Source organism: Bos indicus, chromosome 25 (genome assembly GCF_029378745.1).
Source record: "Bos indicus isolate NIAB-ARS_2022 breed Sahiwal x Tharparkar chromosome 25, NIAB-ARS_B.indTharparkar_mat_pri_1.0, whole genome shotgun sequence".
In the NCBI taxonomy this organism is placed as follows: Eukaryota; Metazoa; Chordata; class Mammalia; order Artiodactyla; family Bovidae; genus Bos; species Bos indicus.
Genome location: NC_091784.1, coordinates 23188038 through 23431830, shown reverse-complemented (window position 1 = coordinate 23431830; position 243793 = coordinate 23188038). Strand labels below are relative to the sequence as shown.

Below are 243793 nucleotides of genomic sequence, written 5' to 3'. Positions count from 1 at the left end.
GAAATAATAGTAAATTTTTTCCAAATTGGATGAAAACTATAAACCACAAATTCAAGAATATCAACAAACGTAAAACCCACCCCTCCATTTACACACACTATGACGAAAATGGCACCTGTGCAATAGAATCAAATCATTTAAAAACAATCATTAGGAGAAAAATCTTAAAAGCGGCTACAGAAAAAGACATTATAACCAAGGAATAGAGTCAGAAGACAGTAGATTTTTTTTTAGAAACAGTGCAACCAAAAAGACAACATATTTCAAGCATTAAAAGAAAAAAATTGATTAACCTAGAATCCTATTATCTGCAAAAATACTTTCAAAAGTAAAGAGTAAATAAAGGCTTTTCAGGCTTAGAAAATCTGAAATAATTGTCACCAGCAGATCTGTACTATCAGAAAAAAAAAAAGTGGTAAAATGAAGTTTTCAGACAGAAGGAAAATGAGCAAGATAGAAATCTAGAGTATATAAATGAATAAAGAACACTGCAAATAGTACCTACATAGGTAAGTCATAGATAAATATGAACACATTTTTTCTTGTTATGTGGAGACCCTGGTTGGATTCCTGGGTTGCAAAGATACGCTGGAGAAGGGATAGGCTACCCACTCCAGTATTCTTGGGCTTCCCTTGTGGCTCAGCTGGTAAAGAATCCGCCTGCAATGTGGGAGACCTGGGCTTGATCCCTGGGTTGGGAAGATCCCCTGGAAAAGGGAAAGGCTACCCACTCCAGTATTCTGGCCTGGAGAATTCCATGGACTATATAGTCCATGAGGTCACAAAGAGTCCGACATGACTGAGCGACTTTCACTTTGACTTCATCACACAGCATCATCAGATATCATTAAAAGATAATTGTTTAAAACAAAAATGAGAGAAATGTATTGTGGGGTTAACAACATATGTAGAAATAAAACTTAAGACAACAATAACTCAAAATCTGGAAGAGGAGAAATAGATACTGTTGTAATGTCTGTTTACCAAGATGTATACTATTGCTTAAAGGTAGAATATGATGAAGAAAGTAAATGTGAACCCTACAGCAACTGCTAAAATAACACAATAGTTAACGGCTAGTAAGCCAACAAAAGAGTAAAACGGTGTAAGGTAAGGGCTCAGTTTTATTCTTTTGCAGGTAGCTATCCAGTTTTCCCATCATGTGTGCGTGCTAAGTCACTTCAGCTGTGTCTAACTCTGTGACCCCATGGACCGTACCTCGTCAGGTTCCTCTGTCTAATGGATTCTCTAGGCAAGAGTACTGGAGTGGGTTGCCATGCCCTTCTCCAAGGGATCTTCCTGACCCAGGGATCAAACCCTTGATTCTTCTGCCTCTCACCATTTGTTAAAAGCCTGTCCTCTAAACATTAAAAGTTCTTGGCATCCTACAAAGGAGTAAAATGAAGTTACAATAATTATACAACTAAAAGTATACAGAAAAGAAAAGAAAAATGGAAACAAAGAACAAATGGGACACACAGAAAACAAATAGCCAAAATGTGAAATTTAAATTTACTAGACCACATCAGATGTAAGTAGTCTAAGCATCCCAATTAAAGGCAGAAATAGAATGGATAAAAAAGAAGGATCCAGCTGTATGCTGCCTATAAGAAACCCCCTTTAATACTAAGACACAGACAGGTTAGAGGCAAAGAGAAGGAAAAAAATAAACTAAGCTAACACCAATCCAAAGAAAGCTGAAGTGTTTATATTAATATCAGCAAAGACTGTAGAGCAAAGACTATTACCAGGGAAAAAGATGATCCTTTTTTAACAATAATGGGCCAGTTCATCAAGAGGGCATCCCAGGTGGCTCAGTGGTAAAGAATCTGCCTGCCAGTGCAGGAGACACAGGTTCAATACCTGGTCTGGGTCAATCCCACATACCACGGAGCAACTAAGCCCATGTGCCACAACTATTGAGCCTCTGCTCTGGAGCCCAAAGCTGCAACTACTGAGCCCATGTGACATCGTCACATCGATGTGACGGACATCGATGCCTGCCGTCCTAGAGCCTGTGCTCTGCAACAAGAAGCCACAGCAATGAAGTCGGAGCACTGCAACGAGAGAGTGGCCCCCGCTCCCTGCAACTAGAGAAAAGCTTTCACGGCAGCAAAGACCCAGCACAGCCAAAACTAAATAAATAAATAAAATTTTAAAAAAGAGAGGAAATAATGAAGATCGGGGGGTTATAAGTGAAACAGAAAACAATAAACAATGGAAAAATCAATGAAACAAAAAGCTAGTTCTTTGAGAAACTAGTTTCATCAGCAAAATTCATTATTTTTTAGCCAGGAAAAAAGAAAACACAAAGTAATAAGAACAGAAATGAATGAGACGATAATGCTACAAGTTAAAAAGACATTAAAATGACAATAAGCGTATAAGCCAGTGTATGCCAAAAATTCAGCAACTTAATTAAAATGGCCAAATTCCTTGAAAGACAAGCTACAAAAACTCACTCAAGAAGAAGGAGATGACCTGCACAGTCCTTTATCAGTTTAAAAATTTGACTTTGTATTTAAAAATCATCCCATGAAGAAAAGTCCAGGTCAAGATTGCTTCATTTATTCTAGTAAATATTTAAGAAATGAATAACATCAAAATCTACCAAACTCTTCCAGAAAATTAAAGAGGAGGAATTATTTCTCAATTCCTTATAAGAAGTCAAAATTACTCCAGTAGCAAAGGCCAAGATATTACAAGGAAAGAAAACTACAGACCAACATTTCTGATGAACACGAATACAGAATTTAAAGTGTTTTTGCAAAACAAACCCAACTGTATATGAAAGACAATATTCCACAACCAAGTGATGTTTATTCCAGAAATGAAATCAATCATCATATTATAAAACTATACAGAATCCACCTGCAATGCAGGAGACCTGGGTTGGATCCCTGGATTGAGAAGATCCCCTGGAGGAGGGTATGGCAACCCACTTCAGTATTCTTGCCTGCAGAACCCCCATGGACAGAGGAGCCTGGTGGGCTGCAGTCCATGGAGTCGCAAAGGGCTGGACATGACTGAGCAACTAAGCACAGCACATAAACACAGCAAAACATATAAGAAAAACCATATAGTCATCTCAATAGAGGCAGAGAAAGTTTTGGGAAAAAATCCAGTATTTGTTTCTGATTAAAAAAAAAATCTCATCAGATCAGATCAGATCAGTCGCTCAGTCCTGTCTGACTCTTTGCGACCCCATGAATCGCAGCACGCCAGGCCTCCCTGTCCATCACCAACTCCCAGAGTTCACTCAAACTCATATCCATCGAGTCAGTGATGCCATCCAGCCATCTCATCCTCTGTCGTCCCCTTCTGCTCTTGCCCCCAATCCCTCCCAGCATCAGAGTCTTTTCCAATGAGTCAACCTTCCCATGAGGTGGCCAAAGTACTGGAGTTTCAGCTTTAGCATCATTCCTTCCAAAGAAATCCCAGGGCTGATCTCCTTCAGAATGGACTGGTTGGATCTCCTTGCAGTCCAAGGGACTCTCAAGAGTCTTCTCCAACACCACACTTCAAAAGCATCAATTCTTTCGCGCTCAGCCTTCTTCACAGTCCAACTCTCACATCCATACATGACCACAGGAAAAACCATAGCCTTGACTAGACGAACCTTTGTTGGCAAAGTAATGTCTCTGCTTTTGAATATGCTTTCTAGGTTGGTCATAACTTTCCTTCCAAGGAGTAAGCGTCTTTTAATTTCATGGCTGCAGTCACCATCTGCAGTGATTTTGGAGCCCAGAAAAATAAAGTCTGACACTGTTTCCACTGTTTCCCCATCTATTTCCCAAGAAGTGATGGGACCAGATGCCATGATCTTCGTTTTCTGAATGTTGAGCTTTAAGCCAACTTTTCACTCTCCACTTTCACTTTCATCAAGAGGCTTTTGAGTTCCTCTTCACTTTCTGCCATAAGGGTGGTGTCATCTGCATATCTGAGGTTATTGATATTTCTCCCAGCTATCTTGATTCCAGCTTGTGTTTCTTCCAGTCCAGCGTTTCTCATGATGTACTCTGCATAGAAGTTAAATAAACAGGGTGACAATATACAGCCTTGACGTACTCCTTTTCCTATTTGGAACCAGTCTGTTGTTCCATGTCCAGTTCTAACTGTTGCTTCCTGACCTGCATACAGATTTCTCAAGAGGCAGGTCAGGCGGTCTGGTATTCCCATCTCTTTCAGAGTTTTCCACAGTTGATTGTGATCCACACAGTCAAAGGCTTTGGCATAGTCAATAAAGCAGAAATAGATGTTTTTATGGAACTCTCTTGCTTTTTCCATGATCCAGTAGATGTTGGCAATTTGATCTCTGGTTCCTCTGCCTTTTCTAAAACCAGCTTGAACATCAGGAAGTTCACGGTTCACATATTGCTGAAGCCTGGCTTGGAGAATTTTGAGCATTACTTTACAGGGCACTTAAATTCTACAACTAACATGATTGTTAATAATGGAATACTGAATTTTTTCTCTAATATTAGGAATAAGACAAAGATTCTTACTTGAACGTCTTCTATTCAACATTGTTCTGGGGGTGTCAATACAAAAGAGTAGAAATGAAGTACAACTATCTTTATTCACTTTCGATGCAGAAAGTTCTATAGAATCTACAAAAACACTACTAGCTTTAGTAAATGGGTTTAAAGGCAGCATACAAAAATCAGTTCTATTTCTATACAATAGCAATGATCAATAGGAATTTGGAATTAAAAATTGCAATTATTTTCAATGGTATCAAAAATATGAAATGCTTAGAGATAAATCTGACTAAATGTGCAAAATCTATACCCTGATAACAAAATATTGCGGAGAGAAATTAAAGAGTACTTAAATAAACAGAGAGATAGTGGCGCTTACAAATTGGAAGACTTGGTATTATTAGGATGTTAGTTACTCTAATTTGATGTATGCTAGTGGTTTAGTTGCTAAGTCATGTCCTATTCTTGTGACCCCATGGACTGTAGCCCACCAGGCTCCTCTGTCCATGGGATTTCTCAGGCAAGAATACTGGAGCGGGCTGCCATTTCCCTCTCCAGGGGATTTTCCTGACCCAGGGAGCAAACCCAGGTCTCCTGCATTGGTAAGCGTTCTCCTTCCATATAGGCAGATTCTTTACTGATGAGCCACCAAGGATTTCTAATTTGATGTATGTATTTACTGGAATGATAATCAAAATCCCAGCAAGATTTTTTTTTTTGGAGGCAGGGGGCTTGGTAAAAATTGACGAGTTGATTCTAAATCTCATCTAGGAAAAAAAAAAAATCTCATCTAGAACTATAGAGGACATATAATAACGAAAATAACCTTGAGAAAGACCAAGCAACCCAACTTCAAAGACTTATTAGAAAGCAACAGTAATAGTGTGGCACTGACACCAAAATAGATAAATAGATAAATGTACCAGAACAGAAAATCCCAAAACAAATCTATACCCATCTGATCAATCTATTTTCAGCAAAGGGTGCAAAGATAATTTTTTCAATAAATTTGCAAAAAATATAGTACTTCAACCCATTCCTTATATCATACATACAAATTAACTCAAAATGGATCATATACCTAAATATGAAAATAAAAACTATAGAGCTTTGGGAGTAAACATAAGAGAAATCTTTGTGACCTTGGGTTAGGCAGTCACCAAAAACATAATCCATAAGACATCAAAATTAAAACATATCAGCTCTTTAAAAGATGCTGTTCAGAGAGAGAATGAAAAGCCACAGACAGGGAGAAAATATTTGCAAACCACATAAAGAATTTAAGTCCAGAATACATAAAGGAGTCACAAAATTCAATACAGAGAAAATAACCCATTTTTTAAAATAGGCCAAAAATGTGAACAGACCTTCAGTAAATAAGATACACACACGCTCAAAAGATTTAGTACTTAGAGAAGTGAACATTAAAACCACCATAGGATACCACTACACACCTATTAAAAACGTCCAAAAACAAGGCTCATAATACTATTGTCGGTAAGGAAGTGAAGCAACTGTAGCTCTTATACACACTGCTGGTGGGAACATAAATTATTCAATTATTTTGAAAAACCATTTTGATAGTTTTTTAATAGGTACTTACCCAAAAGATATAAATGCATTTGTTCATACAAAGACTTGTACATGAATGTTCAGAGACATTTCCTTTGTAACACTTTGAAACTAGAAACAACCCACTGTCCATCAACAGAAGAATGCATAAACAGACTGATCAATATATATATAGTAAAATATTCTTCAGCACTTACAAGGAATGAACTACTGATATGCACAATGTGGATGAACTCAGATCCAAAATAGTATAAATTGTATGATTCAATTTATATAAAATTCTAGAAAATGCAACTTATTTTATAGTAATAGAATAGAATAGAACAGTGCTTGCCAAGGAATAGGAAAGATTCAGGGAAATACGAGAGGGCAAGATTACAAAAAGACAAGAGAAAACTTTTGGGGATGATGGATATTTTTATTATTTTGATTGTGGTGATGGTTTCACAGCTGTATACATATGTCAAAACTTCTCAAATTAGACACTTTAAATATGTGAGTCAATTAAGCTCTTTTTTTTTTAAGGTTTGGCAAAGAACAGGATATTTACATAATTTCAAAAACACCTCCCACAAAATGCTTCAAAATGTAAAAGGAAAATGAGTAACTTTACATTGGAGAAACCTGAGAGACACCCTGTTAGTGATCAAAGTGAACATCATCCAGAGATTGTAGTATCTGAATCTAGCACCACTTGGTAAGATGCAATAAGAACATGGCATCATTTTGTGGGGTTCCTGTCAAAGACGTTCAAAATAACTTGAACCTGATCATGAGGAAACCTGAGATCAACTAAATTGTGGGGCATTCTTCAAAAGAACTGGCTTGTAATTTTTTTTATGTGTCAAGGTTATAAAAATCAAGAAAAGACTGATGGAAGGAGACTAAAAAGATACAGCCACCAAAAACAATGCTTGATTCTGAACTGGATCCTTTCCCTACAAAGACATCATTCAGATAATTATGGACCTGAAGAGTTCGAGGATTAGATGATAACGATGTTAATTTCTGATTTCAATCATTGTATTAGGTTATACATGAGAGTTTCTGAGCTAATGGGAAATAAACTCTCATTTACTGTAGGGTGATGTGGCATGGATTTGGTTCTATTTTCAGGTTGTGTTAGCAATTTACTCTCAAATGGTTCGGTGCAGGGGTGGGAGTTCTTTTTCTGTATTTCCAACTTTTCTGTTAGTTTGTGATTGCTTTAAAAAAAAAAGTTCTACTTACTCCTTTCTTAACGTATTTGAGCTATCAGTGGAGTAGATTCACAGAAGTGAACTAGGTGGGTCAAAGGATTTGAACATCCTTAAATGTGATGTTGTGCTTAGTTGCTTAGTCATGTCTGACTCTTTGCAACCCCATGGACTATATATAGCCCACCAACCTCCTCTGTCCATGGTGATAAGTATCACCAGATTACCTTTCAAAGAGACTGCCAATTTATGCCCTGGCCAACAATTTATGAAAGCATCTATTTCCTCTTATTCCTTTTGGGCACTATTAAGCACTTTTGGTTTTTCCTGTGGTCATGTATGGATGTGAGAGTTGGACTGTGAAGAAGGCTGAGCGCCAAAGAATTGATGCTTTTGAACTGTGGTGTTGGAGAAGACTCTTGAGAGTCCCTTGGACTGCAAGGAGATCCAACCAGTCCATTCTGAAGGAGATCAGCCCTGGGATTTCTTTGGAAGGAATGATGCTGAAGCTGAAACTCCAGTACTTTGGCCGCCTCATGCGAAGAGTTGACTCATTGGAAAAGACTCTGATGCTGGGAGGGATTGGGGGCAGGAAGAGAAGGGGATGACAGAGGATGAGATGGCTGGATGGCATCACTGACTCGATGGATATGAGTTTGAGTGAACTCCGGGAGTTGGTGATGGACAGGGAGGCCTGGCGTGCTGCGATTCATGGGGTCGCAAAGAGTCGGACACAACTGAGCGACTGAACTGAACGGAACTGAAGCACTTTTTAGCCATGCCACTGGTGTAAAGGTATCAACACTTTTAAAATATTTATTTTTAATTGATTGATGATTGTTTTACAATGTTGGTTTGATTTCTGTCATACATCAACATGAATTACCCATATCAACACTTTTGATCTTTGTCAATGTGTTATCTCATTTTAATTTATATTTCTTTAGTCACTAGTGAGGTTGAGAGACTTTTTATGTATTTATAAGCAATTTGGATTTCTTTTTTGTGAACTTCATGTTCACAAAAAAGTCCAGTTTCAAGCTGTTCATATTTTCCCTTTTATTTATGAACTCTTTGATATTAAAGAAAGTGGGGGTTTTTTTGTAGTCTGAATTTTTTTCACTTTTTTCTAGTGCGTTATCTATCTTTTAACTTAGTCTATGCTGTTTTTATACTATGCAGCTATTTTAATTTTTATGTAGCCATTTTTTTTCCTATTCAGCTTCTGAGTTTTGTGGCTTGCTTAGAAAGATTTTCTTTGATTCAAAATTATATGTGTGTGTGTATACATGCCCATGTTTTCTTATTCTTTGTTTCACTTATTTACATTTAAATGTTTATTTGTCTGGAATTTATCTGGTGTAAGGAATCAGATAAGCACCCAGCTTTATGTTTTCTTAAATGGCTGGGCAATTACCTGAGAATCAATGACTATATTGTATGATTTTATTTCTTTCCTCCCTGATTTGAAATACAGCTTTACCATACACTAGCTTCTCAAATGTACTTAATCTGTTTCTGAATTCTAACCTGTTCCATTAATCTGTCTTTCTTTTCATGTACCAGTAGCAAACATTTTTCATAAATGCAGCTTTATAATATGCTTCAGTGCATACTAGGGTCACGAAGAGTCGGGCACAACTTAGTGACTAAACCACCAGCATACTAGGGTTAATCCTTCTTTATTACTTTTCTTCTTCAGAATTTTCCTGGCTAGCCTCACTTGTTTATTTTTCCATTTGAACTTTAGACTCTGTCTACTTTCACAAAAACCCTCATAATGTATTTTTATTGACATAAAGTTAAAAATAAAGGTTAATTTAGGGAGAATACATATTTTCACACCATTAAATCTTCTTATTGATGAACATGGTATGTATTTTCATTTGCTTCTTCTTCCATTTTCTTTCATCTTTGTTGATGCTGACATTATAAAAGTGAGTATTGGTGCTCTTTTGAGTACAGTATTTTTCTTCCTTTTTTTCTAGCTTTCTTTTTCTGAAACATAAAAATGCTGTTGATTTTCAATATTTTTCTTGCAACCAACCACCTTCCTGGCTTAATTCAGTCTGTTTTAGAGATTTTTTTGAAAGAGTTTTTCCAATAGTACTGTTGGGTTGTTTAGATATGTAATTATATTACCTGTGAATATCATCATATTGTCTTCACGTTGGAATGTTTAAACTTATTTTTTAATCTTGGGTTTATCTAGAACAATGTTTAAAAATAACTGTTAAAAAAGGTAAGGGCTTCCCTGGTGGTCTAGTGGCTAAGAATCCACCTGCCAGTGCAGGGGACATGGGTTCCATCCTTGGTCTGGGATGATTCCACATGCCAGGGAGCAATTAGGCCCGTGTGCCACAACTATTGAGCCTGTGCTCTAGAGCCCAGGAGCCACAACTGCTGAAGACCGTGCACCCTAGGATCCGTGCTCTGCAACAAGAGAAGCTCTCGCAATGAGAAGCCTGAGCACTGCGATGAGTAGTCCCTACTCACCACAACTGGAGAAATCCGACGCACAGCACAGCCACATATCAATCAATCAATCTTTAAAAGCAAAAATACTGAATGATACCCAATACTCTGTAATGACCTATAGGGGAGAAGAGTCTAAGAGAGTGGATACCACAACTAGAGAGTGGCCCACACACAGCAGTGAAGACTCAGCATAGCCAAAATACAGATAAATAAAAAAGAGTGGATAGACGTACATGTACAACTGATTCACTTTACACCTGAAACTGGCACAACTTTGTAAATCAACTATATGCCAATAAATTTTTTAAAAATTTATCGAGGTGTCTTTATAATTGATAAAATAGAAATGTCAATAAAGGAAAAAAAGCTGAGCGAATGACAAAGTGAACACACACGTGCAGTTCCACACACCCTCCTCCCAGTTTCCATTCTTACACCCCTCCCCACAGGAAACCACTGCCCTGTTGCGAACAGGGTGTGTGCATTATGGTTTTAAGATGCTACTAGATTCTGGTTTGTGTGTAAAGATTACACTGGCTTTGTGGGAAAATCTGACTTTCTTTTCTCTGTGGATTAGGTTTGAAATAACTAAATTGCCAATATTCAACTGTTTTGGAACTTCAAAGATAGAAACAGCATTGAAAAAATTTAAATAGATGGAAGGACATTCAGAATACCTAATGTTGTTAAGACGGCAACACTCCTCAAGTTGGTTGAGAGATTTAACACAACTGTATTGGAATACCAGCTGGACTGTTTATAGAAATTGACAAGCTGATCCTAAAATTTATGTGGAAATAAAAGGGACATAGAATAGCCAAAGTGAAAGTGAAGTCGCTCAGTCATGTCCGACTCTTTGTGACCCCATGGACTGTAGCCTACCAGGCTCCTCAGTCCATGGAATTTTCCAGGCAAGAGTACTAGAGTGGGGTGCCATTTCCTTCTCCAGGGGATCTTCCCGACCCAGGGATTGAACCCGGGTCTCCCGCATTGCAGGGAGATGCATTACCATCTGAGCCACCAGAATAACCCAAGCCACCTAGAAAAAGAACAAATTTGGATGGCTCATATTTCTTGATTTCAAAAGTTACTGCAAAACAGTAATTAACACTTTGATAGACATAGATATCGACATAAAGATCAATGGAAAAGAATTGAGAATTGGGAAATAAGCACTCATATTTACAACCACTTGATTTTTCAACAAGGATATTAAAACAATTAAGTGAGTGAAAGAGTGGTCTTTTCAATGAACGGTGCTGGGAAAACAGGATGGTCAAATGCAAAAAAATGAAGCTTGACTCCTAACTTTCACACATACAAACATTAACTCAAGATGAATCAAAGACCTAAATGTAAGAACTAAACCTGTAACACGCTTAGAAGAAAGCATAAGAGTAAATCTTTATGGTCTCGGATCTGGCAATGGTTTCTTAGACATGAAACTACAAGCACAAACAAAACAACAAAATAGATATATTCAGTAAAGTGGACTTTATGAAAATTAGAAAGTTTGGCGAATCAAAGGACATTACCAAGAAAGTGGAAAAGAAAACCAATTTAATGGAAAAATATTTTCAAATCATGTATTTGATGAAGGACTTACATCTAGAAAATGAATGTAAGGAACTCTTAGAACTCAATAATAAAAAGATACATAACCGTGCACAGAAAAAGGAAACCATAAACAAAACAAAAAGACAACCTATGGAATGGAAGGAAATATTTGCAAACAATGCGACTGACAAGGGCTTCATTACCAAAATATACAAACAACTCACACAACTCAATATTAAGAAATCAAAAAACCCAATCAAATGAAAAAAAAATTGGCAGAAGACCTAGATACATATCTCTCCAAAGAAGACATACAGATGGCCAACAAGCACATGAAAGTATACTCAACATCGCTAATTACTGCTGCTGCTGCTGCTAAGTCACTTCAGTCGTGTCCAACTCTGTGCGACCCCAGAGACAGCAGCCCACCAGGCTCCCCTGCCCCTGGGATTCTCCAGGCAAGAACACTGGAGTGGGTTGCCATTTCCTTCTCCAATGCATGAAAGTGAAAAGTGAAAGTCAAGACGTTCAGTCGTGTCCGACTCTTAGCGACCCCATGGACCGCAGCCCACCAGGCTCCTCCGTCCATGGGATTTTCCAGGCAAGAGTACTGGAGTGGGGTACCATTGTCTTCTCTGCTCTAATTACTAGAGAAATACAAATCTAAACTACAATGAAGTCATCACCTCACCCTGGTCAGAATGGCCACCCTCAGAAAGTGTACAGATAATAAATGCTGGACGAGGTGTGGAGAAATGGGAGCCTTCCTACACTGTTGGTGAGAATGTACATTGGTGCAGCTGCTATGGAGAATAGTATGGAGTATCAATGAAAAACTCAGAATTACCATATGATCTAGCAATCCCAATTCTCACATCCATATGTGATTACTGGAAAAACCATAGCTTTGACTATACAGGCCTTTGTTGGCAAATTAATGTCTCTGCTTTTTAATATGCTGTCTAGGTTGGTCATAGCTTTTCTTCCAAGATGCAAGTGTATTTTAACTTCATGGCTGTAGTCACCATCTGCAGTGATTTTTGAAGCCCAAGAAAATAAAGTCTGTCACTGTTTCCATTGTTTCCCCATCTATTGGACCATAAAGATGGTTCATTAAAGAGAGAGTTGGACCATAAAGAAGGCTGAGCACTGAAGAATTGATTCTTTTGAACTGTGGTGTTGGAGAAGACTCTTGAGAGTCCCTTGGACTGCAAGGAGATCAAATCAGTCAACTCTAAAGGAAATCAATCCCGAATATTCATCAGAAGGGACTGATGCTGAAGCTGAAGCTCCTACACTTTGGCCACCTTATGCGAAGAACTGACTCATTGGAAAAGACCCTGATGCTGGGAAAGATTGAGGGCAGGAGGATAAGCAGACGACAGAGGACAAGATGGTTGGATGGCATCACCAACTCAATGGACATGAGTTTCAGCAAGCTCCAGGAGGTGGTAGAGGACAGGGAAGCCTGGTGTGCTGCAGTCCATGGGGTCGCAAAGAGTCGGACACCACTGAGTGACTGAACAACTAGCAATCCTAATCTTGGCCACATATGCAGAAAAAGAAACCCTCTAATTTGAAAAGATACATGCACCCTAATGTTCATAGTGGCACTATTTACAATAGCCAAGACATGGAAGCAACCTAAGTGTCCACTGACAGATGAATGGATAAAGAAGATGTAAATATATATATATATACACACACACACATATACTGGAATATTACTCAGCCCTAAAAAGAATGAAAGAATGAGATAATGCAATTTGCAGCAACATGAATGAACTTAGAGATTATTACACTAAGTAGACAAAGAAAAATATCATTATGTCATTTATTTGTGGAATCTAAAAGATAATACAAATGAACTTATTTACAAAACAGAAATAGACTCAAAGACATAGAAAACAAACTATGGTTAATAAAGGGGAAGGAGGAGAGGGATAAATTAGAAGTTTGGGATTAACAGATACAAACTACTATATTTTAAAATGGATAAAGAACAAAGCCTTACTGTATGGCACAGAGAACTATATTCAATATCTTGTAATAACCTGTAATGGAAACGAATCTGAAAAAGAATATATATATTTATGTATAACTGAATCACTTTGCTGTACACCTGAAACTGATACAACTTTGTAAATGGATTATACTTGAAATTAAAAGAGAAACATAACTCTAAGAAGAAATGCGAAAAGGATCTGTAAGACATTTCTTCAGGACAAATGGCCAATAAACACGTGAAAACATGCTCAACATCATTAGTCATGAGGGAAATGAAAACAAATCAATGAGATATCACTTTACATGTACTAGAACTGCTGTAACAAAAAAAGACGGATAATTACGAGTGCTGACAAAAATGTGGAAAAACTGACACCCTCATACCCTGCTGGTGAGAATATAAAAGAATACAGCCATTTTGAAAACAGTCTAGCAGTTCCTCATAACATTTAACATAGAGTTACCACGTGACCCATGAACTTCACTTCTAAGTAGACACCCAAGAGAAGTAAAAACATATGTCCACATGAAAATTTGTACACAAATGTTTTTAACAGTTTTATTTATAATAGTCAAAATGTAGAAATAACTCAAATATGTATTGACTGATCAATGTGCAAAGAAATGTGGTAGATCCATTCAATGGAAGATGATCTGGCTATAAAAAGGAACGAATTACTGATACCACCCATGACATGAACAAGTCTTGAACACATTACCATAATTGAAAGATGTCATATGAGAAAGACTCCATATTATTAATATATGATTCCATTTATAGGAAATGTCCAGAATAGGCAAATCCATAGAGTCACAAAGTAGATTAGCAGTTGCTAAGGGTTGGGATGCAGAAAGTTGGTGAACTGGGGGATGATGGATATTGGGGTTTCTTCGTGGGGTAGTGAAAATGTTCTAAAATTGATTATGGTAATGGTTGACTGAACTGAACTGAATGGTTGCATAAGTCTGTGAATATACTAAAAACTATTGTATTGTATACATTGAATGTATGAATTGTAGGGTATGTGAATTATATCACAAGAAAGCTCTTACCAGAAACATGTCATTTCATATGGTTCAACCCAATATTGTCCAATGTCTTTTTTACAAAGTTTCTTTAAAAAATATTTATTTATTCATCTGCATCGGGTCTTAGATGTGGCACGTGGGACCTTCCTTGCTGTGTGCAGGTTCTTTAGTTGTGGCATAAGAACTCTTAGTTGCGGCATGTGGGATCTAGTGCCCTGACCAGGCATCGAACCCAGGCCCCCTGCAGTGGGAGCACAGAGTCTTAGCCACCAGACCACCAGGGATGTCCCCCAATATCTTAAATAGCATCAGCTTATATGGTATGGCTTGAAGAACTGAATATAGGAAGAGAAGAGGGAGTATAAGATTACCTGCATGAGAAGGTAGAAAAGGAGACAACCAGTGGGAGCAGCAGGCGGCTGGTTTGCTTTTTGGGGAGAGGACTTAGACTTCCTGCATAGGAAGAGGAGAAAGAAGCAGCGGAGTGGAAGATGTTGAAGAAGCAGGAACAAGGTTGACGGATGACCTCCAGAGTCATGGCGGAAGCAATCACCTGGGAAGGAGTCCAGCCTCTCTCCCGTAAGACAGGAAGGAAGAGGGAGAGGATGAATTCAGATACTAATTAGTTGATGGTGCAGGGAATTTTATTTTCTTCTTACTGGCCTCAATTTTTTCTGGAAAGAAGGCAAAATCGTTTGTAAAAATAAAAGAAGAGAGAGCAAGGTCGTGGGTTTGAAGAGAGGGAAATGTCAGGGCTTGGTAAGGGGAATGAATGAGGAAACACGGGGGCTTGGGAGGGCTTGAGGGCTTGAAGATCCGGCTGCCAGCAGAGGAATGGACTCTGAAGTGATGCTGAGACATGACCCCTGCAGATCCCTGGAGTCTCGTTCGTTTGGGAGCCATCACCTCCTGAGTCATTCCTGCTTCAGGCCAGACAACCCCAATTCTTTCAATATTACTCATACATTTTGGCTTTGAGCCTCTTACTCTCTGGACAGCCTCCTCTGAACTGGCTGCCTTTGGCAACCTTTCTCCCAGAACAGAATGTTCTTTGTTGGTGAGCACTGATCCAAGTCCACCTCCCTGATTCTGAGCCCTATGCTTTCATTAATTCAACCTAAGATGACCAGATTCCACTTGGCAGCCTCATGGCATTGGGTCAGTGCCAAATAAATACAAGGAGCAGACAGAAAGCTACCTGATAATATATCAGCCTCCCGCCTTATTAGGCAGGGGAGAAAGTGGCGCGGGTGGAGACCAGCAGTTTGTCAAAGAAGTTAGAAAGATGTTTAACAAGGTGAGTGGTGAACGTCTAAAGGTGTAGGATCAGGGATCAGGGTGAAAACACATATGTGGGCCATTCCCCCAGGGTGTGTAAGGCCAGCCAGACTGGCACGTCACCCGTCACCTTGAACCTAGTTACTGAACACAGCCCGTCAAGCACATTACCCTGGAGATCCACAGCCCATTGGGGTTCAGGAGTGTCACAAGATAAAGGGGAAGGTGCAAGGGAACCCTAGGAAATATCTTTCGACCTCAGCTGCTGCAGTTACACAGGTGTTACTGCTGGTCTAAGTCTCTAAGTACCAGAAGGCATACAGTCCCTGATTCTAGAAGGGGTAGGATAAACATGGTAGAAGGAACACTGCCTTTGGTGTCAGATAAGACCCTGATGCTGGGAAAGATTGAAGCAGGAGGAGAGGGGGACGACAGAGGATAAGACAGTTGGATGACATCACCGACTCAAGAGACATGAGTTTGAGCAAACTCTGGGAGACAGTGAAGGACAGGGAGGCCTGGTGTGCTGCAGTCCATGGGGGTGGCAAAGAGTCAGACATGACTTAGTGACTGAACTACAAGCAGATTTCAAGCCCATCTCTGCTACTTATCTGCCTTGTAACTCTAGAATTTGGCATGCTGCTTAGCCACTCAGAGCCTCAGTTTCCACATCTGTAGAATGGAAATTAATCGCATCTACCTTCAGGGCTGGTGGTTGAGGAAATGGTACCAGTGGCCATTCAGTGCCACTCTCTTGTTCATTTCTAGGTCTTTATTTTGGCAATTCCCTCAGAAGTACATTTTACACAGCCCAGATTTGCCTGAATAGTTCCTGGTCATCCTTCATGCCTCATCTGGCTCTTTTCTGTCTCCTGTAAACCCTCTTGGATTAGATGTCCTTCTCCTTGCTTGCTTTGCTCCTCCCTTCCCAGGACTGACTGCACCACATCAGAACTCATTACCTGTCTCTTCCCAGGTCTGTGGGGGCAGGAACAGGATCTCGCCACCAACATACCCCCAGTTCAAGGCACATACCAGGCACTCAGCAGATAAGCGTTGAAGAGATGAAGTTTCGAAGATGAAATGAGAATAATGCATGTTTAGCCCATACCTCCCAAAATTCACTAGGAAGACAAAAGGAATACTTATCCACTTTCTAATCTCCCTAAAGGTGCTTTGGCTTCCTTAAAATTCTCCCCAAGGGCTTCCTATGGTCCAGAAGCTGCTGCTGCTGCTAAGTTGCTTCAGTCGTGTCCGACTCTGTGTGACCCCATAGACGGCAGCCCACCAGGCTCTCCCACCCCTGGGATTCTCCAGGCAAGAACACTGGAGTGGGTTGCCATTAAGACTCCACATTCCCAATGCAGGAGGCCCAGGTTCATTCCCTGGTCAGGGAACTAGATCCCACACGTTACAACTAAGAGTTTAACATGCCAAAACTAAAGATCCTACATGCCACAACTAAGTTAATTCATTAATTTTAAAAATTCTCCCAAAGCCTATGGGGAGAATCCAGGGAAGAGAGCACAACCTCTGGAAATAGAATGCATGAGTTCCTCTCCTGCCTCTGTCACTCACCACCTATATGACTTACCCTATCTGTACCTCAGTTTACTCATCTGTGAAATGAGTCATGGGTTGTCACAGAGATTAAATAAGCCATTCTTGCCATAATGCTTGTAACAACGCCGGGAATGGAGTAAATACCGTAAAATATTTAATAAACATCCAGAAAATGCCCCACACCAGTACTCCTGGCTGTCCTGCCATGCTCCTTCTCTCTTACACCAGCTGCCTGTGATGATCTCCCATTCTTGTTGATAACAGAACAGCACCTAATCGTGTGCTGTGGAGTCTAGGCAACCTCCATCTCAGTTAGATCGAAATCAGCCACACTCGTGTGATTACTGAAACCACAGCTTCTCACTCTTTAATGTGCCTCTCAATCAACTGAGGATCTTATGAATTCTGATTTGGAAGCTGGGGCAGGCCTGAAATGCTCCATTTCTAACAAGCTCTCAGGTGATGCCTATGTTGTAAGTCCACGGACCACATTGAACACTAGGATTCCTTTTTCTCACAGGTAAGTGAAAGACTAGCATATAAACGGAAGTGAGAAAGAAGATTCGAATGAAAGAAATCAAAAGACACACAAACCTAGGTAGTTTCTCCCGTTGTTTCTGCATTTTAATGTTGTCAGTGTCTGTCATTCTCTTGGCCACAAAATGGTTGCTTTGGCTCTAGCCATCAAGTCCAAGAGCCAGGCAGAAAGAAGACAGAGTGGGTCAAGAGGAGGACCAGATTTTTATTTTATTTTTTTGGCTGCACTGTTCCTTTTGGCAGCGCGTGGGATCTAGTTCCCTGACCAAGAATTGAATCCAGATCCCCTGCACTGGAAGCTCAGAATCTTAACCACTAGACCACCAGGGAAGTCTCAGAGGGCCAGTTCTGAGCCTACCTCTTTAACACAAAAGCAAAAACTACCCCACAAAGCTCTGACAGAACTCTGCTTACCTCTCATCGGCAAAAGTGCTTTCACATGGCCACCACTAGCTTCAAGGAAGCCTGGGAAGGTGTTTGAGCACAGTCCTGCCCCCAAATGACTTCATTTTCTTGGGCTCCAAAATCACTGTAGACAGTGACTGCAGCCATGAAATTAAAAGACACTTACTCCTTGGAAGAAAAGCTATGACCAACCTAGACAGCACATTAAAAAGCAGAGAGATTCCTCTGCCAACAAAGGTCTGTCTAGTCAAAGCTATGGTTTTTCCAGTAGTCATGTATGGATGTGAGAGTTGGACCATAAAGAAGGCTGAGCACTGAAGAATTGATGCTTTTGAACTGTGCTGTTGGAGAAGACTCTTGAGAGTCCCTTGGACTGCAAGGAAATCAAACCAGTCAATCCTAAAGGAAATCAGTCCTGAATATTCATTGGAAGGACTGATGCTGAAGCTGAAGCTCCAATACTCTGTCCACTGATGTGAACACCAGACTCATTGGAAAAGACCCTGATGCGGGAGGGATTGGGGGCAGGAGGAGAAGGGGACAACAGAGGATGAGATGGTTGGATGGGATCACCGACTCGATGGACATGAGTTTGAGCAGGCTCTGAGAGCTGGTTATGGCGGAGAGGCCTGGCATGAAGCACTCCATGGGGTGGCAAAGAGTCAGACACAACTGAGCAACTGAACTGAACTGAACTGCCCAAAACAAAATGGAAAAGAAAGAGAGGAATGGAAAAGGGATAAGCAACTGGCAATATCAGCCAGTTTGTGCATATGCCCAGATTCATGTACACACTTCTTTTCACTCAGAAAATTATGGGATCAGTAAAATAGTCTCTCCCTCCTCTGGTGGAGGCATGGGTCGGTGGTGGCCTGCTGCAGGGTTGGGGGCACAGAGTGTAGCAGTGCGTGCATGGGACCTTTTGAAGGAGGTCGCCATTATCTGCAATATCTCCACCATAGTTTGGCCTCAGGTCAAATAACAGGGAGGGAACACAGTCCTGCCCTTCAACAGAAAATTGGATTAAAGATTTATTGAGCACAGCCCCACCCACCAGAATACCCAGTTTCCCCTTCAGTCAGTCTCTCCAATCAGGAAGCCTCCATTAGAGGGCAGACAGACTGAAATCCACAATCACAGAAAACTAACTAATCTGATCACATGGACCACAGCCTTGTCTAACTCAATAAAACTATAAGCCATGGGCCGTGTAGGGCCACCCAAGACGGGCGGGTCATGGTGGAGAGATCCGACAGAATGTGGTCCACTGGAGAAGGAAATGGCAAACCACTTCAGTATTCTTGCCTTGAGAACCCCATGAACAGTATGAAAAGGCAAGAAGACAGAACACTGAAAGATGAACTCCTCAGGTTGGTATGTGCCCAATATGCTACTGGAGATCAGTGGAGAACCAAGTGCAGAAAGAATGAAGAGATGGAACCAAAGCAAAAACAATACCCGTTGTGGATGTGACTGATGATGTAAAGTCCGATACTGTAAAGAGCAATATTGCATAGGAATCTGGAATGTTAGGTCCATGAATCAAGGCAAATTGGAAGTGGTCAAACAGGAGATGGCAAGAGTGAATGTCAACATTCTAGGAATCAGTGAACTAAAATGGACTGGAATGGGTGAATTTAACTCAGATGACTATTATATCTACTACTGTGGGCAAGAAACCCTCAGAAGAAATGAAGTAGCCATCATAGTCAACAAAAGAGTCCGAAATGCAGTACCTGGGTGCAATCTCAAAAACGACAGAATGATCTCTGTTCATTTCCAAGGCAAACCATTCCATATCACAAGATCCAAGTCTATGCCCCGACCAGTAATGCCGAAGAAACTGAAGTTGAATGGATCTATGAAGACCTACAAGGCCTTCTAGAACTAACACCCAAAAAAGATGTCCTTTTCATTATAGGGGACTGGAATGCAAAAGTAGGAAGTCAGGAAATACCTGGAATAACAGGCAAATTTGGCCTCAGAGTACAGAATGAAGCAGGGCAAAGGCTAACAGAGTTTTGCTAAGAGAACGCACTGGTCATAGCAAACACCCTCTTCCAACAACACAAGAGAAGACTCTATACATGGACATCACCAGATGGTCAACACCAAAATCAGATTGATTATATTCTTTGCAGCCAAAGATGGAGAAGCTCTATACAGCCAGCAAAAACAAGACCAGGGGCTGACTGTGGCTCAGACCATGAACTCCTTATTGCCAAATTCAGACTTAAATTGAAGAAAGTAGGGAAAACTACTAGACCATTCAGGTATGACCTAAATCAAATCCCTTATGATTATACAGTAGAAGTGAGAAATAGATTCAAAGGATTAGATCTGATAGAGTGCCTGAAGAACTATGGACGGAGGTTTGTGACATTGTATGCTGCTGCTGCTGCTAAGTCGCTTCAGTTGTATCCGACTCTGTGCGACCCCAGAGACAGCAGCCCACCAGGCTCCCCCGTCCCTGGGATTCTCCAGGCAAGAACACTGGAGTGGGTTGACATTTCCTTCTCCAATGCATGAAAGTGAAAAGTGAAAGTGAAGTCGCTCAGTTGTGTCCGACTCTTAGCGACCTCATGGACTGCAGCCTACCAGGCTCCTCCATCCATGGGATTTTCCAGGCAAGAGTACTGCAGTGGGGTGCCATTGCCTTCTCCGTGACATTGTATAGGAGGCAGTGATCAAGACCATCCCCAAGAAAAAGAAATGCAAAATGGCAAAATGGCTGTCTGGGGACGCCTTACAAACAGCTCTGAAAAGAAGAGAAGTGAAAAGCAAAGGAGAAAAGGAAAGATATAAACATCTGAATGCAGAGTTCCAAAGAATAGCAAGAAGAGAAAAGAAAGCCTTCCTCAGCGATCAATGCAAAGAAATAGAGGAAAACAACAGAATGGGAAAGACTAGAGATCTCTTCAAGAAAATTAGAGATACCAGGGGAATATTTCATGCAAAGATGGGCTCGATAAAGGACAGAAATGGTATGGACCTGACAGAAGCAGAAGATATTAAGAAGAGGTGGCAAGAATACACAGAAGAACTGTACAAAAAAGATCTTCATGACCCAGATAATCACGATGGTGTGATCACTCACCTAGAACCAGACATCCTGGAATGTGAAGTCAAATGGGCCTTAGGAAGCATCACTATGAACAAAGCTAATGGAAGTGATGAAATTCCAGTTGAGCTATTTCAAATCCTGAAAGATGATGCTGTGAAAGTGCTGCACTCAATATGCCAGCAAATTTGGAAAACTCAGCAGTGGCCACAGGACTGGAAAAGGTCAGTTTTCATTCCAATCCCAAAGAAAGGCAATGCCAAAGAATGCTCAAACTATCACACAATTGCACTCATCTCACACGCTAGCAAAGTAATGCTCAAAATTCTCCAAGCCAGGCTTCAACAATACGTGAACCGTTAACTTCCAGATGTTCAAGCTGGATTTAGAAAAGGAACCAGAGATCAAATTGCCAACATCTGCTGGATCATCAAAAAAGCAAGGGAGTTCCAGAAAAACATCTACTTCTGCTTTATTGACTATGCCAAAGCCTGTGACTGTGTGGATCACAATAAACAGTGGAAAATTCTGAAAGAGATGGGAATATCAGATCACCTGACCAGCCTGCTGAGAAATCTGTATGCAGGTCAAGAAGCAACAGTTAGAATTGGACGTGGAACAATTGGGAAAGGAGTACGTCAAGGCTGTATATTGTCACCCTGCTTATTTAACTTCTATGCAGAGTACATCATGAGAAATGCTGGGCTGGAAGAAACACAAGCTGGAATCAAGATTGCCCGGAGAAATACCAATAACCTCAGATATGCGGACGACACCACCCTTATGGCACAAAGTGAAGAGGAACTCAAAAGCCTCTTGACGAAAGTGAAAGAGGAGAGTGAAAAAGTTGGCTTAAAGCTCAACATTCAGAAAACGAAGATCATGGCATCTTGTCCCATCACTTCATGGGAAATAGATGGGGAAACAGTGGAAACAGTGTCAGACTTTATTTTGGGGGGCTCCAAAATCACTGCAGATGGTGACTGCAGCCATGAAATTAAAAGATGCTTACTCCTTGGAAGGAAAGTTATGACCAACCTTGATAACATATTCAAAAGCAAAGACATTACTTTGTCAACAAAGGTCCGTCTGGTCAAGGCTATGGTTTTTCCAGCGGTCATGTATGGATGTGAGAGTTGGACTGTGAAGAAAGCTGAGCGCCAAAGAATTGATGCTTTTGAACTGTGGTGTTGGAGAAGACTCTTGAATAGTCCCTTGGACTGCAAGGAGATCCAACCAGTCCATTCTAAAGGAGATCAGTGCTGGGTGTTCATTGGAAGGACTGATGCTGAGGCTGAAACTCCAATACTTCGGCCACCTGATGCGAAGAGTTGACTCATTGGAAAAGACCCTGATGCTGGGAGGGATTGGGGGCAGGAGGAGAAGGGGATGACAGAGGATGAGATGGCTGGATGGCATCACCGACTCGATGGACATGAGTTTGAGTAAACTCTGGGAGTTGGTGATGGACAGGGAGGCCTGGTGTGCTGCAATTCATGGGGTCGCAAAGAGTCGGACACGACTGAGCGACTGAACTGACTGAAATGACTGACTGACGCCTCAGGGATAACCCATTATCTTTGTGCTGAATCAGCGTCATTAGCATGAAATCTTCCTTAGGAAGTTTCTCAAACAGTCATATACATAAGCAATGCAGTGGAATCGTGAAAATCTGCCCACCCCTCCCATCAGCTGTTTCCCTTCTTCTATTATTTTTTTAAAATAATAACTCCCTTGAGACATAATTGACATACTATAAAGTTCATCCTTTTAAAGTGTACTATTCAATGGTTTTCACTATAGCGACAGACTTATATATAACTATCACCTCTATCAATTTTAAAACATTTTCATCATCCCCAAAAGAAACTCCATACCCATTTAGTAGACACTCCTCACTCCCTGTTCCTCTAGCCTCTAGCAACCACTCATCTGTTTTTTATTTCTGTGGGTTTGCCTCCTCTGAGTATTTCACATAAATGGGATTACATAATATGTGACATTTCACTGAGCATAATGCCCTCTGTGTGCATCTATGTTGTCACATGTGGAAAGAGTTCATTCTTTCTTATGGCTGAGTAATATTCCCTTACACACACAAAGATAAATATATATATTATAATACTGTGTAATAATACAATACATAATACACAATAATACAATACTAAGTGGGAAAGGAATCTGAAAAAGAATCAGTACGTGTATACGTATAACTGAATCACTTTGCTGTATACCTGAAACTAACACAACACTGCTAGTCAACAATACCCCAATATAAAATGAAAATTTTAAATAAATAAATAAACCAAATTAAAGCCATGGGAACTTCTTCAACAACTCACTGGACCTGCTCAGTCTTCTGTGCCGGTGGACGCTGGTCCTGGGAGTGCTCTCTGGCCTTGCTCTTGGATCAATGCATTTAGCACCGCTGTCTGAGTCCAGGCGTCGGGCTTTTAAAGATAAGTGGTTTGCTTGCTATTGTGTGGAGCTTGGACCAAGGGGACTTGGCTAATTGGGAGCCTCAGGCCACAGAACAAATGGCCACATGAAATTATGTCCCTTTGAGGTACTGTTGTAGGCGTTCCTGGTGGCTCAGTGGTAAAAAAATCTGCCTGTGATGCAGGAGCTACAGGAGACACAGGTTCGATCTCTGGGTCAGGAAGATACCCTGGAAGAGGGCATGACAACCCACTCCAGTATTCTTGCCTGCAGAATCCCATGGACAGAGGAGCCTGGTGGGCTACAGTCCTTGGGGTCACAAAGAGTTCGACATGACTGAAGCGACTTAGCACGCACAAGGTAGTTACCTCCCCAGGGTGTTGTAAGAGGTGGGACATTGGGTGGGGACATGCCAGTCTCTGTCCCATGTCTAGGCCTGGGGACAATTCCCCCCCTCTTGGTATTCATTGCTCTGTCTCCCCTCCATCTAAGATACTTGCCTTTTCCCCTCATCCTCAAAGATGACCCAACATAGTCCTGCAACAAATAATATTTGAAAGAATAAGAGTCAAAGATGTAGGCTCTTTTGAGGTTCCTTCTGCTTTCTTCCATATCAACTAATCCCTTTCAGGTGAGAGAACACAAAATCTGGTTTCCTTCTTACAGCCCATGAAGGAAAAATCTACTGGGAACACATTATGAATTAATTGCTCACTAAACTATCTTGCCATAGTATGAGTATGCTTATTAAGATTATTTTTCATGCTACTACTACTATTATTTTTAAACTATTATTCTAAGTAATAGTTGGGAAAATATTTGCCAGTTTGTTGTTGTTTAGTTGCTAAGTCGTGGTCAACTCTTTTGCGACCCCCTGGATTGTGTAGGCCACCAGGCTCCTCTGTCCATGGGATTTCTCAGGCGAGAATACTGGAGCGGGTTGCCATTTCCTTCTCCAGGGTATCTTCCCGACCCAGGGATTGAACCTGTGTTTCTTGCGCCTTCTACATTGGCAGGCGGATTCTTTAGCACTGAGCCACATGGAAAACCCCATTTGCCAGTCTACCCTAAGGTAAATACAGCTTTGATTCAAATCTGAGACCTCAAAAATGTGTCATTCAATATAGATTCTGGCACCTACTGAAACCATGATAAATATTAATTTTCCTTCCAGGATGTTCACTAAGAACAGTTCCTGGTGAGGTGTTAGATATGAAGGGATGACTATTTTTTATTTTTTTAAGATGATGACCAGCAATATACTATTTCTTTTTTTTCAATCGAAGTATGGTTAGTTTACAATGTTGTATTAGATTCTGGTGTACAGAAAAGTGATCCAGTTATATATATATAAAATTTTCAGATTGTTTTTCATTATAGGTAATTACAAGATATTGAGTATAAGGTCCTTGTGTTACATTAAAAATTAAGTATAGTTTCCTGTGCTATAGAGTAGAACCTTGTTATCTATTATCCTTGTAGTACTATGCATATATTAACCCCAAACTCTTAATTTATCATCCTCTCCCCTTCCTCCTTTGGTAACCATGGATTGTTCTCTATGTCTGTGAGTCTGTTTTGTAAGTACATTCATTTGTATTATTTTTTTAGATTCCACACATAAGTGATACTTTACAAGATTTCTTTGACCTACTTCACTTAATATGATAATGTCTAGCTCCATCCATGTTGTTGCAGATAGCATTGTTTCATTTTTTTATATGACTGAGTAACACCACATCTTCTTTATCCATTTATCTGTTGATGGACATTTATGTTGTTTCCATGTCTTGGCTATAATAAATAGTGCTGCTTGAACACTGAAGTGCATGTATCTTTAGGGCTGACTATCTTTTAAATAAAGAGTGAAAATTCCAGAATTGCATGTATAGTATGACACTATTTTTTTTCAAAAGCACAAAGCAACAGTATGTGCATGCTACAGGAAAAAAGAAACATTTAGATAAACTTCTGTAAGGATAGACTCTAAGCACACTGAACAGAGGCAGGGAAAGGAAGCCTAGGATTGGCAATGGCAGCTGAACGGGACTTATCCTTACCTGTTACGTTTTCATTGTAAGGACAAGATATTCATATATTGTGTGTACAATTAAAATCATTTTCCGACAAGTTCACTTATGATTGGAACACAAGTGGATGGCAGAGAAGCCAAGTAGCCTTAAGGAAGGTATGCACAGGGTACGCTTTGCTTTCCTTCTTGGCCCTCAGGTCTCTAATATGGGGTTTCCATAACTACATGAAGTTATGTTTGTTTGTTTGGAAAAGGGACAAGGAGCCTATTTTCTGAAATCCGGGTGACTCACTGCTCCAAATACCAAAGATCTTCACCTTTCTGGGTCTGTTCCAGACCTCCAACAAACTCCTGGCAACCCCTTGTGATGATAACTTGGGAACCAAAAAGGTAGAGATATGTGGTCAATGGAGTGAGAGGGACCCCAAAATATTGGCGAAAAGGCTAGCCAGGTCTGGAGGTGAGGCTTAACTATCTTTACCCTCCAGAGACTTAAAAAATATTTCTTTATTTCTTTGGCAGCGTTGGGTCTTGATTGCAGCATGTGGATCTTTGTCGCGCCATCTTTCCTTACGGCACACAAGTGCTGGGGTTTAGTTGCTCTGCGGCATGTGGGATCTTAGTCTCCTGACCAGAGATCGAATTCACATCTCCTGCCTCGCAAGGCAGATTCTTCACCACTGGACCACCAAGGGGGTCCCTCTAGAGACTTCTGCATTTCCTCTTCTGTAACACATTTGATAGATTGCATTTATCTACTCAAACATAGCCTTCATAACACATTCGTTTTCTTTTTGGTGTCTTATTTAATGCTACTGATCACATCTGCTGAGGACCATGAGTTTTCTCATGGACCTACTGCACTGAGATAGCATCATACAGTCCAAAAGCAGAACATGAAACTCAGTGCTGACCGACCCCAGGTTCAGAGCCCCTGCCCCCGTGTCATCACAGTGACGTACTTGACATCACTCACTTTTTGTTCTCTTATCTATAAAACGGAGATTAAGTAAACTAGTATCTGTGAACAGATTGAAACAATGCTTTTGGCTTTCATATAGCAGGCACCCAATCCATGTTAGGGTTACATTATCCAGAAAAGATGTTTCTGGCCCTTATCAGTCACAAAATAATACAGAAAGTTACCATTCCTTGAAGCTTTTTGCTGAGAAAAAGCTCACTTTTTATGACCATGAAGTGGCAACTTCTGGCTGAATAATTTCTCTTTCTGACAGTCCATATTTCTTTTCCTTAAAAAACTTTTTTCGTAGCATGTATCACCATCTAACCAATGCTATATGTGTACTTAATTAGCTTTGTTTATTGCCTGTCCCTCCACTAAGACATCAGTTGGATAAGGGCAGTGATTTGTGTCCTTGTTCTCTGCTGCATCTCCAGCAGCTAGCCCAGTGCTGGCACATAAGAGCTCCAGAAAATGTGTTGGATCCATGAACGAATATTCCTAAATTTTCTCCAGGTCTGTATATGGTCCCAACCATGTCAGAACATTTGGAGTCTGAGGAATGATTCTAGTCAAGATAATATATTTTAGCCTCCAGTCTTAGGTCTCTTCTTCAATTTGTTCTTGACCCATATCCACACTAGGCATCTAGCAACGCAGTCTCAAACACAGCTCATTTTCATCATTGCCAAGAAGGTTCTTTTGAAGTGTTGAATCTGGTCATGCCACTCTTTTCTGGAAGAATCTAACATTGCTTCTTGATGGTTAGGTCTCCATGTTACTTTTTTTTTTTTTTTTAAATAAACCTACAAACATTTTATTTTTCAAATGTATATAAAGCAAATAGTTTCAAGGGTGTATATACATATGTGTGTGTGTGTGTATATATATATACACATATATATATAAACTTAGGTAATGGGATATACATACATACATATATATATATATATATATATATATATATATATATATCCCATTACCTAAGTTTTTAGCAGTTACATTGGAATCTCAAATATCCTTTATGGTCTACCTTGCAAATAATAGTCAAGAATCTATCAGGTCATCAAATTTTCATGCCAGCTTCCCCAGCTACATTTATCTAAAACAATTTTGCTTGTTGATTGGGCCAAGAGCTACTTGCCAGGCTAGAAAATGTTGTGATTACAACAATTATCTTTTTGTTTAAAAATCAAATTCCATGTTACTTTTTTATACCAGTTAGGATGCTCCTAGATGTTTTTAAAACCAGAAACCATACCTCCAACTGGTTTAAACAATGTGGACATGAATCAAATCCAGTAAAGAGTCCAGATATGGAGTAGACAGAATCTGATTGGATCCTGTGGCTCCGCTCCATTGACCTTGGCTAAGTCCTACATAGGTTTCATTCACAGGCTTGTAGAGAGAAAGTAGCTTCAGTGATGGCCTTACTTCCTTACTCAATAACATCCAAAAGAGGTGAGACCAATGTACCTTTTTAAAAATTTATTGAAGTATAGTTGATTTTATGGGTTTCCCAGGTGGCACTAGTGGTAAAGAACCCACCTGCCAATGCAGGAGACATGGGTTCGATCCCTGGGTTGGAAAGATCCCCTGGAGTAGGAAATGGCAACCCACTCTTGCCTGGAGAATCCCATAGACAGAGGAGCCTGGTGGGCTATGTTCTTAGGGTCACAAAGAGTTGAACACAACTGAAGCAACTTAGCACACACATAGTTGATTTACAATATTGTGTGAATTTATGATGTACAGCAAATGGTTCAGTTATACACACCTACTTTTAAATATTCTTGTCCTCTATGGTTTATTACAGGATATTGAATATAGTTCCTTGTGCCACACAGCAGGACCTTGCTGTTTACCCACCCTATGTAGAATAGTTTTCATCTGCTAATCCCAAACTCCCACTCTTTCCTTCCCCTGCCTCTCCTCCACCTTGGCAACCACGAATCTATTCTCTACAGGTGTGTGTCTGTCTCTGTTTCATAGATAGGTTCATTTGGGTTGTATTTTGAATGCCATATGTAAGTGATATCACACAGTATTTGTCTTTCTCTTTCTGACTTACTTCACTTAGTACAATAATTTCTAGGTCCATCCATGCTGTTGCAAATGGCATTATTTTATTGTTTCTTTTTTATGGATGAGTAATAGTCTAGTGTGTGTATATGTATCACATCTTTTTTTGGCTATACTGGGTCTTCACTGCTGCTCGGGCTTTTCTCCAGGTGCGGTGAGCCAGGGCTATTCTCTAGGTGCTTGGACTTCTCACTGTGGCGGCTTCTCTTGTTGTGGAACACGGGCTCCAGGGCACATGGGCTCAGCAGTTGTGGCCTCCGGGCTGCAGAGCACAGGCTCAATGGTTGTGGTGCACAGTCTTAGTTGCTCCATGGTGTGTAGGATCTTCCTGGGCCAGGGATCAAACCTGTGTCTCCTGCCTTGGCAGCTGGACTCTTGACCACCAGGGAAGCCCCTGCCACATCTTGTTTATCCATTTATCTGTCAACGGACATCTATGTTGTTTCCATGGAGAGACAAAGGTATCTGGAGTCCATCTCTCAAACGTCATGAGTCCTTGTCTACCTACCCTCTGGGCTAAGTTGGGTCATTGCCCCTTTTAAAATCAGTCCCTGCCTCTAGGAGAAGACCACACTCTGGCTGACCTAGGTTCAGATTTCTGAATCAATCACTGATATGTAAGATATAATATAGTTGTTTTTTTACCAATCAGGCTCCTCCCTTTCCCTGCTTCCATGGAGCGTCAGTGCCTCTAATGGCTTCTGAATGGTTGAGAGGAGGTGGGAAGGGTGTTGAAGGAATAATAGAATCTGCTTTGCAATACATCTCATGGCACCCTCTATACTTTTCCTTCCATTACACAATTGTTTTGAATAAATATTAGTCAATGAATAAAGAAATGAGTTGGGTTTCACCTGCTAAAGATGAAAAAGATATCCAAGAAAACTGGAAGAGCTAAGACTTCTTAAGGTTTATTATAACTAGAGCCTGGGTCTTCTCTTGTGGCTCAGTGGTAAACGATCTACCTGTATAGGAGACCCGGTTTTGATCCCTGGGTCAGGAAGATCCCATGGAGGAGAGCATGGCTACTCACTCCAGTATTCTTGCCAGGAGAATTCTATGGACAAAGGAACCTGGTGGGCTACAGTCCATGGGGTCCCAAAGAGTTGGACATGGCTGAGCAACTAACAATGTCATACACAGAGCCTAGGGACATAGGGCTGGGAAGAATTTCCAGAAATTAGACCCAGTGAGTGTATCAGTATTCTCCAGAGAAACAGCAATAATAGGATGTATATAGAAAGAGATTTATTATAAGAAATTGGCTCACATGATTATGGAGGCTGAGAAGTCCAGACCTAGGAGAGCCTAGTGTTGTTTCAATCTGAGTCCAAAGCCTGAGAACCAGCTAATGGTGTAAGTTTCAGCCTAAGTCTGAGTCCAAAGGCAGAAGACTGATGTCCCAGCTCAAAAACCATCAAGCAGAGAGAAAGAATTCTTTCTCACTCAGCCTTTCATTCTCTCCAGGACTTCCACAGATTAGATGAGGCCCACCCACCTTGGGGAGGGCAATCTGCTTGTCTCATTATACCGATTCAAATGTTAATCTCATCCAGGAACACACTCACAGACACACCTCATCCAGAAATAACACTTAATCAAATATCTGGGCACTCTTTGCCCCAGTCAATTTGACACATAAAATGAACCATCACAGTGGGCCACAGTCAAATTGCAGAAGGTCTTACATGCCATGATAAAAAGGGTGGGTTTATCCTTTAGTCATTTGACCATTCACACAGTCTTTGATCTCCTGCTCCATGAACTGTGCAAGGAGGTGGGGATAAGATGATGAAATAATGCAGATATGAGCCGTGACCTTTTAAGGAAGAAACGGGACAAATAGTAGCACATGCCCCCCGCCCCCCTCCCCCGGTATCTGCAGGGAATTTGTTTCAGGACTCCTTGCAGACACCAAAATTCATGGATGCTCAGGTCTCTTACAAAATGCTGTAGTGTTGCATGTAGCCTGCACACATCCTCCCATATACTTTAAATTAGCCTTAGATGCTTGGCGCTCTTATGGATGCAGGTACCATTGGGTACCTTTTTGCAGAGCAAGTTGAAGGTAGCCTTTCTTATCTATGAGCTTCTTGCACTTTTCTGGGAACACTGATGCTGCTTCAGCATTGTCAGTGGGGGTTTCCCCTGCCCCCATCTTTAAGTTCTTGAGCCTGTAGTGCTTCACAAAGCCAGCCAGCCAAACCCTACCATCCTGCATCTTCCTCTCACTCTCTTTGAGCCCCTCCCATAACCTCTATGCTCACAGAGGCTGGATGCTTTTTCATGCATAAGTTTGCCACCATCGGGAACATGTTTCTATGACACATCTTCTGACCACACACTTGATGCTTGCTCAGTCTTTGCAAGTACCTTGTTATGGAGCAGAGACCGTTTTTGCCATGGTAGGGCCAGCACTGACTCTTCCACAAATTTCGGCTTTTTTCGCATCTCTGTATAAATGCTTGGTTTGTTCTTAGCAACCTGACTCCTACTTCGGCAAGCCTCATGCCGCTTTTCGAAAGATTAAGATTTCTGTTTTCTTGTCGAGAGATGGCACTTTATGCTCCCTCTTAGCCTTTGAGGGATTGCTTTGACCACTTAATTGCTCTTTAGAAGCTATTTTTTCCTTCACAAAAACAAAGAGTTCACCTAACACAGGGAGCGAGGGAACAAACGGTGAGGTGAAGGATGCTCAAACAAGGAGCGCTGGAGAGACTCTGAGGACCTGTAAGGGGCCCTGAGGCTGCAACAGGGCAGAGCTACACATCACTGCATTCGTGTGGATTCAGAGTAGTGCTCCGTATGCAGCAAATTCAAGTGTTGCTTTTTGGAACTTTCTGGAATAATTTTTTTTCAATTACTTTCCATCTGAAGTTGGTTGAATCCACACGTGTGGAACCCAGATACAGAGGGCTGACTGTAGAGACACTGGATAGCTAATTATCTAGATGCCATCTCCTCTGAGAAGGTCTCTCTCACTGCTCACCCATTCTCCAGGGGGAGCCAGTCTATCCCTCCTCTGGGCTCACAGGGTCCCCTGAGGTAGGTAATAACACAACAGGTCTAAGAACACTCCTGAGTGCATGCATTCACTTGGGTAGACCTCAAACAGCTCTATGTGATGGACATCAGGATTGTCCGTCCCCTTTTAACAGAGAATATAAGTAACTTGGGGTCTCCCTGGTGTCTCAGTGGTTAAAAAAAAAAGAAAGAAAAAAAATCCATCTGCCAATGCAGGAGACACAGATTCGATCCCTGTGTCAGGAAGATCCCCTGGAGAAGAAAATGGCAACCCACTCTGTTATTCTTGCCTGGGAAATCCCATGGACAGAGGAGTCTGGAGGGCTACAGTCTATAGGGTCACAAAAGAGACAGACATAACTTAGTGACTAAACAATGACAACAACATAAGTAACTTTCCTGGAAACACAGAGCCAGTAAGTGGTAGAGCTGAGGTCTGAACCCACCAGTCCCACTCCAAAGAGCAGGCTCCTCAACATCACACTAGGTAACGCCCTTGATTGGGTGTCAGCATCATCCCCATTTTATAGATGAGAAGACTGAGGCTCAGGCTAGGATGTGCCTAACGCCACAGAGTTTAGGAGCTGAACCTGAAAGCAGACAGGTGGCCGAGACTGAGCTTCTTCCCATCACGCCTCCACACCAGCCCTGAAAATGCCTCTGTGGAGGCATCATGGTGTATAGTGTTTAGTTACTTCCACGTCTCTCTCTGTTCTCTAAGAGAGAGACTCCTCAAGACTAAAGAAAGACTTAATCCAGTCCCCTCCGTTTCTTCAACTCCAGCACAGTTTGGGCATTTAATCCAATATGCAAATGTGTGCTGAATGAATGAAATGAAGAATGAATGAATAATCGTTAGGGAAGTTCCCAGACCCAGGGTAGGGCCTGTGCTCGAGGGGGCTTGGAAATATTCTCAGCAAACTGGCGATGTGTGTGAGCCTGTTTCCTTAGCCTCAGGAAGAAACAAAACCCTTGAAAAGGAAGAAAGAAAATGGGGCGTAACAAGGATTCCGGGCTGGATTCCATGACGTCACCCTTAAGTTGGGTGTCTGGACTGGTAAACAAAGGCTCTTGTGACAGGGGCCCTGGCTGGCCACTCGGCCGCGCTGGGGAGGCAGGGAAAGCGGCCTGCCTCAACGCTGGCCTCCACCCCAGCTTTAGCCCAGGCGCCTCTGCATTCAGCAGGTATCTCGTCCAAGGGAAAACCAGGACAGGAAATCACGTTGCCATGGAGACCAGAGAGGCCCTTCCAGACACAGGGGAAAATAAACACGTTCTGGTTGGACTTAACCCCCACGAAGCCAGGGTGGTCTCACCACCTAGTCTGAGAGGTCCTGGTTTTCCTTAGAAACAGCCAGTGGCCTCTCCTCCAAGGACTGAGTGACAATTCCAGCCCACTCGGGGTCCCTGGGCCAGGGTCACCGCAGGGCTGAAGGAGGAAGCCATTTTTCTGCCCTGATCTAAGACCTCCATCTCCTTCCCAGCTCAGGGCTCCCTGCTGACAAGGACTGACATTGCATATGGTGCTTGCTGGGTGCCAGGCAAGATCTATTAACTCCCCCAATCCCCATGACAACAGCTGAGGGAGGCCTTGTGTTACTCTCATATCTATTTTACTGATGAGAGAACTGAAGCACAGAGGCACTGTGACTCACCCAAGGTCATCAGATAGTTGATGTTGGCACCAGATTTGATGGACTTGGAGAGTTCTTTGGCAACAGTGTATAGCACTTAAGAAGACAGCACTTTGGGAATTCCCTGGCGGTCCAGTGGTTAGGACTCCATGCTCACTGCCGAGGGCCTGGGTTCAATTCCTGGTCGGGGAACTAAGATTCTACAACCCACATGGTGCAGCCAAAAAAAAAAGAGAGAGAGACAGGACTTTGGAACCTCCAAAATTAGCTGTGTGACCTTGAGCAAGTTAATTATTGTCTCTGAGCCTCAGTTTCCCCACCTACTTGAAGCACTGTTTTAGGATTACATTCAATGCACATTTACTGAGCATGTACTGCATACTAGGTACTATGTTGGGCCTTGAAAGTACAGTGGGATGGAAGACAAACATGATTCCAGGATCAAGCAGCTTGTAGATGGACAGAAGGAAGTGCCCCTCCCCCCTCCCCCCCCACCCCCCCACCCCGCCCTGCACCCTTCCCGGAGCTCTGAGGCAGGAAGGAGTTGGCCCCTTGGAAAAACTGGAAGAAAGCCAGAAGGGCTGCAGTTCGGCCGTAGGTTTCCCTCTAATTGGAAGAGGTGGGGTTTGAGCTGAGGCCTGATGCTGTGAGATTACAGAAGAAAGTCAGGTTTCAAGGGCACTGTCAGGGGTCAGTCCTGCCTAAAGGGGTCTAGACTAGTGGTTCGTTAGCCAATTCCAGATGAAGAACTAAGTTTGGCCAGTCTGCTTGTTTTTGTATGGGCCTGCCAACTAAAAATGGCATTTACATTTTTAAGTCATTGAAGAAGAATTCGAAAAAATATTACTCTCTGACATGTGAAAATTATGTGAACTTCAAATTTCCGTGTCCATAAATAAAGTTTTATTGGAACGCAGCCATGCTCACGTTGATGGAGGGGGCTCTGGTCACTCTGGTGCCAAGCCAAGGGGTTGAGTAGTTGGGACAGAGATGTATGGCCTATGGAGCCAAAAATACTGAATGCTTAACTCCTGATGGAAGGAAGTTTCCGAGCCCTAGACAAGACGTCTCTGGCTTTGGGTGGTGATGGTGGTTTAGTCGCTAAGTTGGGTCTGACTCTTGAGACCCCATGGACTGTAGCCCACCAGGCTCCTCTGTCCATGGGATCCTCCAAGAATATTGGACTGAGATGCCATTTCCCTCTCCAGGGGATCTTCCTGACCCAGGGATTGAATCTGGGTCTCCTGCATTGCAGGCAAATTCTTTACCGACTAAGCCACCTGGGAAGTCCCTGGCTTTGAGTAGCAGGGTGTAATTAGGGACAGATTGTGCATCAGGACCTTTGAAGGGCAGTGAGGCCAGGAAGCAGCAGTTCCCTGTGAGTTAGAGGTGATGCAGGTAGGTGCTGGGTACCACAGGTGTTCACGCCTGACGTCCTCACCATGGTAGGTTAAGATGATGGTTCTTGCTTCACACACGAAGAAAAGGACCGATGTCCTCGGGACCCACCCAGGGTTATGCAGCTGGTAGGGACAGGGTCAGGATTTGAACACGGGCAGTTTGTACCCCACCACCTCTCAGGTGGCTTCAGTGATGAGACAGGTTTCCCTGGGGATGCCATGCTAGACTTGCAGCTGACTTGGGCTACCAACTTGCCTGTCCCAGCAGCTGCAGGAGAGTCTTCTGTGGCCACCCCAGCACCTGTGGTCCTGCTTTGTATTCAGGGACTTTCTTCTTCTTCTTCTTATTTTTTGGCTGCACGGGGTCTTTGTTGCTGCTTGTGGACTTTCTGCAAGCAGGGACTGCTCTTCATTGGGTTGCACAGGCTTCTCTCGTTGAGGACCACAGGCTCAGTAGTTGTGGCACCAGGCTTAGTGATTCCGAAGCATCTGGGCTCCTCCCGGACCAGGGATGGAACCCGTGTCCCCTGCATTGGCAGGTGGATTCTTAACCACTGGACCACCATAGGGGAGTCCCTGGACTTCACTATTTGACAAAGTCTTTGTGGTGACTACCGTCTGCTTGCCCTCAGGAGCAGGTTCCTTAGATTTAACAGCATAGGGCTTGAGACCCCTCCAGAACTAGTTGCATGACCTTGGGCAAGTTAATTATTTCTCTGAGCTTTAGTTTCCCCTTGGGATATAAATGACTACCTTGAAGGAAATTGTTGTGAGAGTTAAATTCAGGAACACACTTATTGAGCACTTACTGTTTGCTGTATACCTTGTGCTTTTGGGAGGCCAAAAAAAAAAAAAAAGGACTATTCAAAGGGCTCCCTTACTCAGGGGCTTCCCATTGGTTTTGACCACTAGGGAGCCCCAGAAGGTAAGGAAGTTGGAAGGATTTAATCTCCAGCTTGCACCCTGCTGGGTGGTGGCTCCTTAGGGTCACAGCTCCTGCATGGCGGTCTTCACCCCATGGGCTTCTCAGTCTCCAGGTTATAGTAGCCACTCTTGCCTTTCAGGTTTAGAGGTGATAAAACAACCCAATGTAATTAGTCCCTGGGGATACTTATGGTTTTTCTGATGCACTGTCCTCCCTTGGAAAGAGTTTCTTAAATGCCCCTTAAATTACCCGATTTGAGTGTGCCTACACTTTCCTGCTGGGACCCTGACTGGCACACTCTTCATTTAAATTAATTTTCCAAGCATGGTGGGCGCATTATATCCTGCCCAGTCTCACAAAAGATCTGTGGGGAATCTCTCCAGTTCCCCAACACAATATTTGTAATTGAAAACCCCATCACAACTTTATGTCATAGATGAATTATATCCCATACTGGTGAGGGTGTAGGGGAATAGATATTTTTATACACTGATGGGTAGGAATGTAATGTGGTAAAGACCGCTGCTATTGCTGCTGCTAAGTCGCTTCAGTCGTGTCCGACTCTGTGCGACCCCATAGACGGCAGCCCACCAGGCTCCTCTGTCCCTGGGATTCTCCAGGCAAGAACACTGGAGTGGGTTGCCATTTCCTTCTCCAATGCATGAAAGTGAAAAGTGAAAGTGAAGTCGCTCAGTCGTGTCCGACTCCTAGCGACCTCATGGACTGTAGCCCACCAGGCTCCTCCATCCATGGGACTCTCCAGGCAATAGTACTGGAGTGGGTTGCCATTGCCTTTTCTGGTGGTAAAGACTAAATACAGGTAAATTTGGCAACATGTTTCAAAATTTTGTGACCCCTTGGACTGTAGCCCACCAGGCTCCTCTGTCCATGGGATTTTCCAGGCAAGAATACTGGAGTGGGTTGCCATTTCCTACTCCAGGGGATCCTCCCAATCCAGGGATCGAACCCATGTCTCTTGTATTTCCTGCATCAGCAGGCAGATTCTTTTACGACTGCACCACCTGGGAGTCTCTAATTTAAAAATATCCCTTTGATCTAGTAACTTCATCTTCAGGAATTTATCTCAAGAAAATAATCATACAAGTGTGAAGCGATGTTCTGTTGTATTAATAGTCAAACCAATCATCTATTGGTAGTTGATGAGATAAATTAGTTCACTCAGTGGATATTTTTTGAATGCCTACCAAGCTTCAAGCACTGTTCTAGCCCCTAAGGATCTAAAGGTAGGCAAGTCTGTTGAAGTCTTGTGCTTGTGGAGGTTATATATTAGCAGTTGCATTAATTACAGCACATGTATATAATGAATGATATGCAACACGACAACAAAATTAGTAGCTCCAGATGTATAAGTATAGAAAGATGCTCATGATGTATGATTAATAGAAAGAAAATCTGGCTACAGAACAGGAAGTAAAATAGGATCCTATTTTTATTTAATTGATTTAAAAGAAAATATGGAATATGAAACAAATTGTTAATAATTATTGATTGAGACAATGAGGTAATCATGACCTTTCATTTTCTATTTTATGCATCTATATTATTTGAGTTTTATTAGAATAAGCTTTACCAATTAAAAAAACTATTTTCGCTGGAAATATATAATCTCTATCTCCTGGAACAATATAATCTCTAAGCCTCTAAATCTCTAAGTAAAGTAATATTTATTTTTTTAGGGACTTCCCTGGTGGTCTAGTGGTTAAGAATCCAACTTCCGATGCAGGGGATGTGGGCTAGATCCCTCGTTGGGGGACTAAGATCCCACATGCCATGGGCAGCTAGAGAGCCTGTGTGCTGCAATAAGAGAAGCCAGAGAGCTGCAACTAGAGAGAAGTCACCATACAACCACACCTAGAGAAAGCCCATGTGGCAACGAAGAGCCTGCACATTAAAAAAATAAAGTAGTGTTTACTTTTTTTCATAGCAAAAGTTATACCTAAATACATTCTTTGTGTTAAAATTTCTAGACATACAGGCAAAGTTTAAGTTCTTCTTAACCACACCCAGGGAGGCATGCTATGACTTGATATGTTTACCTCCAGACTCATTTCCAGATATGTACATACATTTACTTGTAGCTACAGAAATATATTGTGTATTGAGGTGTTTTTTTTTCTTTTACAAGAATGATATCCTACAATAAGCCTTCTTTTGTTTCCTAAGATTTATTTATTTATGGCTGTGATGGGTCTTCATTGCTATGAGCAGGCTTTCCCTAGTTGTGGCAAGTAGGGGCTACTCTTCATTGAGGTACTTGGGCTTCTCATTGCAGTGGCTTCTTTTGTTGAAGAGTATGGGCTCCAGGCTCACAGGCTTTAGTAGCTGTGGCATATGGGGTCAGTAGTTGCAGCTCATGGACTAAGTTGATTCTCGGCATGTGGGATCTTCACAGGCCAGGTGTCGAACGTGTGTCCTCTGCATTGGCCAGGTAGATTCCTATCCATTGGGCCATCAGGGAAGCCCTACAATAGGTTTTGTTCTTCACCCTGCTTTCTAAAATTCAATGTTGTAAATGCCTTACATTATAACCAATAGATTGACTTCATTTCTCTTAACCATTCCATAGTATTCATAGCATGGTTAAACCAAATTAATTTAGGACCTTAGAAGGTTTAGAGCATGCAGTTTAAAATTGAGCCCTAGGTCATATATGACTTATCTATTTTTACACAATAAATTACCCCAGAATTTAGCAGCTTAAAACAAATTATTTACTATCTCACAGAATCTGTGAATAAGAATCTTTCACAAGTCTGCACTCAATGTGTTAGCCAGGACTGTGGTCTCATCTGATGGCTCAAGTGAGGGAGAATCCACTTCTGAGCTCACACACATGCTTGTTGGCAAGCCTCTTCGATGCCTGTCGGCTAGAAGGTCTTCCTCAGTTCCTCGTCAAGTGGATCTTCCCAGAATCCAGCTCACAACATAGTAGCTGTCTTCCCTCAGAGACAGCAAGCAAGAGAATGCATGAGAAATGGAAGCCAGAGTCTCTTTGTCACCAAATCTTAGAAGTGGGCTTCCCCGGTGGCTCAGACAATAAAGCGTCTGCCTGCAATGTGGGAGACCCGGGTTCCATCCCTGGATCGGGAAGATCCCCTGGAGGAGGAAATGCTAACTCCAGTACTCTTGCCTGGAAAATTTCCATGGACTGAGGAGCCTGGTAGGCTACAGTCCACGGGGGTCGCAAAGAGTCAGACACGACTGAGCGACTTCACTTTCTTTCTTAGAAGTGACATCCTATCACTTTTGCTATATTATATTCATTTGAAATAATTCACTAGATCCAGCCCACATGCAAGGATGAGGGGATTATACAAGGGCAGGGATATCAGAGGATAAGAATCGCTGTGGGCCATCCTGGCCATTACCTACTCTGGGAAAATAAGCAACCACAAGAACAATGGATATGATGAAAGATAATAGAGGAAGCACAAGTAATTCAAGGCAGGAGCTTCTTAACGACTTATCCATTCATTCCACAAGTATGTACTGAGCCCAGCCAACGTGTTTCATGCCCAGACACTATTCTAGGTTCTGAGGATAAAATGGTAAACAAGACAGACCAAGCTCAGGCTCTCATGGAGTTTATAGTATAGCAGAGGCAAGCAAGGCAACTAGAGAGATAGTGAGCATAGGAAACAAGACAGTGGTCGTGTAATTCATGAGCGGTTTAATAGGTAGACTCACCACAGTCTGCTGGGGAACTGGATGTGATGAGGGAGCGGGAGGGAAGAGTTGAAGATGATTCCCATGTTTCAAGGTTAGGCAGTTGATAGACCCTGGTACCTTGTCCAGGGGGAAGAAAACTAGAGGGCAAATAGACTTAGGGAAGGACAATAAGCTCAGTGTTGGATGTGATGAGGTTAAGGAATCTCGGGGACAACCAGGTGATACTCAGGAGGCAATTGGACACCAATCTAGCAGCTCAATGGGCTTCCCTGGTGGCCCAGATGGTAAAGACTCTGCTTGCAATGTGGGAGACCCGGGTTCGATCCCTGGGTTGGGAACATCCTCCGCAGAAGGGAATGGCAACCAACTCCAGTATTCTTGTCTGGAGAATTCCATGGATAGAGAAGCCTGGAGAGCTACATGGGGTCACAAAGAATCAGACACAACTGAGCGACTAAAACACACACACACACACACACACACACACATTAGCAGCTCAGCAGGGATGCCCAGACTCGAGACAGAAAGGCATCAAGGGAAGTTTCCCTAGTTGTCCATTGGTTAAGAATCCACCTTCCAATGCAGGGGATGAGGGTTTGATCCCCAATCAGGAATTAAGATTCCACATGCCGTGGGGCAACTAAGCCTGCAAGCTACAACTACAGAGACCGCACACTCTGGAGCCCACACGCTACAACTACTGAGCCCAAGCACCACAGTGAAGATCCTGAGTGCTGCAACTAAGATCGGATGCAGCCAAGTAAATAAATACATATTTTTTTAAAAAATAATCAAAAGTTGTCTTGAAAAAAGGTTTAGAAAAGATAAAAAGGGGTTTCCCAGGTGGCACTAGTGTAAAGAACCCACCTGCCAATGCAAGAGACATAAGAGACACGAGTTTGATCCCTGGGTTGGGAAGATCCCCTGGAGGAGGGCATGACAACCCACTCCAGTATTCTTGCCTGGAGAATCCCATGGACAGAAGAGCCTGGCAGGCTATGGTCCATAGGGTCGCAAAGAGTCGAAAACGATTGAAGCAGCTTAGCGTGCATACATTGTCTAAGGTAAAAGAAGTGCTTAAAAAAGACACACACACACACAAAAACCACATCAGTGGTGTAGCGGTGATATTTGCATGTGTGCTAAATCATTTCAGTGGCATCCGACTCCTTGTGACCCTATGGACTGTAGTCCGCCAGGCTCCTCTGTCCATGGGATTCTCCAGGCAAGAATGCTGGAGTGGGTTGCCAGGCCTTCCTCCAGGGGATCTTCCTGACCTGGGGATCAAACCCTCACCTCCTCTGTCTCCTGCACTGGCGGGAGGGTTCTTTACCACTAGCACCATGTGGGAAGTCCCCAGTGGTGATATTTAAGCCACACTAATAAATGGAGAAAGGAATAAAGGCTAGTGGAGCCCTGAGAAATAGGAACGTCTCTAGGGTGGGTAAAAGGAAAGAGAAGCCAAAAAGAGAGAGAAGATTAAGAAACAGAGAGCCACGAGGAAGCATCACGGATTCTGCAGAAGAGAACTGGAAGAAAGAGGAGTGAACAGCTTTGTCTAACCCAGTCAATATGTCCCCCTTGGGGCAAAGAGAAGGTCATCAGTGACCATGATGAGAAGCACTTCAGAAGTGTGGAGTGGGAAGGCGAGAAGGTTGAGGAGTGACTGAGGGATGGGGAAGTACAGACAGTGCAAGTAAACCATTCTTGAGTTGTTGTTTTTTTTTTAATCCCATTGGCACGTAGATGAATACTGAGGCATTATCCAAATTAAACGTCTACCCTTGACACTATTAAGTCTCTAGGAGGCTGTCAGCTCTTCTTGTCTCATTCAGTCCTAATACTCTGGTTGTAAATAGCTCCATTAGGCAAGAAGGATAGAACTGCTTTGGATGAGTGGGGGAAGGAGTAGAAAGGAAAGTCAGAGAGGAGGGGCATACCTGTCTGGACTGTGAAGTTGTGTAACCTCCGTCAACGGAGAAGCAGAGGTTTCCAGGAGTGAAAAGGTTGAGGTGCTGGGAAGTCCTAGATTCCTCACGGTACTCAGTGTCTCCTATCTAAACAGAATCTCCTTCCAAAGCCAAAGTGTGTCCATATCCTTTAGCAAGATGGATTTTTTTTTTTTTTTTTTGCATTGCACAGCAGGTGGGATCTTAGTTCCCCAACCAGGGATCAAACCCAGGTCCCCACAGTGAAACTGGAGTCATACTGCCTGGACCTCCAGGGAATTCCCCGAAAGATGGAATCTTAGGAAATTCAGGCATTTACGAAGTAGGAAGAATCTCAGCTTTTCTCAGGCAAAGTATCTTTTTGGATGTCTGCAGGGTCAGTTTGTTCTTTCTGTCTAGAAAAGGCCTTGCTTCTTTAACTTTTCTTCTTCCCTTTGGGATCAGAAAATTGCCTAACACTGGTGGTGTTGGCTGGAGAGTTGGAGTGAATTGAGGGACATGGCTCCTCTGGCAGTCTTTTCATCACCTTTCTTGCGATTCTTTCGAAAAATGTTTACTTCATGTAATTGTTCAGATTTAAACCAAACTGTGTATGTGTGTGTATGTGTGTTGGGTGGCATGAGAAGTGTTTTAAGACAAATAGTGGGTAAAAAGCTTCCTTTGCATGTGTATCCTTCTGTCATGATACTGAACGATTTGTCTGCTTTTATGCGTCACTCTGTTGCAATGGAGAAGAAAGGATGTCCCTGCCTCCACCTGCAATCCAGGCTCTGTTACTTGCAAAGTCCCTTTCTAATTGGGCTCCTGCTGGCTCAGATGGTAAAGAATCTGCCTGCAATGCAGGAGACCTGGGTTTGATCCCTGGGTGGGGAAGATCCCCTGGAAAAAGGAATGGCTACCCACTCCAGTATTCTTGCCTGGAGAATTCCAAGGACAGAGGAGCCCAGCGGGGTACAGTTCTTGGGGCTGCAAAGAGTCAGACATGACTGAGCGACTAACACTATGACATTTACTTTTGTAACTAGTCCCAAATTACTAATCCCACCCAAGAAAACTGGCACCTTGCTGTTTGTGGACCCACTGAATCACTTGATACTATTTCACTTTTGAATCACAAGTTGGAAAGAAAAGGTAGACCATTTAAGAACATTAACATTTGACCTGAATCAACCTTCTATTGAGAAGAGATGCCCAGGGCTGGGAAATCTGAGAACTAACTTGCCATTGGGATTTTCTTGTCCACTTGCTTTCCAAACAATCATATCTAAACAGCTGTTTTGCTTTTATCATGTGTGACCTCCCATTTCATTTTATTAATACGTGTTCAAACACTACTTGCATTTAGAAAACAGGTACGTTTTGCAAAATGTGACTGTCAATAATACTGATTTATAATCTGTAGAATTTACTCCTTGGGAGAGACTCATCCAGGTCTGATGTGATGGTCCTCAACCAGATTTTCAGCATCTATAACGTGCACCTTCGAGGCAATTTGTGTAGCTCCTTCCATTTTCTCCTCCTCCCTGTGATAATGCTTCTGGGGACTGAATCAATGCTACGTTATATCATTACTCTTAGTATTAAAGATTCCCAGCCAGTTCTTTTCCACTGCACTGAATTCAGAAGCTCCACTGTTATTTTTTCACTTCTTGACCTATTTCCTCTACCTTTCCCAAGTTCTTCTCTAGTTGCATTGATACAACCTTCTCCTGTGTTATCTCTGCTTTTCCTGCTTCCAAAAAGGTTTTTGTTAAGTAGACGTTTTGTTAAATTTTCCTTTGTATCTGCCTCTTTTTTTCAGTCTTGGTCTATTATCTCATTGAGTGTAGACCATTTTTCAAACATGCTGCCTTCTTTGAAGTATATCTTTGTATCAGGAGAAACATTTTCTTCTGAGCTCTTTTGCCTAGGTAATTTATCTCATGGTATTAAATATTTTCATAAGTCCCAAGATTTTGTTTTTATTCATTAATAGTATATTAATTAGTTTAATTTGATCTATATATGTGTTGCTGGAATGCTGTTAGATTGAATAGATATTTCAACCAACATTTGGAGCAGGAGGGCAGAAAGTCACTAACTGTTTCTGTAGGATATTCAAGACTAGACCCTACATTACTTTATTCAGAATCCCTGAAACTTAGTGCTTGGCTCTCAGTAGTTGTCAAAACTTGCTGGGTGATTTTGTTGTACAACTGAGGTGAGAACCACTGCTTATTAAGGATAAGTGGCTTATTAAGGATCGGTAGAAGCTAAAAACACCCAGCAAAGCTAGCAACATAGAGCTGAATTCTGACCAAAGCATGTGGCACCAGTGGTAAAGAACCAGACTGCCAATGCAGGAGATGTAAAAGACTCAGATTCGATCCCTGACTCATGAAGATCCCCTGGAGGAGAGCAGCCCACTCCAGTATTCTGGCCTAGAGAATCCCATGGACAGAGGACCCTGATGGGCTACAGTCCACAGGGTCACAGAGTTGGACAAAACTGAAGTGTGATGGACAGGGAGGCCTGGTGTGCTTCGATTCATGGGGTCGCAGAGTCGGACACGACTGAGCGACTGAACTGAACTGAAGTGACAGCACGCACGCATGTACAGATAAAGCAATGAAGATGCTTATGAAATTCCAGTCTATTATAACTTCATTTTCTTAAAATGAGAAAGCGACAAATCTCAGCAGGAGCCTTTAGGCTTATTGCTAAGGCTAGTGTTGAAAGTAAATTTTGGACACAGTACTTTTAAAAAGAAATATTTTTGATATTGTTGCTCATGTTGATGTTGTTTTGATATCACAGATGTTTTTTAAAGGCTACAAAAATTATAGTGCATATTCCTGACTCCCTTTCTGAGGTTGTTTTATGTTTTGATGGTATCTGATGCCAGGCTTTGCTGCTAAGAATAACGTAGTCTAAAGTGGGTTGCAATGTAAGGAGCACATAAGTGGGGACTTTGGTCTGTTTTCATTCACAACTGCATTTTTTACTGGGTGAACATCACATAGTGGTCTTGCAAAAATATTTCTTGAGTGAGTTGTTGAAGGGTTGTTTCACTGCTTGGGTGAGTGGAATTCTCCCTCCGCCACCACCTGTTTTCCTTACCTTTGCCTGAGACATGGCCCTTGCAAAAGGAACCCTCTGACATCCTTAGGTGAGCAAGGCTCTGTCCTCTCTCTGGGAAGGCAGCAGAGCCATGATCCCAGGATGTCAACTTTGAAACCTGGTGGCTCAGATCTGAGTTTGCTTCTGAGGCAGCAGAGCCATGATCCCAGGATGTGAACTTTGAAACCTGGTGGCTCAGATCTGAGTTTGCTTCTGACACCTAATAGCTGTATAATCTTTGGACTTCGGCAAGTTACTTAAGCTTTCTTTTCTATACTCTCTCACAATCTTACTATACAAATTTTCACAGATACAGAAAAGTTGGAAGAATAGTACAATTATATACTAATATATGATATATGATAAACATAATAGTAATATATGATGTGCTATTTTTTAAGATTTTTTTTTTTTTTTGAGGTGGACCATGCCATGCTGCAGTCCATGGGGTCACAAAAAACCGGACATGACTTACTGACTGAACAAAAACAATTTTTAAATTCTTTATTGAATTTGTTACAATATTTTCTCTGTTGTATGCTTTGGTTTTTTTGGCTGCAAGGCATGTGGGATCTTAACTCCCAGGTCAGGGATCGAACCCACACCTCCCTGCACTGGAAGTTGATGTTTTAACCACTGGACAGTCAAGGAAGTCCCTGTACCATTGATGACCCAATAATGAACCACCTAGATTCAACATTTGTTAATATTTTGCTATATTTTCTAGGTTTGCCATGCATGCATATGTACAAGGATTACATATTAATAATTAAAAAAAATCTTTGTCCTAGGTTCATGGTACACAGCTCCTAACACCCTTGAAACTCTGGAGTGATGAGTGTCTTTTGTATGCTAATGAGATGACTGGTGCGTAGGGGCCTTTATATAGCTTCAGGATGGGTACTGGTCCTCAGAGAGACCTAGTCTTGAGGACAGGGTTGGAAATAGCAGCTTCACCTTTCTCCTGGGAAAAGAGAGGTGCTAGAGATATGAGTTAATCACCAATGACCAATGATTTAATAATTTCTGCCTGTGTAAGGAAACCTCCATAGAAACCTCTGAATGATGGCGTTCAGAGAGCTTCTGAGTTGGTGAACACATCAACAATCACATCAATGTTTGTGAACATCTCAATGCTAGGAGAGGGCACCCAACATATGGAGAGAGCATATATCTCCTCAATATATGGAGAGGGCATCCACCCTGCCCTATTCATATCTTCCATTTGGCTGTTCCTGAGTTGTATAAGAAAGACTGGGGATCTCTTCAAGAAAATCAGAGATACCAAAGGAACATTTCTTGCAAAGATGAGCTCGGTAAAGGACAGAAATGGTATGGACCTAACAGAAGCAGAAGATATTAAGAAGAGATGGCAGAAATACACAGAAGAACTGTACAAAAAAGATCTTCACGACCAAGATAATCACGATGGTGTGATCACTGACCTAGAGCCAGACATCCTGGAATGTGAAGTCAAGTGGGCCTTAGAAAGCATCACTATGAACAAAGCTAGTGGAGGTGATGGAATTCCAGTTTAGCTATCCCAAATCCTGAAAGATGATGCTGTGAAAGTGCTACACTCAATATGCCAGCAAATTTGGAAAACTCAGCAGTGGCCACAGGACTGGAAAAGGTCAGTTTTCATTCCAATCCCAAAGAAAGGCAATGCCAAAGAATGCTCAAGCTACCACACAATTGCACTCATCTCACACGCTAGTAAAGTAATGCTCAAAATTCTCCAAGCCAGGCTTCAGCAATATGTGAACCGTGAACTTCCTGATGTTCAAGCTGGTTTTAGAAAAGGCAGAGGAACCAGAGATCAAATTGCCAACATCCACTGGATCATGGAAAAAGCAAGAGAGTTCCAGAAAAACATCTATTTCTGCTTTATTGACTATGCCAAAGCCTTTGACTGTGTGGATCACAATAAACTGTGCAGGTCAGGAAGCAACAGTTAGAACTGGACAAGGAACAACAGACTGGTTCCAAATAGGAAAAGGAGTACGTCAAGGCTGTATATTGTCACCCTGTTTATTTAACTTCTATGCAGAGTACATCATGAGAAACGCTGGACTGGAAGAAACACAAACTGGAATCAAGATAGCTGGGAGAAATATCAATAACCTCAGATATGCAGATGACACCACCCTTATGGCACAAAGTGAAGAGGAACTCAAAAGCCTCTTGATGAAAGTGAAAGTGGAGAGTGAAAAAGTTGGCTTAAAGCTCAACATTCAGAAAACGAAGATCATGGCATCTGGTCCCACCACTTCATGGGAAATAGATGGGGAAACAGTGGAAACAGTGTCAGACTTTATTTTTCTGGGCTCCAAAATCACTGCAGATGGTGACTGCAGCCATGAAATTAAAAGACGCTTACTCCTTGGAAGGAAAGTTATGACCAAACTAGATAGCATATTCCAAAGCAGAGACATTACTTTGCCAACAAAGGTCCGTCTAGTCAAGGCTATGGTTTTTCCTGTGGTCATGTATGGATGTGAGAGATGGAGTGTGAAGAAGGCTGAGTGCCGAAGAATTGATGCTTTTGAACTGTGGTGTTGGAGAAGACTCTTGAGAGTCCCTTGGACTGCAAGGAGATCCAACCAGTCCATTCTGAAGGAGATCAGCCCTGGGATTTCTTTGGAAGGAATGATGCTAAAGCTGAAACTCTAGTACTTTGGCCACCTCATGCGAAGAGTTGACTCATTGGAAAAGACTCTGATGCTGGGAGGGATTGGGGGCAAGAGCAAAAGGGGACGACAGAGGATGATGGCTGGATGGCATCACTGACTCGATGGATGTGAGTCTGAGTGAACTCCGGGAGTTGGTGATGGACAGGGAGGCCTGGTGTGCTGCGATTCATGGGGTTGCAAAGAGTCAGACACGACTGAGTGACTGATCTGATCTGATCTGAGTTGTATAATATTGTTTTTTGAAAATTCTTTTCAACTTTCCCTTACAGTACTTGTTGACTATCTGTCTCGTGCTGGTATTTAGCCTTAGATGGAGTTTACCACCTGCTTTTTAGCTGCTAAGTCATGTCCAGCTCTTTTGCAACCCCATGTACTATAGCCCGCCAGGCTCTTCTGTCCACGGTATTTCCCAGGCAAGAATACTGGAATAGGTTGCCATTTCCTTCTCCAGGGGATCTTCCTAACCCAGGGATTGAATCCACGTCTTCTGTGTTGGCAGGTGGATTCTCTACTGCTGAGCCACCAGGGAAGCCCGTCCTGTTTAATAAGTCCAAAAATTTAAATAAATTGCTTTCCTGAAGTTCTGTGAGTCATTCTAGCACATTATCAAACCTGTTGTAGGAATTCCCTGAATTTATAGCCCATCAGTCAGAAGTACAGGTGACACGTGGGGCTCATGACTGGTATTTGAAGTAGGGTAGTCTTAGCCTTTGTCTTAGTCTGAGCCCTTACCCTGTGGAATCTATGCTAACTCTAATCGTGTGTGGGCTCAGTTGCTGTCATGTCCAGCTCTTTGTAACTCCATGGACTGTCGCCCACCAGGCTCCTCTGGTGGGAGACAGTCCCCACCAGACCCAGGGATTGAACTCCTGTCTCTTGCATCTCCTGCACTGACAGATTCTTTACCACTGCACCACCTGGGAAACCCAACTCTGGGTAGTTAGCGTTAGACTGAACTGGACTGTAGGACCCTCCACTCGTGTCCAGAGAATTAGAGAACTGGTTGCTGGTGTTAGAAAACATCACAGAGTAAGTATATGTACAGGTAAATTACAAGCATCATTACAATTCTCCCCTAAATATTTTGGCCTGTCTCACCTACATATTTTGGCCTGTCTCACCTAAAAATAACATGCACCAACAGACGCGCCCAATGTAGCATTTTCACACTTAGCAAAAATTAACAATTTCCTAATGTCATCTAACATGCAGTCCATATTCAGATTTTTCCAAATGTCCCTTAAATGTCTTTTATGGCTGTTTCTATTTTCCATATCAAGATTCAAGGAGAATCACAAATTCCATCTGGTTTTGATGTCTCTTTACTTTCCTCTTTTCTAAAAGATCCCTACCCTTTCATCAATGACATTGGGAAGCGTCCAGGCCAATTATCTTGTAGAACGTCCCACATTCTGGATTTCTGTGATTGTTTCCTCAGGCAGGGGTGTGCTATGTAACTTTTTTAGGTTTATATCCCCATCTGTGAAATGGGTATCCTCACAGTAGCTGCCGCCGGTTACTCCACACGGTAGATGCAAGGATTAAATGCAGAAATGCTTGGCAAGTGCTCGGTCTGGTATTTGGCACAAAGTAAATGGTGCTATTGACATTGCCATCAGCATCCTCCGCATCACCAGCACGGTGCTCAGCACCCCAGGTTCCAAGCCGCAGTGACACGTGAACTCGCCCGATCCTTTCCTCACCCTTCCGGGATCTCAGGCTCATTTTGCTCTGTTCCTTCTGTCCTGCAGAGCTTAATTGATTAAATGCATCTCTCACTAGCCCCTCCAAGAACGGGTGGTTAACCTCTACCCGTCCTCCTAAGGACACGCTCTTTGTTCAGAATCACAGTTGCATTACCCCAGAATGGCTCAGACGATCGTGAGGCATTGACCGGTGCGGTGCCCACCCAAGAAGGAAGTGAGTGCTTTGTCATTGTTGGTTCTGGTGGTGACCTTGGTGCGGAGGTTGTTGGTGCCGCAGCTGCTGCAGTGCTGATGGAGGGATGCTGGGGGAAGAAGATTGGCTGGCGAGGGAGGAGAGGAATGTGCTGCCAGAAGACTGGGCTCAGAGCCAGATGCTAATTACGATGGCCTGGGGGTGCTAGTACCCGCTGTCAGCGTCATCTAAGAAGGGGGGGATGCTGGTAGGCTTGGGGGAGGTGAGAGAAACAGGAAAGGTGAGAGGGACTGACAGGTTGGAGAAATCCACTTGTTCCCCTAGGGTCCACCCTCCCTTCAGACCCAAGCTGTCTGGGAGAAATCGTGGCTGTCACCATAGCAACAGCAGCAGCTGATGCGTGATGCACGGTGTCTTTATTAGAGAACCTCGGTCAAGCTTGTGCCAGTATTTTTCCATCTGAATCTCATTTCTTCAGTAAAACGGGAGAGGCTGGAGGCTGGGAATGGCATGGGTGGGGCTGGGGGTGTTTGGAGATGGAGACAGGAGAGTTCTCAGATATTCTACTGAATTTCTGAGGATTGTATTATGGATTGAAGAGAAGCAGATTTTTTTTTTTTAACATTGCCTTGATAAGACATCATTTAAATATTCAAACTGTTTCAGAATTTCCTTAAATTATACATGAATTGCTGAAGTAGCATTCCCGTTGCCTTGGAAAGGTGCAAAGGATTGCACTCGCGAAACCTTAGTGGAAGGGAATGTCTGTGGTCAGGAGCGGCACCAACCTGGCAGTCAGACCGACCTTAGACTCCTAGCCCCGTTACTTCCCTGCTGACTAGCTTTGGGCTAATTACTTTACCTCATTAAGATCAATGTCCTCATCTGTGAAATAGAGGTAAGAAGAGCTGCCTCATAGGGTTGTGATGAGAAATAAGGGAGCCGATGCATACAGAGTAAAGCCCAATTCTTAACCCACATTAGATGCTCAATAAATGGTTGCTATTTTTCCTACTGTGAACATTTCTGCTACTACTGCAATTATTTCTATGACTCTGCCTATTACTCTAACTACTCCTGGTACTATTACTGTTACTATGCTTACTATTACTATAACAATGACTGCTGTTACCCACTCTGACTCGTCTTCCTCTTATCACCATGGAGATAACACAAACCAGCTGAGTACAGGATTGACTCACTGGCAACTCTTCTTCCCTGAATGATACCAGCCTGCCCGAATTTGCTGGCATCTCATTGTTGCCCTCACTGCCTGTGAATCTAGGGTCAGACAAAGGTATGACTCCACAGACAACCAGGGAATCCTGGCAGAGCTATAGGATCTTTATTAGAAGAGATGGTACAGCTGATGTATTTCAGGATTTTTCCAAACTTGTCACTTAAGTACCTCCTCTCTGTTTTCGTCCTGAGTACCACCCACGTTGTTCTTTATTTCAGGTTTTCCCCTTGAACTTGACCCCTTTTTATTGGCCAAACGAATGTGGTTTTGAAGGGAACTTTATAGCGCTATGAAAATGTAAAACTAGCATCACTTGCCACGAAAGAAACGATAAAAGTGATGGAAACAATTGAGGGCTGTTGAATTCTAACCTCTTCCTATTGAAAGTTTTCAGACTGGGGCTCACCATCTGTTCGGGCTGGCAGGTATTAGGTGTTAAAGACAAATGAGCACCAGAGTGAAACTGCCTTGTAAAGTACTGAAAACCACTGGCGGGGAATGACTTTCTCACTACACAGTCCAGGAACCTCTTTTGCTCCACGTGTGTCCCCCCGAAACCACTGCTGACCATAATGGAGAATAAAGAATTACCTCATCTTCAAGGCAGAGGAGGTGGGCAAGCGATAGGCCCTAGAGTAGACTGAATTTCAGGTGCCCTTCTAATTGATTCCCTGGTGGCTCAGACGGTAAAGCGTCTGCCCGCAATGTGGGAGACCCGGGTTCGATTCCTGGGTCGGGAAGATCCCCCTGGAGAAGGAAATGGTGATCCACTGCAGCACTCTTGCCTGGAAAATCTCATGAACAGAGGAGCCTGATAGGCTACAGTCCATAGGGTCGCAAAGAGTCGGATACGACTGAACGACTCCACTTCTAATTGTTCAGGACACCAACAAGTGGACAACCCAGCGGAAGGAATGGTACTGGTGAAACGTGGGGGCACCTGTCATGTAGCTGCTCTATCGAGCAGCTTCAAGTAGCTCAGAATCACTGAAGGTGGAGGGGCTGACGGACAATGTCCAAATCACAAAGGCTTTGTTAGTTGCACTAAGGAATTCTGAATTCATTCACTGAAAAAAGCGCAACCACTGAGATACATGAAAGAATAGAATAACAAGAGTAAAAACCGCTATTGTTCACAAGCACCAACTCTGCACTAGGCATTGAATCTTCCCAGTAATTCTGAGTGGAGCAATACTATCCCTGTTTCACAGATGAGAACACTGAAGCTTAACGAGGCTAAGTCACTTGCCCAAATGTGGAGGACTGCAAAAATGACCACAACTCTCCATCCACCGCTGTGTTTGTCACATTGCTGTCACCTGGCAAAGGGACTCTGCAGCTCTCCCCACCAAGAGTGGAATTTGTTCTCCCACCCACTGACCTCGTGGTCAACTTGAACCAGAAGAATGTGGGGGAGGGATGATGGGCCAGTTCCAAGCATAGGCCTCAAGAGGCCAGCCATGTTTCTGCTCGTTCTTCTGGAGCCCTGACATGACTATCTGTACAAGGCCTGGCTGGCTTACTGCAGAGTGAGAGGCTGGGCAGACCAGAGTCCTGCTGTTCCAGCTGTGGCCCAGCCACGTGGCAGAGCCCAGCCAAGATCAGCAAAGCCACTTCTCCAACTTCAGCTGAGCCCAGACACAGAGTGAGACTGGGAGAGGCCAGAACAACCAGCTATTGACCACAGATTCATGAGCAATAAAGAATGGGGTTCATTAGTTTTAGAGCTGCTTTGGCTGGTAAAAGATAACTGAAAAATCTGGCTAATCAAGTGAGTAAATGTTGGAGTCAAGATTTGTTCCTAGCCTATATTTGTTTGTTTTTTGTTTCCAGGCTTTGCTTTTTTTAAAAAAATTATTTTTAATTGAAGGATAATTGCTTTACAGTATTGTGTTGGTTTCTATCAAACATCACAGGCTGTGTTTTTAAATATAATTTCTCAAGAACACTGAGATTTCCAACTTACATTGGTATGTCACATTTTTTCAATACAACTGCTTGCAACTCTCCACTGGACATGGATCACAGCTGCCCTGCATGCCCACCTCACAAAGATTTGAGTGATATACCAGCCGAGCATAGATATAGGAGGAGCAGGGTAAGACTGTGTCCCCAGAAACTTCTCTGTAAACGGCACCTTCAATAATTCATAGAAGGCAGTGATTCTCAACCAGAAGTGATTTTGACCCTCTAGGGGACACTGGTGGTATCTGGAGACAATTGTTTTTATTGTCCCAACTGGGAAGTGGGGTGCTACCGGCATATCATGGATGGAGACCAGGGGTGCTGCTAAATATACATCCTACAATGCACAAGACAATGTCCCACAATAAAGAATTGTCTGGCCAAAATGTCAGTAATGAGGAGGTTGAGACACCCTGTTTTAAGATAATATGTAAACAAGGGGCTTCTCTGGTGGTCCAGTGGTTAAGACTTGACCTTCCAATGCAAGGGGTGTGGGTTTGATTCCTCGTCAGGGAGCTAACTAAGATCGTACATGCCTCTTGGCCAAAAAACCAAAACCAAAACAAAAGCAATATTGTAACAAATTCAATAAAGACTTTAAAAATGGTCCACATCAGAAGTAAGTCAGACAGAGAAGGAGAAATATTGTATGACATCCCTTATATGTGGAATCTAAAATGAAATGATACAAATGAACTTACTTATAAAATAGAGATTCACAGATTTAGAGAATGAATTTATGGCTGCTGGGGTGGCGGGGAGGGGAAGAAGGTGGGGAAGGGATAGTTAGGGATCTACACGCATACACTGCTATATTTAAAATGAATAATTAACGAGGGCCTACGTATACCACATGGAACTCTGGTCAATGTTATGTGGCAGCCTGGATGGAGGAGAGTTTGGGGGAGAATGGATACATGTATATGTATGGCTGAGTCCCTACACTGTTCACCTGAAACTATCACAGCACTGTTAATCATCTATACCCCAATAGGAAATAAAAAGTTAAAAAAAAAGATTTTGCAAAAAAAATGGTTCACATTAAAAAAATAATAAACGAGACCATCATCATGACTATAACAAAAATACTTTTGAGTAGTGGATCTCGACCCTAGCTATGCATTAGATTCATCCAGGAAATTTTCTTAAAATACTAATGCCCAGCCCCCATTCTCAAAGACTCTGATTCAGTTGGGTGGGGTCATTTTAAAAATTCTCTCCAGGTGATTGTAATGTACAGCTCGGGCTGAAAACCACTATTTTAGGAAAAGTAGTAGACAATGAGTCATACAAAGAATATAGTGAGATGATATTTTAAAAAATACATTTGCCTCTACTCTTTGTTAGAGGAGACTCTCCAACCTAATTCTTGCTCCTCTGATGTTAGAATCTGACTGCAAACCTCTAAGTCCTTTAGTCCCATGGCTTACTTCTCCTGGCTTCTGTTTCTGCAACTGTTGTCCTAAAACACTTTTTTCTCTGATGCAAAACTCTTCCAGCTCATGGATTTTCATAAGAACTTCATATGCAGGAAGAGTTCACGATTTATTATAGACTTTCCTGGATATTTGGGGATTAGTCAGGACACTCTGTCCAGGAAAGTCTCCTAATATCACTGCTTTTATTCTCTCTTCTGTGCACTAACAGGTTAACTCAGCAGGCTTGGGATGGCCAAACCATACACATTTCAAAGAAAAGGAATGGCCTTTGATCTGCTTCTGGGAGATGACCTCTAAGCCCTTGATTATCTTGCCTGATGAGAGTGGCTTCATATACCTGGGATCTTGGGCCATGCTAGTTGGTTTATACTAATGTGTGATTTATGGTGGGGGCTTTGGGTCATTCTGTATTAGTTCAATTTCTGGAGAGGCTGGAGACCGAGTAACTAAGATCAGTCACACAGTCATTCTGTGTCTCCATGACTGATCCCCAACAAAAACCACAGACATCAAAGCTTAGGTAAGCGTCCCTGGTTGACAATACTTTGTGTGTTGTCACATATTATTATTGGGAGAATTAAGCAATATCCCTGTCATTCCACTGAGAGGACATAGCTGGAGGCTAGTGCTGGGACTGTCCTGTGTACCTTTCTCCTTTGATGGTTTTAATCAGTATCCTTTCACTGTAATACCACTGAGCCACCAGGGACACCAAATGATGGTTCCAGTAGAGCTCAATTGAAAAGACGCTTGCTCCTTGGAAGAAAAGCTATGACCAAGCTAGACAGCATATTAAAAAGCGGAGACATTACTTTGCCAACAAAGGTCCATCTAGTCAAACCTATGGTTTTTCCAGTAGTCATGTATAGATGTGAGAGTTGGACTATAAAGAAAGCTGAGCATCAAAGAATTGATGCTTTTGAACTGTGGTGTTGGAGAAGACTCTTGAGAGTCCCTTGGATGGCAAGGAGATCAAACCAGTCAATCCTAAAAGAAATCAGTCCTAAATACTCATTGGAAGGACTGATGCTGAAGCTGAAACTCTAATACTTTGGCCACCTGATGTGAAGAACTGACTCAGTGGAAAAGACTCTGATGCTGGGAGAGATTGAAGGCAGGAAGAGAAGGGGATGACAGAGGATGAGATGGTTGGATGGCATCAATGACTCGATGGACATGAGCTTGAGTAAACTCCAGGAGTTGGAGATGGACAGGGAGGCCTGCTGTGCAGCAGTGCATGGGGTGGCAAAGAGTCGGACACGACTGAATGAGTGAACTGAACTGAACTGTAATACACTTTGTGATCAGAACAGTTTTCTGAGTTCTCTAAGTCCTCCCAGCAAATCTTCAAACCTGAGGGTGGTCTTAAGGTCCCCTGACACATCTTCCCACTCTCTTTTCTCTCTCCCACTTCTTCTGGAATAAACTAAGATTCCTCATCTAGTCTCTTGCAAGGCAATGGTGACCATGGGCAAATCATTTTGGATCTCCTTGCATGTGTGCAAACTCTCTCTCTCTCTCTCTCACACACACACACATGCATTCATACTCAGAGCTGTCCTACCTTTACCAAAAGCAGGGCTAGAATCTAGGAGTCATTTCCTAGATTCACCATAAGGCCTGTGAAAGTAGAATGAGGAACACAACTGGCAGTGTACCTCTCTGCAGATAAGCTGAAAGTCTCTTCACCACTCCCTCCCAAAAGTCAATGATTGTGTAGATTCCACAGTATGGCTGTACCATGATTTTCTCAACCAGTTCTGCATTATTAGATACTTGGATTGTTTCTAACAATTTTGTGCTTCCATATAAAGGCACCAATAAAGATTCTTGTACATTAATTATTAGGCTCTTCTATAATTATCTTAAGTTTCTACACATGGAATTTCTGAATTAAAGAGTACAGATGTTTTTAAGATCTTTGATAGAGTATATCTTCTAAAGACTATATCAATTAAAATTCACCAGTTCTGTGCAAACAGGATTGTTTCCCTGCTTCCTTATCACACTGTGCATTAATTACTTGCTCCATTAATTAATAAATTGCTCTACCAATAAGAGGATAGTTAATTAAACTATGGTACACTCATACTACACAATATAATGGTGCAAAGAATAAAGGAAGCTTCTGGAATATAAAAGTGAAGATAAGCAAAGAGATAGGTTTTTCTATCCCAATATAACGAAATGGACAAAAATCGACAACAATCTAGATTTAAAAAACCACCATGGAACTTCCCTGGTGGTCTAGTGGTTAAGAATCCATTTGCCAATGCAGGGACAAGGGTTTGATCCCTGGCCTGGGAAGATTCCACATGCCGTGGGGACAATTAAACCCACACACTGCAATTACCAGAACCTTCACGCCCTAGTACCCATGCGCTACAGCAAAAGAAGCCACTGCAAATTGCAATTAAAAAGTAGCTGTTTCTTGCCACAACTAAAGAAAGGCCACACACAGCAACAAAGACCCAGCACGGCCAAAAAAAATAAGAATCAAATTAATTAATTTTTAAAAACCCACCAGGATCATTTAGAGGAAGGTTTATGACCTCATGTTTTGGCTTTAAAATGTCAATGGAAAAAAATTCAGAAGCTTCATGCAATCAATAGGCAGCATTCTGCCCTATATCCCAGGAAGCGTGAAGCAGGGTAAGGAATAGGTAGAAGATATAGAGGAAAGCCCTGAAAAATCTTAGTAATATTTCCCTTCCCACACCCACTGGAGGAGAAGCTCCTTGCTTCCATCTCGGAGTCCTACAAGAGAGCTGAAAAACAGGTAGAGGCTGGCATGGTGTATTTCAGGTAACAGGAAAGTAGGAAGGGAGATATAGATTGGTCTCAACCACCTACTGTCACTATCTCCTGCCATGAAAGAACTGGACAGAAGAGCAGACTGTAAAAAAATAAATCAGATAAATCTCTCAGTGGTGTGTGTGGCAGGCGGAAGTACCTGCTGCCAGTTCCCCTGCCCCGCTTCTGGCTGAGGGGACGTGGGAGTGTCAGGGAAAACACTGACTGAAGTCATCCATCCTGGCCAGGCAAGACAGAAGCCACTTGCATGAGTAATCTTAGAACAGGAGGTCCTGGTAAGGAACATGGAACTAACAAGCTATCACCAACCGGAAGAATTCGAGAAAGATCAAAAGCAAGGAGATGCCAGCCCCTGGGTCCTATCAACCTTCTAGAATCTTCCTCGCTGGAATCCATCTTTGCGACACCAGGAAGGTGTCAGAATGATTGGCCAGAGACACCCTGGAAACTAACCCCCTCACCATAAAACCTAAGTCTGTGAGCCACGTGGCAGAGCCGTGCTCCTGGGTTCCCTTCCCCTCCTGCTCTCCTCCTGGGCGCCCCTTCCCAATAACGTCTCCTGCTTTGTCAGCACACGTGTCTCCCAGGACAATTCACTTCTGAGCATTAGACAAGAGTCTACTTTTGGGCCCTAGAAGGGGTCCCCCTTCCTGCAACAGGAGGAATGTCTGGGAAAACTGGGTGATGGAATAACTGAGGTAGTCAGTTCTGTGATGCAGCTGTTAGCACAACGGTGGAAAACAGGAACCAGCCTCCAAAGGCCACTAAGACGCCTGGTCTCAGTCTATCTCTGTTTCCCTTTGCTGCCTGCCCCGTATTATCCCCAGTGCAAAAACTGACCAAACAGAAACCCAGGAGTCTCATCCATTTTCTTTTCTTTTGGGATCTCAATAGACATTTACTAAAGGAAATAGACATTTACCATCAGGAAATGGAGGCTTGAAATATTATCTGAAAGTACAAAAGGCAACCTAAAATGATAAAGCTAAAAACGACCAGAAACAAAGAGAAGCAAAGCAAACATAAAGCTTGTGTCCAAATGGTAGAAAATAAAGGAAATATTAAAAACAGAAAGTATAACATGAGAGAATGAAAACAAACCACATCTGTTATTTCCATAAATGAATGTGGAGTTTTTAAACAATTTAAAGAGAAAGACTTCCTGGGTCAAAAAAAATGAAACAAAACTTTTGGTTGAAAACAAAAGAGTATGCCAAATGAAATTTCTCAGCAAGTTTGAAGGGTGTGAACAAAGACATATCAGGTAAAGATAACAAAAATGAAGCTGGGTTCATGTTATTAATACCAGACAAGGTTGAATCTATAATTCAATTAAGAAATGGAGACAAACAGGGCATTTGATAATAACAAAGAGTGTGTACACTCCACAATCAGGCTAAAGCTTCCATGATATGAGGACACAATTGAAGCCAGTATCGAAATAATCAGAGCGTCAACTTTCAACAGACACCAAGGATTAACAAATGTGGCTTACCTCTCCCAGTCTACAAGAAAGGAAATTAAAAATACAGATTTAGAGGACCTGAATGTATATTTATGCTGACTTTGTTGTTTTGTATCGAATGCTGTACACTGATAATAGAGGATACATCTTTTCATGGTTCTGGGAAATTTTAAAATTTAAATTTAAAATAATTAAAAAATATCAGGCCACAAAGAAAATCTTAACAAAATTTAAAAAGTAGAAATATAACAGACCATTCACAAATAACAACACAAGAAAACTACGAACTAGCTACAAAATTAGAAGGAAAAAAACCTACCCCATGTGGGTGGGGAAGTGTGGGAAGAGAAAGAAAAATCAAAGAAAAAATTTAAACCCAAAGTTCATAATATCTCAAATAATGACATGAAAGTCAATACGTGCCAAAACCTGTGTCACAGAGTTAATATGGGTTGTTAAGAGAAAAATACAGGGACTTCCTTGGTGGTTTAGTGGTTAAGAATCCAACTTCCAACGCAGGGGTTGTGGGTTCAGTCCTGGGTCGGGGAACTAAGATCCCGCATTCCTCAGGGCAACTAAGCCCACACTGCAACTACTGAACTCATGCACCGCAACTAGAGAAGTCCATGCACTGCAACAGACCCAGTGCATCCAAAAATTTTAAAAAATAGAGGAAAATACAGAGCCTTAAATAAATACGTTAAAAAAAAAAAGCAAGGAAAACAAGCAAATTTAGTATTCAAACAAGTTAGAAAAAAGAAAAACAAAAATCAGAAGGAAGAAAATCATAAAGAAATGAATCAACTAGAACTCAAACTAATTTAAAAAGTAGAACTGGTTAATCCAAGAACTGACTCTTTGGGATGAGGTTGGTTAAAGTAAAATAGAGAAACTACTGAGTAAACTAATTAGAAGAAGAAGAAGAAAAAAAAAAAAACCCACAGGGGAAAGCAGCAAAAAACACAGCACTAGAAATATGGGGAGGAAAATAACATCACACAGAGGAAATGAAAAGATTTCAGATCAGATCAGATCAGTCAGTTGTATCCGACTCTTTGCGACCCCATGAATCACAGCATGCCAGGCCTCCCTGTCCATCACCAACTCCCAAAATTCACTCAGACTCACGTCCATCGAGTCAGTGATGCCATCCAGCCATCTCATCCTCTGGCGTCCCCTTCTCCTCCTGCCCCCAATCCCTCCCAGCATCAGAGTCTTTTCCAATGAGTCAACTCTTCACATGAGGTGGCCAAAGTACTGGAGTTTCAGCTTTAGCATCATTCCTTCCAAAGAAATCCCAGGGCTGATCTCCTTCAGAATGGACTGGTTGGATCTCCTTGCAGTCCAAGGGACTCTCAAGAGTCTTCTCCAACACGACAGTTCAAAAGCATCAATTCTTTGGCGCTCAGCCTTCTTCACAGTCCAACTCTCACATCCATACATGACCACAGGAAAAACCATAGCCTTGACTAGACGGACCTTTGTTGGCAAAGTAATGTCTCTGCTTTTGAATAGGCTATCTAGGTTGGTCATAACTTTCCTTCCAAGGAGTAAGCATCTTTTAATTTCATGGCTGCAGTCACCATCTGTAGTGATTTTGGAGCCCAGAAAAATAAAGTCTGACACTGTTTCCACTGTTTCCCCATCTATTTCCCATGAAGTGATGGGACCGGATGCCATGATCTTCGTTTTCTGAATGTTGAGCTTTAAGCCAACTTTTTCACTCTCCACTTTCACTTTCATCAAGAGGCTTTTGAGTTCCTCTTCACTTTGTGCCATAAGGGTGGTGTCATCTGCATATCTGAGGTTATTGATATTTCTCCCGGCAATCTTGAGTCCAGTTTGTGTTTCTTCCAGTCCAGCATTTCTCATGATGTACTCTGCATAGAAGTTAAATAAACAGGGTGACAATATACAGCCTTGACGAACTCCTTTTCCTATTTGGAACCAGTGTGTTGTTCCATGTCCAGTTCTAACTGTTGCTTCCTGACCTGCATACAAATTTCTCAAGAGGCAGGTCAGGTGGTCTGGTATTCCCATCTCTTTCAGAATTTTCCACAGTTTATTGTAATCCACACAGTCAAAGGCTTTGGCATAGTCAATAAAGCAGAAATAGATGTTTTTCTAGAACTCTTGCTTTTTCCATGATCCAGTGGATGTTGGCAATTTGATCTCTGGTTCCTCTGCCTTTTCTAAAACCAGCTTGAACATCAGGAAGTTCACGGTTCACATATGCTGAAAAGATTTAGTACCTAGCAAAACTTCATGCAATTAAATTTGAAAATTGGAAAAGATGATGAGGGTGAAAGAGGAGAGTTTAAAAAAAAAAAAAAACTGGCTTAAAACTCAGTATTCAAAAAACTAATATCCTGGCATCCAGTCCCACCACTTCATGGCAAGTAGATAGGGAAATAGTGGAAACAGTGGCTGACTTTATTTTTGGGGGCTCCAAAATCTCTGAGGACGGGGACTACAGCCATAAAATTAAAAGATGATTGCTCCTTGGAAGGAAAGCTATGACAAATCAAGACAGTGTATTAAAAAGCAGAGACATCACTTTGTTGACAAAAGTCCATAAACTCAAAGCTCTGGTTTTTCCAGTAGTCATGTATAGATGTTGAGAGTTGGACCCTAAAGAAAGCTGAGTGCTGAGGAATTGATGCTTTCAAATTGCGGTGCTGGAGAAGACTCTCGAGAGTCCCTTGGACTGCAAAGAAATCAAACCAGTCAATCCTAAAGGAAATCAACCCTGAATATTCCCTGGAAGGACTGATGCTGAAATGGAAACTCCAGTTCTTTGGCCACCTGATGTGAAGAGCCGACTCATTGGAAAAGACCCTGATGCTGGGAAAGATTGAAGGTAAAAGGAGAAGGGGATGACAGAGGATGAGATAGTTGGATGGCATCAGCAACTCAATGGACATGAATCTGAGCAAACTCCTGGTATGCTGCAGTCCATGGGGTCTTAAAGAGTCAGACACAGCGTAGTGACTGAGCACCAACAACAAAATGAACACAATGTTATAAGTCTTAAAACAGTAAGCAAGAACAAAACAGAAGTTATCAACCAGCTCCCTACCAAAAGTCCACCAGACCCAGAGGGTTTCTTAGAGAGTTTCTTCTAAATAGTCAAGAAATAAACAATTCGGCTTCTATATAAGTTGTATTAGAGCACATAGAAGTAAAAGACATTCACATTCTCTGTGAAAGTCACATTAAAACCTGAAAATCATACCTGAAAATCTATATACCAAGCTCATTTATAAATATTGTATCTTAAATAAGATATTGCTAAAGAACACCTAACATATTTCATGAATGTAATTAATGCTGTGTTAAGAAATCTTTTTTTTTTTTTTTTCCTGTGCTGCGTGGCTTGTGGGATCTCAGTTCCCATACCAAGGATTGAACCCAGATCATGGCAGTGAAAGCCTGGAGTTCTAACCACCAGGGAACTCTGAAGAACTCTCTTAAGAATATTGTTGCCCATATAGCTTCATTAAAAAAAAAAAAGCACTATAAAATAAAACTTTAAATGTTATTGTATAGACTTGAGAAAATATTTTCATATCTTTCTAAATCTTGACAGTATATTTGGTTGAACTTTCTTTTTTATTTCCAAATTTTGAAATATGCCCTCTATTTTCCTTCATAAATCTTTCTAGAGTTTTATTGATCTTATCAAAGATCTGGTTCATGGATTTAACAATTCTTTGTCTTTGTTAATGTAATAGTAGTTGTCATGATTGATTCAATCTACCTGCTATTTTAGTTCATTTAGTCCTTTCCCATAACATCTTTTTATCAGAAACTTATTTCTTATTATGCTTTCTTAGTAAAAGTGTTTAAAATTATGATTTTGCCTCTGATTACTGGGTTGCCTCATCTCATCAGTTTTGAAAGATAGTTATTTTTGTGCTCTTTTGTACACAAACAGCAACTGAAGTTTTAATTCCCTCTTTTCCCCAAAGTAATTTTATAGGGAAATTTTAAAAATTCTAGGTATTTTGATTTTTTCATTAACCCCAAAATACATTATTCATTTATAGTTTGTTTTTTATCAAATACACAATTTGACTTGTACAGTTTCTGCCTTTGGGATTTAAGTTTTCACTTGGCCTGATATATTATCATTTTTTAGTCAAATCCTGATTTTCTTAAATTTTGTTCTTCAGAACGAGAATATCTTGTTAATTTCTTGATTAATTTTATTTTTGTTAGTATTTCTTCTAATTCCATAGAAATGATTACTTTTTATTCCCACATTCTTTGCCTCAGCCTTTGTTTGAAATTTGAGGTAATAAATTCAATCACACTTAACAAAAAGCTCTAAGATAGAAAAAATGTTGACTCCAGTTCTTTTGAGAATGCAAACACTGGCTTTTTAAAAAACATGTTAAAGAGATATTTATATGCTAGTGATAAAAAGTTAAATATGTAACTTTATGAATTTCTGTCATTATAAAAGTAAGTTTTTGCCTGTTTGATAACTTTAAAAGGCAAAGAATTTTCTTAAATTTGGAGATTCATTTTAATAGTCCCAAGGACCATTAATTTAAAATCTTAAAAAATTAAACATTTGATGCAGAAAATGGCATTTGCTAGAGTGTTTGTTGTAAATAATTTTGCTTGTTTCCTCAATGTTGTAAACTACATTTATCACAGAAGCTAATTTTTCTTACTGATGTAATTATAATGAATCCAGACAGCACATAAACTCTATATTCTCTTGGAGTCAAGAAAAGTTCTTGTAAGACTTTCCTTCTTCAGTTCAGTTCAGTTGCTCAGTCATGTCCGACTCTTTGCGACCCCATGGACTGCAGCACGCCAGGCCTCCCTGTCCATCACCAACTCCCAGAGCTCACTCAAACTCACGTCCATTGAGTCGGTGATGCCATACAACCATCTCATCCTCTGTCGTCCCCTTCTCCTCCCACCTTCAATCTTTCCCAGCAACAGGGTCTTTTCCAGCGAGTCCGTTCTTCAAATCAGGTGACCAATGTATTGGAGTTCCAGCTTCAGCATCAGTCTTTCCAATGAATAGTCAGGACTGATTTCCTTTAGGATGGACTGGTTGGATCTCCTTGCTGTCCAAGGGACTCTTAGCGAAGTCATATTATAGAAATAAATGGCAATTATAGTGGAAACTATTTAAAACCACAAAGCAGTCTCATTTTCTTTGACAATTCCTACATTTTTTTTTTCTACAGTGGTTTGCCTTTTATCTCATAAATGTTAACAAATATCTTTTAGGAGGATTGTACCTACTGCCATAAAATAATACTTGGTCTAAAATGGTTTTTTGTCCTCCTTCCTCGAAAATTATTACTGTTCTGTTTCCTTTGCTTTTGTATTTCGGATGTATTTTTAGATCACCCCATCCCCTTTTTTGCTTAACACTTTCCATTCACTTTCCATAGTTTGTCTCTTGGAAACAAGATGTAGCTAGATTTTTAAAATCTCATCTCAAAGGGCTTTGTTTTTTAATGGGATTGGTTAAGTCTTTTCATTACTGTTCTATTAGGTCTTATCATTGTCATCATGTTTTATACTTTCTAAAGTTAATGCTCCCTTGTTTATTTTTTCTTCTTGTCATTTGCAAGATGAATCATGCTGCCTTTTTTGGTGTTATTGTTCGACTTTTTATAGATTTATTCATTTCAGTTTTACTCCCAGACACATATCCTCTGCTTGGATGGTTCAGAGTTTCCATAATCCTGTCTTAGTGAAAGGCTGTGATCTTAGGGAAGTGGAATGTGATTTCAATTTAAGACATGGTTTGAAGCTAATGCTCCCAAGAAGCTCCAATTTCAGGACATTTTTACACAAAGTTCAGGAAGATTCCCAAGCCTCTCTGCTGATTTTATTGTCTTTCTTGACTAATCTATTTACTCAATCAATGTCAGGTAGGTCAAGGGGAAATTTGGGATCAGGATTAAATTAATCAGTCCGTGTCCTCTAGGGCCTGGGGTTAAATACGATCTATGGAGAGGCAAAAAACTAGCACAGGGGTATTTATTAATGTGAAATTGGGGTTCTCTATGATAAAGAAGGGCAAATTGAGGGTCTCAAACACTTCGATTTTTTCCCCCCTCTCTTTCCTGAGAAAGGTTATGTTGTTTGATCTCATCACCACTTGTCTGGATCCTAACTGCCACTGAATCAACATCTACATTTAAGAAACAAAGGGAGCAGGAGAAAAAGAACAGTAGGTATGAAAATAGGAACTAGAAAAACAATTGGTGTGTTGCAAAATGTTGGTGAGGTCAAGGGGCTGGATGACAATTTGGGACTACGGTCTGGGTGCTTTAATGCAATAGCAGCACATGATAGGTAACCTGGATGTTTCCCAAAATGCTGGTGGAGGCAAGCCACATAAATTAGTTTTAATCACTGTTTGGCATTTCCCATTTTCAGTTTATAGGAGGGCCACTATATAATTTGCATATCTTCTTTTTGAAGCATTACTTTTGACTTATGCATTAAATGTTATAATCATGTGATTACACTTCTTAAGACACCATATAATCTATACTGCTGTTAATTCTATTTAATTGGTGTCTTTGTTCATCTTTCCACTTCTGTCAAGACTTCCCCTTTCTTAAGATCTTTTCTCCAAATTAATTTTCGTTAGATGAGTAAGACACGAATGCATTCTTCTTATTAAATCCAAGTTAGCCTAAGTTTCCTCTTTCCCTCCACAGAAACACAGAAGGAAACACTTGGTGTGAATCTTATCTTGATCTATCTGTCTAATCAATTTTTAAATGTGGTATTTGTTTAATGACATCACATTGAACAGCTTGCTTTTTCCGGTTCCCCACCTAGTGATATGTTTTAAAAACCTAATCAGAGATCTATTTTGAACTGTGACACAAAATGCCTTAGAATGGATACATCACAATTTTTTTGGCCATAACCCAATTGATGGATATAAGGTTTTTCTGGTTGGTGGCCACTGTAAACAATGTTTACAATGTTGCCAGAACTTCCTTCTACGTGCCCTCCTGGGCACATGTACAGAATTTCTTTTGGGAAGAAACTGAACAATGGAATCATTCAGTTTATTGTTGTTTTGTATTTCTGGAGCTGTGTTATCCAGTACAGTAGCCACTAGCCACATATAGGCATTGAGCACTTGAAATAAATTTTTAGCTATACCTAATATTTAAAATTTCAAAACTAAATCAGAAAAACAGATTTTTTTTTTGTTACATTGAATTTCAGTAGGGCAAACAAATAACTGCATTGCATAAAATATTAATTTTATAATATAGGGCACATGTATGCTGTTACAGGTAGGCCACGTGTGCACATTCCTAGGATAACATATAAACATATCACCTATTTAATTGGTATATATGGACCGATTCAGTTTTTTTTTCAAACTTCAAACTTTTTATTTTGTATTGGGGTATAGCTGATTAACAATGTCGTGATCGTTTCGGGTGAACAGCAAAGGGACTCAGTCATACATACACTTGTATCCATTCTCCCCCAAAACTTCCCCCCATCCAGGGTGGCACAGAACACTGAGTAGAGTTCCATGTGCTATACAGTTGGTTATCCATTTGAATACAGCAATATATACATGACCTTCCCAAATTCCTTCACTATCCCTACCCCCTGGCAATCATGTTTGCTTTCTAAATCTGTGAGTCTCTTTCAGCTTTGTAAGTAAATTCATTTGTACCATTTTTTTTTTAAGATTCCACATATAAGGGATGTCATACAATATTTCTCCTCTGTCTGACTTACTTCACTTAGTATGACAATCTCTAGGTTCATCCATGTTGCTGCAAATGTGTTATTTCGTTCTTTTTAATGGCTGAGTAATATTCCATTGCATATACGTACCACATCTTTATCCATTCCTCTGTTAATGGACATTTAGGATGGTCCCATGTCTTGGCTGTTGTAAACAGTGCTGCAATGAACATTGGGGTGCCTGTATCCTTTCCAATCATGTTTTTCTCCAGATATATGCCCAGGAGTGCGATTTCAGGGTCACATGGTCGTTCTAATTTTAGATTTTTTTTTTCTAATTTTAGATTGTTAGGGAACCTCCATACCGTTCTCCATAGTGGCTGTACCAATTTACATTCCCTCCAACAGTGTAGGAGGGTTCCCTTCTCTCCATACCCTTTCCAACATTTGTTGTTTGTGGATTTGGGGGGACTGTTTCAGTTTGAATGATTTTTTTTTTTTCTGTGCACTGAAGTAAATCACTGTAATGTGTTTACTGGAATATTTTATATGGATAGGATAACTTTTAAGTTTTAATTGCTTTTGAACTGTGGTGTTGGAGAAGACTCTTTGACAGTCCCTTGATCAAACCAGTCAGTCCTAAAGGAAATCAACCCTGAATATTCATTGGAAGGACTGATGCTGAAACTGAAACTCCAATATTTTGGCCACCTGATTTGAAGGGCTGACTCATTAAAAAAGACCCTGATGCTGGGCAAGACTGAAGGCAGGAGCAGAAGCGGACGACAGAGGATGAGATAGTAGGATGGCATCACTGACTCGATGGACAGGAATTTGAGCAAGCTCTGGGAGTTGGTGATGGACAGAGAAGCCTGGTGTGCTGCAGTCCATGGGGTCGCAAAGAGTTGGACACGACTGGGCAACTGAACAACAATATGTATTATTTTAAGTATAATATAATTCAACTACTTTTCTACATACAAATCAATTTTTAAATGTATAAAATGAAGGCATATACTGATGATCCAAAGGAGTTGCAGAAGCTAGCACACAAAATAGTAAAGAAAAAAGGGACTGGAAGAGGATAATGCCACAAATTTCACGATGAATGTCAATTGCAATTTGCTATGGCAGAGCAAAATGAAAATGCTGTGTTGTTGTGACACAAACATTTTAAAATAATAGAGTAGAAAATATTGAGGCATTTTCTGCACATACAGAGTTGCTTTTGATAAGAAGTTTTCTCTCAACATTTAAAAAGAATCAGTGAGGCAGGACTCCCCTAGTGGCCCAGTGGTTGAGAATCTGCCTGCCAATGCAGGGGACACTGGTTTGACCCCTGCTCCAAGAGCAGTCCACATGCCATGGGGCAGCTGACCTGTGTGCCACAACTCCTGAGCCCATGTGTCCAACTACTGAAGTCCTTCTCTGCAATAAGAGAAGCCACCACAGTGAGAAGCCTGCACATCACAACTAGAGAAAATGTTGTCACAGCAACAAAGAGCCAGCACAGCCATAAATAATACATAAAAATTAAAAAAAATTGCACACATATAAGTACACACAATTTTTAATGTAAAGATGGTAAAAGAAATGATTTTTTCAATTGTGAAAACTTTATTAAAAAATTATGAAGAAGAAACCAAACAGATATTTCATAACAAGTGAGCAATTTTCAATTAAGCTACCAAATGCCCATAGAATAAAAGAATTTATCAAAGATAAATTAATTCAAATTTTGAAAAATACCAAATTTTAGCTGAGTCATGCCATGAGACACTGCCCAGTGACTACTTTGGGTATATTGAGTCTTAAAGGTCTTCCAAATTTGTACAGAAACATTGTAAATTCATGGCTTAAAAAACTGCTGATTAGAATTTTTGAATCTTTGACATCTGATAAAGAAGAATTTCAGTTAGATATGAAAAAAAATAGTTTCTATTATAACAGATGGCACTCCAGCTATGTTAAAAATCTGGATTTATTGGAATTTCCAAATAAGAGAATGATATTTTCCTTATTGCTTTATCCCACCGTATGATATATATTGAAAATATTTGTGTTCACTTTCAGAAGCACATTCTATGGAAAGTGTTATGGATACAGTTGTTAAAAATTTTCAGTGTATGCATTCAAATGCTGTGACTCATCACCAGTTTATGGAAAGAAATAAAAAGCAATAAATGCGATGATTTTGTATCCTAATCTATGTTCGTGGGTTGAGTCATAGGAGAATTTTACAGAGATTTACTGTCTTGTCAATTCCAACTCAAGATTTTCTTGAAACAGAAGAAACTCTTACCAAATACTTAGGAATCAAAGATAAACAATGGCAGTGAGATTTAAGTTTTCTTACTGATATCACAGTGGGTATGAATGAGATGCACTGAAGCTCTAAGGAAAGACAAAAAGCTACCTTGTGACCCAGTTAGAAAAGTACAAGGGTTTACACTAAAATGGAAACTTTTTATAATGTAAATCAACAATAATTTTTATACCTTTAATGGTATGAATCAACATATAAAATATTTTAAATGATAAGCAGTATTATGTAAATTATCTGCAAAACCTACCCAAAATTGGAAGAATAAATTTAGAATTACTTTTCAATTTGTGCAATACTCCTTCACATTCCATCTTAATATTACTGAGTTGACACAAGAGACAATGTATTAACATAACTTGGACAAACATAGCTTTGAAACAGATAAACTTATGCTTCAAACAATTCTTCTAATAAAGATCTATTTGTCTTGTCAATGTGGAGGCGAATATTAAAGGCAAATTATTTTTGGTACTTGATTCAGTAATTGGATAACTTTTAAGCAGGTCTGGAAGAACTTGGGAATGTGTTTCTAGTTTTTTTTTTTTTTTTTTTGCTAGGATCCTCTCTGTCCGTGGGATTTTCCGGCAAGAATACTGGTGTGGGTTGCCATTTCCTTCTCCAGGGGATCTTCCAACCCAGGGATTGAACCCACGTCTCCTGCATTAACAGGCAGATTCTTTCCTAGCTGAGCCACCAGGAAAGCCCCAAATATAAACATAGATCAAATATTTCCAATAAAAATGTAGCATCGGGATGAGCTGTGCTGTGAGAGAAAAATACACCCTGAATTCCAAAGACTTAAAACAACCATACAAAGGAACATTTCTGGATAAACAACAAAGTCCTACTGCATAGCACAGGGAACTATATTCAGTACCCTATGATAAGCCATAATGAAAAAGAATGTATATATGCACAAATGAATCACTTTGTTTCATATCAGAAACCTAACACAACATTGTAAATTAACTATACTTCAATGAAACAAAACGTTTACAAAGGAATATATCTTACCAATAATTTGTTATACTTTGATTACATGTCAACACAATGATATTTTGGAAATATTGGTTAAATAAAATATTAAAATTAATTTCACCTGTTTCTGCCTTTTTCAATGTGGTACTTGAAGATTTTGCATTATTATTCCATTGGACAACACTGATTAGAATCCCTCCCTTCTGATTACCACCAGATTACCCCCGAGAGAATTATCCATTGTGATTAGGACTGACAAGAGGGCAGTTGAAGGCAGCTGCCTCCTTTCTCAGCTCCCACACCATGGAAACCCATGGAACCTGATCCAAGGAGCCATGAACCTGGGCTGTCAGATGCTTACTCCTGGGACTTTGATTCTGGGCTGAGTGGTGCAGAGACAGATTCTGGGCTGAGTGGAAGCCAACCTTAACATGGTATCTGTGGCAGTGTGTGGACCAAACTGCATTGCCGCTACTGATGAGGGTGGGTTGGAGAATCAAACATAACGTCCACTACAGAAGCATAGCTGGAGGAATACGTAGAATCAGGCAAAGATGGCACCAAGCCGTGTGAAGAGAGAGCTAAATTTCCAAATAGGGAATAAGCAAGAAAGGTGGAAGCCAGGGAGATGGAAATGGAAGGAATGTGGATTGGAGAATGAGCTGAGACTAAGCATGAGGGTGGATGGGGTGGTAGTTGAAAGAAACATGCAAAGATTAAGTAAAATGCAGATAAGGACTCTGTGCCTGCCCTAACCAGCAGTCTTGCTAAGAAACCCATCCTTGGAGTCTTGGGGTGAGTACTTGGGATAATTCAAGAAAAAGAATTCTCTGGAACCATCCAATGCCATGGCAACCAAGGAGGCACTAATGGGGATTACTGTTGACAAAAGAAGCAACAGACACGACCTTTTCCCTCCATCCTGGCGGAGGTCGGGGAAGGGAGATGGTGCCCATTTCCTGTTCCCTCATCTTACATTAATGTATCCTACTGATAATATATTACATACAACACATTCTCTAAAGGCTAGGTCCTGTGCATCAGTGGGATGAAGGCTTAATTCCCAGAGATTTAACGGTTCATGGCTATCACGCCAGGTTTGATGAAGGGTCCAGGTAATAACTGGGCTCCTGTGACCAAGTCCCTACTTCATGCTCTGGTTCCAATGGCATCTCCCTTTCTCATTCCTGGGCCCGAGTCTCTGTGTCAGTGCTTTGCTTGGGATGTTGTTTGCTCCTCCCATAGGTGGGAAATGTTCCTCAAACACAGCCCTGCTTTCAGTTCCACGACTGGCGCTCACCCTTTATCTGACTTAGCTAGATCCCAGATGCTCCCAGACTTCCCATGGCTTGCTCCCGACGCTCCTGTGTTGAAATCATCTGTGACAAAACTCCTTGGTCTCTGGAAGTCTGACTACCCACGTGAGCGGATCATTCCTTCAGACACTCTGTTCCGTCTGCACGTCTGAACCTCCTCACTTGGCCTTGGCTCAGAGCCCCTCCCCATGTGTCTCCTGCGTTGCAGTTTATTCCTGGGTGTCTGGTCCTGTCAGGAGCTGCAAGATCACAGTCACTGATCTGGGCAGATCCAGACAACTCTGTTATCTCAGTTCTCTCTGCCTAGAAGAAAATCTTTCAGATAACTAATGAGAACCTATCATATTGCATAGAGAACTCTACTCAGTGATCTGTGGTGACCTAAATGGGAAGGAAATCCAAAAGAGAGGGGATCAAAAAATGGGCCAAAGAACTAAACAGACATTTCTCCGAAGAAGACATACAGATGGCTAACAAACACATGAAAAGATGCTCAACATCACTCATTATCAGAGAAATGCAAATCAAAACCACTAGGAGGTACCATTTCACGCCAGTCAGAATGGCTGCTATCCAAAAGTTTACAAGCAATAAATGCTGGAGAGGGTGTGGAGAAAAGGGAACACTCTTACACTGTTGGTGGGAATGCAAACTAGTACAGCCACTGTGGAGAATAGTGTGGAGATTCCTTAAAAAACTGGAAATAGAACTGCCATACAACCCAGCAATCCCACTGCTGGGCATACACACTGAGGAAACCAGAAGGGAAAGAGACACGTGTACCCCAATGTTCATCGCAGCACTGTTTATAATAGCCAGGACATGGAAGCAACCTAGATGTCCATCAGCAGATGAATGGATAAGAAAGCTGTGGTACATATACACAATGGAGTCTTACTCAGCCATTAAAAAGAATACATTTGAATCAGTTCTAATGAGGTGGATGAAACTGGAGCCGATTATACAGAGTGAAGTAAGCCAGAAAGAAAAACACCAATACAGTATACTAACACATATATATGGAATTTAGAAAGACGGTAATGATAACCCTGTATGCAAGACAGCAAAAGAGACACAGATGTATAGAACAGTCTTTTGGACTCTGTGGGAGAGGGCAAGGGTGGGACGATTTGGGGGAATGGCACTGAAACATGTATAATATCATATAAGAAACAAATCGCCAGTCCAGGTTCGATACAGGATGCTTGGAGCTGGTGCACTGGGATGACCCAGAGGGATGGTATGGGGAAGGAGGTGGGAGGGGGGTTCAGGATGGGGAACACGTGTACACCCATGGCGGATTCATGTTGATGTGTGGCAGAATCAATACAATATTGTAAAGTAAAAAAAAAAAAAAAAAAGAGGGGATATATGTACATGGGTAGCTGATTCACTTTGCTGTACAATAGAAACTAACACAACATTACAAAGCAACTATACTCTGATTTAAAAAAAAAAAAAAAGAGAGAGAGAGAGAGTGAAAAGTTGAAAGCTTTTGCTCTAAGAGCAAAAAACAAGATAAGGGTGCCCAGTTTACCACTCCTATTCAACACAGTACTAATGTCATAGTGAAAGTATCTCAGTCATGTCTGACTCTTTGTGACACCATGGACTGTAGCCCACCAGGCTCCTCTGTCCATGATGTTCTCCAGGCAAGAATACTGGAGTGGGTGGCCATTCTCTTCTCCAGGGGATCTTCCTGACCCAGGGATCGAACCTGGGTCTTCTGCACTCCAGGCATATTCTTTACCATATGAACCACCAGAGCCAGAGCAGTTAGGCAAGATAAAGATATAAAAAGTAACCAAATCAGAGAGGAAATAGTAAAACTAAAAAAAAAAAAATCTTTCTCTGAGGGAGCCAGTAAAACTCACCCTATTCTTTCTGGCTATTACTTTGATCAATACCATCTCAATGAGCTATTTCTCTCACAGCTGTCTTCGCCTATTGTTTTTCCCAAGAGACTGACTTCTGTGGCCACTTTTCTCTGAATGAGCTCCATGAGGACAAGAGTATTCAATATTTAGCTGACTTGATGTATACCATGTACTCAGAAAAGAACCTGGCACACAGTAGGTGCTCCATAAATAATCACTATAAAGGAAAAGGAATAAAGGAAAAGGAAACTATGACTTAAGACTCCTCAGAGGGGTCAATACATGTTAACAGTAACCAGTACCCAGGTTTATATATACAGAATAAATCTTACTCATAGCATCACAGGTAGCTCTGGTTTTATCCACGCTAGTCTTAAGAACACCCTATGACATATGAAAGCAGGAACTCTTTTCCTCCCCATTTGGATGTACATTTCAGTTTTTGCCCACCTTTCCACTATCACTGCTGGCCAGTTTTCCCAGCCACGAACCCAGGTGATGTCACCCTGATCCAGCAGATCCCACCAGCCAGCCTTTCCTTATTATCTCCCTCCTGGGTCCCTACAGAAGCCTCCTAACTGGTCTTCCTCACTTTCTTTTTCCCCGACTCCTCAACTGTCCTCTGCAAGTGGTCACTGATTGTCCTAACACTGTGAATTGCACCGGAGACAGCGTGGGTGTCAGAATGGCCAGAAGGTGACTCACCACCTCGCTATTTGAAGAAGGACATGATACGGTCAGCTAGAACCACCTTGAGAAGTTGACCGCTGCTTTGGGAGCACAGTCCATTGGACTCTGTCTCAGAGTTATGAGGGTTACATGTCAAACTTCCCCTTCTGTCTCTTACCCAGTTTCAATTTTATCCCTGAGTCATTCAGTGGTCAGCAATTTGAGCTGATGCTTCCTCTGGTTTCCTTGGTTGGAACCCCAGGCAGCTCTGAGCTGAAAAGACTGACCCATGGCCCCCAGTGTGAGCGATACTACCTGTTCCATTCCTCGGGCAGCGGAATGTCTTGGGAGCCAGGACACCTGGCTTCTAGGCCTGGCTCTGCCACTAGCTGCATGGCTTAGGGCAAATCACATCACCTCTCTGGGCCTGTGTTCACACCTGAGAAATGAAGGGGTTGCATCATATTAGTGATTCTCTGCTTTGAATTTTTTTTTCTCCCTCCCAATTACAGCCAGTGATACAGATTTACCTATAAGACACACATTCATAGGCCAATTTTGGGTGCTAACTAATTCCATCCCTTTCTTCCCCCACTCAAGAAAGCCTATCCAAATGCAAGGGAAGGACAGAGAAACTTTGTTTTTATTAATATTTTAAAAAATAATAATCTGCAAACTTGATATTTTGACTGTAATAGCATTACACTTATTGAGGATTTAATTACCCACCTTGAAAATAAAAAGAGAGAGAAGGGGAGGGAGAAAAAGAGCATAAGGAAGAAAAACTCATCACTTTAATAGTGAGGAATCGCACAAAAGATGGGTAACAGGGACCTATTGGCTCCCTGGTTGTTCTTGGTCTCTCTACACCTCCCATCCTGTGAGGTTCTCATTAAGCTGAGAGTTACACAATCATTTTTTAATATAAAGCCCTACAGGGAGGCCAATGACGTCAGCTCGTGTTCAACTAAAACAAAAATCAATACTTATGCTTTTCTGGGAGAAAACTTGTCAGAAAAGCATCTCTTCTCCAGTATGGCTTTTCCTCTGAGATTTTTTTCATTGGAAGCTTCATGCGGTTTTTAACTTCGCTGCTGCCTTACTGATCCTGGTGTCAGATGTGACTCTGCAGACATCTACGCAGTCTTATTTACAGGTCTTATGAGTCACCCTTGACAACTGTTTGATTTGTGAACCAAGGTGGGCAGCTGCTGAATTATGTACCTCTAAGGTCTTCATCCAGCATCCAGGTCCTGCAAACAGCCTGGCTTAAGTTACTGTCCTCTGCCTGGTTTCACCTGATCTTGTGTACTTTTCCACACTCTTGCCTAAAAGGAATGCACCATGCTGCTTCACCAGTAATTTTTCTTAGCAACATTTGTATCCATTTTTCAGCCTTATCCCTTTGTAAAAAAAAAAAAGGTGTATCACCACTGTCTCACTGTAAGGCTGTCTCTTGCCTATGCTAATTCTTCCTATTGTATTTTGATTCAACACCCTTGCCAGCAGCATTCTTTCTGTCACCTATGTCTTCAGTGTCTCTTCTTTAATAGATTGTAAGCTGTAGGAGGGCAGAGATTGTGTCCAGTTTATTCACTGCTCTTTACCGCTGTCAAGAACTGATACAAAAGGTACCAATAAGTAGTTGTGGACTTCAAGGGTGATTGACAGACTGAATGCAGAAGTAAACGACTGGAACTACTCCTGGCTAGAAAAAGACCCTGATGCTGGGAAAGATGGAGGACAGGAGAAGGGGATGACGGAGAGAATGAGATGGTTGGTTGGTATGACCGACTCAATGAACATGACTTTGAGCAAACTCTAGGAGATGCTCAAGGACAGGGAAGCCTGACATGCTGCAGTCTGTGGGGTTGCAAAGAGTCAGACATGACTGAGCAACTGAACAACTCCTGGCTACTGATTTCCTGCGTTAGCATGTAAACAGGCTCTGGTTTTGCTCATTTTTCATGATAAACACACAAACACTGAAAAAGAAAACTGTCAATCCCACACAATTCACTCCTAACTTTTAGAGTTAAAGGACTGGAAGTATGTGTCAGAATTTGCTGTTTGCAGCTCCTCAGATCCCATTTCCCCTTAGACCTCTGCAGTCTGGTATCTGTTACATGCACAAGAGTGAAGCTGCTTCCACCAACACCATCAAGAACCTACATGTTGCCAGACTCAACGGACAACTTTTTGTCCTCATTTGATCTCCTGACTCTAAATCCTAGAAGTATTTGAATGTCTGCTGAATGAATTTATTATTCTCATATAAGCAGAAGAAAATTATTTATATTCTCATATAAATAATTTTAAAAATACATGCCCACTCCTGGGTATATATCTGGAGAAAATCATAATTCAAAAAGATACATGTACCCCATTGTTCATTGCAGTACTGTTACAATAGCCAGGACATGGAAACAACCTAAATGTCCATCAACAGATGAATGGATAAAGATGATATAGTGCATATACACAACGGAATATTAGCCACGAAAAAGAATGAAATGATGCCATTTGCAGCAACTTGGATGGACTTAAAGATTACCGCACTAAGTGAAGTGAGTCAAAAAGCAAAAGATAAATATCATATGATATCATTCATATGTGGCATCTTGAATATGACACAAAGGGCCTTGTTCACAAAACAGAAATACACCTACAGACATAGAACATAAACGATGGTTACCAAAGGGGAAAGGGGGGAGGGATAAATCAGGAGTTTGGGATTAGCATATACACACTATCATATATTAGATAAACAAAGGCCTTCTGCATAGCACAGAGAACTAAATTTAATATTAACATTTTATAATAACCTACAAGGGAAAAGAATCTGAAAAAATAGATACATATGTATATATAACTGAATCGCTTTGTTGAAACTAACACAAGATTGTAAACCAACTATACTTCAATAAATAAATACAACCTAAAAAATAAAAATAATAATGAAACACAAAAATGACAACAAAAATAACCATTGCTTCAGTTTTCCCTAACGATTAGCTTAAGGGAAGCCAGGCACAAAACCAGTTAGAGGTTATAGAGGTGCGTTTGTTTACTGATTCACTTATTCATTGAAACATACACATGTAGTGAATCCCGTTATGTGCCAGGTATTGGGGGGAACAGACAAGGCAGCAGATTTCATGGGGCCTTCCGCTGGTTGTACCATCCAACGATGAGATAGCTAACTTTGAATTAAAAAAAAAAAAATGAAACTGTTAACATGTAATATTTGTATAGAGAAGGCACACAATTACAAATGTTCAGTCTGATGAATTTTGAGAGACTGAACACGCGAGTGTTAAGAGCACCTGGATTAAGAAACAGACCATTAACAGAATTCCCACTGTGTCTCCTTCTAAACACTCCTTCACTTCTGCAATAACTGTTACCCTGACTTTGATGTCACAGGCCACTCTTCCTGTTTTTGTGCTCTGTATAAGCGAAATCCTATAGAATACGCCTCTCATTGCCTTGCTTCTCTTGCTCAACACTGTGTTTTGGGGATTCATGGATATTGTGGTAAGTGGCTGTGGATCATCCATTCTCCACTGCTGTCTGAACTCTCAGCAAAGACTCTCAGCCTTCCACAATATTATGCTTCCCTCTCTCCCAATAGGGCTTCCCAGGCGGCTCAGTGGTAAAGAATCTGTCTGCCAACACAGGAGACCCGGGTTTGATCCCTGGCCAGGAAGATCCCCTGGTGAAGGAAATTTCAACCCACTCCAGTATTCTTGCCTGGAGAATCCCCACGGACAAAGAAGCCTGGTGGGCTACAGTCCATAGGGTCGCAAAGACTTGGACTTGATTGAGCAACTGAACAACAAACAAAACTCCCCAATAACATTTCCCATCCCCTTTCCGTGCTTTCTCTCCATACTTATTATCACCATCTAACATCCTGTACATTTGATATATTTTGTTTATTATTTGCCATGCCTGGAATGTGAGTTCCATGGAGCTAGATAAGTGCTCAGTAAATACCTTTTGAACAAATGAATCTCGGCTACTGCTGCAAGGCTCCCAGCTTGCCCAGAGCAGGGGATGGGGCAGAGAAGGGAGGGGAATGCCGTGTCGCCCAGACAGAACAGATGGGGCAGGTCTGCAGCAAAGTGCCATTTAGCAGGAGATGCCAACCTGATGTGGAGCCAGGTGTGGTCTCCCACTGTGACATCTGTACCACAGCCATGAATACCAATGTGAAACTCCTCCATAAAATGCTTGCAAATGATTTTTTTTTTTAAGTTTACTAAAACTGAAAAAGAAAAAGGTCCAGAAATATCTATCAATAGGGAATATCCTTTGGGATCCTGGAAAATTGGATGAGAACTTTCTGTCTTTGTATTATTTTGCATCCTTTGAATTATTAATAATAAGGTCTTTGACTTAGTGATTAAAATGTAAAGAAAAACACACCACAGTTAAGTAGAAATTATCCTAGTATTGTAAAAAACCACTGAATATTTTACAAACTGATAGTAAAGATATCACAACAGCTTACATTTTGTAAAAATCACAACTTATCACAATAATAGAAGAGTGCCTGGCTTATAAGGAAGCACTCAACTATTTCTTGAATAAATGAATGAAAACATATTAATATGTTCAGTCATCCCTCTAGGTCAAATGAGAAAAAAATCATTTAATAAATGCTGAAAGAGCATTAAAAAATAATTCATATTAAAAAAGTATATATGTATAACTGAATCACTCTGTTGTACAGCAGAAATTAACACAACGTTGTAAACAAGTGTACTTCAATAAAAATAAAAAAATAATTCAGCATCCATGTCTGATGAAAACTCTTGGCATGTGTTAAAGAAGGTTTCCATCGCATGCCTCTCTGCAAACCACTGCAATCTGGCTTCCGCTGGCACCATGCCATGGAGGCTGCATTCCCCAAGGCGCTCAGTGCCCTATATACTGCCAAACCCAATGCACTTGGAAGGGGACCAATAAATATGTAATGAATTAAGGAGTGGATGATCAAAGAATCTCAGATCAACAGTCAGCATCGTCCTTAACAATAAAACATCAGACCTTGTCTCTTTCAAGTCAGAAGCTGAACCAGGATATGAGCAACCGCTGTGTTCTGTTGTTTTTCTGGAAGCTCGAACAAAAACAAACAAAAAACCATGGAGACAAAACAAGGTATAGCTCTTGGCAGTGAGACAAAAACGATCTTTCCTTGCATGAAACCTAGGAGAATCATCAAAAAACGATCAGCAATAAGAAAAGAGTCCTGGAAATTTACAAAATACATACTCAAAGAGCAACAAATTTTCCCCAAAACCAGCAAACGGAATGTCCATGCAATGATATGATGAAACAGCTGAGAAAGTACGATATAAAGAAGGCAGGGGGTATTTTCTGGTGGTCCAGTGGTTAAGACTTGGTGCTCTCACTGCTAGGACCAGGTTCAATCCCTGCTTGAGGAACTAAGATCCCACAAGTCTAGTGGAATGGGCAAAAAAAAAAAAAAGGCACAGATTCTCATGAATAAATAGTAAAGCAATTTAGGTGAAAGAAAATTCTAGCTTTACAAATTGAAAAAGTTGTGTGGAGAATGCTGCTGCTACTGCTGCTAAGTCGCTTCAGTCGTGTCCGACTCTGTGCGACCCCATAGACGGCAGCCCACCAGGCTCCCCTGTCCCTGGGATTCTCCAGGCAAGAACACTGGAGTGGGTTGCCATTTCCTTCTCCAATGCATGAAAGTGAAACGTGAAAGTGAAGTTGTTCAGTCATGCCCAACTCTTAGCGACCCCATGGACTGCAGCCTACCAGGCTTCTCTGTCCATAGGATTTTCCAGGCAAGAGTACTGGAGTTGGGTGTGTGGAGAATAAGACTTCTTTAAAAAAAAAAAATAGCTGAATGTGAAAAATAAATGATGCTTAGGTTGTGAATTCAATATTAAATTCTAGGTGAAACAGACAAATTAGATATCTTCCATAAACAGATCACATACAGCGTAATTATGAGAGAGGGTCAAGGTCATTAAAATGGGGCTGATATTGCCCTACCCTAGAAAGCATATCCCACTTCCTCTGTTGCTGTTTGTAATTACTCTCTGAAGTCCCTGAACTTGTAACCTCAGTTTCCCTAAGATGATAATCTGCTCTCTTACAGAAGTGACTTCACAAACATGGGACAGTGTAGAAACAAGAATAGAGGGGATGGACAGATAGGTCCAACTTGAGCCCTTTAGGTTCAGCAGAGAGTTTCTATGGTCCTTGTGATAATTTGTAATTTTTGCATGCTATTTAATGTGTGTGGAACACTTAAAAGAACTTTAATATCTAATGTACATTTATTTTGAAATTTTATTATTGAATTATCACAGGAAGCACTAGGCATATGGTGATAAAAAAGACGGATGAAGTCTATGCCTTAATGATGGCAGATGGGCACAGGGAACGAACAAATATACAACTAACATTACTTCAAAAGTGACTGATGCACCTATAGTCAATTAATCTATGGCAAAGAAGGCAAGGAAACACAGGTAGAAAAAAATATCCATCCCTTCAACAAGTGGTGCTGGAAAAACGGACTAGCCACGTGTAAAACAATGAGATAAGAGCATTTCCTCACACCATACACAAAAATAAACTCAAAATGGTTTAAAGACCTTAATGTGGGTCATTTGTAGTGATGTGGATGAACCCAGAGTCTGTTATAGGGAGTGAAGTAAGTCAGAAAGAGAAAAACAAATATTGTGTATTTACGCCTATATATGGAATCTAGAAGAATGGTACAGATTAACCTATTTGAGGGGCAGGAATAGAGATGCAGACATAGAGAATGGACTGTGGACACAGCACGGAATAAGAGGGTGGGACGAAAATAGAGAGTACTTTGGCTACCTCATGCGAAGAGTTGACTCATTGGGAAAGACTCTGATGCTGGGAGGGATTGGGGGCAGGAGGAGAAGGGGATGACAGAGGATGAGATGGCTGGATGGCATCATTGACTCGATGGACGTGAGTCTGGGTGAACTCCGGGAGTTGGTGATGGACAGGGAGGCCTGGTGTGCTGCGATTCACCAGGTCACAAAGAGTCGGACACGACTGAGCAACTGATCTGATTTGATCTGATCTGTAAAATAGCAGCTAATGGGAAGCTGCTGTGGAACAGGGAGCAGAGCTCGGTGCTCTGTGATGTCTTAGCTGGATGGGCTGTGTCCACGTGCTTAGTCGTGTCCCACTCTTTGCGATCCCATGGACTGTAGCCCTCCAGGTTTCTCTGTCCATGGGGTTTCAAAGCAAGAATACTGGAGCGGGTTGCCATTTCCTTCTCCAGGGGATCTTCTCAACCTAGGGATCGAACCCACGTCTCCTGTGTCTCCTGCATTGCAGGCGGATTCTTTACCCGCTGAGCCATTGGGGAAGCCCAACAGGATGGGAAGGAGGCTCAAGAAGGAAGGGATATATGTATACATATAATGAATTCATGCTGCTATATAGCAGAAACTGACACAACATTGTAAAGCAATTATTATGTGTGCATGCTCAGTCATGTCCGACTCTTATGACCCCATGGACTGTAGCCTGCCAGGCTCCTCTGTCCATGGGATTTCCCAGGCAAGAATATTAGAGTGATTTGCCATTTCCTTCTCCAGGGAAAGCAATTATACTCCAATTTTGCCAAGAAAAGACCTACACAGTGATAAGAGAATAGACTCTGTATGATTTCAATACCTTTAGACCATGAAATTTTTGCACCTTGTTTTATGTCCCTGGATATGTTCCAGTGTCTCCTAGTTTACAGTTTATGGGAATGTGAATAGAATTTGTATGCTACTGTTGTGTGAAAATTGTATAAATCTTAATTATGCTTAATTGGTTCATAGTGCTTTCCAGGTCTACATATCCTTCTACTTCTCTGTCCTTCCTGTAAGTCACTCAGTTGTCCTAATCTTTGTAACCCCATGGGCTGTAGTCCACCAGGCTTTTCTGTCTGTGGAATTCTCCAGGCAAGAATACTGGGGTGCATTGCCATTTCCTTCTCCAGGGGATTTTCCTGACCCAGGGATCGAACTTGAGTCTCGTGCATTGCAGGGTTCTCCTGCACTGTGGGCAGATTCATTACCATCTGAGCCACCTTCTCTGTATATTCATTCTATTAACTTTTGAGTGATTGATATTGAAACTCCAATTAGAAATCTTAATTTATCTACTTAAAAAATATTTGTAATACATAGTGGGATTATATGTAATCTTGTTCGATATTTTCCAAGGCTTCTGTAAATGTGTTATTGAAAGTGTTAGTTGTTCAGTTGTGTCTGACTTTTTGCAACCCCATGGACTGTAGCCTGCCAGGCTCCTCTGTCCATGGAATTCTCTGGGTAAGAATACTGGAGTGGGTTGCCATTCCTTTCTCCAGGGGATCTTCCAGACCCAAGGATCAAACCTGGGTCTCCTGCATTGCAGGCAGATTCTTTACCATTATACTTTCATAATTAAAAAAAAAACTTTTAAAACAACAATAACTAAAAAAAAAAAGAAAAGGCCTAAATGTAAGACCTGAAACCATAAAACTTCTAGAAGAGAACACAGGCAGAACAGTCTTTGACGTAAATCATAGCAATTTTTTTTGGATCTGTCTCCTTGGGCAAAACAAAAGCAAAATTAAACAAATGGCACACAATTAAACTTAAAATCTTTTGCACAGCAAAGAAAACCATCAACAAAATGAAAAAAACAATCCACAGAATGGGAGAAAATATTTGTAAATGATGTGACCAACAAAGAGTTAATATCCATAACATACAAACAGCTCATACACCTCAACATTAAAAAAAAAGGCAATCAAAAAGTGGGCAAAAGACATGAATAGATATTTTTCCAAAGAAGACATACAGATGGCTAATGAGCACATGAAGAGATGCTCAACATCACTAATTGTTAGAGAAATGCCAACCGAAACAATAATGAGATATCACCTCACATCTGTCAGAATGGCTTGTCATCAAAAAGTCTACAAATTAAAAAAAAGTCTACACATACTAAATGTTGGAGAGGATGTAGAGAAAAGGGTGCCCTGGTACACTGTTGGTGGGAATGCAAACTGGTGCAATCACTATGGAAAACAGTATGGACATTTTCTCAAACTTGGAACTTCCCTGTGACCCAGCAATTTCATTCCTGGGTATATATCCAGAAAAAGACAAAAACATTAATTCAAAAAGATACATGCACCCCAATATAGTAGCAGTACTACTTATAACAGCCAAGACGGGGAAGCAATTCAAGTGCCCACAGCAGATGAATGAAGAACGATGTCACACACACAGACAATGGAATAGTATTCAGCCATAAAAAGAACGAAATCCTGGCATTTGCAGCAAGCAATGTGGATGGACTTGGAGAATATTATGCTTAGTGAAATAAGTCAGATAAAGACAAATGCAGTATATCACAGTATATGAAATCTATAAAATAATACAAATGAATGCTTATGCAAAACAGAAATAGACTCACAAATATAGAAAACAGACTAGTGGTTACCAAACGGAAGAGGGAAGCGGAGGAGGGACAAATTAGGGGTATGGAATTAACAGACACAAATTACTATGTATAAAATAGATAAGCAACAAGGATCTATGGTATACTACAGGGAATTATAGTCATTATCCTGTAACAGCTTTTAATAGAGTATAATCTACAAAAATACCAAATCACTATGCGGTAAACCTAAAACTAGTATAATGTTGTAAATCAACTATACTTCAATTTTAAAAAAGTAATTGATAATACTCTGCAGAAAATACACACGGTTAAGGCGATAGACGTGAAAGGGAGTATAGTTTGAAGACTTCCCTGAGGAGGTATTTGAACTGAGATCCAAAATGTACGAATGAGCAAACCGCGCAGAAGCAAAGCACCCGTGCACAGCAAACAGAGCACAGTTTCAGAAACAGAAATGAGTTTGGTGTGTTCCAGACTCTGCAAGGCAGCACGGCGGGGGGAACAGAGTGAGTGATGGAGAGAGGAGACGGAAAGCCAAGTAGATGCCAGGTCATGTAGGGTCTTGAAGACCGTGGGGAAGGAGACTGGATTTTCTTTCTTTTTTTTCTTAATTTACTTGACTGCAGTGGGTCTTAGTTGCCGCATGCAGCCTCTTTCATTGAGGCATATGGACTCGAGCTGTGGTAAGCGGTCTCCAAAGCATGCGGGCTTAATTGCCCTGTGGCATGTGGAATCTTAGTTCCCGAAAGTGAAAGTTGCTCAGTCGTGTCCAGCTCCTTGTGACCCCATGGACTATATAGTCCATGGAATTCTCCAGGCCAGAATACTGGAGTGGGTAGCCTTTCCCTTCTCCAGGGGATCTTCCCAACCCAGGGATCGAAGCCAGGTCTCCCACATTGCAGTCAGATTCTTTACCAGCTGAAGTACAAGAGAAGCCCAAGAATACTGGAGTAGGTAGCCTATCCCTTCTCCAGTGGATCTTCCCAACCCAGGAATTGAACTGGGGTCTCCTGCATTGCATGTGGATTTTTTACCAACTGAGCTTCCCTGTCCAGGGATCAAACCCATTTTCCCTGCATTGGAAGGAAGATTCTTAACCACTGGACCACCAGTGAAGTCCTTGGGTTTTATTTTTACTGTGAAAGGAATTTTTTGGGAGGTTTTGAACAAGGGAATCGTGTGGTCTGGTTTATGAGCTTTAAAAGCCCATTGGGGCTACTGTAAGAATTCATAGTCTGTTGGGAATTCCCTGGTGGTCCAGTGGTTAGGACTCAGCGCTTTCACTGCCAGGGATCCAAGTTCAATTCCTGGTCAGGAAACTAAGATCCCACAAGCCCATGAGGTTTGGCCAAAAGCAAACAAACAAACAAAATGAAAAGAATTCATAGTCTGTAATGAGGAGGGGCACACATGGGGCAGGCCAGCCAGAAGAGAGGCCCCTTAAAGGTGAAAGATGATACCGTCTCGGAAGAGGATGGTAGCAGTGTAATTGAAGAGAAGTGAATAGTTTGAAGATAGGTTATGATGACAGAGCCAAATATCTTCCATATGGGTTGATTGGTGTGGGATGTCAGGTAATGAGAAATTAGGAAAAACATCTAGCACTTTGGATTAAATATCTGGGTGGATGATGGAAAGATATTGGAGGGACTGGGGTGAGAGGGGACAGGTTTAGTAAGGGAAATCAAGAATTCTAATTTGGATATGTAAACTGTGGGGTCCTTCTTAGATAACCAAGTGGAGGTGATGAGCAGGGAGACGAGGAGCGCATTATAAGGCCATAGCTGGTATTTACCAGAGAGTATTACCAGCTCCAGTATTCTTGCCTGGAGAATTCCGTGGACAGAGCCTGGTGGGCTGCTGTCCCTGGGGTCGCATAGAGTCAGACACGACTAAAATGATTTAGCATGCATGCATGCATTGGAGAGGGAAATGGCAACCCACTCCAGTATTCTTGCCTGGAGAATCCCAGGGATGGAGGAGCCTGGTGGGCTGCTGACTATGGGGTCACACAGAGTCGGACACGACTGAAATGACTTAGCAGCAGCAGCTGGTATTTACAGACATGAGACCTCAGGTAACAAAGGAAAGAATTTAAGTGGAGTGATGTTGAACTGTGGGGCATATTTACGGTAAGTGGGAAGAGGAGGAGGAACAAATGAATGGATGGAGAGGGAACAGGAGGCAGACCAAGGAGAAAGTGAATCATTGTGTCAGAAGCTGCAGAGAGGTTGAGGAAGACATGGCCACTGGGTTGGCAAACTGCTGGTTATCAGTGACCTTCACTAGAGAGCTTCCATGGGGCTGACCGGAGTGGGCATTCGTGGGGCCAAAAGTACAAGTGGAGGTCTACTCATCACAGATCTAAATATTTAAATAATATCAATGGAACAAACTGTTAAATAAAATATTATTGTATTCATTATATATTGGCAGGCAAGGTTCAGACTTAGAATTCTCCACTTCCTTGAGTTCCTTATCAGAATGAACTGGTATAAAGAGCACTTGGCCCCTGACCTGCTCCCCTTCCCCTTTTTCTTCCCTCCCTTCAGACTGAACGTCCAATTTTACCTACACTTGCTTCCCTAACCCTCCTCCCCAGCCAACAGCCATCTCTGAGGCATGGAGAAACACACACTGCACCCCTGTGATTTGGGGAACAGCCCCTCACAGGCCCTGGGAACTGGTGTGGGACCGCTGAGACAGGGTCCTAGGCATCCTGAGTGAGGTCAAGGAAGAGGCAAATCCAGGGGTTTGTGTTCCCCTTGTGGGGAGGGGCAAAGCCAAAGGGGGATCTGAGCACAGTCCTCTAAAGCAGGGGTCCCCACCAGGTACCAGTCCGTGGCCTGTTAGGAACCAGGCCGCACAGCAGGAGGTGAGTGGCGGGCAAGAGAGCCAGGTTTCATCTGTAGTTACAGCTGCTCCCCATTACTCGGATCACTGCCTGAGCTCACCTCCTGTCGGATCACCTATCTCAGCTTTCAAAAGAGAACCACATAAGATCCCTGCAGTGAGAAGGAATGGGTCCGGGACCTATTTGTGAATAAGCCAGGTGAATCAACTTTGTCTGTGCTAGAAGAGATGGCAAATGATGGTGGCCTGAAAAGCATGTCTGAGACAACTTCAAATCTCCACACATTCTGGATTAAAGTCAAGGCCTGAGATGCCATAAAAGCACTGAAAGACCTGCTTCTGTTTTCAACATCCTATCTTTGTGAAGCAGGGTTTTCCGCAGTGACAAAAACCAAAACAAAATTATAAAGTAGACTGGACATAAGCAACACACTTTGGGTGTCACTGTCTCCCATTACCCCCAGAAGGGACTGTCTAGTTGCCGGAAAACAAGCTCAGGGATCCCATGGATTCTGCATTATGGTGAGGTGTATAATTATCTCATTACATATCACAATATAATAATAATAAAAATAAAGTGCACAATAAATGTAATGCACTTGAATCATCCTGAAACCATCCCCCACCCCCGTCTGTGAAAAAACCGTCTTCCACAAAACCAGTCTCTGGCGCCAAAAGAGCTGGGGACCACTGCTATAAAGCATGAGGCTTGGGGGCAGTATTAGAGTAGGTTAAAAAGAGAATGGGGGCTTCCCAGGTGGCGCCAGTGGTAAAGAACCCTGCCTGTCAATACAAGAGATGCGAGAGATGAGAATTCAACTCCGGGGTCAGGCAGATCCCCTGGAGAAGGGAATGGCATCCCACTCCGATATTCTTGCCTGGAGAATCCCATGGACAGGGGAGCCTAGCAGGCTACAGTCCATAGGGTTGCCAAGAATCAGACATGACTGAGCACACACAAAGAGAGAATGGAGAATATGGAGTAAAGTGGTGAGAAAACAGTGTGGACAGGCCTTTGAAGGAACTTTTCCATAATGGGGTAGCAGCTGGAAGGAAAGGAAAAGCCTAAAGACAGCACTCTGGCGTGCTGATGGAAAGGATGCTGCTGCTGCTGCTCCTCCTAAGTCGCTTCAGTCGTGTCCGACCCTGTGCGACCCCCTAAACAGCAGTCCACTAGGCTCCCCCGTCCCTGGGATTCTCCAGGCAAGAATACTGGAGTGGGTTGCCATTTCCTTCTCCAATGCATGAAAGTGAAAAGTGAAAGTGAAGTTGCTCAGTGGTGTCCAACTCTTAGCGACCCTATGGACTGCACCCTACCAGGTTCCTCCGTCCATGGGATTTTCCAGGCAAGAGTACTGGAGTGGGTTGCCATTGCCTTCTCCATGGAAAGGATGAGTAGAAGGAAAAGCTGACAAGGAAGAGAATGGGGATAATATTGGATGCGGAGTCCTTGAGCAGGTGAGGGGGACGGGATCCAAGGCTTGGTGGAGAGATTGGCACAAACAGTTCTTCCACTATTAGACAAGGGAGAGCAGCTTAAAAGGGCACAGATGTAGACAAGCTGGCAAATCTGGCAGTGGGAAGAAAATAAAATCATTCTTTTCTAATTGCTCCCAATATTTACAATTACAGAGTGAATGAGATCATCCACGGAGAGCAGGGAGAGACAAATTGTGAAAAGTTATCTGAGACACTTGAAAAAATAGTTAAGATGGTCAATTTTATGTTAGATGTAATTTGCCATAATTAAAAATAATAATAGTTTGAGGAAATTCCCTAGTAGCCTAGCGGTTAGGATTCTGGGCTTTCACTGCTGCGGTTCAGACTCTGGTTGGGGAACTGAGATCCCACAAGCCACACGGTGCAGCCAAAAAAATAAATAATAAAGAAATAATTTTTAAAAGGTGAAAAAAGGCTAATAAATAACCACCCTGCCCTTAAGGAAAAAAAAAAGCTACTTGAGAATACAGGAGAGTAAATATATTGGGGAAATTTAATATTAGAAGCAGTACCAGGGACTTACTGGAGATTTGTGGACATAAATTTAAAGCAAAACCAATAAGCTTAATCGTGCATGTTTTTCCTCTGCTGCCTTCAGTTGCCAGGCTACAAACAGGTGAAGTAGGCAGAATGTTAGCTTAAGAGAATTTGATTGATTTAAGAAGATTTGTGACTTTAATTAAAAATATTTAAGAGAATTTGATTGACTCAGACTAAAACTGAATGTTAAAAAACTTCTGGATTAGTAAATAACTTCAGATTTATTAGGTCTGTAAACAGTGTTTCAGCGCTTAGCAATTTTATTTATTCCATTTATAAGTCTGCCTTGTCAGATGTTTGAAGCACTGAAGAGAATCAAATCTGTAATTGTGGTTAAAATGCCAAAGCTACGGAAATGTTATTAATCAAGTTTGTAAATGATGTTAAATATTTAGGAACATTTACTATGTCAAATTTACATGCTAATTTAGCATTGATATAAGAACAAATGAAAATTAGTCATTAACTTAAGATAAAGCTAGACTTATAAATACAACATTATCTGTGAGTCATATGTTAAAGGCTTAGGGAAAATTGGGTTTCTAGATTTACAAATTTAGCAAGTTGTAAAAGCAAAAGTCACTTAGTCATGTCCAAGTCTTTGCAACGCCATGTACTATGCAGTCCATGGAATTCTCCAGGCCAGAACACTGGAGAGGGTAGCCATTCTTTTCTCCAGGGGATCTTCCCAACCCAGGGATCGAACCCAGGTCTCCCACATTGTAGGAGGATTCTTCACCAAACTGAGCCATGAGGGAAGCCCTTAGCAAGCTGAGCATTAGTTAATATAGAAGTAACTGGACTTCCCTGGCGGTGCAGTGGTTAAGAATCTGTCTGCCACTACAGTGGACATGGGTTTCATCTCTGCTCCAAGAAGATTCCATATGCCATGGAGCAACTAAGCCTGATGCCACAATCACAGAGCCTGTGTGCCTAGAGCCTGTGCTCTGCAACAAGAGAAGTCACTGCAATGAGAAGCCCGAGTACCCTGACAAAGAGTAGCCCCTACTCGCTGCAACTAGAGAAAGCCTGCATGTAGCAAGGAAGATCCAGCACAGCCAAAAAAAAAAAAAAATATATATATATATACATATAAGTAACTGTAGCATACTCCTGTATGCATTAAGGCCCAAATGTAGTGCTAAAAATACAGCTACTCCCTATAAGATGCCATCTTATGCCAGTTGCACTATTTTATTTTCTCAGCACAGATATCTACTTCCTGTGCTCCCAAATTCCACTAAAATGACAGAAAAATATTATTGATATATACAAAATTATTCATATATACAAAATTATGTATACTTAATATGTATTATTTATGTATAAAATATTTATATAGTCTGGAAAATTTTGCATATATAATTGCCAAAAACCAAGAAAGAGTCCTATTATTAAATCAAAAATGATGAAGAAGGGACTTCCCTGGTGGTCCAGTGGCTAAGACTCCACATTCCCAATGCAGGAGCTGGGGTTTGATCCCTGGTTGGGGAACTAGAGCCTACATGCTGTAATTAAGAGTTTGCATGCCACAACTAAAGATCCCCTATGCTGCAAATATGACCTGGAGCAGTCAAATAAATATTTTTTACAAAGAAAGAAATGATGAAGAATTCCTGTAAGACTCTATAAAGTTTGCAATCAAGGGCAAGACTAGGGTAGAGAAAACTTGACACTAAACACTGCTGAGGAAAAGCAGCTCTTCCCAAGGAAGCCAGGGGGAAATCCAAGATTAGAATAAGCAAATATGAAGAGAGAGAGAGGCCCCCCTACGGTTGTTAAGGTAATTAAGTACCAGGCTGCATTTGGCCTGGCTGGATCAGACACTGCCCTCTAGTTGACAGCTCCAGGCAGAGAAAGTTCCCAGGATAAAGACCCCAGGACTACTTTCTGAACAAAGGAATAAATAACTTTCCTAGAGAAGGCTCTGAACTTGAGGGCTGGCCTGGATCGGGAAGCAGAGCCCTTCTTAAAGGGCTTCCAAAACAATAGGAACCGAGGTCGGGGAGGAAGAGGAAAGGCTATTCCTGGTGCCTGGCCCTGTCATAGCTACCTAGCTAGCTCTCCAAGGTAGGACACTTCTGAATAATTCCAGGAGCCGCAGAAGGCGAGCAGTGCCCCCAAGAATACACAATGCCTACTAAGAAGGAGAGAATACCTGTCCTCTTCGAACATAAATGTACTATCTAGTCAGGCAGTACAGTTACCCCATCCCTTAAAATCTCAGAAACCAGCTCCTGGAATAAGAACAGAGGTTCTTATTTGGAAGCTCCAGCTTCCAACACTGCAAATTCTAGGGAAAGGAGTGGTGGATACAAGAAACATGCCGTCTAAAAACACTGAGGACTTCCCTGGCGGTTCAATGGTTAAGACTTCACCTTCTAATGCAGACGGCATGGGTTTGATCCCTAGTCAAGGAACTAGATCCCACATGCCATGTGGTACAGCCAAATTAAAAGAAAATAAAAATAAAAACACTAGGAAAATATGTCTATATCTAAATAAATGTAGACATGTGTACTGTGAGAAAAATTAAGACCTGAAACTAGAATTTCATAAGACTTCAACATTGGAGTGAGGGCAGGAAGGAGTTTGAAAGCAGGTTATGGCTTGAATTGCTCCAGGGATGCTGAAGAAACAGAGTGAGCCTAGGTACCGAGAGAAGATATCTGGCAGGAGATTTAAGATGAACTGAAATGGGGCACGCAGGAGGCTCTGGGGTACCAGTAATATTTCATTTCTCAAGGTAAAATTGTGTTTTGCTTGCTTTATGTTTTTTTCCTGAGTGTCTTATATTTCTGTACATATGGTATTTTATAATAAAACATTAAAAAAAAATCAAGAGTGACTGCTAGATGTGGAATTCTCAAACCTGACTACATATACAACATGGGAAAGTTTTAAAAATACCAAAGGCCACTAAATGGCCATCAACAGAGGAATGGATAAAGAAGATGTGGGACATGTACACAAGAGAATATTCAGTTCAGTTCAGTTCAGTCACTTAGTTGTGTCCAACTCTTTGTGACCCCATGAATCGCAGCACGCCAGGCCTCCCTGTTCACCAACTCCCGTAGTTCACTCAAACTCATGTCCATCAAGTCGGTGATGCCATCCAGTCATCTCATCCTCTGTCATCCCCTTCTCCTCCTGCCACCAATCCCTCCCAGCATCAGGGTCTTTTCAAATGAGTCAACTCTTCGCATGAGGTGGCCAAAGTATTGGAGTTTCAGCCTCAGCATCAGTCCTTCCAATGAACACCCAGGACTGATTTCCTTTAGAATGGATTGGTTGGATCTCCTTGCAGTTCAAGGGACTCTCAAGAGTCTTCTCCAACACCACAGTTCAAAAGCATCAATTCTTCGGAACTCAGCTTTCTTCACAGTCCAACTCTCACATCCATACATGACCACTGGAAAAACCATAGCTTTGACTAGATGGACATTTGTTGGCAAAGTAATGTCTCTGCTTTTGAATATGCTATCTAGGTTGGTCATAACTTTCCTTCCAAGGAGTAAGCATCTTTTAATTTCATGGTTGCAATCACCATCTGCAGTGATTTTGGAGCCCCCCAAAATAAAGTCTGACACTGTTTCCACTGTTTCCCCATCTACTTCCCATGAAGTGATGGGATCAGATGCCATGCTCTTCATTTTCTGAATGTTGAGCTTTAAGCCAACCTTTTCGCTCTCCTCTTTCACTTTCATCAAGAGGCTCTTTACTCAGCCATAAAAAGGAATGAAACTGGGTCATTTGTAGAGATGTGGATGGACCTAGAGACTGTCATACAGAATGAAATAAGTCAGAGAAAAATGTATCACATATTAATACATATATGTGGAATCTAGAAAAATGGTATAGATGATCTTATTTGCAAAGTAGAAATAGAGACACAGGCATAGAGAACAAACATGGATACCAAGGGGAAAGGGGCCGTGAGATGAATTGGGAGACTGCTGCTGCTGCTAAGTCGCTTCAGTTATGTCCGACTCTGTGTGACCCCATAGACGGCAGCCCACCAGGCTCCCCTGTCCCTGGGAATCTCCAGGCAAGAACACTGGAGTGAGCTGCCATTTCCTTCTCCAATGCATGAAAGTGAAAAGTGAAAGTGAAGTCGCTCAGTGGTGTCCAACTCTTAGTGACCCCATGAGCTGCAGCCTACCAGGCTCCTCCATCCATGGGATTTTCCAGGCAGGAGTACTGGAGTGGGGTGCCATTGCCTTCTCCGGAATTGGGAGACTGGGATTGATGTATATACACTATTGATACTGTGTATAAAAGAGATAACTAATGAGAACCTACTATATAGCACAGGGAACTCTACTCAATGCTCTGTAGTGACCTAAATGGGAAAGAAATAAAAAAAGAGAGAGATAGGTACATGTACAGCTGATACACTTTGCTGTACAGTAGAAACTAGCACAACATTGTAAAGCAACTATACTCCAATACAAATTAATTAAAAAAATGCTAATGGCCAGAGCACACCGCAGACCAAATGAATTAGAATCTGTGGGTGGGGTCAGACTTATGTATCTGAGAACCACTGTATTAAAAGAATAAAAATAAAGAAATTAAATAGGAGGAAACAGTAATAATAATCAAGGTCAATGGGTTAAATTCCATAAGTAAGAGACGGAATTCAGCAAGATCACCAAGATTGATTTTCTTCATTCTCATGTTCCTCTCACTGTATTCGCTCTGTTCTCAAAATCCTTGTGGCTATAAGACTATCGTAGAAATGTTACCGTTATATCCCTTTAGGTTTACATTAGGAGGGAAAGAACCCCTGACTTTCTGCCAGAAGTCTCAGCAAAGCTTTCATGGCATCTCTTTTTTATTTTCCTACTCTGATCATGCGATCAACCCTGAGGTAATCACTATCACCAGGACACTTTGGTTAGCCAGGCCTCTTTCACAGGTATAGACTCTCCTGCCCCTAATTCACGTGGAATCAGTATTACCAGAAATACATAGGATTAGAGTGGTGGGGGAAGGTGAAGCCTCAAGCAAAACCCAGAAGCTGTTAGCAGAAGTAGAGTGAATGAAGTTGAGCAACCAAAGAGAAAAAAAAAATTCCATAAGGGAAATATATAGATTTGAGGCAAGAGAAAACAATAAAGACTAAACCAAAGTAGGGAGGTTCAAAGTGGAAGTTAAGAGATGGAAGCTGGTTGAAAAAAATATCTTGCCCTGCAGAAACAGTTGTCTATAGCCTTGACTGAGGCCAGAGGAGAAGCTATTAAGGATAGTGGACAAGCTGAGTCAGTCTCCATAGCTACCAGTCCATCCTGTATCCCCAAATATGTACCTGCAGCTCAGATTTCTCTCTCCACATTTAAATACACACCTGCCTTCTGGACAACTATCCTGCATATCTCAGAGGCAGTTCAAATTCATCATGTCCATCACTTAGTGGCACAGATGGTAAAGAATTCTCCTGCAATGTGGGAGACCTGAGTTTGATCCCTGGGTCGGGAAGATCCCCTGGAGGAGGACGATCCAATCCCATATTCTTGCCTGGAAAATCCCCATGGACAGAGGAGCCTGGTGGGCTATAGGTCGCGAAAAGAAGGACATGACTGAGTGACTAAGCACAGCATAGCACAGCACTTAATTATCAAAACATGGCAAATCACTTCCTCTTAAATCCACCCTCCTTTTTCTGTCAATAACCTCAGGCTCTAAACTAGAAAACTGGAATCATCTTTCATCTCCTTCCTCTCTCACCTTCATGTCTCACCTTTCTCTAAGAACGGTTTCTATCTCCGTGCCATCTCTCAGAGCCACTCCTGATTCTTCATCAGGACTTAACACAATTGTGATTTAATCGTTGGGTAATTTGTTTGAATAGTGGTCACTTCCACGAGGCTGGACTCGGGACGATAGACCCCCATTGCAATCTTTCCATTCTTGTATCCTCCAGTACAAGCTCTGTTCAGTAGGTTCCTGAATGTTTGTAGAAAGAATAAAGTCGGCCAGTATCAAGGTTTTGGGGGAACACAGGTACCTTCATTTGTTTACTTATTTTAATTAATTGATTTATGGCTGAGCTAGGTCTTTGTTGCTGCATTTGGCTTTCCCTAGTTGCAGTGAGCAGGGGCTACTCTCCAGTTACAGAGCATAGGCTTCCCATTGCAGTGGCTTCTCTTAGTGAACACAGGCTCTATGCATGCAGGCTTTAGTAGCTGTGGTATGCAAGCTTAGTAACTGTGGCGCCCAAGCTTAGGTGCTCCGCAGCGTGTTGGATCTTCCTGGACCAGGATCAAACCGAGTCCCCTGCGTTGGCAGGTGGATTCCTAACCACTGGACCATCAGGGAAGTCCCCAGTATGGAATTTTATGTGCCATCTTCCAAACTCAACACTATTTTCCTGAATAATCTGAAAATGCAGATCTGATTATATTTTCCCCTCTATTTAAAATCTCTTTCAGTGATCTCCACCCCCTCCCATTCCCTAAAGGAAAGGAGTGTTTCGTAAATTTTCAGTGCCTAATAACCTCTTATTAGCTGCATGGAGCATATGAAAACCTCCAATTTTAGGTAAACATTCACAAAAGTTTTAAATAATAAAATTAATATATAACTTAAAATTAATAGTATTCAAGTATTCCCTGTTATCAAACCTATTTATCTCCTGACCTTGAGTTTGGAAATCAAGTTCATATAGCAAGGGATACATACACTTGGTACCTGAATTTTGGATAACAGGTAGCAAGCGTTTAGATGGTGCCGTATACCAGGCTTACTAAAAAGAACTATTCAAAGGTACTCAGATCCAGAGTTTGGATAGAAAGTTGAAATAGCAAGGTAGAATGGTGAGGAATAACAAATCAGCAAAAAGGATACTATTATTTGCAATCAATCTTTAGAGTACATAATATGCACATGTATATGTGTATCTGGATTAATGACAGATTCCATTTCTCTTGCTCTGCTAAATTAGAAAGCAAAACTACAAATGTATACATGCTCAGTCGCTCAGTCATAGTCAACTCTTTGAGACCCCATGCACTGTACCCTGCCAGGCTCCTCTGTCCATGGGTTTTCCCAGGCAAGAATACCGGAGTGGATTGCCATTTCCTACTGCAGGGGATCTCCCTGACCCAGGGATTGAACCTGCATTGCCTGCATTGACAGGCCGATTCTTTACCACTAGTGCCAGCTGGGAAGCCCGTAACTGAGAATGATGGGCAGCAAATGCTCGGTGGCCCTACATACTGTGCTGTGTATATTTGGATGGGGACATATACCTAGAAACAGTGGTGAAGTCTCTCACTGAAGGCCAGTTTTACAAGCAGTTAAGTCAAAGGCTGTATGGTTGGATTTCTAAAAATATTTATTATTTTTTGCTGTGCTGGGTCTTCTCTGCTGCACATGGGCTTTCTCTCGCTGTGGGGAGGAGGGGCTACTCTCTAGTTGCCGTGCATGGCCTTCTCATTGCCATGGCTTTTCTCGTAGCGGGGGGAGCATGGACTCTAGGTTGCAGGTTTTAGTAGTTGCGGCATGTGGGCTCCAGAACTCGAGCTCATTAGCTGTGGGGCACCAGCCTAGTTGCCCCTTGTGCCCCTAGTTGCCCTAGTTGGCATGTGGGATCTTCTCCGCCCAGGGATCAAACCCATGTCCCCTGCCTTGGCAGGCAGATTCTCAACCACTGGACCACCAGGGATGTCCTTGGATGTTTTAACTTGGACGACAGATACAAATGCATTTCTAAAGTTTTCTGTTTGGGTTCAGCTCAGGAAAGAATTTCTCCATGTTTTCTGGCACACTAAATGGTTTTTAAACATGCCCAGTGTCACTGATGTCTTTCTCCAGAAAATGGAAAAAAATCAAGTGTTAGGGAAGACTCATTGTTGGCTGACAAAGCCTCTTGCATCACAGTTCAATTTCCTGATATGTTATCTTCTGCACTTAATATCTGATGAGGTTGAAATGAGAGGTTTGAGATTTTCAACCTATTGCCCATGGCATGTTGACACCCACTGGAAACCTTTGAGATAACATTTCCTCACCAGTAATGACAAGGATGATTTCTGGTTTCTGGTTTTTCCTGGCATTATTAGCGTTATAAAGAAATTTTATCTCCTCCCTCGTTTCCGTTTTTCACATGAGTACGTTCCCCCTGGATAGCCAGCACATTTTAGGGTAGAAAAACAGTTTTAGTCCAAGCCACCCATTTCTTCGCAAGACACATGGAAAAGACATATGCTCTGTCGTGGAGATTTGATGGTGCTAACAATTTTCGTTCCTTCTTCACCACTTAGCAAAGATCACCATTCTTAACTGTTCTTAGTAAATAAGACAATGTGCAATCTTAGCACTCGGATACAGCTGGTTTTGAGTAGTCGAGGGAGGTACAAGGCAAAAGCGGCCCTAATTCTTCATCCTTTTGTCATAGTGTGGTAGCACCGTCCCCCTCTACTTCTGGGTTGGCCATAGGAGTTGCTGTGACCCAATGTGCATACGTGCGTGCTTCCTAAGTTGCTTCAGTCATGTCGACTCTGTGCAACCCTATGGATGGCAGCCTACCAGGCTCCTCTGTCCATGGGATTCCCCAGACAAGAATACCGGAGTGGGTTACTGTGCCCTCCTCCAGGGGATCTTCCCGACCCAGGGATCGAATCTGAGTCTTTTATGTCTACCTGCATGGACAGGTGGTCTCTTTACCTCTAGTGCCCCCTGGGAAGCACGCAGTGGTTCCACTCATGCAGTGAGTCCACCACTCATGCAGTGGACAGCAGCAAATGTGACAAGGCAGAGACCTGAGAAGTGCCTGCGTGTTTGGGCTTGCCTGTCCTTCCTCCTGTCTCTTTGCCACATGCACATGCTTGGGCCAGCCTGCTAAAGGATGAAATGGACAGAGTATAGCTACCCCTGTTGTCCCAGCCAAGTCTAACCCAGACTAGCCACACTGCTACTCAGACAGAGGGAAGAACCCAGCTGAGGGCAGCAGAGATGCCTACATGATGACCCACAGCTAGGACTGGCTTCATGGTTCTTGGCCTTTGCAGTCACACAGGGTCCTACGGTAAGAAAGATCCCATGCTTGGTTTAATGTTCTGTTGTCATTACTTTAAAATTCTTCATAATGTCTAAATAAGGGGCCCAGCATTTTGCTCTGAGCTCCACAAAATACACAGCTGGTCCTGCTCACATCTTGTCACTGACACCAGGGTAAGCCTAGCTGAGATGAGAAGAACCACTCCACTGGCCGACAGACTCATGAGATTAATAAATTCCTATTATTTAAGCGGTGAGGTTTTGAAGTGGCTGTACATTTTTGTAGCAATAGATACGGGAACTTCCTTGGTGCTCCAGTGTTAAGAATCTGCCTTCCAATGCAGGGGGCGTGGGTCCCAACATGGTTGGGGAAGTAGGATCCAACCTGCCCCATGGTCAATTAAACCTGTAAGCCACAACTACCGAGTCTGCCTGCCACAACTAGGACCCATTTAGTTCAATTCAGCCGCTTAGTCGTGTCCGACTGTTTGCGACCCCATGGACTGCAGCGTGCCAGGCTTCCGTGTCCATTACCAACTCCCGAAGCTTGCTCAAATTCATGTCCATCAAGTCGGTGATGCCATCCAACCATCTCATCCTCTGAGATGAGAGGCAGCCAAAAAATAAATAAATATTAAAAAAAAAAAGTTGATACTGACATACCAAACCTTTTTGCTGGACACATGCCTGGTCCTTCATCAGCATACCCTCAAACACACTTCTAATCTGCATCATATCTCACAAAAATATTAGATGAAATGATAATGAGAATTCAAAATTATAAGGTATGTCTTTCTCTTTCATATGGGTACCACAGAGATGCAAAGAGCTGGTTTATTCTATTCCCACTAATGGTTTTGTTGTTGTTGCTGTTCAGTCATTAAGTCATGTCCAACTTTTTCCAACCCCATGGACTGCAGCATGCTAGATTCCTCAGTCCTCCACTGTCTCCTGGAGTTTGCTCAAACTCATGTCCATTGAGTTGGTGATGCTATCTAACCATCTCATCCTCATCCCTTTTCCTTTGGCTTTCAGTCTTTCCCAGCATCAAGGTCTTTTCCAATGAGTCAGCTCTTCCCATCAGGTGACCAAAGTATGGGAGCTTCAGCCTCAGCATCAGTCCTTCAGTGAATATTCAGGGTTGATTTCCTTTAGGATTGACCTGTTTGATCTCCTTGTAGTCCAGGGGACTCTTCAGAGTCTCCAGCACCACAATTCAAAAGCATCAATTCTTGGGTGCTCAGCCTTCTTTATGGTTCAACTCTCACAACCATACGTGATTACTGGAAAAACCATAGCTCCGATTATATGGCCCTTTGTAGGCAAAGTGATGTCTCCGCTTTTTAAGACGTTGTTTAGGTTTGTCATAGTCTTCCTTCCAAGGAGCAAGCATCTTTTAATTTCACAGCTGCAGTCACTGTCCTCAGTGATCTCAGAGCCCAAGAAAAGGAAACCTGCCACTGCTTCCATTTTTTTCCCTTCTATTTTCCATGAAGTGATAGGATTGGATGGCATGATCTTAATTTTTGTAATGTTGAGTTTTGAGCCACCTTTTTCACTCTCTTTTTGCCCTCATCAAGAGACTCTTTAGTTTCTCTTCACTTTCTGCGATTAGAGTGGTATCATCTGCATCATTTGAGACGTTGATACTTCTCCCAGCAATCTTGATTCCAGCTTGTGATTCATCCAGCCCAGCATTTCTGCATGACTGAGCAACTAACACACACACACACACTCTGCATAGAAGTTAAATAAGCAGGGTGACAATATACAGCCATGTTGTACTCCTCTCCCAATTTTGAACCAGCCAGTTGTTTCATGTCTGGTTCTAACTGTTGCTTCTTGACCCACATATAGGTTTTTCAGGAGACAAGTAAAGTGGTCTGATAGTCCCATCTCTTTAAGAATTTACCATGGTTTGTTCTGACCCACAGTCAAAGGCTTTAGCATAGTCAATGAAGCACAAGTAGATGTTTTTCTGGAATTCCCTTGCTTTCTCCATGATCCAACAAATGTTGGCAATTTGACCTCTGATTCCTCTGCCTTTTCGAAACTCAGCTTGTACAACTGGAAGTTCTCGATTCAAGTACTGCTGAAGCCTGGCTTGAAGGATTTTGAGCATAACTTTGCTAAGCATGTGAAATGAGCACAACTGTGTGTTAGTTTGAACATTCTTTGGTACTGCTCTTCTTTGGGACTGGAGTGAAAACTGACCTTTTCCAGTCCTGTGGTCATTGCTGAGTTTTCAAGTTTGCTGACATTGAGTGAAGCACTTTAACAGCATCATCTTTTAGTATTTAAAGTAGCTCAGCTGGAATTCCATCACCTCCACTAGCTTTTTTTATAGTGATGCTTCCTAAGGCCCATTTGACTTCACACTTCAGGATGACCGGCTCTAGGTAAGTGACCACATCATCGTGATTATTTGGGTCCTTAAGATCTTTCCTGTACAGTTCTTCTGTGTATTCTTGCCATCTCTTCTTAATCTCTTCTCCTTCTGTTAGGTCCTCATCATTTTTGTCCTTTATTGTGCCCATTCTTGCATGAAACGTTCCCTTGATATCTCTAATTTTCTTGAAGAGATCTCTAGTCTTTCCCATTCTTATGCTTCCCTGTATTTCTTTGCGTTGTTCATTTAAGAAGGCCTTCTTATCTCTCCTTGCTATTCTCTGGAACTCTGCATTCAGTTAAGTATATCTTTCCCTTTCTGTGGTTTTACTCAACTATAAAACAAAATATAGTTTTGTTTTATAGTTTTACTTAACTATAAAGCAAAATAAATTACTCAACTATTAAAAAAAAATTTAAAAAGACCCTGATGCTGGGAAAGATTGAAGGCAGGAAGAGAAGGGGATGACAGAGGATGAGACGGTTGGATGGCATCACCGAGTTAATGGACATGAGTTTGAGTAAGCTCCAGGAGTTGGCGATGGACAGGGAAGCCTGGCATGCTGCAGTCCATGGGGCCGCAAAGAGTCAGACATGACTGAGGGGCTGAACTGAACTGAAAACAAAATCTGGCTGTCATCATTACAATAAGAAGAGCTCCACATCTTTGTGTGTCATTTGCACTATGCAGCATCCTGTCCTGACATTAGGTTTGCCCAGGACTGCTTTGGCTTCCTCTCCCAGCATTTTATTTGTCCCGAGTTTGAGGCCAGTTTTATAAACGTGTTGGCCCTAGCATGGCTTGCATCTGTGGATGCTACTGTTCTGGCCTCTTCGCATTTAGAAATAAAACACATCAATTTCATACCAGAAAATATTATTTTGTGCCTGCTTCAGGAAAAACTACTGGCTGACCCACAGGCAAGCATGCTCAGTTGTGTCCGACTCTTTGTGACCCCATGGACTGTAGCCCACCAGGCTCCTCTGTCCATGGAATTTTCCAGGCAAGAATACTGGAGTGGGGTGCCATTTCCTTCTCCAGGTTGACCCATAAAGTTATTCTATTTTGTTTTTTCATTTGCTTATTTTTTGGTTGCGCTGCATAGCATGTGCGATCTTCATTCCCTGAACCCATGCCCCCTGCATTAAAAAAAGGAATCTTAACCACTGGGCCACCAGGGAAGTCTCCAGGTTATTCTGTTTCGGGAATGATGTAAAACCACTGAGAGCATCACTAAGCATTCTGACAGAGGTTTCTAATACAGAGTGCACACTGGAGACAAGAGGAGAACAAACCGCTGGTTCAATAAAATCCTGTTTTTAGATATTCATAGCCACCCTTCCCATTCACACTTTCCCTTTCAGCTGCTTGAGTGAATTCATCATGTTCACAGATGCTCTTGTTCCAAAAGATCCTGAAATCCTGTTCACTAATTATTCTTCTGAATTGTAGTTTTTGTACTATTTTTATCATTGCTTTTACACTTCAATGAATCACTTTTTCAGTCATTAATCTATTTTTGTTAATCAGAGTCATAACACAAGAGTAACAAGAAAAAATGCAAACTTTACACACATAAACAATAATATTCCAATGATATAACTAAAATAAATGATATCCTACTAATTTTAACTACACCTTAAGAGTCTGTCCAATTTGAGCCATCTCTACGTGTGAACCCTTATTAAGAGCATAATGGTATTTGATAATTTTTCTTCCATTTCAAATTCATAAAATTTTTAAACAGATATCTTTTCATTGCTTTTGCCACAGAAGCTGCTTGAGGACTGTTAATTTTATAGATTAATTGACCACATTTTAGAAACATTGACCTAAAAGAAAAAGCCTGTACTCTTAAACATGGTCTCTAAACCATTTCATAATCTAGTCCCTTGATTCACATAAAAGCATTATTGTTATTAGTGTGTATACCCACACACACATTGTTACTAGTGTGACAGTAACAATAGCAACCGCACGCTTCTATTGACTGAGCCCCTAAATGATACCTCGTGATCCAGTGTCATTTTAAGCATTTCAAATGGACTCTCTTATTTCAAACTCACAGTAATCCTAGGAGGTAGGTACTAGTTTGTTTTTATGAATTTACACATAGAGAATTAAGAATATTACAGAGGTACTTGCTCAAGATTGCAGAGCTAATTAGAGGCCAAGCAGGAGTCTGGTCCCAGGCTTGTCTAACTCTTAAGGACACCATATTACCTGGCCCCCACCCTGCCCCTTCAATCTGCCTTCCTGAACTCTTTCTCACAAATGCACACAGCCTCTCTATTCCCAGCGAAGATGTCTTCCATCTGTGATCTGTGTCCACCTTGTTCCTTCTGTCTAGAATGCCCTCTCTTTCTCCCCGTCACCTTCGTGAACTTTCACTCACATGCAGCACCCAATTTTAGAGTCTTCTCTGTGAAGCCTTTCCTTCCCCCGACACCCCAGATTTTTACCTTGTCTGTAATAGCAGCCTAAATTTTATTTCTCTCCATTCTCCAGACAAAGACACAAAAATGTCTAGAGCGACAGCTGAATTATTAAGAGTTATAAGATGACAGAACATAATTTACTACACTGTGCCTGACTGTTCCCTGGTCTATCATTAGTCAACTCCAGTTATTGAGTTGTGTTCAATGAATAGGCAATTCCTTACCTGGACAGAGGAGTCTGGTGGGCTACAGTCCATGGGTTCCAGAAAGAGCTGGACACGACTAACACTTACCTTAAAATATTATTCTCAGGAGGTCAGAAAACAGAGTTAATTCTTACTGTACCTATAATAGCAACTAGTTAACTTCATGAAACACAGGAAATACATTATCTATTTTGTTGTTGTTGTAGTTGTCTAGTTGCTAAGTTGTGTCTGAGTCTTTGTGATCCCACGAACTGTAGCCCGCCAGGCTCCTCTGTCCATGGAATTCTCCAGGCAAGAATACTGGAGGGGGTAGCCGTTCCCTTTGCCAGGGGATCTTCCCAACCAAGGGATCGAACCTAGGTCTCTCACATTGCAGGCAGATTCTTCAACGTCTGAGCCATGAGGGAAGCACCAAAACAATAAGTACCTTTATAATAAAAAAAAAGAAAGTGAGGTTCCTAGAGCAAATGAACCCAGCCAGGGCCTCTTGCAATGGAGATGGTCACTTTTTGAGAGTTTCCAACTCTGGAAAAATGAACGTACTCAAGAGGCTCCAAAATCAGGACTTCCCTGGGGGTCCACTGGTTAAGAATCCATCTTCCAACACAGGGGATGCAGGTTTGATCTCTGGTCAGGGAACTAAGATCCCACATGTGGTGGGGCAACTAAACTCAGATGCCAAAACTACAGAGCTCACATGTGGCAGCTGCTGAGCCCAGGTGTTCTGGAGCCTATGCCCCAAAACTAGAGAGAAGCCCACATACCACAAGGAAGAGCCCTCACACCAAATGAAAAATCCCATATGCCACGACAAGGGTCCTGCATGCCAAAAATAAATAAAATTAATTAATTAAAAGAGAGAGAGACCCCAGAATCCACCAATAGCATATATCCTTCCCTTATAAAGTTTCTGGCTGCTATGACCTGAGTCTCACAAGCTCCAATTTGGTTGTATTTGCTACTTCCCTGCAGGTATACAAGTTGCCCCTTCCTGGATACTAAAAAGCAAGGACTTGTGGGCATGTGGATTATCACCAATTTCATCAATATCCTGCACTATTACTATATGTCAGCCTTGGTTCCAGAGCTATGAGCTGGAAGAATACAAAATAGAAACTTGAAAGGAGGTGTATATACAGGACTTCTTTAAACCACTTGTCTGCATTTCTTCTAATGCCAACTTGTTTAATGCTGTCTTTTCATTAATTCAGAACAAGATCCACAGGCTGCCAGTTGTTGACCCAGAATCAAGCAACATCTTGTACACCCTCACCCACAAGTGCATTCTCATGTTCCTCAAAGTGTTTATCACTGAGCTCTTAAGCCAGAATTCATGTCTAAGTCTAATAGAAGATTAGCTTCTATGCCAGCATTGCCATGTTCTGCACTATGACCCCACTGACACGGCTCTGGGCATCTCTGTACAGGATCTGCCAGTGAACGAGGAAGGTCAGGTGGTGAACATCTATTCCACATTTGATGTTATCCGTGCTAAGTCACTTCAGTCACGTCCGACTCTTTGGGATCCTCTGGACTGTAGCCGGTCAGGCTTCTCTGTCCATGGGACTTCCCAGGCAAGAACACTAGAGTGGGTTACCATTTCCTTCTTCAGTGATGTTATCCATTAGGCAGCATAAAAGATCTACCACAACCTAGATGTGCCTGTAGTCAAAGCCCTGAAAAATCGATCACAGTACTTTAAATGTAGCTTCAAGTGCGACCTGCATGAGGCTCTGGAGACCTTTCTCAGCAGGCTAGTGACTCAGTGACTCAGAAGGGAGTCACTGACTCGTGGTGGTGGATGAGAATGATGTGATCAAGGGAACTGTATCACCATCTGTCATCCTGTAGACCCTGGTGCTCACAGGCAGAGAGAAGCTGCCCTAAGCTGGGGGATGAGGTCAGGTGGCACCAGGGGATGTGCACTGCCTGCCCAAAGCTCTGGGAACCCCAGAAGAAACCTGAAGGCTCTTCCTTGCTCAGGAGCCCCCCACCCTCCTATCCGGAAGCTGAGAAGGCATGGGGAAAGGAAGGAGAATGAATTTTTAGGTGTCCTTATCCTCACAATACTCAGAAAAACTTTTAGCCTAGCTCAGGCTAGCTCCTGTCCTCTTATTCATATCCCCCTTTCTGGGCAAACCATGAGCTCTGTGCCCCTCCAGAAATTTTTACACCTCACGAACTAGAAGAACAAACCAAGCCCAAAATTAGCAGAGAGAAAGAAATAAAAAAAGGTTGGAGTAGAAATAAATGAAATGAAGACTAGAAAGAAAAATAAAAAGGATCAACATAATTAATAGTTTTTTTAAAAATATAAAATTGACCAAGCTTTAGCTTGACTGAAAGTGAAAAGTGAAAGTGAAGTCGCTCAGTGGTGTTTGACTCTTTGTGACCCCATGGACTGTAGCCTACCAGGCTCCTCCGTCCATGGGATTTTCCAGGCAAGAATACTGGAGTGGGGTGCCATTTCCTTCTTCAGGGGATCTTCCCCACCCAGGGATCGAACCTGGGTCTCCCACATTGTAGGCAGACGCTTTACCGTCTGAGCCATCAGGGAAGTCAGGAAGCCATCAGGAATTAGCTTGACTAATTAAGAAAAAAAGAAAAGGGAACCCAAATAGCTGAAATCAGGAATGAAAGAAGAGACATTACAACAATAATTCAAAGGATCATAAGAGACTGCTGTGAGCAATTATATGTCCACAAATTGAATAATCTAAGAAAAAATGGATAAATTCCTAGAAACATCCCACCTCCCAAGGCTGAATCATTAAGAAATAGAAAATATGAACAGACCAATAACAAGTAAGGAAATTGTATCACTAATCACAAACCTCAACACAGAAAACTCCAGGACTAGATGGTTTCCCTGATGAATTCTAACAAACATTTAAAGAAGAATTAACAGCAGTCTTTCTTAAACACTTTCAAAATATTGAAGAGTACAGAATTCTTAAACTCATTTCACAAACTAGGATGACCATGATGTCAAAGCCAGATAAGGACACTACAAGAAAAGAAAACCATAGGCCAATTTCACTGATGAGTATAGATACAAAAATTCTCAACAAAATACAAACTGAATTCAACAGTGCATTAAAAGGATCATACACCATCCTCAAGTGAGGTTATGTCTGGGATGCAGACATGGTTCAACATATGCAAATCAATAAACATGACACACCACATTAATAGGATGAAGGATAACAATCATATGATCATCTCAATGGATGCAGAAAAGGGACCTGCGTGGTGGTGCAGTGGATGAGAATCCTCCTGTCAATGCAAGGGACATAGGTTCGATCCCTGATCCAGGAAGATTCCACCTGCTGTGGAGTAACATCCTATGAACCACTACTACTGAGCTTGTGTGTCAGAACTACTGAAGTCTGAGCACCTAGAGCCTGTGCTCTGCAACGAGAAGCCACTGTAATGAGAAGCCCCCTCACTGCAACAAAGAGTAGCCCCATTCATCACAACTAGAGAGGAAGCCTGCACAAAGCAATGAAGACCCAGTGCAACAAAAAATAATAAATAAATAAAAAATTTAAAAACAGATGCAGAAAAGTACCCAGCACGATTCAACATCCTTTTATGATTAAAAAAAAACTCTCAAAAAACTGGGTATACCTTAACATAATAACCTCAGATATGCAGATGAAACCATCCTATGGCAGAAAGCAAAGAGGAACTAAAGAACCTCTTGATTAAGGTGAAAGCAAAGTGAAAAAGCTGGCTTAAAACTCAACATTCAAAAAACAAAGATCATGGCATCCAGTTCCATCACTTCATGGCAATAGATGGGGAAACAATGGAAACAGTGACAGACTTTATTTTCTTGGGCTCCAAAATCACTGCAGATGGTGACTGCAGCCATGAGATTAAAAGATGCTTGCTCCTTGGAAGAAAAGCTATGACAAACCTAGACAGTACATTAAAAAAACAGAGACATTACTTTGCCAACAAAGGTCCATCTAGTCCAAGCTATGGTTTTTCCAGTAGTCATATAAGGATGTGAGAGTTGGAGCATAAGGAGGGCTGAGTGCTGAAGAATTGATGCTTTTTAGCTGTGGTGTTGGAAAAGACTCTTGGGAGTCCCTTGGACTGCAAGCAGATCAAACCAATCAATCCTAAAGGAAATCAGTCCTGAATATTCATTGGAAGGACTGATGCTGAGGCTGAAGCTCCAATACTTTGGCTACCTGATGCAAAGAACTAACTCACTGGAAAAGACCCTGATGCTGGGAAAGATTGAAGGCAGGAGGAGAAGGGGATGACAGAGGATGAGATGGTTGGATGGCATCACTGACTCTATGGACAGGAGTTTGAGCAAGCTCCGGGAGATGGTGAAGGACAGGGAAGCCTGATGTGCTGCAGTGCATAGGGTCGCAAAGAGCCGGACATGACTGAGCGACTGAACAACAACATGATAAAGGCCATAAATGACAAACCCACAGCTTATATCATACTCAATGGTGAAAGGCTGAAAGCTTTCCCACTAAGACTAAGAATAAAACATAGGTGCTCCGTCTCAACATTTCTATTCAGTATAGCCCTAGAAGTCCTAGCCAGAACATTTAGGCAAGGAAAAGAAATATAAAGCATCCAGATCATAAAGAAAGAAGTAAAAGTGTCTTTGTTTGCAGATGATATAATCTTATACATAGAAAATCCTAAAGACTCCACCAAAAAGAAAAAAAATGTTAAAACTAGTAAATGAGTTCAATAAAGTTGTAGATACAAAAATAAACCTATAAAAGATGCATTTCTATACACCAACAATGAACTACCTGAAAAAGAAGTAAAGAATGCTGTTTATAAAAGCATTAAAAAAATAAAATACTTACAGGTAAATTTAACCAAGGATATGAAAGTATATGGTAGATTATAAAGTATTGATGACAGAAATTGAAGACACAAATATGGAAAAATATCCTGTGTTTGTGGATCAGAAGAATATTGCTAAAATGTTCATTCTACCCAAAAACAACATTTGTATATTCAAAGCAATCTCTATCAAAATCCCAATGCATTTTCCAGAAAAATAGAAAAAGTGACCCTAAAATTTGTATGGAACCACAAAGACTCTGAAGAGCCAAAGCAATTCTGAGAAGGAAGAATAAAGCTGAAGGCATCATACTTAATGATTTATTTCAAAGCTATAATAATATAACAGTATGGTACTGGCATAATAACAGACACATAGATCAAGGCAAAAAGAATCAAGAGCCTAGATAATAAACCCACACATGTAAAGTCAACTAACATTTTGCAAGGGAGCCAAGAGTAGTCTATAGGGAAAGGATAATCTCTTCCATAAATGGTGGGAAAACTGGACATGCACGTGCAAAATAATAAAATTGAACTCCTATCTTATACCACCCACAAAAATTATCTGGAAATGGATTAAGGATTTAAATAGAAGATCCAAAATGGTAAAACTACCAGAAGAAAGCATGGGAAAAGAGTCTTCGACATTGGTCTTAGCAACAGTTTTTGGTGTATGACAATGAAAGCACAGGCAACAAAAGCAAAAATCAACAAGTGGGGCTACATCAGACTAAAAACTTTGGCACGGCAAAACCCACAGTCAAATAAAAAGGCAAAAATAAAATAAATAAAAAAGCAAAATAAATAAAATAAAATAAAAAAGCAAAATAAAAAGGCAACCTACCAAATGGGGGAATATTTGCTAACCATTTATCTTTTTAAATTTTTTGTTTTGTTTTGGAGTATAGTTAACAATGTTGTGTTAGTTTCTGATGCACAGTAGAGCAACTCAGTCATACATAGACATGTACCTATTCTTTTTCAAAAATTTTTCCCATTTAAGCTGATCATCTATCTGAAAAGAAGTTAATATCCAAAATATATAACGAACTTGTATAACTCCATGTCAGATTTAGTGATAATCTGATTTTTAAATTGGCTAAGAAAAAAAATGGGCTAAGAACTTAATAGACATTTTTCCAAAGAACACACAAACGACCAACAGGTACATAAAAGGATGCTCAGCATCACTAGTCACCAATGGAATGCAGATAAAAACTACAATGAGATATCACTTCACACCTATTAGAATGAGTGTTATCAAAGAGACAAGTAACAGCAAGTGTCGGTGAGGCTGTGGAGAAAAGGGAATCCTGGATCACCGTTGGTCGAAACATAAACTGCTGGAGTGACTGCGGAAACCAGGCTTCCCAGGTGGGGCTAGTGGTAAAGAATCTGCCTGCCAACCCAGGAGACCTAAAGATGTGGGTTTGATTCCTGGGTCAGGAAGATCCCTTAGAGAAGGAAATGGCAGCCCACTTCAGCATTCTTGCCTGGAGTATCCCATGGACAGAGGACCTGATGGGCTACAGGTCCATCAGGTCTCAAAGAGTCGAACACTACTAAAGTGACTTAGCACTGTGGAAAATAGTATTGAGATCCTTCAAAAACTTGAAAAATAGAACTATCATATCACCAGCAATCCCACTTCTGGATATATAGCCAATAGAAATGAAATCACTGTCTCAAAGAGATATCTACACCCTCATGTCCTTTGCAGCATTGTTCCCAAAAACAAAGACAACCTAAGTGTTCATCAATGGATGAATGGAAAAAGAAAATGTGGTGGGCGTGCACACACACACACACACACACACACAAACATATATTATTCAGCCAGAAAAAAAGAAGGAAACCCTGCCTTTTGTGACACATGGATGGATCCTAAGGACATTATACTAAGTGAGCTAAGTCAGACAGGGGGACTTCCCTGGTGTTCCAGTGACTAAGAATCTGCCTTGCAATGCAAGGGACGTGGGTTTGATCTCTGACCAAGGAACTAAGATCCCACATGCCGAGGGGGCAACTAAGCCCGAGAGTTGCAATTACAGAGTCCATGAGCCACAACAAAAGATCTTGCACGAGGCAAATGAAGATCCTAAATGCTGCAATTAAGACCCAAAGCAGCCAAATAACTTTTTTTTTAAGTCAGAGAAAGATAAATACTATATGTTCTCACTTATATGTGGAATCTATAAAATTCAAATTCACAAAAATAGTAGAATGGTAGTTGCCAGGGGCTGAGGCATGGGGGAAATTGGGGAGATGTTGGTCAAAGGGTGCAAACTTTCGGCTATAAAATGAAAAACTTTTGCTAGCCAGACTCAATAATACTGTGCTATATTCTTAAGGGCTTCCCTAGTGGCTCAGATGGTAAAGAATCTGCCTGCAATGTAGGAGACCCGAGCTCAATCCCTGGGTGGGGAGGATCCCCTGGAGAAGGAAACGACAACCCACTCCAGTATTCTAACCTGGGAAATCTCCTGGACAGAGGAGCCCATCAGGCTACAGTCCCTGGGGTCACAAAGAGGCATACACGACTGAGCAACTATCACTTTCACTTTCACATTCTTGAAAGTTGTTAAGAGAGTAGATCTTAAATGTTATCATCACAAACACAAAAAGGTGATTATGTGAGGATGAAGGTGTTAACTAACCTTATTGTAGCAATCAGTTCACTATAGACACACGTATCAAATCATTACGTTTACCTTAAACATATATATATGTCAATAAAGCTAGAAAAAAGGGAGAATTAATCAGTATAATTCACTGTACTAAAAGAATAAAATAGGAAAATCATTTTATCATCAGAAAAGACACAGAAAAAGTATTCAATAACATTCAAAAATAATTCATAATTTTAAAAAACTCCAAGCAAAGAAGAAATAGGAATTTTCTTAATCTGATAAGAGAGAAAAACTCTAAAAAAAAACCCATTCAACCAAAAAAAAAAAAAATCAATTTAATGTTGAATGTTTTCCCTTTGTGATCAGAATGAGAAAAGGATAATGGCCATCACCATTTCTATTATATTGTATTAGAAAACTTAGCTGGTATAATAAGGCCACGACAACAAAAATGAAAAGGTGTAAGGATTTGGAAGGGAACAAAATCAACTTGCAGAAAATAATTTGGCATTTTCTTGTAAAGTTGAACTTACACATACTCTATGATTCAGCACTTTCCCTCCTAGGTATATAGCTTGGAGAAATTCTTGCCCAAGTCCATAAGGCATGTACAAGACCATTCAGAGCAGTGTTATTCATGATACCCCCAAACTGAGGGGCAAAACCAAATGTCCATCAATAGTAGAATGGATAAATGAATTGTAGCACATCCACATGGTAGATTACTATATGTCAGCAAAAATGAATGAACTATAGTTACATACATAAACAGAATGAATCTCAAAAATAAAATGTTGAGCAAAATAAATGTCATGGGAAAATATGTATGGTCTGATTACATTTATATACAATTCAAAAAGCCGAGAGAAAATCTAATAGGTTAGGAATGTGTATATATATATATATGTGTGTATATATATACATACACATGTGTATATATATACACATATAAATACATATATATATATATATAACTAGAAGAAAAATCATTACTACAGAAGTCAAGATAGAGATTACCTATCTCTGTGATAGGTAGGTTATGAAGAGGTATGTAAATGAAGAGGGATGTTACTGAAGGGCTTCAAAGGCACTAGGTGGGGCTTCCTGGTGGCTCAGATGGTAAAGAATATGCTTTCAATGCAAGAGACCTGGGTTCAATTCCTGGGTCAGAAAAATCCCGTGGAGAAGGGAATGGCAACCCACTCCAGTATTCTTGCCTGGAGAATTCCACGGACAGAGGAGCCTGGTGGGCTACAGTCCATGTGGTTGCAAAGAGTCAGCCACGACTGAGCAATTAAAATGCATGCATATGCACACAAGACACTAGGCAGGGACTTCCTTGGTGGTCCAGTGGCTAAGACTACACCCTCCCAGTGCAGAGGAACTGGGTTCCACCTCTGATCAGGGAGCTAGATCCCACGTGCCACAACCAAGATTTCGCATGAAGCAACTAAGAGACCGCATGCTGCAACGAAGATTGAAGATGACCACGTGCCACAGCTAAGACTCAGCACAGTCAAAATAAAAAATATAAACAAGGCACCAGGGAGGTGTTACAAGGATATTCTTATTCTTCAGGTTATATGTATATGTGCGTGTGGGCTAAGTCATTTCAGTTGTGTCTGACTCGGCGCAACCCTATGGATAGTAGCCTGCCAGATTCCTCTGTCCATGGGATTCTCGAGGCAAGAATACTGGAGTGGGTTGCCATGTCCTCCTCCAGGGGACCTTCCCAACCCAGGGATTGAACCCACACCTCTTGCAGCTCTTACATGGGCAGGTGGGTTCTTATCACTAGTGCCACCTGGGAAGCCCAGGCTATCTGTATATATGTATGTATTAATACATAAACATTTTATGTGCTGTACATTTTGCCATAAAAGTATTTTCAAAAGCAGTTCTCTTTAGGTCCAATTACCTAGTGGAACATATTCAATGATACCTTGAGCCAATACTCTGGGAAAATCTAGAGGACAAATCATTTTGTTTCTTCAATATAAAATTTCAAGGAAAAAAAGAAGAGATAAAGAAAGAACCTATAAATTATAAAAGACAGAAGAGGCATATTACCCAATTGCCAGGTTTAGACCGTAATTTGGATGGATGCTCATGCAAACAAATTATTACAAACATGGCAACTGCAGATAGGTGAACACTAACTGGATATCTGAAAAGAAGAATTTATTCTTATTGGGATGTGGTGATGATACAGTGGTTATGTTTTAAAAGGGGGCCCTTGTCTTTTAGAGGTAGTTGATGAAATATTTACAGGAGAAATTATATCATGTCCAAGATTTGATTCAAGATAAACTTGTTTGATGGTGGTGAGGGTCTTGCTGGGGTGCAGGAAGGGATGCTATAGAGAAAACAAGATTGGTCACGAGTTGAAAATTAGTGAAACTAATGTTGGTAGACTGGTTTTCACTACATTTCTAAATACATTTGGGATTATGCATAATAAAATTAAAATAAAACCCAGGACCAAATTTTAAAAAGGGAACTTCTGCTAAATCAAGATCTGTTTTAAAGGGGAAAAAATAAAGGAGTAAGACATCTTGGGGTTCACTGACTTCTCACTCTGCCCAGAATAACACCATTTATTTTTCACAAGACAATGTAGATCCTTGCTTCTAAATCTTCAGTGTACCTATAAGCCACCTGAGGATTGTTAACATGCAGACTTGGATTCAGAAAATCTAGGTTGAGGCCTGACAGTCTGCATTTCCAACAAGCTCCCAGGTGATGACGATGCCAGACTACCTCCAAGAATGCAGTCTTTCACCTCATCAAACCTCTGTTCCGCTAAGCCTACCACTAACTCATCCTCCGTCATCCCTTCCTGGTTCCATTCCCACTCTGGCCCAGCTTGGATTCTGTGTCTCACCTGGACAACCCATTCCTCTGAAAACCCCTTCAACACCTGGCCCTTTTCTTTCCTGTGGAATTCATTCAGCAAAACTTCAACCCAACTTGCACTCCAACTTCTCCAGGTTTTTGAAGCCAGCACTTAAATGTTACTGGAGAAAAGGAGATAATTTTAAATCCATGCTCTGTTTTCAGTAGGCTCTCTGCTGGGCCCAGCAGCCCTGTTTTTCTCTTTAGGATGCTTATCTCACCCTCTCCATTTCATATGTTCACCTCCTCCCTCTTCTCATCTCCTTTCTCTCTGCTAAAGACTTTGTCTTATATTTCACTGGGAAAATAAAAGTTGGCTGATGGGAAATTCTTCATCCTTTCAGCACCAAATCGTCATGTATCACCTCCATCTTTTTTCTCATTATTCCCTCCTAAAAGGAGGGACTTTGCTAAAAATCTGGGACTTTGCTGGTGGTCCAGTGGCTAAGATTCTGTGCTTCCAACTCCGTGGGCCCAAGTCTGATCCCTGGGCAGGGAACTGGATCCCCCATGCCACAACTAAGAGTTTGCATGCCACAACTAAAGATCCCGCATGCTGCAATGAAGGCGGAAGGTCTCGAGTGCCGCAACCAAGACCTGGTGTAGCCAAATAAACAAATAAAATAAAATAACCTTATCATCACCTCTTGACTCACACACACTTTAGATCCCAAGTCCCTCTCTCCCTTTCAACTGGACCACTCCAACAGTTTACATAAACTACAGGCTGCTGCTTTTATTTTTTAAAAGCAAAGATAAAAGCAAGATAGATCCCCAACCCCGATCCATATCTAAATGATGCCGGATTTCTGTGTTCCTTTTTGAAGTTTATGCACCTTTATTCATTCCTTGAGAGTGAAAGTGTTAGTAGCTCAGTTGTGTCCAACTCTTTTCAACTCCTTGGACTGTAGCCCACCAGGCTCTGTGGGATTTCCCAGGCAAGAATTCTGGGGTGGGTTACTATTCCCTTCCCTGGGGAATCTTCGCAACCCAGGGATCAAACCCAGGTCTCATGCATTGCAAGCCTGTAGCCCACCAGGCTCTGTGGGATTTCCCAGGCAAGAATTCTGGGGTGGGTTGCTATTCCCTTCCCTGGGGAATCCTGGCAACCCAGGGATCAAACTCAGGTCTCATGCATTGCAAGCAGATTCTTTACCACTGAGCCCCTAGGGATTCACTCCTTAACACACTCCAATCTGGCTTCCATCATCACTGCTCCACCAAAATTATTCTCGTCAAAATCTTCAGCTACCTCCATGTTACCAACTTGAATAGACAATTTCCTGTCCTCAGTTTACTCAGCATCTCAGCAACATTTGACCAAATTGACAGAATGCTTATTTTTTTTTGCCTGCCCATTATCTTTTTCCCTACCAAAATATTCTGATCCTCTCCTAATCTTTCCACCTTAGGAAATGATATCAGCAACCTGCAGGTCCTCATGACTATGTCCCTTTTCTTAAACTCCAATCAAGTTCATCAGCAAGGCTTGTTCTTTCTGCCTCCTAAATATTTTTCTAATCTGTCTACTCCCATGCCATCTCCACTGCAGTTACATTAAACTAATGCCTCCTATTTCCCCAAATAAGCCACCTACTTTGCCTCAGGGCCTCTGTACACACTGTTGTCTTGCCTAAAACACTGAAACACACTCCAAATGCTAAATGGCCCAAATTTCACTCTAGGGAAACAATCTCAAAGTCTTCTTGAATTCCAAGTCATTCCCAGATAACCCCATGAGAAGAGGAGATATTTCTACACCACTTTTTAGACACTCCTCTGATGCACATCTGAAAGAGATGCTCAGACCCTTGGTTATTCTAAGCAGAAAATAAAGCTTGATATATGACCAGATCTAAGTTCATCTCTAATCATAGCAAAACTGGCTTTAAACTTTCTCTTGGCTTTCAGTTCTTCCGTAAATGAAGACAACCTCAGGCTTACCATTTCGAATTCATATAGCAGCCTGGAAATGAATAGACATAGTGTTTTATAACTCCTCTTGTCAAGAGGTTTTTCTCTTCATCCCTTCAACCTGAGCTTGACCATGTAACTTGTCTAGGCAAATGGAGCACTAACAACCACAACGCAAGCAGATGTTTGAAAGCTTCCCTTCTCTTGTTGAATTTGGAAACCAGCCATCATTTGAAGAGGACTGAGCTAGCTTGTTAGACATGGAGACACAAGGTCTAGTCAGTTTCAATTGCCTTTGCCAGTTAGTAGACTTATGAGTAAGACCATCTAAGATCAACCACTGCCAGCCAGCCTGCCAGCTGACTAGCTGTATGAGTGAACTAGGCAAGTAATTCTGTCCAGATGATCCCAGCTGCAGTTGTCAACTTGTAGCAAATTGAGCTATAAATGATGGTTGCTTGAAGCCCTTAAGATTTGGGATGCTTTGTAATGCAGCAAAAACTGACTGATACACCTCTGGAAGGAGTCTTTTCATACTGCAAATACAATTATGCTACTTCCCTGTATAAAATGTTTAAAAGGTTTTTCATTGATCTTGAGATGAAACCCGAGTCATTTTAGCAAGGCCTACTGTGACCCACTGACTCAATGGACACGAATTTGAGCAAACTCTGGGAGACGGTGAAGGCCAGGGAAGCCTAGTGTGCTGCAGTCCCCGGGGTTAGAAAGGTTGGACACGACTGAGCGACTGAACCACAACAGCTGTGACCCACATATCTGGATGGCCTCACCTCCCGTGGTCCCCCTGTTTTTCCTCTTGAAGTGGTCCCGGTTCTCAGATACCCCATTCCCTCTCCCTGGAATGCTCTTCCTGGCTCTTCACCTGGTTGACTCCTATTCTCCTTTCAAGTCATAACTTAAATACTACAGCATCAAAGGGGACTCCTTTGAGCAAATCTTCCCCTATGCCCCCCAACATATTTGTCTCCAGTTATATATTCTCATGTTACCCTATTATTCTCCTTCTTAGGAAATACTCTAATTTGAAACAAAAATACATAGTCTTGTGTGATGATATGTTTATTAGCTGCCTTTTCCACTGGACTGTAAACTCCATGAGAACAGGAAGTCTCTATTTGTTCACAGATGTGGCCCCAAGCCTTGCACACCACCAGGCACACAGGATTGGGGATAGGTATTTGGGGGAAGGAATTTTATCACAGAGGTTATCAGTGCAGACTCTGGAGAAAAGCTGCCTGGACTCAAATCCGAGCTCCATCACTTACAAACTGAGTGACCTAACTAACTCCTTTGTGCCTCAGTTTTCCCATCTCTAAAATGGGGATACAAATAGCATCTCCACATTGAATTGTTGGATGGATTATGCTCAGTAATAGTCCATTCTTGGGACTTTCCTGGTGGTCCAGTGGTTAAGGATCTCCATTCCAATGCAGGAGACTCGGGTTTGATCCCTGGTTGGGAACTAAGACCCCACAGGCCTTGGAGCAACTAAGACCACACACTGCCACTAGAGAGAAGCCCGCTTGCCAAAACAAACATCCCATGCACTGCACCTAAGACCCAACGCAGCCAAATAAATAAATATTTAAAAAATGTTAATTATTTCTTGCTGAACAGATGCCAGCACACCTAGGGAATGGTGAACCAGAAGCTTCTGACACGGCCAACATGTCCTTCCTCTGTGGATACAGACACTGCCATGATTAAATCTACATGTGTCTTCCCTGTGGCTAGTTTCTCAGCCAGCGCTCTGTCTCATTCTGCCGAGGTGTGGTTTCAAACTCTAAGCCACCTCTGAGAGGTGCCTCGTGACATCTGAATGAGCCCCTAAGCATTGAGCACTGGATGTTGACTTCTGCTTTCACACCCGATTTCTCCCACAGGGAGTCAGTCGTTAAGGGTCAAAGGACATGGTCTCCTAACTGCTGTAACCGCCGTTCCTATCACTTGATGATCCCTTTGGGTGAGCCGGGATCTGGAGCCAGCAAACATCCACCCAAGAAACAGTTCTGACGGCCCCAGTAAATCCATCAGTCACCCTTAACACATACAGGCACGCACACACGCAGGACAGGAGCTGGGCCTTCTGCATTGTCTTAGTGAGCAAACCATCTCAGGAGGGGTTGTTGGGTACATTTCCAACCATCAGGTCCCCAGAAGCTGGTCCTTCAGATTCTGGACAGAAAGATCATAAAATCTAGGTACTTCTCCCAAATGTTTACAGTCCAGGGGAGAGGGACTCCTAAGAAAAGCCAAGAGAGAGAGAGAGACAGAGAGTGGGGGTGATGAAGAGAGAAAAGGAGAGGGGAGTGGAAAGGGAAGAGGTGAGAAGAGAGGCTGAGAAGAGAGAGGAGGGAGAAGACAGGGAAGGCAGGGTGCAGAGATGGGGCGCACATGCCAGCCGGCACAGCCGCGCAGCGCTGCCCCCAGGAAGCCTGCGTCTGTTTGGCGGGGCGGGAGCCGCGGGGTCCCCAGAGCCCGCCGACACTTCCCGGCCAACGCGCCCAACCAGGGTGCCCCTGCACGCTAATGAGGGGTCTAGATCGGCTTCACACACGATCGCTCCAAGTGTTCAGGAACTTACCGGGCTGCGGAATGATGGGGTACAGCTCCCGGGGGACCGCCCCCCGCCCAGCAGAGGGGCCTTGGCCTCCAGGTACCCGGTGCTCACAGGTTAGTGGAGGCAAGACGACGGGTTTTCCATTTAGGCCGGCGCCAACCCAAAGGGAAGGGAGAGCCAGACCAAAAGGCAAAGGAAAGGAGGGGAACCTGCTTGTGTTTTTGTATTTAAATTGTTTTTGAGCCCACGTAGCCCTGGGAGTCACATGCTGCCTCCAACATCACCGGAGTCATCACATGATACAGGTCCTCCATCATGTGACGAGACAAATCTGCCTAACTTCAGCCCCCCTGCCCCCACCTCCAGCTCAGAGACTGGCAGATAAAGTGCTTCTGGAGGAGCCCCCTCCCCCCTAGAAATCAATGATAGAAGGAGGGATGCAGATGGAGAACCTCAGAGCCCCAGCAACGCTCGGATCTTGATGAATAGTTAATATGCCTTTTTCCCTCCTCCTAAGCTACTGCGACTTGGAGCAGCGCCAGCCTCATTTGAATTCCAGCCTTTGTGAATAACTCAAGTGTCGCCACCGTTGCTCCAGCAATTGCAGGGCTTTCGAGCTCACACCATCCTGCCTCGTTCTGGAATACCCGACTGGGCAGGCTCCCCTCCCCACAGCTTCCATGCCTCCTTACAGAGCAGTGGGAGCGGGGCGGAGGTGGGAAGTGATGGAGCTGCAGAAGGAGAGACGCTCCTGCTGAACCTTCTAGTCCCCGCCCGCCGTTTCCCCCCCTAGCTGCAGTAGGAGTCAGGTGGGGCCCGTCTGGCTCTGATTAGGCTGTCTTCCTCTTAGCGATCTAGCTCAGTTCTGTCTGCAGCCCTCTCTGCACTCACGCATTCCTTCGTTTCCCTCCTTAATCAGGATTCAGTGAAATAGATCTGGCTGGAAAATCTGTGAGGCTTATTTCCTCCCATTGCAGTAACCTCCTTTTCTCGCTTGTTCCTACACCCAAACAATCTTTTATTAAACAAACTCATTTTTTGTGTGTGTGGCGTACCTAGTACATTGTGGATCTTGCGCAAGGGAAGAGAAGCGATGTTAAATGCGCGAAGTGAGCTCTCCATCCTGGAGGCGCACATTGTTTGTTAGAGGCAACAGAAACAGCAACAGATGTAGCAGATGCAAATTTCAGAGTCCCACAAATTGAGGCATGAGAAATGTGAATCTTGTATTTGTCTACTCCCCAACCTCCCCTCTCCCTCCAGCCTCCCCACCCTGCCCCCACACCCCCACGCCCCCATCCTACCCAGTATAGTAAATTTAATCTAATCATTTCCGAATAAACTCATCTGGGTGACTTTTCTCTGGTTCAGATTTAAAATCAAATTAAATGTTTGTTCTCTTGACACTCTCCATACTAGGGTTGCTACTAAGCTCTGACACTGACTCAAATAAATAAACAGGTAAACAAACTATATGGACCTCTTTCCTTAGAAGAAAATAGTGTGACTCACTGTCACCTTATAATTTGGGGGCCTGTTTGAGCAAGGAAATTACAATTAAAGTTCAGACGGGTAGCAGTGTAAAATGCCCATAAGAGGAAATCAGAAGTTTTCCATAATCAGAAATTTTGTTCTAAGTCCTATATAATAAGAGCAGAGGTGTCTGTAGGTAGGCACAGGTGGCTGAGTTTACATGATGTGATACATTAAGCTTCCTGTGTGGGGCAGAATGACTATGTAGGGTAAAATTAAGTTTTCAGTTCAGTCTCTTAGTCCTGTCTGACTCTTTGTGACCCCGTGGACTGCAGCACGCCAGGCCTCCCTGTCCATTACCAACTGCCAGAGTTTACCCAAACTCATGTCCACTGACTCAGTGATGCCATCCAAACACCTCATCCTCTGTTGTCCCTTCTCCTCCTGCCCTCAATCTTTCCCAGCATCAGGGTCTTTTCCAATGAGTCGGCTCTTTATATCAGGTGGCCAAAGTATTGGAGTTTCAGCTTCAACATCAGTCTTTCCAGTGAGCACCCAGGACTGATCTCCTTTAGGATGGACTGGTTGGATCTCCTTGCAGTCCAAGGGACTCTGAAGAGTCTTCTCCAACACCACAGTTCAAAAGCATCAATTCTTCAGCACTCAGCTTTCTTTATAGTCCAACTCTCACATCCATAATGACTACTGGAAAAACCATAGCCTTGACGAGATGGACTTTAGTTTGGCAAAGTAATGTCTCTGCTTTTTAATATGCTGTCCAGGTTGGTCATAGCTTTCCTTCCAAGGAGCGAGCATCTTTTAATTTAATGGTTGAAGTCACCATCTGCAGTGATTTTGAAGGCCAAAAAATAGTCTGCCACTGTTTCCCCATCTATTTGCCATGAAGTGATGGGACTGGATGCCATGATCTTAGTTTTCTGGGTGTGGAGCTTTAAGCCAACTTTTTCACTCTCCTCTTTCACTTTCGTCAAGAGGCTCTTTAATTCTTCTTCACTTTCTGCCACAAGGGTGGTGTCATCTGCATATCTGAGGTTATTGATATTTCTCCCGGCAATCTTGATTTCAGCTTGTGCTTCCTCCAGCCCAGTGTTTCTCATGATGTACTCTGAATATAAGTTAAATAAGCAGGGTGATAGTATACAGCATTGATGTATTCCTTTTCCTATTTGGAACCAGTCTGTTGTTCCATGTCTAGTTCTAACTGTTGCTTCCTGACCTGCATACAGGTTTCTCAAGAGGCAGGTCAGGTGGTCTGGTATTCCCATCTCTTTCAGAATTTTCCACAGGGTGTAGACAATTAGAGCAATTATAATTTTGCACACCTAAGTTTGTGTGGCCATGAAATTTGAGTTTGCTATATCTGGACTGCAAGGAGATCCAACCAGTCCATTCTGAAGGAGATCAGCCCTGGGATTTCTTTGGAAGGAATGATGCTAAAGCTGAAACTCCAGTACTTTGGCCACTTCATGCAAAGAGTTGACTCACTGGAAAAGACTCTGATGCTGGGAGGGATTGGGGGCAGGAGGAGAAGGGGACGACAGAGGATGAGATGGCTGGATGGCATCACTGACTCGATGGACATGAGTCTGGGTGAACTCCGGGAGTTGGTGATGGACAGGGAGGCCTGGCGTGCTGCAATTCATGGGGTCGCAAAGAGTTGGACACGACTGAGCGACTGATCTGATCTGATATCTGAGTTTCTGATGCCTTCTCTAGACAATGTGCACCTTAAGGACAGAGATACTGCCATATGCATTCTACAATTCATATTCTTTGTTAACACATCCTGATTATGGTTCCAACATCAATATTTCCAGCCCCAGGGATGACTCCATTCTCCTTCACCAGAGATTGCTCCAAGGATGGACATGTGACCATTCTTTCCAGAAGATTCTGGAGCTGCTGGAACCTCCTTTATCCTGCTTGACAAGAGATAAACTCACAAGGAAAAAGTTCTTTCCTTCTGTGCTACTTTTTGTTCATTGGATGTGGTCATGGGAGGCAGCCTTCATGTGTCAATGAGGTAAAAAATATCATTGGCGTAACACTAGGATGTTATGAAGAAGGAGAGAAAAAACACTTTTAGCCACATATTTTTATCACCTGTGGTTGGAACGTATCCTAACTGATCCAGCATCCTTTGAATTTGTCAGTTGCCTCCTGGTCATCAATGGCCTTGGAAGAATAGCATCAGTGAAGTTGTGGAGGTGGATGTTTGATGATAGTGAGTCGAGATGTAAATTGGAAAATTCTGTTCCCCAAAATACGGAGGACTGAATAAGCATAGGGAAATTCTAGATAATGTATAACAGCTTTCTTTTAAGTGCATAGCTGAGTGCTCTAGAAGGGAAGAAGAAACAGAAAAGCAGAGAGCTAAGCACCTGAGTTAACACCATGTCAGCCTTGGGAGCTGGTGTTTAATGGGGACATGGCAACCTTAGGGGACTGGGCAGCAACCTTGAGCAGTGTAGAGACAAAGTCTTGTGTCTGGGGAGATGCAACAGAAATTTCCACAACAACTTAGGGCCCTTAAAGGGCTGTATTTTCACTGAAAATGTGCAACAGAAAAAAGTCCACATTTACATTCAAGAAAACATGCAAGTTTATGTGATTTGACCTGAAATCTGGGGAAAATCTCTCATAATTAATAAACAAGGCCTGTCCTCATGTGTCTTTGATGTTTGAATATACACTATTTGTATGACCCAGGAATACCCCAAGTGGAAAATAACACATAAAGAGAGGAGCCTTGGAGAGGCAAACATAAAACAGATCCCAAGGCAAGTTCCCTGAACTCAGGCTCCACAGAATTCCCACAGATTAAGTTCCCACTGCAGATGAGTTCATAATCCAAAATTGTAAAGCATCAGTAATAACATATAAAGCACTAGTAGACAGAACAAAGAGCAGCATTTGATCCTTATAAATTTAATGCAATAATACAGTTAAATGAAGACTATTTTAAAAAATGTTATGCTTAACTTTTTAAAAAGAGATTATTGGCTCTTAATTCCAAATAAGATGGAATAACAGGAATTGGATGTATCCTTCTGCATGAAACAGCTTAAAATAAAAGATTAAATAAAACAACAGTTTTCAAGACAATGAACATTAGACAAAAAGGGCAGATGAAACAAACGATATTAGCCCTATTATTGCCCCATGTTACTACCTGGAGAGAGTCTCCAGGTTGTAGTAAGAGAGGTGGGACTCAGACTGAGGCTGGCAGTCTCCGTGAGTTGAGGAGACAGAGCAGGGACATCACAGAAGCCAAGGCAGTTAAAGTTTGCCAGGCAGGGTACTGGAGAGGAGAGAGCCTCGAAGGGAATGAGCTCCAGAGATCTTCAGGTGTGCCCTTCAAGTCTCCAGCTGAGTACAGGTCATCACATGTGATATAACATGTCATCATACATGTGATAAAACTACCAAAGACAATTGAAAGAACCACCCTAAGAGGAACCAATTCCTGAGGCACATACAGGGCCAGGAGTAATTCCTGCTCACCACACTAAATTGGAACACTTTGTAATTATTGGGTAGAATACTAAGAAGTGTCTTGCTGCAGTGTTAGGCCCAAATAATCCCCAAATTAAACACAACTCTAGTTCAGTCAAATAAACCTTAAAAGCAAGCCTTAAAAGAATTGATATATTTCTGAGTAGCTTAACTGATTCCCATATCAAAGTTCAATAATATTTAAAGAAATATGAAAACATCCAAGCACACATAAAAATAAAATTCACAGTTCTACCATCCAATCTCAAATATTATCAAACATGCAAAGAAACAGAAAAATATCACACAGTGGGAAAAAATAAATAAAAATGACACAAAATCGAATTAGTACGTAAGACAATCCAAGCAGTTGTAATAATTATGTTCCATATATATAAAAGTCTAGAGGAAAGATGAAATATGTTAAGTGGAAACATGGGAGGTATAAAAATGACAAAAATCAAGCCTCTAGATATGAAAACTGTAATGACTGATATAAAAATTATAATGTATAAGATTAGAAGCAGATTATACTTGTAAAATAGAATATTAGTGAATCTAAAGACATAAAAGAGCTTCCCAGGTGGTGCGAGTGGTAAAGAACCTGCCTGCCAATGCAAGAGACAAAAGAGACACAGGTTGGATCCCTGGGGTGGGAAGATCCCCTGGAGGAGGGCATGGCAACCCACTCCACTATTCTTGCTTGGAGAGTCCTATGGACAGAGGAACCTGGTGGGCCACAGTTCATAAGATTACAAAGAGTCAGACATGACTGAAGCAACTTAGCATGTATTCACACAAAGACATAACAATAGAAATAATTCCAAGTGAAGCATGTAGAAAAAAAAAGATTGAAAGAAATTAGCTGACTATTGTGAGCTTTGGAAAAACTTCAAACAGCCTAATATACATGTACTTGGAGACCCTGAAAGGAGTGGGATAGAAAAAATATTTTAATAAATCGCAGTTGAAATTTTTCTAAGTGGATAAAAACTATAAACACACAGATCTAAAAAGCTAATCAAATACCAAACACAAAAATAAAACTACACCAAAGAATATCACAATCTAATATTTAAAAACCAGTGATAGAGAAAAATATTAATAGCAGTCAGGAGTCACTTCATATTTGTTAGGATTGCTATTATAAATAAACTATATTTCTAGATGACATTCTATACATGGTAAATCCTAAAGATGCTGCCAGAAAATTACTAGAGCCCGTCAGTGAATTCAGTAAAGTTGCTGGATACAGAATTAATATACAGAAATCTGTTGCATTTCTATACACTAACAACAAAATAACAAAGAGAAGTTAAGGAAACAAGCCCATTTACCCTTACATCACAAGGAATAAAATATCTAGGAATAAACCTACCTAAGGAGGCAAAGGACAGAAATGGTACGGACCTAACAGAAGCAGAAGGTATTAAGAAGATATGGCAGGAATACACAGAAGAACTGTACAAAAAAGATCTTCACGACCCAGATAATCACAATGGTGTGATCACTGACCTAGAGCCAGACATCCTGGAATGTGAAGTCAAGTGGACCTTAGAAAGCATCACTACGAACAAAACTAGTGGAGGTGATGGAATTCCAGTGGAGCTATTTCAAATCCTGAAAGATGATGCTGTGAAAGTGCTGCACTCAATATGCCAGCAAATTTGGAAAACTCAGCAGTGGCCACAGGACTGGAAAAGGTCAGTTTTCATTCCAATCCCAAAGAAAGGCAATGCCAAAGAATGCTCAAACTACTGCACAATTGCACTCATCTCACACTCTAGTAAAGTCATGCTCAAAATTCTCCAAGCCAGGCTTCAGCAATATGTGAATCGTGAACTTCCTGATGTTCAAGCTGGTTTTAGAAAAGGCAGAGGAACCAGAGATCAGATTGCCAACATCTGCTGGATCATGGAAAAAGCAAGAGAATTCCAGAAAAACATCTATTTCTGCTTTATTGACTATGCCAAAGCCTTTGACTGTGTGGATCACAATAAACTGTGGAAAATTCTGAAAGAAATGGGAATACCAGACCACCTGACCTACCTCTTGAGAAACCTGTATGCAGGTCAGGAAGCAACAGTTAGAACTGGACATGGAACAACAGACTGGTTCCAAATAGGAAAAGGAGTACATCAAGGCTGTATATTGTCACCCTGCTTATTTAACTTCTATGCAGAGTACATCATGAGAAACTCTGGGCTGGAAGAAGCACAAGCTGGAATCAAGCTTGCCAGGAGAAATATCAATAACCTCAGATATGCAAATGACACCACCCTTATGGCAGAAAATGAAGAGGAACTCAAAAGCCTCTTGATGAAAGTGAAAGAGGAGAGGAAAAAGTTGGCTTAAAGCTCAACATTCAGAAAATGAAGATCATGGCATCTGGTCCCATCACTTCATGGGAAATAGATGGGGAAACAGTGGAGACAGTGTCAGACTTTATTTTTCTGGGCTCCAAAATCACTACAGATGGTGACTGCAGCCATGAAATTAAAAGACGCTTACTCCTTGGAAGGAAAGTTATGACCAACCTAGATAGCATATTCAAAAGCAGAGACATTACTTTGCCAACAAAGGTTCGTCTTGTCAAGGCTATGGTTTTTCCTGTGGTCATGTATGGATGTGAGAGTTGGACTGTGAAGAAGGCTGAGCACCGAAGAATTGATGCTTTTGAACTGTGGTGTTGGAAAAGACTCTTGAGAGTCCCTTGGACTGCAAGGAGATCCAACCAGTCCATTCTAAAGGAGATCAGCCCTGAGATTTCTTTGGAAGGAATGATGCTAAAGCTGAAACTCCAGTACTTTGACTACCTCATGCGAAGTGTTGACTCATTGGAAAAGACTCTGATGCTGGGAGGGATTGGAGGCAGGAGGAGAAGGGGACGACAGAGGATGAGATGGCTGGATGGCATCACTGACTCGATGGACGTGAGTCTTGGTGAACTCCGGGAGTTGGTGATGGACAGGGAGGCCTGGCGTGCTGCGATTCATGGGGTCGCAGAGTCAGACATGACTGAGCGACTGAACCGAACTAAACTGAAGGAGGCAAAAGACCTATACTCTTAAAAGTACAAGACACTGGTGAACGAAATTGAAGATGATACAGATAGAAAGATATGCTGTGTTCTTGGATTGGAAGAATCAATATTATTAAAATGACTATATCACCCAAGGCAATCTACAGAGTCAATGAAATCCTTATCAATTACCAATGACATTTTCCTCAAAACTAAAACAAGTGATTTAAAATTTTCTATAAACCTTCCCTGGTGGCTAAGAGGTTAAAGCGTCTGCCTGCAATGCAGGAGACCTGGGTTCGATCCCTGGTTTGGGAAGATCCCCTGGAGAAGGAAATGGCAACCCACTCCAGTATTCTTGCCTAGAGAATCCCATGGACAGAGGAGCCTGGTGGGCTACAGTCCACGGGGTCACAGAGTCGGATACAACTGAGCAACTTCACTTTTACTTCACTTTCATTTTATGGAAACATAATGGTCCCCAAATACCCAAAACAATTTTGAGAAAGAAAAACAGAGCTAGAGGAATCATACTTCTTGACTTCAGACTGTGCTTCAAAGTTACAGTGACCAAAACAGTATGGTACTGACACAAAATCAGATACATAGATCAACGGAACAGGAGAGTGAGCCCACAAATAAACCCATGGGCTGATGGTCAGTTAATCCATGACAAAGTAGGCAAGAATATAAAATGGAGAAAAAAGTCTTTTCAATAAGTGGTGCTGGGAAAATGGGATAGTTACATGAAAAATGAATGTTGTGTACATGAATGAAGGTACATGAAAACAATTACATGAAAGAAAGAATGAAAATAGAATATTCTCTAATATTAATATAAAAATAAAATGGATTAGAGACCTAAATTTTAGACCAGATACTAATAGAACTCCTAGAGGAAAACTTAGGCAGAATAATCTTTGATATAATTTGCAGCAGTATTTTTTTGCATCCATCTCCTAAAGTAATGGAAATAAAAGCAAAAAAACTAAAACAAATGGGACTTAATTAAACTTAGAGGTTTTTAGACAGCAAATGAAATCATTAACAAACTGAAAATATAGCCTACAGACTGGAATAAAATATTTTCTAACAATGTGACCAACAAGGGGCTAATATCTGAAATGACAAATAGCTCATATAACTCAATATCAAAAAAACAACCTGATTTAAACAATTGGGCAGAGGATAGATGTTTTCCCAAAGAAGACATACAGGTGGTCAACAGCCAAATGAAAATGTACTCATCTAATCATCAGGGAATATCTCACGTTATCAAAAAGACAAGAATAACAAGTATTGGTAAGGACGTGGAGAAAAGAGAACACTCATGCGCTGTTGGTGAGAATATAAATTGGTATATCCACTATGGAAAACAATATGGAAGTTCCGCAAAAAATTTAAAAAATAGAACTACCATATGAACTGGCAAATTCCACTTCTGGGTGTTTATCCAAAGAAGGCAAACACACTAGTTTGAGAAGCTATACATACCCCTATGTTCACTGCAGCATTGTTTACAATAGCCAAGATATGCTAGCAACCTATGTACCCACACATAGATGAATGAATAAAGATGTGGTATATAAATACAATGGACTATGACTCAGTCGTAAAAAAGAATGAAATCTTTCCATTTGTGACAACATGGATGGATGCATAGAAGGTTATTATGCTAGGCGGAATAAGTCAGATAGAAAAACAAATGCTTTATGATTTCGCTTACATGTGGAATCTAAAACCCAAAAAAGAAAAGAAACAAAGGAAAAACCAGAAACAGACTCATAGATACAGAGACAAAAATGATGGTTGCCAGGCAGGGGATGTGGGGAGGGTAGAATGGAAGAAACAGGTGAAGGGGATTAAGAGGCACAAACTTTCAGCTGTAAGATACATAAGTCATGGGGATGTTACGTACACATAGGGAATATAGTCAATGATATTGTAACAACCTGTGTAATGACAGATGATAACTTGTCTTATTGTAGTCATCATTTTATAATGTATAAAAATACTGAATCAGTAGGTCATATACCTGAAACATTAATTTTGGCTTATTATAACTCAAAAAAGTTAAAAAAAAAAAAAAAAGCTCATGGATAGGTACATGGAAAATAAATCCCTTAGTTATATACTACAAACAATCAGTTAACCAAAATAAATAAATTAATAAATAAAAGAGGTTGGAGGAAGAGAAGATGAAATAAGGGAAGTAGCAGAAGAAAAAGTTAGTCATCTAAAGGAAGAACATAGACTGATATAGGTCAACTTAGGTTGACCAAGGATTCTAGTCATGAATTTACAATGGCCTTGAAAACATGAGCAGTCCAGAAATTTATAGAATCCAGTACTCTTGCCTGGAAAATCCCATGGACGGAGGAGCCTTGTAGGCTGCAGTCCATGGGGTTACTAGGAGTCGGACATGACTGACCGACTTCACTTTCACTTTTCACTTTCATGCATTGGAGAAGGAAATGGCAACCCACTCCAGTGTTCTTGCCTGGAGAATCCCAGGAACGGGGGAGCCTGGTGGGCTGCCGTCTCTGGGGTCGCACAGAGTCGGACACGACTGAAGCGACTTAGCAGCAGCAGGGGAAAACTTAGATATTTTATAGGCCAAGTTTTGCTAATCTGGAGGACTTGACCAAGTCCCCAGCTAGACATTGTCTAACAGTATTATTGATGAGAGAGTAGGATTGAGGGATTCCAGCTAAACATAATGGATTGAATATATTTCCTTCTGATTCTCCCTGAAAATTCACTCTAATGATAATAAAGGGAGAAAAGGGACACAAATGAAAAGGAATAGGAAAGGAAACAATAACAACACATTGCTGGAAGATGAAATTCAAATGAACAATCAGAAAATCAGAGTTCTAAATCAGTAGCCCAAAGTTAAACTATTTGTAACACAGAAGTCCAGGAAGAAACAGAATACATAGGTGATACTGTGGAAAGCAGGAATGCAATTAGGGCCAGAAGAGTGGATACACAGCAGCTCATCCTGCAGAATGCAGAGTAGCTCTCTAGAGAGCAGTGCTTCTCAACCCTTGGCTGCACATTGAAACCACCTGGGGAAATGTAATTTTTTTTTTAATTTTATTTTTCTTTTTCACATGAAGGAAATTGTGTAAATCTTTTTTAGATTTATTTTTTATTTTAACTTTTTTTGGCTGTGCTGGGTCTTCGTTGCTGCTCATGGGCTCTCTCTAATTGCAGCAAGTGGGGGCTATTTTTCAGGGCAGTGTACAAGCTTCTGATTGTAGAGGCTTCTCTTGTTGCTCAGCACAAGCTCTAGGTCCACACTTCAGTAGTTGCGGTGCACTGGCTTAGTTGCTCTGCATCGTGTGGAATCTTCCCGGATCAGGGATCGAAACCGTGTCCCCTGCATTGAGAGGTGGATTCTTAACTGCTGGACCATCAAGGAAGTCCTGGGGAGATGTATTAAATCAGAAACTCTGGAGGGTAGCATCTTCAGTGTTTTAAAGTGCCCCAGTCTTCAGTATTTTTAAAGTTCCACAGGTAATTTCAATATGCAGCCCCGGGAGAACCACTGAACAGAAAGGCTCAGGATTTGAGGACATCGGGCATAGCTGTAGTAGGGATGCTGCAACAAGAACAGAAAGATCGACTTAAAGTCTGTATACAGAGTGAAGCCTATCTGGCTTCAAAAAAAGTTTCTGGTAGCCAGCTTTGTAATTATATTGCACCTCCTCTATCCCATTGTGAAGAGTGGAAAATTCCTCTTTGGGAAACTAGCCCAAGAAAAGTGCCTGGGAGATACTAGCAGCTGGGTCTCCCCTAATGAAATGATGCAACAAGAACAATAGAACCCACTTGACAAACCTCACACACAGTTTTTCATGCAAGGGGCAAGAACTAAAAGAAAAAAAAAAAAAAACACAAAGCCTATCATCTCTCCACCAGTCCTATTATATCCATGAATAAAGAACAGAATGTTATTAAAAGGGAACAATAGAACAAAAAAAGAATTATGAGAAATTATAACTATACTAGCAAAAATAAAAACTGGGAAATGTTGAAATCTTCACCACAAAAAAACACAGATGGAAAATAGGAGGAAAGTGATAAGAAAATTAGACAATCACCCAAGGAAATCTTAACATATAAATAGAATAAGTCCAAGGAGAAAAACGAAATGGGAGGACATTGTTCCACAAGTAATAAAATAATGTTTTCTGGAACTGAAAGACAGGAGTTTCTAGATTGAAAGGGCTCAGAGAGCACTCAGTGAAATAAATTTTAAGACTCACATCAGTGTACATTACTGGGCTTTTTAATGCACCCAGGATGAAAAAGTTCCCAAAAGTTTCCTGGGAAAGGAAAAAAAAAATCATATATAAATGGATTAGAAATTAGATTGGATTTGAACTCCTTATCAGCAGTGCCAAGCTGCATCATGAGAAAGGCCTCCAAGTATAAGTGAAAACAATTTCCAACCTAGAATTCTGTTCCTTATCAAGCCATACATCAAGAGTAAGGGTGAAGTAAGAACACTTTTAATATTACAGGGGCTCAAAAAGTTTACCTCTCATGCATCCTTTCTCAGGAATTTACTAGCGCATGTGCCCTCTACCCCAAATGAGGAAACAAACCTAAAGGAGAGACACAGCATGGAAAACATAAAGATCCAGTGCAGGTGAGAAGGTGAGGAAAATTTCCAGGATAATAAGATGAGCTCCTGCGGTGACAGCTGTGTGACAGGCTAAAAAGAATAAATGTAAAGAAGGTTCTAGGAGAATTATCACACACAAAAAGATAAAGCTGAAGGAACAAGATTTATTTGAATATTCCAAGAGGTTGTTTACATTTCTAGTAATCTACAGGAAACAGAACACTTTTTTTTTTTAGAACACTTTTAAATTAGTTTAAAACTTTTATTTTTGTCTGTGCTGGGTTTTCATTGCTGTGTGAGAGCTCTCTCTAGTTGCAACAAGTAGAGGTTACTTTCTTCATTGTCGTGCTCGGGATGTTCATTGCGTTGGCTTCTCTTGTTTCAGAGCATGGGCTTTATGGTGCGTGGGCTTCAACAGTTGCAACACATGCAGTTGTGGCTTTCGGGTTTAGTGGCTCTGTGGCATGTGGGATCCTTCCTGACCAGGGATTGAACCTGCATTGGCCGGTGGATTTCTAACCACTGGACCACCAGGGAAGTCCTAAACATTTTTTTTTTTCTAATGAACCAGTTATTAATTCCAGGAAAAATAAAATTTTACAAGAAAGAAATCCTTATATACCAGATGACTTGATTCTGGATAACATATCATAATGTATACACAATTTGATTTAGCCTAAATAATAAAACTTTTATTTAGAGGATGGGAGAGGATGTCTATGTGGTGGGGTGGGGGCAGGTGGAGGCAAGGAAGAACTAAAGTAATTGTTAATACTTGAAACTGGAAAATCAGGAAATAAGAGGAGCATGCTCTATTTTATTATAAAAAGGTTTGGGGTTTTATTTTTTTAGGTTTTTGGGTTATGCTTTGGGGTAGTTTTTTTTTTTCTTTTGTTTATATATTTGTTTTTGGCCACACCACTCAGCATGTGGGATCTGAATTCCCCAACCAGGGATTGAATTCGTGTCCCTTGCACTGGAAAGTGGAGTCTTAACCACTGGATCACTGAAGAAGTCCCTACTTTTGTATATTAAAGAAACAATTAGCAGAGTTGAAGTTGCCTCCGGAGAATTGGAGTTGAGGTGCCTCAGCTTAGGGCAAGAGACTGAAATGTCTTGAAGAAATTTGTGACTTTTAAAACTACGTACAACTTTGTTAAGAAACAAAATTTAAAACTTGCAAATTGAGAATGCATATGATGATCTGGGTGAACTTCATAAAAAAACACTAACCATCAGAGAACGGGGGATGGAGAATCAAGTAGACTTTGGACTTGTGGATGATTCTAAACAACTGAGGGCAACGGAACTCTATTTTATTGGCGTTCTTTTTACCAGGGATATCTTTTTCAAATGGTAACGGGCCATTTGTATACTGAGTAATAGCTGAGTTTGTAATTTTTAAAAGTTGTAGAGGGGACTTCCCTGGTGGTCCAGTGGCTAAGACTTCATGTTCCCAATGCAGGGGGCCTGGGTTCAATCCCTGGTCAGGGAGCTAGATCCCACATGCTGCAACTAAAAAATACCACATGGCAACCAAAACCACAGAAAAGAAAATAAAAAGTTGTAGAGGGGGGAAAAAAAAAGAGTTGCTATTCTTAAAGAACTAACTGCAGCATCTTCTGCCCTCTAATGGTGTAATTCATCACAGGGGAATTGTTTCTTGGTTTGGAAAAATACCTTAATGACTGATTTCAGTTTAAAAGATGAAAAGCCTATGGTATAAGACAAAAAAGCAGGATGCTGCTGTATATAGGAAAATGAGGATGTGATTTGCTCTGGGAGAAATGTCAGAAAATCTATGAAGACGGAGATTCTAGTGAGATTAGAAGAGAAAAATCAGCACAAGGAATAGACATCAGGAATTCAAAAAAGGGAAACCAAGGTAAACCAGATCTCACAACTACCGTCAGAAATACTGAGGAAGAACCCGGGTTTCCAATAGACAGGCTGATTTGGAAAATAAAGACCAAACTATTTAAGAAAAGATGATTCTAGAAGGCTGGAGTGAAATTGATCAACACTTGGGTAAAATCTTGGAGAAAAATTTAACCTATCTAGAATTTTAAGATGTGAAAAAAGTCTACTTTAAATGGCTGTCCAGTTCTCTCAAAGTATTTACTGAAAAATCTATCCTTTTCACATCTATTTATGCTGAAACTGTTACTACTTTTATATTTGGGTCAATTTCTGGAATGGTATTCAATTCCACTTAATTGTCTGCCCTTGCTAGTACCAATACCATAATGATTTGAAAATTATGTATGTTTAGGTGTTTTTTCCTTTCCTGTAATAGCCAGGCAAATGAGGCCTGTGTGGCCTCACCTGCTTCCTGGCAGTGCGACCAGGTATAGCCATTTATTTTTGGATAGAATCTTCACCTTTATGAATCAACATTGTAGCCTAAGATTGAAGTCAAGGAAACCTGAAGTACAACCTCCATTTCAAAAGTGAACTCAGAGGGAATATTCCTCTTGTGCTCCACAGCCTTACCCTGTCTCTACAACTTTGGTCAGTCGCTCAGTTGCGACCAACTCTTTGTGACCCCACGGACTGTAGTCCACCAAGTGCCTCCCTCCGTGGAATTTTCCAGGCAAGAATACTGGAGTGGGTTGCCGTTTTCTATTCCAGGGGATTTTCCTGACCCAGGGATGGAACCCGCATCTCTTGCGTCTCCTGCACCAGCAGGTGGATTCTTTACCACTAGGCCACCTGGGAAGCCCCGCCTCCAACTTAGTGATGATCTATTTGTACTTCCCAAAAGGCCATCTGCTTTCTCAAGAAAGAGAATTACAGGCATTTCTTCTTTTTTGTTTATAGCCAACAATGTTTATTATAAACTTCAAAGCTGCTAACAGACTATATCCTTTGTTCTCACCACAAAAATAAATGATAACTATGTGACATGATAGAGATGTTAGCTAACACACGGTTGGCAATCATACTGCAATATATGTCTATCAAATCAACAGATTACACAACTTAAACTAATACAAAGTTACATCAGTTATATATAAAGTATTAATGAAGTGTGCTAATGAGCTCTTTTGATATAAGAAACATTTAAAATTATAAGATATCAATGTGACTTTGTAAATTGATATTTATTAAATTTTATTTCCCAAGCTAATTAATATTTAAGAATATATTATTAAACTATTAAACTAAGAAACAAAGACACATTAAATGCAGAAAAATAATATTTCCCAGAGTAATTACAAGAGGTAAAAATTGATTGCATGACTGGGAGGCTGTTCTTTAGCCTGAGATTCTGACTTGAAATTCTGAGTAAAGTCAAGATTCTTTGGATTCTTGGATTGGGTTATTTTTGAATCCAAATTAACTTGATAAAGTCAAGTTGAAATCCCTCCTAAACAACAATTCTATTCAAGGGATTCAAAATTTCAGGAATTAACTGTCAGTTTCAACATTTTCTTAACAGAAAAATTGCTACTAATCGATGAACTGCTATTTTGTTTTTATTCTTAGTATGTTTCCACCAGTGATAATCACCAGGATGGCCACCCACCACTGAGTGACAAAATCAGACGAAACCATACACACACACACACACACTCACAAAAACAAAAATAGAAAAAACCCAAACTTTAAAAATGTGGTATTGTGGTAGAAATCACACATTTGTGACCATGTCTGCCCCTTTTATATTTTACCTGGTTCTTAACACTGATATAGTTTGCCCTATATTCATTTTTCATTAAATTTGTTAATTTTTAGATGAAAAAGAGTCAGTCTACCAGCTTTAATCATATATCATTAAGCCTAGGTAAAAACATATTTATAAGCAATTATCAAAATTTTCAGGTGTCAGTGTCTCCACAAGAGTATTTTAAATCTTAAATGTATGTCCACTCTTGTATTAGTATCTTAATTTTTTTTTACTGTGCTGGGTCTTCGTTGCTGCATGTGGGCGTTCTCTAGTTGTGGTGAGCGGGGCCTACTCTCTAGTTGCAATGCGAGGGCTTCTCACCGAGGTTACTTCTCTCATCGCAGAGGACTGACTCTACGGTGCTTGGGCTTCACTAGCTGCAGCTTCTGGACTCTGGAGTGTGGGTTCAGTAGTTGTGGCACAGAGGCTTAGTTGCTCTGTATGTGGAATCTCCCTAGTGATCAAACCTGTGTCCTCACATTGGCGGGCAGATTCTTACCTACTGGACCAACAGGGAAGTCCTTGTATCAGTATCTTTTATCACTAAAGGACTTTTTCTTTCAGCTTGCAACTCAACTGTTTTTAAAACTTTTTTGTGTTGGGATATAGCCGATTAACAATTTTGTGATAGTTTCAAGTGAACAGTGAAGGGACTCATCCATACATATCCATGTATCCATTCTCCCCCGAACTCCCCTCCCATCCAGGCTGCCATATAATATTGAACAGAGTTCCACGTGCTATAGGTAGGTCCTTGTTGGCTATCCATTTTAAATATAGCAGTGTGTACATGTCCATCCCAAACTTCCTAACTATCCGTTCCCCACAACTTTCCCCTCCCCCCACCCCAAGGCAACCATAAGTTCATTCTCTTAAGTCTGTGAGTCTGTTTCTGTTGATTTGTACCATTTAAGATCCCACATATAAGGGATGTCATACCTATCTCTCCTTCTTTGACTTACTTCACTCAGTATGATACTCTTTAGGTCCATTAATGTTGCTGCAGATGGCATTATTATTTTTAACGGCTGAGTAATATTCCATTCCACATCTCCTTTATCCATGCCTCTATGGATGGGCATTTAGGATTCTTCCATGTTTTGGCTATTGTAAACAGTGTTGTAATGAACATTGGGGGTGCATGAATCCTTTCAGATGTTTCTCTCCAGATATATGCACAGGATTGCAAGGTCATATGGCAGCTCTATTTTTATTAAGGAACCTCCATACTGTTCTCCATAGCGACTGTACCGATTTACATTTCCACCAACAGTGTAGGAGGGTTCCCTTCTCTCCACACCCTCTCTAGCATTTATTGTACATTTTTTGATGATAGCCATTTTGGCTGCTGTACCACTAAAAACTTAAAAAATAGAAAACTGAGAAAGATCTATACTGGCCAAGCCAACTTCATAGCAAATTACTAAATAGCCACACTGCAGAGTGGAAAAGATTCATGTTGGTGTTGGTTAAAAAAAAAAAATCACTGTTCACCCAAGTGCATAATGAAATTATCAGTAACTGTTTTAAAATCCTTTTAACATGACATTAAAAATAATCTCAAAGTCAACAAAGAAAGCCCTGGTATAAATACTTGAAGTTGCTGAAAAAATTCACGAGATCATTATTTTGGTTGCACCTGGTCTTTGTTGCTGCACGTGGCAAGCAGGGGCTACTCTTCGTTGCCCTGCTTGTGCTTCTCATTGTGGTGCCTTCTCTTGTTGTGGAGCGTGGGTTTCAGTAGTTACAGCATGTGGGCTCAACGGTTGTGGCCAGAGCGCTTAACTGTTTCACAGCATGTGAGATCTTCCTTGACCAGGGATCAAACTCAGGTTCCCTGCACAGACAGGTGGATTCTTAACCACTGGACGACCAGGAAGTCCACGCATGAAATCTTTGAATTTTCCTGTTAACCCCGTTTCTTTCATATTGTATACCTGTTATTCATTTATAGCAGCTCCACGTTATCCTTTATCAAGGATTTATATAGTTTATTCACTTATTTCAAAATCATTCTCGATTCTTAAAAATCAAAAGGATGTGATTCCTCGATGGCTCAGCAGGTAAAGAATCCACCTGCAATGCAGGAGACACAGGAGATGCAGGTTTGAATCCTGGGTCGGGAAGATCCCCTGGAGGAGGAAATGGCAACCCACTCCAGTATTCTTGCCTATAAAATCCCAAGGACAGAGGAGCCTGGTGGGTTACACAGTCCATGGGGTTGCAGTGTCGGACATGACTGAGCGACTTAAGCACACGGTATATAAAAAAACAAAGCAGGATACGCTGTGTGTATGTGTGCTAGTGAGGTTTTCACTGTTGCTAAGAAACCCATGGAAGCCGGCTTAATGGCAGTAGTGTAAAAGGACTTTAATGAAGGTTCCAAATCAGAGGTTCTGTTCTGTACAGTTTTGTACAGTAAGAACAGAGCTCACTCAAAGAAGACAGGAAAAAGTGGACAAGACATAGCTGGGGACACTTGCAGAAATCAGAATAAACAAACCATTAAAACTAGTTGCCTACCTTCTCTGAATCCCTGCCTTAAACATATTGGAGGGGATTAGCTTTCTTCATTTGGCATGCTGAGACTAGTAAAGGAGCTACTTTTCAACCCTTAATTATAAGGCTTTGTCTATCCTTGGCACACTAAAGCACCTGGTCATTGGAAGGACACTATCTCCCAGACCCATAGGGGCTCAAAACTTATATTCCCATCTTTAAAAAAGCTGACATATTGCTGGCTTCCATGATGCAGTGGAGATCAGACAGTTCATAGTAAGCACTCTGGAGAGTTAATAATACTATAGCCTATTCGATGATGCAATTGTGTCCTGAGGGTGTTATTTTGAGGTAGGCAGGCAACCCTGAGGACTCAAAACAATCAAGCTAACTCTCAAACAATGGGTAGAAACTTGTGATACAGAGGAGGAAGGAAATTCCAGCCAGAGCAAACAGTCAATTGAGAAAGACAGAACATGACCTTTTCGGAAACCAGCAAAGATAGGTGGCTTTCACATGTCCAACTCCAAATGGCAGGGGTTACTTAGGTGGACTAGTTAGGCACTAGAGTACTCCGGGTTGGGCTGATCCTCACAGGCAGCGGAGCTTCCTGCTCAAAGCAGCACTAAACATGAGTCATTAGCATTCTCAAGGGTCAAGTAAGGCCTGCACCTAGCACAGTGCCTGGCAGTTATTTCTTCAACTTTCTTTCAAGCCTTTTAATTGTTAAGCAGCAGTTATCAGCACCTGTATCTAGTTTTGGGGACTGAGCTGTTTAGATAAGCAAGATGGGTAAGGGTGAGCAGGTTTGGGGAGTGTTAGCATGTGGTTGAAATGATGCGATACAGGCAGCTATAGAAGGAAAGCCAGTAAGTGACTAAGGGATGAGTTGAAACCTCAGGTCTAAATAAGGCCAATAGGGAAAGTAGCTGAAAAAGTAGGTTGCAGATGACACACTGGAGTTGAAATTTTAAGATGGGTATGGTGACGGGTGGTGATTAACTGAAGAAAATTGTCATAGGAGTGGACTGCAATTAAAGTGAAGGCCAGTTGAGCTCAAAGTGAATTATTAACAATGCATCCAGGTAATGAAACTGACCTCATATGATAGAATATATGATAAAAAGTGAGTTCTAGAAGCCAAAGTCCTCAGTGAATGTGGGCGATATGGTCTAGATGTGGGGCCGAGATTAATAAGAATGGAGTGTGGTCTTGCTGGACTATCTGAAAGCACAAGGGGACCGTGTTGTGAGCTTGGAAAGGGGTGAGGCGAGCAGTGGGTGAACTCCCCCGTGATGGAGATTTCTGGAAATAAAAAGAGTGACTTAAGAATCACAGCAAAAGAGCTCTTTAAAAGTCAAGTTGGTTTCACTTAAAGGCAACATCTCCCCAAGCTTAACTCAGTCCTGAATGGCTTTCCTGATGTGAACAGCATTTTCGTTATTACCCTTACATGCTTTCAATCACTTAATGTTTTTCCTTACGTATTAAATGCTGCATTAGAAAACATCCTCACGTATGTTTGTATACCACCTAAAACCGAGTACCAACAGCAGCATACAAGACTGTAAATATGGTACACTTTGGAAATAATATCAAGGAAATGAACTGAGTTGCTGCTAATGTAAACCTGTTCTCTCACTACCAGTCCAGTGCCCTGGACCAAAGTATTTCAGGATCATTACCTCACACTAGAACTAGTCTCTTTTCCTTTTAGCCACTGTCTTCTTAATCTCTATTTACACAGCCGTATTTCTAAAGTACCAATCTTACCCTAGCTCCCAACATCTTTTCAATAGCTTTTTATTGCCCACAATAAACTTCCTGAACCAGAGCCATTAAGGAGATCCATTGTAGTCTCTACCTACTGCTTCTGGACCTATTACTACTCGCTGCTGGACACAGATTGGATAGGCCACGTATGGTAAGTGCGATCTAGAACTTTAAGACTTATTCAACCAGAAATCAAATTAACCACGATTCCTTGTTTCTGGCCACCTTTTATCAGCCAACAAATGAAGTATATCTTCCATGTTTACTTCAGGATTTTATACATACAGTTCAGTTTATACTAAAGACTCAAAGGATACTTTAAATAGGGAAATGGAAGAGGGAAGTGAAGTCATGACACACTTTCCTTCAAATAAGGCAATCATTCAACATTTGAAAAGTTTACTGAAAACTTTTATTGTAATCAAAAAGTGACATAACAGGGTTGTAATGAATTCAGCAAATCATTCTGCTGATATTTTAGAACTGATATCAGCTTTTGCCAGGCAATTAAAAAAATTCAAATGTGAAAATTTCACAGTACAGTAAACTCCACCCCAACTAATTAATGGTGGTTAAAAATAATAGGCCCTAGCAAAACCTCTCATGTTACATGGTCACAACTCACAATTCTGTACAAAAGTTCGTGTTATAAAGCTCTGATGTAAAAATCAAATAATCAAGCAGCAATATTTTAAGTGCAGCACAGGGTCTTCCGTATCATTATTTACAAGGCTTGAATCTCTTTACATTATAACAAAATTTAATACAGATGACTTAGGAATTAAGTCAATTTTTAAAAATCTGCCCTTCTACACAGTGACAGATTTCACTTTTTGGTCATCCTTCTCCTTCTCCTTTTCTTTATCTTTGCTCTTCTTTGACTTCTTTTTCTTATGTTTGTGTTTTTGGCTTTTTTCCAATTCTGCTTCAGTGCCTGCATGCTTCTTATGCTTCTTATGCTTTTTATGTTTCTTGTGCTTTTTCTTTTCCTTCTTTTTCTTCTTCTTCTTGCTGTCCTGACTTTCTGCAGAGCTGGCACTGCTGCTGTGGCTCCGGGTTTGGCTTCCAGAAGGGCTGTGACTTCTGCTTGGACTGACACTCGGGCTGCTCTGACTCTGGCTCCTGGTGACGCCTGCCTGGCTGACTGCTGCCGTGTCCAGGCTCTCCTTTGCTTTCTCCACTACTTTATCTTTCAGTTCTTTAGAAACCTTTCCTGCAGTTTCTTCCTCTTTTATAGACACATTGCTTTCACTGTCACTTTCATTATAGTCTGGTTCAAAAGCAGCTTCATCAGTTTCTCTAGTTAAGTCAGAGGACAGTCGAGAGGAGTGACTTAACTGGGGCTTAGGCTTGATGGTGTTCTTATCAATTTGCCCAGTAACTGGCTCTTTCTCAATCTGTGGGTCAGGTGGGTTAAGTATACTAAGTGATTTATTGCCACTTGACTCTTTACTGTTCTTTGCCTCTAACATATGTTTCTCACGATCTTTACAGGGATTTTTATCTACAGATTTTGTCTCTTCACTTAAGCGTTTAGTATCATAAGTGGCTTTATGATCATGAGGTTTTTTGTCTCTCGTGGGACTAGAATTACTTTTTTTGGAATCTCCTGTTCCTTTTTTAGGCAAATCTCTCTCCTCCCTTGGCTTAGTTTTTTGTCCAGATGCAGAGTCTTTACTCCGAGAAGGAGAGTCTTTTCTTCTTGTTAATTCATTCCTTTCATCTCTACGTTTGGAACTTGAATACTCTCTGTTGTCATAATCTGTTTTTTTGTCTCTGTTGGGAGTGAAGTCTTTATTTGAGGACCCTCGAACGGAATCATGCTTATCTTCTTTCCCAGAAGTTCTAGTCTCTTTGGAAGACTGAGACAGACTTTTAAAATTTCCTTGCTCATTCAGACGGTCCAGATTACTATCTTTCTCTGGCTGAGTGCTGTTGTTCTTTCTCTTTTCTGGGTTTTCCTTTTCCAATACTGAGTGATCTCGATCTTTGGTTTTCCCTTTTTCACTAGATGCAGAGTTTTTTGAACTTTTGACCTCATGCTGTGCAGTTTCATGGCTCACTTCCTTGGCGAGTTTCTGAATTTTCTCTGATGATTCACTTTCTTTTTCAGTATACTTGATTGCATTTGGTGGTTTAGTGCTAACATTTTTTATAACACTGGCAGGTTTTCCTACACTTGATATAGGCTGTGAGGTGGATTTAACATCTTCTTCTTCAGATTCAAAGTCATCTTTATCCCATTTGGATTGGGGAACCTGGATCATAATAATAACATCTTCAGCAGGAGCTGTGTTGTCATTATTATATTCTTCCATTGTTTTAATGACAGTTCGCTTTGTATCTGTTTTTTCTTCAGATTTCCGCACAGGACTGCCTCCAGTTGAACTGGTACTAAAAAGAATTAAAATATTTTTTATTCAATGAAGAACTCGTAACTGTTAAACACTGATGAGTATAAAAAGACTTAACTTAAATATAATAAATGCCCTTTCAAGTTTCAAAAGCCCACTTACTCTGCTCTAAGATATGTGTGTATGATTACATAAAAGTAAGTGTGGCTCACTCCCAAAATCTACTTAACATCTGTTATCTTTTAACAATTGTTATCCTCAAAGACAAGAGTAACCAGCTAACCCCTAACATCAATACATTCTTAAGAAACATATTCTCCTTTTTTCACCCCTGCCATTATCAGCTACCTGGTATAATCCACAATGCAACCCTCCCCCACCCCACCCCTCCCCAATTATCAGATACCTGGTATAATCCACAAGTGTTGAGCTGGATCCTTCAGTTCCAGTCACTTTCCGCCTGACCTTTCCTTTGACTTTTTCTTGTTTCACTTTGCCAGATGTTGATTCCAATTTTTCAGAGGGTTCTTTTGTGTTAGATACATTTTCTGTACTTCCAATTTTTTTACCAGTTTCTCTGTTAAGCTTGATTTTTTTGGCTGGAGCAGCTGATGATGAAATTTTGTCTTTTTCAGGTGTCCTATCCATCTTTTCAATATCAAGCTCCATTTTGCGCTTGGGTGATGGTTTCACTATTTCAGTTACTTCTAATTTAGAGATTTTCATTGAAGATGACTCAAAATCTTTATCTACACTTTTTTCTTCAGTTTTTCTCTTCCTTTTTTCTCCCTTGCTATCAAGTGGTTTACTTTTCTCATTAGGCTTCCTGGCCTTTTCTTCCTTACTAGCTACCTTCTCTGACTTGATGTCTTTGGAGTAGTCCTTCTTCACTTTTTCCTCTTTGACTGGTTTTGTCTCCTGGTGCTCCTTTACTGACTTTGAGTGAGCTTTTCTGGGGGTACCAACCGTCTTTTCATCTTTTTGAGAGGAAGATGATGATTTCACATTGTCAGTCTTCGGGGTCTCCTCTTTGGCTTTTTTAAGTGGAGGTTCAGATCGAGGAGATTTTTCACGCTCTCCATCTAGTTTTTCTTGGGGTCCTTTAGCAGGTTTTACAACAGTTTCTTTTTTGGATACAGTAGATCCATCATTTTTCCGTTTGGTCTTGTCACCTTTTGCTTTAGGTTTATCTTTTTCTCTCTTGTCTTTTTCAGACACTGATTTAAAAGTAATGGATTCAGCATCCATTGGTTCATCTCTAACAGGTGTAGCATCATCTCTACTTGGGAGAACAAACAATGAGTCTGTTTTATTTTCCTCACCACTTGTAGGCTCTCTTGATTTCCTAGAAGTGTCTAGTAACTCTGGGTTCAGAAAGCCTTCACTTTCTTCCCCCTTTCTTCTTTTTCGATGTTTCTTATGTTTATTTCCTTTACCATCTCCTGGAGCATTTTCACCTTCCTTGTCTTTTGACTTTGTATTATCCTTCTGATTGTGACTGTCTCTCGATGAAAGCTTTTCTGGATAGTTGCCACCTACATTTCGACTTCTATGACTCTGTCCACCAGAGTAATCCTCTCTGCGGCCTCTTGTGAAGGGAGAATTCCTAAGGTTAAGTGGTAAAAATCTTTCTGGAGAAAAGTTCTCTCTATTTGCTGATGGTCTAGGCTGTGCTCCAGTAGCAAAGCCTTTGTAATACTTTTCATACCACTCTCGATATTTTCTCTCCCATTCTCGATAACGTTCTTTCTCAAATGGGTCTCTAAAGTCAACACTCCTCCCATAATAAGCTTTCATGTCATAAGGTGGTGGAACTTCTCTGAATCTGTTAAAATATTCACGCTCTGTTTCTCCTTGAGGTACATTACGTTTATTAGGAGACTGTCCCCTAAATGCTTGAGGAGATCTTGATCGTGAGTGATACCGTCTATATGGAGGTGACCTTGACCTAGATCGATGATACCCGTGCGATCTAGACCGTGAACGGTAGTTTCGACTCTTTCCTCTGCCTCTTCTGGGGTATGGAGGTGATCGTGAATAGGAACGAGAATGTGAGCGGCTAAATGATCGAGAATAAGAACGTGACCGCGTTGAACCAGATCTTGATTTAGAATAAGTATATGAACTTCTTGAATAGGATGAACCACTATAGGGAGACTTGGACCTAAAAAAAAAACAAAAACAAAACAATAATTGATAGTTGAGAAAAATATACTAAATAAAATACAGATTCTTGCATTCAAGTATGTTCTCCTCATGGTTCCATATTTCTTTATATCAAGTTTCATCTTAGATGATTAAAGAGGCACAGTGACCTCTACTGGAATGGAATAAAGTACACAAAGATCAGAGCAATCACTTGTTGCAAAACAAAAGTGAAGTCTTAATAATTAGAGTGAAGTGCATTAATGTACCGTGAATTATATGAGCTAATCAACACTAGACAAAATGCCAATTAAATTTAAATTTTACTTCCTATCTGATTATTTTAAGTAGCACTGATTTTTCTCTTTTTGTCCTTTATTGGCCAACAGTCTAGCTTTAAAAGGAACCATATTTTGAGCATAAGCTTAAAAAAGAAGTCTTCTAAACAAGCTTCTAGGGAATTTTTATAATTCAGTTTTTCTATCATTGTAGTCTACTGTTATTTCATAATTACACAGGTTAATGTTCCAGCAGAAAGCTGTAGCCTTAAGAGGGTCCTCAGAAATGTATTCTTCGGCTACTCCCCTATTTCTTTCCTTCTATAAACATTTCCCAATTTTTTTTCATACTATAAATAACTTCAAGGGACAAGGGTAATTTAATCCCCATAACTGCTAGTTCTACACAATAGAATTTACAGTGAGATATTATTTCCATAAACAGATACTGGGAAATAAGCTACATTTCCATTTCTATAAACCTAGACCGAATCAGAAAAATTCCATAACTGTGATGTTATTTATATCCATAGCTAATCCCTGGATATTCAAAGTCCCATTTGCAATTCTGTTGTGAAGGCTTGCAAAACACTAACCTGGAAAATGAGCGCCTACGCTCCTTTTGAATCTTTTTGTATTCCATCAATTCCTTAGCAAAATCATTTGTAAACTCATCTAGCTTGGACTTTTTCTTTTCCCTAGTAAAATAAAGTTAAAGAGTGAAAGTTAACAAAAACCATTTAAGAAAACTAACAAGACAAATGTAATTAGATTATGAATGAAATGAATGAAATTGCCATTAGTTTTCCACTTTAAAACTATAAATAACTAGGAATCCCTGAGGAAGTTGCTTGTATGACTTGGTTTAAGTTTTAGGTGATTTTTCTTACACTAACTGGAAACACTGGAAAATGCTTCCAAAGATACCTGTTTAATGTTACATCAGAAAATGAACGTGTAGAGTAATTTCAAATTAGAACACTTACTCTTCTTTTAGTCGTCGTTGCTCTCTATAGAATTCTTCCCTGGACAAAGGTGGTGCTTGTGTTGTTGGGATGGTATTAGAATGAGCAGTCTGTACTCCAGATGACACCCAAGGTGCAGATAAATTGGTTGGAGCTGGAGGAAACCCTGGAGGGGGAACACTATACCCAGCAGGTGGTGGCTGGCCAGGAGGAAACTGAGGAGAGAACTGTGGTGGAGGAACACCTGGGAGAGGAAGTGTGTGGGGAGGAGGCGGATACAAGGGAGGGGGTGGGACAGGCACAAACACTGGAGTTGCTGGCAGTGACGGGCCTTGAGTTCTCTGTGATCTTTCGCTGTGGTGTCGTCCACGGTTTATACTTCTGGAAAAATAATTCCAAGATATTAAAGCATCTGAGATAAGGAAGCTTATCTTTTCTATCCCAAAACTATTTAAATAAGCATCAGGACACTGATATAAACTGAATGTAAAGGTAACATCATTCACATGTTAAAAACAACTTTTCAGGCCAGTTAGGGACTGAGAGGATATACGTTTACAAGGCCTTCTTTATATGGAGACACTATGTTCTCTTGTGAAGTTCCAATTATCACTTCACAATGATCTCTTGTTACTTCCTAATCCATCATTTAAAGGAGCTGATAGGTTAAAGCCTGTGATCTGGTTCTCCCCAAAATGCCTTCCAAGATCAAGTTTAAATGAAGAAAACCCACTTCCTATAATCTTTTTGAGTAAATATGTAAAGACCCTTCAAACTAGAACAATTATTAGTTTAACAGTTGTAATCAGTAACTGAAAATCTGTTTTATTCTCACACAGTTAAAATTAAGTGCTAAAATTCTGCCGCATCAAAGAAACAGTGGTTTAAAAAAAAAAAAAAAAGTGGGCTTATTTCTGTTAAGCTTTTTAAAAGGATCTTTAAATTACAGGTAACTGGTATACAACAGCAGCAGTAGGGGTTTAGATTTTAAGCCTCTTTTCAGAGTCTGATTTAGTAAATATCCTATTAAATACATGATTTAGCAACAAAACAGTAGTTATCCTTCATAAGCTTAGCAATTCCCTTTGGTGCACTAGAAGATATCCTTAAGAATGACCTAGAGAGTAAAACTTATATGGGTTACTTCTTAGATTGACACTGCTTGTGTATCTCCAGAGCAAGGGTCCCTAACAATCTCCTGTCTCTTCTTTTAGAAGAAAAGATGGCAGAAGACTGGGACAACTGAGTCTAGGAGAGAAATATGTGCAATTCTTCTTCACATTAGGAGTTGAACTGGTTAACATTCACTTTAAATTAATGACAACATCTTAAACATTGTATAGGCTTTACTGACTTCCCTCTACACTCAACAGAGATAAGCCAATATTCTGCTATGTGCTGACAAGGAGAAAGTAGTCCTTAAGAAGGAGTAGCAAAGATGTAGCCTTAAAAAACCAATATTTAAAATACTAAATGTAATCTATTCTTTTATAGGCCTCTCAAGCGCAACTCAAGATTTAAGTGAGGTATCTGCAAACCAAATGAACTCATTCCCCTTGCCACTGCTATGCTTTAATTTTTGCTGTATTTTTCAGTGTCATCAGATTACTGTTATTCACGACTTTTAGCAAGCCTACCTGTAGCAGCTTCTCTCTCCTCTTCTAATTTGCTGTGGTGGAGAAACCAAGTATCCAAGTTTGTTGGAACTGTGTGGAAAGATAAAATAGGCTTGAGTATAATACATGATCTTTTGGTGCATAGACTTTAAGACACCTATTTTTTAACTATTCCAGAAACTTTTCCTTACTCCCTGATTCTTGCTCGTTCCAGATAGAGAGATATGAGCAAGCATTATATGTACCTGAATATTTTTTCTGATTAACATTATAAACAATGAAGCCTCAATATAAACTTCATGTAGTACATTTTAATTAGCATTTTATAACGTTACTTTGAACTGTGTGTTTTTTTTTTTTTTAAAAGATCCCATGTACTTAAAAAAAAAGTTAAGTATTTATTTATTGGCTGTGCTGGATTGCTGCTCGGGCTCTTCTCTGCTTGTGGGGAGCAGGGGCTGGTCTTTGTGGCAGTGTGCAGGCTTCTCACTGGGGTGGCTTCTCCTGTTGCACAGCATGGACTCTAGGGCGCATGTACTTCAGCAGTTACGAACCCTGGGCTCAGCAGTTGCAGTTCCTGGGCTCTAGAGAACACAGGCTCAACAGCTGTGGTGTATGGGCTTGGTTGGTCCTAGGCATGTGGGATGTCCCCGGACGTGGCATCAGAACCCTGCGTTGGCAGGTGGGTTCTTCACCAATGAGCCACCAGGGAAGCCTTGAACTTAACTGTTACAGAAAAGGAAAAGAGTCCTTTTATCTGCTGGGAACTATGTGGAGGTGTCTGACATGTGAGGTAAGTAGCACCATTCCAATCCTACAGATGAGGCAATGGAGGCTGAGAAGTACAATCACACACTCACTGTCATACAGCTAGTAAATGCAGGAGCTGGGATTCAAACCCAGATCTGTCTTCAAATCCTGTATTCTTTCTACTGATAGATTTGTATGTGTGTGTGTTAGTCACTCAGTCATGGCTGACTCTGTGACTTCATGGACTTTAGCCCACCAGGATCTTCTGTCTATGTAATTCTTCAGGCAAGAATACTGGAGTGGGTAGCCATTCCCTTCTCCAGGGAAATCGTCCCAATCCAGGCATTGAACCTGGGTCTCCCACACTGCAGGCAGATTCTTCACCATCTGAGCCACCAGGGAAGCCTTTTCTACTGATACATTCTTAACATACTTTTTCTATAATGAGTCTGATTTATCTTTCAAACAAAAAGATCAAAGTTTTAGAATATAAGCCAGTTTATATAAATTAAATATATGAGCTATATAAACATAAATATTATATAAAACAATAAACAAATCTGATTTTTAATGCCATAAAAAATTATACCCTATAGAATTTTTTGCTTTTTCTTCTGAGAGGAGGAAGGACTTATTACAGGGACTGTTCACAAAGCATGTCGCTCAAACTTCATAGATTTTAATATGTAATAGAATTTAATTAACTGAACTATTCAAAATGAGAAATTTTGTGATTGATACACTTTAAAAAGAATTTATAAGTTTATATTTTAGAAAACACATTCTTTTAGAAAATAATTCTTCATATAGTCTTGAGTTTGTGACATTTTACACAAAAACTGTAAACTACGGCATATAAGAGAGTTTATAATAAAAGACACTCAGCAACACACTACTTAGATTGTAATTTCTATCTCTGGTTTGAAAGCAATCATCTGAAGATTATGTGAAACATATACTTACTGTTCCCAACCTGGTCGACCACCACCTGGACGAGCAGCATTTATTCTTACTGGACCTTGGACAAAAAAATAAGAACAACTAAATATACAATTATATGCTGAATAAAGCTAAAATTATTTTTTAAGGGAAAAAGTTCAAACCAAAATGATTTTATACTCACCAGTTGTGGGGATCAATTGTCCATGCAATAATGACTGTCCAAGCAAAGAGGGGGTTCCAAGTACAGGCACCTGGTAACCCTTTAGAAAAAAACACAAATAGTTAAAAAACAAAACAAAAAACTACTGTAATAATATAAAAAGGTCTCCAAATTTAAAAGCCAATGAAACTTACCTTCTCTTCCATAAGAGCAGTAATTGCAATTGAAGAAGCTCCCTTTGAATGTTCTGATGCAAGTGCTGCAGCTGGCAGTATTTTATTATCTGAATCCCTAGAAAATAAAATAATTTACAACAACATTAAAAGGTCATTACAAATAAAGAATTAAAGGTACAAACTTCCAGTTATGTAAGTAAGTACTCAGGATGCAATGTACAACATGATGACTGTAGGTAACACAGCTGTATGGTATACTGGAAAGCTGTTAAGAGAGATTAAATCCTAAGACTTCTCATCACAAGGAGGTGAGAACTCTTTTTTCCACTTCTTACTGTATTTAGGTGAGAAGATGGATGTTAGCTGATCCTACTGCAGTAATTATTTCACAATATGTGTAAGTCAAATCAGCACGCTGTGTGCCTTAAATTTCAATGAGAATATTTTCCATATTTTTGAAGAAAAATTCTATTATTCCAAAGATTGAGTCATATTTAAAGGCCTCAAACACTTGCGGAGAGGAGCCACCGCACGTCCAAGGAGCAGTGGCTGCGCGCACAAAGGAGGGCCGAGAGGAGCTACTCCATGTTCAAGGTCAGGAGGGTGGGCCAGTGAGGAGATACCCCTCGTCCAAGGTAAGGGACAGCAGCTGCACTTTGCTGGAGCAGCTGTAAAGAGATACCCCACATCTAAGGTAAGAGAAACCCAAGTAAGATGGTAGGTGTTGCAAGAGGGCATCAGAGGGCAGACACACTGAAACCATAATCACAGAAAACTAGCCAATCTGATCACAAGAACCACAGCCTTGTCTAACTCAATGAAACTAAGCCATGCTGTGTGGGGCCACCCAAGATGGGAGGGTCATGATGGAGAGATCTGACAGAATGTGGCCCACTGGAGAAGGGAATGGCAAACCACTTCACTTTTCTTGCCTTGAGAACCCCATGAACAGTATGAAAAGGCAAAATGATAGGATACTGAAAGGGAAACTCCCTGGGTTGGTAGGTACTCAATATGCTACTGGAGATTAATGGAGAAATTAACTCCAGAAAGCACGAAGGGATGGAGCCAAAGCAAAAACAATACCCAGCTGTGGATGTGACTGGTGATCGAAGCAAGGCCCGATGCTGTAAAGAGCAATATTGCATAGGAACCTGGAATGTCAGGTCCATGAATCAAGGCAAATTGGAAGTGATCAAACAGGAGATGGCAAGAGTGAACGTTGACATTCTAGGAATCAGCAAACTAAAATGGACTGGAATGGGTGAATTTAACTCAGATGACCATTATATCTACTACTGTGGGCAGGAACCCTTAGAAGAAATGGAGTAGCCATCATGGTCAACAAAAAGAGTCCGAAATGCAGTACTTGGATGCAACCTCAAAAATGACAGAATGATCTCTGTTCGTTTCCAAGGCAAACCATTCAATATCACAGTAATTCAAGCCTGTGCCCCAACCAGTAACGCTGAAGAAGCTGAAGTTGAATGGCTCTATGAAGACCTACAAGGCTTTCTAGAACTAACACCCAAAACAGATGTCCTTTTCATTATAGGGGACTGGAATGCAAAAGTAGGAAGTCAAGAAACACCTGGAATAACAGGCAAATTTGGCCTTGGAGTATGGAATGAAGCAGGGAAAAGGCTAATAGAGTTTTGCCAAGAGAACGCACTGGTCATAGCAAACACCCTCTTCCAACAACACAAGAGAAGACTCTACACATGGACATCACCAGATGGTCAACACCGAAATCAGATTCATTATATTCTTTGCAGCCAAAGATGGAGGAGCTCTATACAGTCAGCAAAAACAAGACTGGGAGCTGACTGTGGCTCAGATCATAAACTCTTTATTGCCAAATTCAGACTTAAATTGAAGAAAGTGGGGAAAACCACTAGACCATTCAGGTATGACCTAAATCAAATCCCTTATGATTATACAGTGGAAGTGAGAAATAGATGTAAGGGACTACATCTGATAGAGTGCCTGATGAACTATGGACAGAGGTTCGTGACATTGTACAGGAGACAGGGATAAAAACCATCCCCATGGAAAACAAATGCAAAAAAGCAAAATGGCTATCTGGGGAGGCCTTACAAACAGCTGTGAAAAGAAGAGAAGCGAAAAGCAAAGGAGAAAAGGAAAGATATAAGCATCTGAATACAGAGTTCCAAAGAATAGCAAGGGGAGATAAGAAAGCCTTCCTCAGCAATCAATGCAAATAGAGGAAAACAACAGAATGGGAAAGACTAGAGATCTCTTCAAGAAAATCAGAGATACCAAGGGAACATTTCATGCAAAAATGGGCTCGATAAAGGACAGAAATGGTATGGACCTAACAGAAGCAGAAGATATTAAGAAGAGGTGGCAAGAATACACAGGAGAACTGTACAAAAAAGATCTTCATGACCCAGATAATCACGATGGTGTGATCACTCACCTAGAGCCAGACATCCTGGAATGGGAAGTCAAATGGGCCTTAGAGAGCATCACTATGAACAAAGCTAGTGGAGGTGATGGAATTCCAGTGGAGCTATTTCAAATCCTGAAAGATGATGCTGTAAAAGTGCTGCACTCAATATGCCAGCAAATTGGAAAACTCAGCAGTGGCCACAGGACTGGAAAAGGGAAGTTTTCATGCCAATCCCAAAGAAAGGCAATGCCAAAGAATGTTCAAACTACCGCACAATTGCACTCATCTCACATGCTAGTAAAGTAATGCTCAAAATTCTCCAAGCCAGGCTTCAGCAATATGTGAACCATGAACTTCAAGATGTTCAAGCTGATTTTAGAAAAGGCAGAGGAACCAGAGATCAAATTGCCAACATCCGCTGGATCATCAAAAAAGCAATAGAGTTCCAGAAAAACATCTATTTCTGCTTTATTGACTATGCCAAAGCCTTTGACTGTGTGGATCACAATAAACTGTGGAAAATTCTGAAAGAGATGGGAATACCAGACCACCTGACCTGCCTCTTGAGAAGCCTATATGCAGGTCAGGAAGCAACAGTTAGAACTGAACATGGAACAACAGACTGGTTCCAAATAGGAAAAGGAGTATGTCAAGGCTGTATATTGTCACCCTACTTATTTAACTTCTATGCAGAGTACATCATGAGAAATGGTGGGCTGGAAGAAGCACAAGCTGGAATCAAGCTTGCCGGGAGAAATATCAATAACCTCAGATATGCAGATGACACCACCCTTATGCAGAAAGTGAAGAGGAACTAAGAATAGCCTCCTCATGAAAGTGAAAGGAGAGTGAAAAACTTGGCTTAAAGCTCAACATTCAGAAAACGAAGATCATGGCATCTGGTCCCATCACTTCATGGGAAATAGATGGGGAAACAGTGGAAACAGTGTCAGACTTTATTTTCTGAGGGCTCCCTTGGACTGCAAGGAGATCCAACCAGTCCATTCTAAAGGGTATCAGTCCTGGGTGTTCATTGGAAGGACTGATGCTAAAGGTGAAACTCCAATACTTTGGCCACCTGATGCGAAGAGTTGACTCATTGGAAAAGACTCTGATGCTGGGAGGGATTGGGGGCAGGAGGAGAAGGGGACAATAGAGGATGAGATGGCTGGATGGCACTTCATGGCAAATAGATGGGGAAACAGTGGAAACAGTGTCAGACTTTATTTTTTTTGGGCTCCAAAATCATTGCAGATGGTGATTCCAGCCATGAAATTAAAAGACGCTTACGCCTTGGAAGAAAAGTTATGACCAACCTAGATAGCATATTGAAAAGCAGAGGTATTACTTTGTCAAGGCTATGGTTTTTCCAGTGGTCATGTGTGGATGTGAGAGCCGGGATTCTGAAGAAAGCTGAGCACCAAAGAATTGATGCTTTTGAACTGTGGTGTTGGAAGAGAGATCTTGAGAGTCCCTTGGACTGCAAGGAGGTCCAACCAGTCCATCCTAAAGGAGATCAGTCCTGCGTGTTCACTGGAGGGACTGCTGCTGAAGCTGAAACGCCAATACTTTGGCCACCTCATGCGAAGAATTGACTTACTGGAAAAGACCCTGATGCTGGGAGGCACTGGGGGCAGGAGGAAAAGGGGACAGTAGAGGATGAGATGGCTGGATGGCATCACCAACTTGATGGACATGAGTTTAGGTGAACTCCGGGAGTTGGTGATGGATAGGGAGGCCTGGTGTGCTGCAATTCATGGGGTCCCAAAAGTCAGACACGACTGAGTGACTGAACTGAACTGAAACACTTGCAGAGTTCAAAAAATAATAGATCTGCAGAAAATGTCTGCAGTACACAAATATTCTTACTTCAGGAATGCATTATCTGTGATGACAGGATTATAAGGTTTCCTTTTGCACGTAACTAAAAAATTATTAATGGGAAAAAAAGTTTTAAATTACATCTTGTTGTTCCTAACACTGTTCTCCATCACACTTGCATTAAAGTGACTTAAATCAAAGGTGATGTAAACTTCTGGGGAAAATGAGCCAGACTGGACTTTGGAAGAGTTCTTCATATGTAAGTAAAATGTATGATGAAGGAATCTTGTAAAAAGTACAATCTATGAAATGATAGAAACTGGTGCAGTTTTAAGACTATTAAAGCTTAAAAAAAAAAAAGTTGCAAAACCAAAAAGAGAAAAAAAGGATTTAGAGTTAAATTCTACTTCCAGCTCTAGTAAGTCGAAAAGGTACTCTAAGGTAAGTCAATGAATAAAAGACCACTCCCACTATTAATCAAATGAAAGGCTGAACTAGATCAGTGGGATTTTATTCTTTTTCATCATGATTTGTGACATGATACTCAAGTTTCCTGTGCTGTACAGTAGGATCTTGTTGTTTATCCATCCTATATATACAAGTAGTTTGCAGGGATCTCTTTAGTATACTTGTAAAGGTCCTACTCCTAAAAATTTTGCTTCTGGGAAAATACCCCTGGCATCTTAATTTTTCAAAGCTGGTTCATTTTTTTAAGACTTGGACTTACAGAGCCACTGGACTATATAGTCATAGGTCCCTTTCATTTCAGAAGCAGTAGGATTTAAGTGAGGTTTTGCTACTCTCCTACATAATTATGCTCCAAAACAATTATTTCTGACCTTTCTACCAGTGTTTCATCCCGTCCCCTCTGTTCTTAGTTTTACTCAAATCTACTGTTTTTTAATACCGTCATTATGATCATAAGTGAACGCTCCCTCCTGTGAACTGCAAAGCTGTTATGGGATACTATTCAACATTTAAGAGGGGTTGCTGGCAATCTGTATAGTTTTTGACTTTGGGACATTTAATCATTTACAAATGAATCTGCTTCATCTGTTTATTCCTCCAGTAAGACTAAGTCATTTCTTTTTTTTTCATTTGGCCATGCTGTGTGGCTTATGGGATCTCAGATCTCCAAAAGGGATTGAACCCGGGCTCCAGCAATTCAAGAGCCAAGTCCTAATCACTGGACTGCCAGGGAATTCCAAAAGACTAAGCCGTTTCTTACAAGTCACCCACCTTACTGAATACAGTAGGATGCTACAGACTGCCAGTCAATAAAACAACAATTTAAGCAATATACAAAAAAACAAACAAACAAACAAACAAAAAAAACCATCTCTGGTCTCAGTTGTTTCCTAACAGTGAGAAATACAGACTTACCGAAAAGGTCCATCTGATTTTTCTGAGTGGACTGATATGGAGACTGTTGCAGTTATATCAGGTACGGGGGCTGGGGCAGAAGATGGATTTCCAGGGACAGGAGGGGCCAAAGAAGACTGATTAGAGGTTAGTGAAGACATAGATGGAGCCGGGTGAGTTGATGAAGATGTCACTGGAATCATCAGAGGATCTTGCTGTCTTGATATTGGAGATCTCATCAGAGGCTGTAGGTTCCGCTGGATGAGTGGTCTTGGAGGTGGTATTGGGGGAGGGGGTGGGGGTAACTGTTTTCTTAGTCTTTTCGTATAACCAGTTTCATTTTTGAAGTTATTAACAGCCTATAGACACCAAACATAAAAATGCAGAAAAAGATGTAGTATTTACTCAAGTACAGTTAAATCAAAAGATTTTTAAAAAATTTTCATAAAAAGGAATATAAATATAGCTACCTGTCGTAAGAACTTATTGGCAATTAAAGCGTCAGGAGAGACGTCATTCTGATGACATGTTGGACATGTATGTTCATCTGATTCCAAGAGTGCTGTCCTTATACCTATGTATAAGATTTTAAATATTAACAAAAGCACAGTTAGGAACCCAGTTTTTGGCCATGAATTGAAAAGATGGTTTATATGTGTTCAGTTACACTACTATTTTCCAAGCACACATTACTCATCACTTCTATTCTTAGATTAAGAAATTTAAAAGTAAATTTTAAATTTAAGAAATTTAAAAGTAAAATTTCTCTCCTGGTTATCACTCCTCTGCTCTAACCTCTACCTTAAACACAGAAGTAATGGATATAAGCTAAACAAACATTTAAATTGAGAGAAAGGACACTCTTTCTCAAATACCATTCTCTTTGGTTAGCTAACATCTAATGTATTATAGGGAGAAAACAGAAATATAGCCTAGAAAAAGACAAAATCATTATGTTGTAAATACAGGGCTTTAAAAAAAGCAATCACTTAGGAATACCCCAGTGGTCCAGTGGTTAGGACTCTACACTGCTGAGGGCCAGGGTTAAATACCTAGTCAGGGAGTTTAGATCTTATAAGCTATGTGGCATAAACAAAATTTAAAAAGGCATCACTAGGAAAGGGCATTAATATAGCAGAAGCATTATTCAGGCAAGGAAATCAGAAACATCTATAGCACAGCAGGTAAGAAGGAATACCAAATTACAGATGTACTGATTATGATTCAGTATAGTAAAAAAAAAATTCCAGTTATATAAAGTGGTTTGTAAATTTAAGACACACTCTGAAACAAGCCTTAAGTAACCTCTTCTTGACTTTTGTCTTCACTGAAGAGGCTTCATAACAAAGATTTGTATTCCAAAACTCTCTTTTCTTGTTTTTCTTTCGGCTGCACCACATGGCATACAGGATCTTAGTGGATCTTACGTTCCCTGACCAGGGACTGAACACCCTCTGACTCCAGCAGAAACACAAGGAGTCTTAACCACTGGACCACAAAGGAAGTCCCCCAAAACAATCTTTAGAAATGAAAAGGACCAAAGCAGGACTGGGCAATGAAATCTTTAGATGACATTATTTTCATCTGGGGAAGAACGGAAAAACTTAAGGTAAGTGGCAGAAGAGAATCAAGTGCTAATATAAGATAAATGACTAGGAAAAAAAAGTCACAAGCAACCCCCTGGCAACTGTTTGGATAATATGTTTACAGACCGTAGTTCTCAATCACCCTTAGGAATTTTAGAGTAAGCTATTTTTCACATTCCTAGAAAAGGACTTATTTTTAAAAAATACTTTGGAAATGTCTAAGGCCCCAAAAGCTTTTAAATTTCTCTATACTGATACCATTTAAAACATATTTGAAACAAAAATCCTACATTTTATAAAACCTCAGTAAAGACACCTTGATGAAGGTAAAGAAAGTGGTCAATTCTAAAGGACAGACTTTTTTAAAAAAAAAAAGGAGCAACAAAAAGTTATTAAATGTTCAGATGCATGTATCAATAATTCATATTTTATCATTTAAATATATATTGTTCTAAGAGCCTTTCCAAGGAAATACACACACTCTAAAATACATATCTTCAAAGGTTCAACATTTCTTACATTCATCACAGTAACTGTTTCCACAGCAGGGAATGACAACAGCATCAGTCATAATATCTTTGCAGATGAGACACAACAACTCATCTGGGATAGGATCATCTTCTTCTGAAGATGATGATGGTTCCTCTGGCAAAAAAGGTGGTTTTTCTTTCTTCCCAATTGCATATGCCTCTCTGTAAAAGAAGGTCTTAGTGTTTTAACACTGTTATGGGAAAGTATTTCCAAGATATTTATATATTCTACTATACAATAGTGGGAACTTATAATCTAGTATGATGCCAAATTAGTTTATACAAGTGTAGTACTTTCCAAAATAAGAAAGCAGTTATGAATATCCTCCCCTAAACAAAAAGATATAAAACAAAATCCTAAGAGAGTATAACAAAACAGAAAGAAAAAAAAAAGCCATAAAATTGGCTAACAGGATCTTAGATTCTGTATTTCTAAGAACTGTGAGTCAGAGCGGTACTGTGACACAATCAAGTACCACAAAGTTATATTTAAATGGCAGAGACAGGATTTGAGCTTTAGTGATGACAATGCCCTAATCACTGCTCTCCAGCCTACCATGTTTCCTGGAAAAGTTTTTTTCCCCCTGAGTCTAACAGTCTCCAAACCTGTGAAAATACTAGTGTGAATGTCACAATACGGGAAACTAAAATTGGTACTGACATTACACAATTAAGGTGGATAATTCAAAGGAAATATGTCACTAATCACATCTATAATTAATAAACAGAATTAGACTTCAAAACAGTGGTCTTATACTTAATATTATGAGAGATTAATCTATGTATAGACAGTCGGAGTAGGAAATGGCAATCCACTCCAACATTCCTGTCTAGAAAATTCCATGGACAGAGGAGCCTGGTGGGCTACAGTCCATGGGGTCACAAAGAGTTGGACATGACTGAGCACAAGAAATATTAATGATTTAATTAGAAAAATGTGTAAAAAACTTAAAAGTAACACCTCATTAGACATTTGGGGGGTCCATTTTTTTGTAAAAATTTTGTGGAAATGTTGGATATTAAATACATTAAAAACAAAGAAAAAAATAAGCCATTCTCAGACTTATCACCACCGCTTCCAATACCCCCATCTTCTCTGTAATCAGGCACATTTGTAAAACATAGGAATTCTTAGAGAAATCTTTTCTCTTTCATTCAGGAACAGAGTGTGTTCAACTCAATGCTAAAAATGAAAGAATCTCATCTGGACAGAGCAGGGTACCTTAGGTGTGTTATTTGTGTTGCAGTTGCTCCATAGACATCACCACGATTCCAGAAATAAGTATCAATTTGCTTATGCCCCATTGTTCCCAATTTGTGAAAGAGGAGTCTCCCACTGCCCAAAAGAGAGAAAAGAAAAGAAAAAAAAAAAAGAGGAGAACAGAGGATAGAAAAAGAAACAGAAGAAGAGTCTGAGTTGCGTATCAGTGGTGTTAGTGGAGAGGGTGAAAGTTTCATTTAAAATATTTGGGTTCCCATTTTCCCCAGTATTTGCTGTGTGTCTGTCACAAATGCACTTTTGTACTCCAGGATTCAAACAGCAATGAAGTTAATTATTAGTTATGAGTTTACAGGTGATGTTAATTCTTCCAACACAGATTTCTACTTAAATACTTTTACATTTACATCTTATTGTATTAAGATGAAGCGGTCTGCTCTTAAACTTTGTCTGTAAAAAGCCATCAATTTCAACCTAAAACTGTTTGGATGCATGTATGAAATGTCTGAATTAGAAACAGCATACAACAAACTGCTCTAAGATGAACCACAAAAACACACAATGGTAGACTGATAAAAAATAGATGGGAGTGAAGCTGAGAAAGTGAGCAGGGTTGGGAGTTTAGAAAAACATTAATTCTTATCTGTTAACTAAAACAATGTATTTACCTACTCAAAAACAATCTTTTTTCAGAATCATTCTGTAAGCGTAGCATTTTCGTTGTCCTTACCTGCTCATCACATTTTGATAATATAGCACAAAGCCGACAAAAACTGTTCTTAATAAATATTCTGTCACTGGGAACATGGATATCTATTCTTTAAATTGATGTTTCTCAAGGCATGCCTTGAGCATCCTCTAACCTCATATTCTCCTGGAGGACTTGTTAAAGATGCAGACTGAGAATATAATCCCTCGGGGGTGGGGAGAGGAGTGGGACAGGGCACCTAGACTGTTTTAACACACTTCTGCAAGAGATTCTTTTGTACAATAAAGTTACAGAGTCACAGTCTCAGGGAACACTTAATACTGTGTTTTATGTTGTGTGAGTTTGCAACAGTTGAGGGTAATCAAAAGATAACTAAATGTATTAATAAAAGCAGATAAAATGGAAAGTGACCCAACTGAATTATGCCACTAGGTTTCCTGTCTATTCATTTCATTAAAAATTGGCTCCTAAAATAAAACCTGAAAACATGTGAAAAATAAGCATTAAGGTATGGCTTACAGAGCTACAAACAGTTTATAACAGAAAAACAGTTCTGAACTGTTATATAACAGATCTCAACTAACAGTTTATAAAATAAACCATACTTTAGAATCTTAAGATTCACATAGTATATCCAAACTAGTCAAGATACTTGAGTATTTCCTATAATCTTCACACTTAAATCTGCCTTGATATCTTGCAGAACTTTTATTCTTAAGCCTCTTGTTTCTTAAAAAGCCTAAGACACTTAACTTGTTCATTTAAAAGATGCAAATAGCATACAAGATTATGTAGGAGTATGTATGTGAATGAGGAAGAAAGCAGGGAATGACAGAAAAAAGAAAAATTAGAAGACCACAAGGAAAGTGGCACTCACTGGTAACAAAAACCCCAAATACATTTTTAATTTGCTTTAAATGGAGCAGACTGCAGCCTCTCATTCTTAACACAGAAATGCGACATATAGACTAAGACTTGGTATACAATGTTTGTAAGGAATCCAAGTAGCCAAGTTACAAGCCCAAGATTAAATAAAACACTATCACCGGGATTGACTGTTATCTCCACAGATCATACCCAATTTGAATACTTACGCATCTATAGTTGGTATGGCATATTTTCCAGTGTTGGTAAGCATTGCACCTTTCATGTTAGGATCTTTCACTTCCATCATAAAACTTCTGGGAATTCCAGTGCTCTTTTTAATCCTAGGACCAGATTCAAAGTTCTTATCCTACAGGTAGGGGAAAGGAGAGAGGAGGAAGAGAAAAAGCAGTTACCATTATTTAATAATATTAGCTAACACACAGTATTTACTATCTGCTTGTATTATTTGTAGAGCTTTACATGTATGATCTCATTTAATCCTCACAACAGCCACGTGAGGTAAGTACTATCACTATCTTCATTTCACAGAGAAGAAACAACAGGCTTGGAGACATTCACGTAACTTGCTCACTCAGTGGCAGTGTCAAGATTTGACACCGGTAGTTTGGCTCCAGAAGCTGTGCTCATTTGCCACTATAACGTAGAAGCCAATATTTACCAAGAGAAGTAATATGGCTAAGGAAAAATTTTAGTTTGAACTTACCCCATTTGTTGGGCAATTCTTAATATAATGGCCAGGTTTACCACAACGGAAACAAGTATAAGATGGAGGTGGTGGACCTAAAGGTTTCTTCATGTAACTGAAAGGGGAAAAAAAAAGATTACATGAACACAAAGACTTTTTAAAAAAAAAAAAAGCTCTTGACATGGGGGGCTGTTAAGTACCACCCCAAAGTACGTACTAGAATAAAGTACTTATAAACTTACTTGATCGGGTCGTATTCATGGCCAGATTGCGACATCATTGCTTTAATTTTATCTTCTTCAGAAGCATTGGCTTCAGCCAGATTGGCAGTCTGTTTAACAGGTAATTATTTGACACACACATTAGAAACACATTTAAGACCACACAGCCAAAGACAACACCACTCATCCTGTAAAGAGCAATATCTAATCTTGCATAAAAACAGTTATTAACAAGTATAACCTAGAAGAGGCATGGGGAGTGCCTTAGGTCATTACATGATGTTTGGGTGTCTATGGGTTGAAGAAAGTCCTTCTGGGGGCACTCAAACCTTAGACCCTGTTTGTACCTTACATTAAGATTTACATACTACTCTTCTAAGTTAAAAACTGAGATTAAGTTAGAGAAACACTTGACATTTTTAAATATTAAAAATAATTCAAGTGTCATAGCATTAAGCATCAAGTGTCAAGCACACGACTTAGAGGTAGGGTTGGGGACAGGACACTGAACATATTATGCAGCAGATACTAGAAATCAGAAGGCTCTTTAAGTAGTGGTGCCAAATTTAAAATTAAGTGCAAAGCACATGCATTGAGCATTCAAATTATAAATCCAACTCTCCAAAGATTTATGAACTTCATCTCTGAGGTATTACATACAGTAGTCTAGATAATAAGCAGGGTCTAAGGGAGTGAGTCCTAATAACTTGAATCTTCAAGCATCTAGCACTCATTATCAGCCATTCATTAGGTTTTAGCTTTACATTCATCCACAAAACAAGCAACCAGTTTTAACACTTTATTGTAATTTTATATACAAAGAATGCTTAACATTAACAGAGCTTAGAACAACAGCAACATTTACAAAAAACTGGATTACAGATGTTGAACAACTAATTTGTTTGAACCCAAACATTAACTTACAAATAGTTAAAAAAAAAAAAGTCCCCCAAACCTCCAAAACTCCCCAACTGCTTCCCACAAAGAAACAATGGAGGAATAGACCAGAACTCAAATATGGTCCTTACAGTACAGAAGACTTTAAACAGTGAACTATAAGTTGCTAAAGATGTTAACTCTATGCTAAACCACTTTGCATTAAAAAATTATTGAGGTTGGTTTTAGAATTATCAACTTTATACTTTTCCCACAACAGGAGTTTAAAAAGCTGTATTTGTTACTAGGACATTTTGGGGATACATTCTAGGGGATAAGGACAAAACCTACAACAAAGCCAAGGACAAGATAGGGACAGCACTAATGGAAAACTTGTCTACTAATTCACTTTGGTTGCTAAATATAATTTTATATTTCTGATAGCAGGGGAAAAAAGGATTTTTGGAAAACTTCCTTCTTGGCCCTCAAAACACTACCTGTTCTCTATCATTTGCCTTTTTTCCCCTAAAGGCATAATTTGCAAACTAAGTCTATTGTTTTAAAAATTAATCCATCACTAGTGCTTTCCCAAACAAAAGGTACACACTGTTGAGCAGAAAACTGCAAGCAATCTTATCGCAAAACATGGCATATACAATGATTTCAGGAGGTAACAATTTGCCCCTCTGCCAAACATACACATTGGTATATTCCTGCGAACAACTTTATACATTTACACAATTCATGTAGTCTGTGTTCAAACAAATTAGGTTGTTTAAAACTTTTTCTAATGCAGACAGACTACAAGTCTATAGCATAGAGAAACAACTGTATCACATTTAAAACGTTAACTTTCAAGGGATCAATTCAAATATTCAAGAAATAACCACGCAATTGTCCATGTAAAGGAAAGCTTCTATTTTGGCTGCATAAAGTCCACATAAATTACAGCCAAAATCAGGGAATTCCTCCAGAAATCTGTTAGTTTCCAATGTATAAATAAACAAAATGTATGAGAAAAAAGGCAAGTAAGTGTAGCTTCATTTGTTTCTTCTGTCTTGAAGATGAAACTCCAACATTATGGTGAAGCAAAATACTCCCCCTATCTTCTCAAAACAGCAGCTACTCTTTACAGGATAGTAATAATTTGTACAAATGTTTCTGCAAAGTATTTCCTCCCCCAACCCCTCTTAAAACAACTGCTCCACATTAAAAAAAATTACGATGTTAGAAAAAGATTTATATTTTCAAGAATATATATATACCTTTGTAAGCTGGGCCAGAGAAATAGACGCAGAAGAGTCATCAATCTGTTCATAAAAAATTAAACACACATTCAAGTTCCACACTGAAAACATCTGAAAGTGATCATTTACTCCCTACTGCCACTTAATGTTCAAATATTGGGTATTTTTATTAGAAGTTTTCCAAAGAATGTTATCTTGTTTTAAGCTGAAATGTAGCTCACCCAACTTATCCTTTTCCACACATCTCACATACAATAAATAAAGGTTAATGGTTGAAGGGGATGCTATTACAATGAGAAAACAGTAAAGAAAAGGATAGGAAAGCTGCTCAGTGTGGTGATTAAATACTAAGAGTCCCAGGTTTATCAGTGATTTCTAAAACTAATGATGCTCAAGACAATGTACACTAGAAGAGAGAATAAGAAATCTTTCTAACTTTCCTATAATGCCAGTATACAACCCTGTAAAAACAAGCAGCTCTTTAAAGGCTCAGATAATTGCTTTAATAAAACAGCTCCCAAATAATTGCTACTTTCCCCTCTTTTGAGTACGTACTGCTCGGTCTGAATAAGTTTATTCTCCCATGCAAAGCATCAGTAGCTAATCTCGCCAAAGAAACCACAGCTTTATCAGGGCAAAAATTTTAAGCCAAATAAAGGGAAACAAAAGGCATCCCGAGGCAGGGCAAACAGAGCAGTTATAGGATGGACTTCAATATGTGGGGGAAATAGTTACTTTAATCAAAGGGAGCAAGTATTAAACATGGATATGAGGGCTTTAAAACACGTATGTTCAAATGTATTTAAAAGTGCTTCATTATTTGTTTCCCTGAACTATATTAATATCAGTTTTTAAAAAGTGTTTATGCATGGGTGTGTAAATGTATACACACACACAATCTTTAGCGTGTAACTCTAAAGACATGATTTCCCTACAAGTGTACCAAAATGAAAACATTATCAGCTTCCTATATAGTAAGTGGGTTGCTTATTCAACATGTTACAAATTTCTCATGCATTACTGGTCAGAACTCTTCTTTAAAATGGAGAGAATGTAAAGAGATGTCTGGATCAAAGGAAAAAAAAAGTGAGTCTTCATCATGCATTTTTCAAGGATTCCAAAGAACTGAGAGTATTTGAAAAAGAAAAAAAAAAAAAAGCAGCATGACTTGGAGCCCCAAATAGAAATGTAACCAGTTTCAATATGTAGTTCTTAGCTTAATGCCACCACAGCAGGAATGCAATAAATGGAAATAAAACTAATGTCGGCTAAATTTAAAATACATCTTATACATGTCTTAAAAGTTTTAAAAGCTAGTTTGATGGATATTACTGTTGGGATGTTTATCTAAACAAAAGGTTCTCAGCTCCACATTGAGGGACTGTAGAGTCCATAAATGCACTAACCCCATATACATTCCTAGCCATATAATCTATCAGTGGGTTGAAGTGTTCTTTCCTTAAAGAATGAATATCTCAAGAGGTAAATTTAGGAAAGAAAAATTGAAAGAACACAGCCTATTTTTACCCAGAAAAATTCTGACCTATTCAATCTATTTTGAAGAGCATAACATTTTATATCAACCAGGAATTACCTGAATTTTAAGAAATAAGGACTGAACAAACTGCTGTCAACCATCATCTATACTATGTTTCTAATCAAAGAAACAAATAGCCTTTTAAAATAGCCTTTTACTATACAGAATATGCATGCTGATCACTTCCTTAGAAAGAAAGCAGCAGTTATATTACACTTTTTTACTGCTGAAACCAAAAAAACCTAACTTTTTTGTTGTTCTTCTTCTCCTCAAATACAGCTGTCTTTTTGTTATTATGCCAGGCTTTCCTATTCTTCCTTTGGGCCAACTTGTTATTAGGAGCATATATTTAGTTATGAGTGCTTTTAGATATTCAACAGCATCTAAATCACTTTTTTCCCATCAAATAATCTGTGGATTCTTTACCAACTGAGCTATAAGGGAAGCCCCTATATATAGCACATTAATACCCTATAAAAATACAAGGAGGTATAATTTACCACAAATTTAGGAAGGCATCCAATTGTTTTCTACATATAGCAAGATATTAAGAAATAAGTGAAAATGCTGACAAGAAATGATTTAAAAATGAGTACGAATTTATATGTATTAAACATCAATTAAAAAAACCCTACTTTAAAAAAGTAGTCTCTAGAAACACTGATTAATATGCACACTGTGGACATGATTAAAATCAACCTACCTCTCTCACATCTAATTTGTGGTCTTGCTTCTGGGAGCAAGAATCTGAAATCTTTTATGTCAACTATACTTGCCTGATATTAAAGGATCTTACAAAATGTAATTCTGATGTTAGCAGAAGGCCCACAGCTTTGGAACACGGAAGGGTAACTACAAACAGCAAAGCTGTGCAATATAGAAACAGCCATCCTTGATTAGAGCTGGCTTAAGTTACCAAAAATGTACATACATTTACTTTTACTAATCAGAATTAAAAAATCTGGCTTTAGTGATTTTGTCTTAATTGTGAATGTGCATAGGACACCTAAGTCTCCTAAGATGGGCACTAATGATGCTTTATGAATATATTTTCTCGTATTTTAAATGTCAGCAAATGTACCCCAAGCAAATAATGGGGATATTATGTTATCTAATTTCTCCACTTCAAATAATTCTACCTAAAAATTAAAGCCACTTTTAGTTATTTTTTTTTAAAAAAAGAAGAAAGAAAAGAGAAACCTAAATAAGCATAAAATAAACTGCTTCTTATAAGTGTAATACAGACATGCCAGGGAACACACAAGGCTAAAAGAATGTTAACTTTATTTATGAACATGTGATCTGTGCTTATACACATGCTAATAAACAAAAAGGAAATAATTGTTTTCAAGAAATAAAACTTCATCTGAATTAGTTTAAATACTGTATAAAATGTACTTTATACAAAATGTGTTACATTAACTACTACAGTCACCAGTATAGTCAATCTAATTTGTGCTAGCATTTGGATACATAAAAATCAGTTTTAAACCAATCACCAGCAAAACAGAAACTTGTGGACAGTTTTTACAGCATTATGCTTTAAAAAAAAAAAAAAACCCCAAACCCCCAAAAAACCATATACCCCAAAGAGGGAAAAAAACTCCCAAAACACTAAGTTTTGATTTTTGAATCACTATATTTAGTTCCATGAGAACTAAAGGCCATATACTTTAGAAAACAAGTCCAAAGTTCAGATATTCTATGTTATCGTGTTTAAGATTCAATGATCCAAGGTTAGTGAAAATACCTGATACACAATTAAAAGATCACTAGTATTTTAAAAGGATAAAGTTGAAAGAGCAAGCAATACCCTTAAATTCTAAGTGAGGATTTCAGACATCTTGTATTGTGTACAAATCAAGCCTGAGCACTCAAACGTTTAGAGAACCATCAAGTTTTACAGAACTCAATTACTACAGATCTCTGTTCTGAACCGGGTGTTTCACCCTGTAACTCAGGAATGCTGCTACCTTTTACTTAAAAGCTCAAAGTCAAAATGGTGTCATACTTAAGGTTACTAAGATGTTAACCTGGTTAAGAGGAGTTACCTTTGATAAGCTACAGCTTTCAGTTAGCTTACAATTAATGCAGCATTTTAATACCTTATGAGAAAGAGGGAATTATTTTAATTCGGACAACTGAGCAGACTAGAAGTAAAAGATCTCTATTAAAACTTGAGTACTCAATTGTATAAAATCATCAAAATCATCGACGAAACATTGTATACTTGTAGGGGGCCCAATTCCAGGTTTCACTTTACAGTACAGATGTAAACAAAGAATAGGAGCTCAAAACTGCCAAATAAAGCAAAACTAAATAATAAAAGCTGCGTCAATGGTCTCTGGAAAGCTCTATGACGTGTCTGAACTTGGAGAAAGCATCAAACTTTAAATATAAGCTTTGGATGTTGCTAATGCATTTTTCAAAGCCATCAATCAGGCAGAAAAAAAGAAAAAAAAAAACCCAAAAACCAAAAAAAAACTAAGTGATACAACGTGAAAATGGCAAAATATACATTCCAAACATTTTTTTTATTGCAGGAAACAAAAAGCACACAACAGCCTGTACATACATACAAAATACTAACTATAGACAGACAGATGCAGAACATGTTACCATGTTCATCAGTGTAAAACCTATACGATCTAAAAAGGATCATACATTAACTGTACAACACAGTGTCATACAGGGAGAATGCTACCATATTTAATATGAAACAGTGGTTTTTGGGCACAAATTACCCATTTCTACAAAATAAAGTGTGTAAATTATGCCACATATATCCATATTCAACTGAGCTGTCATCAAAATACATTTTATTTACAATAGGTACTATGATCAACTGGATATTACGTTCTAAAAATGATTTACTTCACTGCTACATTATAAAGGAAAAAGCAACGTGTAGAAAAAGTGTGAGATTGTGTTTTTACATACTGCTTTTGAAGTTCCCATCACTGGTTCAGTTCGACTTCTAAAAAGACAAAAAGAAAAACAGCATTAACTCTCTGAGTAGCTATTAATCAATTTTTGTGCTAAAAACATCTCTCCAATCATAAATTTTTTAGGAACACAACTTTTCCTTGGCACAAAGATTTAAAAACAACCAATTTCAGAAGTAATAAATATACTACCTTATTTAATTTTTACTACCTTTGAACAGTTTAAGATGCATTTTTGGTTTAAAAAAAAATCCATACTTGGTAATTATAGAATAGATGTGTATCTTTCTACCTAAAATAAATGTTTTCTGAAAGGCAGTATGAGGATTTTGTTATTCAAGAAACTTTGTGGCTATTTCTTAATAGGCTGAACAAGTATATTAATCCTCACTTTTTAATAGGTACAGATGAGAATTTTCATACCCTGAATTACCTTACAGCAAGACTGCTGCTGTAAATATTTTATAATTTGGAGCCCTGAGAAACTGTTATGCTCCAAAAACTAAATTTCAAATCCAGAAAAGACAGGTTGGCAGTTTCATCTTTTTAAAAGTCTCAACACAGTGACCAAGATAAAATAGGAACGCTATCTTCCAGAAAAATCAACAGTTTGACAGTGTATTTTCGTTAAAAGAATAAGTTTAATAAGTTGGTTATGGAGAATTGAACTGATTTTTAAAAATATATACACAAGTAAGCTCAAGAAGAAATTCCTTTAAAAGTCCACACAGGAAAGGGTATGAGGGTCAAGTTGCTAAAATATAGCCTGTAAAGGCTTAGTTTTAGTTTTAAGTTTATGCTATCCTGACAGAAAAATGTTAGATAGGATATGAAAGGAATTTCTGGTTTGTACATGACTGGGACATCCTGAGATAAAAATGAAAGTTTCATTTACTAGTATTTGCTCAACAAACTCAAAAACACTTCATGAGGTAAGTATATTATAAAAGAAACCAAATACATAGTGAATTACACATGCAATTCTGTAAGAGGCAACTATTTTCCCATGTACTTTAAACAATTCTCTCCCTAAAGTTTCTGAATATCAAAACAATCTCCTGAAACTGAATGTTTGCTATTTTTACAAAGCACTTAGTAAATTAAGGTATAACTTCACACTAAATTCTAGGAAATAATTCTTCCCTTATAATGTCTCAAAATTATATAAAGTTAAAGGTACATAGCTCACTTGGTATTTACAGAAGGAAAAAAAAAGTCTTCAGCTTTTAAAGTTACTATACAAAAGATTTAAGAACCTCCAAATGTTAAAATATGGAATAGAACTTTAAACTAAATGAGAACAGTCTTAGAAAGAAAACTTGCCCACATGAAGCAAAGCTCCAGGAAATGACTTTATTTTACCTCAATTCCAAGAACACATTCCATTTCCTAGGACTGGCAAATTCCAGAATGTTTCATTGACCAAAAGCAGAATTTGCCAGAATTTCAAGTAAGTCTATCTTACCTCTGAGTATTTTTTAAATAGCCCAAGTTGCTATCCTCTTCACAGATCATACTGAGTTGGTCAAAAAGTTCGTTTTGGTTTTTTCATTCCATTGTTTGGAAAAACCTGAAGAAACTTTTTGGCCAACCCAGTAACTGTTATCAGCATTAAAATGGCAAGAAAGCAGAGAAAGTTAGATATAAAGTTATAATCCTGCCCTTTTAGTGAACTCCTTAAGCTCTAGACCATTCCTAAGTATTACCACTATAATTCCTACTCCAATAAAGGGCATTTGCCATGTGCCAGGCACTACTGAATTCCTCCAATTCCTTGGAGTTACATATATTTTATTTTGAGGAATCTGAGGTACAGACTTTAGGTAATTTACCCAAATACAATTTCACACAACTGGTGTGAAGCAATAAATGGGAGTCAAATCTAAGCCTGATTCCAGTGTCTGTGCTCATGAATCCTATAAACATCGCTTTCCAACAAAGTCCCTTATTAATGAGAAGCAAATACTAGCATTACTGAATACTCCTGACGCTGACAAAATATTTAGGACAGATTTCAAGACACTTACATTCTTGTAGTGAAAAAATGGTAGGGGGGAAAAGTGCCCAGGTAATAAAAACCAACGAAGGGGAAAGATTTACTTATTTGAAGATCATTTGCTTTTTGTTAGTATTACCTATATAGATCAAAAAGCCTACTCACTCTTACTTCTGACTACAGTTTAACTAGGGAAAGAAACCAGGAAAACAAACATTCTCGTAATTTTAAGGATTAAGACGACATACTCATTAGCACAAAGTAATGAGTTCAGTTCTAAAGTATACCTTTTCCTTCTCACAAAGTAAAAAGTATTTTGAGAACTTGCAAATGTGGAATTTAATAAATACTTACATAACATATGTCTTGCTTGTAGATTTAACACCTCCAATAGGAATTCTTCTAACAATTACAGATGAATTTTTAGGAATTAGAGCATTATCATCAGTATATTCTGTAAATAAAAGGATAAAGAGTTGAATTTCTATTTAGAGATTTGGGTAAGTTATAGTCCTCAAGAATTAGAAAACTTCAACCAGACATAGATGTTATGGGAAATCATCTTAAATATAAAAGAGCATTAATAACCACATGTTCCTTGCATCGAGATTATTGTCAGAACAAATATCCAAAGCCATAAGGAGTTAACACCAAATATGTCAACAGGTTCTTGCCTCTGGCACCTCTACCAGAGATGGAAGTGGAACCCCAAGTCTCAGGAAGACTAAGTCATTCTCTATTTAGCCAGTAATGCTGAACATCTGAACTATATGAGGAAAAAGTTGTCATTTAGAATGAAAATATTTTCTCTCTCCTGGTGGCTCAGACGGTAAAGCGTCTGCCTATAATGCGGGAGACCTGGGTTCAATCCCTGGGTTGGGAAGATGATCTGGAGAAGGAAATGGCAACCCACTCCAGTGTTCTTGCCTGGAAAACCCCATAGACAGAGGAGCCTGGTAGACTACAGTCCATGGGGTCGCAAAGAGTCAGACACAACTGAGCGACTTCACTTTCTCTTTTCCTGGGCTGTACAAGAGTATTACTGGGGAAGACAGACTAAAAAGTATGACACATTTTGAATACTTTGTAGTCAAAGAAAAAAGGGCTTTGTAATAAAGAATTCTAAGTGGGATGCAACTCTGGATAGAATGTTGATTCAAGGAAAGCCCCTCTGGGGAACTGACATCTGAGACTTAGAGAAGACTGAGAAGACAAGATATGCAAAAACACTGGCAAAGAATGTTTCAGACAGAGAAGCATGTGGAAAAAAATGACACAGAAAGGCCAGAAGAGCTGATGAAAAGGACAGAAAGACCAGAAACACAGGTGCAGGTTACATATATTTATATTTTGTTTCTAAGTACAACAGGAAATCATTGAAGGATTTTAAATAAAAATGATGACAATCTGATTCATATTAAAAACAAAAACTCTGGTATCTAAGTGAAGAATGAATCTGTATAGGAACAAGAACAGAAACAAGGTGACTGAGGAGGAGATTGCTGCGTAGTTCAGTTAAGAGAGAATAATGATCTGCTCTGGAAGTGACAGAGAAATCAAGAGAATGTTTTAAGGCTTTCCGACAGATGTGGGTGGGGTCAGAGATGGAGGAGAAAGAGAAATCAGTCATGAATTCCTGGGTTCGTGGCTTAGGCAACTGGATGAACACAGATGCTACTTTCTGAGCAGACAAGACAGGAAGAATTATCCTACTCTTGGGACTATTACTTGGACTAGTTCTCTAAGAACGAAATTCAAACAAAAAATGAATCAGTGAATTCAACGATGGTTTTAAAAAAAAATTTGCTATGAAAGGAATTTGCAAAATTACCAAAAATAATCCACTACAGGGGGATATATGTAAAAATGTAACCATCTCCCTTAATCAAACAATCAAGTATTAGGGTTCACTCTTTAAATTACTGAGTTTACCTGACTCACTTAAGTTACTCAGCACCAAGTGCTCTAATTATTAAGCTTATCAACCTCTGTTCTAATTATTTTAAGTTTATCAAATATGTAGTAAGCATTTTAAGCTTTTATAGATGTACTGGGCTCTATCCTTTCTAATCACATTATCATAAACTGGATTTCCCAAGTGGCACAGTGGTAACAGACACAAGTTCGATACCTGGATTGGGGAGATCCCCTGGAGGACGAAATGGCAACCTACCCGGTATTCTTGCCTAGAAAATTCCACAGACAGAGGAGTGGAGGGCTACAGTCTATAGGGTCATAAAGAGTTGGACACGACTGAGTGCACATACACATAAATTGTTCAGGAAAGGGTTCTTTTTGGTATATATATTTCAAGTAGTAAGCTTTATCTTCATAAGTATCCAATTAGAGTGATACAATTTTCTAATGTAAGACTACCATCATTATCTTTTGCATAGTTCAGGATAGTTCCAAGTTTCAAGCAAGCTCTAAGAAAGAAACACCCAGAAGCATGGGAGATGAGGAATCTTTAAAAAAAAAAAAAAAAACTCTAAAACTTTATGTCAAATACCAGACAATTAAGTTGCTGACTATGTAACAACTGTCAAAAGAGTTCACTGTAGGAACAAATAGCAACTGTGTTCAGGAGCTTTCCAAGACGACTTTATTCACCTCATCAACACAGTGCTGTCAAGCTTAAAGTCTGGCTCTGATGCCACATGCTCTCTAATTGACCTTTTAAAGTATCTGAATTACAGTGATGATTTCCTACCTTTAGAATACCTCAATAAGTAACCTGTTAGCTTCAAAAGATCCTATTTGACACTGCCATTTTTGATCCAAAAACATGAAGAATATGGATGAAATGAAAAACAAGACAAATTTAAGAAATGGAGAAATAGTCTTTTGAAAATCCTTTTTCCTCAGCTTCCAAATCTTTTTTACCCTAAGTTCAGAATAAAGGCTGTTTTGTTGTGTGTGTGTGTGTTTTTTTTTTGGGGGGGGGGGGGATAATTGCAAATAAGCAGAAAACTTAGAAAAACAAGTTTATATAGGAAAAACACAAAAAGATTGTAGTCTAGAAACAAAGAAGCAGAATTCTTAAATCTGAAACATGAAATTCTGATTCAAGCATTTCAGTCTAAGATTTAAGAGTCCTAAACATGGACAGACTTCCAAAACTGTCCAGAATCTTTTATAGAAACATGAGAGAAACATTAATTCAAACAAACTAAAGTGATCCAGTTCGCCATTCTTTCCTAGGCAATCTCCTAACTATGAAGCTATAAATATTTATTCTGTCCTCTTTAATTCACTGGATGGTGCTAAAAGCAAGTGGCATTCCTACTCAGCTGCCTTGTGACACTGATACTACTTGCCATAAAATTCATTAAGTGCCTAAATATCTTTTTCTCTCCTAATTTGAGGACAGCATAAGATGCAAACTTTCTCTTCTCTTAACCAATCCAATAGCAAAGCTTACTACAGCAAAGTTTTCTCCAATAATGACAGTTCACAAATAAACAAAAAACACAGGGCTGGGCAAAGCACTTTCCTGCTTTCAGCATTTGTAAAAATAAGGTATTAAATAATTTCCTAGCTTAGAAAAAACATAACACATCACAAACTCTTAAATTCATGGACAAAAATTCAATCAACAATAATTTATTCCAGTCTAACAAAGCTGTAATCAGTTATTAGATGGAAAAGATTGATGGAGTTTAATCTAAAATGAGTTAATTGTGTTATACTTAAGCAAAATATGAAATCTGTGTATGATTAAAACTGTCTTAATATTCTCTAATTTCACTTAATAGTTTATTTTCTCTCCTTCATTAAGCATCATTAACATATCCAGATGTCCTAAAATTATTATAAATCCATCTGTTCTGTTAAGTGTGACTGTAATGCTTAAGGAAGGCTTTTGTGGCCTTAAAAAATATTTCCTTAAAGGTATTTTCTTGAATAATGTTTTTAAAAGCTGTTTCTCAACTAATCATGATCACCAGCAATTTTCCTCACAATCACAATTTCCAAAGCCTCACATGAAGCGTCTCTTAGGTCTGATACACTGAAAAACTGGAAAGGGGGGAAGTGGAGAATATTCCTGCACATGTTATCAAGTTAGTATACAAGTTCTTTCTTACTATTTTTGAGTGCTGTTCCTTAATACAATTATATTTATGTCTGGATGTAAACGTAAAAAACAGCTCTTGTACTTGACAAGTGGGGGAACCTCCCCCAATTTCAACTAAAAGAACCCATGTTCCACTAAGCCAAATTTAGTGATCAATAAACTACCCTAACTAGAACTTCACTTTACTTCTCATCTTATCAAAAAAAACTCAAAAGACACAAAACGACACATCAGCGTTGCAGTCCTGAGAAAAAGAAACCGAAGTTCAAAGCCAGAATCTGAAAATAGAAACTCTTAAGAGGCCATTCTCATTCTCGTATCTATGTTAAATTCTCAGTATCATAGAAAAAGCTTTAATAAAAGAGAAAAATTTAAAGATTCCAATTAGTGGCTTATGTATATTCATATGGTAGTGCAGCAGACTATTTTTCAGTATCCTAGTATCAATATAATCATATAAAATCAAGCAACCACTATTTTAAAAAATATGTACTTTTGATCTTTAAGAAACTGCTAAAATTTAAGAGCAATGTGATGAACGCAGAGTTCAACTACTTAATTCTTAACTTAACACACCAGACAAAAGTGGTCACACCAGAACATACCAAGTTCCAAAAGCAATTCCAACTTTAAAAACCGGCTGGATTAAAAACATCAAAGGGAGGATCTTTCTCCAAATACAGGCAACTCCAAAATTAAAACTAAATAAATCGGGGAAGGGAGAAGAGGAGGACTTAAAATTTGCCATCAAACCCCCTACGGTGATTAAGTTAGAAAGTTAGAGAAGGTTCTCCAGCGCTGCTTTACAAAGAAGCCTTCCTCTTGCTCTCCTCTCCTCCTTCAGATGGAAAACAGATTAGGAAATGCCCCCGGGTAAGCACTCAGACAACCTGGATGACATCCCCACCCCTTACCATCAAAACCATCATTAAAAAAAATCATTTGGGAGGAATCATCAGACAGTTGGGGATCGGCCGGTTGCAGATGACCCAAGTATACAGAAAACAAATCAAAGTCAGTTAAACTCGGGGGGCTGACTGCTGCAACCCCTGGCTATCAATGAAAGTCGTCCCCAAAGTGTTAGAACGAACAGTCCCACAAGAGACATAATGGCGGTTAGCCTCCTGCCAGGCACCTCGCCACCAGCATCTCTCTTCCACCAGCCAGGATCCGGAGCCCGGGCGGCTCTTACCTTCTTTCGTCTGTGCGTTGGTGATCTGCAGGTCGCAGTCGGCAGCTTTCAGCTTCTCTCTCCCCATAATCTGCTTCTTTAAGTCGCAGAGGGAGATGTGGAGCCCATCAAAGGTGACGGTATCATAGTTGAGTTTAGAAGAAAATTTATAATGCACACAGGACATGGTGCCAAAGGATTCCTAAGGTTCAGCGAGGAGACGTGGACACGCTCAATATATGTATATTTATAAACTTAGGAGCAAAATATGTACACACACAAAACACTCAGAGACACCGAAGGACCCTAAAAAGCCTCAGATTAAATACCCCCCCAACCACAAGCAGGGGTTCGTAAAAACAATAATTCAGAACCCGCCCCTCCCCCCGGATATTCAGAATCGCTTCATGTGGGAGGAGGCGGACGAGGACGGGGCAAGGGGGCAAGCGAGAATCCGCCAACCGGCACAATGTCACCCGGCTGGGTCCCTCTCGCTCATGCTAAGGGCCGGCAGGAGACAGGGGCAGCGGTGCAGTCAGTAGCGGTCAGTCCACACGTTAAGAGTCCAAGTGACCCCGTGGGGTCAGGGGTCCATAGCGCGGCCGCACCTCCCGGATGGTCTCTTTCTCCGTGGATGGGGGTGACCCAGGCCCCGGGAGAAGGCAGAGGGGAGAGGGCCTAGGCCCGGAGTCCACGAGCGGCCTCTCGCCTCCTCCTGGCTTCCGGACGACCGGCGTCGGCTGCCCCAGGCCCAGGCCCCCGCCACGCAACAGACCCCTTTCGCCTGCTCCCCGCAGGGCCACGGGCGGCCCCGCGGCCTAGGCCGAAACGCGCGGTCGGCGGAGGAGAGGCCTTCCCGCAGGCCGCCCCCGGCTCCACCTCCCCCCCGCCGCCGCCGCCGCCGCCGCCAACGCCAACGCCAACGCCGCTCAGACACAAAGCCGGTACTAGGCCTCGGCTAGGCCTCGCAGCACTTCCTCACCACCCCGGGCCCCAGCCAGCGGCCGGGGGGCTTCGGCCGACCCTCGCGACGCTGCCGAAGGCTCCCTGACGCTTCCTCTCGCCGAGTGCTCCGAGCTTCTCTCGCCTTTCGCTTCCGTCGCCTCTCGGCCCAATACCGCGAGATTAAGCCCGGAAACCGCCGAGCAACGGCGAGGGCTCCGCCGGCTCCCTGTTTTGTTTCGCCCCTCTGCCGCTCTCGGGCCCTCACCAGGCGCCGGCGACACCTCTGAGCCAGGCACTATGGCGGACGCGGCCTGGCTTCGGGCGAGCGCCCCACTCCGGGGTCTCTTAAGCAGGGATTGCACGGGCGGCGCGCGAGGGGCGGGGCTGGCGTGCGCCGATAGGCGGGCCGAGGGGCGAGGCTTGGGCGTCACAAAGCGCACCGGCCCGCCCACGTGACCCCGCGCTTTGTGACTCCCGAGCGCGGAACCTGAACCAGCCGGGTGAACGGAAGAAACCATCTGCCTCAAAAGGCGGGGTGACAGACAGCAAAGAGGACCGGCTCATAGCGCGGTTCCGGAGGGGAGCTTAGGTTTCCGCTGGTGCCTGGCTAGTTCCCATTGAAACTTGGCGTGTGGGAGGGGCACCTAGCTGACTCCTCCTTCCACACAACCCCCATCGATCCTCCCGAGCCCCCCAGTTTAAGTAAACATTATGGTTGCTATGCAGTTAACTATGGTTGCCATGTAAGCACCCCCTAGCTTCCCCTTACAACAGACTGGCTATCTAAAGCTCTTCCTAAGGAGAAATTCTGGAGCAGCCCCGGGCTAGAAAAGATAACAGCCACTACTGTGAAGATTTACTGAGCTCTTACTACGTGCTAAGCATGGGGCTAAGCGCTTTACAACACTTCCAGGTTCTGAGCAGTTGCCTGCTTTGAAACCCGACCTGTGGGACCCTAGATTTTACTCCTCTGTGCCTCCCGTTTCCTAGGTTATAAAATACTCTTTAAAAAAAAAAATCGTACTTGGCTTACAGGATTGTCATGGATTAAATGAATACGTTTTCATTGCTCAGGACCGTGCCTAGCACATGGTTTAATGTGGCTCAATAAATGTCAGTTTAACAACGTCAACAAAAAACCCGAGGTGGTCAGCACTACTACTTTCAAATTTATAGATGAGAAAACTGAGGCTAGGGGTCGTGCACTTTCTGAATTTGCAGAATCAGAGGAACGTCTTTTCGGTGGCGGGGTCCGAAATTCCTTCGCTAATTGGCAGTAACTAAGCACCACCCAGTCTACTGTTCGTGCCCGGAGAATCCCAGGGACAGGGGAGCCTGGTGGGCTGCCACCTATGGGGTCGCACAGAGTCGGACACGACTGAAGCGACTTAGCAGCAGCAACTAAGCGACTAAGAACCCCCTCAGTAGATTGGCATCTTTTCTCCTTGGTGCTTGGGGAAGTTACCATTACATCCATACAATTCATAATGTCATCTTATTGGAAAAGTCTCCGGAGGCCACCTTATTTAAATGGGACCGTCATTACTCTCCATTCCTATACACTTAAATTTTCTTCCAAGCTCTCATCATTACCCACAGAGTTTATGTCTATTTTTAAATCGTCTGTTCTGAGAAAAGGGACTTTTGTCTCTTTTGCTTATGCTATCGGAGAAGGCAATGGCAACCCACTCCAGTACTCTTGCCTGGCAAATCCTATGGACGGAGGGGCCTAGTGGGCTGCAGACCATGGGGTCGCTAGGAGTCGGACACGACTGAGCGACTTCACTTTATTTTTTCACTTTCATGCATTGGAGAAGGAAATGGCAACCCACTCCAGTGTTCTTGCCTGGAGAATCCCAGGGACGGGGGAGCCTGGTAGGCTGCCGTCTATGGGGTCGCACAGAGTCCGACACGACTTAAGTGACTTAGCAGCAGCAGCTTATGCTGTATCTCCGCCTCAGAACACTGCTTGGACATAGTAGGCACTCATTGTGTTGAATAACTAACACATTTTTAATGTGATCTATAGTAATAGCATGGTTTTAAGATTTTGGCAAATTAAGGACAGTCCGAGAGATACAAATACAATTTAATTTAACCACATCATCATCAATGCTTTTCACATGTAACACATTTCTCTCTTATCTTCTTCAGTAACCCACTAAAATTTTCTTGCTCTTGGGTCCACTTAAGAAGGGCTGCTTTTCTTGAAAAAAAAATTTCTGTGTGAATGAATGAGGGAAAAATCACATATAATGAAAGAAAATGACAAATCATCCTAGTATCTCTGCCTCCAAAACGGTGAATCTGTATCCTTTCACTAGTCTTTAGCTAATCCCACCAACCCTAATTTAATCAGTCAACTTGATGAGATTCAAAGGATGCCACACCCTTAGGGTAGAGTAGATCAGAATCCTGTCAGAAGAGCACTAAGAGTTCTCTGAAAGAATACACAATCAGTGATGTGACCGGATCCAACAACCAAGAGCCCTTTATAAAACTCTGTTTACTCTGGGCACTTATTTTTGGAGACCTCACTCTGGATCACGCCAAACAGGTCAAATGTATCCACATTAAATATACTTTTGATGGGATTTAATTAAGTAGCTTGATTAATGACAAAATTTCATTAAATTCCTTTATTAATATCAATTTTGTAAATTCCTTTTGGTTGCACAGAATTACATTCCCTGCCACTGTTGTACCCATCTCCCCAGTTTTTTCAAATAATTTATTTATTTGGCTCCGTTGGGTCTTCGTTGCTGGAGGACTTTCTCTAGTGTCAGCAGTTGTGGCTCCTGGGCTCTACAGTACAAGCTCAACAGTTGGAGCTTAGCTGCTCCACAGCATGTGGGATCTTCCCAGATCAGGAATGGAACCTGTGTCTCCTACATGCAGGTGGATTCTTTACCATTGGGCTACCAGGGAAGCCCTCTCCAATATTTTTGTAAGTCCTTGAGAAGCCTTTTGTGCTATACCTATGGTGAACGAAGCCTCCCTTTCCAAGAGCCTGTTAGTGGCTCAGTTGTGTCCAACTCTTTGTGACCCTGTGGACTGTAGCCCACCAGGCTCCTCTGTCCATGGGATTCTCCAGGCCAGAATACTGGAGTGGGTAGCCATTTCCTTCTCCAGGGGTTTTTCCCCACCCCGTGATCAAACCCAGGTCTCCTTCACTGCAGGCAGATTCTTTACCATCTGAACCACCAGGGAAGCCCTTCCAAGTGTCTCCTCTGTAGCAATTTTGGGACTCTTATAGCTAGGATTTTATAACTTTGTCCTTCTCAAGCCCACTGTACCTCATCCCTCCACCAAACACGTGCATTTAGTAGATTCCTTACCTTAGTTCCTTTGGCTAAAATTTGTGAATTGGGAGACCCACAAAGCTCTGCCTGTCCACTGCAGGGAATATGGACTACTACCCAGGATCCAGAAGTTAGGGTGAAGACTGCCCTCATGGAGACTGCAGTTTATTTGCAGTTATAATCCAATCTCCCAAATGCCCCAGATCATCAGATTCTTAGTCTGGTCTGCATGCTCTCAGACCAAATTCATCAAAGGTAGATATGTATGTCCCCACACCACCGATCTACCAATATATCTTCCCCAGATGGTTGATTGCCCTTATATTACTTTGGTATTTATTTATTTAGCATTAAGGCTACAAAAGTTTTCGCATTTTTTATAAAATGCGTCAGTCTTCTCCCCTTCGTGTGTTTTGTGTTTGTGTGTGGTGTGCGTGTGTTGCCGTTGTTGTTGTTTTTGGCTGCATCACACAGGTGGTAGGATCTCAGTTCCCCAGTGGACTAGGGACTACACTTGGGCCCTTGCCAATGAAAGTGTCAAGTCCTAACCCCTGGACTGCCAGGGAATTCCCTCCTTCAAGGTGTTTACCCTTACTTCTGTACAGTTCCTGGCCATTCAGCACCCACCTTAGATGTTTATTTGCTATGTTTCCTTCTAGTTTATGTATGAACTTCCTGAGTTTAAATTCTGTAATCTGTTTGAAGGGTTCTACACAGAGCAAAGATCATTTTATCCCTTTTAAAACTGTGCAAGGGACTTTCTGTCTTTTGTTTTTTAACTGTTGTTTTAAATCTTATGTCTATAATACATAGATGATTTTAGTTTTTAGAAGATTTTTGCTACATTAGTTTTGACTCCCTTCTCTTTTGTCTTCTTAACAGCATTTTAAGGCACATTTAATTTGCTGTAAGCTAAAGGTCTTTGATTATTTAAGTCCTCACATGAACTGAGTTTTTGAAAACTGATATGAGCAACCTATTTCCTCCCCACTATTAATTCATGTATTCACTCAACACTCATTCAATTGGGAATTCCCTGGCTGTCCAGTAGTTAGGACTCAGCACTTTTCACTACAGGTTCAATTCCTGGTCAGGCAACTAAGATCCCCACAAGCCAGGCAGTGTGATCCAAAACAGAAAAAAAAAATATGACAATACCATGCATAGAAGACATGTGTAGGGAAGAGTAAGATCCCTTGTGATCATCGCGGGGTATACGCTGGAACAGTCATTTGGAGAAAAAGTGGAATTCTCTTGCAAAACTGAGCATTCCTTTACCCCATGAATCAGTAATTCCCCTCCTTGATTTGTGAAACAGTTAAAATAGTACTTTCCTAGAAAGAGTAAGGGATTGTAGGAGAAGAAATGAGAAGATGTTCAATGAGTATAGAGTTAGAATATATATATATATGTCACTTTTATATATGTAGTATCTTTATGTATATAGTATATATAATATCTCTCTATATATACATAGTAACTTTATATATATATAATATATATATAGTATCTTTCTCATATTGGTTATAAACACAAGGCAAAATTTATCTCATGAATTTGGACAGGAATTTTATGGAAGCTCTCTTTTTAATAACAAAAAGCTGAAACAACCCAAATGCCCATGCTGTGAGAAGAGATACATTAAAATCTATCCAGACACTGGAATGTTGTACAGCAGTGAAAATAAATAAAATATAGCAACGTGCAATAATATGGTGATAGGAATCTTTTTAGCTGTTCTTGAATCAAAAAAGCAAGTCTCAGAAGATAGTATATTATGCAATGCCCTTTCTGTGAATTTCAAAAACAGGTAAAACTAAACAATGTATAATTTAGTTAAGCATTTGGATATAACACATCTATACAAGACAACTGGAGAGTGATTCCCTCTAAGAAGGAAGGATAAAATACAGAGGAGGAGCTCAGAGTTGTTGGAATGATCTTGTTCTTGGATAGGTTCACTCTTTGTGATCACATGGACTGTAGCCCACCAGGATCCTCTGTCCGTGGAATTCTCCAGGCCAGAATAGTGGAGTGAGTTGCCGTTCCCTTCTCCAGGGGATCTTCCCAACCCAGGGATCAAATCTAGGTCTCCCACATTGCAGGATTCTTTGCCATCTGAGCCACCAGATAAGCTGATAGGTTCGCAGGTATTCATTCTTTTACTGAAAAGAAAGAACAATTAAACTAAAAGGGAGTCATGCACAGAACAATGATAACAAGTGGTCAGGGGATCAGGGTTATGATTAATTCATTGATGTGCCCCTGAGGTTTCAGCCCTCCCTCCTTCCTGCTGCCGGCAAAGAATCTCACAGACAGGAAAATGAAGCCTCTTTCAAAGAAACCAAAGTTAGTCTAGCTTCCTAAACTCTTGTAGCACTTAAAGCCATAACTGTAAAAACAAGCAAACAAACCTCATGTTTTGCTTATACTTGTATATTTTGGTTCTAGTTTTCTTGTGTTCAGATCAGAGTCTACTTGACCATCAGACTCGGGTTGACCTGGGGGACCTGGAGCTAGAACATGGCACCGGTGACCTCACACTGTCCTGTGTCTTCTAACTTCACTCCACCCCATAAAAGTGGGACTCAAAACCAGGAATGTTTTGAAGAGGTGAGGCCTCATAAAAGCCATCAGGGAATATTATGTATAGACAGACACATGCCACGCTTACTTCTTCCAGGAATGCAAGGGTTCTGGATAAACACAGAAGAGAAATAGGAATGGAAATATTATTGTGCCAGAGCCTAGGCAAAGCTCAGAACCTCCGAGAAGCTTCTTCTGTCTAGGGTGAATCCGACCTATTCATTCATTCCCTCAGATATGAAGTTTGTAATGAGCGTCAGTATGTTCCAGGCACTGTGCTGGCTGCTGGGCAATCTGCAGTAAACCTATCAAAGCCCCTGCCTGTCGGAAATTTACAATAAGGAAGGAAAGTCGTGTAGTTTTAGAGGCTCCCAAACTTGCTGTGTGACCTTAGGAAAGTACCTTAACTTCTCTGGCCCTTGGTTTCCTCCGGGGATGTTTTATGGGCTCACGTGACTGCACTCAGAAGGATCCTGTGCTTGGTTTAATGCTGCGCTGTTGCTGTCTAGACATTCCTCACAAGTTTCATTTTCATTTTGCCCTGAGTCCCACAGAGTGTGTAGCCAGTCTTGGTTTCCTGTCTTTTTGGGCGGGGATTGGGGGTTGGAGAAGGAAATGGCAATCCACTCCAGTACTATTGCCTGGAAAATCCCATGGATAGAGGAGCCTGGTAGGCTACAGTCCATGGGGTCGCAAAGAGTCGGACACGACTGAGCGACTTCACGTTGGGGGTTGGGGGGTGGGGGTGGGTGCTGTGCCCTGCAGCATGCTGGATCCTAGTTCTCCAATCAGAGATAGACCAGAGCCTCTTGCACGGGAAGCAGGGACTCTTAACCACCAGACAATCAAGGAAGTCTTCGGTCTTAGTTTCTTGCTGTGTAAGACAGAGTTAAAATTGTGCTTTCCTAGAAACAGAAAGTGGGCTTCCCTGGTGGCTCAGCAATAAAATAATCTGCCTGCCGATGCCTGCCAGTGCCTGCCAATGCAAGAGTCACGGGCTTGATCCCTGGGTCGGGGAGATCCCCTGCAGTAAGAAATGGCAACCTACTCCAGTATTCTTGCCTGGAAAATCCATGGAGAGAGGAGCCTGGCAGGCTACAGTTCCTGGGGTCGAAAAGGGTTGGAGACGACTGAGAGACTATAAACACACAGAAACAGAAAGTAGGGATTGGCAGAGGGGGAAATGGGAAGAGTTTCAGTTTCATTAGACGAAAAAGCTCTAGAGATCTGTTGCGCAACAAAGTAAATACACTTCACACTACTAAGTACATTTAAAAATGATTTTTACATTTTATGTTATGTGTGAAAAAAAGACAAAAACTAGTATCTTCCTCATAAGGTTGTTAATATAATTCCCTGACAGTGTTTGGCATAGAAGCACCACATAAATACATGTGGCAAATGCTAGAGATATTTCTTTGAAGCGCTTCCAGTTCAGGTAAACATAACAACAACACAACAGCTCTGGTTGGCATTTGCCACCCATTTCCTATTCACCATGCCCTGTGCCAAGTATTTTCAATGCAACCCTCCTTAAATTTTCCCAAGAACCCTGCAAATAAATCCTAATATTATCCCCATGTTATAAACGAGGCAATGAGGTTCAGAGAGGTTAAGCTGTGCTTGATGTCATATAGGATCCATCATTTAAAACAGGGTGTGCCTGGCTGGGCAGGGGGGTCTCCTAACCATGACTCTATGTGACAGCAGGGGTATCCTACGGAGGGGCCCACGAGGAGAGGCTCCCCGTCTTTGGGTACCAGGAGCAAAGCTGATCCACGGCCAACAGACTGTCTCCCACCTTCTTTCGTCTCACACTTCTTTTCTGTTATCTTCAGCCCTGTTTTATCTTATCTCTGCTCCTGGATTAAGTTTTCAGAGGGCACAAACTGCATCTGCTTCAGCTATGTCTCCCGGCAGGCACCTGGAATGTGCTGGATAATTATTTGTAGAGTCCCAAAATGACTCTTGGGAGATGGTGAAGCACAGGGAAGTCTGGCATGCTGCCGTTCATGGAGAGTCGCAAAGAGTTGGACATGACTGAGCAACTCAACAACAACAACAAAATGACTCCTGATAAGTGGTTCTGTCTGGCTTCTCTAGCAGTAACAAGCTTGGTAGATTAAAGCAGGGCTGTGGCCTTGAATCTACCCATTAAGGAAGTACAAATGGGGTGCCTTTAGGTGCACAGGCCATCTCTCAGGCTTTGTGTGTGCCCGTCCCCCCGACTCTGCACCCAGGATTGCTGATCTGGTAGGTCTGATTCTTTTTCCTATTTCATGCAGGAGGAAAACCAGGGCCCAGAGAAGGAAGCCCAAGGTCGCATCCCTCAGAGGTGAGGCCCAGGTCACAGTTAGGAGTGATAGAGCCAGGTTTAAACCCAGTGGGTGCACTGAGTCTCTCTGTTGGGAGTTCCTTGCTGTGTCTACCCCCTGTGCCTGTCTTGGTGTCTACCCGGCTTTCAATTTGCTGCTGATGACAAAGGCATCATTCATCTCATGGATGCTTATTGAGTGACAGCTTGTCCCTAGCATTTTTCTAGGCCTGTGGGATAAGGCTGTGAACATGACGGGCAAGGCTTTTGCTATCCTAGAGTTTCTGTTCTAGTCGAGGAATATCACAATAAGCAACTAGACAAGTAGAGAGAAGACAACTGTAGAATGTGATAAGTGCTGTGAAGAAAATTAAAGCAGGTTAGGGAGATGGAGAGTGATGGGAGTGGTGGCTGAGGGTGACTTAACACTGGATGGTCAGGAGAGGCCTCTGTGAGGAGGTGACATTTGAGTGTGAGGTTCTAAGAGGATTCCCGGCAGGATGAATGCCTTGTGCAAGAGTCCTAGGGTGTAATCAAGGGACAGTCAAAAGGCTGGGATGGCTGAGGCACGGATAATGATGGGGAGTGTCCGAGCTTAGGCCACAAGCATATGCAGGGGCCCAATCACATAGGACCATAAAAGCCATTTAAACAAATTTTGATTTAGAGAGGAATGTTCTAGAGAAATATGAGAACTCAGGCAGGACCCTCTCGTGTTAACATTCAGAGCAATTTGAGTATGACTGATACCACAGCTGAACTATAATTATCCTCAGAAGCATCTGGGAGGTTCCAGGAACTTGAAGGGGCCTGGGATAGCATGGAGCTGTCAGGTGTGGCTGTTTAAAGGCAGAGTTTGGGTGGCACATACACCATGGCTCATAGCATCATTCCCAGTGGTCACGCGACCAGGGTTACACTGCGGATAGGTGGGGAAGGATGATGCAAAGGAGAGCCGTTTCTTCCGGTAGCTCCTGGAGCCTGTTCCACCTGTTGTGCAAGCTGGTAACACAGATCTGGCAGGAATGAGTCAAAGGTAACCCTAATTGTTTAGGTATGTGATTTGGTAGAGGAAGGGGCTGGTAGAGGTAGACATCCTCCCCAGTGAGGCTGGCAGAGGGAGACTGGGAGGAGAAAGGGATGCCCATATTTGAGCCCTGATTCTGTGACTAGGCACAGAGCTGGCTTCCAAAGCAGAGCCTGAAGGCTCTGATTCAGCAGGACTTGGCAGGATGTGTAGGTGTTTCTGATGAACAGCTAGGATAAAGAGCCTCCACATTCCTGGTTGCACGTGGTTGAGTGCACAGATGCAGGCAGCGCATAGTCTTGGTGGAAATCCCAGCTCTGCCATGTACTACGTGAGGGGCACTGGACAAGCCAGGTAAACTCGCTGTGCCCTGGTTTTTGTCACTGTCCAATGCAGCTGATAATAATAGTACCTCACTCACAGGTTACTGGAAAAACTAAAGCACCCAAGAGCAATACCTGCATAGACTAAGTGCCATGTAAACATCATTGCATTATTGCATTGACCGTCAGGTTCATCCTGTAAGGAAAACATCATCATTATTCAGATTTATAAATGAGAACTGAAGTTAAGTGACCTTTCCAAGGTCACACTGAAAGTACTTCATTTGCCAAAATAAAAAGATCCCCCTCAAAAAATCCCCCAAACCAAAAATACAACACCCACACTCACAAACGCTATCAAATTACCTATGACATCTTTCACAGAACTAGAATATTTTTATTAAAAAAATTTTTATTGGAGTATAATAGCTTTACAATGTGTTAATTTCTATTGTACAGCCAAATGAATTAGCTTTACATACACTATATCCCCTCTTTTTAAAAATTTTCTTCCCATATAAGTCACCACAGAGCATGGAGTAGAGTTCCCTCTGCTATAGAGTAGATTCTCACTAGTTATCTATTTTTGAAGAAGGCAATGGCACCCCACTCCAGTACTCTTGCCTGGAAAATCCCATGGACGGAGGAGCCTGGTGGGCTGCAGTCCATGGGGTCGCTGGGAGGAGTCGGGCACGACTGAGCGACTTCACTTTCACTTTTCACTTTCATGCATTGGAGAAGGAAATGGCAACCCACTCCAGTGTTCTTGCCTGAAGAATCCCAGGGACGGGGGAGCCTGGTGGGCTGCCGTCTCTGGGGTCGCACAGAGTCGGACACGACTGAAGCGACTTAGCAGCAGCAGCAGCAGTTATGTATTTTACACATAGTATCCATAGTGTCCTGGAGAAGGAAATGGCAACCCACTTCCATACTCTTGTTTGTAGAATCCCATGAACAGAGCAGTCTGATGGGCTATAGTCCATGGAATTGCAAAGAGTCAGCCCGACTGAGTGACCAAGCACACACACATACCCATAGTGTATACACGTCAGTCCCGATCTCTCCATTCACCCCACGCTTCTCTTTCCCGCTCGGTGTCCTCTGTTTGTTCTCTGCATCTGTGTCTTGTTATACAGTGTTTGTCTTTCTCTGCCTGACTTATCTCACTTAATATCCTCAAAGTCCATCCAAGTTGTCACATGTGGCTGGGTTTCCTTTATTCTCCTAGATAAATAGTATTCTAGTGTGTGTGTATGTGTGTGTGTGTGTGTGTGCCACATCTTCTTTAATCATGGACATTGAGGTTGTCTCCATATCTTGGCTATTGTGGATAATGCTGCAGTAGCCATGACAGTGCATATATCTCTTCAATAATCTGAAACAACACATTTTACAAATTGTATAGAAACACAAAAGAGCCCAAAGCAATAGCCAAAGCAGTCTTGAGAAAGGAGAATGGAGTGGGAGGAATTGACTTCAGACTCCTCTGCTGACTCCTTGACTTCAGATTATACTACAAAGCTATAGTATTCAAAACAGTATGTTATGGGCACAAAATCAGACACATAGATCAATGGAACAGAACAGAAAGCTCAGGAATAAACCCATGCACTTATGACCAATTAATCTATGATAAAGGAGTCAACACAATACAATGGAGAAAAGACAGTCTCTTCAATAAATGGTGCTTGGAAAACTGGACAGCTGCATGTAAAAGAAACAGTTTAGAACATTCTCTAACACCATATACAAAAATCAACTCAAAATGGGTTGAAGACCTAAATGTTATACCAGATACAATAAAACTTCTAGAGGAAAACATAGGCAGAACACTGTTTGACATAAATAGCAGCAATATCCTTTTTAAGCCACGTTTTAGAGTAATAGAAATAAAAACAGAAGTACATAAATGGGACCTAATTAAACTTAAAAGCTTTCGTGCAGCAAAGGAAACCACAAGGAAAATGAAAAGAGAAACTACAACTGGGAGAAAATATTTGCAAATGATGCTCATACAAAGGGATTAATTTCTAAATTATACAAACATCTCATACAGCTTAATAACATCAACAACAAAAAAAACCCCAACAACCCAATCAAAAAATGGGGGGTGGGGTGGGAAAGAGGTCCAGGAGGGAGGGAATATATGTTTACATATGGCTGACTCACTTCATTGTAGAGCGGAAACTAATCCAACATTGTAAAGCAATTATATGCCAATAATTTTTTTAAATGGCAGGAAAAAAAATGGTCAGAAGGTCTAAATAGACATTTCTCCAAAGAAGACATACAGATGGCCAATAGGCACATGAAAAATGCTCAACGTCGCTAATTATTAGAGAAATGCAAATCAAAACTACAATGAGATATTACCTTACAACAGTCAGAATGGTCATCATCAAGAAGTCTATAAACTCAGGCTTCCCTAGTGGCTCGGTTTTAAAGAATCTGCCTGCCAATGCAGGAGACACAGATTCGATCCCTGGTCTGGGAAGATCCCACATGCCTTGGAGCAACTAAGCCACAACAATTGAGCCTGAACTCTAGACCCCGGGAGTCACAACTGCCGAGCCCATGTGCGCAACTATTGAAGACCGTGTGCCCTAGAGCCTGGGATCTGCAACAAGAGAGGCCACTGCAATGAGAAGCCTGCACACTGAAACTAGAGCATAGCCCCCACTAATTGCAACTAGAGATAAAAGCCCTCGCAGCAACAAAGACCCAGTACGGCCAGAAACAAACAAATAAAATCATACAGGAAAGTCTACAAGTAACAAATGCTGGAGAAGGTGTGGGGAAACAGGAACCCTCCCGTACTGTTGGTGAGAATGTAAATTGGTGCAATCACAGTAGAGAACTGCACAGAGTTTCCTTGAAAAATTCAGAATTACCATATGATCCAGCAATCCGACTCCTGGGCATATATGCAGAAGAGACTCACATACACAAAAACACCTCTAATTTGAAAGGATACATGTGTCCTGGTGTTCATAGCAGCACTATTTACAATAGCCAAGAAACAACCTAAGTGTCCATCAACAGATAAATGAATAAAGAAGATGTATAATCTATAGACAATGGAATGTTAGTCATAAAAGAATGAAATAATGCCACTTCCAGCACATGAATGAACCTAGAGATTAACATACTGAGTGAAGTAAGTCAGACAGAGAAAGATATCATATGATATCACTTATATGTGGATCTAAAATATGATATAAATGAACTTATGTACAAAACAGAAATAAACACACAGACATAGAAAACGATCTATGGAAACAGGAAAAGTGATGAATTGGAACTTGGTGTTAACAGACACACACTACTACCTATGGGCTTCCCAGGTGGTGCTGGTGGTACAAAACCTACCTGCCAACTCAGGAGACGTAAGACACGTGGGTTAGATCCCTGGATCAGGAAGGAGGAAGATCCCCTTAGATAAACAATAAGGACCTATAGCACAGGGAACTACATTCAATATCTTGCTATGACATATGATGGAAAAGAATCTGGAAAAGGAAATAATATGTATGTATGTACATACATAATTATATATATATATGACTGAATCACTTTGCTGTACACGCCAAACTAACATATTGTAAATTAACTACACTTCAATTTTTTTAAATGGCTAAAAAATAAAATAAAATCTTTTTGGGGAAAAAATCACACTCAATCTCAAAATGCTCCAATGCTCTGGGGTCCAATGGGCCCATAGGACACTTTGCTCTGCAGACAGGAGGCAAGAACATTACCCTTCTTGCAGAGTGGTCCTGAAGGTGAAATGTGGCAGTTAAAAAGAGTGAGGCAAAGTCCCTCTTCCAGTCAAGGACTTATACCCCCCCCCAGATCAGTCACATGCACTTAACAGTGATAAAATGCTGGACAAAATATTAAAAACAAATGAATTAATTAATGACCCGAGGGCTTCCCAGGTGGCACTAGTGGTAAAGAACCCACCTGGCAATGCAGGAAACTTAAGAGACGAAGGTTCAATCCCTGGGTTGGCAAGATCCCCTGGAGGAGGGCATGGCAACCCACTTCAGTATTCTTGCCTGGAGATTCCCATGGACAGAGGAGCCTGGTGGGCTACAGTCCAGAGAATCGAAAAGAGCTGGACATAACTGAAGGGACTTAGCATGCATGAGGGCACTGCGGAATGTTTAAAGACAAGCGGGTTCTAGTGGTGGCTATTACGTAGAAGAAAAGGACAGGACCGGGTGAATGTCCTGTTTTCAAAGGCAGCGCAAATCTTTGCTAAGTGGAGGCGCTGGAGGTGGGGTGGCTACAATTCTGCCAGAATTCCTGGGTTTACTGACCTGAAGAGTCAGAGGGCTGAGTGTTCATGAACACGTGCTAAGTCGTTTCATTCATGTCTGGCTCTTTGCAACCCTATGGATGGTAGCCCACCAGGCTCCTCTGTCAATGAGATTTTCCAGGTAAGAATACTGGAGTATGTTGCTGTTTCCTCCTCCAGGGGATATTCGGGGCCCAGGATCAAACTTGGGTCTCCTTCATTGCCAGCAGATTCTTTCCCGATTGAGCCATGGGCTTCCCTTTCATGAACACTGCCTCTGGAAATTGAGGGGGAAATCCTGGAAAGGGAGATCCAGAGAAGAGGAACCTCACATTCTATACATGACCCCTGCTGAAATCTCTAGCAGATCACTTGTAAACAGGTCAACTCCAGCTGTGGTGGTTAAACAAAGTGAATTGCTACACTTCAGCAGCTGCTTACCTTCCAGGGGAGGTGGTCTGCAGCTTAAGTTCAGCCACGGTGAACTTCAAAAAAAGAAAAAAGGAATGCGACAACCTGCTATGAATTGATATGGGAGGATGTTCAAGATTTTTAAAGTGCAAAGCACAGTAAAACCCAGTGTATAAAAGACTTCTAAAATTATATGTATGCATATTGTGTATGGGACTTCCCTGGTGGCTCAGATGGTAAAGCACCTGCCTACAATGCAGGAGACCCGGGTTCAATCCCTGGGTCGGGAAGATCTCCTGGAGAAGGAAATAGCAACCCACTCCAGTATTCTTGCCTGGAAAAATCCCATGGACGGAAGAGCCTGGTAGGCTACAGTCCATGAGGTCGCAAAGAGTTGGACACAACTGAGCGGCTTCACTTCACTTCACTTCATATTGTGTGTGCATACATGCATATGTACATATGCACTTGTATATATCTAGAATATTTCTGAGAAGCTGAAAGGATACACAGGCTGATAACAGTGATTGCTTTCTGGGAAGGAAAGATGGAGTTAGATGGTTGGTCCAGCCATATGAGCAGAAAGAGTAATTTCCCGCTTTGCTTTCATATTTTTTCTTTTGAAGTCAGATTCATTGAGGTATAATTTTCACACAGAACAATTCATTCATCTTAGCTTACAGGTTTCTGATTTTTGGCAGAATACAGTCACATCACCAAGCACCATCGCCTCCAAAATTCCCATGGGTTCCTCTGTGTAGTCAGCCCCTCGCTCTACTGCCAGTCCCAGACAACCATTGACCTGTCTTCTCTTCCTGCTATTTTACCATTCATCCTATAAATGGCTTCATACTGTATTTTGCCTTTTTTTTTGGCTCCACTATACCAGCATGTGAGATCTTAGTTCCCTGATCAGGGATGGAACTCATGCCTCCTGCTTTGGAGGCACAGAGTCCTATCCACTGGACTGCCAGGGGAAGTCCCCATACCATATATATGTTGCCTTTTGAGGCTGTCTTTTTTCACTTAACCTATTTAATTTGACATTCATCCATGTTGTTGAAGCCATGGTTCATTCCTTTCTGTCACTGACTCATCTTGCATTGTATGGGTACATCGTGGTTGGTTACTCATCAGCTGAAATATTTGGGTTGCTTTTTATTTTGGCTGTATGCAGCTTATTATTTACTAGTGAACATGTGAGCATGTTTAGCTGCATCAGACTGTGCAGCCCCATGGACTGTACCTGCCCACAGTTCGTGGGATTGTGCTTGCAAGAATACTGGAGTGGGTTGCCATTTCCTCCTCCAGGAGATCTTCCTGACCCAGGGATCGGCTTATGGGATATTAATTCTCTTACCAGGGATTGAATCCATGCTCTCTGCAATGGAATCTCGGAGTCTTACCTGCTGGACTGCAGAGAAGTCCTTAAGTTGTTTCTTGTTTGGGCGATTATGCATGACAGTGCTATAAAATTCAGGTTTAGGTTTCTGTATGAACATGTGTTCATCTATCTTTGGTAAATACCTAAGAATAAGTTATTGAGCCATCATACATGTAACTTTACAAAAAAACCCTGCCAAACTGTTTTCCAAAGTTGCTCCATCTTGCATTCCCACCAGCAATGTATGAGACTCCCCACGGGTCCACGACCTTGTCAGTTCTTGATATTTTCAGTTTTTTTCCTTTTTTTTTTTTTTTTTAAAGTCTTTCTAACAGATATGTGGGAGTATCTCATGTATATGTCCCAATAGTTAATAATGAGAAGCATCTTTTCAAGTGCTTATCTGTCACCATATGGAGTCGCAAAATGTTGGGCATGACTTAGCTACTGAGCAACAACAATCTTTATACGAGACAGCAAAAGAGACACTGATGTATAGAACAGGCTTATGGACTCCGTGGGAGAGGGAGAGGGTGGGAAGATTTGGGAGAATGGCATTGAAACATGTGAAATATCATGTATGAAACGAGATGCCAGTCCAGGTTCAATGCACGATGCTGGATGCTTGGGGCTGGTGCACTGGGACGACCCAGAGGGATGGTATGGGGAGGGAGGAGGGAGGAGGGTTCAGGATGGGGAACACATGTATAATTTTTTTTTAATTAAAATTGAATAAAAAAAAAACAGAATTCTTGAGATATAATTCACATACCATAAGATTTACCTTTTAAACATATACAGTTCAGTGGCTTTAGGTATATTCAGAGAGTCATGCAGCCATCATCACTAATTTTAGAACATTTTAATTACCCCACAAGAAACCTAGTACCCATTAGCAGTCATTCCCCACTCATGCCTGCTAACACCAACTCACCTCCTTCAGTCCTGTCCTGAACCATAATTTGTCTTCATGGATTTGTTTAATTTGGACATTTCATATAGATGAAATGATGCTCTATGTAGTCTTTGCTGTCTGGTATCTTTCACCTAGCATCACGTTTTGAAGATTCATCCATATTTTCAAGGTTTATCATGTTGTAGCATGTGTTGGGGAGAAGGCAATGGCAACCCACTCCAGTACTCTTGCCTGGAAAATCCCATGGACGGAGGGGCCTGGTGAGCTGCAGTCCATGGGGTCACTAGGAGTCGGACACAACTGAGCAACTTCACTTTATTTTTTCACTTTCATGCATTGGAGAAGGAAATGGCAACCCACTCCAGTGTTCTTGCCTGGAGAATCCCAGGGACAGGGGAGCCTGGTGGGCTGCCGTCTATGGGGTCGCACAGAGTCGGACACGACTGAAGCGACTTAGCAGCAGCAGCAGCAGCATGTATTGGTACTTTTTGCTGACTAATTGTCCACCTTTTATATGGCTGAAAGATATACTGTTGTATAGTTTCGTTTATCCGTTCCTTTACTGGTGAACGTACGGTTTTCTCTAGCTCTGGTGAACTGGGGCTAGCCTCAAGTTGCGGTGTGCAGGCTTCTCATTGCGGTGGCTTCTCTCGTCTGGAGCACTGGCTCCGGGGTGCCCGGGCTTCAGTAGCTGTGCCTTCTGTGCTCTGGAGCACAGACTCAGTAGTTGTGGTGTATGGGCTTAGTTGCTCCACCACACTCGGGATCTTCCTGGGTCAAGGATGGAACCCATGTCTCCTGCATTGGCAGGCAGATTCTTTACCACTGAGCCACCAGGGAAGCCCCTATGTTTAACTTTCATGGGGAACCAGCAAACTATTTTCTATAGCAGGTATTCTATTTTGCTGTGTGAACTCAGAGATCTCAGGTCATTCCCAGGTAGGCCTGCCCCGGCCCAGACCTGAAGCTAATTAACCCCTTAGTCACACTGCCCCAAACCCTACCCAGTAAATTAGAGTTGGTTTATTAAGTGCCTCCTCTCCCTCCAGAGACACTGTTCATGCACCTCCCTTCTACCCATCCACTTAAAAAAGGAAAAAAAGAAAGAAAACTATCAGGCATCTCTGTCTGCCAGGACCCCATTTGTTTAGTCGCAAAGTTGTGTCTGACTCTTTTGCAACCTCATGGACTATAGCCCACCAGTCTTCTCTGTCTGCAGGATTTCCCAGGCAAGAGTACTGGAGTGGATTGCTATTTCCTCCTCCAGGGAATCTTCCTCACCCAGGCATCAAACCTGCATTTCTTGCATTGGCAGGCAGATTCTTTACCACTGAGCCACTTATGGCCTCAAAGCAGCGTCTGTCTAAGTCTGTTTTCAGGTCCCTTGAGAGTCACATTCAGATGAACTTCATGGAACCACACAAAAACAATCTAAGCTTCTGGGGTGACATATAAAGGCTTACTTGCTCCTTTACTTAAAATAATCCCCTTTTTGGCCCCAGCACTTGCAGGGACCTTATTTCTCCCACCAGGGATCACACCTGGTCCCCTGGCAGTGGAAGCATGGAGTCCTAACCACTGGGCCTCAGGAAAGTCCCAAAATACCCGCTTCAGATCATGTATATTGTCCTAGTGAAGGTACACAGCATACATCTAGAAACACTTGTCAGCCCGCCAGAGACATCTTAAAAGGTTCTCCTAAAAGAAAAGCATGGGGAAATTTCACAGGGCATGAGTCCACTCCTATGGGACAAGATTCTTTCAAGACAGGGGTAGCTTCCTTTTTAAAAAGTTAATTATTTTTTAAATTGAAGTACAGCTGATGCATAATGGTAGCTTCTTTTTGAAAACGTTGATTAATTTTTTGGTTGTGCTGGGTTTTTGTTGCTGCACAGGCTTTTCCCTAGTTGTGGCGAGAGGGGTCTACTCTCTAGGGCAGTGCCCTGGGCTTCTCATTGTGGTGGCTTCTCTTGTTGCAGAGCACAGGCTCTGGGTGTGCAGGCTTCAGTAGTTGAGAACATGGGCTCAGTAGTTTTGGCTCCCGGGCTCTAGAGCACAGGCTCAGTAGTTGTGGGGCACAGGCTTAATTGCTCCGTGGCATGCGGGATCTTCCCAGATCAGGGATCAAACCCATGTCTCCTGCATTGGCAGGCTGATTCTTTACCACTGAGCCACCCGGGAAGCCCCACAACGATAGCTTCTTATATGACGAAATAGTCTAGGGAACATTGGCAACTGTTGGAAATGTGCTGGGACCAATGGAATTCTGAGAATCTCAAAGAGTTGTTCCTCTTACTTGAAAATGCCTAGTGTCCTCAGAGATTTTCACTTGCCTCCTCCCAGGGCCAAAAAGTAATTCAGGAGAAACAATCTATCGCCCTGCCCCCCACCTCTGCATCAGTTTAGTTTGCTGAAAGGATAAAATGTAAATTTGAATTTGCATGTACTGATGGCCACTGGGGAAACCCTGCCTGGAATTGAGTTCCTCTAGAAGCAGATCCTGAGACAAGGATGTAAATGCACATAGTTTATTTGGCAGTTGATCCCAAGAAGCCTCAGTAGGGAATTAGGGTCATGAGACAGGGAAAGGAAGGAAGCCAGTTAAAAGTGTTTCATGGAACAGGTTACTGCTGTGGGTAACTGGGGCACAAACCGCACTGGGGAACTTTTTTTAAATTCGACTGCACTGCACAGTTTTTGGGATCATAGTTCCCTAACCATGGATTGAACCCACGCCCTTGGCTGTGAAAGGGTGTGTGTGGGGGGTCCCAACTACAAGATCACCAAGGAATTCCTCCTAAGTTTGTTTTCTATGTCTGTGAGCCTATCTCTGCTTTGTAAATAAGTGATTACACATATAAGTGATAACATATTTGACTTACTTCACTTCCTATGATAATCTCTGGGTCCATTCATGTTGCTGCAAATGGCATTATTTCATTCTTTTTTTATGTCTCATATACAAAATGAAATCATTTTGTATATGATATGTATGTGTGTATACCCATATACCATATATATATAATCATATCTTCTTTATTCATTCATCTATTGATGGACATGTAGGTTTCTTCTGTGTCTTGGATATTGTACATAGTGCTGCTATGAACATTGGGGTACGTGTATCTTTCCAAATTAGAATTTTCATCTTTTCTGGATATATGTCCAGGAGTCAGATTGCTGGATTATAACCCTATTTTTAGTTTTTTCTCAATGTTTTTTAACACTTAAATTTATGTTTAACTGAAGGATAATTGTCTTACAATATTGTGTTGGTTTCTGCCATGCATCAGCATAAATAAACTGTAGGTATACATATATCCTCTCCCTTTTGAACCTCCCTCCCACGTTCCTCCCCATTCCACTCTCCTAAGTTGCTACAGAGCCCCAGTTTGAGTTCCCTGATTCATACGGCAAATCTTCATTGGCTATCTTTCTCATATATGGTAATGTATGTTTCCATACTACTCTATTTTTAATTTTTTAAGGAACCTCTATGCTGGCCTCCACAGAGCACAGTATTTTCAACGTTTGTCCACGCTGTATTATGTATCAGTACTTCACTCCTATGACTGAATAATATTCTACTGTATGAATATGATGTTTTGTTTATCCATTCAGTGGACATTTGGGCTGCTTCTGCTTATTGACTGTGATGGACAGTGCTGCTATGAACATCTGTGTACAAGTATTTGTGTGGACATATGTTTTTATTTCTCTTGGGTAGATACCTCGGCATGGAATTACTTGGTCATATGGTAACTCAAAGCTTAACATTTTGAGAAATCACCACACTGTTTCCAAAGCAACTGTACTATTTTACATCCCCAATTTTTTCACATCCTCGCTTGTTCTTCTTTTTGAGTGTGGACATCCCAGTGGGTGGGAAGTGATATTTCACTGTGGTTTGTATTTGCATTTCCCTAATGACTGATAATGCTGAACATCTTTTCCTGGGCTTATTTTGGCCACCAATTTTGCTTGTGTGGTGGTTTAGCCTAGATCTTCATCCCTGAAGGCTCTGGGTCCTAGGTTTCCATGCTGGAAGGAGGCTGGGGTTGCTCTAATTGCCTCTTCACAGTTAAAATAGGCCATGGGAGCACCCAGGGGGCACCCCAAGAAATCCTCTGAGTTTAAGAATCCTCTTCTCTGATATATATGATATATGATAGCAGCATTATATATTGCTCATTATATATGATAGCAGCAATCCTATGTCCTTGTAATAATGAGTCAATTAGCCCTGCTAATATAGTAACTGGGCTTCCCAGGTAGCGCAGTGGTAAAAAATCTACCTATCAATGCAGGAGATGCAGGTGACTGGGGTTTGATCCCTGGGTTGGGAAGATCCCCTGGAATAGCAAATGGCAACCCACTATAGTATTCTTGCCTGGAAAATTCCATGGACAGAGGAGCCTGGTGGGCTACAGGCCATGGGGTCTATATCATCTGACATGCAAAGCATTGGACACAACTGAGAGGCTGAACACACAACACAATATAGTAATTGCTTTTTTTTTTTTTGGCTTGCATAAGGAGTTTAAAGTGACCAGGTAGCAAATTAGCCTTAGGTTAGTGGAATGATCCCTAAACCTTCCCTTAGGAACAGAGACTTCAGTTCAGCAGAGCTTCAGGTTGCAGGGAGAGGCAGTATAGACTCCCTAAGTGCATTGCTGGGAGTGATGGTAGAGAGGAATATGATTCTCATATGCATGCATTACCACTTTTAGGGACACACCATCATATAATGGCCACTGGTTCAAAGTATATATTGTATCTTGAGAGACAGCATCCTAACCCTCCAAGGTGTCATCCTTGAGCTGGTGTCTTAGCCGTGCTTTTAAGAGGCCATTGGAGCGTTCTATCAGACAGGCAGCTTCTGAGTGATGTGGCATATTATGCCCAAGTCCTTCACCATAAAGGGAATCCCGTGGTCTAAGACTTTGTCACCCAGGCTCCCATGATGGAAAACCAGACACTTTGTGAATCTTGAAATAGTGGTGCTGGCCAAAGTACTGTGGACGGGAAAGGTAAACAAACCCATACTTGAAATCCAGATGAATCCCAATAGGGACAAACCACTGCCTCATCCAGGGGAGAAATGGTCCAATGCAATCTCCTTGCCACCCGTGGGCTGGTTGGGTTCTTCCAGGGATGCCATCATAGATAGGATTCAGTGTCGACGGATGATGCTCTCAGGCTAAGTGTCCAGCAGCGGCAGTGGCTGGACCAGCCTTGGTGGGAGGGAGTCCACATTGTTGGGTCCTTGCTGAGTCTCCAACTCTGCCAGGTGGTTATTCCATTTAAGGGCTCACAGCTATGGCACGGTTACAGCTGATTGAAGAGGCTGGCCAACCTCCACTGGACAAGTCACCCTGTGCACTCAGCTTTTAGCTGCTCTCTTTTGCCCTCTAATGGTTATTAAGAAAAGGCACGAGGATCCACATACTTGTGCTTCTCCCACAGATCAGATCCACCCACATACTTCTGCTCTAAGATCTCTGATCCTCTAATCTTGCTTCTTCAAGGCTCCCGACCAATCACTGAAGCCACTCGCCACTGCCGAGAAGCTAGCATATATCCTTAACTCAGGCCACTTCTCTCTTCTCACAAAACTGATGACAGATATACTGCTCAAAGCTCTGTCCAGTTTTCCAAAGCTGCCCCTGAGTGGAGAAGTCATGTAGGAGCACTGCATTTTCTTTTATTTACTTATGTATTTATTTTCACTTGTGCTGAATCTTCATTGCTGTGTGGGCTTTTCTCTTGCTGAGGCAAGTGGGGGCTGCTCTGCAGTTGCCATGCACGGGCTGCTCATTGTGGTGGCTTCTCTTGTGGAGCACAGGCTCTAGGGTGCATGGGCTTCCGTAGCTGTGGTTCCCAGACTCCAGAGCACAGGTTCAACAGTTGTGCTGCATGGGCTAGTGGAATTTTTCTGGATTGGGGATCGAACCATGTCTTCTGCATTGGCAGGTGGATTCTTTACCGCTGAGCCACCAGTGAAGCCAGGAGCAGTGTATATTTTAAGTATACTGATGAAATAAATATTATTTATTTATTTAAGTATATTAAGTATTTTAATATATTGAGCCAACCCATCTAGGATTTTGGCTTGTATTTTCTCCTTCAGCAGGCCTATAGGAAACTCTTATGAGCCAAGGATGAAGGTCAGAGCAATAGAGGTAGGTAACAGGGAGATCTGGGTCACATGTTTGTATTATTTAATCAAGACCTCTGGACCTGCTCTGGACTGGTCCCAAATGTGCCCTTTCTACTGTACTATGGGTTTCTAAGGCACTCGCTCAATCTTATAATTTCGTGGGTCTAACAATAGTCAGCTCATGATGGTTATCCCATGGTTAGGTAGTCAGTCTCTACTAAAGCCCAGTAGCATGCCAGGGGCTGGTTTTTCAAACTCTCAGGAGTTCCCTGAAGCAGATGGCATGGCCTTTGTCCAGAACTCAAGGAGTCTGTGTTGCAGTTCTCCTATCGGGGCTTGCAGAGATTTTACCCAGTATCATTTTCCACCATGGATACCTCTCTGCCATGGAATCTATACAGCTCCAGTTTCAGGACCCTCTGTAAGGTGCAAACCCTACTACACAGCCCTGTTTTGTTCTGGGTCTAATTCAAAACCAGTAGCTCCCTGAGGTAGTAAGAAGCATCATTCCCAAGTACCTATAATTTGTCTCTAAAACCCTGAGCGCACATCTTCTGCTGTATCTTCTTGGTAATATGAAATGAGAGGTGCAGTATCCTTCCCTTTGTCTCAGAGGGGATGACTTGCTATGCCCTAGACCACCAGGCTGGAAGGAAAACATCACCAGTGTGGCAGACTCCAGAGTCTCTGTTGAGTTTGTCTCCTCTCTGTGGTACACCAGAATGTCCAGACATCTTCCACTTCCTGTTCATCAGCTCTGATGGGCACGGTGTCATCAGTATAGTGCACCGGAGAGATATGTGTGGTGGACCAGTGGCTATCCAGAAGATCGAGATCCCTTGGGGCGACATTATAACAAAGAGCAGGGGAGTTGGTGTCACTCTGGACAAGACCACAAATGTGAACAAATGAGTGGAACGCCTCTCGATCCTTCTTTCTTTTTTTTATTATTTATTTATTTTTGGCTGCACTGGGTCTTCATTGCTGTGCATGGGCGTTTTTTTTCTAGTTGCAGCAAGTGGGGGCTACTCTTGCTCTGGCTTTTCATTGTGGTGCCTTCTCTTGTGGAGTACTGGCTCTAGGCACTTGGGCTTCAGTTGTTGCGGTGCACAGGCTTAATTGCCCCATGGCATATGGAGTCTTCCCGACCCAGGGATCGAACCTGTGTCCCCTGCATTGGTAGGTGGACTCTTATCCACTCTTCCACCAGAGAAGCCCCAAGGTCCTCCTTTCTGATGGGGGTTGAAAAGAACTCACCTGCCAGGTCAACAGATATACCCAGTGCAGAGGCTGTGTTCATCTTTGCAGCGAAGATTTCCAAAGAGCAAGAGGCAGCCACTGAAGGGTGTTGACTGGGGGAGTCATATAGCTATATTTGCACTGTAAAGGGTCACTTGAGATTCTATGTAGGGAATAGATTGGAGGAGAGGGTGGGAATAGATCCAGTCCAAGCTCATATTTTGTGCTTTTTGCATATTTGGAGTCATCGTCGGCGTGTTTGGTGGTATTTTCTGAATAACTATGTATTAAAAAGCAGAGACATTACTTTGACCAAGGTTTGTAGGGTCAAAGCTATGGTTTTTCCAGTAGTCATGTATGGATGTGAGAGGTGGACCATAAAGAAGGCTGAGCACCGAAGAATTGATGCTTTTGAACTGCGGTGTTGGAGAAGACTATTGAGTGTCCCTTGGACTGCAAGGAGATCAAGCAAGTCAATCCTAAAGGAAATCAACCTTGAATTTCTTTAGAAGGACTGATGCTGAAGCTAAAGCTCCAATACTTTGGCCACCTGATACAGAGGCCAATTCATTAGAAAAGACCCTGATGCTGGGAAAGATTGAAGGCAGGAAGAGAAGGGGAAAACAGAGGACAAGATGGTTGGATGGCTTCCCTGACTCAATGGACAGGAGTTTGAGCAAGCTCCAGGAGATGGTGAAGGACAGGGAAGCCTGTCATGCTGCAGTCCATGGGGTCGCAAAGCATTGGACATGACTGAGTAACTTAAAAACAAAATGTGAGACAGTGAATGACCAGCCCTCTCTGGACCCTGGGTACTATCTTTATTGTCAAGCCAGCTTTTCTGTTACTAGTAACCAAAAGCATCCTAACAGATAAAGGGCTGGTAGAATGTAGCTCTGGAGCTGCTTGCGACATAGAGAGAACCTTCCTTCAAATGAAACCAGCACAGAAAATGGAGTCAAGATTTCAGAAAGATAAGTTCCCAATTCTATTTTTTGAACACCAGATTCAGCAGTGCTGGCATGTTCAGTTACATGAGACATGGAAGCCACCTAGATATTCATTGACAGATGAATGAAGAAGATATGGTATACATTTATAAAGGAATATTACTCAGCCACAAAAAGAATGAAATTAGGCCATTTTCAGTAACATGGAAGGACCTGGGGTTTCCCAGGTGGCCTAGTGGTGAAGAACCTACCTGCCAATGCAGGAGACATAAGAGACGCAGGTTTGACCCCTGGGTCAGGAAGAGCCCCTGGAGGAGGGCATGGCAACCAACCCCAGTGTTCTTTCCCAGAGAATCCCATGGACAGAGGAGCCCAGTGGGCTCTAGTCCATGGAGTTGCATAGAGTCAGACACAACTAAAGTGACTTAGCACACATGCACAGATGGACCTAGAGATTATCATATTAAGTGAAGCAAGTCAGACCAAGACATATATCATGATATCTCTTATATGTGGAATCTAAAAAAATGATACAAGTGAATTTATTTACGAAGCAAATAGACTCATAGACATCGAAGACAAACTTACGGTTACCAAAGCAGGGAATGGGAGGAGGGATAAATCAGGGATTTGGGATTAACAGATACACACCACTATACATAAAATAGATAAACAACAATAACCTACTGTATAGCACATAGGACTATATACCTTCAATACCTTATAATAACCTAAAATGAAAAAAATCAGAAAAAAAAATACATCAGTTCAGTTCAGTTCAGTCGCTCAGTCATGTCCGACTCTTTGCGACCCCATGAATTGCAGCACGCCAGGCCTCCCTGTCCATCACCAACTCCCGGAGTTCACCCAAACTCATGTCCATCGAGTCGGTGATGCCATCCAGCCATCTCATTCTCTGTTATCCCCTTTTCCTCCTGCCCCCAATCCCTCCCAGCATCAGAGTCTTTTCCAATGAGTCAACCCTTCGCATGAGGTGGCCAAAGTATTGGAGTTTCAGCTTTAGCATCAGTCCTTCCAAAGAACACCCAGGACTGATCTCCTTTAGAATGGACTTGTTGGATCTCCTTGCAGTCCAAGGGACTCTCAAGAGTCTTCTCCAACACCACAGTTCAAAAGCATCAATTCTTTGGCGCTCAGCTTTCTTCACAGTCCAACTCTTACATCCATATATGACCAAGAAACGCTGGGCTGGAAGAAGCACAAGTAGGAATCAAGATTGCTGGGAGAAATATCAATAACCTCAGATATGCAGATGACACCACCCTTATGGCAGAAAATGAAGAGGAACTCAAAAGCCTCTTGATGAAGGTGAAAGAGGAGAGTGAAAAAGTTGGCTTAAATCTCAACATTCAGAAAATGATCATGGCATCTGGTCCCATCACTTCATGGGAAATAGATGGTGAACAGTGGAAACAGTGGCAGACTTTATTTTTTTGGGCTCCAAAATCACTGCAGATGGCGATTGCAGCCATGAAATTAAAAGACGCTTACTCCTTAGAAGGAAAGTTATGACCAACCTAGTTAGCATATTGAAAAGCAGAGACATTGCTTTGCCAACAAAGGTCCGTCTAGTCAAGGCTATGGTTTTTCCAAGAAGATATACATAAAACTGAACCTCTTTGCTGTCCACCTGAAACTGAAAGAACATGGTAAACAACTATTTGTCAATAAAACAAAATGAGAACGGGACTTCTCTGGTGGCCCGATGATTAAGAATCCACCTTGCAGGAGATGTGAGTCTGATCCCCGGTTGGGGAACTAGAATCCCACCTGCCTTGGGGCAACTAAGCCCCCTGTGCTGCAACTATGGAGCCCATGTGCTCCGGAGTCCACATGCATCCCCACTAGAGAGGCCCATGCACCACAGCGAAGACCCACAGCAGCAAACGCAGCCAAAAAAAAAAAAAAAAATAGGTCCATTAGGGTGGGCCCTAACGCAACCTGACTGGCTTTAGGCCACAGAGAGACTTGAGGGGAGCACACAGGGGGACAACATGTGGAGATGAAACAAGAAAGTGGCCATCTGCAAGCCAGGGAGGAAGCCCTCAGAGGAATCCAAGCCTGCTGGCACCTTTTTTAAAAAGTAATTCTATCTTTATTATTTATTTATTTTATTTGATTTGACTGCCCCGGGTCTTAGTTGCAGCATGTGGGATCTAGTTCCCTGACCAGGGATTGAACCCAGGCTCCCTGCGTTGGGAGTGGAGAGTTTTAGCCACTGGACCACCAGGGAAGTCCTACTGCTGGTGCCTGGATCTTGGACTTCCAGCCTCCAGAACCTCCTCTGTTGTTTAAGTCCCCCAGTGTGTGGAATGTGGCGATGCCAGCCCTAGCAGATGCTTCCCCAATCCTCTCCCGGTGCCTCCTGGGACCACTTCCCAAACAAACAATTGGCACTCAAATCCTTGTCCCAGGAACCCAACCCTCAGACCAGTGATGAGAAGGTCTTGGGATGCACAGAGCTTTATAGATCAATCTGTAATGCTCAGAAGTCAGGGATGCAGCAATAGAGTTCAGGGCTTAAAAAAGATTTGGGGGGAATTCCTTGGTGGTCCAATGGTTAGGACTCTGCCCTTTCACGGCAGGAGGTGTGGGTTCAACCCCTGGTCCAGGAACTAAGATCCTGCATGCCACTTGGTTCGGCTAAAATAATTTTTGGCTTTTTTTTTCTAAAGAAAGGGACATGGAATCTAAAATATCCGTAAGTGAACCTGTCTACAAAACAGACACAGACTCAAAGACATAGAAAGCAGACTGGAGGTTGTCAAAGGGGAGGGGCAGAGGGAGAGGGACGGACTGAGACTTTGGGGTTGGTAGATGCAAACGATTACATTTAGAATGGATAGACAGAAAGGTCTTAACTATAGAATACTATATTCTATATTCCCTATATATATATCGGGGACTATATTCAATATCCTGTGATAACCCGTAATGGAAAAGAATATTAAATAAAAAGATGTTGTAAATTGATATTTACAATATTTATAATTTACAATATTTATAATATTGTAAATCGACTATACTTCAATTAAAAAATGGGAATAACTTCTTAGGACTTCCCTGACAGTCCAGTGATTCAGACCCTGGTCTTGCATTGTAGGGGTCATAGCTTCAACTCCTGGTTGGGGGAAATAAGATCCTGCATGCTGTACAGAGCTCCCAGTCCATTTCTCCTCCAGCTCCTTCTCCCCCTACTCCCCCTCCTCCCCAAAGTGTGGGATTTGGGATCAGAACTGAGCTCTGATCCTGGCTCTACCGTCTCTTGGACCACTGTTTTAGCCTCTCTAAGCCTCAGTTTCCTCTTCGGTAAAATGATGATACCGTAGTACCTGCCTCACTGGGATGCTGGGAGAATGAACTGAGAGGAGGCAAGTCACGCTTGCTTAGCGCCTGCCACGAGGGTCTACACTTAACCAGCAGCAGCTGATCCTAGTGGTGATGGCGTTCATGACACCCGAGTCCCCCCAACCCTGGAGGGCAGCCTGAGCTCTGGCCGACTGCAGGCCAGGTCCCACTCGGAGCTTCACGGATGGAGAAAAAGGAAATAAAATGGAGGCATCCCTGGCTCTGCTGAGTTTCTAGTCTGGGTGCCCTGAAACGAGATGGCTTTTCACGACACTGTCTATGTCCCCGAGAAAAGAACATTCAGCTGGTGAGCGGGGGACCTCCGTCCTGGTACCTACATGGTGGCCTTTACGTTCAGAAAGCAAGCATCCTGTGTCTTTTGCTTTGGTTTATCGCAAAGGTCTTGCATAACGCCCCATATGGGTGGACAGCTATGCACATAACTCTAGGGCAGGCCCTGTAGAACTGCAGCTTCTCTCACAGGATGTTCGTGCTGTTCCGGCGGTGTTCTGGAAGGGCTTTACAAGCAGGACTATCTCTCTGAATACAAGATGATGGCCCTCTCCAGTCAGGTGCTGTGCCTCCTTGATAAACAAGAGGGTTCTCAAGTCAGATGGGATTCGGTTAAACTCCTCTCCACGACTGAGCGACTTCACTTTCACTTTTCACTTCCATGCCTTGGGGAAGGAAATGGCAACCCACTCCAGTGTTCTTGCCTGGAGAATCCCAGGGACGGGGGAGCCTGAGGGGCTGCCGTCTATGGGGTCGCTCAGAGTTGGACACGACTGAAGCGACTTAGCAGTAGCAGCAGCAGTAGGAGCTTTCGGCTTAGTTCTCTGTCTGACCACTAGAGGTCAGGCTAACCCTAAAGTTCAAAGCACCTTAACCGTGTGCAGAGGCAAACGCGGACTTAGCCCGTGTAGCGTGTATTTGCACTTCCCAACTGTGCCTCTGTCCTTCCCAAACAGCGCTCAGGTCCAGGCTAAGAGCATGGAGACACCCAAACAGGGCAAATATGTGGAGTGACTTTCGAGAAATCATCAGCGTCAAAAGGAGGCAAAAGAGGGAGAAAGCCGGAAATCATAATAATTTCTTGAGTCTTAAAAAAAAAGACTTCCCTGGTGATGAAGTGGTTAAGACTCTACGCTTCCACTGCATGGGGTGCGGGTTCCATCCCTGCTGGCGGAACTTTTCATAAGATCCCACAGGCCGCAATGTACAGCCAAAAGAAAAAAAAATTCTGAGTCAACTATGTATGCGTGCTAAGTCGCTTCAGTCGGGTCCAACCCTATGGACTGTAGCCCGCCAGGCTCCTCTGTCTATGGGATTCTCCAGGCATGAATACTGGAGTGGGTTGCCATTTCCTCCTCCAGGGGATCTTCCCACCCTAGGGATGGAACCTGCCGTCTCTTATGTCTACCTGCACTGGCAAGCGGGTTCTTTATCACTAGCGTCCTGGGAAGCCCCTGAATGCCATGAGGAGCCAGTTAATTTATTTCAGGCCTGGAACTAAGAACCACTAAAGGCTCTGAGCACTTCCGAGGCATGGATCCTTTCCATCTTTGGGCCAAATCTTTCGGGCGTGTTGAACTAGATGGGGCCCTAGATTGCTCGCACCTTTTTCACTGTGGCTTTTCTGAGATCACACAGACATAGGTTCAAATCCTGTCCTGTCAGTTGCCAGCTCTGTGGCCTGGGCAAATAGAACCTCACTGGGCCTCAGTTTCCCCCTCTGTCAAGTGGTCCAGCTTTCCTCCCACAGGTCATCCTCCAGCCTCTCTGACTGCTCTTCTGTGTTCACTGGCATGTGAGCTCCTGGAGGGAAGACTCCATTGCTCCGTATATCCTTTCTAATGCTTGGAGCAATGCCTGCCACCTAGTAGGTGCTCAAGAAATATTTGATGGGTGTCTGACTCTCCACTGGATGTCCCTTGAAGTGGCATCACCACCCCCCACCACCACCATTTTCTATATTCCCACTGAAAGCACATGACCTCAATCATTTCCTAATGACTGTTAGGCCATTCATTCGCTCATTCTCAAACATGTGTGCTTCTCTCCTACCAACTTCTGAGATTACCAAGGGGCATAAGCGGCCTACTCTTGAGAGCTTCAAGTTCAAGATGAGACAAGCTGGTGATTGTGAGTCCGGGTCTCCTTGGCCCCATCCCCTGTTGGATCTGCCACCCCCATATGTTTATCTGACTTTTGGCCGCTTAGAAGCAGAACTCAACAGTGGTCTCTTCAGTTAAGGGGAGAGCAGCTCTAGGGCTGGACAGTCTCAACAGGTGCCTCCAAATGTCAAGAACTCAGAGCATCTCTCAATGTTATGTGGCAGCCTGGATGGAAGGGGAGTCTGGGGGAGAGTGGATACATATATATGAATGGCTGAGTCACTCTGCTGTGCACAGGAAACTGTCACAACATTGTCAATCGGCTACATTCCAATATAAAATAGAAAGTTAAAAAAAAAAATAGATAACCAACAAGGACCTACTGTATAGCACAGGGAACTATGTTCAATATCTCATAATAACTTATAATGGAAAAGAACACATATCTATATCTACATATCTGTGTAACTGAGTCACTCTTCTGTACACCTGAAACATTATCAACCAACTGTACTTCAATAAGAAATTAAAAAAAAAAAAGAACTAAAGAGAGAGCCATGGGCAGGCTGGGTCCAGTCTGGGCTCTTCTCTGAATGGATAGGCAAGGAACAGTCATGCTTTTGGTCCAAAAGTGTGAAAAATATTAGTTGCTCAGTTGTGCGACCCCCTGGGCTGTAGCCTGCCAGGCTCCTCTGTCCATGGGATTCTTCAGGCAAGTATACTGGAGTGGGGCGCCATTTCCTTCTCTAGGGAATCTTCCTGACCCAGGGATCAAATCTGGGTCTCCTGCTTTGCAGGTGGATTCTTTACCATCTGAGCCACCAGGGAAGCCCACTTCAGTCCAAGCCGCCTGCTAATGCTCCTAAGCAGCCAGCCACACTTGGACATGTCACATGTTGTGCACAGTCTTGGATCCTAAATACAAATGGACACATTACAACCCAGCCACACCTGCTTGTCTTAAGACCTAGGGGCCTCAGCTGATTGGGAGGATCCTGGCTCCTGGGCCATCTCTGGGTAGACCAGATGGACCCAAAACAATGACAGGGGTTCACATCACATAGATGTCATTCCTTAGGATAATTGATCAGCCACATGGCAGCTACTGCTGTCCTTACTTGACTCATTATATGGCTTGTCAGCCCTGCTGCTGAACAGAACTCACTCACGGGGCATAGTAAACATTTTGGCTGTATTTCCTAGGTATCAGTCATTATTCTCTAAGTCCTGGTGTAAATTAACTCCCACAGCAGACTTGTGAGCTAAGTTGCTCAGTACTCTTGTTGTTCAGTCGCTCAGTTGTGTCCAACTCTTTGTGACCCCATGGACTGCAAGGAGGCCAGGCTTCCCTGTCCTGCACCATCTCCCAGAGCTTGCTCAAACTCAGGTCCATTGAGTCGGTGATGGTACTGTTATCAGCTCCATTTTATGGAAGAAGAAACTGAGAAACACAGATAGGAAGCGTTGATAGGAAGCTGTAAGGGACAGAGCTAGGATTTGAATCCAGGTGGTCCAATTCTCCTGCCTGGATGCTGTAAATTGATGAAAGCTGGGGTGGCTTTTCCCAGTCTGGAGACTGACTTTTTCTTTGGCTTTTGATCTTAGCAACTGAGAGTCTGCTTCTATTGTTCGCTGCTTTTACAGTAACAACTTTCTCCCTTAAGGCAGTGGGTGAGTGACTCCTGTTACGTTGCCTGGGGGATTGGGGTGGGGAAGGACCACAAGCAGCAAAAGGTGAAACCTCTCACTTGTGCCTCTAGCATCCTGTTTCCCCCTCCTCTGCCTTCACTTGATTTCACCTCCTGTCAGCCTCAAGCCTTGGGGATGGGTTCTAAGATTCTGGGGCCTGTCCAGGCCTGCCCTTCTGGGATGCCCTCTCCCCCAGGGCGACGTATCATGTAAGCCACCACACAAGATTTTAAACATCATGTAAGCCACCACACAAGATTTTAAACATTCTGGTAGCCTTCTTAAAAGGGTAAAAAAGACACCAAGTTTAATATTGTTTTAACCCAAACTATCATTGCTTTGGTGTGTTAACAGTACAAAGTCATTACATTGTTTTTGTCGTACTAAATCTTGGAAAATGCCAGGGTGCATTTTATACTTACAATCACATTTCAGTTCAGACTAGTTATTATGGGGATAGAAGAACCAAGTAGATGATTAAACAGTTAATCCCACTACAGGATTGTAAGAATATGACAGACCCCTGTAAGTTAATGATCACTCAAGAAAGCAGGTTTGCTTAACCACAAAGCCAGGCTCGCTTAGCAACAAAACCATGCGTCAGAAGCACGAGACATGCCCCCAAACAAGAAAACACTGGTGGCATGAGACCCACATCCTGCCCAGGAAGCTCAGTATGTTGCCACATGCTCTCTGCACACGTGAAAAACGATACTTTATAGACCCAGCTTGACCATGTAGGGACAAGGAATCTCCCCTGCCCAACCTGGAGGAGGAGCTGATGATGGAAGGATGGCATCTCCTCAAGAAAGAAAAGAAGGTCTTCTTCCCCTCCCCACTTTTCCTTTGATTGTGAACCTGTAGCCCAGTAAGTTCTTGGAGGCATGGCATCCCTTTGCCCACCTGCTTGTAAACCTCACAAGCATCTTATTCTAACAAATCCCTTCTGTCATCACTTGGCCTCTCACTGAATTCTTAGACATAAAGGACTGGAGCTCTTCAGAGCTCCCCGAGATGCCACCAAATGGTTTCAGCTACATTTCTTTTTTAAAAATTAATTGGAAAGATGGAAGTATATTGATTTACAGTGTTGTAGTAATTTCCACTGTACAACAAAGTGAGTCAGTTATACATACATATATTCGTTTTTATATTCTTTCCCATTATGGTTTATCATAAGACGTTGGACATAGTTTCCTGTGCTGTACAGTAGGGCCTTATTGTCCACCTATCCTGTACATAATCGTTTGCACCTGCTAACCCCAAACTCCCAGCCCATTCCTTCTTCAGTCCATTCTCCCTCTTGGCAACCGCAAGTCTGTTCTCTGTGTCTGTGAGTCTGTTTCTGCAAACCAGTCACATTTCAAGTGCTCAAAAGTCACACGTGCCAACTGGCTCCTGTATGGGATGATGTAGCTCTAAACCTTAGATCGCTCTGTCCTGCAGCTTGGTCACTGATATCAACCGGTGGCTCTGAAGTCTCTCTCTCCTGGAACAATGAGCTTTGTTCTCTTTCAGTGGAGCCTCTGTCCTTGGTTTGCAAACAAATTGCAGACCAATTGTGGGATGTTTTCTAGAAGGCAAATGTTAAGCCCTGGCCCAAGTTTGCTTGACCCATGGAGAACATTTACTGAACACTTCTTAAGTTTGAAATCCTGGTTAAGGGCCTGGGGATTGGGAGCAAATTCTCCCTGCAGAGAAGAGGACTGGAGACGTGCAGAGGGTCCCCTTCAGATCTGCAAGTGGGAGCGGACTAGCGCACATGCATCATGCTCCCTGAGGCCAAGGAAGGGCCACCGAGAAGGCTTGGGTGGAGCTGACATGTGGGGGGAACTATCTGTGTTCTTGCTGTTGGGGCCCCGGGCAGGCTACCCCCCAAATATGCCTCAGTGGCATATTGATTTTTTGAATTAAATAAGAAACAGCTGATGCAAGGGGAACATTTCTGGCCTTCCTCTGGGTCTGCCTGAAAGCGAGAAATAAACCTCTCACATGAAAGCTGCCTCCCCTGTGTCCGGAGGCAGAAGGACAACCTGTACCTGCGGAGGCAGGACTTATCAGGCCCAGAAGCCTGTAGAGACAAGCCTGGTCACTCCTTTACTGTCCTAACCCAAGCCCAAACTCTGTTCAGATTCCTCACTGATTAAATACTAAGTTTCTTGGTTCTGTCAATTCCTCACAAACCTATTGTTTCTTTGTCTGAAAAGTATAAAAGTTACCTACTTTGGCCACTTCTTAGGTCCCGTTTCTATAGGGTTTCCGTGGGCATGAATTAAATTTTGTTTTTGTTTTGTTTTTGTCTTAATCTGTCTTACATCCACTTTATTATGTCCAGGCATAAGAACTCGAAAGGGATAGAGGGAGAAATTTCCCCTTCCTTGACATCAGCAACCAGAAAGAAAAGAATGCCTCATATGTGGAATACAGAGCAGAATTCTGAGAAAGATACTGCCTTGGTCGTGCCCAAATCAGTCCCAGACTAAGGCTGTTCTGGATCTTGCCAAGCAATCTTAAAAACAGGCCTCAAAAGGTTCAGATCATTTCCACTAACTTAACTACATCCTAAAGCAAAACCTCCAAGTATTTAAAAGAATTAAAAAACAAAACAAAACTTCAGGGGGAATTCCCTGATGGTTGAGTAGTCAGGACTCTGAGATTTCACTGCCAGGGGTACAGGTTCAATCCCTGGTCGGAGAACTAATATCTCATAAGCTGCGCGGCCTGGCGAAACAAAAGTTCAGCACTCAACAGTGTAACATTCAAAATGTGTGACACCCATTAAAAAATTACTAGGCAGACAAAGAAACAGGAAGCTATGAGCTATAATGAGGAGGAAAAATCAATCACTGGAAACAGATTCAGAAATGTCAGAGATGACAGAATTAGTAGACGAGGACATTAAAACAGCTATTAGAAATGCACACCAAATGCTCCGGATGAGAGAGGAAAGCTTGAGCATGTTAACGAAAGACACAGGAGGTATTAACAAGGACCCAAACCAAACTGTAAGATCTGAGAATCTCAAGGAAATCCAAGCAGATCTTGGCTCCAACACTTGCTCTGTTAACTGTGCGTAGCTTAATGTATCTGTTTCAGCCCAGGTTTCCTCATCTGTTGCATAAGAGCTAATATACGCTGATCATTTGTTCTGTGCCAGGTATTGTTCCAGGAGCTTTCCACAAGAAAACTACACAGGTACTGTTATCATCATCTCCATTTTGTGAGTCACTCAGCTGTGTCCCACTCTTTGCAACCCCATGGACTGTGCAGTCCATGGAATTCTCTAGGCCAGAATACTGGAGTGGGTAGCCTTTCCCTTCTCCAGGGAATCTTCCCAGCCCAGGGATCAAACCTAGGTCTCCCACGTTGCAGGAGGATTCTTTACAAGCTGAGCCACAGGGAAAACCCAAGAATACTGGAATGGGTAGCCTATCCCTTCTCCAGGAGATCTCCCTTGCCCAGGAATCGAACCAGGGTCTCCTGCATTGCAGGTGGATTCTTTACCAACTGAGCTATCAGGGAAGACTTGTCTCCATTTTACAGTTGAGGAAATGGAAGGATGGGGCACCAAAGGCTTTAGTAACTTGCTGAAGATTTCACAGCTCAGAAGCCTGGTGAATCCAGGATTCAAACCAGAGCCGAAGTTCTTGTCCTCTACACTCTCATGCTGTTCTCGGTTCTGTATGATGAGAAGAATGATCATGTTTGCCCTATAGGCTTACAATGTTTACAAATTATTTTTTATTTTATTTCAGCTTTATTCACGTATAATTGACAAATACAATTGTAAGATATTTAATTGTACCGCATGGTGATTCAATACACATAGTCTTTGGGAAAGGATTCCATCATGTAGCTAATTAACTCATCCATCACTTCACATATTTACCTTTTTTTTTTTTTTTTTTTAAAGTGAGAACATTTACGTTTTAAGTTTCCTAAGTTGTACTCTCTTGGCAGTGTTTTTTGTTTTGTTGCTTTAAGTATTTGTTTATTTATTTGGCTGCACTGGGCCTGTTGTGGCATGCAGGCTCTCAGCTGCTGCATGTGAGATCTAGTTCCAGGGACTGAACCCAGGCCCCATAGACAGGGGCTCAGAGTTTCAACCACTGAATCACTGGAGAAGTCCCACAATTCAGTGTTATCAACGATGGTCACCACGATTTTTTCTTTTTTCATTTTTTTTTTTTAATTGAGGCAGGCTAGAGTCTATGGGGTCTCAAGAGTCGAACATAACTTATCGACTAAACCACCACCACCGTAACTGATTCACAATGTTGTGTTAATTTCTCCTGTACAGCAAAGTGATTCAGTTATACATATATGTATATAATCCCTTTAAATATTCTTTTCCATTATGGCTTATCACAGGATATTGAATAAAGTTCCCTATGCTATACAGGGAACAAGTAGGAACTTGTTTATCCATTCTATAGGCAATAGTTTGCATCTGCTAACCCCGAACCTCCACTCCATCCCCCCTTCCCCCTTAGCAACCACAAGTCTGTTTTCTATGTCTGTGTATGGTCACCACAGTTTACCTTAAATCCTCAGACCTCACTCATTGCATAGCTGAAAGTTCATAGACTTTTTGTGATGGGTAAACTGGACAATCCACGGGAATGTGTTCACTTAGCACAGAGTGTTTACTCAAAATGAAAAATAAATGAAAAGTTAAAGAGGGTTCACAATGCCTAGTGTGTGTCGAGGTAAGGTCTGTAAAGTCTCAAATGAGCACTAATACCCACTATTTACCAACTGTAACAGAAGATTCAGGAGGCCACAGCATGCTCTGGGCTGTCACGTAGAACCATTGATTCCCTGGGGTCCCTTGGAGAGCGACCTCCCCCTCCTCCCTCTCCTCCCCCTCCTCCCCCTCCCTCCCCCTCTCCCTCCTCCAGGTGTTGAAGAGCTGCAGTTCCTCTTCCTTCCTGCTTTGCCTGGAGCATGCCAGCGCTGCTCAGAGCAACAGCTCAGAGAAGGTAACTGAAGGCTCTTTAGTGTCTTTAGCTCTTTCTGTGAGTCACCAAAACAGCATACTTTTTTGTTTAATGATACGGCCAAATCTCAGAAAGAAGCACACACAGGCAAGTGATCCAGTGTAATCTGGCTTCTAAAGTGTTCTTTTCAGGAGCAATAGGGGGAGGGATAAATTGGGAGTTTGGGATTGACATATACACATTATTACATTTAAAATACATAACCAACAAGGACCTATTGTATAGCATAGGAAACTCTACTCAATATTCTGTAATCCCTTAAATGAGAAAAGAATTTGAGAAAAAAAATAGGTATATGTATTGATATATATATCTTTTTTATATATTAGGTATATCAGTCAGTCAGTTCAGTCGCTCAGTTGTGTCCGACTCTTTGCGACCTCATGAATCGCAGCACACCAGGCCTCCCTGTCCATCACCACCTCCCGGAGTTCACCCAAACTCATGTGCAAGGAGTTGGTGATGCCATCCAGCCATCTCATCCTCTGTCGTCCCCTTCTCCTGCCCCCAGTCCTTCCCAGCATCAGGGTCTTTTCCAATGAGTCAACTCTTCACACACACACACACACACACACACACACACACACATATATATATAACTGAATCAGTTTGCTGTATACCTGAAACTAACACAATATTGTAAATCAACTATACTCCAGTATAAAATCAAAATTTTAGAAACTGTTCTTTGATGCATTCTGAAACACAATTTGATTTAATTGGTTCTGGATTAGGTCAATGGAATCTCAGTTTGAGCTCTGGTCAACTTTGCTATTTTCTGTCCAGATCTACTCCTGGGACCAACTGTTAGAGAAAAACATATCTCCAGTTCACTGTAGACATCACTGAACAAGGTGAAAGTATTTTCTTTTATGAAGCTATTTGTTTGCATAGGTGGTTTTGTAAATTTTTTTCAAAATTAGGTTAGTATCAATGATATAATGATATATTTATTCCTTAAAAGTTCCACTTATTATTTCTGATTATAAAAATAACACGATGCCCAGAGAATATTTGGAAAATGTAGGTATATAAATAAAGGCAGGAACCAAAAATTATCAGTAAAACTGCCGGCACATTTTAAATTTTGATGTATAGTTTCCAGCATTTGAAAAGTGTCTATCTGATAAAAATGGGGTCACACTTCTAAAAATTGATGTATCATGGCTGTCTTGCTCAGCCATTACTTATTCTTCTGTAATATAAATTTTTGTGTGGCTCCATAATAAATATACAGTAGGTTACATTTAATGCAAATTTGAATTACACAGTTAGAAATAGTAGGGTATAAAATATTAATTAAGATTTGTTTTATGGGCAAAATTTGAAAGAATGTAAATCTTGCTTTGCCTTTATTTTGGGGAGGGAATTTAATCTTGCATAATGTGAGTTTTGCATTCTGTGTGAGCTCCAGCTGTACAACCCCTTGCATAAAAAGTGACTGTCCTCTGCTACTGTTTATTTAGCCAGCCACTATTGATGGCCACTTATTATTGCAATGGGGCTTCCTTGGTGGCTCAGATGGTAAGGAATCTGCCTGTAATGTGGGAGACCCGGGTTCGCTCTCTGGGTTGGGAAGATCCCCTGGAGAAGGGAATGGCAACCCACTCCAGTATTCTTGCTGGGAGAATTCCCTGGACAGAAGAGCCTGGTGGGCTACAGTCCATGAGGTCACAAAGAGTTGGACATGACTGAGCAACTAACACTGTTGTTGCAATGAGCTTTCTTGCAGATAAATCTTTGCACATGCCCATGATTACTCTTTAGGAAAAAAATTCTTAGATGTGGAATTTCTGGGTCGAGGCTTTTGATGCACATTTTCAAAATCCCATTCTTAAAGGTGTCAACATTTTCCAACAAATATCCACCTAGTGCTTACTATGTGCCAGGCACTATTCTAAGAACATCCTCATGATGATGATACGCAGTAGGTACTACTATTATCATCCCATTGCAAAAAAGAGGAAGCTGAGGCAGCAGCAGTTGCTGGATCATTGAGCTAGTAAGTGCTAGAGCCGGCTTTGGACTCCTAGCTCTTAACTCCTGTACCACCAATGCTGCTTCTCCAGCATTTTGAGCAGTAGAGTATGAGGTGGTCATTTTCCTGTCCTGTTGCCCACAATGGCGTAATATCTATCTGCTCAAAGGGATTGTGACTATTCAGAAATACTATTTATGCTGGGAAATCAATCCACCTATTAGGGAACCCTTGAGTGAAATCACTCGCTTTGACCAGGGAAGATGATAACTGCTTGCCTGAGTTGTCTCACAACAGGAGGTCTCAAGAAGGAACATGGTGCTGCCACTGAAACTAATTAGAAGAATTCAGGAGGAGTCCAAGGAGGGAGGAGATGCCAGTCCATATGTCTTATCAACCTCCCAGAATCCTTTGCGCTGGGGAACCCGTCTTGGCTGAGAGATATGCATACCACCAGGAAGGACACTGAGTCAGACTATGGGCTAAAGAAGATGACTGGCCAGAGACAACCTGGAAACTAACCCCATTACCATAAAGTCTGAGGCTGCAAGCCACGTGGCAGAGCAGTTCTCCTGGGTTGCCTTACCCTGCTGCTTTCCACCTGGGTGCCCCCTCCAGTAAAGTCTTTTGCTTTGTCAGCACATGTGCCTCCTGGGACAATTCATTTCTGGAAGAGGTCCCCCTTCCTGAGACACTGGTACTATAAGAGAGAGAAAGGAAGTTCTAGTTCTTGGCTGTCAATGAATTACTAGCCTGTCTGATTTCTTTTTTAAGAAACTGCATCAAAGTACTTTCAGAAGCTTCCCCCAGGCAGAAGAGAGGTTTAATCTTTGGTCTTCACATAAGAGAGGTTTCTGGGGTCCACTTGTTCTTCCCAAATCTCTGCTCACAGCACCAGAATTTTAGGAAGCTCTTCTAAGTTATAGGGCCCTCTTCTTCCGCTGTCTGCTACATATGCTGGCGTCATACTTCAAGGACTCTGCAGCTCGTCTCTGAGCCAAGGTTCACAGTGGTAGACTTTCACACCTAAAGACTAACAAAGAGGCATGTTTCACACCTAAAGACTAACAAAGAGGCATGAAACTCTACTCTTCACCCGAGGTAAAGAGCTGAGTTTACTTACATGCCCTGAGCTCACCTACAGGATGACTAGACTCGCCCCTCTTAGAATACACATGCTAAGTTGCTATAACAAAAATACCCAACAATACTTGGCTTTAAAGAGTAAAGCAGTTTTTCCTCTCTCATTTAACAGTTCTGAGGTGAACACTTCCCATGCTGGGGTAATTCTAATCTGCATGGTCCATCAGTGACCTATGTGATCATGTCGCTTTCCTTTACCTGCTTAGCATTAAATTCATCAGCGTGGGCCAGGGAAAAGGGAAATAACACAGTGGAGCCACGCCCACTGCTTAAGGCCTATGCGCACATCTCTTCCACTTGCATTTCATTGGCAGAAAGGGAATCATGTGAACACATCTAACTGCAAGGGAGGAAATATAGTTCAGCCAGGTACCAAGAAAGTAGAGAATGGATTTGTGGGCAAGCTAGTGGCTTCCAATGGACCCTCCAAACAGGGAACAAACCCAGCAGGGCATCTGTCTGTGCATAATGAGGTTATCATGATATTTCTCTTTCTTGTCCCTCTCCCTACATCCTATCAGAGGGAGAATTTAACAATAAGATACATAGGCATATCAAATTTGTTTAGGGTGCACCAGCCTCATGGATTCTGGAAACTTACTCTTAAAAGCGTGAATTCATTTTCTTATTTGCATGTGTGCTCAAACTACCATTTGCACTCATCTCACACGCTAGTAAAGTAATGCTCAAAATTCTCCAAGCCAGGTTTCAGCAATATGTGAACCATGAACTTCCAGATGTTCAAGCTGGTTTTAGAAAAGGCAGAGGAGCCAGAGATCAAATTGCCAACATTCATTGGATCATGGAAAAAGCAAGGGAGTTTCAAAAAAACATCTATTTCTGCTTTATTGACTATGCCAAAGCCTTTGACTGTGTGGATTACAATAAACTGTGGAAAATTCTGAAAGAGATGGGAATACCAGACCACCTTACCTGCCTCTTGAGAAACCTATATGCAGGTCAGGAAGCAACAGTTAGAACCGGACATGGAACAACAGACTGGTTGCAAATAGGAAAAGGAGTATGTCAAGGCTGTATATTGTCACCCTGCTTATTTAACTTCTATGCAGAGTACATCATGAGAAACGGTGGGCTGGAAGAAGCACAAGCTGGAATCAAGTTTGCCAGGAGAAATATCAATAACCTCAGATATGCAGATGACACCACCCTTATGGCAAAAAGTGAAGAGGAACTAAAAAGCCTCTTGATGAGAGTGAAAGAGGAGAGTGAAAAAGTTGGCTTAAAGCTCAACATTCAGAAAACGAAGATCATGGCATCTGGTCCCATCACTTCATGGCAAATATATGGGGAAACAGTGGCTGATTTTATTTTTGGGGGGCTCCAAAATCACTGTAGATGGTGATTGCAGCCATGAAATTAAAAGATGCTTACTCCTTGGAAGGAAAGTTATGACCAACCTAGATAGCATATTAAAAAGCAGACATATTACTTTGTCAACAAAGGTCTGTCTAGTCAAGGCTATGGTTTTTCCAGTGGTCATGTATGCATGTGAGAATGGACTATAAAGAAAGCTGAGCCCTGAAGAATTGATGCTTTTGAAGTGTGGTGTTGGAGAAGCCTCTTGAGAGTCCCTCGGACTGAAGGGAGATCAAACCAGTCCATTCTGGAGAAGATCAGTCCTGGGTGTTCATTGGAAGGACTGATGTTGAAGCTGAAACTCCAATATTTAGGCCACCTCATGTGAAAAGCTGACTCATTTGAAAAGACCCTGATGTTGGGAAAGATTGAGGGTAGGAGGAGAAGGGGACAACAAAGGATGAGATGGTTGGATGGCATCACCAACTCAACGGACATGAGTTTGGGTAAATTCCAGGAGTTGGTGATGGACAAGGAGGCCTGGCATGCTGCAGTTCATGGGGTTGCAAAGAGTTGGACATGACGGAGCGACTGAACTGAACTGAAGTTGCTAAGTCGCTTTCAGTCCTGTCCAACTGTTTGTGACCCCATGAACTATAGCCCGCCAGGCTCCTCTTTCCATGGGATTTTCCAAGCAAGAATACTAGAGTGAGTTGCCATGCACTCCTCCAGGGGATCTTCCTTACCCAGGGATCAATCTGCATCCCTTATGTCTCCTGCATTGGCATGTGGGTTCTTTACCACTAGAGCCACCAGGGAAGCCCCTTCTTGTTTGCTCTGATTCAAAAATCAGCTCATAGTTTAAAGTCAGAACAGAGTACACACACTTCGGAGACAAAAAATTGTGAACGGGAAGTCCAGTTCCATCTCTTACCTACAACTGTGTGACCACTGGCATGTTCTGTAAACTCTGAGTTTTCATTTGCTGAGAAGATTAGAGAGCATGTGGAGAGAACCAGGTACAAATCCTGGCTTCTGTGACAAAGGCAATTCTTTTAATCTATCTGAGCCCCGAGTTTCCTGAAGAAAGGAGGTAATATCCTACCTCTCACTTGGTGGTATAAATAATATAAGTCCTCTGTGGGGAGGTCAGTATAGGCTCAGGGTACAGAGAAGCTCCGGAAGTTACCTACATTCAGGCTCATTCGGGGCTCCCATCGTGACTCTGTCTTCCTCTCTAGGTCAGTCAGCTTCATCCTCAGGCTCTGCATCATGACTCTGCATGATGATGAGATGGCTGTGACATACTCAGAGGAAGAACAAAAGCTGCTTCTCTCCCAGACACATGCCTTCAAGTCTCCTTGTCTCTGAAGGGCTATGTGCCTGTGTTTGAACTGTGCTTTGGGAATGAGATTAGCTAATTGGTTTAAGTCATGAGGACCCACTCCTAGAGTTAGGGATGGGGTCACCCCCAAACAATTCTATGGCAGTCATATAGTTCCTCCAATGTGAAACGGGGCTGTAATTACCAGAAAGGCAGCCAAAACAACAGATGTCCACTATGGAGAATGTGTTTGAAGGATGAGTTAATTGGGCCTCATTATGGCCCAATTTTTGTTTGTTTTTTGAAATTATGGGCTGATTTCTTCTGCTGATAGATGAACTATTCATGGTCCCTGGCAGTTTTCCTTCATAGTCCTCTTAATGGCCTTCTAGAGTTTCTTTTTATTGCTTTGCCCATACCCATGAATGCTTTTCTCCCATGACATCTTTTAACAGCTTTCTGACCCCACGGATTCATCAGACACCCCCAAACCAATGGATTGAAGAGGAACCAAATAGGAATCCATATATTTCTGAACTTGCAGTGTTTGTCTTTGAACAAGCAATGACATTTTTGTCTCCAAAGTCTGTGATGTACATATATATCACAAGTTCTGGAAACAAAAATTATATATATATATATATATATATATATATATATATATGAAATTATATGTGTGTATATACACACACATGTATATATTAATATGGATAAGTAAACTTTTAAGCTCTCAGTTTCTCACTTGTAAAATTTGCAATAGAAACAGATACTAAGTTCTTTTTGGCATGAAGACCCTTGGGAGATGCAGTAACAACAAGAATAATGGCCAAAATTAATATAGGGTGCTCCCTACATGCTGTCCTAAACTCTAAGGCATATGGTATTTTATCTCATTTGATCTTCACAACATCCATACTAGGTGTGAACTATTATTACCTCCTTTTGGAGATGAGAAATTGAAGATTCAATTGGTCACATGACTTGTTCAAGGTCACACATTATTGTCTACTTGGAACTGCAATCCAGGTTGGTCAGATTCCAGAATCTGTGCTCTTAACTGTGCTAAAGTGTCATTGCAGCTTCCATTGGAGAGGAAAGGATTCAGATTTGGGAGTCAGAAGACTTGCACTTAAATTCTGAATTCAGCACTGTGTGACTTTGGGAAAGTTACTTAACCTCTCTGAGCTTTAGTAAGAAGTAAGATGGAAATCATAATTACTCCCTATGGGTTAGGGGTCAGAATTAAGATTGTTGAATCAATGGATGTAAAACTTGGGGTGTGTAATAGGTGCTCAGCAAAGGACATGTATCATAATAACCCACTAAACTACGCTAATTTATAGAACATTGCTACCAGGTGGACAAGAACTCTGTGAATGAATCCCTGGCTTCTGAGTCACTGTTCTAAAGGCTAATCATAAATAAATATGTTTGTGAAAGAAACTGCCTTTAATAAAACTTTGTTTCAAACTGAGAAGCATGCATTTGACATAGACAATTGACAAGTGACAGAGCAGGGATAATATTTTTTAAAAACCCATAGCAATGAATGCTGTTTTGCAAACAGAAGTGTTTTTCCTCTTTCAGTGATCTGAGTCATTTTTCCTCTTAAGGGGAACAGTTTTCTCTATTAAGGCTCATTCATGAGATTTGTGTTCACAGGAAAGAGGAGGGATGAAAACCTCTGCTGGCACAAGGAAGGCCGTAGGATGGGGGAGAAGGAGGATGGGATCCATGAGGAGTTCTGAACAGGGAGGGGAAATGGAGTAAATGCCTTCTTTCTGATCTGGGGGGTTGGACCTAAAAGTATCAGAAAAGAGGAAGGACATGGGATCAGACCAGTGTGTGCAGTCTCCCTCCCTGGGGGTCAAGGCTCCTGCTGGATAGGGTGGAGGATGGGGGTTAGAAACAACTAGAAGCATTTGGGGGAAATACTAGAACAGTGGTGCTTGGGGCATAATCCCCATTTGAGGTTCTGGAGTGAAAAGTCATAGGGAGAACCACACCACTGTGGGGAGGCTGTATTTATACTATTGAGGGTTTGGTTGCCTATGTCAAGAGGGCCTTTGCTGGTGTCTTGAGACCCTAACAGTTCCCCAGTGTCTGGGAACACCTAGCCCACCCCTCCACCATCACCAATAAGAAAGCGAGTGAACTTTCCTGACCAGGGATATAACCTGTGCTCCTTGTATTGGAAGCACAGAGTCTTAACCACTGGATCAACAGGGAGGTCCCAGAAACTGGGTTCCTGAAGATGCTTTTGGACTCCTGAAGTGACCACCTTATTTCTACCTTCCTTGGTATGTAAGAGAATGTGAAGTGAAAGTCGCTCAGTCATGTTCGACTCTTTGCAACCCTATGGACTATACTGTCCACGGAATTGTCCAAGCCAGAATACTGGAGTGGGTAGCTGCTCCCCTCTCCAGGGGATCTTCCCAACCCAGGGATTGAACTCAGGTCTCCTGCATTGCAGATGGATTCTTTACCAGCTGAGCCACCACGTTTGCTCAATAGGGCTCTTATTATGTAAGAGAATAAATTCCCCAAGTTAAAGCTGTTTGAGATGAATATCTTCTACTTGCAGCCAAAAGCATCCTAAATGAGGCAGAATGTGGATAAATTTTTGACCTTGCAACTCTTGCTTCATAAATATATCTTCATATAATGTGGCTGTAAGAAGGAAAATGGTGTTAAGTCATTAACTTTGAAAACCACTTGGATCACTTCCTTCGGGCAAGCTTTATTCCCAGACTGTTGAACCCTCTGGGTTTGACAGCAGCATCTACTTCACGTGGTTAACACCTCCCCTTACTTGTCTTCAAAAGCTTTCCTAAGGGAAGAGATGAAGCCATACTTGTTAATTCTTCTTGAACATGAAAAAAAGGGATTCTTTTTGCCCTTTTAACATGTATTATTAAAATGTAAAAAAATATGTTCTTCTAGAGTTGCCTGGAAAGTGAACTGGGAGCAGTTAAACATCAAACTCACTGCCAATTTTTGGCTTTAACTAGAATCACCTTTGCCTTTTCCTTTGGGAGAAAAGGAAGTCTTAGAACTAAAAGAATTTCAAGAACTGGATTTTAACTGCTGAGCTGACCAGAGATAGAAGGCTAACAACGACTGGAGCTGTATAATTTGGTTCTCTTTTTAACATTCAAAGTTCTCTCTGACTTTCCAAAATTGTATCTACTTTGGTTGAGCTTATTTTTTCCCCTAATCAAATGACATTTCTTGGAACTCATCATCACATATGCCTATTTACTTTGTGCAATTATTTCAGGATAATTTACTAGCTGGGGAAAAAGAGGGAGGGCAGGAAGGATGGAAGGATAGAGGACAGGAGGGAGAGGGAAGAGGGGGGAAGGACTAATCCTTTCAAGGACTGTTTTCATTACAAAATGTCCCAGAATTTCATATCCAATAGACCTGCAATCCTCAAGCCATGTCTTTCTTTGTGGAAATGCTATTACTTCTTGTTGTTTAAATTTAATCTAAAGTAACTTCAAGAGATGAGTTGAAGGCTGGGGTAGATAGAAGATGTAAAGTTGTCACTAGTTCAACCCTGTTCCAATTTGAACAAACTTAGATATTAATTGATTTCTACTGGGGGCTTTGAAAACGCTTATTGGAAAAAACATTTCCATTACAAAATACACTTTGAAAATGACAGTGTTATATAAGAAGAAACAAGTGCATACAACTCAAATATTATTGTCTTGACCTTTAGGGTCATGTATGTCTTCCATGCAAAGCAGTAGATAAGAATCAAACTTAAACTAATAATATTGTAATAGCTGGAGCAGTTGTTATTCAGTGTAACATAAACCCCAGCTATTTAGTGGCTTAATGTTCTAGACATTATGAGTCACTCATTCAACGCCTGAAGATAGTCAGTGGTAGTTTTCCGTGTAATCATTCAGGGATTCAGTTGTATTGGTTATCTACCGCTGTGTAACAAATTATCTAATGAAAACACTTGTTACGTCACATAATTTCACAGGGTCAAGAATTTGGAACTGCCTTAGATGAGTGATTATGGATAGAATCTCTCACGAGTAAAATATCTTATATTCAAGATATTGGTCAGGGTTGCAGTCTCATCTGAAAACATAACTGGGACTGTAGTTTCTGCTTCCAAGACGATGCACTCATGTGACTGTAGGTAGATGCTCATTGGTAAGAAGCCTCAATTCCTTAGAGCTGCTTGAGCGTCCTTACAACATGGCATTGGCTTCCTTCAGAGGAGTGATTAAAGATAAGACAGAAACTACATTTTTTTTTTTTTTTTTGGTTTCACCCCATGGCTTATGGGATCTTACTTCCCCAATCAGGAACTGAACCTGAGTCCTCAGCAATGAGACCTTGGAGTCGTAACCACTGGACTGCCAGGGAATTCCTTACAATGTCTTTTATGATTTATCTTCAGAAGTCATACTTCATCATTTCCATTAAATCCTATTGATTACACAACTCAATCCTGTTCCGTTGCAGAGGTGAATATATGAGTATGAATACCTGGAGATAAGCATCATTGGGAACCATATTGGAGGTTGGCTACCACACTAAGCTCCTTCTATCCTGTGCTCTTTCCTCTTCCTCTGTCTTGAAGCAGAAAATACTAAAATCCAAGAGCACAAATGAGCTCCTCCCCAAATTGGGAGGGTTTATGGACCAGGAAAAGAAAATGTACACATTGCCAGTCTCTTCTGTCCTCCACTATCTCCCGGAGTTTGTTCAAATTCATGTCCATTGAGTCAGTGATGCTCTCTAACCATCTTATCCTCTGCTGCCCATTTCACCTTAGGCCTTTACTCTTTTCCAGCATCAGGATCTTTTCCAATGAGTCAGTTCTTTGGAATTGGTGGCCAAAGTATTGGAGCTTCAGGTTCAATAAGTCCTTCCAGTGAATATTCAGGGTTGATTTCCTTTAGGACTGACTGGCTTGATCTCCTTGCAGTCAAGGGACTCTCAAGAGTCTTCTCCAGCACCACAGTTGGAAAGCATCAATTCTTCGGCATTCAGCCTTCTTTATGGTCCAACTCTCACATCCATACATGACTACTGGAAAAATCAGAGCTTTGCCTGTATGGACCTTTGTCGACAAATTGATATCGCTGCTTTTTATTACACTGTCTAGGTTTGTCATAGCTTTTCTTCATAATTTCTCAACTATATGGTATCCCAACTATAAAGGTGGCTGGGAAATGTCATACTGTGTTGGAAACAGCCAACAACCTTAAACCATGGAATGGAGAGCATGAGCATTTGGTGGAAAGATAATTGTCTCTGCCATAGGAAAGCTAAGAAGAAAACATGCAGAATGGTTAATGTAATGGCACAGAACAAATGCTCAATGAATGCTAATCATTATATAGCATTCTTCTGATGATCTAATGCCTACCTAAATCTTAGCATGTAGTGGGGTTAAAGTAAATGTTTACTGTCTGAATGAGTTAAGGTAATGGATGTACAATGGACATATGTGTTCACGTGTACTCAGCTGCTCAGTTGTGTCCAACTCTTTGTGACCCTTTGGACTGTAGCTCCCTAGGCTCCTCGTTCCATGGAATTTTCCAGGCAAGAATACTGGAGTAGATTTCTATTTTCTTCTCCAGGGGATCTTCTTGACCCAGGGGTTGAGCCCCTGTCTCCTGCATTGGCAGGGGGTTCTTTACCACTGAACCACCTGAGAAGCCCTTACAATGGATGTACAAAAGAGTACAAATGGGAGGAACTGTAATTGATGTTTTTGAGCTAGTAAGTTGTACTGGCTAGCCTTATTAAGGTATAGATCTTCCTCTGGAAATAGATACTGCTGTTCTCATTTCAGTTGAGGACAGATATAGAGATAGCAAATACCTAAGGGCTTCTCTTGTGCCCCGGCTGGTGAAGAATCCGTCTGCAATGCAGGAGACCTGGGTTTGTTCCCTGGGTTGGGAAGATCCCCAGGGGAAGGGAAAGGCTACCCACTCCAGTATTCTGGCCTGGAGAATTCCATGGACTGTATAGTCCATGGGGTCACAAAGAATCAGGCACAACTGAGCGACTTTCACTTTCACTTTCAAGGCTTTGTGGGCCATAGAGTCATTGTTGCAATTACACAACGCTGCCATTGTAGTGTGTGAGCAGCCATGGACAATATGAAAATGGATAGGTGTGACTGTGTTCCAATAAAACTTTATTTACAAAACAGATGGTGGCCCAGATTTGGCCCAGTTTTCTGGCTTTTGCTCTACAGTACTGAGAAAGCAGAAACAACATGACTGAAATAATATGACTAGAATTATTTCTGACTAATGGCAGAAATAATATGACTAGAAATAACAATATGGCTAAATCTTTGAAAGTTATTGAATAAAAGAAGACAGAAACATAAGAGTTCTCTGGTAGCCTGGTGATTAGGATATAGTGTTTTCACTGAGGAGGACTGAGTTCAGTCCTTGGTCAGGGAACTATCCTGCATGTTGTGTGGCCAAAATGCAAAACAAACAAAAAAAAGATAGACACAAAGAAATCTTCCATTTATATACAGTTCAAAAGCAGTAAAAATGAAACGATATTGTTTAAGGGTGCATATCGGAGAAGGCAATGGCACCCCACTCCAGTACTCTTGCCTGGAAAATCCCATGGATGGAGGAGCCTGGTAGGCTGCAGTCCATGGGGTCGCTGAGGTTAGGGCACGACTGAGCGACTTCACTTTCACTTTTCATTTTCCTGCACTGGAGAAGGAAATGGCAACCCACTCCAGTGTTCTTGTCTGGAGAATCCCAGGGACGGGGGAGCCTGGTGGGCTGCTGTCTATGGGGTCGCACAGAGTCGGACACGACTGAAGTGACTTAGCAGTAGCAGTAGCAGCATAGAGGTGGTGAAACTATAAGGCAAATTGAGGAATTGATTATTAAAAAATCAGGATGTTTATTATCTCTGGAGAGTGAGGAGGGGTCGGAATTGGGAGGGAACACAGGAAGAACTTCTGGGGATGCTGGCAATAAGCATATTTCTTAACCTGATGGTGGTTTCATAGGTATTCACTTAATATAATTTGTTCCATTGTATATTTGTGTTTTATGTACAAAGAGTACATTCTATTTCTTATATATGATGAAGAAAAATGAAGATTAAGAATCATGCACCATGTTCTTATGCTCCATTACCTAATTGAAATCCCCTTTCTTTGGTTAACAGATATTAACCTTTGTTTCTACATCATTTTTTATTAGTCAACTCATTGGTATTCAGCCCTGGCTGTGTGTCAGAATCTCCAGGGGAGTGTGTCTTCCTCCCAAACATAGTTGCTTGAGCCCATCCTCTTAAGATTTTGCTTCAGGAGAGCCAGGTGGGAGCCTAGCTAGGCCTTGCTAGTTTGCAGACACTCCCCAAGCAATAGTGATAGGCAGCTGGGGTGGAGAGCCTCTGGTTTCAGCTCCTGCTATCTCATTGCAATTTCTGCAGAGTATTCCCCTCAGTCACACACTTCACCCCCAATATTCATCCAAGCTGACAAGCTGAGCATTTTATTTTTAATTGCATTTTCCTTGAAGTTAGTTTGCCGTTGAGTAAAAAAGACTGGTCCTATTCAAGGTGTTATCTTATCTGGCATTTATTCTAGCTTTCCATTCACCCCTTCCTAAACTCCAGCACCTCGACACTTCCTTTTTGGTACATTCACTTCCTTATTTTAAGCCCAGGGCACATTCTTGGTTCCTTACAGCCAATCCCATCACTCTTTTCTCCCCAGTGCTGTGGCGGGCTTGCCACCCATCCCAGAGTAGATAAGTGCCTGTTTATCCCTCGCCTTTGTTTCTGGGCTTTAAGTCAGTTTCCTATCACGGGGAAACATTCCTTCCATCCTCTGCTGACTCATCTTTATCAGCATTTACTGGAGAACCTTATCAATAGCCTTTTGAACAGCAACGTAAATTAAATTTATCCCTCTTATCCTCCTTCTTTATTTACCCTTCCAAACATCACTAGCAACTGCAAAATATTCCAGATTGACTTCCTCTTGGAGAAAGCACTGCATTTCTTCCCAGTAGATTTAAAATAAATGTTTGATCATTTGTTCATTGGAAGGTAATCTCCATTTCTGCTCAAGTCAGGGTACCTGTAAGTCCCTGTTTGCCTTGGACAGTTCTGCCTTATCCCTGGTAATTGTTAATGGTGCCCCCTTTTACTTGAAGGAAAAAAAAAAAGTCAGGATGATGCATTTTATGATCACTTTATTAAAGTCCATTATCAAGTATACTTGAAAGATAACTAGAGGAAGAGGAAGAGACTGGATCCTCATGCTAAGAGGCACACATTAACTGTGTAGGTTTGATCATTATAAACCCTCACTCTCAAAGTGTGGTCTCTAGACTAGCGGCATAAGCATCACTTGGGAGCCTGTGAAAAATACAGACTCTAAGGCTCAGTCCAGACCTACTGAACTAGAACTTTCATGTGAATAAGACTCCCAGGTGATTTGGATGCACATTACAGCTTTTGAAGCGCTGTCCTGAACCTCACCAGGCTTCAGTTTATTAGAAAAATAAAAATTGTCCAGCCTCCACACAGCATTAAAATTATATCAGTGTATACAACTTGCTCTGTTTTAATAACAAACCCACAAGAACAACAGAGAAGTACATTAAAAACATGTACTTACATGGTGGATGACTTGCTTTTCTCTTAAAAACAACAGCAACAACAAGATGGCGGAGGATGAGGTGGATGTGGAGTACATCTCTCTCTTGGATACTTCAGGAATACACCTTCAGACACAGAAGTGCATGCAGAACACTAGCTGAGAGTGGACAGGAGTACCTGACCAGTGGAAAAGAACATATAGAACCATGCAAAACTCGGTAGGGTGAAGGAACTAGGAGGAAAAACAGGAGTGTTAGTAGGACTGGACCTGCCCTCAGGCAGTGTTGGAACTGAAGCAGCGGGCCAATCCCCATATTGGGGCAATTGTCTGAGTCAGAGGAGAAACATTCAAGGCTGAGAGCGAAACAGCTGATCTGTGGCAGCCCAAATGGAATGAGAATCAGACAGTCCTTGCCACAGCCATACATACCCCAGACAGGGATGCAGATTCCCTGGAAGGCACAGCAGCTGGGAGTTGGAGATTAGGGAGTGTGGAGCAATCCCAAGGTGAGGGCTGCTCTTAACTGTGGAGAGACAGATCAAGGGGACGTGAGGGAGGAGATTGTGGTGGGAAATGCCTGTGGAGGAAAGCCAGGCAGCCACGGAAGCAAGGCGATACTGCTGAGTCACGCATAGTGGATGGAGCCATCACCATATCCTCTCTCTTCCCACACTGCCACATCTGCAGCTGAACAGTAGAGAGGCTGGCCCATCAAATGCCTGATGTACTGAACTACAGAGTAGGACCCCACCCAGGGTGCCCCTTTAAGTGCCTGATGTGCCAATCTACAGAGTAGGACCCCAGGCAGGGTGTCCCCTCTATGTGCCTGATGCACCCAACAGCAGAGAAGGACCCCAGGCAAGGAAGCCCTCTAAGGACCTGAGTGGGTGGAGCTATGGAGAAAGACTAGCCAAAGAGGCCTTCTGATCGCAGCTACAAGAGGCTGGAAAGAAGACTCTGATAGGGCCATAACTCCTGTGGTGGAGACAGTCCGTGTCCCTGCACACTTGGTGCCGCCAGGGCTCCCGCAAGCCAAGCAGCTGCCCCACCTTCATGCTCAACTCTCACTGGGGCAGAGCTGCCACAGGCAAAAAAGTCTTGTGTGTATGTGAGCAGGATCACTTCGGTAGTGTCCAACTCTTTGCAACCCTGTACACTGTTACCTGCCAGGCTTCTCTGTCAGGGGGTGGTGGTGGGGGGGGGGGTGGGGGGCGGTTCTCCAGGCAAGAATACTGGAGCATATTGGCCAATGCTGGTTGCCATACCCTTCTAGAGCGCCACATTTCCTGCTTCCCTAGCTGCCAAGTCCCCTGAGTACCGGGTGCTGCCAGAACCCCTGCAACCACCTCCACACCTGGCCCTCACAGGGGCAAACCCAAGTCCTCCAGGGCAGCCTCAGGAGCAAACCCCAGTGGACGACCCACATGCAGAGGTGGAAATAAAACCACAATTGAAACCCAGGGGCAGTGTGGCTAAGGAAGAAGACCCAAAACCTCCCCACCAGCTGTACAGGCTGCAGATTAAATCCACATAATCAACTAGGCAGAGTCTGTGTCTATGGAATATATAAAAGGTCATTGAGAGCTCCTACAAAAGAAAACACACTAGTTCTGATAGCTGTGGACATTGAAGGCAAGAACACACAGGAGTAGGACCAGATTAGAATCTAAGCTGCCCCCACAGCAGATCCAGAGATCAGCACAGTGTTGGAGGGCATCCTAGGGAGGTGAGGTGGACTGTGATTCCAGGAAGGGAAGGACTTTGACAGCAGTGACTCAAGAAAAACATCTATATTCTTATGTCTTGATTTGTTCTGTAGATTCTGTTGGATTTCTTTTCTTTTTTTTCTCCTCCCCCCCCACCCCGCCCTGCTCTGTTGTAGTTGTCGAATTTATTGGCACTATGAAATCCAATTTCATATCCAATAGGGGCGGCAGCTGAGAGGAGCAACCCCACATCCAAGGAGCGGTGGCTGTGTGGGCGCAAGAGGGCCGAGAGGAGCTACTTCACGTTCAAGGTCAGGAGGGGCAGCCAGTGAGGAGAGATCCCTCGTCCAAGGTAAGGAGCAGCGGCTGCACTTTGCTGGAGCAGCCATGAAGAGGTACCCCACGTCCAAGGTAAGAGAAACCCAAGTAAGATGGTAGGTGTTGCGAGAGGGCATCAGAGGGCAGAAACACTGAAACCATAATCACAGAAAACTAGCCAATCTGATCACACGGACCACAGCAGTGTCTAACTCAATGAAACTAAGCCATGCCGTGTGGGGCCACCCAGGACGGGCAGGTCATGGTGGAGAGGTCTCACAGAATGTGGTCCACTGGAGAAGGGAATGGCAAACCACTTCAGTATTCTTGCCTTGAGAACCCCATGAACAATATGAAAAGGCAAAATGATAGGATACTGAAAGAGGAACTCCCCAGGTCAGTAGGTGCCCAATACACTACTGGAGATCAGTGGAGAAATAACTCCAGAAAGAATGAAGGGATGGAGCCAAAGCAAAAATACCCAGTTGTGGATGTGACTGGTGATAGAAGCAAGGTCTGATGCTGTAAAGAGCAATATCGCATAGGAACCTGGAATGTTAGGTCCATGAATCAAGGCAAATTGGAAGTGGTCAAACAGGAGATGCCAAGAGTGAATGTCAACATTCTAGGAATCAGCAAACTGAAATGGACTGGAATGGGTGAATTTAACTCAGATGACCATTATATCTACTACTGCGGGCAGGAATCCCTCAGAGGAAATGGGATAGCCATCATGGTCAACAAAAGAGTCCGAAAGGTAGTACTTGGATGCAATCTCAAAAACGACAGAATGATCTCTGTTCGTTTCCAAGGCAAACCATTCAATATCACAGTAATCCAAGCCTATGCCCCTATCAGTAATGCTGAAGAAGCTGAAGTTGAACGGTTCTATGAAGACCTACAAGACCTTTTAGAACTAACACCCAAAAAAGATGTCCTTTTCATAGGGGACTGGAATGCAAAAGTAGGAAGTCAAGAAACAGCTGGAGTAACAGGCAAATTTGGCCTTGGAGTACGGAATGAAGCAGGGAAAAGGCTAACTGAGTTTTGCCAAGAGAACTCACTGGTCATAGCAAACACCCTCTTCCAACAACACAAGAGAAGACTCTACACATGGACATCACCAGATGGTCAACATCGAAATCAGATTGATTATATTCTTTGCAGCCAAAGATGGAGAAGCTCTATACAGTCAGCAAAAACAAGACTGGGAGCTGACTGTGGCTCAGATCATGAACTCCTTATTGCCAAATTCAGACTGAAATTAAAGAAACTAGGGAAAACCACTAGACCATTCAGGTATGACCTAAATCAAATCCCTTATGATTATACAGTGGAAGTGAGAAATAGATGTAAGGGACTAGATCTGATAGATAGAGTGCCTGATGAACTATTGATGGAGGTTCGTGACATTGTACAGGAGACAGGGATCAAGACCATCCCAAGGAAAAGAAATTCAAAAAAAGCAAAATGGCTGTCTGAGGAGGCCTTACAAATAGCTGTGAAAAGAAGAGAAGTGAAAAGCAAAAGAGAAAAGGAAAGTTATAAGCATCTGAATGCAGAGTTCCAAAGAATAGCAAGGAGAGATAAGAAAGCCTTCCTCAGTGATCAATGCTAAGAAATAGAGGAAAAAACAGAATGGGAAAGACTAGAGATCTCTTCAAGAAAATTAGAGATACCAAGGGAACATTTCATGCAAAGATGGGCTCGATAAAGGACAGAAATGGTATGGACCTAACAGAAGCAGAAGATATTAAGAAGAGGTGGCAAGAATAGACAGGAGAACTGTACAAAAAAGATCTTCACGACCCAGATAATCACGATAGTGTGATCACTCACCTAGAGCCAGACATCCTGGAATGGGAAGTTAAGTGGGCTGAAGGAAGCATCACTATGAACAAAGCTAGTGGAGGTGATGGAATTCCAGTGGAGCTATTTCAAATCCTGAAAGATGATGCTGTGAAAGTGCTGCACTCAGTATGCCAGCAAATTGGAAAACTCAGCAGTGGCCACAGGACTGGAAAAGGTCAGTTTTCATTCCAATCCCAAAGAAAGACAATGCCAAAGAATGCTCAAACTACCACACAACTGCACTCATCTCACACACTAGTAAAGTAATGCTCAAAATTCTCCAAACCAGGCTTCAGCAATATGTGAACCATGAACTTCCAGATGTTCAAGCTGGTTTTAGAAAAGGCAGAGAAACCAGAAATCAAATTGCCAACATTCACTGCATCATCAAAAAAGCAAGAGAGTTCCAGAAAAACATCTATTTCTGCCTTATTGACTATGCCAAAGCCTTTGACTGTGTGGATTACAATAAACTGTGGAAAATTCTGAAAGACATGGGAATACCAGACCACCTGACCTGCCTCTTGAGAAGCCTATATGCAGGTCAGGAAGCAACAGTTAGAACTGGACATGGAACAACAGACTGGTTGCAAATAGGAAAAGGAGTATGTCAAGGCTGTATATTGTCACCCTGCTTATTTAACTTCTATGCAGAGTACATCATGAGAAACGGTGGGCTGGAAGAAGAACAAGCTGGAATCAAGATTGCCAGGAGAAATATCAATAACCTCAGATATGCAGATGACACCACCCTTATGGCAGAAAGTGAAGAGGAACTCAAAAGCCTCTTGATGAAAGTGAAAGGAGAGTGAAAAACTTGGCTTAAAACTCAACATTCAGAAAATGAAGATCATGGCATCTGGTCCCATCACTTCATGGGAAATAGATGGGGAAACAGTGGAAACAATATCAGACTTTATTTTCTGAGGGCTCCAAAATCACCGTAGATGGTGATTGCAGCCATGAAATTAAAAGACGCTTACTCCTTGGAAGGAAAGTTATGACCAACCTAGATAGCATATTCAAAAACAGAGACATTACTTTGCCAACAAAGGCCCGTCTAGTCAAGGCTATGGTTTTTCCAGTGGTCATGTATGGATGTGAGAGTTGGACTGTGAAGAAAGCTGAGTTCCGAAGAATTGATGCTTTTGAACTGTGGTGTTGGAGAAGACTCTTGAGAGTCCCTTGGACTGCAAGGAGATCCAACCAGTCCATTCTAAAGGAAATCAGTCCTGGGTGTTCATTGGAAGGACTGATGCTAAAGCTGAAACTCCAACACTTTGGCCACCTGATGGGAAGAGTTGACTCATTGGAAAAGACTCTGATGCTGGAGGGTTAGGGGCAGGAGGAGAAGGGGACGACAGAGGATGAGATGGCTGGATGGCATCACTGACTCGATGGACATGAGTTTGAGTGGACTCTGGGAGTGGTGATGGACAGGGAGGCATGGCGTGCTGTGATTCATTGGGTCGCAAAGAGTTGCACACGACTGAGCGACTGAACTGAACTGATGAAATCCAATTAAGTTTTTGAGGTTTTCTTTTTTTCCCCTCAGTCACATTTTTTTTGTTGTTATATCTCTGCCTCTACATTGGGCTTCTGCAGTTCTGTGGAGTTTCCTTTTTTTTCTTCTTTCTTTTCTCTCTCTCTTTTTTAATTTTAATTTTTTAAACCTATTATTATTTTTTCTATATTTATTCCTTTGTTTACTTTTCCTGCTGTTCTTTCCCCCTTGCAGTTAATCTTTAATGTTAATCTTCATCAGTTCAGTTCAGTCACTCAGTCGTGTCCAACTCTTTGCAACCCCATGACTTGCAGCACACCAGGCCTCGCTGTCCATCACCAACCTCCGGAGTTCACTGAGACTCACGTCCATTGAGTCAGTGATGCCATCCTGCCATCTCATCCTCTGTCATCCCCTTCTCCTCCTGCCCCCAATCCCTCCCAGCTTCAGAGTCTTTTCCAGTGAGTCAACTCTTCATATCAGGTAGCCAAAGTACTGGAGTTTCAGCTTTAGCATCATTCCTTCCAAAGAAATCCCAGGGCTAATCTCCTTCAGAATGGACTGGTTGGATCTCCTTGCAGTCCAAGGGACTCCCAAGAGTCTTCTCCAACACCACAGTTCAAAAGCGTCAATTCTTCGGTGCTCAGCCTTCTTCACAGTCCAACTCTCACATCCATACATGACCACTGGAAAAACCATGGCCTTGACTGCTGCTGCTGCTGCTAAGTCACTTCAGTCGTGTCCTTTTTTGGCAAAATACTGTCTCTGCTTTTGAATATGGTATCTAGGTTGGTCATAACTTTCCTTCCAAGGAGTAAGCGTCTTTTAATTTCATGGCTGCAGTCACCATCTGCAGTGATTTTGGAGCCCCCCAAAATAAAGTCTGACACTGTTTCCACTGTTTCCCCATCTATTTCCCATGAAGTGGTGGGACCAGATGCCATGATCTTAGTTTTCTGAATGTTGAGCTTTAAGCCAAGTCTTTCACTCTTCACTTTCACCTTCATCAAGAGGCTTTTGAGTTCCTCTTCACTTTCTGTCATAAGGGTGGTGTCATCCGCATATCTGAGGTTATTGATATTTCTTCTGGCAATCTTGATTCCAGCTTGTGCTTCTTCCAGTCCAGCGTTTCTCATGATGTACTCTGCATATAAGTTAAATAAGCAGGGTGACAATATACAGCCTTGACGAACTCCTTTTCCTATTTGCAACCAGTCTGTTGTTCCATGTCCAGTTCTAACTGGTGCTTCCTGACCTGCATATAGGTTTCTCAAGAGGCAGGTCAGGTGGTCTGGTATTCCCATCTCTTTCAGAATTTTCCAAAGTTTATTGTAATCCACACAGTCAAAGGCTTTGGCATAGTCAATAAGGCAGAAATAGATGTTTTTCTGGAACTCTCTTGCCTTTTCGATGATCCAGCGGATGTTGGCAATTTGCGTATCTGTTCTTTCTTTCTTTCTTTTCCTCTTAACATATTTGTTAGTTTTATTTTCATTGCTTTATTTCCCACTTTGCGCCTGGCTTTAGTTTTGTTTTCCAGTCTGTGCTTTAGTTAGTTTTGTGCTAGTAAATATAAATTTTGTTTTCCTTTGCTCCTGGCTCAATCTATTCTACTTTATTTTTGTTGAACTGTTTTGATTTTGATTATGGCTGTATATGTATATATGTATATTCAGTCACACTTTTTGTTATTGTTATAAACCTCTGCCTCTACATTGGGCTTTTGTAGTTCTGTGGAGTTTTCTTTCTTCTTTTCCTTTTTTGTTTCTTCTTCTGTTATTTTTTTCTCTTGTAATTTTAATTTTTAGTTTTTTAAACCTATGATATTTTTTTCTACATTTACTCCTTTGTTTGCCTTTCCTACTGTTCTTTTCCCCTTGCAGTTAATCTTTAATGCATATAAATCTCCTTCATCTACCCCTATTTAACTTTGTGTATCTATTCTTTCTTTCCTTTCTTCTCAACATATTTGTTAGTTTTGTTTTCATTGCTTTATTCCCCAGTTGGCACCTTCTTTAGCTTTGTTTTCCATTTTGTGCGTTAGTTAGTTTTGTTCTTAACAGGTGAATATAATTTTTGGTTTCTTTTGTTCACTGGGTCAATCTATTGTACTTTTTTTGGGACTGTTTTGACTTTGCTTATAGGTGTATATGTATATGTGTATATTCCATTACTTTATTATTATTTGCCTGATTTTGTAACTGCCATTTGTCTGGGGTTCATCTTTGGTTTCTTGTTTTTGTATATTTGTTTTAATCTCATTTAATGCCATAACAAACCACTTGTGGAATGTTCACTCCTGACCAGAGATCAAGCCCTGAGCCTTTGGAATGGGAGCATTAACTCCACAATCCTAGACTACCAGAGAACTAAGCCTAGGGAGTATAAAATAGTGAGAACTCACAGAAAGGCAACCACTTGAATATAAGACATCGTATCACCCAACCACCAGTAGTAACCTGTGCAAGATGCCTCATCTAAACAACAAACAAAACAAAAATACAAACCAAATCATCAGCAGACAGGACTACCACCTCACTCAGCCTTGCCCATCAGAGGAAAAACAAACAAACAAACAAACAAAAACTCAGCACAAATCTCACCCTATACAAAGCTTACATAAACCACTGGACCAACCTTAGAAGGGCAGAAACCAAAAGGAAGAAAGAATTCAACCTTGAAGACTGGGAAAAGGAGACCTCAAACACAATAATTTAAAAAAATAATGAAAAGTCAGAGAAATACTACACAAATGAAGGAACAAACTAGAAACACAGAAGTCCAAATAAATGAGAAGGAAATAGGCAAACTACCTGAAAAAGAATTCAGAATAATGATAGTAAAGATGATCAAAAAGCTTGAGGACAAAATGGAGAAAATGCAAGAATCAATTAAGAAAGACTTAGAAGAATTAAAGAATAAACATGCAGACACAAACAACACAAAATTAAAAACACTCTAGAAGGAATCAGTAGCAGAATACCTGAAGCAGAAGAACAAATCAGTGAGCTGGAAGATAAAATGGTAGAAATAACTCTTGATGGGCAGAATAAAATAAAAAGAATGATAAGTACTGAGGATAGTCTCAGAGACCTCTCAGACAATATCAAACACACCAACATTCGAATTATAGGGGTCCCAGAAGAAGAAGAGAAAAAGAAAGGGTATGAGAAAATTTTTGAAGAGATTATAGTTGAAAATTTCCCCAACATGGAAAAGGAAATAGTCAATCAAGTCCAAGAAGCACAAAGAGTCCCATACAGGACACACCCAAGGAGAAACATGCCAAGACACATACTAATCAAACTAACAAAACTAAACACAAAGAAAGAATATTAAAAGCAGCAAGGGAAAAGCAACAAGTAACATACAAGGGAAACCCCATATGCTTAACAGTTGACCTTTCAGCAGAAACTCTGCAGGCCAGAAGGGAATGGCAGGATATATTTAAAGTACTGAAAGGGAAAATTCTACAACCAAGACTACTATACGTGGCAAAGATCTCATTCAAAATTGATGGAGAAATAAAAAGCTTTTCAGACAAGCAAAAGTTAAGAGAATTCAGTACCACCAAACCAGTTTTACAACAAATGTTAAAGGGACGTATATAGTCAAGAAATACAAAAGAAGAAAAAAGATCTACAAAATCAACCCCAAACAATTAAGAAAATGGCAATAGGAACATATATAGCAATAATTAAATGTAAATGAATTAAATGCTCCAACCCAAAGACACGGACTGGCTGAATGGATACAAAAACAAGACCCATATATATGACGTAAACAAGAAACCCACTTCAGACCTAAAGACACATATAGACTGATAGTGAGAGGATGGAAAAATATATTCCTTGCAAATGGGAAGCAAAAGAAAGCTGGAGTAGAAATTCTCATGGCAGACAAAATAGACCTTAAAATAAAGAATTTTACAAGAAATAAGGAAGAACACTACATAATGATCAAGGGATCAATCCAAGAGGAAGACATAACAATTGTAAATATCTATGCATCCAACATAGGAGCACCTCAATACATAAGACAAACACTGCTGCTGCTGCTGCTGCTGCTAAGTCGCTTCAGTTGTGTCCGACTCTGTGCGACCCCATAGACGGCAGCCCACCAGGCTCCCCCGTCCCTGGGATTCTCCAGGCAAGAACACTGGAGTGGGTTGCCATTTCCTTCTCCAAGACAAACACTAACAGACATAAAAGGAGAAATTGACCATAACATAATAATAGTAGGAGGCTTTAACACCCCACTCACACCAACAGACAGATCATCAAAGCAGAAAATTAATAAGGAAACACAGTCTTAAATGATACATTAAATGAGATGGATCTCATTGATATCTCCAGGACATTCCATCCAAATTCAGAAGAATACACCTTCTTCTCAAGTGCACATGAAACATTCTCCAGGATAGACCACATCTTGGGTCACAAATCAAACCTCAGTAAATTTAAGAAAATTGAAATCATATCAAGTATCTTCTCCGACCACAACACTATGAGACTAGATATCAATTATAAGAAAAAAAACTGTAAGAAACACAAAAGCATGGAAATTAAACAACACGTTTCTAAATAACCAACAGGTTACTGAAGAAATCAAAAGGGAAATAAAAAACTTTCTAGGGACAAATGGCAATGAAAACACAACAAACTGAAAACCTATGGGATACAGCAAAAGCAGTCCTAAGAGGGAAGTTGATAGCAATACAATCCTACCTCAAGAAACAAGAAAAATATCGAATAGATAACCTGACTTTACACCTAAAGCAACTGGAGAAAGAAGAACAAAAAGCCCCTCAAAATTAGTAGAAGGAAAGAAATCATAAAGATCTGAGCAGAAATAAATGAAAAAGAAATGAAAGAAACAATAGTAAAGATTAATAAAACTAAAATCTGGTCCTTTGAGAAGATAAACAAAACTGAAAAACCGTTAGCCAGACTCATCAAGAAAGGAAGAGAAAAGAATCAAATCAATAAAATTAGAAATGAAAAAGGAGAGGTTACAACAGACCATGCAGAAGTACAGTGGTTTATGAGACTATTATGAACAACTATATGGCAATAAAATGGATAACCTGGAAGAAATGGACAGATTCTTAGAAAAGTTCAATCTTCCAAGACTGAACAAGGAAGAAATAAAAATCATGAACAACCCAATTACAAGTGCTGAAATTGAAGTTGTGATAAAAAAAATCTCTTAAAAAACCAAAAGCCCAGGACCAGATGGCTTCATAGGAGAATTCTGTCAAACATTAGAGAAGAGCTAATGCCTATCCTTCTAAAACTCTTTCAAAAAATTGCAGAAGAAGGAACACTTTCAAATTCATTCTACAAGGCCACCATCAACCTGATACCAAAACTAGACAAAGATAACACACACAAAAAGAAAACTACAGACTGGTAGCACTGATGAACATAGATGCAAAAATCTTCAACAAAATTCTAGCAAACAGAATTCAGCAACACGTAAAAAAGCTCATACATCATGATCAAGTTGGGTTTCTTCCAAGAATGCAAGTATTCTTCAATATATGTAAATCAATCAATGTGATGCACCATATTAACAGATTGAAAGATAAAAATCATATGATTGTCTCAATAGATGCAGAAAAAGCCTTTGACAAAATTCAGCACCCATTTACGATTAAACTCTTCCAAAAATGGGCACAGAAGGAACCTACCTCAACATAGTAAAGGCCATATATGATAAGCCTACAGCAAACATTATTCTCAATGGTGAAAAACTGAAAGCATTCCCCTACGATCAGGAACAAGACACGGGTGACCACTTTCACTACTATTATTCAACATAGTTCTGGAAGTCCTAGCTACAGCAATCAGAGAAGAAAAAGAAATAAAAGGAATCTAGATCAGAAAAGAAGAAGTAAAGCTCTCACTGTATGCAGATGATATGATACTGTACATAGGAAACCCTAAAGATAGTATCAGAAAATTACTAGAGCTAATCAGTGAATCTAGCAAAGTTGCAGGATACAAATCAATGCACAGAAATCACTTGCATTTCTATATACTAACAATGAAAAATCAGAAAAAAATCAGAAAGAAAAATTAAGGAATCAATCCCATTCACCATTGCAACAAAAAGAATTAAATATCTAGGAATAAACTTACCTAAGGAGACAAAAGAACTGTACACAGAAAACTATAAGACACTAATGAAAGGCAGAGGAACCAGAGGTCAAATTGCCAAAATCTGCTGGATCATTGAAAAAGCAAGAGAGTTCCAGAAAAACATCTATTTCTGCTTTATTGACTATGCCAAAGCCTTTGACTGTGTGGATTACAAGAAACTGTGGAAAATTCTGAAAGAGATGGGAATACCAGACCACCTGCCTCTTGAGAAACCTGTATGCAGATCAGGAAGCAACAGTTAGAACTGGACATGGAACAACAGACTGGTTCCAAATAGGAAAAGGAGTACGTCAAGGCTGTATACTGTCACCCTGCTTATTTAACTTCTGTGAAGAGTACATCATGAGAAACACTGGGCTGGAAGAAGCACAGCTGGAATCAAGATTGCAAGGAGAAATATCAATAACCTCAGATATGCAGATGACACCACCCTTATGGCAGAAAGTGAAGAGGAACTAAAAACCTCTTGATGAAAGTGAAAGAGGAGAGTGAAAAAGTTGGCTTAAAGCTCAACATTCAGAAAACGAAGATCATGGCATCCGGTCCCATCACTTCATGGGAAATAGATGGGGAAACAGTGGAAACAGTGTCAGACTTTATTTTTTGGGGCTCCAAAATCACTGCAGATGGTGATGCAGCCATGAAGTTAAAAGACGCTTACTCCTTGGAAGGAAAGTTATGACCAACCTAGATAGCATATTCAAAAGCAGAGACATTACTTTGCCAAAAAAGGTCCATCTAGTCAAGGCTATGGTTTTTCCAGTGGTCATGCATGGATGTGAAAGTTGGACTGTGAAGAAAGCTGAGCACCAAAGAATTGATGCTTTTGAACTGTGGTGTTGGAGAAAACTCTTGAGAGTCCCTTGGACTGCAAGGAGATCCAACAAGTCCATTCTAAAGGAAATCAGTCCTGGGATTTCTTTGGAAGGAATGATGCTGAAGCTGAAACTCCAGTACTTTGGCCACCTCATGTGAAGAGCTGACTCATTGGAAAAGATTCTGATGCCGGGAGGGATTGGGGGCAGGAGGAAAAGGGGATGGCAGAGGATGAGATGGCTGGATGGCATCACTGACTCGATGGACGTGAGTTTGAGTGAACTCTGGGAGTTGGTGATGGACAGGGAGGCCTGACGTGCTGCAATTCATGGGGTCGCAAAGAGTCAGACGTGACTGAGCGACTGAACTGAACTGAACTGAACTCAATGAAAGAAATCAAAGATGACATAAACAGATGGAAAGATATTCCATGTTTCTGGGTAGGAAGAATCAAGATTGTGAAAATGACTATACTACCAAACGCAGTCTACAGATTCAATGAGATCCCTATCAAACTACCAGTGACATTTTTCACAGAACTAGAACAAAAAAATTCACAATTCATATGGAAACACAAAAGACCCCAAACATCTAAAGCAGTTTTGAGAAAGAAGAATGGAGCTGGAGGAATCAACCTTCCTAACTTCAGATTATACTACAAAGTTACAGTCATCAAGACAGTATGGTACTGGCACAAAACCAGAAATATAGACCAATGGGACAAGATAGAAAGCCCCAAAATAAACCAGTGCACCTATGGGTACCTTATTTTTTACAAAAGAGGCAAGAATATACAATGGGGCAAAGGCAGCCTCTTCAATAAATGGTGCTGGGAAAACTGGACAGTAACATGTAAAAGAATGAAATTAAAATGCTTCCTAACACCATAAACAAAGATAAACTCAAAATGGATTAAAGACCTAAATGTAAGACCAGAAACTATAAAACTCTTAGAGGAAAACATAAGCAAAACACTCAATGACATAAATCAAAGCAAAATCCTCTATGACCCACCTCCTAGAGCAATGGAAATAAAAACAAAAGTAAACAAGTGGGACCTAATTAAACTTAAAAGCTTTTGAACAGCAAAGGAAACTATAAGCAAGGTAAAAAGACAACCCTCAGAATGGGAGAAAATAAAAGCAAATGAAACAACTAACAAAGGATTAATTTCCAACATATATAAGCAGCTCATACAACTCAAAACCAGAAAAATAAACAACCCAGTCAAAAAGTGGGGAAAAGACTTAAACAGATACTTCTCCAAAGAAGACATACAGATGGCTAATAAACACATGAAAAGATGCTCAACATCATTCATTATTCAGTTCAGTTCAGTTGCTCAGTTGTGTCCAACTCTTTGCAATCCCATGAATTGCAGCAAGCCAGGCCTCCCTGTCCATCACCAACTCCCGGAGTTCACTCAAACTTATTCCATCGAGTCGGTGGTGCCATCCAGCCATCTCATCCTCTGTCATCCCTTTCTCCTCTTGCCCCCAATCCCTCCCAGCATCAGAGTCTTTTCCAGTGAGTCAGCTCTTCGCATCAGGTGGCCAAAGTACTGGAGTTTCAGCTTCAGCATCATTCCTTCCAAAGAAATCCCAGGACTGATTTCCTTTAGAACGGACTGGTTGGATCTCCTTGCGGTCCAAGGGACTCTCAGAGTCTTCTCCAAGCACCACAGTTTGAAAGCATCAATTCTTCGGTGCTCAGCTTTCTTACAGTCCAACTTTCACATCCATGCATGACCACTGGAAAAACCATTGCCTTGACTAGATGGACCTTTTTTGGCAAAGTAATGTCTCTGCTTTTGAATATGCTATCTAGGTTTCTCATAACTGTCCTTCCAAGGAGTAAGCATCTTTTAACTTCATGGCTGCAATCACCATCTGCAGTGATTTTGGAGCCCCCCAAAATAAAGTCTGACACTGTTTCCCCATCTATTTGCCATGAAGTGATGGGACCAGATGCCATGATCTTCATTTTCTGAATGTTGAGCTTTAAGCCAACTTTTTCACTCTCCTCATTATTAGAGAAATGCAAATCAAAACTACAATGAGATACCACCTCACACCAGTCAGAATGGCCATCATGGAAAAGCCTACAAACAATAAATGCTGGAGAGGGTATGAAGAAAGGGAATTCTCTTGCACTGTTGGTGGGAATAGAATTGATACAGCCACTAAGACAGTATGGAGATTCCTTAAAAAACTATGAATAAAACCATCATATGACCCAGCAATCCCACTCCTAGCTATATACCCTGAGAAAACCAAAGTTGAAAAAGGCACATGTATCCCATTGTTCATTGCAGTACTATTTACAATAGCTCGAATATACAAGCAACCTAGACGTCCATTGGCAGAAGAATGGATAAAGATGTTGTGATACATATACACAATAGAATGTTAATCATCCATTAAAAAGGAACACATTTGAGTTAGTTCTGATGAGGTGGATGAACCTAGAACCTATTATACAAAGTGAAGTGAGTCAGAAAGAGAAAGATAAATATCATATTCTAACACATATATATGGAATCTAGAAGAATGGTACTGAAGAACTCATTTACAGGGAAGCAATGGAGAGACATATGAACCTGGGGAGAGGGGAGGAAAGGGTGAGATGTATGGAAAGAGTAACATGGAAACTTACATTACCATATGTAAAGTAGATAGCCAACAGGAATTTGCTGTATGGCTCAGGAAACTCAAACAGGGGCTCTGGATCAACCTAGAGGGGTGGGAGATGGGAGAGAGGTTCAAAAAGGAGGGGATATATGTATACCTATGGCTGATTCATGTTGAGGTTTGACTGAAAACAGCAAAATTCTGTAAAGCAATTATCCTTCAATAAAAAAATAAATTAAAAAAAGTGAATAAATGGAATCTACTATTCAATCAAAGGGCTACAACATCATTTTGTTGTCATTGAATAAGAAATATGCCTCGTTAAGATGGCTTTCATTGGAGGAGAAAATCTATATAATAGGAGGCAGACATGGGCAGCTAATACAGGAGCAGGGTGTGATGTTCACTATTCAAGTACAGAGCATCTGGATGGGGCACCAATTATCATAGGATGCCTATTTTACTAAATGTTGATGCCTTCTTCTCTGGTGTCTCTAGTTAGTGCTAGAAGCATTTACTAGTTATTCTTTGATAATGGTTACTTAAAAAAATCTGTATTAATGCTTTTCAGACATTTTCATGGATATACCTCTAATGTCATAGAGTAAGAGTGGATACTGTGAAGCAATGAAATTGTGTGCTATATCTCAAAACTCAGATAAATGTCATCTTCTACTAAAAAGATAGAAGGGAAAGAAGGAAAGAAAAGAAGACAGAAAGAAGTGAAAGAAAAGTACCAGTCTTTTAAAATATTTTTTAAAAGACTTATTTATTTTATTTTATTTTTGGCTGTGCGGGGTCTCAGTTCCTGTGGACAGGCTTTGTCCGGTTGTGGCAAGCTGGGACTACTCTTCATTTGTATTGCGTGGGCTTCTCGTTGTGGTGGCTTCTCACAGTACCAAGCATGGGCTCTAGGTGCACATGCATCAGTAGCCATGACACTCAGGCTCTAGAGCTCAGGCTCAGCAGTTATGGCGCATGGCTTAGTTCCCCCATGGCAGACGGGATCACAGTGAAAATCGCTCAGTCATGTCTGACTCTCTGCGACCCCATGGACTATACAGTCCATGGAATTCTCCAGGCCAGAATACTGGAGTGGGTAGCCTTTCCCTGGTAGAAGGCAATGGCACCCCACTCCAGTACTCTTGCCTGGAAAATCCCATGGACGGAGGAGCCTAGTAGGCTGCAGTCCATGGGGTCGTGAAGAGTTGGACACGACTGAAGCGACTTAGCAGCAGCAGCAGCAGCCTTTCCCTTCTCCAGCAGATCTTCCCAGTCCAGGGATCATACCCAGGTCTCCTGCATTGCAGGCTAATTCTTTACCAGCTGAGCCACAGGGGAAGCCTGTGGCTTAATCACTGGACCATCAAGGAGGCCTAAGTACCAGTCTTAAAAATCCAAATGCTGGCATGATCTAGAAAATACTTAACTAGTATACTTATTATTATTATAGAATTGGTCATTGAATATTTTGATTTGCATGAATGCTTTATGTCCCTGTTTTTTTTTTAATTAAAAATTCATACACAAATGAAAACAGAAAGGAAAAAAAAAAACTTGTCAATACCTGTTTTTGTCTTCTATTTTTCCATTCTGTTTTTTGTTTTTGGGCTGCACCATGAGGCTTGTGGGATCTTAATTCCCTTATCAGGGATTGAACCTGAACCCCTGCAATGAAAGCTTAGAGTCTTAATCACTGGACCACCAGGGAAGTCCCACTAAGATCACTTTTGCCCATTCAGAAAAAGTATTTAGGTTTTCAGTAATAGCAAAAAAGAAAAAGATATTTTTTATTAACTTGAGGAAATGTTTCTTGTACTGTAACTTAAGAAGCATATGCAGATTGCTCTCTGGGTGTTGGGGATGTGATGATTACCAACCAATAGATGGAATATTTATGTCCTCCACCCATCTCAAATTTATGTGTTAAAAGTCTAACCCCCAATATGATGATAGCAGGTGATGCCTTTGGGAGGCGATTAGGTTGTGAGGGTGGAGCCCTCATGAATGGGATTGTTGTTCAGTTGCTAAATCTTGTCTGATTCTTTGCTGCCCCATGAACTGCAGCATGCCAGGCTTCCCTGTCCTTCACTATCTCCCAAAATTTGCTCAAACTCATGTCCATTGAGTTGGTGAGGCCATCCAACTATTTCTTCCTCTGTTGCCCCCTTCTCCTCCTGCTCTCAATCTTTCCCAGCATCAGGGTCTTTTCCAGTGAGTCAGCTTTTTGCATCAGGTGGCCAAAGTATTGGAGCTTCAGCTTCAGTATCAGTCCTTCCAGTGAACTTTCAGGGTTGATTTCCTCTAGGATTGACTGGTTTGATTTCCTTGCAGTCCAAGGGATTCTCAAGAGTCCTCTCTAACACCACAGTTCGGAAGCGTCAATTCTTTGGCACTCAGCCTTCTTTACGGTCCAACTCTGACATCCATACTTGACTATTTGAAAAACCATAGCTTTGGATTTTGTTGTTAAAGTGATGTCTCTGCTTAGTGTCCTTTAAAAGAAATCCCAGAGAGCTCCCTTGCCCTTTCAGCCATGTGAGGATACAGGGAAAAGACAGCTGTCTGTGAGCTAGGATAGGAGTCGTCACTAGACCCAGAATCTGTAGGCGCCCTGACCTTGGATTCCCCAACCTCCAGAACTGTGAGAAATAAGCTTCTAATGTTTATAAGTCCATGGTATTTTGTTACAGCAGCTCAGATGGGCTAAGTCATTTACTCATTCGGCACAGGCGGCAGGAGGTTGGTATCTTTGAGCAGATAAGCCTGTAGCCCTCCTGATGCTGTAGGACTGATGCTGAAGCTGAAGCTCCAAAACTTTGGCCACCTGATGCAAAGAACTGACCCATTGGAAAAGACCCTGATGCTGGGAAAGATTTGCCTCCCACAAAGCACCATTGTCAACTTTCTGGAAGCCCAGACCTGGCATGAGGTCCAGGTGGTTCCTGGCACCAGACACAGAAAGGAATGTCTCTGGATGTTTGATAACATCTGACTTCAGGAAATACCGCTGCACTAAGCTTGTAGTAACAAGATTTCATTGCCCTGCTTATAAAGGATGTGATTCAAACATAGAAAACATACTTATGGTTACCAAAGGGGAAGGGAAGGTGGAGGGATACATTAGGAGTAGGGATTTGCAAATATATACACTGCTGCTGCTGCTGCTGCTAAGCCGCTTCAGTCGTGTCCGACTCTGTGCGACCCCATAGATGGCAGCCCACCAGGCTCCCCCGTCCCTGGGATTCTCTAGGCAAGAACACTGGAGTGGGTTGCCATTTCCTTCTCCAATGCATGAAAGTGAAAAGTGAAAGTCAAGTCGCTCAGTCGTGTCCGACTCTTCACGACCCCATGGACTGCAGCCTACCAGGCTCCTCCGTCCATGGGATTTTCCAGGCAAGAGTACTGGATTGGGATGCTATTGCCTTCTCCCAAGTATATACTACTGTATATCAAATAAACAACAAGGATCTACTGTAGAGCATAGTAACTGTATTCAGTATCTTGTAACAACCTATAATGGAAAAGGATCTGAAGAAAATATGTAAAAAAAACTGAATTACTTTGCTGTACACCTGAAACTAACACGGCATTGTAAATCTCCGTACTTCAAAAAAAAAAAAAAAATGCGCTGAGTGGTTAAGACTCCTCATTTCCACTGTAAGTAGTGAGGGTTTGATCCCTGGTTAGGGAACTAAGATCCTGCATGCCACATGGTGGAGCTAAAAAATTAAAAGAAAAAAAAAAAAAGGAGCCCTGGGTGTTTTTCCACTCGTTGACTGGCTGACAATCTCTTTCTTGTCACCCAAGGGTGGAGGGAAAGCCCATTACTCCCTGATCTGTTGCGGGAGCTGAGTAAGCGTGGCTATTGGTGGTGACTGGACATAATTTATGATCCCCACAGCATGACATTCTCAAGAGGATAACATGTAGAGATGTAAGGTTTTAATTTGGGGACCCTGAGTCTGGCCAATGTACCCATCCTTGGGGCCCAGGAACTTCCAATGTCCCACTTCCTGTGTACAGAAAGATGACATTTCAGAGGGGCTGTGCATAGGATAGGACTTTTATGTACATTCTATGCTGACAGCACTCTGGCTCAGTTGGTAAGGAATCCACCTGCAATGTAGGAGACCCAGGTTCAATCCTTTTGTTGGGAAGATCCCCTGGAGTAGGAAATGGCTACCCACTCCAGTATTCTTGCCTGGAGAATTCTATAGGCAGAGGAGCATGGCAGGCTACAGTCCATGGAATCTCAAAGAGTCAGACACAACTGAGAGGCTAAAGCACTAATTACCATACAGTCTACAAGCCCTCTTCATGCACCATGATTGGAAGATGTAGACACTTGGGGAGCTAATAGTCCAGTGTGGGAGTTGACCTCCAAAAGATAGTTTAATGAAAGAAAGAAAGAGATTGCAACCTGTTTGTGGGGATGTGATGTACCTTATTTACTTGGGGAGGTCAAAGAACAAGTTTAGGCAGAGATAAGGCTTGACCCCAATCTCAGGGGATAAGTAAGCATAAAATAGGCAGGGGAGATCCTTAGGAGGAAGGTCACTATAGAAGAGTGGTTCTCATCAGTGGGTAACACCCCCTCCCTGACCCTCCCCAGACATTAGGCAATGCTTAGAGACATTTTTGGTTGTTGGAACTTGGCGGGGTTGGGGAGGGGCATCTAGTAGGTAGAGGCCAGGGCTGCTGCTAACATCTTATAGTGCCAGGACAGCCCCTATGGCTGTCTGGCCCCAAATGTCAATTGTGCCAAGCCTGAAAAACCCTGCACCAGGGGAAAGGATAAGCATCTTTAAAGGACTTGGAGTATCAGGGAGCATAAGTAGGGGGAAAACAGGTGCAGGCTTATCTAGAAGTGGGAGAAGTAAGAAGGGACTTCTGATGTGTTTTTCCCAATACCACCACGCGGTTTTCCGGTCTTCAGCAGACTTTGACTGAGTGTCCTACAAATTTAATTCAGTTCTTACACCGTGTTCCTGGAGACAGCGCCAAATCCCACAAGTTAAGGGCTCAGTCTCATGAGAGACTTCACACTTCACACACCCTGCTTCACACAGCAATCAC

The 243793-nt window shown here is 41.4% G+C and overlaps 1 protein-coding gene, 1 long non-coding RNA gene and 1 pseudogene across 3 annotated transcripts; 1 reads left to right on the top strand and 2 right to left on the bottom strand.

The window, feature by feature from the left end:
- Nucleotides 1–6411: 6411 nt before the first annotated feature.
- LOC139179719 (uncharacterized) lies at nt 6412–116322 on the bottom strand. The gene is made up of 3 exons (XR_011564049.1): nt 116074–116322; nt 73103–73226; nt 6412–9247 (listed from the first exon to the last, which is right to left on the bottom strand). It is a non-coding gene; the product is annotated as an uncharacterized lncRNA (long non-coding RNA).
- Nucleotides 83681–115502, top strand: LOC109578133 (5'-AMP-activated protein kinase subunit gamma-1-like; annotated as a pseudogene).
- Nucleotides 116323–137027: 20705 nt separating the features above from the next.
- Nucleotides 137028–171525, bottom strand: RBBP6 (RB binding protein 6, ubiquitin ligase). 2 transcript variants are annotated; one of them, XM_019987486.2, is made up of 18 exons: nt 171327–171525; nt 166414–166513; nt 164059–164095; nt 159600–159644; nt 157480–157568; nt 157256–157352; nt 156759–156898; nt 153726–153898; nt 152091–152194; nt 151642–151979; nt 146043–146139; nt 145870–145948; nt 145710–145764; nt 144018–144086; nt 142402–142761; nt 142012–142113; nt 139399–141156; nt 137028–139032 (listed from the first exon to the last, which is right to left on the bottom strand). In XM_019987486.2, the coding sequence occupies exons 1-18, from the start codon at nt 171490–171492 to the stop codon at nt 137448–137450; spliced, it is 5394 nt and encodes a 1797-aa protein (XP_019843045.1). In that variant the 5' UTR covers nt 171493–171525; the 3' UTR covers nt 137028–137447. The 2 variants fall into 2 exon arrangements, with proteins under 2 accessions (XP_019843045.1, XP_019843046.1); XM_019987487.2 differs by lacking the exon at nt 142012–142113.
- Nucleotides 171526–243793: the final 72268 nt, after the last annotated feature.

Coding starts and splice junctions, on each gene's coding strand:
- RBBP6 (XM_019987486.2), bottom strand. CDS start 171,492: ATGTCCTGTGTGCATTATAAATTTTCTTCTAAACTCAACTATGATACC. Junction 159,645..164,058: donor TGATGGGAACTTCAAAAGCA/GTATGTAAAAAC, acceptor TTTTATGAACAG/ATTGATGACTCTTCTGCGTC. Junction 151,980..152,090: donor CCAATAAGTTCTTACGACAG/GTAGCTATATTT, acceptor TGGTGTCTATAG/GCTGTTAATAACTTCAAAAA.